Source organism: Acomys russatus, chromosome X (genome assembly GCF_903995435.1).
Source record: "Acomys russatus chromosome X, mAcoRus1.1, whole genome shotgun sequence".
In the NCBI taxonomy this organism is placed as follows: domain Eukaryota; kingdom Metazoa; phylum Chordata; class Mammalia; order Rodentia; family Muridae; genus Acomys; species Acomys russatus.
Window position 1 is genome coordinate 21,158,533 of NC_067169.1, and position 250,186 is coordinate 21,408,718.

At 41.1% G+C, this 250,186-nt stretch overlaps 2 protein-coding genes across 2 annotated transcripts; one reads left to right on the forward strand and one right to left on the reverse strand.

Moving 5' to 3' along the window:
• Positions 1-60,463: 60,463 nt before the first annotated feature.
• Klf8 (KLF transcription factor 8) lies at positions 60,464-207,457 on the reverse strand. Its single transcript, XM_051142495.1, has 7 exons — positions 207,193-207,457; positions 206,687-206,793; positions 80,903-80,976; positions 70,784-71,342; positions 68,605-68,716; positions 67,819-67,958; positions 60,464-61,010 (listed from the first exon to the last, which is right to left on the reverse strand). Exons 3-7 carry the CDS (start codon positions 80,972-80,974, stop codon positions 60,829-60,831), a joined length of 1,065 nt encoding a protein of 354 aa, XP_050998452.1. The 5' UTR covers positions 80,975-80,976; positions 206,687-206,793; positions 207,193-207,457; the 3' UTR covers positions 60,464-60,828.
• Positions 206,599-224,741, forward strand: LOC127184775 (non-histone chromosomal protein HMG-17-like). The gene is made up of 2 exons (XM_051141161.1): positions 206,599-206,808; positions 224,499-224,741. The coding sequence occupies exons 1-2, from the start codon at positions 206,599-206,601 to the stop codon at positions 224,739-224,741; spliced, it is 453 nt and encodes a 150-aa protein (XP_050997118.1).
• The last annotated feature ends 25,445 nt before the right edge of the window (positions 224,742-250,186 follow it).

A 250,186-nucleotide genomic window follows, 5' to 3' on the forward strand; every position in this document is an offset into this window, starting at 1 on the left:
TGACCCTAGATGCACAACCCACAATGGAGAAACAAAAGCAATATAAAATTCAGCTGGGCAGTGGTGGCACTCACCTTTAATCCCAGCACTCGAGAGGCAGAGGCAGGTGGATCACTGTGAGTTCAAGGACAGCCTGGTCTATAAAGCGATTCCAAGACAGCCCAGGCTGTTACACAGAGAAACCCTGTCTCAAAAAAAAAAAAAAAATCTAAGACATGTCTCCTCAAAAAATGATAAATCCCACAGTAATGTCCTGCAAAGAGAATTATATAGATAAAATTCTAAACAAAGAATTCAAAAGACTGATTTAAAATACTTTCATAGAACTCATGAATGTGTTCCAATAAAAAAAAAAAAAACAAATGAATGAACTAAGGAAGCCAATTCAGGACTTTAAAATAGAAGTCAATAAAGAGATAAAAATACTGAAGAAAAGCCAAACTGAAATAAAGCTGGAAATGAGCAATTAGTCAAATAAATATATCAGTGGAAAGCTTCAGCCACATAATGATCATGATGAAGATAGAATATCAGGACTTAAAGGCAAGGAAAAGGTATTGCATCATTCAGTCAATGTCAACAATATTTTAAAAATGAAGAAAACATTCTCCAGTGTTCTTTGTGAAATGAAAGCCCAAATCTAGAAATTATGGCCTTAAAGAAGTCCATGGCAAAGGCATAGAGAAGATTTTCAATAAAACTAATAGAATAAAATTTCCCAAATCTAAAGAAAAAGACACCCATCCATTTATACGAGGCTTACACAATACTAAACAGACAGGACCAGAAAAGAAACACCCCCTACAAGAAGACCATCAAGACTGGCACATCTAGACCCAGGGGGGTCAGCTCAAACTACTGTACCAACAAAGGACAATGCATGCAGAAAATCTAGACCCCCCTATTCAGATCTAGCCAATGGTTGTGTGGAGAGCCGAGTCTGCCTCTGACATGAACTCTGGTGCCTCATATTTTACCACTTCCCTATGGTGTGGAGACCTGGTGGAATTCAGAGGAAAGGTAAGCAGGCTACCAACATGAGACCTGATAGGTTGTAATCATATGGTGGGGGAAGAGGTCTCCTTCTGTCACAGACCTAGGGGAGAGGAATAGGGTGAAAGAGGGAGGGAGGGGGAATGGGAAGATACAAATGAAGGGATAACAATTGAGATGCAATCTGAGTAAACTATTTAAATAATAAAAAAGAAACTCCCCAAATCATATTATAGCTATATGGTATATATGTACATATAATTTTATTATATATAATTATGTTATTTGTTAAACTATTGTTACATATTTTAAAATATACTGAAAGCTTCAAGAGAGAAGGGCCAAGTCACATGTAAAGGCAAGTCAATCATCGTGAGAGCTGATTATTCAATTGAACCTTTTAAAGACAGAAAGGCCTGAAAACATTTATGGCAAGTTTTGAAATACTGTAACTGCTAACCCAGATTATTATATCCAGTGAAACTCTCATAATTCAAGGAATAATAAAGACAGTCCATGATGACATCAGACTAAAAGAATTTATAGTCTCCAAGCCATATATCTACAGAAGAAATTGGAAAGAATGTTTCAGCCTTAGACTAAAGAAAAGGATAAAAGCATAGAAGAGGCTACAAGGGGAAAATAAACACCAGGACAGCTACTCAAAAAAGGGGGGGGGAGATCAGAAAATACACACACAAAGAAATCAATGAAATGATGGTCATTAATGTACATCCTTTCAATAATAACTATGAATATTCATAGTGTCTAGTCCTGTAATAAAAAGACAGAGATTATCAGAGTGGCTTACAAATCATGACTCATCTTTTGCACCTCTTAAAAGTACACCTTCCCATCACTAATGCCCACGACCTTAGGGAAAATGGATGGAAAAGGTATTCCAAGCACCATGCAACGATGAAACAATCAGGTGGAAATATTTTCATACCTGACAAGACTGCAAATCAAAACTAGTTAAAAGAATTTAAAGAAGGCCACTTCACACAATAAGGGAACAGTCCACCAAGAGTATTGACACAGACACACCCACTTTCAAACCGCAAGTAACACTGGATATAAAGTCACAGATGAACTCCACCACAGTAATAGTGGGTGACTTCAATACTCTAACCTCAACAATACAAAATAAATGGAAAAACCGGAGTGTAGAGATATCATAAATCAAATAGACCTCACATAAATCTACAGAACATTCCATCCATGCACTTAAAAACATGTATTCTTCTCAGCAGCCCATGGAACATTCTCCAAAATAGATCATATATTAGGTCAGAAAGCAAGGCTCAACAAATAAGGGAAAATTGAAAAACAGCTTGTACTCTACCTGACTACAATGATTTAGATTTAGATTTTTTTTTAAACCTAAAGAAGGACAAAAACTCAAGGAGATTCAACAACATAGTATTGAATGATGGATGACTCACTAAGGACATCGAGAAGGAAATAAACAATTCCTAGAACTGAATGGAAATGAAAACACAGCACACCAAACTCTCTGGGACACAATGAAGGCCGTCCTGAGAGGAAAGTTTGTTCTTCTCTCTATCTACATCACAAAACCCAGAGCAGACCTTGTGCCACTAGAAATCATGGGTACATGAAGGAGGCCAAAGCAGGGCAGAAATGCACAGGCCATGAGTCCTCAAACTCAGACCACCAGAATCCAGAGCTGACCTGGGGCGGGCATAAACTACCCAAGATTTCCAAAACTTGGGGTAAAAGCCTTGGTCTCAGAGGAAGAGTAGTGCTCCCAGGTTGCGGAGTTCCACAGTGGTGTATGGGACAGACACAGTGAAGATCAGACCCGAGCTGACTCAAGGTAGGGCATCCAGGCATGGAGAAGCACATTAGAAGCAGCAGAGGAGGGAACCAGCTAGGAGGGGGTTAACTCTTGGCTTCTATTCCCAGTACCCACATGGTGGCTCACAAACATCTGTACTTCCAGTTGCAGAGGGTACAATACCCTCTTCTGGCCTCCACAGGCAATTATAAAGGATCATAGTTTTATCTCGCTACCTAAAATTGCATATAATACATATAACTCTGTGTATATGTACGTAGTTTAAATGAAAATTTTCTATCTGGGATGGCAATATTCTCTCTAAGAGCCATAGACTAAAAAGAAAAGAAAAGAAACAAATAGCCAACACAAGCCACAAGAAGGCCCTTTTAATTATTGATCAGAGTTGTCCAAGAGTCTCTCAGAACATTATACTGAGTTTCTGTTATATTTTGTTGCATCACAAAGATTGAAAGCTGAAGACACCATACACTTTGGACACATGATACCATGAATCCAAGGTAGATCTGACCTAAAAGTCTCTTCTTGGAGCACTAGCTTTCTTGGTATCAGAAGTCACCATACAAGCTTTTGCAGGGTCAGGGAAGGGGCACTTATACCAGCAGATAAGTGTATCTCTACCTCCTCGGCAAAGAAACTTTCTTTGCAACAGAGCTCGTTACAGAAAACCACACCCAGTCAAATGCAGTGAGCAAGCGATCATATTAGGTCCAGTCCCACTGATTCATCTACCACACATTTACAGCACCTAAGGCTCAGGGAATACGGAGCAAATGGGTCACAATGATTGTAAGGGGCAGAGGAGCAGGAAATATGCTATGAGACTGTGTCTCCTAGAAATGTCAGAGAGGCTTCAGTGAAGCCTCACCAACATGGCTGCCTAAAGAATAACAATACTAATAGAGATGCTAACATGGAAACAAAAAAACTGTGGGTTACTAGGGAATTCTGAAAGCAAGAGATATGGACTTCCTCACGGAAAAGCACCCTCCAATTGGTTATCAATGGGATCACATATATATATATATATATATATATATATATATATATATATATATATATATATATAGGCAATGGACTGAGCAGGTTGTATTTATGTATTTAGGAATATATTATATTGTATTTATATGGATATAAATGATTAAATTTCTATGGATTTACACAGAGGAACGATTAAAAGGCCCTGAATTTGAATTTGGGAGAGAACAAGGGGGTAAGTACATGGGAAGAGTCACTGGGAGAAAGGGAAGGGGGAAATATAAATATATTAAAATCACAATAGATAGATAGATAGATAGATAGATAGATAGATAGATAGATAGAGAGTGAGAGACCTGACTTTTGGTAGAAGTGTAAAAAAATAAGTTGTAGAAAAGACAGCATCTTTGACAAATGGTGCAGGCAAACCTGGTTTTCTATTCACAAAAATATTGAAATGGGGCTCTTATCTCTCACCCTGCACAAAACTCACCTTCAAATGGATCAAAGACTTCAACATAAGACTTAGTACCCTGAAGCTGCTGGAGGATTAAGTAGAGGCTATGCTTCAGCTTACAGGGATAGCTAAGACTGCTCTGAATAGGATTCCTGTATTCCAGTAAGTAAGACCAACAATCGGTAAGTGGGATCTTATGACACTGAAAGCCTTCTGTGCAACACTGGAAACTGTCAATACAGTGAAGAGGAAGCCCATAGAATAGGAGAAAATCTTTGCAAGCTACACATCTGATATCTACACACATAGAGATGACAGATGATAGACAGATAGATAATTTAAGTTAATTTGTGTCATACAGAGTGACACTATTCCCCTAAGAAACAAAGACTATCTAATAAAAATCCCTAGTGCCAGGCATGGGAACCCTTCAAGTTGCTGGCGAGGGGAGTACAAGACAACCAGTGCACTATAGATTCTTGCCATTGTCCTGATTACCTACCGTATTGCCCCTCAGAGACTATTGCTGGGGACACAATACCCTCCAGATAGTGGACTTGGAGGAATCAAGCTGGTGTTGACCCAAAAGCCTTCTTTAGCTCACATAGTACCAGAAGGAGCTCTCTAAGCTGCCAAGGGAGAAAAGCAATCAGAACTGACAACAACAACAATGACCAGAATGACAAGATATTCCAAAAGATGTGATAGTTACATACTGGGGAGGGGGAGCCAGCAGCTATCTAATTGGACTTAAAGCCTAGTCACTCAATAAGACGGAATTCGTGTCAGGTACTGTAAACTTAGCTCACTGGCCATGGACTGGTGAGAGCCTGGAAGAAAGCCTACCATTGTCACTTCAATAAACTGTACTCTAAATACTCATTCACATACAACAGAAACTGTAGCTCTTGTCCATCACCAAGGAAGTTTGTTTTTTTGTTTTTTTTTTTGTTTTTTTGTTTTTTTTGTATGAGAGAACATTAAAGAAGGCCACACCTGGTTAAAATGCTCACATACGGCTCAGGCACATTGCAAGAGGAAGAAAGATTGTAAAAGCCAGAGGAATCAGGATGTGACATCTGTTGCAGATGGCGTCTTCTAGAGATGACAGGGAGATTGTACCCAGGAAATCTCAAAAATAAGGTTACGTAAACAAGCCTTAAAAAATAGCAACAGCAACTGATGTGCTGGCATGGATGTGGGGATTCTCACAAGGGTTCGTTCACTCTAGGAGAAGTTATAGAAAATCAATGGGTGCTGAGAGAGAGGGAGAATTAGTCTTCTCTAGGGACAAGCCCTTGGCTAGGTTAGCCAGTCCCAACAGGTCAGCCCTAAATACATCTGAGCAACACTGAATGAATCATAATATGTGGTATTGATAAACTTAAACCCATACATACATTTACAGACATGAAACAATTTAATTAAAGAATAAAGAGGCCATGAATTTCATAAGGAGTGAGAGACACATGGAAGTAAGAGGAAGGAAGATACAGAGGAAGAAAATGGTGTAAATGCAGTACTCATATATGAAATTATCAATCAATTAAAATTTGTAAATTTTTAAAAAAAAATATAACAATTCTAAATATATATGCACTGAATGATAGGACTTCCAATTTCTAAGACAGAAAAAGCAGATTCTGATACAATAAAAGTGAGTTATTTCAAGACTTTAATCCCTTCTTTGAATAAATCACTCAAACTGAAAATCAAAAAAGGATTCCACCATAGGTGAAATGGACCTAAATGATATCTACAGACAGAAGTCATTGAATAAACTTTATTCGCATTTGCTGACAGAAACTTTTCAAAACTAAGACCACATGCTAGGCCACTGTATTAGTCAGGGTTGGCCAGAAACAAAAGCAATACTATACATAGACGTATGTATACACACATATATGCATACACATATTGAATGTGTATGTATACATATGTGTACATATATGGTGTACAAACATTTTTAAACTTTGTATATTGCTTAGTAAATATATGTGTGTGGGGGGATTTATTAGATTGGCTTACATGACAGCATCTGGGTAATCCAACAGTGCTTATCTCGCACTGGAGAGGCCAAGAATTCTATAGTTTCTCAGTACATAGGGCTGGATGCCTTGGCATTCCCAGTCTGGCACTGAAGGCCTCAGGGGATTCCTGGAGAACTTCTGGTTTAGCCCATGTAAAATAAAATTGTGGTTTGTAAGAAAATAAATGGGGAGATCATTATGTCAACTGACATAAGCCAGACTCAAAAAGACAAATACTGTATTTTCTTTTGTGTGTGGAACCTACGTTCTCTCTCTCTCTTTCTCTCTCTCTCTCTCTCTCTCTCTCTCTCTCTCTCTCTCTCTCTCTCATGTGTGTATGTGTGTGTGTGTGTGTGTGTGTATGCGCAATGAAATAAGAAAGGTGGCCATGCCAGGCAGTGGTTACACAGAGAAACCCTATCTCAAACCGCCCCCCCCCCCTAAAAAAGAAACGTGGCCATAACATGGGAAGAAACGATCTTAAGGGGGTGGGGTGGGGGAGACTAGACAAGGTACAGAATGTATGAAAACAGAAAGAGAAAAATATAGGAAGAGAGAAGGAGTAACAAAAAGACAGACAGGTAGGTCAGCAGTGAGCAATGAGGGAAGAAGACAGATATGACACGACATGTCTGTATGAAGATGCTACCAGATATCTTAGGGTCAGAGCCTGGGCCCTGCCTACCCTAAGAAGTCAGGCTCACCCAACCATCCTCCATAGGTCATAAAGAGACAAAGTAATCCTGAAAAGCAGAAACTGGAGATTTATTCAATATAACTATACTGTGAAGAGGAACTAAGAGATCCTTTGATCCTTGACTCGATCTTCGGAGTCCTGTTAAGACGTTTAAGTTTAGATTGAGAGAGAGAAGCATTTGTACCTAAGCAGTCCCTGGGAAGACATGGTACCAGCCTGCATTGAAGCAGCATTTTCTCAGCTGCAGTCTTTCTTTCCAGAAGACTAGCAACCTCTCCAGCTTGCACCAGGCTTCAACCTTTTCTTGTACCCAGTACAATAATAGTCAAAGAGAAGGGCACAGTGTTCTGCCATTGGTTATATTCCCCTATGCTTTATTTTTACACCTCAATACTGAGGAGAAATATGCTTGTAGCTGCAACAAATACCATAAGCAGGACATAAGTAGGAATCAAGGTTAGATCACATCCAGTTAGTGTTAGATAACCATGCATGAGATTTCATTATAACCTCTATAAAGCTCTAGTTACTTTTGCAAAGCCTGGAAGAAATGACAGTTTGTTGTTGGTTTGAGACAAAGACTTCCTATGAAGCCCATGCTAGCCTCCAACTTAGAATCTTCCTGCTACAGCCACCCAGGAGATGGAATCATAGGTAATTGCTGCCACACCCAGCTTGACTTTATTTCAATTCTAATAACTTCTCCTCTTGTCTATCAATAATAGTCTCTAAACAAATTACCGAGTAGCCATCTGATGCTTTGATCTTGAGTGTCCTTTTTCCCCAGGACGAGATCTGTCCCAGTTGGTCTGATCAGACAGCACATTTTAGAAAGCAGGTAAAGATAGGTGTCAGGAGTGCCTGTAAAATACTTTATGACTTGGCGTGGAGAGATAGCTCAAGAAGTTAAGAGTGCTTGCTGTTCATCCTGACGAGCTAAGTTTAGTTCCCAGCCCCAACATCATCTGTGGGCACCTGCACACATGTGGCACACACACACACATATGCACATGCACACACGCAGACATAAAAGGAAATGAAACATAAATGTAAATTCTTAAAAAACAAAAACCCTTCATGACAACATTTAAGGAGTGCCTCTTGGTGTCGTGCCTGCCTGGCAGGCAACTCTGGTACTTTACTTCTGTTTGTGGATGATGTCCTGTCATCTCAAAAATGCTGCTCAGTTTCTTTTGTCAGAAGTCGTATTTCTTCAGAATATGAACAGACCACAGTTTTAAAGCTCTATACCCCGCCCCCCAAAAAGTGACAACAGTTTAAACACTTAAACAGAAAACATTTCAAAAGCTAGTTCGAAAATCAAATATTCCTTATATGCTTTAGGAGACAATGGCTAACACCTTTCATTGTTAGGATGCTCTTCGAGACAAGCACAATATTGTGGCTCAGCTAATTGGAGCAGGGCTAACGCTGGGTCTTTGAGTGGGACAGAGGCTCTCCAGTCTTAGGTGGGCTTAACACAAGGTTTAGAATGCCTGAAGCTCGCACAAAAATTGCGCCGAGTCAGTAGCCCTAGGCTTTTGTCTCGGGGATTTGAAAACAGAATTTTCTGGGCTACAGAAAGGATGAGTTTTCAGAAAGGAATTTATTATAGGTTCATAGGTGACAGCTTAAGACACAGGAAGCAGACAGAGCTGTTAAGCAAGAGTGAGTCACAAGATATGTGTTGCCATGGAGATGCTCATCTAGGGGCTTTTCATAGGAGTGACGCAGAAACGGAGGTGAGGTAGGAGGTCAGTCTACTTGTCGCCCACACACACACCTCTACAAGAGGTCTGTTTCTTTCCACCCAAGTGCTGGCTTGGGGGTTCTGACACACACCAATACCTCTAGATAGAACATTTCTGGCATGCCTGCTCCCTGGCCAGGACAGAACCAAAACCTGAGCGTGAATCAGTGTCTCTGTCTTGAGCATTTCTGCCATTTTTGGCCAAAGACAAGAATCGGAACTGCTCATTTTCAAGGTCCCTGTTCCTGTCCCTGTCCCTGTCCATTGAATAATTTATATCTTGTTATCATTGCAATTGCCTTTGTTTAAAGAGAACAGTTAGGATACAATCAAACACACATGAACACAAACCTGGGAAACGTTAACATCCCTAAACCTGTTATGTTTTTTTTTATCTTAGAAAACATACACAATGCAAGAAAAAAAATCACATAAAAGAGCCAGTACCAATTAGCATCAGCACAGAGAACTATAAACCAGTCATTTCCATATAATCCAGCTTCTACTTTGGATGCCAAATTCAGGTTTTTTTTTTGCCTTAATAAGATAATAGGTCCAAAGCACTAACCAAAATTAAAATTTTAGACATCCTGAACAATGGAACAATGGTAGTTACTGCAAAGATGCAGTATCTGATTTGCAGTTGTCTCTTGTGTATAATAGTCAAATAGCTCATCAAGGCAATAGGTGTAGGCCAAGGGTTTAACTAGCATGGCATCCCAATGGCAGATTGCTCATAATGGGACTGATTAAACATAGCAAAATGAGCTGGGCGTGGTGGTGCACACCTTTAATCCCAGACTTGGGAGGCAGAGGCAGGCGGAAAGCTGTGAGTTCAAGGCCAGCCTGGTCTACAAAGTGAGTCCAGGACAGCCAAGACTACACAGAGAAACTCTCTCACAAAAAAACAAAACAAACAAACAAACAAATAAAAAGCAAATGTCACAAATAGCTCATTGGCCATTTTATAGACCACAGCCGAGATATAAATGTTTATTACAAGAAACAGAACACCCACTGGTTATTTTGCCTGTGTTAAAATTGTATGTCCTTATTCTTCAAACTTCTGCATCATATAGAAAGCACAGACACACTGTTCCAAATATTTCTAGTCACAGATGCATAGGGTATTAGATATACCAGCATCACTTGAAAATAGTTGCCTCTAAAGTGGCCACATACAGGCAGATTGCTGTGAGTTTGAGGCCAGCCTGGTCTACAAAGCAAGTCCAGGACAGCCAAGGCTAACACAGAGAGACCTTGTCTTGAAATAAATAAATAAATAAATAAATAAATAAATAAATAAATAAAGTGACCATATAAAAGGCAACACAAATAGGCATTAAATGAACCTTGGCTTTTTTTCTTTTATTAATTTATGCATATTACATCTCAATGGTTATCCCATCCCTTGAATCCTCCCATTCCTCCCTCCCTCCTGCTTTCCCCTTACTCCCCTCCCCTATATCTGTGACTGAGGGGGACCTCCTCCCCCTGTGTATGCTCTTAGGGTATCAAGTCTCTTCTTGATAGCCTGCTGTCCTCTGAGTGCCACCAGGCCTCCCCATTCAGGGCACGTGGTCAGAAATGAGGCTCCAGAGTTTGTATGAAAGTCAGACCTCACTCTCCATTCAACGGTGGAGAATGTCCTGTCCATCGGCTAGGTCTGGGTAGGGGTTCAAAGTTTACTGCCTATATTTTCCTTGACTGGTGCCATAGTTTGAGCAGGACCCCAGAACCCAGATCTGCCCGTCATAATGTTCTTCTTGTAAATTTCCAGGACCCTCTGGATCCTTCTATTTCCCCATTCTCCCATGCTTCTCTCACCTAAAGTCCCAATAGGATGTCCTCCCCTCTGACCCACTTTCCTGGTAAGTAAAGTTTTTCATGGGACATACCCCTTGGGCTAGTGTTTCGATATAAGTGAGTATATACCATTTGTCTTTTTTTGCTTCTGGGTGAACTCCCTCATTATGATAATTTCTAGTTCAATCCATTTGTCCACAAATTTTGGGAATTCCTTGTTTTTAATAGCTGAGTAGTATTCCATAGTGTAAATGTACCACAGTTTCTTAGTCCATTCTTCTACTGAGGGACACTTAGGCTGTTTCCATGTTCTGGCTATTATGAATAAAGGCAGCTATGAACATGGTTGAGCATATGTCCCTGTTGCATGGTAGGGCATTTTCTGGGTATATTCCAAGGAGTGGAATAGCTGGGTCTTGAGGAAGCCCTATTCCCAGTTTTCTGAGAAAGCGCCAGATAGATTTCCAAAGTGGTTGTACAAGTTTGCATTCCCACCAGCAATGAAGGAGTGTTCCTCTCTCCCCACATCCTCACCAGCATGTGGTGTCACTTGAGTTTTTGATCTTAGCCATTCTGATGGGTGTAAGATGGAATCTCAGAGTTGTTATGATTTGCATTTCTCTGATGACTAAAGAGGACGAGCAATTCTTTAAGTGTTTTTCAGCCATTTGATATTCCTCTGTTGAGAATTCTCTGTTTAGTTCTGAGACCCATTTCTCAGTTGGGTTATTTGGTTTGGTGGTGTTTAATTTCTTGAGTTCTTTATATATTTTGGATATTAGATCTTTGTCAGATGAAGGGTTGGTGAAGATCTTTTCCCAGTCTGTAGGCTGTCACTTTGTTCTGTTGACAGTGTCTCCTGCCTTACAGAAGCTTCTCAGCCTCATGAGGTCCCATTTATTAATCGTTGACCTTAAGGCCTGGGCTGTTGGTGTTCAGGAAGTAGTCTCCTGTGCCAATGTGTCCCAGGCTCTTCCCCAGTTCTTCCTCTAACCGATTTAATGTCTCTGGTTTTATGTTGGAACTGTGGCTTTTTAAAAGACAGTTTCCTAAGTAGTCAAAAGTCTGACAGGATTAGCAAAACCCAAACATTTCTCAAAACAAAATATGAAATCTTGTCCTTTAAGCCAATTCCTTTTTTTTTTTTTTTTTTTTTTTGTCTTTTGTTTTTTTTTTTTGTAGGTGTTCCTGCGAGCAGACTAAGCTACTAAACACAGACTTACTGCTTCAGACACAAGAACTGGTGCTAGTCTCGTACTGGTACATTATAATAGGACCTCATAAAATCCCTCAGATCAGTTTAAATTTTGAATATGCTTTTTCAAAAGTTTTGAAAATAGTGGCAAGGTCTATAAAACAGACTTAGCACCTGGTGCGTTGTGTAACTCATTTGCATGGTGCCTGTATAAAATCAGTAACAGTTGTAGCCTGAACAGAACGTAGAATGAGCCCAAGCCTGTTAAAAGTCTGACAAAATTAATAGCAAAAGCAAAACATTACATTTTTGTCTCTTAACATTATCCTTTTTGATTTCACTGAATCAACAGTATAAGGAAGTCCAATTGATTTGACTATAAAAGAACAAAAAGTCTCATAAATAGCGATTTACTTATGGTCAACACATAAAACTTTTAAGATTTTCTTTTATAAATCTTAGAAATTTATAGTTCAAATTATGGACAGTATTTACAGCCTTAACCATAATACTCTTTAAAAATAAATTTGAAAACTATAGAAGTAAATAAAATTTCCAACAACATTTGTATTATGCTATATTCATCAGAATTACATAGCATTATATGGTGAATACAATAAGAACATTTTCCATATATAACCATTGGATTTAATGCCCAACAAACAGAGACCCTAAATTTAGCATTACCTTTGTGTGAATGATACTGGCTCTCTCCTGATAATTTTATGATGCACACACACCAAATAAGATATTAAACATTCAACTTTATATTATTATTTACAACAAAATATATTACCCATTAGCAATTATCCAAATAACAAAATTAATCCTCTCAAAATTGACAAAATATAGGTATATTTCATGTGGATCAAAGTCCAGAAACCATATGAAAGTATCGGTACATATAGGACAGTCCTAAAATTAATTTTTTAGATTTACACTTGAAGTTTTCTTGGCAAAAACCATTTATAAATGTAGAGGTGTAATGAGTATAGAATTTCACAGTTTAATTACCTTTTAAGTCATCTCTTTTGTAAATCCTACAGCAAGTGTTCCTCCCAGCCTCTGTTTTCAGAGTCAATATTAGAAAGCAATAGATTTAAATCATTCCATCAGGAAGCAGATTTAAAACTAATTCTTTAATTAGCTGAAAGTTTAAAAAGACTTGTGTGAGGTAAAGCCTTGGGTAAACACTAATCAAGCAGTGATTAACTAACTTCTACAGTTAACTGTCAAATCCCTAAATTTTAGCTGACCTTTTTTTCTTTTTTTAAATTTATTTAATTTGTAATACAATATACTTTATCATATTCTTTCCCCTCCCCAATTCCTCCCTACCTCCCTAGACATCCAACTTCATTCTCTCTCTCTCTCTCTCCCTCTCCTGAATAAAACAAAAATTAAAACCAAAACAAATACACTAAAAAGGTCAAAAGTACCCAAATAACGCAAACAGTGCCAAGAAAACATGGAGTCTGCTCTGCTTTAGCTAACTACCCATAGGCCCAGGGCCTGTCTAGAGTCGGGGTGATATATCTAATGACATTCCATTGAAGAAAACCTCTTCTCCCTTTCTCAACAGGTATCAATTACAAACAGCTTGGAGCCAAGTGTGGTGGTGCATGCCTTTAATCCTAGCACTTAGGAGGCAGAGGCAGGTGGATCTCTGTGAGTTTCAGGCCAGCCTGGTCTACAAAGTGAGTCCAGGACAGCCAAGGCTACACAGAGAAACTTTGTTTTGAAAAAACAAAACAAACAGCTTCTTGGTTAAGGGGCAAGACTTTCTGTCCTCTTCGCTGTCTCAGTGCTAAGATTTTTGTCTGTTTTGAGTCTATCTGGGCCCTGAGCATGCTGCCAGTCTCTGAGTTCAGATGAGCACCAGTCCTCTTGTGCCTGGAAGACATTGATTCCTTGGAGTCATCCATCAGCTCTGGCTCTTAAAGTCTTTCTGCCTCCCCTTCTGGGTACATCCCTTAGCCTCGAGGGGAAGTGTTTGACAAAGACATCCCATTGAGAACTGAGTGCTCCAAAGTCTCTCAGTCGGTTTGCGCTTGCTCCAGTTGTGAATCTTTGTGTTAATTATCATCTGTTGCAAGAAGAAACTTCTCTGCTAAGGGTGGAAGAATGCTCTGATTTATGAGTACAGCAATATGTCATTGTAAATCATTTACTGTTGTTTCCTTAGGAAAAAATAGTAGTAGGTTTTCCTGTAAGATTTATGAACTAAGCCAGGCATGGTGGTACAGGCCTTTAGTCCCAGCACTCCAGAGGCAAAGGCAGGTGTCTTGATGTGAGTTCGAGGCCAGCCTGGTCTACAAAGCGAGTCCAGGACAGCTGAGGCTACCCACAGAAACCCTGTCTCAAAAACCCAAAACAAACAAACAGATTCATGAGCTATCTAGTCTCTAGTTGTTTCTTTGTTTTTGTTGTTATTTGTTTTTTTTTAATGCAGCTATTTAGTGCTATAAACTTGCCTCTTAGAACTACCTTCATTGGAGCTGGACACGGCAGAGGCAGACAGCTATGAGTTTGAGGCCAGTCTGGTCTACAGAGAGAGTTCAGAACAGCCAAGGCTACACAGAGAAACCCTGTCTCATTGTGTCCCATAAGTTTGAATATGTTACCTTTTCATTTTTTTTTTTTTTTTTTTTTTTGGTTTTTCGAGACAGGGTTTCTCTGTGTAGCCTTGGCCATCCCTGACTCACTTTGTAGACCAGGCTGGCCTCGAACTCACAGCGATCCGCCTGCCTCTGCCTCCCGAGTGCTGGGATTAAAGGCGTGCGCCACCACGTCCGGCTATGTTACCTTTTCATTCAATTCTGAAACCTTTTTGTTTTCTTCCTGATTTCTGCCTTGATCTATTTATTGTTCACTGGGTAGTGAGTTGCTCAGCTTCAGTGATTTTGCGTACTTACTGCTGTTTTTACTGTTGCTAATACTCAGCTTTAATTCATGGTGATCAGATAGGACACAGGGTGTTATTATTTTAATTTTTTTTATATCTTCTAGGACCTGCTTTGTGTCTCAATATGTGCTCAATTTTGAAGAAAGCTCCATGGGTTTCTGAGGAGAAAGTGTAGTCTTTCCTGTTTGGGTGGAATGTTCTGTAAACGTCTGTTTGATTTATGACGTCATTTAATTCAGTCGTCCTCAGTTTAGTTTTTTCTGATGATCGGTCTACTGGCAAGAGTGGGATAATCAAGTTATTCCCCAGCACTGTGTGAGCATCAGTATGTAATTTTAGCTGTAGTGTTTCTTTGATTGTAATATCTTCTTAGTGGATTTTTTTTTCTTTAATGAGTATATTGCATCCCTCCTTATCTCTTCTGATTGATTTCAATTTGAAGTCTATTTTGACATACATTAAAGTAGCTACACATCTTTTGTTTCAGGGTCCACTTGCTTAGAACACCCTTTCCCATCCTTTTACCCTTGATGAGGTGGCTTTCTTAAAGGCAGAGGAAAGATAGAACTGTTTTCTATTCCAATCTGATACTCTATGTCTTTTTATTGGGGAATTGAGACCATTGATACTGAGAGTTATTAATGAGGAGTACCTATTAATTCCTGGTTTTCTTGTTGTGGCAGAATGGTTTTCAGCCCCTTTTTAAAATGAACTCTTCTGGGTTTACATATTCCTTATGTCCTCTTGGATATAGTTAAAGTTCTCTTCATATTAAAGTTTCCCTTTTAATGCCTGCTAGTGGACATTTGATCTTATTGTGAAGTATTTTTCTTTCTCTAGCAATTGTGATCAATAGTTGTATTGGGTACAGTGGTCTGGCTTTGCACCCATGGTCTATTAGAGTTTGTAGAACATCCTTCCAGTCTCTTCTGCCTTTCAGAGTCTCCACTGAAAAGTCAGGTGTTATTCTAACGGGTCCAGCTTTATATGTGACTTGCATTTTACCCTTTCAGCTCTTAACATCTTTTCTTATTGTGTACATTTAGTATTTTGATTATTATGTGTTGTGGGGAGTTTCTGGTTCTGTTTATTTGGTGTTCTGTATTCTCCTGGCACCTTGAAAGAAATATACTTCTTTAGTTTGGAGAAATTTTATTCTATGATTTTATTTAAAATGTTTTCTGTGCCTTTGACCTCTTTTTTTTCCTCCCTCTATACCTCTTATGCATAGGTTTGGTCTTTCATGGGATCCCATATTTCTCTTTCTTTCTTTCTTTCTCCCCACTGACTTTGTATTTTTTTTCAAGACAGGGTTTCTCTGTGTAGCCTTGGCTATCCTGGACTCACTTTGTACACCAGGCTAGTCTTGAACTCACAGACATCCACCTGCCTCTTGAGTGCTGGGATTACAGGCATGCGCCACTACTGCCTGGCTAAATGATGAATTCTTTAGTGGTACAATTTTGCAATAAGGACATAAGTCTAACTTTGATATATTTTGTGAGTGCAAAGCCTTGACCAAGTAATTTTTCAGTCTCTTCCTACTTTAATGTCTTGAGGTTTGGGTAAGATTGGGAGAAAACCAGGAATTAATAGGTACTCCTCATTAATAACTCTCAGTGTCAATGGTCTCAATTCCCCAATAAAAAGACATAGAGTATCAGATTGGAATAGAAAACAGTTCTATCTTTCCTCTGCCTTTATACATAGCCTATGAACATACGCATAATTGCTATCTTGAAGTCTTGTGCTTCTGTTACATTGCTTTTCTCAAAGTCTATTACTGTTGCTGGCTTCTCGAGGAGGCATACTGTCTTGGTTGTTCATGTTGTCGGTTTTAAACTGGGATCTCGGCATCATGATGTTTGAAGTGGTTCTTGGTGTAGATATCTGGTCTCATCTTTGTTGAGTCGACATTCTGTTCTTTGGCGGCTGTTGTCCGTTCTCCCAGTTTTCCCAATTCTCCCAATCTTACCCAAATTTTGCAGCTGTGTGGTCCCTGACTCTAAGCCAACTGTGGTGACTTGTTTTGTCCATGGTAGAGAGTTGTTCTGTAGGTCAGTGAAGAACCATGAAGGAATGAATATGGGTTATAAGGAAAGGCTTAGAGGGCAATGGGAAATAACTAAAAGACCCCTGGATGCACACCAAGGCGCCTAGTCCTGAGTTAATAGAGGTAGGCTAGAAGCAAAGGCCAAAGGGGGTATTGGGAAAGAACTAAGGGTCTACACCAAAAAAGTCAAATAGTAGTGGACAGGGAGGCAGGGCTCAGACAGAGAGGAGGGACTCAGGCAGGGAGGAGGGGCTCAGGCAGGGAGGAGGGGCTCAGGCAGGGAGGAAGGGCTCAGACAGAGAGGAGGGGCTCAGACAGGGAGGAGGGGCTTAGGCAGAGAGGAGGGGCTCAGGCTGGGAGGCTGCAGCAGGACTAAGATTCTGGAGAGTCTTGAATGGAGGACAGGAAGGAGGGTGTCTTACTTGCCTTTCTATTGCTTTGAAGAAATGCCATGACTAAAGCAATTTATGAAAGAAAGCATTTAATTTGGGGTCATGGTTCCAGAGGATTAGAATCCATGACCCATCATAGCAGGGATCATGGCAGCCATCAGGTAGGCGTGGAGCTGGAGTAATAGCTGATAGCTTATATCTGACTCACAAGACAGAGAAAGAGAAAGGCACAAGCTTTTTAACCCTTAAAGCCCACCCCCAGTAACACCCCTCTTCCAACAAGGCCACATCCCATAATCCTTCCCAAACAGTTCCACCAAAAACAGACCAAACATTCATATATGCAAGCCTATGGGAGGCTAATCAGCTGGAATTCTCCTTAGAGGTCAGCAAAATACTAAAAGAGATTTCTATGACTTTATGAATTATAATAGATATCTCAACACTCCTGCTTCTGTTACACACTGCTCAACAGAACTTCAAATGGCTCGGCAGAGCCCCAGAAGCTTGTCACAGGGAAGCACTGTTGTTCAAAGCCTGTCACACATTGTGCAATAGGCCAAATAGTTTAGCAGAACTGATATGCCTCTGAAGAATTCCCTCAAGTTGTCTCTCCCAGGCATGGTGGCATGCCCGTTCAGCAGTGGGGGAGGCAGAGGCAGGAGGATCTCTGTGAGTTCAAGGCCAGTCCGGTCTACTGAATGAGTTCCAGGATAGCCAGGGCTACAAAGAGAAAGCCTGTCTTGAAAAACCAAACCAGCCATGTCCCTAGCAGCCTTATTTCTAATAGCCAGAACCTGGAAACAACCTAGATGTCCCTCAGTTGAAGAATGGATAAAGAAACTGTGGTACATTTACACAATGGAGTACTACTCAGCTATTAAAAACAAGGAAATCCCAAAATTTGCAGGCAAATGGATGGAACTAGAAATGATCATCCTAGGCGAGTTAACCCAGACCCAGAAAGATACACATGGCATATACTCACTTATTTTTTTAATATATTTTATTAATTTATTCATATTACATCTCAATTGTTAGTCCATCCCTTGTATCCTCCCATTCCTCCCTCCCTCCCATTTTTCCCTTACTCCCTTCCCCTATGACTGTTCCTGAGGGGGACCTCTTCCCCCTGTATATGCTCATAGGGTATCAAGTCTCTTCTTGGTAGCCTGCTATCCTTCCTCTGAGTGCCACCAGGCCTCCCCATCCAGGGGATGTGGTCAAATATGGGGCACCAGAGTTCGTGTGAAAGTCAGACCCCACTCTCCACTCAACTGTGAAGAGTTATATCTGGACACTAGCCCAAGGGGCATGTCCCATGAATGTCTTCACTTAGCCGGAGATTGGAACAGATACTGGGACTTCTTATTGGGACTCTAGGTGAGAGAGATAAGGAAGAATGGGGAAATAGAAGGATCCAGAGGGTCCTAAAAATCTACAAGAAGACCATTAAGGTTAGTGGATCTGGACCCAGGCGGGTCAGCTCAAACTACTGTACCAAGGACAATGCATGCAGTAAACCTAGAACCCCTATCTAAATCTAGCCAATGTACACCACATTCTCCAAAATTGTGTGGAGAACAGGGACTGACTCTGTCGAACATGAACTCTGGTGCTCCCCCCCATTTTACTACTTCCCCTTGGTGGGGAGACTTGGTGTCACTCAGAGGAAGGGTAAGCAGGCTACCAGGAAGAGACCTGATAGGCTGTGACCATATAGTGGGGGAGGAGGTCCCCTTCTGTCCCAGACTTAGGGGAGGGGAAGAGGGTGAAAATGGGAGGGAAGGGAAATGGGAAGATACAAGTGAGGGGATAACAATTGAGATGTAATCTGAGTAAATCACTTAAATTTAAAAAAGAAAAGAAAAACCAAACCAAACCAAAACAAACAAACAAGCAAAAAACCCAGCCAGGCAGCAGTGGCACATGCCTTTAATCCCAGCACTCAGGAGGCATAGGCAGGCGGATCTCTGTAAGTTTGAGGCCAGCCTGGTCTACAAAGAGAGTCCAGGACAGCCACGTCTACACAGAGAAACCCTGTCTTGAAAAAAAACCAAACAACAACTACAACAAAACCCAAAACAAAAACAAACAAATAAAAAAAACCAAACCAAAAACCAAAAACCAAACAAAACCCACCAGAAAATTTACTGAAAAAGAAAAGAAAAACAATTTGTACACTAGAAGAAAAATGCTTTATTTCAGTGTTTTGAGGTTTTTTAGTGTCTAATGGTTTTTGTGTAAGTTACTATCTTTTACTATCCTCCTCCCCGCCCCTATTTTTAGGGATGAAAAAAAGGCGAGTCATTTTGACTGTCATCACACCTTCATGTAATTCCATTCTGGATTCCCCTAACACCTGGTCAGAGGGAGGGTTTTTTCCCTAGCCTGTGTGTGTCATGAAAGGAAAAGACAGAAACAGGGCTCTACTGAGGACATGGTGAGCAAGAGGGAGAAAAACAGCTGGGAAAAGTGTCAAAGAAACTGAAAATGATTTTGGCTTCTAGAACAAATGTTTTACTCTAGGTTGTGCACCGTGCTGTTATTAGACCACAAAACAAATGTTTCTCTATGGTGTTTTAATAATTTAACTAAATTAAAAGCAAACAGAAAGACAAATCTAACATCCAACATGCAGGCGTTTTATACAAAAATAGTGCCATATAAATGACTCTCTAAATGCCTTATTGGAATTCATAAAATCAAGCCCATTTCCTTGAGTCTTCAGGCACTACTTAAATTATACTTTTTGTCCAAATAAGGAAGGTAATTCCAGAGTTAAGTTATACTTACCTTCTAGCCTAGAAACATGTTTGCAGCTGCTACCTAGCAGCTAGGGCTTGTGTCCCTGTGAAGCAAACCTTTGACACGCCTCTCCAAGCCTACCTTCAAGGTATAAACTCCTGGCTGCTGACGTGCTGGATTTTATCAGAGTAATTTGAGTAATTGCCTCACCTGTGCGAGAGTATTCATTTCCTTGTCAGTGTGGGTGAAAGGCTCTGGTGGTCGTGCAGAATGGAGTTACTTTCATGGGCAATAGGGAAAGCTCTGGAGAAGCTTTGGCCATATCTGCTTTTACAAACAAAACCAGACTTCTTGATTAGTTGAAATGGTTCAACCTCTCTCATTTTTTTTTTCAAATAGACAACTTCATTGTTTTATTTCAGATTGATAACATAGATTTTAAGTATATGGATATATTTAGGACAAGAAAATAGAGGAAGAAAAGGAGACCAGCAGGAAAGGAAAGGAACATGTGAAGGGTGTATGGCTATCTTATGAGTCCCATTATTTTGTATGCTAATTAAAATATGGCTATTCATACTAGACTTTGTATATAAAAAGCACAGAATATAGGCAATATCTCAACTATGGATAAAGAATCTGTCACAAGACAGTTGTTCTTATATGTATGATGATATACTTAAAAATAAAGGCAAGAACTATAAAATGATTTTAAAGACTATGGTTAACATAGTCTTTTTTGCCTTCACAACAACCTCTCTCATTTTAACAGAGGGTTTTTGTTTGTTTGTTTGGTTGGTTTTTGTTTGTTTGTTTGTTTGGCTTTTTTCTGTTTTTTTTTTTTTTCAAGACAGGGTCTCTCTGTGTTAGCCTTGGCTGTCCTGGACTCACTTTGTAGACCAGGCTGGCCTCAAACTCACAGCGATCCGCCTGCCTCTGCCTCCCGAGTGCTGGGATTAAAGGCGTGCGCCACCACGCCCAGCCTTGGTTGGTTGTTTTTTAAAGGTAGTTTGAACTAGGGACACATCTGGTATCTTAAAGAGATTGAAAAAAAAAGTGACTTGGCTTATAGAGACACATTGGTATCTGACAGGCAAGCATTTCTACTCTGTATATGGATGTTATTTCTCTAAAGGTGCTTCTAAAGGCTTGAAAACTGTGTTCTTTCCATACTTTGTTAACCACCTGTACTTGCAGCAAAGTAATGTTTGTGCTTGACAAAATTTTGCCACACACAGTATAGCAGTTAAATTCATTACAGGCCTATTCTAGGTCATCAGGTGTGTATGCATGCTTTTGCACATGTTGTATGCATTGGTACATGCATGTGGAGGCCTACAGTTGATGTTGGGAATACTCAACCCTCCTTGTCCTTTATTCACTGAAGCAGGGTGTCTCAGCCAAATGCAGAGCACGTTGAAATGGCTAGCCTTGCTAGGCAGCTCCCTCTGCCTTCATCATCTGAGGCTAGAATCACAGAGGAGCAGCCTTTACTGAGATTCTTGGGATTTCAATTCAGATCCCCCTTGCTCGCTCCTCAGGCACTTTCACCAGAGCCATCTCCTTGGACCAGATTATGCAAACTGTTAACAAGAGGGGCTAAATTCGTGAGATTTAATAATGACACTCTTCACTCTTTCTTCAGATAGCCTTCACAGGATGTTCCGAGAAACAGCCGTGACTTTAGGCTGGATGGGATCAGAGGCAGTGAGGACAAAAACGGTGGGAAGAAAGACAAAAGGAAGAACCCTGAGAGCCAGCCAGGCAGTGTTGGCGCAGGCTTTTAATCCCAGCCGAGTCTCCACAGACAACCCAATCTTAAAAAACAGCACTCGGGAGGCAGAGGCAGGCGGATCGCTATGAGTTCGAGGCCAGCCTGGTCTACAAAGTGAGTCCAGGATGGCCAAGGCTACACAGAGAAACCCTGTCTCGAAAAGCCAAAAAAAAAAAAAAAAAGACAAAACCAAAAGCAAAAAAAAAAAAAAAAAAAAAAAAAAAAAAAAAAAAAAAAGGGGAAAAAAAAAAAAAAAACCAAACAACCAAAAAAAAAAAAAAAAAAAAAAAGCAATTATGAGAGTCAGTTCCCTGAATCAGCCTGTTAGGCAGGTGTTAGATTTAGTGGTAGCCAAAACGGCACTAACACCAGCTGCAAACACAGAGTAGAAGACCAGGTGGTGTGTTTCAATTAAGATTTGTCAACCCCAGGCTAAAGGGCATCTCACTAGGAGAGACAACAACAGGAAACAGTTTGAAATGTAAAGAGTATCTTCTTCCTGACCTCTTTAAATTACCTTCTGATATCTTAAGGAGTGTTGCAGAGTCACAAAGACCTCATAAAAGTTCGTTTCCCCCAAGTTGGAAAATAGTTTTCTCCCCAACACTTGGATCTAGGGATACTTTCATCCACTTTTCTTCCATATCCTCCTACTTACTCACTATGATCTACAATGAATATATCTAGCAGTCAGATCTATGCAATATACTGAAAGAGTGCAAAAAGCAAAAGGGGCATTCTCTGTCTAGGAGCAGCAGAGACCAAATTGGTTCATTTGTAATTTATTAGAGGATTATAAAATTTTTCTTTTCTACATCCTCACTCTTTCAGACAAAAAAAAAAAGTACAAGTTAGCCATATTAGCAAAAGAAGAGTATTTAAACAGAGAAATCAGAGCCAGGTTGGGGAGCGCACTCGGGAGGCAGAGGCAGGTGGATCGCTGTGAGTTCAAGCCCAGCCTGGTCTACAAAGTGAGTCCAGGATAGCCAAGGTTACACAGAGAAACCCTGTCTCAAAAAAAAGAATAAATAAATAAATAGAGAGGGAGGCAGAGGCAGGCAGATCTCTGTGAGTTCGAGGCCAGCCTTGTCTACAAAGTGAGTCCAGAAGAGCCAAGGCTACACAAAGAAACCCTGTCTTAAAAAATGAATGAATGAATAAATAAATAGAGAAACCTACAAATAAACCCTATACCATTTGCAGTTTACCCATGGTTATAATTACTTTGGGAACAAATAAGATTATTCCACTATCTCTGGCCCTGTATTGAAAGCCTACACATTACTTCACGGATCATGATCTAAGTATATGGGATACAAGATAGAAATAACCTTGGTTTGAAAATAGACCATTTCCCCCTTTACACCCAGGGTGCTGTATACAGGAACCATTTCAGGATATCAGATATGAGCCTGGCAGTGGTGGCGCACGCCCTTAACCCCAGCACTCGGGAGGCAGAGGCAGGAGGATCGCTGTGAGTTCGAGGCCAGCATGGTCTACAAAGCGAGTTCAGGACAGCCAAGGCTACACAGAGAAACCCTGTCTTGGGGAAAACAAAAGCAAAAACAAAAACAAAAAAAGAAAGAAAGAAAAGGAAAAAGATATCAGATATGGTCTTAGTTTGGAGTATTTTATGGGTCCCATTTTTGAGGCTATACAGAGATTCCAGTGCAATGGTTTCAGGAGTAAGCTGTCTCACAAACAAAACTTGATTCAACAGAGCGACTGTGACCTAAGCATGCATAGTGGAATGCAATGTAGGAGTGGACATTGTGGTATGGAAGACAATGGAGTTAACTATTCTCAAGAACCAGATCAAGCTGGTATCACCCAAGGTGTGGTCAGCCACACGTGGAATTGATTTAATATAGGAGAATGAAGCAGATGGTTCACTATCCATATAAAATAATACCGTTAAATTTGAACTTCAGTATAGATTTAAGGTTATTATATAATCCAAATGCTGATTTCTGTATCCCCCCCTCCCATATCTGGTTGCAATCCCTGTTCTGAGAATCTTCTGTCTCAATGTCTCAATGCTCCCCAGTTGTCCCCTGATATTCTAAGAAGCAGCTTACAGGCAATTGCTGAGCAGGGGAAAGACTGTGGCTGGACTTCTTGCCAGCCCAGGGAGGAGAACTTAGAGGAGGGAGTAGGGATTGAGCCATGGGCAGAGGCCTAGGAGACATCAGGAAAGAGAGATCTGAGCAGGGAAAACTTCAAACTGCAAATATTTCTGGGATGTATGCTGGGAAGAAGCCAAATTAGCTTAGAGGGTTAAGAATATAGGAAAAAACTGCTCAGTTCTTGTGCTATAAAGGTTATTATCGTAATCGAGTCTCAATTATTTGCTTAATAGCCAAGGTGAAAGAGAAACTGAGAAACAAACACATTTTTTTTTCTTTTTCTTTTTTTTTTTCCTTTCTTTCTTTTTTTATTTTGATTTTGATTTTGATTTTGATTTTTCGAGACAGTGTTTCTCTGTGTAACAGCCCTGGCTGTCACTGGCTGGTGGTGGCACATGCCTTTAATCCCAGCACTTGGGAGGCAGAGGCAGGTGGATCGCTGTGAGCTCAAGACCAGCCTGGTCTACAATGTGAGTCCAGGACAGCTAAGGCTACACAAAGAAACCCTGTCTCAAACAACAACAACAACAACAAAACAAAAACAAAAACGAAAGCAAGAACCAGTCCTGGCTCTTCTGGACTCACTTTGTAGACCAGGCTGTCCTCGAACTCACAGCAATCTGCTTGCCTCTGCCTCCCAAGTGCTGGGATTAAAGGCATGCACCACCACACCCAGCTCCAAACACAATTTTGTAAAAATAACTGTAACACTTCAGGGAAACAACAAATATATTTTAGTGCAAGTATTCCGAACATATAGTACAGAACATATCTATACTAAAATCTTTTTCTTTGAAATTTAAGTTTTTTATTAATCTGGGTTCTCAAGGGGATGAGAACTGACAAAATGAAGAAATTTATTTCCTTCCAAGGGAGGAAAGCAACCTATAGGCCTGCATAGTTACGATGCCTATAAATCACAACAAAACCAGCATAGCAGGATAATCCTAAGAGTGCAATAGTGGTACATATACCTTGTTAGTAACCAAAAGCTCTCTAATTGGACTTACAATCCACTCAACAAGATGGAAATCATGCTTGGTACCAGAAACATACCTAACTATCCAGGGGCTAATGAAGTCATGGACCTTGGATGAGAACCTACTACTGTCACTTTATTAGAGATACTTTTTGTATGGTTTATGAGATTTTCAATATATGAAATACACTTACATTTATTCAATGGTTAGATGGACTACTTTTACTATTACAATGAAAAGACATTATTCAAAATTAATTTATTGCTAGTAAATATTTCATCATAGTGTTATGAGAGTATTTAATTTAATATCTAATTTGACATGTTGACACATTATAAAATTCTCAAGAAAAAATCAGCAGTGCTCAAAAACAGAAAATGTCAGGTTTAGAGTACTGAGCAACTTGAATCATGAGTCAATATTTATATTTATAACAGAAAGTAACTTTATGAAATGTATAATATAATGCCATATAAATAAGTCACTGGCAGATGCAAGATGATGAAAACGGCATTAAAAAGTCTGTTCAGTCATTTTTTAATGATTTTCAGATAAAGTGCATTTTCAATGACTATACACTGCTTACATCTATGGCACTCATAATTTGCCTGGAGTAAGGATATAGATGTATATGAGGCTTATAAAAAAGCAAATGATGTAAAAAATATTATGTACAATTAGATTGACCAAGATATTGTCTATAAGGGTTGTTTCTAATGCTTAATATTCCAAGCAATTAAATCTTTGGAGAATATTGATCCACTTTCAGTAACATTTACAAAAGGGCTATCTTTTAAAAGACAATAATTTAATTCTTTATGCTTCCTGTTCATCTTGTAAGGCTTTTCAAAATCAGAACCAAGACTCAATTTAATTTCTGTTTAGGTTGAAATATTTATTACTTTTTTACTATGTGGAGGTCATCGCATGCATGGGCATGTTCACATGAGTGCAGGTTGAAATTGGTTAACAATTTTAAATAAGTCTATCAAATATATGAGATATATTTATGCATCAAGTAATTAGTATGTTTATGATAGTTGATACCACTTTTTTCATAGAAGAAAACTGCCATAAATTAAGGAAACACACACCCATACAAGAAGCACATAAAACATCGAATGGGCAGAACCAGAAAAGAAACTTGCCTCAACATACCATAGTTAAGAAATTAAGTGTACAGAACAAAGAAAAGGCACTGAAAGGTGCAAAAGGAAAACTCAAGTCACATATAAAGAAGAACCCAACAGAATAACAGCTGATTTCTCAGTAGAAACTTTGAAAGCCAGAAGAACCTGGAGCAATGCATTCCAAGTTCAAAAAGACCAAAATTGCCTTTATACCCAGGAAAACTCTCTACTATAGATTAAAGATGAAGAAAAACATTCCATGATCTAAACAGCCTTTTAAAAACAATTCGTGTCCAGCAAACCAACACTAAACAGAATATGGGAAGCAAGAGTTTGGACTGAAGATAATAAGCATAGCCATGAGAATGTAGAGGGAAGGGATCCATAATTACCAGAATACAAAGTATAACTAAGAGCACAACAGGGAAATGAAAAAGAAAGAAAGAAAAGAAAACAACAAAAACAAAATAGCTGCAATCAACACACATTGTTCAACAATAACTTTTAATATCAATAGCCTCATTCCTCCATTTAAAAGATAGCTGGGTGGTAGTGGCACACGCCTTTAATCCCAGCACTCTGGAGGCAGAGGCAGGTGGATCTCTGTGAGTTTGAGGCCAGCCTGGTCTACAAAGTGAGTCCAAGACAGCCAAGGCTACACAGAGAGACCCTGTCTCAAAATACAAAAAAAAAAAAAAAAAAAAGATACAGGCTAGCTGAATGAATTAAGAAATAGAATACATATTTCTGTTTTCTACAACAAATTCAGCCTTAAAGTTAGGCATCACGTTAAGGTAAAAGGTTGGGAGAAAGTGCTCCAGTCAAATGGGACCAGGAAGCAAGTAGGCATTGCTATCTGAATAAATGGACTTCAAATTAATACTCAACAACAGAAATGAAGAACGGTTTTTCATTCTAATGAAGGGAACAATTAATGAAGAAAATATTATACTCCTGAACATATGTGCATCAAAGGCTCATGACCTCAACTCCATAAAAATCTACTGCTGGATTTAAAGATAAACATTACATGAACCCATTAATATTAGTTGATTTAAATACCCCATGTTCTCCAATAGCAAAGCCATTTGGGGGAAGAAACAGAGAAACATCAGACTCTGAGGACACCATCCATCAAAGGGACTTAACAGTTATCTATAGGATATTCTACCCAAATGCCAAGGAGTACACATTCAGCAGCACAAGGAAACTATTCTAAAATGGGCCACATCCTGGGGCTCAAAACACATCTTTACAAATTCAAAAAGATTGAAGTTACTCTTTGTATCCTATTTGACTACAATACAATAAAAATCAAAACTGACAGCCACAATGCCTCTAGTAAATACATAAACTCATAAAAATTAAACAACTCATTACTAGATGGTGAATGAATAAAAAAAAAAAAAAAGCAAGCAAGAGAGAAAAAACTTCCTGGAACAAAATTAAATGGAAAACTCAACACAACAAAACCTCTGGGACACATTAAAAGCAATTCTATGAGGGAAATTTAGACCTCTAAGTGCCTACATTTTAAAAATTAAGCATAAATAAATGGCTTAATGATGCAATTTAAAAAATTGGAAAATTAGAGCAAAACAAATCGGAACCCAGTCAACAGCAAGAAATAATTTAAAAATAGAGCAGAAATCAATGCAATAAAATAGAAACAAAGAAAACAATGGAAAGTATCAACACGCCTGAAAGTTGGTTCTTTGAGAAGATAAACAAAATTGACAGACTCTAGGCCCAACTAACCAAAAGAAAGGACCTAAATTAACAGAATCAAAAATTAACAGGGAAACCTTACAATAGACCCCACCAAAATTCAGAATAGTGTAAGGAAATACTTACATAAACTTGTACTCTAGTGTAAGGAAATACTTACATAAACTTGTACTCCATTAAGTGTGAAAACCTCAAAGAAATGTATGAAATCTAGATTCAGCCAGATAACCAAAGTTAAACCAAGAAGAGATCAACAATTTCAACAGACCTCTAATAAATGAAAAGATTTTTTAAAAATCTTCTAAACCAGACATGGTGGCTCATGCCTTTAACCCTAGCCCAGGTGGGTCTCTATGAGTTTGAAGCCACCCTGGTCTACAAATCGAGTCCAGGTCAGCCAGGGCTGTTACACAGAGAAACCCTGTCTCGAAAAACAAAACAAAAGAATATGCAAATGTAAAACTAGAAGCTAATTCCCTGTTATTAAAGCTTTCTTTAAAATATTGTTCTGGGGCTAAAGAGATGGCCCGGTGGTTAAGAGCACTGACTGATCTTCCAGAGGACCCTGGTTCAATTCCCATCACCTACATGGCTGCTCACAATTGCCTGTAACTCCTGCTCCAGGGGATCCAACACTCTCACACAGACATACATGCAGCCAAAACACCAATGTACATCAAATAAAAATATATTTTTAAAAAGAGAACATAATATTGTTCTGCTCTTAGCAACATTTACAAAAAAAGAGTTGGGTTCGAGAACAATATTTTATGTCTGATTAGGATAATTGCTTTTGGCTTGTGCTGCTTTTCTCAGGATTCTGACTATTTAGGAATCCAAGTCTTGTTTTTTGTTGTTGTAGTTGTTTGTTTTGCTTTGTTTGCTTTGAGACAGGGTTTCTCTGTGTAGCCCTGGCTGTCCTGGACTCACTTTGTAAACCAGGCTGGCCTTGAACTCACAGGGATCCACCTGCCTCTGTCTCCCAGAGTGCTGGGACTAAAGGTGTGTGCTACTTCCACTTGGCAGGAATTTGAGTCTTAAAGAAGTCAAGATTCCTGTGTGCTTAAATTAAAGTGGATTTTAAAAATATATTTCTTTTTTTTTTTTATTTATGTGTACAGTATTTTTTTTTATTTTTTTTTATTAATTTATTCTTGTTACATCTCAATGTTTATCCCATCCCTTGTATCCTCCCATTCCTCCCCCCCCCCCATTTTCCCATTATTCCCCTCCCCTATGACTGTTCCTGGGGGGGATTACCTCCTCCTGTATATTCTCATAGGGTTCTTTTGTTTGTTTGTTTGTTTGTTTGTTTGTTTTTTGAGACAGGGTTTCTCTGTGTAGCCTTGGCTGTCCTGGACTCACTTTATAGACCAGGCTGCCCTCAAACTCATAGTGATCCACCTGCCTCTGCCTCCCGAGTGCTGGAATTAAAGGTCTGTGCCACCACCACCAGACAAAATGGGCTTTTAAAAGAGTTATTTTTATTTTATGTGTATGTGTGTGGGGACTTGTGTGAATTCATGCCATGTGTGGAGGGGTTCCCAGAGTCCAGAGGAAGATGGTAGCATCCTGGAGTTGAAATTACAGACCACATGAGTTCTGGAAACTGAACTCAGGCTTTCTGGAAGGGCAGCAAGAGTTCTGTACTAGGGTTTTTAACTGACCACTTTAGAAGCAATTGATATTTTGAAGTAAATCAAATACTGTCAAGTATCTGACTATTTGTGAAAAGAAATGCAGTAGTTGTGCGTCTAAATCTTACTTCAATATTGTGTAAACAGTTTTAGAATTGCAGACAGAAGTTGAATACACACAAAGTGAACAGCTGACATCACTTACATAATGGGTATTGTATCTGGAGCACTATCATAAAGTAGTCAGTGAACATCTTTTTACATTCCTGGTCCTTATAAACAGTACCATTTAGGTTGGCTTGCCATTTGGAAATCTGTGTGTTATAGTCAGTCAGTGTTCTATTGCTGTGAAGAGACATCATGACCAAGACAACTGCTATAAGGGAAAACATTTGATTGGGGCTGGTGTACAGTTTCAGAGGTTTTGTCCATTATTGTCATGGTGAGGAGCATGGTGGCGTGTAGCAGACATGGTGTTGGAAAGGTAGCTGAGAGTTCTACATCCAGATCCGTAAGCAGAGAGATTCTGCGCTTGGCATAAGCTTTTGAAACTTTACAGCCCACCCCAAGTGACACACTCCCTCCAACAAGGTCACACCTACTCCAACAAGGCCACACCTACTCCAACAAGGCCACACCTACTCCAACAAGGCCACACCTACTCCAACAAGGCCACACCTACTCCAACAAGACCACACCTCCTAATCTTTCTCTGAACTCACACCGATCTGCCTCCTTAGTGCTGGGATAAAAGGCGTGCGCCACCACCAAGGGGCTACAATCTTTCTCAAATAGTGCCACTTCCTGGTGACTAAACATTCAAATACATAACCTATGGGAGAACATTCTTACTCAAACCACCACATTGACTATTAAAACCCCAGTATAACTTTATATGCTTTGACTAAAGAAGTATTTTGTTATTGTATATATGAGATACGCTTACATATCAGAAAATGAGTCTATTTGCAGGAATTTTCAATGACTCTCATATTTATGAGAGAGCTGAAGATTTTATTTTTTGCACATGTTATAGACATATTATTTTACCAAGCCTAGGATTTTGTTTGTTTGTTTATTTGTTTTGTTTTTTGAGACAGGGTTTCTTTTGTAGTCCTGGATGTCCTGGATTCGATTTGCAGACCAGGCTGGCCTTGAATTTACAGAAATCCCACCTGCCTATACCTCTCAAGTGCTGGGATTAAAGGTGTGCACCACCACGCCAGGCCCAAACCTAGGATTCTAAACTTTGTTTCAAAGTAGAAGCTAAACACACACACACACACACACACACACACACACACACACACACACACACACACACGTGCACCTTCTATGTGTTACGTGGCAGTTGTTCTAGGATTCTTTGTATGTTGAATGTGTGTATGCTCCCTGAGTAATTAAGCTGCTAGAATAGAAAACTTAGGAGAATGTTTTGCCCAACTGGCATCTTCCTAACTAGAATTGTTAGTGGTGATAACCTTTTCCAAACTTGTGTTCACATATCCTTAATTGTATCGTTGGTATCCTCTTTAACAAAAGACAATTAGGCATGCTATACTGCAATGCATTTGAAGCAGTGCCCACTAATGATTTAAAAGAGATAATTGGTAGCCCGAGGAGTGTGCCTACCAACAATACATTCTACTTTGTTTTTTAAAATAGTTTTTGTTTATTCTTTTGAAACATTTTTACATTTCTTTAATGATGGGGCATGTATGTAGAAGTCAGGAGAAAACTTGGAGATTCCATCTTTCAACTACTGAGCTTTCTGGAATTGAACCCAGTAGTTAGGTTTGGCAGCAAGTGCCCTTAACCAAGTGCTCTAGCCCCAGTTTTCTAAGATTATATGAGGTTTATTAAATGAGCATGGGGAGAGCAGGAAAGGGGGGAGGGGTAGCCCAGAGAGACAGAGACAGGGACAGAGGAAGAGAGAAAGGAGGTAAGTAAGAGACTAAGAGAGCCTTAGCCCCATTTTGTTTATTCTTAGAACACAATATTAAGTGAGGTTTTATGTATAAACATAACATACTATAGAAAAATTATGCCATTCTTTAACCAAAACATTAATTTGAATGTATTTCTTTAAGTAAGAACAGAGTTAGGATAGGCTGTCCATCACCACACAATGCTATCAGCCATTACTACTACCCCTAAGTACCAATATACAATGCAAACATGGATCACGTTGCTTTACCCATTGTTAAGCTTTCTGCAAAATTCTAACCCTGGTGATTCTAAGTCTTTTGTCAGCCACAGTCCTGATTCATTTCTATAGCAGCCACAATCAAACTGATGAAAAGTGACTGTAACAAGTAATTATTTTTCAAAATAGTATTTTTTAAAAGTGTGTGCTCTTGTTGGTATATATTTTCTGTTTTCCTTGTAAACCTCTGTAACTATTATTTGTTGACATTTTTCAGAAGTTCAAGCTCTAACAAAATTACCTAACAATTTATTTTTGAGATGCTACTATTTCAGGCCTGAGTTAGAGTTTAGAGGGCATGTGACTGAAGTCTCCATGTTCTTCTTTCCCAGGACAAATAATTGTACCAGGAGGGCCTGTGAGATGGCTCAGAGAGTAAAGGCACTTTGCACACAAGGCTGGCCACCTGAGTTCAATCCCCAGAAGCTTCATATAGGACAGTGGTTCTCAACCCACCTAATGCTGGGACACTTTAATAAAGATCCCCATGTTCTGGTGACCCTCAGCCATAAAATTATTTTTGTTGCTACTTCATAACAGTAATTTTTTTTTTTTTTTGCTTTTTTTCGAGACAGGGTCTCTTTGTGTAGCCTTGGCTGTCCTGGACTCACTTTGTAGACCAGGCTGGCCTCGAACTCACAGAGATCCGCCTGCCTCTGCCTCCTGAGTGCTGGGATTAATGGCGTGTGTCACCACGCCCGGCCATAACTGTAATTTTGCTACTGTTAAGAATAATAAATGTAGCCGGGCATGGTGGCGCAAGCCTTTAATCCCAGCACTCGGGAGGCAGGGGCAAGCGGATCTCTGTGAGTTCGAGGCCAGCCTGGTCTACAAAGTGAGCCCAGGACAGTCAAGGATACACAGAGAAACCCTGTCTCGAAAAACAAACAAACAAAAAAACAAGACTCCATACATAGTATTGAATGGGAATGGAGACAGTGGATGTTAATAATCAGGCAGCGATGCAGTCACCCCTAAAGGTCCTGATGACGGTGGGAAAACAGGCAGCACCAAAGCCACTCCAGAAGCATGTTGGCAGAAACATGTCACCACCCCCCACCACCCCATACCCCCCCTTCTCCTTCTCCTTCTCCCCCGCAGGACTCAGGCCCCGTAAGCCACGTGTGCACCTTCTGCACATGCACATGCGTATGTACTTCCCACGCATGTCCTCCCATTTCCCCCTTCCTTCCCTCCTCCCTTCCCTCTTCCCTTTCTCCTTCCCCTGCCTCTCTTTCCCCCTTGCATTCTCTCAGTGCGTCCCTATGTCTATCCCTGTGATTCTCTGTCTGTCTCCCACTTTATACGCTTGCCTCTCTCATGGTTCACGCAGACTATATCTTCTCTCCCTCTCTCCCTTGCCCGTCTCACAATAATAAACGTCCTCTTATTTCGCCTGTTGCACACACCCCACAATACTAATAGATAAAAGAAAAAGAACAAGAAAAACAGAATTGTACCAGGGATGCATGATAAGTTGTGAGATAGTGTACTAAGACAGAGAGAGAGAGAGAGAGAGAGAGAGAGAGAGAGAGAGAGAGAGAGAGAGAGAGAGAGAGAGAGACTGGAGAATGGAAGGGAGCTAGTAAGCTGGGGAAAGGAATAGGCTAAAAAATCCTAGTAGCCAAGCCTCATGGCCCTTTCTTTATCAGTCACTTCTGGAGCACTCACCTGTGTCCCCTTTCTATATGTAGGTCTTTTCTTTTTTCTTTCTTTCTTTTTTTTTCTTATTTTTCAAGACAGGGTTTCTCTGTGTAGCCTTGGCTGTCCTGGACTCACTTTGTAGACCAGGCTGGCCTCGAACTCACAGTGATCCACCTGCCTCTGCCTCCCAAGTGCTGGGATTAAAGGCGTGCGCCACCACGCCCGGCAGTGTAGGTCTTTTCTTACACATGGACTACTTGTTGCATATAGCCCGGGTGAATAAATGTTTCCAGTTTTGTTTTGCTTGCCAAGTGGCCTCTTTCATATTTTAGGATAGGAACTTTATCCAGGCCCTATTCTCTTGTCATATTAGGACATCACATACAGAACAGACAAAAATTAAATTCAAAGGGGGATTCTAAATAAGCTTGTCATCAGAGTTACTCCTTCTAGAATCTAGAACTTTTAGTTGTTTGAATTTGCCTATCAAGAGTTTTATTGCAGCCAGATGTGGTGGCGCACGCCTTTAATTCCAGCACTCGGGAGTCAGAGCCAGGTGGATCTCTGTGAGTTCGAGGCCAGCCTGGTCTACAAAGAGAGCCCAGGACAGCCAAGGTTACACAGGAGAAAGCTTGTCTCAAAAAACCAAAAAAAAAAAAAAAAAAAAAAAAAAAAAAAAAAAAAGAGGGGGGGGGGTTTATTGCCACTAAGTCCTTGACATCTGTCATTACTTCCAATCCTGATGTAATTTACCCTAATAAATGAAAGAGTCTAAAACATACTTTTATATAGTCAGCAATGCCTTAGAAGAAAATCCTTCCAAAATAAAGGGGGAGCTTGACAGGCTTAAATGAATTCACACTGGATGCGATACATACTCATAGTTACAACACTGAAAGGCTGAAGCAGGAAGACACGGAGTTTGGGGCCAGCTTTGGGTACATAGAAAGACCCTTTCTGAATGCCAATGACAAAAAATGGAGTCATTTGTGGCAGCCATTCAAGAGGAGCTAAAAACCAAGAGATTCTGTTTTTGTTTTTGTTTTTCGAGACAGGGTTTTTCTGTGTAGCTTTGGCTGTCCTGGACTCGCTTTGTAGATCAGGCTGGCCTCGAACTCACAGCGATCCGCCTGCCTCTGCCTCCCAAGGGCTGAGATTAAAGTGTGCGCCACCACACCCGGCTAAACCAAGAGATTCTGAAGACGTTGTTTTTATCCATGATATTTACAGAGACAAAAGACATGAACTAAAAAAAAAAATCCCCTACTCTTCAGTCAGGCAGTAACTGGAGCCTGACCTGGTGTCTTATAATGTCTTACACAATTAGATCCTAACCTTTAAAACCAAAAAACAAAACAAAACTTTTTATTGGTTCTTTGTGAATTTCACATCATGCAACCCAATCCCACTCATCTCCCCCTCCCCTTATACAGGCCCTTCACCCTTGCAACTCGTCCCCACCACGACCGAGAAAAAAAATCTTGTGGAAGCTATAGTGTGTCACAATGTGTCCCACAGTATACTCTTTTGTCCACACTTGTTTGCTTACAAATGTTCATTTCAGTGACTCGAGGACCCTAATTCTTGGTTGGTTTGTTTGTTGTTTTGGTTTGGTTTGGTTTTGGGAGGCTTTTTTGTTTGTTTGTTTGTTTGTTTTTTGTTTGGTTTCGTTTGGTTTGGTTTTAGTTTTTCCAGACAGGGTCTCTCTCTGTGTTAGCTTTGGCTGTCCTGGACTCACTTAGACCAGGCTGTCCTCAAACTCACAGTGATCTGCCTGCCTCTGCCTTCCCAAGTGCTGAGATTAAAGGCGTGCCCCACCATGCCGGCCCTAATTCTTAATGAAATGTGGCACCTCACCTCAAATAGGCAGTTTCAGGAAGAAAAAAAATATACATTTTACTGAGCAGAGAGTAAGCTCCCCTGAGGGCAAGGCCAAATAACTTCTAACTCATACAAAAGGCCCCCGTTTGCCTGGGGGAGAGATGGTGATTACAGTTCTCTGATAGTTCACACATTGTGGTTCCATTCCCCTGGTTTCATTCTTTATTAAAACTTCCCAGTTTGCCAGTAGTCCTGGTTCTTCTTCTTCTTCTTCTTCTTCTTCTTCTTCTTCTTCTTCTTCTTCTTCTTCTTCTTCTTCTTCTTCTTCTTCTTTTTCTTCTTCTTCTTTTTAAACAAGGATGCAGTCACCCTTGGCTCCTGTTGAGCTTCACAGGGAAGTAGGACGCAGGTCATTATGGTCACCAAAGCTACCCTGAGCAAATTGTTTCTGGGCTTCCTGTCCATGCTCAACATGAAGGAGAAAACATGGACAAGGAATGAGCAGAGAAAATGTACATTTATAAAGGAACGTGAGAAAGACTCCTCCTTAAAGTTCCAAGACAGCTACCACTGTGCTGCCTAGCTCACGGGGACACAAAGGCACTCCTCGTGACGATTTCTCATTCCTTGAGGTGACCACAAGCTAAGCCAATGAGGCACCACACACCCTGTGCAGGATTCCTCAGATCAACCAGAAAGATAACCATGTGTTACTCATCCAATCGGAGGAGCTGAATAAATAAAATGGGATTACAATTGATGCCAAGTCCCCCAGAGACTAGATTCTGGAACCCAAATTGTAAAAAACAATCTGGAAAGGAAGAGTATGAAATCTGAGTGGTACTCACCTTTATCCACAGGGTCTGCCAAGTCATTTGCCTTACTCTGTAGACTATTGAGTCATTTTTATTTTTTGCTATTGGGCTAACTGATTAATAGTTCATGGTCCACCTTGGACCCTCCCCTTTCTTCCTGTAGGGAGATAACTTCTATCTCACTTGGTCAGAGATAGCAATAATAAGTGTGTCCCCCTGTAGAAGTTATTTAATTGGATGTCTTCCAAATTTGGCTTCATTTTTTTTAAGACAGGGTTTCTCTGTGTAGCCTTGGCTGTCCTGGACTCAAGTTGTAGACTAGGCTGGCCTCGAACTCACAGAGATACGCCCTCTGTCTCCCAAGTCCTGGGATTATGGGCCAAATTTGGCTTTTTATTCTTTCTAAAATGTATTTATTTATTGACTTTACATCACAATCACAGCCCTTTCCTTCTCTCCTCTTGGTCCCTCCCTCTCACCCTCTTCCCCCTTTGCCCCTTCCTCTTCTCTTCAGAAACGGGGCAACCCCCGCCCCCCCATACCAACTAACCATGCCACATCGTGTCACAACAAGACTAAGCTCATCCTCTTCCACTGAAGACTGACAAGGCCACCCAGCTAGGGATAAGGGATCCAAAAGCAGGCAACAGAGTCCATGTCAGCCATAGCCCCCGCTCCACTTGCTAGGGGACTTGCATGAAGACTGTATGTGTAGGGGGCTTCGGTCCAGCCCATGCATACTCTTTGGTTGGACCTTCAGTCTCTGTAAGCCCCCAACCCCCACCCCAATCCCCCGTGGGCCTAGGTTAGTTGTGCCTGTTGGTTTTCTTGTGGAGTTCTTATCCTTTCCGGGGCCCCTCTATCCTTCTCCTCACTCTTCCATAAGACACTCCGAGCTCCACCTAATGTTTGGCTGGGGGTCTCTGCATCTGTTTCAATCTGCTGCTGAAAGTACAACCACTGTGGAAATCAACCTGGTACTTTCTCAGAAAATTGGGACTAGTTTTCTGCTTTACAGTTTTTATTTTCAGGATAAAATACTTAGTTATTGCTCCACTTGTATGTTTCACCCATTACAGCCTCTGCTCTTCCAAGGTAAGGAACCTACAAAACCAGACTGGGTGATACCCTAAGTCTCTGACACACCAACATGAAGATTATTAATTTGGGGAGAGATAATGAGCTGACTTGCCTTCTAATTTTTAACAGCATTTTTCCTTTAATGCTCTTTAGTGGAAGTTTATTTTATTCCACACAATAGCCTTTCCAATATATATATATATACATATATATATATATATATATATATATTTTTTTTTTTTTTTTTTTTTTTTTGGTTTTTCGAGACAAGGTTTCTCTATGTAGCCTTGGCTGTCCTGGACTCACTTTGTAGACCAGGCTGGCCTCAAACTCACAGTGATCCGCCTGCCTCTGCCTCCCGAGTGCTGGGATTAAAGGCGTGCGCCACCACGCCTGGCTCCTTTCCAATATTTAAAAGTGATTATTGTAAAAACAAAAAAAGTTTTCTTCTTCCAAAAAGAAATGCTCACTCTCCCATCTTGAAGCATCTCCTTGAGATATTTACCTAGTATTTGTAAATCTGTCCCTTTGATGTGTATGTAAAAAATTTTTATTGGCTTCCTTTTGCCCAAGAAAGTTTTAATTAAGTGTTCCAGAGCCATCTCTTTGAAATGTAAATATCAAAGGAGATAAGACCCCTATCTCCTCACCCAGAGTGTTCTGCCCAGGCCTTTACTTTAAGCATTAACTATGTGCTTCTCAAAGACAAATGAAAAGTTGTATTATTCATTCATCCAAAAGCAATCAGGCTTCCCAGAGTTACTAGGTGATTTTTTTGATGAACATTGGTTGGAAAAGCACAGACAAACAGTGTTGCAGAATCCTCTTACATGACAAGTTAGTGTTTACTTTGAGAGCACGTATGTCAAGGATTTCGTTTTCCAGGATTATACATAATTTACATGGTACTCTACATACCTTTATTCAATCATATTGGTGTGAGTTATGTATATTTCTGGGTGACTGTCTCATCAAACAAAAAAGTAATGTTTAAAGGTTGCCATGTAATATTACATGTATTTGTAAAATATCTTTCTAATATTGCACTCTTTGTCAAAAGGCAAACTCATCTTAGTCCGTTATAGTTTCTAAAAATGCCATTCCTCCACCCCTTTGGTAGTAAGAAATGTCCAGATCTAGCTTTAGAGTTTATTTAGTACATTACATTAACAGCACTTATTGGCATACCTTTTTGAGATTTTATTGTAGCTCTCATTAGCAAGTTTTTCAGTACAATGAAATGAAGTCTATTTGTGTTGTAGGAACCTCAATAGGCCTGGCCACTATTATACACAACATGGAGAGGAGTTTCAGAGAGAGATGCTTTTCTGCCTCACAGCCAAAATTACTATAGAACTATCTAGAGTCCGGCATTAGGGCGATTCTTGAGCTCCTTGAGCAAAGTGCCAGTTCTGTTGACGTGGACACTAAATTAGTTAATCTATCCTAGCAGAAGTGCCTTGTTTTGTATTGGGAAGCAAGGCATCCCTAATAAGCCTTAGGATAGTATGTAACACTGTTTGGGAGCTAGTTAGGTATTATCAGGATTAGTGGACATTGGAACTGGCCCTTCCTTCATAATCAACAGCACACTAAGCCAAGGACTGAAACTGTCTGGTTCTGAGTCTTACTCAGGAGAATGGGGTCTGCATCTTATCTCCGGACTCCGGAGGAGTCACGCTATCTTGGGTTGCCCTATGGTCAGTAACTGATAACTCTGACTTTGCTTGCAAACGTCCAAAATCTTGTTAAATTATTACCTAGCAGGAGGCTTACTGGTTAAAAAAAAAAAAAGGATGAACCATTGTCCTTTCTGTAAGAGTCTATCTAGATGGCTCCATCAATCACTTGCACAGGAAAATGACCCTCAAGAAAGCTGCTTGTACCCAAGAACTTAGAAATAGCATGAAGCCTGGGTAAAATGTAGGTGCGCACAATGGTCTCTTTGACCACCGCGCATTCACTCTCACCATCTGAGGGTATGCTATCTTGCACACTGAAGTAAACTCTGTCAATCTTCTCTACTCCTTCTCATGTAAATTCTGTTTTGTTTTTTGTTTTTTTGTTTTTTTTTGTTTTCTGAGACAAGGTTTCTCTATGTAGCCTTGACTGTTTTGGACTCCCTTTGCAGACCAGGCTGGCCTCGAACTCACAGAGATCTGACTCCCCAAGTGCTGGGATCAAAGTTGTGCACCACCACGCCTAGTTTGAATTCTTTCTTTTAAAAAGTCTTTACACCCCTTTATTGGAGCAAGTTTCCTCACATATGCAGTGATGTATTCACAACACAGTCAAAAATTGTATGCTATCCATCCAGACACATGTTTGTTCCACTTTGCTTGTTGATAGAGTAGCTGTAACTATAACATTTTATACATCAAAAAGCTTTGAACTTGACCAGGCTATCCAGTAATCATCTATGAAAAAGTCCCCCCCTTTTTTTTGTTATTTGAGAAGGGGTTTCTGTGTAGCCTAGGCTGTCCTGGACTGCCTACCTCAGCCTCTTTGAGTGCTGGGATTAAAGGTGTGGCCCACCGCACCTTGCCTTGCTGATAAAGTCCCATTTTAAGAAAAGAAAGAAAAATCCCATCTGATCTTAGCTCTATCTTACAGCATTAAAAGGCTTCTGTGACTATTATTCTCTGGACAATGGCACTGAGTAAACAGAACCGCTTTATCATCACGCAGATGGTCCGTACCTGGGATTTGGGAGACAGGCTTCCCAGCCACCTCACAGACTTCTTCCTCTGACAGGCTCCCTTCATGACCAGATCCCCCAGCCAATGAAGACCTGTTGTGCTGGTGAGACTCTATGCATGTACACTTTTATTGTTTAAAATTGAACATCTTTTCTTCCTTTTCCAGTAACAATCCCCCCAAAATTAATTATAATAGAGAATGTCAATTCCAAATAAAAGCCTTTAGGTTCTGCTGATTCTCCTAGAGTGTCAGAATTCAGGTCATCAATAGAAGAGAAATTTTATCTTAAAAGCACCATGATAACCTGCAAGGATGTCCATTAAACACCACAATTAAACATGCCAAAGGGAAGCCGTGTTGCTCAAATGCCCATTTAACCCACCCAAACATTTCAAACCCACTCTTTTATTTCTTTGAGACAGGGTTTCTCTGTGTAGCCTTGGCTGTCCTGGACTCACTTTGTAGACCAGGGTGGCCTCAAACTCATATCAAATCTGCTGCCTTTGCCTCCTGAGTTCTGGGATTACTGGCGTCTGCCACCGTGCCTGGCTCATATGCCTGTGTTTATCAATCCCCCTACCACCAAATATTGGAGAACATCTTGGACGAAGAAAGAATAGAGGAGTCAGAAAATGCAGAGGTGTGCTGTGAAATGCTGCCTTCTGGACCTCTGTTGAACTCATGGACTCACAGTAGCTGTGGTTACTGACACAAGTCAGCCAAAACTCCTGTATTGATTGATAAGCAAGCCCCTGACTGAGGAGATATTGACAGCTGATAGCTTGTGGGAAACAGATGATCACTCTTCTTTGGGGATTTAGACACTGTAAGTAAGATTGCTCCTACTTCAGTGGATGGCCACATACCTGTGAATATATAAGAAACACTAAGTTTCTGAGTTATTAAAAAAAAAGAAGAAGAGGAAGAGGAGGAATAATATGAAGAAATGAAGTTGGGAAGTAGAGTGCATGAGATATCTGAGGGTGAGTCTGAGAGGGGAAATTGGGAGATAAACGAATATTTCATGATATACAGGCATGAAATCCTCAAGGAAGGAAATTAAAGCAGTGTTTTTATCATCTTTAAACCAAAGAAGTCATAATTTTGTTTTGTTTTGTTGTTTTGGTTTTTCGGGACAGTTTCTCTGGCTGACCTGGAACTCCCTTTGTAGACCAAGCTGGCCTCCATCTCACAGAGATCAGCCTTCCTCTGCCTCCCGAGTGCTGGGATTACAGGCATGTGCCACCACGCCTGGGTCCCACAGAAGTCATAATTGTAAGCCTTAAACATTAATATATTCATAATACCCAGAGAGAATATAGATTTCTATAGGAAAAATTTGCAGTAACTTTTTAAATTTATTCCAAAATAATAAATATTTTAGTCTTCATATGATATATACATATGTGCACACATATGTAAAACATGCTGCATAGGTGGGGATCTCCATAGACAAAACTGTGATAGAAATGTAATTTGTCTTGTACACTGTGTGTCTTCTGATACTAATTTTTCTCTACCACCTCTTTTGTTACAGCTCCCTTTCAGTTTCAGAACTCTACTTTTCCCTCTGTTTTGTCACTGTGGCTTTGGAACTGGATTCAGACTTCAAATGTGTTTCTGTCTGACCAAAAGAACATTTAACATTTCTAAATTAAGAGTTAAAAATCCTTCCTCTTTTTTTTTTTACATTCTAATTTATAGTTGAGGAACTAAAAGCTCAGAGGTAGACTGACTTTACCCAGGTCAATGTTTTGATATGTATGGGATCTTAAAACAGCTTTCCCAACATTGGCCTCTGCTCACTATAACACAATGAAACTTCATTTGGATCCTTTGGAAGAAGTGCATTATTAGCATGTCATTGTATTGTATATTGCACAATATACTATGTATATTCTTCTTGTGAAAAAAAAAAAAGAGTTAAAAATCACCCAAGTTCCCACAAAAATGAATTCATGCACATGTCCACATATATTCACATGTTTACTTCATTATATCTTACCAGATATCTTATAGTATATTCATATGTGCGAATATTATTATTTCATTATATCTTCTATGATATAATTTAGCCAAAAGACCAAAAAGCTGATGATTTTTTTTCTTTTTTTTTTTTTTTTGGTTTTTCAAGACAGGGTTTCTCTGTGTATCCTTGGCTGTCCTGGACTCACTTTGTAGACCAGGCTGGCCTCGAACTCACAGCGATCCGCCTGCCTCTGCCTCCCGAGTGCTGGGATTAAAGGCGTGCACCACCACGCCCGGCTCTTTTTTTTTAATTCTTAACAACTGAAAGATTTATCCTAGTTGTATCTGAATGTCAAAAACGCACTGACTCTCTGTAATGGCTGTCTCTTTAAAGGAAATTAACACTAACTCAAATGCCATACGCCTTACCATTCAGTGTCTTCCCAGAGTTAGGATCAAAGCCTGGCTCTGGCAGCCTCTCTAATAAACAGGCTCACAATACTATTAAAGAAACATGGGCCATTTTAAAGCAGAAAAGGGAGATATATTTATGGAGCCACTTTGGGAGGAACAAAAAGCTCCAGTGATTTCTACCATCCCTAATTTATCTTGAGGGTGCTAACATGAGGTTTTACATTTAAATAGAGGGCCAGAGCATACCTGAGCAGTTCCAGTATGGCCCACCCACCCATCACCACTGTCTCAGTTCTAATCTCTTAAGTAAACTGACCTGAGGAGTCAGCACTGTGTGAAATCTTTTCTGTGCAGATAAGCTCCTCTTCTGGCTAGCACCAGGCTCCCAGGCCTTTTCTTCTCCCAGCAGACAAGGGAAAATTCCAGTTTCTTGGAGTTAGGTTGCTGTTGCAATAGTCCACTACCAAAGGGAAGGGCACAAATGGCTCTTCTGATTTTCTTTTTATTCCTACAAGGACAGTTATAGTTGCTTTGAATCATTCCTTCATTTCTCCCAACTGTTTCTTAGGTCAGAGAGACCAGGAAACACACTACTTAGTGTAAATTGGGCGCATAGTGAGGATCTGGGTGGAGTTTATGAGGGGAAAGAGTGTATGAAGTTGTTTGAACAAAAGTTAATTAATTTTTTAAAAGACGGCAGGCTTTTATTTGGGGGGCAAACACCTGCAGAGGGGGTTCTCTCTGAGAATCGGAGCCTGCCATCCACATTCAAGCTGAGAGATAAGGGAGAAAAAGGTGAAGGGGCAGGAAAGGAGGTTGAAGAGTTACTTTTAGGCCCTAAAATGGGCTTTTGTTTGTCAGGACTGATAAGGAACGGTGAGTCCTGAGCGAAAGAATGTCAGGTGATTGATAACATCTCTATGGCCAGCCATTAGGAGGAAGCCTGCAGCAGGGCTAGTGGCAGGAATCTAGGGGGAAAAGTCACTGTAACCTTGGAATCCTGAGTACGTATCTGGAAACTGCCAGAACTTTTCAAAATGGTGGCCACAGCTAACACTGACTACACTGCCTGCTTTGTCCCTCTAAACCTTAGATTTTTTTCATCTCAGTTGTGCCCACATACTATGTAGAACTTATACTAAGTTGTGCATGCCATGGCTTTATACCTTACTTGCTCGAGTTTATCTCAGGATGTGTTTTGTTCTTCAAGACAGGGTTTCTCTGTGTCACTCTGGTTGTCCTGGACTCACTCTGTAGACCAGGCTGTCCTGGAACTCACAGTCATCCTCTGCCTCCCGAGTGCTGGGATTACAGGCATGCGCCACCGCGCCCTGGCGTCCTGATTTTTCTCACAGTGTGCTTATTTGCATGTAAGAAAGCTGCTGATGGTTGGGTGTAGATGGGCAAGGCAAGCGGATTGCTGTAAGTTTGAGGGCAGCCTGGTCAGCCAGGGCTACACAGAGAAACCCTGTCTCGAGAAAAAAAAAAAAAAAAAAAAAAAAGAAAGGAAGGAAGAAAGAAAGAAAAGAAAAGAAAAAGCCGGACGTGGTGGCACACGCCTTTAATCCCAGCATTAGGGAGGCAGAAGCAGGCGGATCCCTGTGAGTTCGACCCAGCCTGGTTTACAAAGCGAGTCCAGGACAGCCAGGGAATGGAATCCCTCCGTGCAGCAGATCCACTTAAGAGATTTATTAGGGAATGCAGAGACAGTATCTGGAGATACACGAGGGAAGAGGGTGGGGGGAGAGAGAGGGGCCAGAGAGCGAGGGAGGGAGGGAGGGAGGAAATGGGAGGGGTTATCTTTGTAAACGATCTAGCGCGCGTGCAGGAAGTACAAACGCATGCGCAGAAGGTGCACACGTGGCTTAGGGGGCCTGAGTCTTGCGCGGGAGGCTGAGAAGAGGGGATAGGGTGTGGGGTTGGTGACGTGTTTCCGCCAACATGCTTCTGGAGTGGCTTTGGTGCTGCCTGTTTTCCTACCGTCATCAGGACCTTTAGTGGTGACTGCATCGCTGCCTGATTACTAACATCCACCGTCTCCATTCCCGTTCAATACTACGTATGGAGTCTTGTTTTTTTGGTTGTTTGTTTTTCGAGGCAGGGTTTCTCTGTGTAGCCTTGGCTGTCCTGGACTCACTTTGTAGACCAGACTGGTGTGGAATTTACAGCGATCCGCCTGTCTCTGCCTCCTGAGTGCTAGGATTAAAGGCGAGCGCCACCTCCCGGCCCCCGCAGTTCACTTCTAACAGTGGGCAACCTTGTCATGGTCTGCTTTGTAGTGAATACGCTCATTCAGTTTACTATAGGTAACTCACACACAACCTTTATAGAGATAGTTCTTTCTATCCCTGGTTTCTCCAAGGCTTTTTAATCATTAAAAACCAAACCAAACAAAACAAAAATTATTGAATTTTGCCACAAATCTTTTCTGCATCTCTGACCATGTGATTTGGTAGTTTTGATTATTCAGTAATCAAGTATTTGAGAATTTTTGCATTAGTGTTCATCAGAGAGACTGGCTTACACTTTCCTTTTTCCGTCTTTCTTTGTTTTTGTTTTGTTTTGTTTTTTTCGTGACAGGGTTCCTCTGTGTAGCTTTGGCTGTCCTGGACTCACGTTGTAGACCAGTCTGGTCTCGAACTCACAGCGATCCACCTGCCTCTGCCTCCTGAGTGCTGGGATTAAAGGCGTGCATCACCACGCCCGGCTCACTTTTCTTTTTCTTTTTCTTTTTTTTTTTTTTTTTTTTTTTTTTTTTTTTTTTTTTTTTTTTTTTACTTTTCTTTTTCTAGTACGAGTTTCTATTGGGCTGATTCTCCCCATCTCCCGGCCCCTTTCTCTGCTTTAGGCTTTCACTTTGTCCTATTGTCTTCTCCTTATCCCTCCTTTCAGAGCTTCTTTTTCTTTTCAGTCACATGGGCTCGTCTTCTAGTTTCCTGGCCTTTCCCCATATTTATTCCCACCTGTATTCACATATTTGACAGTTACACGCTAGGGCGTACCTGTAAGAAAATATGTATCATCCTTGTCTAAGCCTGGCTTACCTCAATATAATGTATTCCAAATTTCATTTTTCTTTATGACGGAATAAAATCCCATTGTATATATGAACCACATTTGGATGATGTATCTATCTATTGATAGAGGTCTATGACCTACTTTTTTATTTTTGCATTTTTATCTAATTTTGGTATTAGCACAATAATGGTTTAGTTTAAAAGAATCTGGCTCAGGTAGACAGTTTTTAATTGAGTTTTTTTTTTTTTTTTTAATTCCACGCCATTGCTTATTATGGATCAGTTTCAATTGTTTACCTTGTCATGGCTTAGAATTGCAACTAAAAGTTCATTAACTTTTTCGGTTTTAAATTTCTTGGGATATAGGATTTTAAGGCAAGTCCTAATGGTTTTCTTGATTTCAGATGCTTCCATTTTAATGCCACTTTCATTTCTAACTTTATTAATTTGTTAGTTTGGCTAGGGGCTTGTCTATCTTCTTAAAGAATGAATTCTTTGGTTCACTGATTCTTTGTATTGTTTTTGTTTCATTAATTTTTGCTCCAATCTCCCCTCCATCTCATTTTTTAAATGCAGGCACTTGTAGGGATAAACTTTTTTTTTTTTTTGAGTGCTTCCGCCACACCCCACAGGCTTTGTTTCTTGTATTTTCAATTTCATGTGAAGCTAAGAAGTTTTCGATTTCCCTTCTGATTTGTCAATTGTGTTTTCATTCACCCTTCGCAAGCCTGTGCATGATCTGCAGTTTCTCTTACAGTGGCTCGCTAGTTTTATTTCGTTGTACTCAGAAGACAAGACATTATTTCAATTTTCCTCTATTGGTTAAAACTTGCGTTGCCAGGCTGAGTGTGGTGGCGCCTGCCTTTAATCCCAGCACTCGGGAGGCAGAGGCAGGTGGATCTCTATGAGTTCAAGGTCAGCCTGGCCTACAAAAGGAGTTCCACGACAGCCAGGGATACACAGAGAGACCCTGTCTCAAAAATCAAAAACAAACAACAACAACAACAGAAAAATTGCATTATGTTCCACAATGTGATCTACTTTTAGAGAAAGTTTCAGGGCTGCTAAGAAGACTATTCTGTCAGGTTTGGTCTGTTTCATCTTTGGTTATTTAACTCAAACGATTCTCTAGTTTTCTTTTTTCTTTTTTTGGCTTTTTGAGACAGGGTTTCTCCATACACGGAGTCCTGGAGTCAGGTTGTAGATCAGGCTGGCCTAGAGAATTCATAGTTCTCACAGAACTCACAGCCTGCCTCTGCCTCCCTGAGGGCTGGGATTACAGGAGTGGGCCACACACACCCCAGCCTTTTTTATTTTTTTATTTTTCAAGTTGTAAACGTGTTGCCAGTCTTGACTTACTTAACTTTGTGCAGCCGGCCCACCCCTTTGTTCCCTTATCTTAAAATTCTGGTCAGAGTCCAGGACTGCAAAGAGCTGACTCAAAGGGTCCTGAAAGCAGGTGACTTTGATAGGGCCAGTCACCAGGCTCCCGCTTGCTTTGTGTTCCATCCTTTAAGAATGTTGTGCAATCTCTCTTCCCGGACTGGTTCAGACCCGCAACTTGCCGCCTCCCTGCCCGCATAGAAAAAGCTTGCATTTTAAGCATGTCTCTGAAGTGAGTTTTCTTTGCTTCCAGTCCGAACCCAACAGATCACGCCTCCTACCCATTTGCAAAAGCCTGCTCAACCTTTCAACACTGATCTCGAGCTGGAGCTGGATAGTTTTGTGTAACCTTGACACCAGTTACAACACTGGTTCTCAACTGGTGGGTCGCGACCCCTTGGGGGCTACAGACCCTTTTACAGAGGTAGCATATTAGATATTTACATCACGACTCCTTACAGCAACAAAATTACAGTTACAAAGCAGCAACAAAAATGATTTTATGATTAAGGATCACCACAACATGAAGAACTGGTTTTGGGGGATTTGTTTGTTTTTCGAGACACGGTTTCTCTTGTAGTCCTGGCTGACTGTCCTGGACTCGCTTTGTAGACCAGGCTGGCCTTGAACTCACAGATCTCTGCCTGTGTGGGGATTAAAGGCGGGCGCCACCATGCTCTGCCTGTGTGGGGATTAAAGGCGGGCGCCACCATGCTATGAAGAACTGTTTTAAAGCTCTCTCTCTCTCTCTCTCTCTCTCTCTCTCTCTCTCTCTCTCTCTCTCTCTACCTCCCTCCTACCTCCCTCCCTCCCTCCCTCCCTCCCTCCCTCCCTCCCTCTCTCTCTCTCTCTCTCTCTCTCTCTCTCTCTCTCTCTCTCTCTCTGACCAGCCTCAAACTCAGAGATCCGACTGCCTCTGCCTCCTGAGTGCTGGGATCCGGGAAAGGGTCATCTTAATTCCCTACTTACTGTGGGTGGTGCCATCCCTGGGCTGGTGGTCCCGGGTTCTACACGAAAGCAGGATAAACAAGTCATGAAGACCACTGGAGTAAACGGCACCCCTCCACGACGCTTGCTTCAGTTTTAACCTCTAGGAGTTCCTGCTTTGACATTCCAAGGGGAAGGACCATAGTGCGGAAGTGTAGGCTGAAATAAACCCTTCCCTTCCCAAGTTGTTTTCGCCTTGGTCTTTCATGACAGTATTAGAAACCCTAAGACAACCTGTTCATTAGTGAGAGGGGGTACTGCAGCACTCTTACTGTCTTGAGTTTAGGGTGCCTCTTTCCACTCAGCATTGTTTGCTTTCTGAAGTTGTGAGCACTGGTATTCAATGTGTATATATTTACACTTTTTGATTTTCCTTTCCTGGATTGTTTCCTCTGTGTCTTGTTTGAACTAAGTTTTTAAAAGGGATGAATAGTCTTTAATTATGTGTAAATGCAGGTTTCTGCATGTACATATGTGCATGTGACTTGGGGACACTTGAATGGAGGCCAGAAGAAGGCCTTGGATCTGCTGAAGTGGAAGTTCCAGGCAGTTGTGAGCTGAGCCACCTGACATGCGTCTGAGAAACTGCATTCCAGTCTTCTGGAAGGGTGGTAAACACTTTCTACTTCTATGCCATCTCTCCTGATCTGTTTTTGCACAGATTTCATTTTGAAATCTACTTTTCTCATACATGATAATAGAACAGTGACTCCCAGCCACCTCTGCTTCTGTTTCTTTGGAATGCTCTTTTCCATCCCTTGACTCTGAGGTTTCTACCACATTGTGTAAATTCAATTCATTGCAGCACCTCCACTGTCATAATTCTGAAGCCTCAAAAAGGATTCTGGCCACACAGCTCCAGTGGATCCAACACCCACTTTGCCAGTGGTCCAGAAACACAGAATTAGAATATATTGAATGACATCTATTGTAGAAAAAGTTACATGAATCTCTGTTCTCAAAAAAACAAAAAACAAAAGAAAAGAAAAATTCAGTGCATTTACCAAGCACACAGGTGAAAACGCCAGGCATGTGGATTACAACAGAGCAGAAATGTCTCTGCTGTGGGTTGCAGATGCAATCTTGTAACGGCCTGAGCTTCAGGGTTGGTGGAAACTAGTGGTCTGTTAAGTTTAACAATGCATTCCAAAAGTTTCACCTAAGTCACAAAGTTAAATCAGATATAAAGGCCGGGAATAAATGGCCATTCTGGGGACCAAAGATAGGCCGAGATGATTTGGCTCCTGATCTGTAACATTCCATCTCTCCACAAATCATGAAGGTCTAACAAGTTAATCAATTGTCAGGATCTTCCACACAGATGTGGCTTCTTGAAAAAAGTTGAGTTCACGATGGAGCTATAAAGTTAACTCTGTTGTGCCATTCTTCTTCTGAAATTTGTTTTCTTCTCAGGGATCCTACTTTAAGACCCCTCACCCTTTATATCTTGTCAAATTAATTCCCCAGATCCATAGTGTCTGGCTACGCGTGATCAATTGACTAGTCAGTCTCATATATGTTTGATGCTTACCAAATGATTTCCTAAAGGTTCTTGGAACTCATAAACAAAAACATAGTCCTCAACCTAGACTAAAGCAAAGATTGGAAAACCGAATGGAAGGATGGAAGTTAAATATGCAATTTTATGCTTTGTTTTCTCTGTGACCATTTCTTTCAATGTGAATCTTTCAATGTCCTCCCTATTTTGTTTTTGTTTTGTTTTGGCTATCCTGGACTTGCTTTGTAGACCAGGCTGGCCTCGAACTCACAGGGATCTGCCTGCCTCTGCCTCCCAAGTGCTGGGATTAAAGGCTTGCGCCACCACACCCGGCTATATCCTCCTATTGTGATAAGATTCATTGTATCTACCTGTGCAGAAGAGAAAGTGAACTATCCTTAGCTTTCGTTGTTCTCACATTTTACCTTTATGTAAATACTTTCACCTTTGAATCCAAGGTTTTTCAGGCAGGCATAGACATTTTATTAAACTTATGTATGTTTTTTTTTGAATATTTACCATTTAGAAGTTTTACTAGATGGCAAAGAAATTAGCTAATTTTGTGTGTCTTTCAAGATTTTGAGTTCATGGTGCAATAAAACCAGAAACAAACAACAACAAATACAGAAGCCAAAAAAAAAAAAAAAAACAAAAAAAAAAAAAAAAAAAACCCAAACCTATAGAAACTAGACAAATAGATAAAGACTGACCAATACACCCCCAAATGACCAGTTAGTCACTGAAAAAAGCAGGAAGAGCTAGGCATGGTGGCACATGCCTGTAATCCCAGCACTCGGGAGGCAGAGGCAGGCGGATCACTCTGAGTTCGAGGCCAGCCTGGCCTACAAAGCGAGTCCAGGACATCCAGGGCTACAAAGAGAAACTCTGTCTTGGGGGGGGGGGAGAAAGAAAGAAAGAAAGAAAGAAAGAAAAAAGAAAAAAGAAACAGGAAACAACAGGAAGAAATTTTTTAAATGCTTGGAATGAAATGAAAATGATAGCACGCCTTACTAGAATCTTTGTGATAAAACCAGATTATAGGTATGAGTGCTTACACTGAAAAATCATACTCATCTCAGGAAAAATAATGATGTACCTCAAAGTCTAACAAATAAGAGCAATCCAAAGTCTAAAAAAGTACTAAAGAACATGGCAGAAATTTATGATATGGAGTCTAAACAAATAGGGCATAGAATTAAAGAATTGGTTGTTTGAAAGAACTAAGAAGACTGACAAACCCTTAGTCAATTAACACAAAGAAAAAAGAGGGAAAAAAGTAATAAAATTGGAGGTGAGGGCCAGGTGTGGTGGCCTGTCTTTAATCCCAGAGCACAGAGGCAGAGGCAGGCAGATATCTGAGTTTGAGGCCAGCCTGGTATACAGAGTTCTAGGACAGCCAGGGCTATTACAGAGAAAAACAAACAAACAAAAAATGGAAAAAAAATTTGAGATGATAGAGGAAAAGTTATAATAAGTTACTATGATATCCAGAACTCATTAAGGAATACTTTGAAAACTTATATTCTAAAATAACTTAATAATCTATATAAAATGGGTAATTTCATGGATAACTATTAACTGCCAGTTTTAAACAAAGATTACATAATCAATGTAAACACATCAAAGATTTTTGAATCACTAATAAAATACCTCCTAGTATACTCCCCCCACATGTAACAACAATAAAAGAAAAAGAAAAGGCTATGAATGTGAAAGAAAGTTTGGATGGTAACATGGGAGATAGAAAAGAGAAGGGGAAAGTGTGTGTGTGTGTGTGTGTGTGTGTGTGTGTGTGTGTGTGTGTGTGTGTGTTTGTCTGTGTTTTTTGAGACAGGGTTTCTCTGTGTAGCCTTAGCTATTCTGGACAGAGATCCATCTGCCTCTGCCTTCTGAGTGCTGGGATTAAAGGTGTGCCCCACCACATCCAGCTTATATATCTGGTTTTAAGAAAATCCCAGGACCAGATGGATTCACTGCCAAATTCCACCAAGTCTTAAAACAGAGATAACATCAATGCTTCTCAAACTGTTTCATAAAATAGAAGACAGAGGAATACCACAAAACCACCAAACAAGGCAAGTGTTACCCAATACTAAAGCCAGAGAAAGACCTAACAACAAATAGAACTATGTACTGCTTCCCTTGTGAACTCAGAAGCAAAAGTTCTCAGTCAAGTTCTTGTAAACTGGATTCAAGAATTCAATGAAAACACATAATATATCGAAACTCACAAGGGACAATTAAGGTTAGTTTATACACCTAAATTATTACATTAAAAAAGTGTAAGATCTCTCAAAGAGCATAATTATGAACCTTAGAAAAACAAGAACAAACCATACCCTCAAAACAGTAGACAGGAGGAAATAATTAAGATCAGAGCAGAAAGTAATGAAATAAAAATGAAAAAAGTCAGTGTAACAAACAGTCCATTCTTTGAAAAGATAAACAAGATTGATAAACCCATAAGCAAATTATCCAAAAGAAATAAAGACAGAGAAACCAAATTAATACATTTAACCCACATTAATAAAATTGGAGATAAAAAGGGAGGCAAGGCAACATATGAAGTTCAGGAAATGATAAGGACATTCCAGAAACACCTCTGTTCCACTAAATTGGGAAATCTAAAAGAAATGGAGGAGTCTATAAATGCATATGACCTACCATAATTCAAACAAGGTAAAATAATTTAAACAGATCTATCTCGAGCAAGAGATTGGAGCAGTAATAAGTGTTCAACTAAAACTTGTTCAGGGCAAGATGGAGTTACTGCAGAATTCTATAAATTCAATGGTACTTCTGTTCTACAAAAGAGAAGAGGAAGGAATACTTCCAATTTCTTTTTTATTAGGGCAGTATTGCCCTGGTATCAAAACTAAATGAATAATGATACATCAAACAAGAAAGCCACAGGTCAATCTCCCTAATGAACACAGATGCAAACATTCTCAATAAAATACTTTATCTAAAAGTGTTTTCGGCTGTGCATGGTGGCACAGGCCTGTAATCCCAGCACTCGGGAGGCAGAGGCAGGTGGATCCCTGTGAGTTCAAGGCCAGCCTGGTCTACAAAGTGAGTCCAGAACAGCCAAGGCTACACAGAGAGACCCTGTCTCGAAAAAAAAATTGAGTCCAGGACAGACACAGAGATACCCTGTCTCAAAAAAAGTATTTGTATATATTAAAGAGATCATTCAATATGATCTTTGTAGACCAGGCTGGCCTTGAACTCACAGAGAAGCACCTGCCTCTGCCTCCCCGAGTGCTGGGATTACAGGCATGCACCACTGAGCCTGGCTGTATTCCCATTTTTGTTTTTGTTTTGTTTTGTTTTTGTTTTTTGAGACAGGGCTTCTCTGCGAAACTGCCCTGGCTGTCCTGGACTCGCTTTGTAGACTAGGCTGACCTCAAACTCATGGAGATCCATCTGCCTCTGCCGCCCAAATGCTGGGATTAAAGGCGTGTGCCACCATGCCCAGCTTGCATTCCAATTTTTAGTGAAGCACCATTTTCAATATCTTAAATACGGAATTTCCCCACATATCCTTTGGCAAATTCAGATTATAAAGAAAGAAATTCTGTTCTTTTGAGTCATGTGTGAAACTTGAGATCTTTACGGTAAGGGAAAAAAGCCAGACACAGAACAAATACTACGTGTTCTTAATCGTTTTTGAAATCTAATAATAGAAGACAAATAGTGGTTAGTTGAGACTAGGAAGGCGGGTGAATGTGTGGAGAGAAGTGCAATATAGGGCACTAAAGCATAGTGTTAGTGCAGGAACTACTTTTGATACTTCTCTTAACACCATAGGGCAACAACAGGTTCAAATATATAATGTATCATAAAATGACTAGACAGAGAAGTGTTCAGAATCCACAACATAAGAAGTTATTGTTTGAGATAAAATGCTTATTGTCTTGATCTGATTACTTAACTTTTTATGAGTGTGTGTGTGTGTGTGTGTGTGTGTGTGTGTGTGTGTTGTATGAGCAAATGTGTGTGTAGGTGTATGCAGACCTACCAAACTCTCCTTTACCTTTGACCTGATTTGTACATCATGTGCATGCATTGGATTACCATAACATACTCCATAAAGATAAATGAACGTGTCTCAATTAAAAAGAGCTGGGTGTGGTGGTACATGACGATAATTACAACACACATGAGGACAGAATTGGGGGTCAGCCAGGGTTACATAGTGAAACAATGATTTTACACACAGAAAAGAGAGAGGGAAAGAAGCAGAAGAAAGGGAGAGAGGGAGGGAGAGGGGGCAGGTATGTTGATGCACCCATGCAATCCCAGTAGTATAGATGCTGAGGCCCCAAGTTTGAAAGAGAGCAAGGAAGAATATATGAAAGCGTTTAGAGGAAGAAAAGAAAAGGGGGAAATGTGATTATAATTTCAAATGATGCAATTATAACTTAAAAAAAATAATTTTTAAATGAGAGGAGTGACGTGATTACCATTGAAATAGGATGCAGGTCACTTGTTAGGAAGGGGAACAACATGTGTTCAGAGTATGTGGTGGCTTCCGGAGGGCTGAGTGATAAATGTGTTCTCCATCTGAAGAGTGGATACCTGTGGGTGGAATCCATCCCTTCAACTAAAGATAGACATTGTATTCACTCTTTGCCAAAGTTTTGATTACTTATCTAGATGGAAAATGTTTCTCTTAAGACACCTCAACTGGCCATTTCCCTTCTAGGCATCCAGCAATAAAAGGCACTTACAAAGACTTTAAACTGAGAGAGAGAGAGAGAGAGAGAGAGAGAGAGAGAGAGAGAGAGAGAGAGAGAGAGAGAGAGAGAGAGAGAAGAGGGCTCCTGTATGTACTGGTGTCAGTGGCAGCGATGAGTCACCTCTGATCCACCCCTGACAATGTAATAACAATCAATCTCAATGCAGAAACTGGGAAAGGTAAAAATCTTCACTTGAGGCCTTAGAGATTTCCATTTGGGGAGCACAGGTTCAGTTAACTCTGAATCAGTGTTCTGAAGGTAGGAAAAGTGGGTGCTTATATTGGTGGGAGCTACTGGATCTTAAGAAATGGCCTGACAGTTCTGACTAGTTGGCAGAAAAAGACTATATACACAGAATGGAAATGCACATAAGCAAACTTGTCTGGTAATCATTTGCCATGTGTGTTAAGCCAGCAGGCACAGAATAATTGTCATTCATTTTGGTCATTATGGGTGGGTGACATGAGTAGGTGGAGGTACTCAGCATCCCCAAGGGCCTGCTTCCTTAATGACCGCCCAACTTCATTTTATAAAACTCTTTTTAAATGGAACTTTCATAATATTGTTTTCATCTCATAAAATAAATGCTGCTGAGCAATCTGTAAGCTCGGCTGGTTGTTACTTTGAAGCTTTGTGGTGAAACCCTCATTCCGACAGCCCTGGGAACAGCCACTTTTAATTTGGCTTTCCAACCTCTGACCTTGATCTCCCTCCCAGAATCTCCCTCCTTTTACTTTTCTCCTAATGTTTCTCTGGACTACCAGAGTTTTGGATGAGATGTCTTCCAATGGGTCTGCTCAGAACTACTACTGTACTGAGATGTCTTTGGAGTTTAAAGTTGTCCCAATAACTTCCTTTACCTATTAACTGCCCCCTAAAAACCTAAAATGGCAAAGGGAACAGGCCTGGATATGAAAACCTAGGTAATTGAGTGTGATTAGCGCCACCCCCTCCCCAATCTTGTGGGATCCTATATAGGAAATAAAAAAAAATACAGCATACATTCAATCTCCATCAAGTTCTACTCATGGTTATGCCTGATTATATGAGCAAGAGCTGCATGTGCTTAAACAGAAAACAATCATTGCTTGAGACAGTCTGCTACACAAGGTTATTTGTTTTGTTTTGTTTTTCAAATCAGGTTTCTCCTGTGTAGCCCTAGCTGTCCTGAAACTCACTCTGTAGACCAGGCTGTCTCTGTCTCCAGAGGGCAGGGAGGTGTGTGCCACCACCAGGCAACAACTTTTTTTAGTCAGTTTCGAAAAGAAAATAAGTGACTTGCTCCATGGTGAGGAAACAGAATGAGAAGACAAAATGAACACACGACCCCATGGTTTCTGGTTTAAAATATTTTTATTATTAAAAAAGTACAGAATTAAGACAGAACAAGATTGCTTAGTACTCAAGCACACACCCTGCCCGGAAGCTGCAATGAGAGTGCCCCACTGAGCTACAGCATAGTAACCTCTGGGTGGCGAGGCTGACTGAGGCAATTCTCCAGAATCTTCAGATACATGACAGACTTGTATATGCGAGATTGCTCAACAGCATACCTCTGAACGGGAACAAGTACAAAATGGAGTGAAAAAAGGTGCTGCTCTAAAGCACTAAAAGAAGGAGGCACAAACAGAAAAGTTATAGAGACTAATACATCATATACTATTTTATAATTTCTTCAAATAATAACAAAAAGCCAATAAATCCCTTCACTGCAGGCTCCTTTCCCCACCACCAAAAAAAAAAAAAAAAAAAAAAAAAAAAAAGAGTCAGTTTCTAGTACTGCTCTTCTGCTGCGACCCCCTGTCAAATACAGGGTTGAACATCAGTCGGGACTTTCTTCCCTTTTGCTTCAGGAATACAATGAAAACAGCACTGTATACAACATAGGTATAAAAGTAATATCCAACACAGCTATTTGTACTGACCCTAGGAAACATCTACTGGAAGGGAAGGAGACTCTCTTAACAAAATAGTATCTCTTCCCTTGCCCCCGACCCACCACCAGGAAAAAAAGAAATGGAAAGTGACTAACAGTGTTTGAAAAAACACCTACATAATTTCCACTGTCTTCCAGTCCACTCCCAACCCAACCATCCCACCCACTCCCCTCCTACCTTTTACTGTTCAATGTACAGGACACGCAGAGAGAGAGAAATTGTAAGTGATGAAACGGAACTGACCAAAGACTGAAAAGCTTTGAGAAATTTTCTTTGTGCTTCTGACAAAGTCATATGTAATGCAGTCCAACCAGAATAAGAAAGGGAGAAAAAAATATATATATATAATTTCAAAACTAACATGTCCTTTGCCTCCTATTATTTTAGGTCCTAATATGTTTCAAGTCTGGAAACAGAGGACATATGGGAAATGAAGGGAACAGAACAAATAATATTGCTTCCAGTGGCACTCTCCATTGTCTTTCTTATTGACTTGAATTTAGCTGTTTACTAACGATGGGGCTAATCTCCTTTCCCATAGGATAAATATAGGGTACTCTAATTATCATCATAGCAATGATTATAATACTTTCTTGCTCATGTAGAGATCACGCATCATTTTTTAAACATCTATTAATAAGAAGCCTCACAACACTTCCTGTGAGGTAGATATGTGGATCCCCATTTTTAGATGGGTTAATAGAGGCACAGAGAGGTGATGTGACTTGCCTTCACAAACTGGGGAAAACACAGAAGAGAGGCAAATCAGGGTACCACCCAGTTGTCAGAGATCCATATTTAGTAGAGAAAAAGACAGTGCTAAGTGTTTCTTTACATTAGGCCCATGCAGCTGCTTCCTCAACGACCCCTTAGATAGGAATTAACATACTATGGAAGATCAGCAAGTTCCCTTGGCTTATTCAAGGTTAGGTCAATCACTAATGGTTTGGTTCATGGATGAGAAAGCATTTGGGGACTAGGACAGAAGTGAGAAAACAGATTATCTCAAATTCAAGAATCTTATAGATTATTCTGTCCTGAAGAGTTGTTGAAGTTCTAAAAATGTTATTATCATGTACATAAGCACCGAGTTCTAGTTGACCGATTTTTCTCATGGGCATACAGGATAACACTTAAGACACTGTTAATATGTATATAAACTGGATTTCAACAATTAATAAATGGCAGAAGGTGGAGCTATGGTTCTTGCTGTTCCAATGGAAAGCTATGCAGATAACTAAGAGTTGAGGAAAACATAAACTTACAAACAGATGATTACATATGGAAATGTTTATAGGCAGGTGCACATATATCTATATAAAACTTAATATATGCATATATTTCTTTGTTCTACTGGCTGAGAAGGCCTTGAAGAAGTAATATCCCCAAGAAAGCAAACATATATAGTGCCCAGATCTGGGTTTCTGATATAGTTCTTCAGTAAAAACCATTAGGACTCATTGAAGAAATGACTGATTACAGAATTACCCTCCACAAAATCAAAGAAAGATGAGCCTGGACCATCTTGGGACACCAAAAAGTAACCACATGCTGAAAAACATGATGGAGTATGTAAAAAAGACTTAAGGATCAATTCAAAAGGGCTCCTAACAGTCAAAGCTACAATTGGGGCCACAAAATAAAAGTTGATTTGGATTATAAAATAAACTATAAAATAAATATCAATGAGTCCATGCTGATATAAATAATTATGTAAATAAATAAATGGGAGGAGACAGAGCTCCCATGCAGAAGAATTCCAAAGAATTTATGTAGACCCTCGCTCTGAAGGACATAGTACATAACTCACCATTTTCATATGTGTGGGTTGAACATAGTAACTTTCTTCCAAAGAGTGCAGTATTATAATAGGAAAAAGAGCACGTGGGAGGCATCAATATACACTGTCTCAGCCATGTGACTAAGGATAGCATGAAGAAATACGATGTTATGAAAATACTAAGCACTTGTATGGTTGTTCAGGCCCAAATCCATTAACCTAGTTTTTTTTTCCATGAGAAAATATCAAATAAATTCCAACTGAAAAACATACTCCCAAGGTCCTTGAGAACAAGGAAGTCCGATAAGCTGTCCCAAGGAGGAGGACAATAGGAGCTGAGATTAATACAATGTTGTATTTTGAAGGGGATGGTAAAACAGAAGAAAGAACAGCAGAGAAAAAACAAAGGTCATCTGAATAAAGCATTGACTGCAGTTAATAGTAATGTATCAATATTGTTCACTAGAACAAGTGTACCATACTAATGTAAGCTATGGAGTGAACAGGAAGTCTGTTCTACTGTCACAGTTTCATCCTGAAAAAAAAAATCTAAAAACAAGAGTTCCAACATGGAAAGATCATGTAAAAAGAAAATCTTTCTACCAACATTGTGTTCTGTACATAAGGAAAGCCACTACTCCATCAAACCAGTTGACATTTCCTGCATTCTACAATGGCAATAATCAATAGTCATGTTCAGCTGCCAAATGTCTACAGAAGGAGAAATTCCACTCCAATACATTCCTGCGTATTATCCATCCCTATGCACTTTCCATATCCTAGGCAAATGTGACACTAACAGTCTTCTGCTGTTGTAAGCCCATTAAGCATAGTTAAACCTCAGATGCTACCCAAGGAAGATGCATTTCTATTTCCTTGCTATTCCTAGCAAATTTGTAGATGTGCTTTGAGTGCACTAACTCTGCACTGTACTGCATGTGAATCCATTTACTCTACCAACTTCTCTGAAGCATCACACATTTTTAAAGAAGATGTTTGGAATTGGAAAGATTTTACCATTTGAGGAAAAAAGAATACTGGGTGTGGTGGTGGACACCTTTAATCCCAGGGCTCGGGAGGCAGAGGCAGGCAGATCTCTGTGAGTTCGAGGCCAGTCTGGTCTACAAAGCGAGTCCAGGACAGCCAAGGCCACACAGAGAAACCCTGTCTTGAAAAAAACAAACAAACAAAAAAAAAAAAAAGAAAGAAAGAAGAAAAAGGAGAATGGGGTTAGAATTGCTTCTTGACTAAAGACAATGAACAAAGCATCTGCAAAGTCCACTATGACTCTGTAGAAACATATTTGAAGAAAGGCTCAGAGATGCTAGGAACATCAGTATCTGTCATCCTCATTTCGTCACTCTTATGAGTACTATAATTTGATAGTGCTCATTTAGAAATATATGTCTCAAGGTAAATATTGTAAATATATGTCTCAATATCCTGAAGTCTAAAGGGCACATGCCAATTCTGAACTCTGGAAAACAAATATTAGGATCCAAAGTGGAAAAACAGTGGGTAACCCTTTGGACTCTGTTCTACAACATTGGACCAACTACTCAATTATAAGCTTAAGCTCATGCATGGTAGGAATATACATTTATCAATCTGTCTTACACTGTGGTCCCCATTAATAGACTGGCCCTAGGTGTCTTTATTAATGCTTTTTTAATTAGTATACAGCTTGGAACTTGTACACTCCAGGTCAGAAAAATTTTCTTATCAAAATGACAAAAGTAAAACATATGTCATCTTGAAAAGTACAAGTAGGCCTTCATTTATGGACAATTTATGGTCTGGAAAGACACGGAAACTTGAAACAAGGCAAATAAAAAAAACTGGAATGATCAAAGAATGAGAATAGAAACACTGTGTGCCTGATGTTAAGGCAATGCCCATGAGCACATCCTACTCACTTTGTCACCAACTACATATGAATTTTGAATGTCTAAAGTTCTCTGAAGGATAACAGATAAAATTGGACAAATATTGCAACCAATCACTTAACTTCTTTCTTTAATTTGGTTTACTAGTGTGATCCCTGGGAGAAGGAGTATACAGGTCTATAAGGCCTCAAGGAAATATCTGGAGAAAGAATCTGACCCGTATTTGCCTCATCTGTAAAATGTGAGGGATGGGTAGAAGTAGACAGGACCCCTTCTGGATGGTAGAATTCTAGGATTTACTTAGAAAGTACAGCCACAGGAGGTAGTAACCTAAAGTGTTCAAGACAGAACCTTTTGAATATCTGCCAAGAAAAAAAGTTTAGTTAGAAGTCAACCTTTAGGCAAGAGGCTGTATTCAATCCTACTGATACAAAGCCCCTCTCCTTTTCCCCAGGAGAGGAAATATGCAACGAGGAGGTAGATCTGAGGTCCAGGGCCAGGAACAGAGGGTTTTATGCCCCAGAAAATATTATGAACAGTCTGACTGGGCAGCCAAATGTGTATTATGCATCCTGCTGTTATGTCTAAAATAAATGGCTTGGGTACTGGTAGCAGTTGTAAAACATTAAAAATGCTTTTTGCATGTCAGTGTCAGAAAGAAAAACCTTTTCCATCCCATTTAAAACAGAAGAATGAGCGCCAGCAATGGCATGAAGTAAACAAAATTCCTTTAGTGCAACCCCTCACCTCTCTATAACGTGCTCAGTGTGCAATTTCTCCTCAGGTAATACGCTGAACGGTTGCTTTATGTAAACAAAAGAATAAACAGTACAGTGTAGCCCATCGAAAGCGCTGTTTCAAAAGGCTGCCCTCTGGATGAGGTTTGGGATTAACAGCAGTTCCGATACCTTAGCCAAGTTAACTGCTCACAGGGTCCTCCCTGGCCTGCTTTTCCTGTCACTGCTCAACATATTTTCCTAGAATACTTCTCCCTACAGATCTCTCTTTCTGTGCTTTGAATTATTTGTCCAAACTTAAGCTAAAAAAGAAAAAATGAAATTGTGCCATAAGTCCTTTAATTATAAAGGAGCTTGAGGAGGTCAAGAAAAATCCCTTCATTTCTTTTGATGGACTTCAAAAAGGGGGCTGGCACTGTCTGTTAACCAAAGTGCGGAGAACAAGAAAAACTGGGTCTACAAAACCCTCAGTTCTCTGGAAATCTGACCAATCAACTCCACTGCTATGCCCCTTGTAGTTACAACTTTGAAAAAAAATCCCTCATCTTAGGACATTGTTAAGTGACTTTAAGTATTGGGTAATATATATGTATATTATATATATACATATATGAACAAAATTTTAGAAAACAAGAAAAAAAGTGTGTGGGGGTGGAGCAGCGGATGTCTGTTCACAGCCTTGAGTTTGATTCCTGTTTTTTGTTTGTTATCGTAGGAAAAAATGTCTATAATATAGCATGAGGGATCAGCAAGGGCAGCCATGGGCGCCGCACTAGAATTCAACCCAGGAAGAGGTTGAGAAAACTGAAGTCTGGACAGTGGAGAGGTGAAAGTGGAATATGAAGAGCCGCATGGGAGACAAGCTAACTTTTTCTCCAGTCTCATCAACCTGGCTCAGTAGGCTGTTCTATCCCCAACCACAGGGCAAATTGTATCAAAGAGGCAAACATAGTCTTGACTTCAGCATACACTCAGGAGACCAGTGCAGCATATCTGCTGTGGCCTGGGATATTCACATAGTGTCATGACGCCGGCGGTGTAGGGACAAGTGGTCAGATCGAGAAAAACTGCGGTTGCAGTCTGTGCACCGGAAGGGCTTGATGCCTGTGTGCTTACGGAAATGGCGAGTGAGCTCATCCGAGCGAGCAAATTTCCAGGAGCAGCCATCCCAGGTACATTTGTAAGGCTTCTCTCCTGCAGGGGGAACAGGACAAAATGAAGGTAATCAGGAAAATGCCTGGCCACCAGACAAATAGCAGAATACCTCATTTATATTTATATCAAAGTTTTAGTCAAAAAGTAAGAAGGCATGTTCGCATTTATCTTTTTAATTAATTAGTTTGATAAGTAAAAACATTGTATTGCTTATCTTTAAGTTTCAGGAAATGCACACACTATAAGATTGGTTAAATATAGCTAATTAGCATATGCATTACTTCACATACTTACTGGGTGTTTTTTGTATGTGTGATGAGAAACTTAAAAAATCTACCTTTCTACACACTGCTCCTTGCAGAAGTTCTAGAGACAGTAGTGCGAACAGAACATGGGCTCCCAAAGATTCTTTGAGTTCTGCCTTTACCACACTAAGAATACATCAGATAATCTCTCCCCTGGCTGCGTCTAGTTTCTCAATTCTAAACAGAGGCAAAAATATCTCACAAGGTAGACAGCAGAGGCCAGACTTTTTTTGGGGGGGGGTTTAGTTTTTTGAGACAGGGTTTCTCTGTGTAGCCTGGGCTGTCCTGGACTCACTTTGTAGACCAGGCTGGCCTCGAACGCCTGCAGGGAAAGTCTATTTGTAACCCTAGCACTCAAGAAGGAGAGGCAGGAGAAACAGTGTAGGTTTGGGGCCAGGCTAGTCTACATAGTGAGTCCCAGGCTATGCAAGGCTATATATATGGTGAGGCACACTCTCAGAAAAAAAAAAAAGCCGGTTATGGTAGCACACACCTTTAATCTCAGCACTCAGGGAGGCAGAGGCAGGCAGATCTCTGTGAAGTCAAGGACTGGTCTACAAAACCAGTCGAGGACAGCTAAGGCTACACAGAGAAACCCTGTCTCCAAAAACAAACAAATAAACAAACAAGTACCAAAAAAAAAAAAAGAAAAGAAAAGAAAAAACAAAAGACAACCCAGATTGCTAGTAAGCAGTACAGATTGAAATCTGAACTGTATTAGTTCCATTTCCTATTTCTGTGACCAAATGCCTGGCAAGAAGTAAGCTGGGGAAGAAAGGACTTATTTTGGCTCATGGTTTGAGGGAATAAAATCTATTCTGGCAAAATAGACATGGTGGCAAAAGGCTCCATTTTGTCAGGAGCGTGGTTCCCAGATCAGGAAGCAGAAAGAGGATAGGAAGTGGCGCTGGGCTATAAGCCTACCTCCCAGAGATTCGCTTCCTACAGCCAAGCTCCAACAGCCAAAAATTCCACAACTTTCCCCCAAACAACACAACCAGCTGGGGACCAAGTTTTCAAACACACAAGCCTGTAGGCGGAATTTTACACGCAACTTGTAACACAAATCGAGGTTGTTTCCACTTTCCACTCTGCCATACTATTCCAATTATGTTCTCTCAGCTGATACATCCTAATGAACAAGCTGAAATAAAGCCGTGGACAATGGGAACACACGATTCAATGGAAAGAGCCCCCAGCAAAAGCTTGCTTCTGTGTAAGGAAAGAAATGGGGAGAGTTGTCAAGCCCAAGTATTTTAAACAGCTCCATGCTCAGAATCGTAAGGTCCTAGCTGGATTGTGTATGAGACATGCATGCTCAGGAAAGAAAAATGGGGGAAAAGTAGTACAAGAAGAGTTACCACAGTGCAACCCCATTAAATGCATGACTCACATACCATACGTCTGTATACTCAGGATGAAGTCAATCAACACACTGAGATGGACATTATAGAAAAAATATTAACAATGAGAAAAGTGAAGGATGGTAGGAGGCCTTTAAAAAAAACAACCTTTGTACTGCTTGACTACTTTAAAATCCTTATGTATATGTGTATATATACATGTTCACAATATATATGGTATATAGCATATATATTAGAACAAAAAATAAGCCAGAAGTGGCAATGAACATGTGTAATCCTACTACTAAAGAAACTGAGGTGGGATGGTCAAGAATTTGAAGCTAAACTGGGTTTCTAAGTGAGATTTTGTTGTAAAAGGTAATTAATTGGACCTGAAGAGATGGCTCAGTGATTTAGAGCATTGCCTGCTCTGGCAAGAACCCATGCTCAATTCCCAGCACCCACATGGTGACTCAACATTGTCAGTAACCGCAGTTCCAGGGGACCTGAAGCCTTCTTCTGGCCTCTGTGGCACCAGACATGTACATTGTATACAGAAACACATACAGGTGAAATATTATATACATAAAATAAAAACAAATAAATCTATATTTTTTTAATAGACAAAGCTTCTCTGTGTAACAGCCCTGGCTATCCTGGAACTCACTCTGTAGACTAGGCTGGACTTGAAGTCAGACCCATCTGCCTCTGCCTCCCGAGTGCTGGGACCAAAGGTGTACACCAGCACTGCCTGCCTAATTTTTTTAATCAAAGGAAATATACAATATGAACAAATAAATATTAACTTGATTAAGTGTAGGTCATAAATCACAGTAATATTTATTTTTCCCTTAATGTGCATCTCTGTTTCTCATCTACTATAACGAGTGTGTATTTTATAATCAGAGACAAGCAATAACATAGACACAAAGTGAATTAGGAGTCTAACAGTCTTTGTTCTTCTATACCCCCTTTCCCTATTAGAACATTTCCAAGGCATTCATTGATGTTTTTGCATTTAGATTGCATCTTTTCTTTTACCTTATTGCTGGACATGTACTAACCCTCTCAAGTATTCGCTAATTAATTGTATAGCTGTTAGATCATGGAAAACAGACTGGAGTCCAGCCAGACTCACAGGTTGGGATCTGTACCAGAAAACTGTTTTGTCGATTAAAAACATTAGTCACTGATCATTTTCACTATTCAGAAATTCCTACATTAGCCCCTAAGAAGAAGGACATACAACTGAGTCTATGAAGACTAAAGATAATCTGGGGTGGTGGCACACACCGTTAGTCCCAGATGCGTAAGGCAGAGACAGGGAGATCTCTGAGTTCAAAGCCATCTTGGTCTACATAGTGAACTCTAGGTTAGGCAGGACTGCCTTGTCGATCTCTCTCACCAAACAAAAGGGAAAAGGTTGGAAGGTTCTAGATTATTAAAATCTAGAAAGGAAAATGGGATTGTAGAAAATGTAGGGAATGCAAATGAGTTTTCTTTTTACTTTTATTCCATATAGTAGTAACCCATCTCCACACTTCCCAACAGTTTGCAATGTAGACTCTATTGTAATTGCTCAACGATTTCTCCTAGGAGTTCCTATTTTTACTACACCTAAATGAAGAACTGACTTGTTGAAGTAGTGCCACCATGTGGCAGTCTGGGCTCACTGCTAGAGCACTCAGGGAAAAGTCTTTCTAGTTTTGAGCTCTTTGCTTTTTATTATGGTGAGAGAGGCTTGTGTTCAAGCTAAGGTCAGTGTTATCTAGCTAGACACCAAAATATAATGAGGACACATCAAAAAGAAAAAAAAAGCAAGCAAACTATAGGTCAACAGCCTTGTGAACACAGACACAAAAATCCCCAGTAAATTATTTTCAAACTGAATTAAACAGCATATAAAAATAATAAGCCAGGATGGGTGAGTGTACAAAAATGAACAATGTAATGTAGCACAGTACACAAATAGGACCAAAGGTAAATGTCTCAGGATAATCTCAATACATGTGGGACAGGACTCTGACACAGTTCAACATATAAGCCTTGAGGAAACCAGGAACAGGGGGATCACATCTCAACATGATAAAGGCTATACATAGCGAACCTATAACCAGCATAATACTGAATGAGTGGAAACAGAAAGCACTTCTTGTACTATGAAAACAGGACAAAGATGTCTACAAGGCACACTCCTCTTAAATACAGTGCTTGAAATGTTATGCATGGCAATAAGGCAAGACAAGAAAGAAGGAAGAAAGAAACAAAGAAGCAAAGAAAACAAAGAAACAAAGGAAGGGAGGGAGGGAGAAAGAGACAGACAGATAGACAGACAGACAGACAGACATTGAGACTACTGAGATGGCTCAGTGGGTAAAGGTACTTGCCACTGAGCATGACAACTTGAGTTCAGTCCCCAGAACCCATGTCGTGGAAAGCGAGAACCAGCTCCTGCAATCTGTCCTCTGAAGTTCATCCACATGCAAGTGGTATGTGTGCCTACCCCTACACAAAATAAATCAATAAATGTAATTCTTGAAGTAAGAACTAGAAAAACAACGCCCATCCCAAGTGTCTAAGATTATCCTGTGATAAATCTAGGCAAGGAGATAGAAGCCCAAAAGATGAAAACTACAAAACACTAAAAACAAAAAACTGTAGACACTCTGACATGTATAGACCTCCCAGTTTCTTGCAGTGGTCAGGTAACTATTATAAAATGATCAGAAATCTGAAAGCAATCTACATATTAAATGTAACCCCTAGCACCCAATGACATTCTTCAAAAAAAAAATAAGAAAATCTTGACATTTATATGGAAGCACAAAAGATTGAAATAGCCAAAGCAATCCTAAGCAAAATGTGTAATGCTGAAGGTATTATAATATTTGACTTCAAAATATACTACAGAGCAATAGTAACAAAAAAACCCAACACAGTACTGGTATAAAATCAGACACAAAGACCAATAGAATAGAATAAAGAGCACAGAAATAAAGTACACATTTATAGTCACCTGATCCTTGACAAAAGCAAAGAAACATACCATTATTGCCGGGCGTGGTGGTGCACACCTTTAATCCCAGCACTCGGGAGGCAGAGGCAGGAGGATCTCTGTGGCTTCGAGGCCAGCCTGGTCTACAAAGCGAATCCAGGACAGCCAAGGTTACACAGAGAAACCCTGTCTCGAAACCTCCCACCATGATGCTCTGTTTCTCCAGAAGTCACGGAGGCAGGTGGCAACAGACCAAAACCTCTGAACCCAAGAACCAAAAGCAATCTTTCCTCTTTAAAGTCAGTTTGCTCAAACATTTAGTTACAATGATAAGGAAGTGTCTAATGGGGGCTGGAGAGATGGCCCAGTGGTTAAGAACACTGACTGCTCTTCCAGAGGACCAGGGTTCAATTCCCAGCAACCAGATGGCGGCTCACAATTGTAACTGTATCTGCAAGATCTGACACCCTCACACAGACATACAGGCAAGCAAAACACAAATGCACATAAAATAAAAATAAATAAAGTGTTTCAAAAAGAAGTGTCTAATGCATATATTGAGGAAAAATCATCCTTGTTGATCATTGTGCATGGGAAACTGGATATCCACAAGTAAAACATTGAAAATATATCCCTATCTCTCACTAATCAAAACTCAAAATGGTATAGAAACTTAGGCTGTAACTGTAATTTTCAAACTATTATAAGAAAATATTTGAAGAACTTCAAGAAGTAGGCATAAGCAACAAATTCCTCAAAATGACCGTAATAACTCAGAAAATAAAACCAGAACCAAAGATCTGGGGTAATAAATTGAAATGCATCTGCAGAATAAAGAAAACAATTAACAAGACAAGAATGAAAGGGAAAAAAACCTTCACTAGTTATTCATGTGATGGGGGATTAACATCCAAAAGATAGAAAGAACTCAAAAAAGTTAACAGCACATGAGTAATTCACTCACTAAATGAGAAAAGGATGTGAACACACACACACTATTGGAAAGAAGAAATAGGCTGGAGAGATGGCTCAGCGGTTAAGAGCACTGGCTGTTCTTCCAGAGGTCCTGAGTTCAATTCCCAGCAACCACATGGTGGCTCATAACCATCTATAGGAGGCAGAGGTAGGCAGATGGCTATGAGTTCGAGGTCAACCTGGTTTACAAAGTGAGTCTAGGACAGCCAAGGCTACACAGAGAAACCCTATATCAACAAAACAAAACAAAACAAAAACTACAAAAAAAAAAGAAGAAAAAAGAAAAAATACAAATGTTCTAGTAAATACACGAAAAATGCTTAGGTTTTAGTCATTACAGATGCACAAAAGAAATCTATAGGGCTGGAGAGATGGCTCAGAGGTTAAGAGCACTGGCTGCTATTCCAAAGGTTCTGAGTTCAATTCCCAGCAACCACATGGTGGTTCACAGCCATCTATAATAAAATCTGGTGCCCTCTTCTGGCTTGCAGATGTACATTCAGGCAAAACATTGTATATATAATAAATAAATAAATCTTAAAAAAAAAACTATATTGAGATTCAACCTCAGCCTGGCCAAAGTGGTTATTATAATAAACAAACAAACAAACAAACAAAACACAGGTGTTGAGAAGACTATGGAGAAGAAAAAGATTCCTTATGTACTCCTGGTAGAAAAATAAATTAGTACATAGAAGACAGTGTGGAAATTCCTTTTAAAAAAAAAGCAAAAAAAAACAAAAAAAAAAACAAAAAAAACAAAAAAAACAAAAACAACCCAAGGGAGGTGGAGATAAAAAGTACCAGAAGTTCAAGGACAGCCTCGCTACATAGCAAGATTGAAGTTAGACATGGCTATACAAGACCCTGTGTTAAAAAGAAAACAAAAATCTAAGGGGCTGGGGATGTACCTCAGTTGGTAGAATACTTGCTTATCATGCATGATGCCGTGGGTTTAATACCTAGCACTGCCAAACTAGGCGCAGTAGCATACTTACTTGGAAGTTACCAGGCTTTCTGTTTTGCTAGACTTTTTTTTAAATGAAAAACGGTTTTAGGATTAAAAACACCACATGGGGCAAAACTCATAACTGATCTTTTCTGCCTTATAGTTTTTCTCTCTCACCCTAGCCTCCTCTCTCACAGTATCTGTGTATGTGAGGGTGTGTTAGAGCTGGAACAGTGGCAGGGGCAAGGAGGGTGTTGATAAGGGGTGGTGGGGAGCAGACCTGTATGGATTCTGCGGTGAGCTTTCAGGTGAGAGCTTTTGGTGTACACTTTGCTGCAGCCTGCAAAGTCACACTGGTGAATCCGTCTTCTCTTTAAGTCAAGAGACTCTTCTCCATGCATTTGGGCCATTGTTGCTGGTCTAAACAAAGAAAGAAAGATAAGACCAACTACAGTGGTGCTATTTCATCATTTATGCAAATGTAATGCTAGCTCCCCAAGAGAAGAAAGAGTTGGACCAATGTAAGCAACTCTTTCAACAAGGCTGTTCTGCTTAGGAAATGCAGCTCCCAGAGAAAGCACTGAAGGTGGTTCATTTTTCCTTGAGGAGCTCCATTGTCAAACAGTAAGAACATTTCACTTCAACAAGTGCCATTCTTGTGCTTAACAAAATGCATTTTTTTTTCATATAAAATGTTTGCTCAATGCAAGCTAATTACTTCCAATTTGTTTCAGGATCAGAAGACCAGGCTATTTTAAACTTATAGAGAAAACAGTACAAAAATATAATTTATAAGAAATTAAAATATATTTTTTCAAGGATAGAATTCATGATATATAATTAGAATGCAACTTAACATGCATGAACATACACATGTATGTACACACACTCATATAGTTCTTGAAGAAAGTAGTTCACTTGTATCTTCCTTTCCTCAAACTTTTACTGTTGTGTTCTGTTAATTCTACCTGTATACATGCAGAGATGCATGCATATATATGCTTGGCATGTGTGCACGCACGCACGCACGCACGCATGCACGCACGCACACACTTTAAGTACTTACTCATGTTGAAATCCCTGCAGACTCTGTAAGGCTGAAGATCCACTCTCAATTGCACTCTCCTCACTGTCACTTGGAAACTCCAGTGGAGACATGGAGGTGGGGTCAACTTTGACTAAAAACAAAGAAAGGGAGTACTGTAGAACCAGGATGTATGCAGCTTGACAATTACGTTTGGCTCATATTGAGAAGTATACGTAAGATAGAAAATCATTTAAAAAGAAAGAATATGAAGACAGTAACTTCTAAACATTTTTTTCAGCGTAGGAAGGGGACAGATGACTTTGAAAGATGGGTAGAAAGGACTCTTCTTGCATCACCAAAATGTCAATTTCCCTAGGACCCAATCCATCTCTCTGCCTCTAGTTCCTGGCAAAAGGTCTGCAGAAAAGACAGGTTCAACGTATTCTAGGGGCACTGAAGTCTCTCAACAGTTCCCCGAGTGCCTTGAGAGAATTCCTAGGATCACCCCAATGATTATGACACTAAAATTTGAATGTAATATCACATATACAGTGGTGATAAATACTTCACGCCACGTCAGAAGCAACATACTTTCTATTATAATATCGGACTGTGAACTACAATAAATGTAGTTCTGGAAAGGGAACTGTCGAGGACAATGAGACACAGGGCTGAATTGACACCTTCTGAATTCTGAAATCACTCCAAACGTTAAATGAGCCCGGCGGCGCAAGCCCGGAACCCAGTTGCTCGAGAGGCTAACACAGGAGAAGGACAAGGGCAATGTCTACTTGAGCATTATGCTTAAGCCAGTTTGAGCAACTTTCTGAAACCTTATCTCACTTTTTTTTTTTTTTTTTTTGGTTTTTCGAGACAGGGTCTCTCTGTGTAGCCTTGGCTGTCCTGGACTCGCTTTGTAGACCAGGCTGGCCTCGAACTCACAGCGATCCGCCTGCCTCTGCCTCCCGAGTGCTGGGATTAAAGGCGTGCACCACCACGCCCGGCTTTCTCATTTTTTTTAAAGGTGTGTTTTGCTTTGTTTTGTTTTAAATTTTAAAAATGCTCGAATTCTGTAGTTCAGTAGTAGAGTGCTTGTTTAATATGTGTGAGATGACTAAGTTCAACTACCAGCAGTACAAAACATAAAGAGCACACGAAATTCTTCCAGGCAAATTTTCAACCTAGTCTGATCCATGGTGAACCAACTCAGTTTGGAAAAATGTCCTCACCCTCTTGAAATCAAATCAAATTTTAAAAGCAACAAAACCTTAAAAAGGAAGGTTACAGATGTCAAATAATGGGCTGCACAGGAAACGTGACTATATTGCATAGACTTTGATATAAAGAACAAGAAAGGTTTGGCGAGAGACCAGAGCTAAGCTTGGCTAAGTATGGTAGTGATACAAAGGTTGAGTTTTCTACCGAAGCATTTCTACCTATTGGCACAGAAAAAAGTAGCACAATAATCTAGGAAGTCCCAGGGACAGACCTCGTCTTAGGGTGTGTGACATTTTGTTTGTCTGTAAATTTAATTCAGTGTTCACATTTTGCATTCTCCTTTCAAACAGCAATAATTTAAATATAATGCTTTAACTTAGTTACTATTAGATAATAATATATAAGGATTCTAGGAAGATACGTAACAGTTCACTCATGATTATGAATCCCTGTTCTAGGAACACGGTCTAAAGGAGATGAACTATATGTTCTTTTATGACAGGGTCTCCTTATGTATCCCCTTGCTCCATAGTGCAAGGCTAGCCTAGGATTAGTCTTCCGGCCCAAGCCTCTCCAGTGCTGATATGTGCCAAGACACATGGCTCATTATATATACTTAAGCCTTATATAGAAATCATTTTAAAACCACTCTAACAATGATGGTTAAGGGGCTGGAAAGATGGCTCAGCAGTTAAGAACACTGTATACTCTTCCAAAGCTCCTGAGTTCAATTCCGAGCAATCACATAGTGGCTCACAACCATCTATAATGTGATCTGATGCCCTCTTCTGGCCTGCAAGTGTACATGCAGGCAGAGCACTTTATATATATTAATAAATAAGTAAATATTTTTAAAAACCAACGATGATTAAAACAATACTCCTTTGAAACAGTGTCCCTCAGAACTGGACAAGGTGAAAGGAGACAAGATAGAGTGACTCAAAAGGGGGAGGTTCTCTGAAGGCAAGTGACTCTAGAAAGCAGTGAGGCCCGTGCTCACCTGATCCAGCAGTTTTGCCGTCTCCTCCAATGAGTGGCACAGTAATAGCTGCAGGGCTCCCATCTGCAGGCAAACTGGTATAGACCATAGGCAAAGACTGAACCACCAGTGGGATTGTCTTTAGTCCACCCATCTTATTTGGCAAACCGACTGAGGGAATAGTGTGGATCACATGTAAAATCGGCTGGCCACCTGAACCCTGAGAGGAGGCCAGGATAGAGCCTGGAGTGAGAACAGCAGGGATGGCTGCTGAAGCGCCTGTGTCAGGTGAAGTAGACACCACAATGGCTTGGGCTGCAGTCGGTGGCTTGGGAGGGCGTATTGGAGCTTGCAGCATGCTAGCAGGCTGGAGAGGAGCCTTTGGCTTGTGAAGGGAGAGATCGACTGGCTCCACCTGCGGCATGTTGAAATCACTAGCCAGGAGTTCTTCTGGCGGCTCAATCTTGATATCATTGAACAGGACTGGGTTCTCCATTGAGTTGGCATCCAGGAGTGGTGAGGTCATTGTTCTTCTGTCTGCTAGCACAGGGGGATTTCTGATCTGAGCAGGGCCAGTGACCTAAAATAAATAATTACGACGGAGACAGCCACCATTAGTACTCTAAAAAGACATGGAAACAATGAAAGAAAGATATCTCTACTCTCTTGGAAAGGGTACATGATGTTGAAAGAAGTGAGACAGTAACACATTAAAGAATAAAAAGGAAAGCACCCGTGTTAAATAGAGATACTGCAGTATCATACAGTTAATAAGAATCCTTTACCTAATTTTTCACAGTTATAGATCTAAAATGAAATTCAATTTTCACTTGAAAAATCCAATAAAAGGATATCCACTTAGAAAATAGCTCTTGGAGGAGGAGGCGGAGAAGGAGGAGGAAGAAGAAGAGAAGGAGGAGGAGAAGGAGGAGGAGGAGGAAAAAGAAAGGAAAAAGAGAAAAGAACTTTTACACAATCTTCCTACAAAAGTACTGTGTTGAGTCCAATGACAGCATTTATGAATAAGACACAGCTAAGAAGTACATACTAACAACTGTACTGCTGGGATATTATGAGTAGCTTATAAGTCACGCCAAAATAAGTGATTTGACACAGGAACAAAAAGCCTCAGAGAAACAAACAAGGACGTGGATGTAGCACAGCGGTACATCACTTGCCTAGCAAAAGCCAAGTCACGGGTGGGGGAGGGGCGTAGGTGATTTGCTCTATCTAGAGGAAGGCTTTACGGAGAAGGTGACATTTTAGATGAGTCAGAGAATTAATAGGCGAGAAAGAAGGAAGACTAGCACTTTTATTCACAATGGGATGCTAGCAGATGATGTGTGCAGGGAATGTGATGCAGGGGAGTCGGTTGACTTTATATGCAAAGTTAGATTTTGTTCATTTCTAAATTGTGGAACACTGAAAAAAAAAATAAATGCATATATCACAATCTCATCAACTGGGAGGCTGAGGAGGGAGAAGCCGAAGTGGGCGAGGCTGAGGTGAGAGGGTCATGAGTCTGAGGCCAGCCTGGGATACACAGTAACACTTGGTCTCAAAATGGCAGGCAGGCATCTGTGCACACACACATACATTTCCACATGCATGTATACATGCACAGAGACAGAGAGACAGAGACACAGACACAGAGATATATCTGTATTCCCATGTTCACTTCAATTCTGGTCACAATAGCCAAGACATGGATGAAATCTGTCTAGCAATTGATAAAAGGAAAAAGAAAATGTGCTACATATAATAAATGGAACATTATTCATTCTCAAAAGGAATACAGTCCTGACATTAATTCAACATAGATAGAATTGGTGATTTTTATTAATTTTTCCCAAGATAGGGTTTTTCTGTGTAGCCCTGGTTGTCCTGTAACTCAATTTGTAGACCAAGCTGGCCTCAAACTCACAGAGATCCGCCTACTTCTGCCTCCCAAGTGCTGGGATTAAAGGCGTGCGCCACCACCCCCAGCCAAGATCTTTATTTTAAATAAAATAATGGAGGCACAGAAAGATAAGTATCACATGATCCCATTCATGTGGCGAATGTTATAAAAGCTCAATTTATACAGGTTGGGAACAGAAAAAAAAAATGACTACCAGAGCTTAGGGACAATGGCAGGAAGAAGAGTGGGCAAAGAATGATCAATAGGGACTGGCTGTGGTCGAGAAAGCAAAGAACTCTGGATATATATATATCACATAGCATATGGTGTGACTCCATACTACACTGGGCTGGAGAGATGGGTCAACCATTAAGAATGCTTACTGCTACAGCAGAAGACCTGGTTTCAGTTCCTAGCACTCACGTGGCAGCTCAGAGGCACCTGTAATTTCACTTTCAGGGGCACCAACATCCTCTTGTGCTTCCAAACCCACTGTATGCATGTGTACTCATGCAGGCTCACATACATACAAATCAATAACAGTTTAAGCAACAGAAGAAAGGATTTCGGAAACTGTCTTGATAAAATGATGTTTGAGGAAATGACTATGTGTAACGTAAGATGCACATTATTCAATGTACACAGATATCCAAACATTATATGGCACCATATTAATATGTATGAACTGTGTTTTAAATTCATCAGTTATAAGACATTAAAACATTCTTATAGATGGTCATTGAATAAGGGATATAAACATATAAACTCCCAACCTAATGAAAATATTTCCAAAAATTCAATCAACAACAAGCAAGCAACATAAACAATGAAAATGGTCTTGGAGCTGGGCGTGGTCACATTCCTTTAATCCCAGCACTCGGGAGGCAGAGGCATATGAATCATTATGAGTTCAAGGCCAGCCTGATCTACAAAGTGAATCCAGGACAGCTAAGGCTACACAGAGAAACCCTGTCTCGAAAAACCAAAAAACCAAACCAAAACAACAACAACAACAAAAAACCAATGCCCACTCCCCCAAAAACAAAACAAAAGAAAGAAAGAAAAATGGTCTTGGAGATGGCAATGTCACTTCAGCCAATAATCAGAGCAAGCCTTTAGTCTCTGACAACATGAGTGATGGAAGTTTTAAACTACAAGAGATGTTCAAAATGCATACTTGATATAAAACTGAGGCAGTCTTCAGTTCTATATTTGGAAAGAAAGAAAAAGTGGGTTCAAAAAAAGGCTGGGTAACAGAAGAGTAGAGTGATATAGGCAAAACTGTTTCAATAAGATTTGCCTTTCCGGGCGGTGGTGCCACACGCCTTTAATCCCAGCACTCAGGAGGCAGAGGCAAGCGGATCTCTGTGAGTTCGAGGCCAGCCTGGTCTACAAAGTGAGTCCAGGACAGCCAGGGCTACACAGAGAAACCCTGTCTCGAAAAACTAATATAAATAAATAAATATAAGGCATGATGATGGTACTTTAGTAGTAACTATTTTAAAAAGTGATGAGAGAAAATAAGGACCTGGATTCTGAAAGGGATTAGAAATATGGAGAGGTAGTGTCTTCTTGCTGTGACCTATTTAAAGACTCCCCCCACCCTCAAGTACATTCTGGGATTGAGTAAGGGCACAGGGGAAAAAAGACCTATACTCAACCTCCAGAACTTAGGCAGACTGCCATCTGCTTATCGTCTGCTTGCTAAGACATTTCTTGACTTGCAAGCCTCCCTTCTCAGCTTGGGTTAAATTTTTTTCTTTGTGCTTCTCCACATGCATTCTTCTATCATTTCATAAGTGTCTAATGCTATCCATAACTCGGGTGTGGATTAAGGCCTGTGTAAAAGGGGGTCAGTAAAATCCTGTTAGCAGGAGCAGGTGTGGAGTCAGGTGAAGACCAGAGTGATGGATTATGAAGAACTGCTTTAGTGGAGCTAAAGAGGTGGGTCAGTGGCTAAGAGGCACTTGGTGCTCATGCAGAGAATTTAGGTTGAGTGCCCAGCACCCAGAGCAGGTGGCTCACAACTACTTGTAATAATTCCAGTTCCAGGAGATCCAACATCATCTTCTAGCCTGGGTGGGCACATGCACACTCATAGTGTTCATACAAAGGAGCATGCATGAGCACACGCGTACACACACGTACACACATACACACACTTTAAAAAATAACTGTTCTACTAAATATGGCTTTACTAAACTTGGAATCTCTCAAATTGATTTAAGCTACCATTTCCCCCCCTACATTCCCACTTGTCTCTGCCTGACTTGCTTCATTCACTGGTACAAGAAGTAGAACCAAAACAATCTATAAGCAGAATAGGACGAGTATCCATTTCCAGAGGGGTTTTTTTTCCTTACCATGACTTTTGATGATGCTGAGAAAGGAGCTACAATAGAAGCTTAAGTTGTTAAATGTAACCTTTTCTTATTTTTGCTATTGTTTTTCTTACAAAGATGTACTTTTATCTTTAATTATGTATGCATGTGTGGGTATGTGCATGTGAGTCAAGATGTCTGTGGAAGCCAGGTCCTGGGACCTGAACCTAAGTCCTCTGTATGAGCACCAAATGGTCCTAACTGCCCATTAAAGCACTTCTTGATAATTTCATCCCTCTTATCTTCAGCGGATTCCACACCTGCTCCTGCTAACAGGCTTTTACTGACCCCCTTTCTCAAAGGGTTAATCCACACCTGAGCTGACGGATAGCATTAGATGCTTATGAAACCATGGAAGAAAGCATACGAAGAGGAGCACTGTGAAATTGAATTCCCTGGACCCAGAGTTACAGGTGATTATGAGTTGGCTGATACGGGGGGTGCTGGAAACTGAACTCAGGACCCTCTGCAGGACCAGTGTACACTATTAACAACCTCAGCCTAACATCTAATATTTTCTATCCTAAGATCACTTGTGCTGATGTATAAACAGATGCAGCACGGGAGTACCTAGTTAAAACTTGTAACGGGTTTTTTTTTTTAGGCCTAGAATTCTAAGGAACCCAAAACTCGGAGTCTTCAATAGAAAACAAAGATTATTTTGTAAATGTCCTCACTTGCCAAGGCCATTTCTAGGACAAAGAGTGCTGCCGACAAAAACCCTGCCGGCATGAGGTCTTGCACTGAGCTGCTACTCTGTTGACAGTAACTCCGGTTTACTAAGAACAGTCAAGAATAGCCAAGATGGAAACTGAAGAAAGAAGTGGAGAAACGAGCATAGACTTATTGCTTTGATGAGAGATGATGTGATAGGTCCTGTTCAAACTATCCATCCTGGGTTGTGCTTCTATAGACCAAAGCTGCTTTGTGGTTTGTCAGTTTTTCACCAAAACTGTCTGGTGATGGTACTTAAATCATTGCTCTCTCTTGCTACTGCCATGAGGCTTTGAAACAAATGTTGGAAGGTGGTTATTTAGATCTTAGTGTTTTTAAAGCTTCCTCAAAGACTATCATCACATTTTCCCATCAGGACATACTGATTTCATGTGTATTTGTTATATGAAAATGAACCGGCCTATAGCAAGTATTTCCTGGGTGTCAATGCTAATGTGTGCAAGCGCCTTGATAAAATGTCCTACACAGGGCTGGAGAGATGGCTCAGAGGTTAAGAGCACTGGCTGTCCTTCCGAACGTCCTGAGTTCAATTCCCTGCAACCACATGGTGGCTCATAGCCATCTAGAATGAGATCTGGTGCCCTCTTCTGGCATGTTAGCTCAATTGCGGGCTGAATACTGTATAAATAAATCTTTTTTAAACAGAGAGATTTAAAATGTTAAAAAAGAAAGAAAATGTACTTCACTTGAGAGCAGCTGTCAAGGCCCTTCCTACTTTTCTTTTTGGCTTAAAGATAATCAGTCCATATTTATTCACAAGCATAAGCAATGCTTTTGCTTGACTGTGTCATTGATTACTTTAAAAATATGATCAAAGTAACTTTAGTAAAAATCTTGATAGGCAGTATGATTTATCCTATATTTTATATAAAACAATTACCATTGTTAAACAAAACAAAAATAAACAACAACAAAACCCCATGCACTACCTCCTTTATTTTCTTGTTCTACAGAGCATGCTATAGTTGGAGATTCTAAAGAGGAATGATGTAAGGAATGCGTTTACAGCCCTAGAGTCTGGATGACTCACAGGGATGAGTAAGGATTGGATCCACATTCTATTCTTCATTGAATACAATAACTACAGGTTTGAGAGCTCCTGGGGAAATTAACATAAAGCTCTGCTATGAGAGTTTTCTCCTTAACTCGCCTTTTTTCCTTCTTCAATACTCTGGGCCAGTTTCAGGTTTTGTATTTTCTAGTCAATAATTAACCAGTCCTCAGAGAAAGGGAATGGCTAAGCTCCGTACTTGTTATTTTGAGCTTGAGGCTACAGCTTTCCAGGATTTCGGATTCTGTGAAGAAGTATGTATGTGGAAAGTCCAGAAACTTGGGAACGGTGTGAAAGATGTTTTTACTTCCCACAGTCCTCTTTAAATGCCCAGCATCCTAATCAGGTGTTTTTTTTTTTCTTAAGAGTATTTGAGTCTGCATTTTTCTCAAGTTCCTTATTGACAAATTACCAGAGACCATGGAGAAAGGCAATTCTACAAAGAAATCAAGGAAAAAGTGGTCACTTTCATAAATATCTAAGCTCTTGAACATCTAATGAAGACAGCTTTGGCTTAAGGAGAGTAAAGGAAATCAAGTGAGGAACACTAAACTGTTACTTTTCCTATATTTGAAATAGCTCTGATGGGGAGCTTTAAAGCAGGAAGGCAAGACAAGAAAGAAAATGAAAGAACAAAATACTGCAGGCAGCGCAGTAAGTAGAAAGGCGAGGAAGGAGTGTTGTCATGGTAACAAGATAAAAACCCAGGCTCCTCCCCAAGAGAAAGATAAAAGCTGTTTTTGTACACAGGTCTCTTCTAGCTTTGCTCTGGGTTTAGACTAATCATTTTCATGCCTCGGTGCACTTGTGTGTGCGTACACATATATTATGCACATTCATTATTTTGATCAAAAAGCCAGTTTAACCCTCTGAAATTCCAACCCTTCTCCAGTAATTCCATGATGTGTTTCAGTATTAGAGAAAAATGGATGGAGATGAGTATTATTAAAAAGCTAAATTTAATCTAAACCTAGGGAATTTTGAATCTTATATCCCCTACCATCTCAATAGCATTAGAAAATAAAGCACTATCAGACAATTCTTTATACAAACTAATGAACGAGACAAATTTAAGATACTAGAACACTAACAAAAAACACCCTCCCTGCAAAAAGAATATCAGAAATGCATACATATGTAATCCCAGAACTCAGAGGGCTGAGGCTGGAAGATGTTCAGTTCCAGGCTAACCCAGACTACATGCCAAGAGCCTTTCCCAAGAAACAAAAAGAGATGAAAGCATAGACTATATATATACATATATATATGCATAGATAAATTCTAGGCATTTGTTTACTATGTAGCATGGAAATATTAGTACCTAGCTTGAAACTGAAAAAAGAAAAGGAGAAAATAATTTCTTTTTAATGTATGATTGCTTTTAATGATACATCATCAAAAATGATTTTAAGAACTGTATGCTTATTATATTATTAGAAAAGTAACATATGAAACTGAAGAATGGCCACCCAAAAAGGATTTGCCCATATCCTAGTACCCAGGATCAATAAACACCACCAATTTGGAAAAAGGATTATTTCAGATAGAATTACAGGGTTTCTCTCTGTAGCCCTGGCTATTCTGGAACTCACTTTGTAGACTAGGCTGGCCTTGAACTCACAGAGATCCACCTGCCTCTGCCTCCTGAGTGCTGGGATTAAAAGTGTCCGCCAGCACTACCAATCAGAATTATGGATCTAAAACCAACCATTCTAGATTACCTATGGGGTGGAATTTAGTGGTCAGCATCTTTATAGGAGCCACAAAATAAGGTGATGTGAACACAGTCAGATACCAGAGTAACAGGGCCACAAGCCAAGGAATGCCTGTATCTATCCCATGTGTGAAAGGCAAGGAACCTATTCTCTGGCATGCAGTCCAGGACAGCGAAACAACTTGCTTTGAGATTTCTGCCTCTAGGATTCTTTTTTTTAAAGACTTACTTATTGTATTACGTATACAATGTTCTGCCTGCATGTCCCCCTCCCGCCAGAAGAGGGCACCAGATCTCATTATAGAAGGCTGTGAGCCACCATGTAGTTGCTGGGAAGTGAAATCAGGACCTTTGGAAGAACAGCCAGTGTTGTTGACCGCTGAGATCTCTCTCCAGCCCCCAGCTCTCGGATTCTTGTTTTGTTTTGTTTTGTTTTTTGAGACAGGGTCTCTCTATGTAGCCTTGACTATCCTGGACTCGCTTTGTAGACTAGGCTGGCCTGGAACTCACGAGTCGGCCTGCCTCTGCCTCCCCAGTGCTGGGATTAAAGGTGTGTGCCACCATGCCTAGCTAAAAAAAGCACATCTTAAAAGAGGGGAAAAAACAAGAAAGAAATGTTAGTTATAAGTGACATAATAATAACTGAAGATAGTCACTGTCAATTTAGGAGATGAAAATCGTCAATAGTAAGATGTGAGGTATTTCCATGCTGCTGCTGACAACACAGAACAAGAAATGACAATACAGAACACGAAATGAGTGGAACTGTGTGAATGACTGATAGAAATAAATTACTATTCCAGGAGTATGAGTGTATTAGGGATTTATGGGCATTAAACTGTCAGGGAACATTTTATAGAAGAGACAAAATTGAAATCTGGACTCCTAAATGCGGTAGAGATTAGACAATTTACTTAGCCATAGTCCCGATAGATAAAAAGAAGTTTAAGAAAAATATGCCATTGAAAATCTCTCTGAAATGTGTGTGCGTGTGTCACCCATTAGTTATCATTACGGAAATACTGTTCATTTGCGGATGTGGTAGTTCTGATTGAGTTTTATAGGAGAATGTGATTATTTGTAAGTGATAACCAGCTATTGAGGCGAAAGACTGTTGATGCAGCTTACTTTCAAAAGTAAAATGGTGTGTGTGTGTGTGTGTGTGAGGGGGGGGGGGAGGGAGAGAGAGAGAGAAACAAAATGTGTAAAATGTTAACAGTCAAAGAATGTACATGGGAAGAGATATATATGACACGATAAGACACAAGTTTCAACCAACAGATTCCACTTCAAGAAAATAAGCAGAAACTAGAAACCAGAGTACGCCAGCCAAATGCTCCTTTGTATTAGGTTATGACTACATAAATCCAGAAAATGGAGAGCAGCATGTATGTCCTGAGTTAGAAAGCTTCCTTTTAGTATTATTTTATATTACTATGACAAGCTCCAGGAATATCTTTGCAACAACTAGCAAGTTTTTGATGTACTAATAGTTTCTAAATGGCATCAGCTACAAAGGTAAACAAGATATTGAATTAAATGTAACATCATTAAAACATCACAGAGGAGTCTCATCCAAATACATACGTAACTGAAATCCAATTATATGCCACAGACCAATCACTCACTGATTAAGAATAGCACTCATTAGCTGGGCATTGTGATATAGACCTGCAATTACAAAACTTGATAGGAAGAAGCAGGAACATTATCCCAATTTCCAGGCCATGCTGGTCTGCATTCTGAGTGCCAGGCCAACAAGAGCTATATAATGAGGAGTGACGTCACGAAAACAAAGTACACAGACGCACAGACGCACACAGCATATATGTGACACATGTGACTCATAAATTAAGGAACTCTGTACTCGGCTTATCTAGTCCATCAGGTTTTGGACTTACCATACCTCTATAATGAGAGAAGGCAATGTCTTTAAAACTATTTATATACGTCTTCCTACACACACACACACACACACACACACACACACACACACACACACACACACCAAAAATTGTGTATTAGCCAGGTCCTCCTTAGACTAGTTAACAGGGAAATAGAGTCAACAGGATGTTTTCTTAGAGAGCTCTAATACATGGTTTGACAAGGCTCCTGAAGAAATGTAATAAACAAACCTGAAATATGAGGCAGTGCTAAATAAATGGTCGTAGTTCCTCACCGAACACGTTGGGAACAATAGGAAGCTGCTTCTGCAAGGCCAGGTTGACTCCTTCCTTGAAACTCACATCCGGTCACTCAAATACTTTTGGAAAATCTACCTTCCCTTACCCCTTCTCACTTCCCATACATGGCATTTGAAAATGAGGCTTCATTTCAACAATGTTCACACAACGCTCACCTGTTTGAATACCTGCATTGAATCACTTTCTGACTTAATTTGAACTCCCAGGGGGTTTATGAATCGATCCATGCCTAGAAAAGACACAAGGGAAAAACAGCTATTAGAATAATACTGACCCCATTATAGGCACAGAGTGTGACACGTAAACTTAAGTTTCACCTGTGCGTCCTCTATAAACACTTTTTCAGACTAACTTTAATATTAATAGCTTCATTCAAATACCCTGATCCATCAGTCATCCCATAAAAAGGACCCATGTTTTCCTCTGCAACAGGTTTCATTTCATTTACCCACAGTTCAGTTCCACTAGAGAGGAAAATAGAGGCTAAGGAAAGAAAGCCAAATCTACAGCTCGCCTACAAATTAGCTAGTCGGACTTCAGACTACACTTGTGCTTCCTTAACCCTGCATTGGCTTAACCCATAGGAACTGAAGAGCAGGCAGTAGATGACTTGTAATTTGTCCTTACTAGAAATAAAGGCAACTTAAGGACGCTATGAATGCAAAGGAAGAAAAGCAAATTCTTCAACACTCCTGCAAGTTTTCCTGGCAGTGACCAATCAAGCTCTTCTAGCTATTGAGTGCCCCCCTCTGGAGTATAAGAGAATTACCTGACCTAACTTTTTTTTTTTTTTTTCTGGCATCACACTTCTTTTCCCAACTTGGGAATTGGAAAACTCTTAGCTATCCCTCCTAACGCCTCTTACTGCATGTTAACTGCACCACTTGTGTGTTTCACACATGACCTCTTCAATTTTATTTTATGCTTTCCTACATTTTCTCAATTCTTCTTCTTAATAAAAAGCCCTCCACCATCCCTTCTTTGCTCCCCTTTTCTCCTGTAAGAGTAAGACGGTGGTTTGCACTGTGGTCTAGCATGGTCTAGGAAAACCACCGTAGCTCAACCTGGTCTCAAACACAAGCAATCCTCCTACCTTACCCTCCCAAGCATAGGGCTTATAAGCATAAAATACCATACTTGATTCCTTGCTCCTTTTCTGTTGGCATCATGCTAAACATTCAGAAATTTGTTGAACATCTTTTCTTTTTTTTTCTTCTTTCTTTTCTTTTCTTTTCTTTTTTTTTTTTTTTTGAGACAGGGTTTCTCTGTGTGTGTATCCCCGGCTATCCTGGACTCACTTTGTAGACCAGGATGGCAGGATGGTCTCGAACTCCCAGTGACCCACCTGCCTCTGCCTCCCTAGGGCTGGGATTAAAGGTGTGCGCCACCACGCCCGGCTTTGTTGAACATCTACCATGATTTCAGACAATGTTCTTAAGCATCTAGGTGAGTGTGTTAAGAGCTTAAATCCTGAAATTTTCTGACATTTGGCCCTAATTGTTCTTATTCCTTAGTATATATTTTCTTCCACGACTCTAAGCCTTGGAGGCTGTGTAGAAGTACTAGGGCTCTGCAAAGGATAATGTAAAATCCTGTAAGTCTAGATGGACAAGTAGAGTTGGATAAAGCAAAACACCTTTTCAAGTTATACAATGTGACTCATGGACATCTAACTCTAAGATTAATACTCTGCTGCATTTTCTTTGTGCCCATATGCTTGACTTACCTGGAGTCCAAGGTAGTAGTGCTATGCCTAGTAAAACCTCTGAAATTTCAAATGAAATTGAAGACAACAGTTTCACCTGTCAAAATTCTCTAAATTCTGATAATGTCTCAGAAGTCTTCCTTTTATTCTCCAAGTAAGTGGCTTTGTATATTGCTGCTTTTCAACTAGGAAAACTTTCCTCATTTCCTGACATCCAATAGACAAAATAATTGATTTTAAATTTGTTGTTTATTTTTCTATGTTGCTGTATCTTGGCTCCAAATATGTTAGCCACCCTCTTCCTACTGCACCTTTTTTTTTTTTTTTTTTTTTGATGGGCTCTCACTATGTTGTTGCCCAAGTTAGCCTGGAACTCATAACAATGCCCCATGCCGTGGCTTATGAAGTGCTAGGATTATATACAAGTGCCACCGCCACCAGGTCAAAACTTTGTAACCGTAACAAACGGTTGGGCAAGGATTTTTGAGCTTCTTGTGACAACAGTAATAGCATCAGCCCATGGAGTATTGTAAGACTTAAGTAAATAAGCATACAGTGTTTACCAACACTTAGCACAGAAAATATTCTCTTCCTTTCCCTTTTTCCACATCATTTCATTATACGTCTTGTAAGGCTAGAGAGAGTCATGTTAGTGCTGGAAAAGGGGTTTAGCAAATCACTCAGGCTCACTGTTTAACAATAGCATGGTGCTAATTAAGTGATGGTAGAGGGGCGCAGAGCAGTCTTAACAGTATAAACTGAGTGCTGAGTACTTCTTCTTGGTTTGGTTTTCTTTTGCTTATTTGCTTTCTGAGAGTGCTGCAGTGCTGAGGACAGAAGTTAGGGCCTTACACATGCGAGGCAAGTACTGTAGCACTGAGCTAGAGCCCCAGCTACCACACTGCTCTTCTGTTATTGGCTCATTTAATCCTGGCAACTATAATGTAAGTAGTACTGTTTCCTTTATTTACTTAGTGCTGAGGCCTCACATAGCCATCTTAAAAATAAGAAAAGTGTCAGAGAGAGAGAGAGGCTGGGGGAGATGCAGTAGCTTACCCTCTGAGATCATCAATGTAGAAAATGACCCAAAAGGGCCTGGCGTGGTGGTGCACGCCTTTAATCGCAGCACTTGGGAGGCAGAGGCAGGTAGATTGCTGTGAGTTTGGAGGCCAGCCTGGTCTACAAAGTGAGTCCAGGACAGCCACGGCTACACAGAGAGACCTTGTCTCAAAAAAACAAACAAAAAGATATTGGAAATGTAACCCTTTCTTGGGCTGGAGAGATGGCTCAGAGGTTAAGAGCACTGGCTGTTCTTCCAAAGGTCCTGATTTCAATTCCCAGCAACCACATGGTGGCTCACAACCATCTGTAATAGAATCTAATTCCCTCTTCTGGTGTGCATGAAAACAGAGCAGTTATACATAAAATAAACAAACAAATCTTTAAAAAAAAAAAAAAAAGAACATGGCTCAAAGAGAATGTGAACACCTGTAACCTGGAGATAAAACTACAGTGCAGTTTTAATGTATTTAAACAGAGATGCCAGAGGCCTCCTCCAATTTCTCCTTGAAGCAAATGCTACCACACTATATGGAAACAAACCACTCAGCAAACAGAGGTTGCAAGACCTTCCAGATTCTCCCATTTCCCTTATACAGGTTCACAGAAGAAAATCTAGCTTATTAAAAAAAACAAAAAACAAAAAAACCAGTTGCGGCATGGCAGCAGGCAGCTTCTTTATCATTTTCCTATTCAGATGGCATCAATATACAAAACAAACAAACAAACAAAAAAACCAGAAGGCCTCTGAGGTACCTAGTCCAGCCACCACAGTGGATATTCAGAAATGGCCTGAGCATGGGAATCCCTGGAGTTTGCCTTCCCAGACTATGTGGAATGACAGAAAAGAAAGCGCCAGCAGGGTAGTGGTGGTGGCAGTGGGCAGCAGTGGTACACACCTTTAATCCCAGCACTCAGGAGGCAGAGGCAGGTGGATCGCTGTGAGTTCGAGGCCAGCCTGGTCTACAAAGTGAGTCCAGGACAGCCAAGGCTACACAGAGAAACCCAGTCTCAAAACAAACAAACAGAAAGTCACCCTCTCTCCCAAAAAAGCAAGAAAGAAAGTGCCATGGAGGAAGGTAAAAACAGGGACTCAAGAGGAGCGCGATGTCAATACAAAATTAGTGAAGGCTGACAATCTATACCATGGGTAAATGTTAGTGTGAGAAAACGAGATTGAGTATTATGCTATTAACGTAAGGCAGGTGCCCAAGTTTCAAGTAGTAAAGCACTGTGAAGAAATGAAGAGACAAGTGATAAAATATGCCAGAAAAGAGCTGGGTGACTCCAGGAGAATCACTGATCCTTTCTACACCTGGATTTTCTTGTGTGCAAAACACAGATATGTGAGCTTAACCCTGTCCCTCAACAAGATAAAGCAAAACAACACATAATTTGCATGATGCAATTATAACATCTCCATGTAAATTTTAAGGATTACTTCTTTAATCTGGGTGCTTCCGTTGGGAAAAAAAAAATCACAAATGGTACAAAAATATACAGTCACACTGTAAAGATCTAAGCCACTTATCAATTTAGCTTAACAATCCTGGGGGTTCACATCCTGCAATATCACCTGTACAGTCCCCAGCCATGCAGGGAGCACGGCAGCACTGCCTCCAGTGTTCTCATCCATGTTGTCCTCCCCCCACCCACCACCCCCATGGTGATTTCAAGCCTCCTTTTCTTTTATACACAAATAAAACAGGTGCTACTGTTGATGCCATATACACAGAAGGATATAGAGGAGTAGAGAGATTGAGACATGCTAAAACCACGACAAATGGAAACGACTGAGCCAGGATCTGAATCCAGGTACGATGCTCAATACAGAAGCTCTTTTTCTACCTAAAAATACTTGAATGCTTTCTTCTAAACATGGCATGGTTCACTCTTCAGGAGCTCCCAGAAACCGTGCTTACAGGCACAGGACCTGCAAAAGTACAGCACGAATGGAGAAGCCCACAAGGCTCCACCTCTAGCTAAGAACCTATTTGCCTTTGGGGGTGTGGCCATCAGTTAGGTTGCATATGCTCCCTCCAGTAGGTGGCTCCACATCCATGCACATGTGTACAGTAGCATTAAATAGGCTCAGAAGGTTACTTATAAAAAGCAAAAAGGAGAAGAAAATGAATTTGGGAGGGGGAAACAAATGAAGGAAAGTTGGAATGGGGGAAATGAGAGGCAGATATGATAATATTTCATTATATACATCTATAAAATTCTCAAAAAAATTTAATGAAAAAAATACTACAACCCTGCACTTTGGAATAGTTTGGTAAAGTTGAAAATAATAATGGAGGTACTTCCATACCTTCACAACAAGCTCTGTTATTGACAAAGAGAGTAAGAGTACAACTGACTGTGGTATTAATCATAAGACAAAATGTGCAGCAATCACAATTAGCACACAGCACTTAAGAATCTGTTAAGAAAAAGAACGAGCCAGGTGTGGTGTCGCACGCCTTTAATCCCAGCACTCAGGGAGACAGAGGCAGGTGGATCGCTGTGAGTTCGAGGCCAGCCTGGTCTACAAAGTGAGTCTAGGACAATCAAGGCTACACAGAGAGACCCTCTCTCAAAAAAAAAAAAAAAAGAAAGAAAGAAAAGAAAGAAAGAAAAGAAAGGCCACAGCTGCAGACTCACTGCTCTGCAGTATCATATAAAATCTAGTCCTATCCTATCATCTAATTATTGAAAAGAAAATGGAACTTAGATTTTAAATGAAATCCAACTTTAAAATGTTTGCAATCAGCCAATTTTTAAGAGTCTGAGATTAGGCAAAGTGGCTTGATTCCCCCCCCCCCCCGCCCTCCATCTGTATATAAAAGCCCTCACTCTTGAGGTGACTATTTAGAGATATGGTCTTCACGGAAATAATTAAAAGTAAATGAGGTCATACAGGTAGGTACACTAATCACAGAAGATTAATCCCTTAAGAAGAAACAAGAGACTTCTCTGTCTCTTCACTTACACAGCAAAGAAGGGAGGTAAGCAGCCTGTGCAGCACATCTGACCATGCTGAGACCCCATCCCTGAAGTCTAGCCTCTGGAACTAAAAAAATCAGAACTTCTGTTGTTTAAAGCACCTAGTTAGTGGGATTTTGTTTTAACAGCCCTACATATACTACTTAAGAGTTTTCATTCCTATTAAAAATACTATAGACATTTGCAAATATCTTAAGTGTTGATCAATAGATGACTGGCTAAATAAATCAGTCCTTAACCATACAGCAAAAATTATACAAACAGAACAATGAAGCATTTTTATGAACCTATAGGGAAATATCTCCAAAGTATATTTTTAAGTAGGTAAAGCAAACAGTAGAACAATATGCAGAATGTGTTACTATTTATGTGTAAAAGGGAAGGGAAACTATAATTAAATTACAATCTCAATGCTGGGTTCAGTGTTGCACGCCTATAACCCCAGCACTCGGGAGGTAGAGGCAGGTGGATCTCTATGAGTGTGAGGCCAGCCTGGTCTTCAGAGCAAGTTTAGGACAGCCAGGGCTACACAGAGAAACCCTGTTTTGAAAAAAATTACAACCTCAAAAATAAATTTAAAATATTAAAGGATAAAAAGGCAAATATACATGTAGAGATAGGGGAAATAATATAATTATATTTTAATTAAAATGAATAAAAACAAAATGAAACCAGATTAAAATAATAAAACAAAGGGGAAAAGTTAAACAGTGTATATGTGTGTATATTCATTATTTGATATACTTCGAAATCTCCACAAAGAATCATAGTAAACTATTAACTTCAGCTGCCTCCAGTGAAGAAGGATAAGTGGTTAATGGACAAGAGAGAATTTTCACTATATAGCTTTTTGTTTATGTTAGGTCTTGAGCCATATGGAATGTTACCAATTTAAAATATAACCATTAAGGAAAAGCAAAATAAACAATCTGTTAAATGAGAGTTTAAATTTTTTAGGGAAAACAAAGCATTTATGAGAGCTATAATTGGTATATAGGCTAATTATTTAAACTTCTGGCCTAAATTAAGGTTGTAGTACTTTTTAGGATAAAAGGAAAGATGTTAGGAAACAGACAGGCAAGAAAATATTTTGCCAACTAGGTGGATGAGGAAACTGAGAAAGAAGGAAAAGCTTGTATTTTGTGCATAAGACATTAGAGATACAACTACAACTACATTTTCTCACTGCTTGCTATACTTTCATAAGTTTTTAAAGTGTTTTTACAAAATTAAAGCAGTATGTTTCTCAATGCCATTCAATCAAGTAGTTTCTACTGCAATCTCTAATTCGTTGAGGAGAACATTAAAATGGTAAGGTGTGCCTTATGGTCCAATTTCTGCTTTTACTGTTTTTCTTGTTTTATTGCTCTAAAAACTGAGTGCATCTTTATGGTCAGGTGCGTCTTACAGTCCAAAAAATATGGTATCTCTTTTTGTTTTTCAAGTCAGGGTTTCTCTGTGTAACTTTAGCTGTCCTGGAACTTTCTCTGTAGATCATGCTGTCTCCCAGGTACTGGAATCAAAGGCATGTGTAGCCTCCGCCTTCACTGCAGGCACCGCCAGGCAGATCAGAAAACCTTAACAAGATACTAGAGTTACATGATTGTACCTTCAAACTCTCATGGGCTAAGTTTCAGTGGTAGAACCTTACTTAGCATATGCAAGACCCTGAATTCAATTCCTAACAACATAAAAATTATACTTTTTAAAAGCCTAAATACACAGATAACATCTTTTTGTATATTTTATAGAGCATCTAGAATGATCTGAAGATTTACCACTAACTTGCTGCCCAATAATTTGTATTTCTCCCCTGCAGATACACAACATTAAAAAGTAAAATGAAGCACTCAAAACAACACAATTGGTGAGACCCTTCACTTAAATACATCATTTATAGTCAAGAAGAAGCATATCACTTTAGAAATAAGGAAAGAGGCTAGGTGATAAAGTTAAGTTGGAGTTAACAGATCAGGAATCTAACTTCTACTTATAAAACCGAAATAAATAATATCCGTACATAAGCCAGAAAGAAAACCAAATGTGGTCTCACATTGTCTTTCGGATAGAGAGATGCCACTCGTTCTCCACCTAGTACTTCAATTGTAACCATAATGGATGATCGCTTAGGCCAATCACACCAATCAGGTTTCTCTTCACTTACCAAAAATATGGCAGTTTGGAATAAGATCTTAGAAAGGGTGGTGGCGCATGCCTTTAATCCCAGCACTCAGGAGGCAGAGGCAGGTGATCTTTGAGTTCCTAAGGCTAGCCTGGTCTACAGAGCAAGTTTCAGGACAGGCAAGGCTACACAGAGAAACCCTGTCTGGGGGGTGCGGGGGGAGAGTAAGACCCAAGATAATAAGGCCTCACAAAATATATACCAAGTGTTTATAAGGGAAAGGTGATTTAGGTAAGGACTATGAGACAATAATATTGAGTGTCATCAAGTAGCCCTCAGTCTCAAAAAGGACATAGTTATGAACACAACAAAAAATGCAGCAGAGGGTAATAGTTTCCAGAAAATTCAGGAACAGTGATGTGGAGCTTCAAACCAGTATTTATGGAGACAAAAGGAAAGGAAGTTTCATAGTATTGACTTTTTTTGGGTCTTTTTTGAGACAAAGACTTTCTCTGTGTAGCCCTGGCTGTCCTGGACTCATTTTGTAGACCAGGCTGGCCTCGAAGTCACAGAGATCCACCTGCTTCTGCCTCTCGAGTGCTGAGATTACAGCCACCATGCCCGGCTCAAAGTAATGACTTTTAAGGAGGGCCGAATGATGGATGGAATACTATAAATACTGCCCAGGAACCACATAAAAATCAAGCATATTATAAGAGTTTATTTGTCTTATAGAAGAACATATAGAGCTGAGAGTCTGAACAATAGCTGAAGAGATAAGGAAGATCTGTTGTGGAGGGCAGGAACATCAGTAGGACTTAAATAAGAATAAGAATACAGTAGGAGAATAAAGAAAAGAATTCAAACAGAAAATGAGCTTTAAAAACTTCTCACTTGTTGCAATGGTTCATGCCTATAATTCTAGCATTCAGGAGACTGAGGCAGGAGGATTGAGAGTTCAAGGGCAGCCTGACTACATAATAAGACCTTGTCACCATTTTTTTAAAGTTCCAATAATATACCAGATCCTGCAATGTGCAAATATGTGTGTGTGTGTGTATTTTAAGTTGCACCTTTTTTTTTTCCTCCGTGCCTAACATCCACTATGTCAATTTGCTAAATGAATTCTGTATCCCCAGGCTGCTTTTCCTTCATTCAACAATTTAAGTGGGCCCATAAAGAGCAAGTGACTCAAAAGGAAGGTAAACATTTAAATGTATTGGGGTGGAGAGATGGCTCAAAGTTAAGAGTGCTTCCTGCTCTTCCAGAGGACCCAGGTTCAGTTCTTAGCATCCATTTCCAGCAGCTCACAATTACCCGTAATTCTGGCTTCTTTACACAAGCAGCATTCACCTATCCAGACACATACAAACACATAAATAAAAAGAAAAATAAATAAAACATCTAAATGTATCAAACATTAATAAACCTGTGCCAGCCAGGCAGTGGAGGCACACACCTTTAACCCCAGCACTCGGGAGGCAGAGGCAGGAGGATTGCTGTGAGTTCGAGGCCAGCCTGGTCTATAAAGGACAGTCAAGGCTACAGAGAGAAACCTTGTCTCGGAAAAACCGAAAAAAGAAAAAGAAAAAAGGAAAAAAAAAAAAAGCCTGTGCCAGAGTTTAAAAAAAAGGATGAGTAGCTGATCTCCACCTCCTCACATAAGAAACAGACATTCTAGAAACACTAATAACTAGTCTTGGTACCTTGGCAATAAAAAACAAAAAATACCAACAGCAGAACCATCAAGAATCTCATCTCTGAAATGCATATACTAGAAAAATGAGTGTGGCCACCCTGATCATTTTCTCCCACCAATTGTCGTTCCCATGTGCTCTGAAAGCAAGACAGTTCTATAGCATTCTAATGCTGTGAAAGTGGCCTTGAGAACGGACTGCGTAGTTACACTGGTAACTTACACATGTGAAGCTGGATTTGCACCCTTCCTGCATTTTCTTATCGATCTGTCCTCTAAGCTAACCTGAGGACACTGCCTAGCCTGTCTCATCAACAGTTTCCAAGGATTAATGCCTCTCTCATAAGGGTTACCCACCCCCCTAAACTTTGAAGAGGATGGAGTCATTTATGAATCATTGATTTGCTGTCCAAAGGTCCTGTGGGCTTCATCAGCTTAGTTAAACTAACCAAAGAATCAGAAGTTTAGCAGATTAGTGGCCCTTTCTTTTGCAGCTGATAAAATCCAGTAGGAACAATGTTAAATCGCAAACAAATAGGGCATGTATTCCAGCCTGTCTTTGCGCAAGCTGTTTAGCCCGCACAGGCCCTCTTTCCCTCCGGCAGGAATGTGCTTTAAGGAGAGCAAAACACTGAGTCTACCCGCAGCACTCCAGAGAAAAAACTAAAGAAAATGAAAAACAGACAAGTAGCAGCAGCCTATGCCACATATATCTTCTGAGTAAGAATTTTTAACATGAATCCTGCAGAAGAGCAGAACATCAGCACCGGCACCCAACTACCGGTGGCAGCAAAGTAGATCTTTTTATTACCGCAAATCAACTATCTCTAGTTTAAAATCCAAATTTACAGACGATTCTTTTTTTCTCTCTCTTCTCCGTCACTATTAGATTAAGAGCGTACAAGTAGTTTATAAATTGTTTTTGCAATACCAACAATATTAGAGAAAATGAAGTATTGTCCCCCTGGCCACCTGTTAGGACGCAATTGAGTTTCTACAAGATTCTTAGGGTCAACAAAGTACAAAAAGCTTCACCTTGAGGCTAAGGAAGTCCTTTTGTGCTGGTAATCACAACAATTCCGGCTGATCTCCCATCTACACGAATTAACCTCTTGGCCACATCTTAAGGAGCCTAGCCAGGGCTATGCCTTGGCTTCCTCCAGCAACCAAGCTCAGCCCTAAGCTGGCACGCCCTATGCAGCTCCTCGGCAGAAGGGGTCTTACCTTCAGTACTAATAGGCCAGGCACCCGACTAACTCTTCACCACCGGTTCTCCCCCCTTTTAGAAGCATCTCTAGGTACCTGCTACTGCTTGTGTGTGGCGGGGGAGAAGGGTGGGGGTGACGTAAGTGGGATCACTGTTCTTCCAAACCCTCTCCCCTCTCGCCAAGACTTCGGACGCACGGGGTTAAAACAAACCTTAGCACTTAAGGAAGACTCATAGCACTGGAAACAGGACAAACTGACCTAAACAAATCTATCCATTCCTGTCCCCTTCCAATTCTTCCCCCAAAGCCCCCTGAATTACCCCTCTCCTCTTAGTCTCTTTTCAGAATCCTTAAGAGAACTCGTTTTCCACTGAGTTTAATTTAATTCCACATAATGTTCTTACCCCTTCCGTTCACACGCCCCCCCATCTCACTTCACCGCTAAAACCCAAAGCCAAGTGGGTGTGTGCGGTTGGCGGTGGCGACGGCAGCGGCGGCGGCGACGGCGGTGGCAGCAGCGGCGGCGGCGGCAGCCGGTGGGGGGGGGGGGGTGTCGGAACCTAGATTGAGGACAGGAGAGCGGGCTCTTTCCCGAGTCACTTACCGCCCGCGTCTCTAGCTGAGGACTCCTGAAGTGTCCGGAGCTCATGCAGTCCTCCCGGAGACTCGTACTCCAGAGCTGATCTCAAGACAGCTGTTCCCCTTGCACCCGCCCATGTCTGACAGCGCGCCTGGTAACGCGCTTTAGCCTTCGCTTTCTTAATCCCCCACCTCCCCGTTTTCTCCAGGTTGGAAAAGGATGGGGAACACGAAAAAGGAACGAAATCAATTCAGACCCAGCTGGGCCGCCCTGGAAACAAGGGAAACAAAGCTTTTAAGCATCCAAGCCCCGACTTCCTAAAAAGAATCCTCCCACTGCAGCCTTCGCGGTGCTAAAAATACAGCTGCTTCTCCAGAGCGAAGTGGCGAGCGCTGAAGCTCCTGCGTTCCCCTTTTACCTCAAGCGATTCAGTTCCGGCCAAGCCTATTCTCCACCCACCTCAGAACTCCTCACACCCTCGCCTAGTGAGGAGGGGCGGGGTTTCGGCAAAGCACCCGAAGCTCAGCTCACGACTTGGACGCAAAGTTGAGACCAGAAGGAGTCAGTCAAGACCCACAAGGAGAGAGCGCCAGAGGAGCCCCTCCACACAGCGGCTAGCGCTGCACACCAGGCGCCTTCCTAAAAAGAAAGGAGGAAAAAACGCCAGGGATTGGTCGAAATATATAGGAAAACACCGGCCCAGGGCAGGGGCTTCTACCCGAGTGGGAGGCACTCCCGCGGGACCGCGCCTGAGAGACTTCTCGGTGTTACCTGGCTTCCCCCACTGGTACACCCAGCCTGTGAGCTCAGAGCCTGCGCGCCCGCCAGGCAACCTGAGGAGGTGGAGTGCTTTAGCGCTTTCTCTGACAGACTAGGCCCACACGAGAGGTGTGACTACCACGAGGACTCCACCTAGGGTGGAGTTCCTTAAAAGGGACGAGTGGCCGCTAGGGGGGAGTGGAGTAGGAGGGGGTGGAGATGGGTGAGGCAGAAAAGGCGGGGGGCAGGGGAGGGGGTGGGGCGAGACCTAGGCGCAGGGAGCTGGCCTCGCCCGCCCGCCAGCCCGCCCGCCTGCCCGCCCGCCAGCCCGCCCGCCCGCAGCGGTCGGCTCTGTGGGCTTCCTGCAGCAGCAGGTACGACTGAAATCCATCTCAGTGCATCTTTAGTCCCTGACACAGGTTTTCAGGCACACTAGTTGGTCACCTATCCTCCGGGATTTAAGCTCTCCAGGGGAAGATGAAAAGGGTGTGGTGAGGAGTAAGGGATGTCTAGGAAGAAAGGGATGGAGAGTGCCAGAAAAAATGCTAACTGTAAGCGGATTTTTACCCTCCCAGTTCTCCATGGCAACGTGTGGCAGTAGCAAGGACAGAGGGGTCACAGTGTCTTTTTAGGGATGATGCTTAAGAGGAAAGGAGATTGGAGCTGGGTGAATTTTCTAGCAATAGATAAGAGAAGGTGAGGATAGAGAAGAAGGTGGCCAAAAGCAGAGTTGAACCTGAATTGCTAACACCTTGTGGCCCTGGTAGGGAGAGTTGAGAAAGGCTTTCTGAGTCTCCCAGCTACCAGCTCTCTAAGAATAGAGTTCTCAACCTCCTGAGACCGCCTCTCAGCCAAGCATTGGCTAACATCCCTGAAGAACTGAACCCATAGAATAGAAGCCACGTTTCCAGCATTTCCTTGCCCTTGCCTTAAAGTCCTTCTGTAGCTCATTTTAATGGAAACCCAGGAAGTCACAGACAACCACAGCCACCTTCCAGTGCCTCTTCCCTACCACGATTCTGTTAAAGGGGAGGCAAAAGAGAGAGAAGAAACAAAAGAGAGGATGGGAGAGAGCAGCCAAGCTAGAGAAATAATAGGTTCCGTGTATTCAGCATCTCATATGGGCAGTTCACTCGGCCAGGTACCATTATAGTCATCAGTTTTCCTTTTATTCCTGGTAACAACCCTGAACAGTAGGTAGCACTATATTTTATGCCCCATCTGGGAGTCCTGAGGATTGAATTCAGGGCCTAGTGTATTCTAAGTAAGCACTCTACCAGTCAGCTGAGTACGTAGCTCATTTTTTGATGTTGTTTGTTTGAGATGGGAAGCAGTCTTTAGAGCTCAAACCAATGTAGTCTAGGCTGTCTCTCAAACTCACCAGTCTCCTGCCTCAGCCTCCTTGGTTCTGTGCTTAGAGACATGCAGTGTCACTTACAGCTTCTTAAAAAAAAAAAAAAGAATAAGAAAACTGAGGGTCACAGCTCAGTATGTGCCCAGCATGTATGTCCATTTGCTTAACTGCTGTTTCTGCTCAGATGTGTTTGAAACATCCATTTTTTTCCTTCTGTCCCCAAATGATCTCTTGTTCACCTGTTAGTTTACCAACAACCCAACCATCCAAGGTTCCTTCACTTCCTTCTTCAGAATGCCAGCCAGCAAACTACCAGGGTGGAGCCCAGAAGGAGAGGGCTAGAGGGAGAAGAGGAGGAAAAGCCTCAGGAGGAGGCCTCCACCCTCCCTGTTCCCACTAGAACAACAACAACAGTTTTCAAATACTTGAAAAGCTCAGGCTAAGGAGAAGGCAAGGCAGAAAAAGGGCCTAAGGTGATCAGGAAGGGTGGAAACAAACCAAGGGACCGGATTCTGGGACCCAGCAGGGAAAAACAGCCTGGAGATAAGGAGGGGTGTCAAGTAGAACATAAACTAGAAAACCTCCCCTCTTCTGTTACTGTTGCTCCTGAGACAACAAAAATATTGCCCAAAGCAGTACATAGCTCAGACCAAGTGGGGACGATTTTTTTTTTTTTTTTTTTTTTTGGCTCCGCAGTTCCCTAGTGGGTAGTTTCCCTGGAAGCTCAGCTAGAAGGAGACCTTTTGCCTCCCTGCTAGTGTTGAACCAGTGTTGAGTTCCTCCCACGTCTTAGAGGACAACACTAAGGTTACTGGCAGCAAAGAATTCCAAAGACAAGTGGATGAAGGCTATCTGCGTAGCTAAGGAGAGAAGACCTGGAAAACTGGGAGGGAGTTTTGGTTTATAAGCTGTGCAAGGTTGAGCAAAGCTTTCCATGTCCCTAGACAGCAGTTTCTATACGGATTTCTTTTTTTTTTTATTACAGAGATTCTGTTAGTATTTGTTTCACAGAACTGTCAAAGAGATTAAATAAGACACAGAGGAGGCTTTGCAGTGACTAGTGAATTTAAGCTTTAGGTCTTCTTTCCCAGAATGGGAGGAATCAGCCCGCTTTTTCCCGCTTCAAGTTTCCAGATTTCGATCAGCAATCAGTCCCTGAAAAAACCTGCCTCAGCTCAGGTGAGATTACAGCCTTCAAAGCACTGTCTTGGCACAAAGGAAACTCAAAGGTTAACTAGCAACACTCTTAACAGTGGAACCTCTGAACTTTGAGTCTCCTCTCTGGCCATAGAAGCTGAAGCAACGGCCAGTATTCTTTGTATTTCCTATCCTTTTGCACATAAACATACCAATTTATAAAAACCGTAACCAAACTGTTTGCTTTAAGATGCCCAGAGGCACAATTAAGCTCACCTTAGACAAGTCCAGTGGGCCAGGAGCATGTGGCCAGAATTGGAACTCTTCTGGGCATTATACCATGGCAGGCAAGCTCTAGCAGGCATACAAACTCCTATAAATTTAGTTGTGCTTTAGGCTACTAACTTCATGAGTAAAAAGCCTGATTGGCTGTAGTGGTGGGTGGTGGTGGTGATGGTAGATATGTTAGGATAAGAAGTTCGGGCTCCCATGGATTTTTCACAGCACCTAGACTACAGAAGTTACCACACCCATAAATTGGAAGAAGGAAGAGTCTTTATAGTCAGCAACCAAGTCAAACCAGAAAGACTGGGAGCCTCAGCCTCACCTATAGGAAAGGGGTAATAGCCTTGGCCCCGTCCCTAGAATGTTCCCATATTCCCGAGTCAGTGTAAGATGGATTCCTGCTTTCATGTAAACAAATAAACATATTAAATTATCTAAGGAAATTGATAAATAGGACAGGGATTTCTTTATCACTGACCTAAATCCAGGAGTGCTAGGTCCCCAAAGGCACAATAAGCAGTTATCACATCCCTATAGAACTGTATGGTCTATTATTGCTCATTGTCCCCAAACAACTAAGAAATTGACCCTTACTCTGGAGACCAGAGAAGTCTATCACTTCTCTCAGAAATTAAGATGGAAACTCAGAAGGGGGTTATGCCAATGGTGCGTTCTCAAAATCTTCCTTAACACATACTATGAAAAGTACTGACTTTTGATCCCTTGTTTCCTTCATTTTTCAGGTCACCAAATAGCCTTGTATTGTAGTAATTCTGATCCCTTCAGTCGATACCACAAATATAGTTAAGGCAGTCTGACAGGGAGTGACAATGACAGGGCATTACTCCCTCAAGTCAGTACAGCAATGAATTTAAATGAGTGTGGCAGGCTGATTAGCAGCAGCAATTCACTTCCTAAGATGAGATAAATGGTTTGATCAGGGACAAGGCTCTAATTAGTATGCCATGGGGATACACCTGTTTACATGGTAGAACCACCCAACTGAAATGGTCAGGGCTGTGTGGCCAAGTGGAGTAAACATGCACAAAGATGCTGAAAATAACACGTGGGAGGCACAAATCCTCGAAAGAATTACTCACCCTAGTTACAGAGTGTTGGAATGAAAAAGGCCCCATGCTATTATTTCAGTGTGTTTTCAACATGTGCCACGTATACCAATACTGGCATGAAGGACCATTTTGGGTGGCACACAGATAAATATTTTCCCATACTGTGTTTTTATTTTTCTGGTTACCTTCTATTTGCGGAAAATAAAATGGCTTTCCATTTTCAGTCCTGCTATTTTTGTAGAACTTTATTTTTATTAAAGTACGCCAGTTCATTTAAAGATAATAAGTAAATAATGCTACAGATAATGTTCTAAGTTAGGAAAGTAACTCAAACATAATTGTTCATTAGCAAGACAGTGTGACTTTAACTAACCCAATTCAACAATTCGTTTATTGGATGGACATCTTGGTTTAGAGGGTGTTAACACCCTGATCTACAAATAAAAATCAAACTTGTCTGTTTCTCCTGTAGCCATGGCAGAATTGCTAATAGAGCATGCTGTTTAACACTGAACCCAGGGTTTTGTTTTGTTTGGGTTGGTTTGGTTTTTGGAGACAGGGTTTCTCTATGTAGCAGCCCTCCTGGCTGTCCTGGACTCCCTTTGTAGACCAGGCTGGCCTTGAATTCACAGAGATCTGCCTGCCTCTGCCTCCTGAGTGCTAGGACCACTGCCTGGCCCCTAAAAGGCTTTCTTTTAGCTTTTATATCATGGTGCATACTTCTCTTGTAGGGGACACTGCATTTTATTAAATTTATCTTTTATGTTCAATCTTACTCATTTGAATATTAGGTCCTTGATATCAGGAGTTTAATCACCATAGTTCAATTATCTTCATGTCTTCATTTCTGAATACAGTGCCTGTACTGTGGCAAATGCCCAGTGAAAGTTGGTACAATGTAATAATTACAAATTAGAGCTACATGTCTGCATATTAGCACTGCCTTCATCACTCAGGAGCTGTGTGGCACTGGACAACTTAGATAAAACTACTGGGTCTTAGTTTCCTTATTCATAAGATGAGGATGATGAAAAAAAGCTGCCTGAGAAGATAAGGTAACAATACGTGTAGTTGGTACAGGGTGAGTATTAGTACATTTTGCTATTACAGGCAAAAAATCTCTAACCTGGAAATCTAAAATGATCCAAATTCTGATGCATTTTGAGTGCTTAGATAGCACAAGTGAAAACTTTTCCTCAGCTGCCCTCACAGTATTACAGCTGAACCATAGTTACACTAGAGCTGGTGAGATGTGCTGATGACACACCTGATGAACTGAATTTGATGCCCAGAACTCACATGCATGAACTCTCACGATGGCTTCCCTGGCTTCCAGGTGTGGAAATTTCACACATGCACACACATTCCCACACCTTAAATAAATATAAATGCAAAAATATCTTCACTAAATAATATGTAAAATGATGAGACAAGAATAAGTTTCATGTTTAAGCATGAAACCCACACACCAAGATATATCATTGTATAAATGTATAAATATTTCAAAATCAGGGGGGAAAAACTTGAAATCTAAAACAGTTTTTTTCCCAAGCACTTAGGTAAAGGACTCACAACCTGTATTTGTGTTGAACTCAATTACACTTTATTGGTCCTGAGACTCCACTCTAGAGAAACACAGACAGGACTACGTTTTTCCATTTACGATCATTCAACTGCCTTGCCTTCTTTCCTTTGTCATTCCTAATGGCTCAATCCACTTCTGTTAACATCATTTCCACACTCTTTGCTATCTGCTATCTCAGCTAGTTACGACAAATTATAGACTCCTGAATCAGCGATGCCATCTCACAGAAACCAAGATGCTTTAGCATATTAGTTTACCAGGTAATTAAGTGCAAGACGAAAGTCTATTAACAGAAAAACAGAAATAAAGACAAAGGAAGATTACTCCACACTTAGTTATAATAGGACAGATTCCGTGCTCCACAATAAGACATTAGGTAAGTAAATTGCAGGATGCCCACATAATTTGCTGCCAGTCCGATTTTGTGTGCCCTCTCTCCAAAGCTCATACACCGGAACCTTAATTCCCAAGGTGGTGGTATGACGAGGGAGGGCTATTAGTACTCTTATCAAAAGGCTTTGCCCCTCTCCATTTCCATCTCTCTGGCAGTGGGAAGACAACGCTCACTCCTTCTAGAAGGCCAGCAACAAGATCGTATAAGATCCTTGATCTTACACACACCAGCTTTCAGCACAATGAGACATAAACTCTCACTGTGAATTAGCCACTATGTGATATTTTTACACCAGCATAAAGGATATAATATAAAGACATCAGAATTTGTGCTTTTACCTATGCAAAGTGGGGCATACCTATAATCACAGATACTCAACAGGCAGAAAAAATCACAAACTGCAGTCCAGTCTTAGCTGCAGGGCAAGTGCTTGTCTCAAAACAAAAACACAAATACAAATAATAGTTCAGCGGGAATAGGCTTGCTTCACTTGAGAAACCAAGTCCCAGGTTTAATCTCCCATAACTGCAAAAAAAAAAAAAAAAAAAAAAAAAAAAAAAAAAAAAAAAAAAAAAAAAAAAAAAAAGGAAAGAAGGGAGGGAGAAAAGGAAAGGAAATTTAGTTTCTCAATACAGTTATGGCTACATAAAATATTATATAGTGTTGAGTTAAAACTAAGATACAAAAGTACATGAATGGTGTCATTGAAATTTGTTCACACACACATTTTTGTTACAGAAACACATTTAGCATTTAAAAAGAATGGCCTATAGCATTATCTGGAACCTTATCTACCTTATTTAAACTATTTTCTACAATGATCACGAATTACTTTTATAATTGGAAAATATGGGCTGGATATAAACTATCTTTTTTTTTCTTGATTTTTCAAGACATGGTTTCTCTGTGTAGCCCTGACTGTCCTGGACTCCCTTTGTAGACCAGGCTGGCCTCGAACTTACACTGTTCCTCCTACCTCTGCCTCCCGAGTGCTGGGATTAAAGGCATGCACCACTACGCCTGGCTATAAGCTATCTTTGTAGGTAGCACAGATTGTGGTAAATTTTATGTTTTCACATGTACACACATATACACAATAAATAGATGTAAAGCAATCTTTACTCTCTCCTAATTGCCTTTCCTGACATTTGCCCTCTTGAACTGCAGCCATCGAAGTCACAAATTTCTCAAGTGTCTGTCTCAAGACAAAAACTAATGTCATTAAGTAGGAGCTATAAGAAAGGACTTCAGGAGCCGGGCTTGGTGGTGCATACCTTTAATCCCAGCACTTGAGGAGGCAGAGGCAGATGGATTGCTGTGACTTTGAGGCCAGCCTGGTTTACAAAGGGAGTCCAGGATAGCCAGGGCTACACAGAGAAACCCTGTCTCAAAAAAAAAAAAAAAAAAAGAAAGAAAGAAAGAAAGAAAGGCCTTCCTTTCAGAAATGACCAGTGCTTTTCTCCCTGATTTCTTCAACCATCATTTGCGCCCTGATAAGACACTGCTTTGTGAGCCAAAGTACACAAATCTTGGCAAAATGCTCTTCTACACTTACAAGGTCCAAATCAATTTTCCTTAGCAGCAATAATCACAATTTCTAATTGGGCACACCGTGCATCTGTGATGATCTAGTCTACGACTGCTTCTCCCAGGAAACCTCATTGTAAGAAGGCAGTATCTAGCTTAGATTTACTCATGGATGTAATAAATATTTGTTAATTTCACTGACTAATAACCGAATCATCAATTTTTTAAAAATGTCATGGTCATCTGTTTTGTTTTTAGAAAGGGGCTCCTTGTGAAACCCAGTGTGATCTCAAACTTATTATGCCTCACCTTTATCTTTTTTTGTTTGTTTGTTTTTTTGTTTTTTGAGACAGGGTCTCTCTGTGTAGCTCGGGCTGTCCTGGACTTGCTTTGTAGACCAAGCTGGCCTTGAACTCACAGAGATCCGCTTGCTTCTGCCTCCTGAGTGCTGGGATTACAGGTGTGCGCCACCATGCCCAGCTCCCCACCTTTATTTTTAACTTCTCAGATCAACAAAGTTTCCTGATGATATTTGGATGCTGTTTTGATGGGAATAGGGTCACTTGTAGATGCTTCTTTTCTCAAAAATGAGAACTAGGGAAAGAACTTGAGGAAGAAATCAGTTGGTGCTGGAGAGATGGCTCAGCAGTTAAGAACACTGTCTGCTCTTCCAGAGGACCCAGGTTCAATTCCCAGCAACCACATGGTGGTTCACAACTGTCTGTAACTCCAAGAGCTGAAGCTCTCACACAGACATACATGCAAGCTAAACACCAACGTACATAAAATAAAGGTAAATAAATTATTTTTCAAAAAGAAACCAGTCAAAAGTTCTATAGTAATAATAGTTCTAATTTTAACTGGGTTCCTGTTATGTGCCTATCACTTAAATCAGTTTATAAATAGTACAACAATCCCTACCAGAACCCTGTAAACACCATTGTCACTACAGAGGAAAAACTGAGACACAGGGAAGTAAAATTTTCCCAGATTCCTTATTATAATCACTACTCCATTAGTTCTGACTGCTTGTATTGTTTTTATAAGCAGATATCACTATGCATCCCAGGCTAGCCTCCAACCCTCTATTTCAGCCTCCCCAAGATGAATATAGCATAGGAATAAATGTTTCACTTGAAACTTCCTGTTTAAAAAAAAAAAAAAGAAATCAGGATATGCTATAGGATCCTCAGAAATAGGTACGTCCTATCAAATAAGAAACTTTTAAATTTATATACATTTTTCCAAATTACAATTCATTTTGCAAGCCCATTATCTGTCCTTGATTGTGCTGTGCTGAAATGACAGAATGGGAGTGATTCCTGTACTGAAGGACAAAATAAAAACAAAGCAAGAGGCACTTTTTCATAGTGACCCAAGAGGCATTTAGTACAGAACGTTTTCAATGTAGAGATTTCTTAAAAAAGAATCCCTGTAATTCCACAGTGTTACCGCTCCCATTTTTGCATGCCAGAGAAGCACATGCTTTTCTGCATAAAATGATCACTATGGCTTATTATGTACAATAAGAAGATATAATTTAACTGACATTATTTTTACCGAAGACATAAATCAGTACATTGTTTTTTTAAAGCCAAAAAAATCAGATTCCTTTTTCAGATAACTGTCTGAATTGTAACCTCGTACAGAGATGACTGTGCATAAGAGTGAGTACTGCTCTTTTTTTCTTTTGTTTTTTGTTTTTTGTTTTTTTCTTTTTTTGTCTTTTTTTTTTTTTAAAGACAGGGTTTCTCTGTGTAGTCCTGGCTGTCCTGGACTCACTTTGTAGGTCAGGCTGGCCTCGAACTCACAGTGATCCATCTGCTTCTGCCTCCCGAGTGCTGGGATTAAAGGCGTGCGCCACCAGGGCTGGCTGTACTGCTCTTATATAGGACCTGAGTTTGGTTTCCAGATTCCACATCAGGTAACCATTTATAACTCCAGCTCAGGGGGATCTGACACATCTGGCCTCTATGGTCACCTGCATTCACCCACACACTTAAAATAATAAAAATGATTCCTAAAAATTAAAATATAAGGGTTACAAGTGAACTAAAAGCACTTGGGCCAGGCGGTGATGGCACACACCTTTAATCCCAGCACTCAGGAGGCAGAGGCAGGTGGATCTCTGTGAGTTCCAGGTCAGCCTGGTCTACAAAGCCAGTCCAGGACAACCAGGACTACACAGAGAAACTCTGTCTCGAAAAACCAACAAAACAAAACAAACACAACAAAGCATTTGACTTCATTGCCAAGATTGTTGCTCTCCACAAACTGACAGGAATGCCTCCCTGCTGAAGATAACACCTGCACAACTCATTGCCCCTCACTGAACATAGAGAATCCAGCTGGTGCCTGCATACAACTTTCACCTTCACCCACATGTTCCAGTGTCCTGTCCTGTGAGAAGGTATTCTGCAAGCTACCAAAAAAGAAATGCGAATACCAACCGAGCCACAAAACCTTTGACCTACAATCTGTCCTGCCTGAAAAAATATGCGAGGGCAATGGTGGCCCAAAGCTTGTGAGAGTAACCAATGAATGTCTGGTTTGACTTAAGGGCCACTCCACGAGATGGAACCCATACCCAACACTGCTTGGGTGACCAAGAAGAACCAGAGGTTACATAGCCCTAGAGATTAGAGACCTAGGGTAAAACCAAATACTACTGGTCTAATAAAAAGAAGTTAGCCAGGCGTGGTGGCGCATGCCTTTAATCCCAGCACTCGGGAGGCAGAGGCAGGCGGATCGCTGTGAGTTCGAGGCCAGCCTGGTCTACAAAGTGAGTCCAGGATGGCCAAGGCTACACAGAGAAACCCTGTCTTGAAAAACCAAAAAAAAAAAAAAAGAAGTTAACAATAAAATGACTCCTAATGTTATTCTTCTATAGTCATAGATCAATACCTTATTGAGCCATCATCAGAGAAACTTCCTCCTCAGCAAATGGGAACAAACGTAGACCCACAACCATACATTAGACAGACAGACAGACAGACAGACACACACACACACACACACACACACACACACACATGCACAGAGAGAGAGACAGAGACAGAGACAGACAGACAGACACACACACACACACAGATCTTGGAACACACAAATCCATCAAATCCCTCCCCTAAGAGCTCAGGGCAACTCAGGGAAGAGGAGGCAGAAAGACTGTAAAAGCCAGAGGGGATGGAGGACACCAGGAGAACAAGGCCCTCTAAACCAACATGAGCAAAGCTCATATGAACTCACAGAGACTGAGGCAGCGCGCACAGGGCCAATGCGGGTCTGCACCAGGCCCTCTGTGTATATATTATGGCTTTCAGTTTAGTGTTTTTATGGGATTCCTGAATGTATAAACAAGTGAGTCTCTGATTCTTGTGTCTTCTCTTGAAACTCTTTTCCTTTTGCTAGTTTACCTTGTCCAACATTGAAGTGATGGTTTTATATTATATTTTGTTTAAAAATAATAAAATTGATTATTATATTTTAAAAAGAACATGGCACATGCCTTTAATCTCAGCACTCGGGAGGTAGAGGCAGGCAGATCTCTGTGAGTTCAAGTCAAGCCTGGTTTACAAAAGCACGTCCAGGATAGCCAGGATTGTTTTTTTGTTTTGTTTGTTTGTTTTGTTTTTGGTTTTTCGAGACAGGGTTTCTCTATGTAGCCTTGGCTGTCCTGGACTCGCTTTGTAGACCAGGCTGGCCTCGAACTCACAGCGATCCGCCTGCCTCTGCCTCCCGAGTGCTGGGATGAAAGGCATGCGCCACCACGCCAGGCTGATAGCCAGGATTGTTACACAGAGAAACCTTGTCTCAAAAAAACTAAAAAGAAAAGAAGAGGAGGAGGAGGAGGAGAGCACCATAGTATACAAATTTCTACATGAAACATGAACAAATTACATAAGCTAAAAATCTTTGTAAATAACATCTCTTTGTGAAAAATAAGTATTTCATGCAGAATTAAGATTTAGTGACAGGGCTGGAAAGATGGCTCAGTAGTTAAAAGCACTGACCACTCTTCCATAGAATGCAGGTTCAAGTCCCAGCACCCACATGGCAGCTTACAATTGTCTGTATCTCCAGAAACACCAGGGGACCAGACACCCTCACACAGACATACAGGCAGGTAAAACACCAATGCACATTAAAAATAAATAAATTACATTAAAAAACTATTTAGTGACAGTTCTTAAACCGCCGGATCATGGACCTCACACTTCAGCACAGAGACTTATCTGAATGTCTTCCTAAAATCCAGATTGTGGGGTGTTAGCATCATTCTGATAGTAGATTACTGCAAGGACCCCAAATGTTTTCATATCTAGCATGTTTCCAGGAAATGCTGCTGTTTCTAGTCCAGAGACCACACTTGCAGTACTGTGGGACCATGGGAACATGCATTCTGTTACTGTGCTCTATGGCTGTTAAAAACTGTTGTCGTATACACAACTACTTTTTGTTGGTATCTATAGCAAGGAATTATTTCCATCATCAATTGTAAAACATTCTTTTTCACAGAAGCAGCTATACAACACTGAAATTCACAGTTTACCTTAAGACCTAGTGATAAATGACTAAAGACAAAAATAGCTCTGAAGGACACAACAGGATAATAATAATAGAATTAATAATAAAAAGAATAAGAAGCAGCTAAAATGAATTGAATGTTATGCTAAGCATACTATTCATTTATTTAATCCACAAAGTCATCCTTAAAGTTGCTCCCATTTTTATAACAAAGTACTTTGTAGATTATATATGCACGTCATCCTTAGTGTCCCTCACTATTCAGTCAGTCTCAACTTTTCACCAATTTTGAGTTAGGAGGTAGAGAAGAAAGGCAAGAATGGGGTGAAATGGGAGGAAAGGGCTTCTGGCAGAGGAGGGACATCAGTGGCCACCTCTACTGCTGGTCTTCATCTCATCAGAATATCCCTGGATTGCAGCCTCCTCCCACTCGTGGCTTTTGCCCATTTTGGCATGCAATTCTGTGTGTGTCCCTGGGAATCAAACCTATGAAGTTGTGCGTGCTCAGCAAACACGCTATTACTGAGCTATAGTTCCAGCCTTGCCCGATTTTTGTTTGCATGTCTGTACTTTTCATGCTCTAGTTTTTGTTTTGTTATTGTTTTTGTTTTCGTTTTTGAGACACAGTCTCTCTAACTTGCCTACACTGGCACTGAATTTACTATGTATCTCAGGCAGCCAGTAAAACTGCAAGTCTCCTGTCTACTAAGTACCTAGAATAAAAGGCCTGCACCACCAGGCCCAGGTTTTGTTTTTTGTTTTTTGTTTTCGTTTTGTTTTGTTTTTTTAATGACTGCTATAAACTAAATCTGGTACCTTTAGTTAAAGCCCATTTTTAGTTGCTGACACCTAGAGTTTTGAAACTTATATGGTTACTGTGTTTGTCTACATAGAACATCTGATAAATTGACCCTTCTTGCTAGCATAGCTATGATAACTGGCCACCAATCATATGTTTAATGACACTGGATTCTGTCCTAGCCTATCAAAGGGAGAGACTGAAAAATAACATGGTCAAGGCCTCATACTCACAAAATACATCAAAGTTAGACTTATGCCCTTATTGCAAAATTGTACCACTAAAGAGTTCATCACTTAAATTCAAACGTGGAATCTATAATTAGGTTACATCTTCTACAGTTCACTATGAAAATGTAAAAGTAAATATGTATTTTTCTTGAATTTCATAATTTTAAAAATTATGTATTTTACCATTTGATATTATAATTACATCATTTCTCTTTTCCCTTTCCCCTCTCCAAATCCTCCAGTGTACCCCTCCTTGCTTCTATATCAATTTCATAGCATCTTCTATTTCATTAATTGCTGTTATATACATGCATGTGTGTGTGCGTATGTGTGTGCATGTGTGTGTGTGTGTGTGTGTGTGTTCCTAAAAACATAAGAATAATCTGCTCAACTATATAATGGTACTTACATTTATGTTCTCAGGGCTGACCACTTGATATTAGCTAACCAATTGGTGCTCTTTTTTGGAGAAGACTATTTCTCCCACTCTCAGCATCCCTTAATTGCTTGTAATTCTTTGTATAGGGTTGATACCTCATGGGATTGTGTCCATCCACTTTAACATGTCTACTATTGTTGTCCTTGTTCAATTCATGTTTAAATAGTCATGTTGGTGAGCAAACACCTCTCACAGCAAACACCCTGTTCCTCTATCTCTTAAAATCTTTCTTCTCCATCTTCTACAATAATCCCTGAGGTACAGGAGTTGTGCTGCAGATGTATCAATTAGGACTGGGCTCCGCAACTTGGTATTTTAATTGGTTGTGGTTCTCTGTAACGGTCTTCATCTAGTGTAAAGAGAAGTTTCTTCGATTGAGGAGTGAAGATTACACTTATCAGAGAGTATGTCTTAGTTTATTTTTCCTATTGCTGTGCAGACACCATGACCAAGGCAGCTTCCAGAAGGAAGAGTTTTGGGGGGACTTACAGTTTCAGAGGGCTACTTAGAGGCCGTAATTATCATGAGGTTGGCAGCAAGCTGTAGACATGGTGCTGGAGCAGTAGCTGAGGACTTAAATCTGATTCATAAGCATGAGTCAGCAAGCTAACTATGACTGAGGTTCAAAAACCCACCCATGTGACACACCACCAACAAGCCTCATCCTCTGATCCTTCCTAAACACTTTTACCAACTGAGGACTAAGCATTCAATATATAAGCCTATGGGACAGGCGGGGCACTGGAGAGGTAGCTGAGGCCTTACATCCTTATGCAAGTTTCCCAAAAGGAATACAGGATGTATAATTTAAAGAGAAAAAGATAGTGGAAAATTTAATGCTGAAGCCATGGTCTCTGCTGAAATAGATAAAGAGAAATGGAATTAAGGGAGTGGTGCTCTCTGGGGGAGACCCCACCCAGCTAATCCTCCAATCTGTAAAAAACAAAAGGCCTGAGGAGTTATCTGTTCTTACAGAGCCAACAGATGAAAAGCTTGTGCAAATGCAGTTCAAGGAGGGGGCCAGAGTCCACCTCAGGCAGGCAGCAGAATTTGGCAACATCAGCCACCTGGTTCTGGTGAAGGATATGGGGGTGCAAAGGTTTTGGGATCTTCCTCTGAGATTAAGGAGAGCCTCTGAGGCCAGGGAGGCCCTTGTGCGAGGTGAAGCACGGGTTGCATTAGACAATGCAAGATGTTGGAGATGCCAGCCCAAGAGAGAGAAGTGTGCTGCAATCAGCAAAAATAGAAGGAGACAGCCATCTAAGACCTTTGACATCTGACCTAAGAATTACAGGATTTGGAGTTTGCCCTGCTTTGTTTTAATTACACTTTTGTCCACTATTTCCTCACTATACTCCCTTTCCTCTCTTTTAGAATGGTAATGTATATTCTTTGCCATTACATGTTGGAAGTATGCAATTTGCTTGGTTTATTTTATAGGGAGTTGCAATTAGGAGATTGCCTTAAGACTTTTGATTTTGGACTTTTCAACTATGTTGAAACTGTGAAAGACTACAGGGACTTTTCAGGTTGTTTTAAATGCATTTTGTACTAGGACATGGCCACAAGCTTATGGGGGCCAGAGAGTAGAATGTCATAGTTTGAATGTGAATACCCCCGTTAGCCTTGTATACTTGAATGCCTAGTCCTGAGTATTTGAGAAGGAATAAAAGATGTGGCCTGGTTTCAGAAGCCCATGCCAATCACTGTTAGCTCTCTTTGCCTTGTGACTGTGTGTCAAATGTAAGATCTCAGGTACTAGCCTAGCTGGGCGGTGGCAGCACACACCTTTATTCCCAGCACTTGGGAGGCAGAGGCAGGCAGATCGCTGTGAGGTCGAGGCCAGCCTGGTCTACAAAGCAAGTCCAGGATAGTCAAGGCTATACAGAGAGACCCTGTCTCAAAAAAAAAAAAAAAGATTTCAGGTATTGCTCCAACACCATGCCTGTCTACCTGATGTTATGCTCCCTGCCAAAAGTCTCATAAACTCACCCTCTGAAGCTGTGTGGCTCTACTTAAATGCTTTCTTCTATAAGTTGCCTTGGTCATGGGATCTTAGCATAGCAATAGCAAAGTAGCTAAGGCAGGAAAAAAGGGCAAATGCTTAGACGGTAATATAGCTAGGCATTGTACTGGCTTAGTAAAGTGGTGTTGTGGGTTCTTCTCCAAGATCCGTGACTTCACCTGCCCTGGGTAGCTGGCCAAGTTTCCAGTGCCAGACACGATTTCCCTTTGGCTGGTTCCTGCCACTGGTATGAATGCCACTACTGCACCCTTAACTATTACATTCTGATGGTCCTTAATATATTTCATAGGCGTTATAACAAGGTAGGAGTGTTGGTTGCTTCCTTCCTTTAGAATTCTGATGACACTTTCTGGTACCTCAAAAGCTAGTAATCAGAGAACAGGCTTTTGGGTCTGTTCCAGTTTAGGGGTTTCTGGAGTCTGTGTCTTAAGTGGATGGTGTTTTCAGCAATAGAAACTGACATTCCACATCTGGGGGACAACTAAGGGAAACAGCAATAGCATGCAATATTTTGGAAGTCTCTTGGGCAACCCTGCACAACAACTCAAAAGGTCTGGTGTTGAGGTTTTTGTTAAATGGTCTTTTGCTCTTGGCGGGGAGCACTGTCAACCCAGATGGGAAAATTCTATTTAAACTATATATTTACATTTACGTACATGTGTGTGTGCGCGCATGTGCGTTGTGTGTGTTTTCTAGGTCTTCTGTTTTTTTTTAAAGCTGTGCTCCTTCCTTCCTCTTTACTTACTTCCCTCGCTCCTCCCTAATTAGGTCCTCCCTCCTCGGTATTCTCATTTTCACCATTAAATCACTTGTACCCTCCTATTCTACTCTCCATTGCTTCCCCAAGTCCCTACCCCAACAATGGTCTCTTTTTTGCTCCCCTGATTTTTGTAGTGACTCTAGCATATGTCCTCACATCTGAATATTTAGAACCCAGAGCCTCAGATAATAGAGAACATTTCTGGGTCTGGGCTAATTCCTTCAATACGACCTTTTCTAGACCTATCCATTTACTTTCCGTGTCCATGATTTAATTGTTCCTGACAGCTGAATAGTAGTCCTTATGTACCATATTTTCATTGTCCATTTGTCAGTTAAAGGACATTGATGTTGTTTCGATTCCCTAGCTACAGGAATGAACAAGTATCCGTGAAGCATGATGTCAAACCCTTTTGGCATTGCCAAAGGGTGGGAGAGCTCAGTCATATGGTAGAGTTAGGTTTAGGTCTTTGACAATTCTCCACACTGATTTTTTCAGAGTGGACAGACCAAACTGCAATCCTACCAAGAGTGAAGGAAGGTTCCCCTTTCTCCACATTCCCTCCAGCATTTACCGGCTGCCTTGTTTTGTTGATCTTTGCCATTGTGACTGGAATAAGATGAAATCTCCGAGTTATTTTGAGTTATTTTAATTTTCATTTCCTTAATACCTCACGTCTTAGTCAGTGTTCTACTGCTGTGAGCAGACACCCTGAGTACAGCAGTCCTTATAAAGGAAAGCATGTAACTGGGGCAGGCTTAGAGTGCAGAGGTTTAGTCCATTGTCATCATGGCGGGGAGCATGGCAGCACTGAGCAGACATCATGGTGCATGAGGGAGAGTTCTACATCTGGAACTGCAGGCGGCAGGCCCAGCATGGGCTTCGGAAACCCCAAGAGTCCACCCCTCCCCCCAACACACAAACACACTTCTTCCAACAAGGCCACACCCTCTCCAACAATACCACAAATCTTAATCTCTCTCAAGTAGTGCCACTCCCTAAATAACAAGGTTCAAATATTTGAGCCTATGGGGGCCATTTCTATTCAAACCACCATATCAAGGGACCATGAATACTTTGGGAGATATTTCTTAGGCATTGTTCTTCTCAAGTCCCAGCCCCCCCTTTTTTTTGAGTAAGTATTTGGGGTTTGGGGTTTTGGGTTTGTTTTTTTTTTTTTTTTTTTTTTTTTTACAATTTGTTTTTTGAAATTTTTTATGTATTCTGGATATTAATCCTCTGTCAGATATATAGCTAGCAAAGATTCTTCCCCAGTCTGTAGGCTTCCTATCTACTTGACTGACTCTTTAGTTGTGCCAAAGCTTTTTAGTTTTATGAAATACCATTTGTCAATTTTTACTTTTACTTTTTGGGCAAATGCAGTCCTACACACACACACACACACACACACACACACACACACACACACACCATGTAGGACACTGACTATTTTTTCTTTTAGCAGTCTTTCAGGTTTCAAATTTAGGTCTTTGACCCATTTTGTGTTAGTTTTGTGCAAGATGATAGATACAGGTCTCATTTTATTCTCCTGCGTGCAGGCATGAGTTCTCCCAGAACTGTTTGTTAAACATGCCTTCTCTTCCCTGGGTTCTTTATTGGATCAAATACTCAATGGCTGAAGTTTTGTGTACTCGTATTTGGGTCTTCAATTTTGTTTCATTGGCGTACATGTCTATTTGTGTGCCAGTACCACAGTAATTATTATTATTATATATCTATCTGTAATATATTTTAAGATCTAGAATAGTAATCCCTCCAGCATTGGCGGCCACAGCGGCAGGGGGCGGGGGGGGGATGGTGGGTAGGAGCGACAGATTGGGGGGAGTGTATTGCAGTTTAAGACTTTCAAGTTACACGCATCATGAAAGGAAGGCAGGGCAGGAACCTGGAGGCAGGAACTAAAGCAGAAGCTAAAGGAAGAACACTACTTACTGACTTGTTCCTCACGGCTTACTTACTATTTTAATTAATTTATTAATTAATTTATTTATTGGTTTTTCAAGCCAGGGTTTCTCTGTGTAGCCCTGGCTGTCCTGGACTCACTTTGTAGACCAGGCTGACCTCGTACTCACAGCGGTCTACCTGCCTCTGCCTCCCGAGTGCTGGGATTAAAGGCGTGCGTCACCACGCCCGGCCCTATTTTTTTAACCTTTTTTTTTTTTTTTTTTTTTTTTTTTGGTTTTTTGAGACAGGGTTTCTCTGTGTAGCCTTGGCCATCCTGGACTCACTTTGTAGACCAGGCTGGCCTCGAACTCACAGCGATCCGCCTGCCTCTGCCTCCCGAGTGCTGGGATTAAAGGCGTGTGCCACCACGCCCGGCTCTTTTTTAACCTTTTAATGAAAATGGATGTTTTTTTTTCTCACATACCCTGGTTGCAGATTCCTCTTCCCTCCACTCCTCCAAGTTCTTCACCATCTGCCCTCCCATCAGGATCTACTCCCTTCCTGTCTCTCATTAGAAGACAAACAGGCTTCTAAGGGATAATAATAAAATAAAATCTTAACACACTGGAATTGGACAGAACAAAATGAAGGAAAAGAGTCCAAGAAAAGGCACAAGAAATGGAGAATCCCCTCATTCACAGGCTTAGGAATCCCATAAGAACACTAAACTGGAAGCCATTACAGGTTCACAAAGGACCTGGTGCAGCTCCGTGCAGACCTTGTTACACTATCTCCCACTACCAGTGTGTGAGGGTCAATATATGATTTAAGCTGTGGCAGTATTCTTTTACACATTTAGGTGCCTTTCTTTTTGCACTGTCCTCTTGGTATATTTCTCCTTTAACGGGTATGCAGTGTCCTTCCCTATCTCTTCTGATTAGTTTTGGTTTCAGTTCTATTTTATTAGATATTAAAATGACTACACCAGCTTGTTTCTTGGGTCCATTTGCTTGGAATATCTTTTCCAACCCTTTACCCTGAGGTTATACCTATCCTTGATGTTAGAGTGCACTTCTTGGATGCAGTAGAAGAATGGATTCTGGTTTTTCCCATTTTACTAGTATGAAAACGCTCATATCACCAGCTCCAGTGTATCCAACATTCTCTTCTGGCCTCTGAGCAAGCTCAGATGTATTTGCCCATACACAGATGTGTGAATATACTCACATATACAACTATTTTACTGTTTAGTATAAACATTTAAAACATACTGTTTATGGACATTATTTTTGATAGTTCATTTAAAAATATTCTTTGAATGTCAGTAAATACTCCAGGTTCCTTTAACCACTGTGAAGACCTGGTCTTATATACTTCAGGTTAATCTCACAGTTCTACTATCTCAGGGTTATAAACTAACCAAACCTTCAAAAACCCCTTGAATAGCACTAGCAAATGGAACAGGATGGCCAGTCTCAGAAAAGTTAGCCTTGTTAACATCTACAGTACAATTAAAGAAACCTCTTACTGTCATCCCAACTTTCCTAAGACTTGTCTCTATGAAGCAAAATAGCAATTATGTACAGTGGTAAACATGTTAGGTCAACTTTCTAACAAGTTACTTCCCTTCACTCTCGCTCTGCTTGTTCGCCGCATATGTTCTTGGTCCACTTGGTTTGTCTGTAGGATCATGTTCACGTGCCACCTGGCTCCATCTTCTCAAATTCATAGGATGTACCGTGTGTTAAACTTCCCTGTCAAACAGATTCCTTGAGAGGAAGTCTTGATTGATATTTTATAATTAGCTCTGCTAGACTACATGGTCTCTGCTTCCCAAGTGCTGGGATTACAGGTGTGCACCTCAAACCTAAGAAAAAAGTTTTAATATAGGCTTAAGCATAAGCAGAGAAAGAGGCAGAGGAAGGACTGGCTTAGGGAAACAACAGAATTTCATAAGAGAAAAGTATGGGCTTCTCAAAACAAAGTTTCATTTAACTGTCTTGATACTAGCTATATATACACAATTTCCGTAGGTTTTGAAGTTACATCTCTCAGATTACATAAAAGATTACAAGAAAGCATTTTGGTACGCCTATGCATACCTGAAGTTCTTTTCTTTAGTAAATAACATGGTTTATGAGCTGTACTATACAAGCTTACAGACAGATAAGCTAAAAAATATAAAGCAAAATGGACTTGGTTTGACTGTAAGTAAGAGTCATTCTTGTATTTTTGAGATTTTCTTGATTCCCGGCATGTGCCACCACACCCGGCTCTAGCCAAGGCTTTAAAATCTTGCTCTGTCTGATATGAGGAGTTGGAGTCTGGGACTCCAAGGATTATTGTTCTGCAGAACAAGTGAATTACTTTTGAGTAGTTTTTAACTTGTTCCACTTACAATGTCCTTGATTTAAAGCACTGAATTTATTTCCATTCAAGGTAGTCATTGCCTTCACTCAACAGCCATGTCAGCTGTCTTCCAGTTTCATTGGACTGCCTTTCTCTCTCCCTTACACCTTTACTTGGTGATTGAGTGACTTATTTATCTTATCCTGCAATGTGTTTTGAATCTTTTTTTTTCTTTCTCTTTTTTTGGTTTGGTTTTTTGAGACAAGGCTTCTCTGTGTAGCCGTGGCTATCCTGGACTCGCTTTGTAGACCAGGCTGGCCTTGAACTTACAGAGATCCACCTGCCTCTGCCTCCCGAGTAGTGGGGCTAAAGGCATGCTCTACCACTACCTGGTGAATGTTTTTTAACTTTACTTTTGTTTTTGTTGTTTTTTGGTTATTTTGTTTTGTTTTGTTTTGTTTTTGAGACAAGGCTTCTCTGTGTAACAACCCTGGCTGCCCTGGACTCACTTTGTAGACCAGGCTGGGCTCCAACTCACAGAGATCCCCCTGCTTCTGCCTCCCCAAGTGCTAAGATTACAAGCATGCCCCACCACGCCCAGCTACCAACAAGTTTTTTGGTTTGGTTTGGTTTTTGGTTTTTCGAGACAAGGTTTCTCTGTGTAGCCTTGGCTGTCCTGGACTCACTTTGTAGACCAGGCTGGCCTTGAACTCACAGTGATCCACCTGCCTCTGCCTCCCAAGTGCTAGGATTAAAGGTGTGCGCCACTGCTGCCTGGCCCTACCAACAGTATTTTTTAAAAATGAAATCATACCACTATTTTTCAGATTGCAAAAGAGAAAACCTAGAAATGAATAATGTGAAAACAATTTTTAATACTGTACAAGTATATGAAAAATAATTTTCTTTGGAAAAAACAATGGATGGAAACAGAAAGAATTTTAAAAGTAACAGTTTTTTGAATTAAATAATAGCTGAAATAATTAAAACCATGTTTTTGTTGTGGTTATTTTTTAAGATCAAAGAAGCAAAGATCTGCTTAAAAAAAATAATTCAACCAACCTTGAAATAGAGAAAAGGGGAGAAGGCTCAAATACAGGAAGAGATTACAACTGACAGGAGGAGTGCAAAATAATCTCCTTAGAGACTATCACAGAAATATCCAAATTTTGATAACTTAAAAATGGAAAGAGTCACAGAAACAGAAATACTACCAAAGCTATAAGAGGGAAAACCAGAAAACTGAACAGGCTGGCAGCAAGAAATAAAAGTTAATCAGCAATAAAAAGTCTCCCACTCAAGAAACGTAGGACCAGAGAGTACCATTAATAAGTTCTATCAAATGTTTATTAGAAGAAATAATATAAATTTTCCTAAAGATACTTCCCTTAAGAGAAATTCTTCCAAACATATTCTGCAAAGCTAATACTAGCTTCCTACCAAAATCAGATAAGGATACAATGAGTGTTATAACCTAATAGTACTTTTACATTTTGATTCCTTCTTATATATATATATATATTTTTTTTGTTTGTTTGTTTGTTTTTGTTTTTGTTTTTCGAGACAGGGTTTCTCTGTGTAGCCTTGGCTGTCCTGGACTCGCTTTGTAGACCAGGCTGGCCTCGAACTCACAGTGATCCGCCTGCCTCTGCCTCCCGAGTGCTGGGATTAAAGGCGTGCGCCACCATGCCCGGTTCCTTCTTATATATTTGATCATATCCTTTTCCTTCCTGCAAATCCTCCCAGATCTACCCAGCAAACTTCACATTCTTTCTCTCTCCCAAAATACACCAAAGACCAAGAAGACAAAACAAAACAAAACAAAAAAAACCCACAAAAACAAAACAAAACAAAAAACACCAAACCATAACACAAACAAACAAAAAGCCATGGATTCTGTTCTGTGTTGGTCAGCTACGACTGAGCATGAGGCCTGACCTGGAGTGCCGTTATCTGTCCAGTATCACTCCAGTGGAGAGACTGAATTTTTCCTCTCTCAACAGGCAGTGATTGGAAATGGCATCTTGGTTAGGAGTGGGACTTTGTGCCTACTTCCCCTTTCTCTGTGCTGAGATTTTTGTCTGGCTTGAATTTGTGAATGTCTTCTCCACTCTCTGACAGGCTCTGTGAGTTCTTAGTGCATCAGTTGCCTGCTGTGTTTGGAAGACACTGTTTCCTCAGAGTTCACTACCACCTGTGGCTCTTACAATATTTCCGCCTCGTCTCCCATATAGACCTCTAACCCTTGAGATAACAAATGTGATCCCCACATCCATTCAGAGTTCAGTGCTCCAAGGTCTCACACTGTCTTCATGTTGTCTAGTTATGGGTGTTAATGGCCATCTACTATACGAAAAAGCTTCTCTGCTGAGGGCTGAGCAATGGAATGATCTGCACACTTCATAGTTTATTCTAAGTAAACATGAACATTAAAATCTTCAACAAAACACTTGTAAACGAGCCTGGTATGGTGGCGCATGCCTTTAATCCCAGCACTCGGGAGGCAGAGGCAGGCAGATCTCTGTGAGTTCGAGGCCAGCCTGGTCTACAAAGTGAGTCCAGGACAGCCAAGGCTACACAGAGAAACTTCGTCCTGAACCCTCCCCCCTAAAAAAACTTGTAAATGAAATCAGTCCACAAAATGATAATTCCCTAAGGTCACAGGAATGCAATGGTTAATATAATATGTATGAATTAAATGTATGTGATGCAACAAAAGGAAGAATAAAAAATCATATGGTCACATTAACTCATAATAAAAAGCATTTGATGAAATTCAGCATCCCTTTTTGATCAAACTATGAACATAGTTTAGCATAATAAAGGCCACTTATAGACAGGCAAGAGTGAACATTATGCTAAGTGAGGAACAGAGGAAAACTCTCTGAGACATCTGAACCAAAACAAGCACATATGCTTCCAACACTTACTCATCATGGTGTTTGAAGCTCTAGGCAGAACAAGTAGGAAAGAGAAATAAATAAAGTACTTCAGGTTAGAAAAGAAGGAAAACTGTCAATGTTCACACACGACACGATTGTATAGAAATCAAGAAAATACTACTAAACCATTAGAATTAGTACAGGAGTGTCAATACAATGGCTTGCTAGGTAAAGACCATTGTCACACAACCCCAACAATGAGAGTATGATCTTTTAGAACTCACATGAAGACCAAAGGGGAGAACTAACTCCACAAAGTTGTCCTCCAGTATCCATACACGTGCCACAGCACATGAGGTACCCCCCAAAACATAGTAATGGTTAAATGTCTTCTAACCATAGTAATGAATAAAATGTCTTTAAATGGCCCACTAACTTGCCTGAAAGCACACCCAACAAAACTCCCCACAAAATCCTGTGCTCCATTTCTGGCCCCACAACTCTGCCTGCTTTCTGGAGGCCAACCAGCACCAATGATGCCAGGTAAGGGTCTCCCTCTCCACTAGGACCTTTCCTACCAACTCCCCTGAAAGGAAACCCAACAGTGTTAAACTGCACCCACAACTCTACCTGGTTTCTTGGAGGCCTGCTGGCACCAAAGACCTTGCCCCCAAGCCTGTGGCCACCATCATCTCCTCTTACAACACACTCAACAGCCTTAAAATGTCAACCCACCTCCTGGACTCCATTTTCAACCCCACAACTCTGCCTGTTTTCCTGGAGGTCCACTATCATTAGGGATTCCAGGCCACACTAGTACTAAGGATCCCAGGGCAAGATTAGCACTCAAAACCCCAGAGGCCATGCAGGCTAAAAAAAAACAAAACCCACCAACCCACAGTTACCCTACTAGACCAGAAGACTACATAATGTCCAGAACCCCAGGCCACTCAGGTCAGAAGACAGAAAGAAAACAGAAACCAAGGGAAAAAACATAAAAAACAAAACAAAACAACACACACACACACATCAATCAAAGATAAACTCAGCAATCAGCAAAAAAATCCATAATAACTACAAAACCCAGATGGTTAAAGGCCAGTGTAGAAACACAATCATCAAGGGGCAAAGCAATATGAGTCTGTTGCCTGCCTTTGGATGGGTTCCCCCTAACTGGGCTGCCTTGTCTAGCCTCAGGCTAATATCCCTGGGAGGCCTCCCCTTTAATAAGGATAAAAGGAAGACTAGAAGATGGTGGGGGAGGGGGGAGGGGAGGGCAAAGGGAGGGACTGGCAGGGGAGGAAGAAGGAGGAGCTGTAATTGGGATGTTAATTAATTAATTAATTATAAAAGAGAGGAGACTGTCATGGCTCCCTGAGGTCGAAAGCATTGTCAGTTAGAAAATAAAATTCCTAAAACAATAAGACAGAAGTGGAGAATGAGAATTTAATATATAAATAGCAGTAGTGTTTTAGACTATAAAGGAAATTCTATAAAACACACCAATAAATAAATAATATACTAACTAGGAGTAGGAATAAATTTAACTGAAGAGATTAAAAAAAAAGTCTCTACAAGGAAATTATAAAATATGTGCGAAAAATTAAATAGCTCTCCAAAACAATGCAAGATACTGTTGTTATTTACTGGAAGAAACAATATTGCTAAACATCATATTGCAAAGCAATGTACAACTCAATGCAGTTCCCATCAAAATTCTAATTAGCATATTTCATAAAGCTAAAAGTCATTCTAAAATTCATATTGAATCTTTAAAACTTCCAAACAGGCTTGGCGTGGTGGCGCACACCTTTAATCCCAGCACTCGAGAGGCAGAGACAGGTGAATCGCTGTGAGTTCGAGGCCAGCCTGGTCTACAAATGGAGTCCAGGACAGCCAAGGCTACACAGAGAAACCCTGTCTCAAAAACAAACAAACAAACAAAATATCACTAGTATTTTCATGGGTAGTACATTGTATCTGTACATGACTTTTGATAGTATAGTCCGTTAATCCTATGGATTAGTCAATGTTAATTTTATGGATTCACAAACATGTAGTCTTTCCGTTTTCTAGTATATATTTCTTTCCTGAGTAGTTTATAATTGTCACTATAGAGATCCTCTTACCTCCCTAGTTAAGTTTATTTCTTCATTTTTATACTAATCTATAAGACTGATTTCCTGATTTTTCATGTAGTTCAAATTTTTGATTATTAATTATGCATACAGAAATTTCTCATACATTTAGTTCTAAGATGTTTTGAAAGTTTAAAACTTTTTTATTATTTTGTGTGTATGAATTGTTAAAATTATTTTCAGAATATTATAAAGGACTATTTTTAAAAAGCTGTTACCCTGGAAAAGCCCCCTCTAAATGTGGAGAAACTGAAAACAATCTCATCAAATGAGACAGGCCTGTCTACTATGGCCACTTGGTTCAGCATAGTGCTTGAAGCTGAAGGAACAAGGCAAGAACGGGAAAGCAAAAGGTCACAAAGAAGAAAAGACACAATCAAATCATCCCTATTTAGAGATGAAATGCCATTACAGACATGATACCAAAAAACTTCACCAGAAAACTTCTTAAAACAGCAAACGACTAGAATGAAGAACGAGCCTTAAAAGGGAATTTACTTTTGAGCACACATTTGGAGGAAAGAATCCAGTAATGCACAGGAAGATTTTGGGGGAAAGTTCTACAGATAAGGACCAGCTAATACTTGAGGGGAAATATGTCTAAAACCATCCAGGATAAAGAGGAGGAAGAAAATATGACTCAAGTACAAGAACACGGAAATGCAAGAATAGCAGCAGTAACGGAGGTTAGAAGGCCAGAGTGCATAATACCTTATATATCGTGAAAACATAACTTTAATTGAGATATATGAGACCTATTGAAAGGGGTTTCACAGAGAAAAGCAACAATATTTGATCAATGTTATAAAGGGAATAATTTAGGCAGAGGCAAGTAAGGAGACCATTAAGTCGGTTACTGTAAATAGCAATGTAAGTGATGAGGGTCGGATTCAGAAGTGAGATGTGCATGATCTGTTTTCTGATAGCATGCAGGGTATTACAGAAACTTTCTAGAAAGACTTCAGGATTTTCCCCCTTCCTAAGTCCCTCTTATGCTCTGCAGAAAGTGGCTTTCTCTATCTGCCATGGCATGTATGCACTTCCTCCCCTCAATGAATGCCTTTCTTCAACTGCTGACTCTGTCTGCTACCTCTTCTTTTTGCCTCTTAATTCTTTAAAAAGCAGAGGAAGCAAACCCAATCAAAGCCCCCCTGGATAGTATGAGGGCCATCAATCCATTAAGGTAAGAAATCAGGTCATCCTTGAAAAGAAAACAGAGTGTGTCCTTAAAACTGCCTGCACCCTTCTCCCAATTCTGAAAAGAGATTGGTAATTTTCTTTTTTTCTAACAAGGATCGTCTCCTTCGATCTTTTAACTCTGATGTCTGGGAACCTCCAGGAAGCTAGCTAAACTGGTGACTAGAGACCAGTGATCAGATACTAAAGCTATACTCCTTACTAAGCTTGTCTCCAGAGCAATGTAGCCTCACTCTGGTCAGAGCGAAACCTGATCTGGGTGCCAGAAGGAGATCTGGAGACTCTCCTCTCTACCTGGACTCAAACAGACCTTTGGATTTTTCTAAGTGCCCTTATCTCCTATCAGTCCCATCTCTTCTGCAGCACTGAGAGGGAGAGAAGCCCACTTACTGTTTTGAACTAACATTGGATCGTAGTTAAATTTCTTTCCTCTTCTTCTAGAAGCTAAATGAGGGACCTCACACTGAGGATAGCTACTCTAAGACAAAACTATGGAATCATTTCTTCTTGTTTATTTTGCTTTTGGGGCCTACTTGCTGAGGCCATATACCTCTATATCCACACATACCTAACTAAAGTGTCTTTTGAAAGAAAGGGATGTATTAATCCCAGCACTTGGGAGGCTGAGGCAGGTGAATCTCTGTGGGTTCGAGGCCAGCCTGGTCTACACAGTGAGTCCAGGACAGTAGGGCTATACAGAGAAACCCTGTCTCAAAAAAAGGAAGGAAGGAAGAAAGAAAAGGGTGTAAAGTGTAAAAGTCCACATCAAACTGTGAGATATGGGAATCCCACAGGGATGCGAGCCTGACAGGAGATGGTAGGCTCACCTTATCAGGAACCTGGGCTCACTTTGAAAGAAAGCAATCATGTGGCTCAGCTAAGGCTGCTTATCAAGATGTCAAGTGACTTCCATCTTTGCTAATGTTTTATGTTTTTTTAAAAAAAAGAAAAATGCCTCTCTCTGAGTTCAAAGCCAGACTGGTTTACAGAGCAAGTTCCACGACAGCCAGGGCTACACAGAGAAACCCTATCTCGAAAAACAAAACAAAAGACAAATGCCCCCCCCCCAGGGATGCAGAAGGATAGCTGTGAGTTCCAGAGCAGCCTGGTCTACAAAGCGAGTCCAGGACAGCCGTAGTTATTACACAGAGAAACCCTGGTCTTGAAAAAACGAAAACCAAAAATAAAAAAATAAACAAAAGGCAAATACCATATAACTTTACCCTTATGTCTCCAAGAGCAACTAAGTCTCCAAGGAACTATGGGGCATCTTTCAAAATGTCCTGTAACTGCAGGAAGTCACCTGTTCGCTAGTTCAGAGGAAACATTACTGAGCAGACACTAACCAGTGAACAGTGCACAAAGAAGAGGATCAACGTTGAGGGGGGAAAAAAATTCCTCCACAAAGACTAATCCTCACACAGGTGGATTACCTGACAAGAAAGAAGCCTGGCAAACTGGCACACGTCTGTAATCCCAGCACTTGGGAGGCAGAGGCAGGCAGATCGCTGTCTTGAAAAGCCAAAACACAAAAAAAACAAACTGACAAGAAAGAGATTAGAGGAGCCAGAGAGGTTCCTCCCAAGCACAAGTGACAAGAGACCCTTTAGGTCCAGATCTTCAACTGGCACTGACAGTTAAAAAAAAAAGTTAATCTTAGTTACCTACATGCTCTTTTGTTGCTATTGTTTGTTTGTTTATTTTTTGGAAAAGGGGTTTCTCTGTGTAGCCTTGGCCATCCTGAACTCGCTTTGTAGACCAGGCTGGCTTCAAACTCACAGAGATCCGCCTGCCTCTGCTTCCGGGGTGCTGGGGATTACAGGCATGTGTGTGATACCACGCCCAGCCTACCTACAGGCTCTTAACTACCTGTCAGGAAAGGATAAGCAGGATTGAAATGATCGGTATGTTTCCTTAACAGTCCTTAGAAAGTGCACGTAACCGGATGAGATGTTATCTGGACAATTATTTCCCACTAATTAATCTCTTCCTGACATTACGTCTTTCTAAAAGAGTAGTCTTCACAGCTATAATACCACTTCCTACATCCTAACCAATCATGTTCCCTGATTAAAGGAGGCTGCCAGATACCTTATTAAACTCATAGGTTTGGAAAAATATCCACGATAGCAAAATGATGTCCTTGGGACACTGCTGGACAATTCTTTAAAAAAAGAAGAAGCAGCTATTTCCCCTTTACATTGTCAATTAGATGCTTTGACTGGTTTGTAACTTCAAAAAAAGAAAATCTGGATTCCATTCAGGTTTGGTCTCTACTGTATCCCTCCTCTGGACGTTACAGCGGGCACATGGGCAAAGGCATCTCTTGCTAGGAAGGTGCTGCCTATAGGCCTTCTACAGGATTCTGATACAAAGGTTCTGTTACACAGTCCAAGCAGCTACACAATTATGCCTCACCTTATTAAACCAAACTTATGTTAACCATGATATTGAGTAACTTTCCACATTAACTTTGCCTCTTAGTGTTCCCCATGAGGTTACAGTAGAATAAACTTGATGGCTGACTTCAGAACTTAAATTGGCTAATAAAAAGCTCCTTGAACTCTTGAACCAGACAAATGGCTTCCTCCACGGTGTACATCTTAAACCTTACGGTTTTAGCACAGAAAGTATCAATCTCCTTGATACCTATGACAGAGCCTGCCAAGGATTCTCTGCGTGCTTTTCCTGCCTATTCTCTCTTTCTCAATTAAGGGCAGACCTGTCCCAGCTATTTTTCTAACTGTGCTCTTAATGACCATCTTACTTTCTCTATGTCACAGATGATATTTCCCTTATACAGCAAGCCTCAAAGAGTAGACATTGCCACCATATGGCTAGCTTATGTTCTGGATCATCACCGTTGGGTATGTTTTGTCATAGCCCCTTAGACCAAGCCCTGTTTGCCCATCTCTGACTGTTGCCCTCCAGCCCTTTCCCCCTAGTCAATGTGAAGCACTTAAGAGCAATCAGCACCACCCAACTCCCTGATAGCAATCAGGATGACATCTGAGAAGGGAGAATAGGAGACTAGGGAGTTAAGACAGACTCCCTGGTAGGCAGAAAAACAGGAAGAGGGGCAATAACTAAGTAATAAAGGCAGCACATTTCCAAGGTGACTGGCTTCTTCCTGGCCTTCCTGGGGCAGCTTAAAAGAAAGGCTTTGTAGGTTTCTGTCTCCTGCCAGCAGACCCCTGCTGATGGACTGGCTCAACAAGGTGAGTCTGGCTCAGGACATATTACACAACATCAACCATCCTATCTCTTCTTCAAGCTGACCAGCCCTAAATTAGGGGAGGAAAGCTTTTCAGAGACTTACAAAACACAGCCCTCAAGAAGAGACTGGATCTGTCAGCTTCCCAAGTGCCCTTCTGCTTTACAAAAGGTCATTCTCTCTGTGTGTCTGCAGCAGGATGCTTGTGCTTCCTCACTCCCGGTGAACACTTTCTTTGACTGTTAAAACAAACACACAAACAAGAGAAAGAAAGAAAGAAAGAAAGAAAGAAAGAAAGAAAGAAAGAAAGAAAGAAAGAAAGACTTGAGGTGTTTGTCTTCAAGAAATAAAAGAATGGAATTGTCATGTCAAATGTTTAAGACTACAGGTTTACAGGTCTGGTGATAAGGCAAGGAAAACAAGAATCAAGCAGGCAGTAGATACAAAAATTATGATTTTTAGGCATATGGTTTTTTCGTTTGTTTGTTTGTTTTTTGAGACAGGGTCTCTCTGTGTAGCCTTGGCTGTCCTGGACTCACTTTGTAGACAAGGCTGGCCTCGAACTCACAGAGATCCCCTTGCCTCTGCCTCCCGAGTGCTGGGATTAAAGACGTGCACCACCACGCCCAGCAGGCATATGGTTTTTAGCTGAGTGTATAAAAGAGAAGAATGTACAGTCCTGGAAAGTCATAGTATTAGATTACATTAAAAGTGGATGTACATAGAACAGATAAAAGATTGACTCCAAAGTTTAGAGGTAAATAAAATATGTGTGATTTAGCAAAGCAAACTGTTGGACGAGATCAGAGGTTAAAGGGAGAAAACAAAGACAATGATAAGAATTTGGGTGCCACATAAGGAAAATGACTTCACAGAAACGGAATGACTAAGTATTATCTTTTGCTATACTAACTTGGAAGTCATCAGGGACTGACGGGCACACAAACCCTTTCAATGGAATGATGCAGACAAAGGCTTATAGTTAAAAAGAGCAAATTAACAAACCATAACAAGGGTCTGAGCTGGCCCACCCCAACATACACCCCATATATGAACTGCTGTAGCAAGCATAAGAAGGGGCTGGTCCTGCAGATCAAAGTGGTGAGATCTCCATGACACAGGGAGCCCCTGGGATGATCCAGTGTTGATAATGTGGCAGAAGCCAGAAGCCTTGGAAACAGACCAATGACTCATCCTAAGGAACATTTCCAAGTAAAGCTGTTTGGGCGAAAGGGTATACTGTGTGACACACCTTAACACACAACAGCTTTCATGGAGAGATTTTTGTTTTGTTTTGTTTTGTTTTGGGGGGAGTGCTTTCTTTTCTTTTTGGAAGGTTGCAGGGACAGAGGGTGGATAAGGGGCAATGGGAAGATGGATGGGATTGGGGTACATAATGTGAAATTCACGAAGAATCAATAAAAACTTTAATTTAAAAAAAGAAAAGAGCTGTGTGTGGTGGTGGCACATGCCTTTAATCCCAGCACTTGGGAGGCAGAGGCAGGTGGATCTCTGTGAGTTTGTGGCCAGCCTGGTCTACAAAACAAGTCTAGGACACCCAGGAGTACAAGAGAAACCCTGTCTCAAACAACAACAACAACAACAACAACAACAACAACAACAACAAAAAACAAAAAAGAAAGAAAATAGAAAACATATGTAATGTATTACTAATAAATGCAAGTGTTACTCTAATGAGATGTTTTTACCCATGAAATTAGCATGAGGGGGGGGAGGTTAAGACATACCAGGCAGTCAGTTTTAATTCACCTTTTTCAGAAGCAGAGGCACACCTGCAAGTAACAAAATTCCCTATGGCTCTCATTTTAGTCAGAGAAAATGGACAATAACCAACATATAATATTCCGGAGAAGGTAAGAATGAGTCTGATGAGGAGTGCATGAGACATGGCGTATATATTAAACAGAGCACTCTGGGATGGCAAGCACAGGAGACATGAAGTTATGTGCCTATTAGAACAGGATTCAAGAATAAAAAAAAAAATGCCAGGTCTGAAGTTGGAGTGGGTTGAGTACAGGCAGTGAATGGGTTAAAGGTAGAAGGTAGTGTCAGAAGGGAGAAAAATCTGAGAATTGTTGTGTACCATGGTAAGCATGTTGACTTTCAGTTGAGGTCAGAGAGGAAAATATTAGAGAGGTTTGTGAAGAAAAGCAATATGTTATCAAAAATTCAGGTATAACAGGATCACTCTAGCTAATGTGTTAGGAACAAAGATAGAAGAGCTGAGGCTCGTTAAGGTACCGCTATAATTCTGTGGGGGAGAGAAAATGACACACTAGACAGCTCTTGTAGGTTCATGGCAGTGAGAAGGGATTCAGTCTAATATTTGTTTTATTGTTTTTTGTTTTGTTTTGTTGTTTTTCGAGACAGGGTCTCTGTGTAGCCTTGGCTGTCCTGGACTCACTCTGTAGACCAGGCTGGCCTCGAACTCACAGAGATCCCCTTGCCTCTGCCTCCCGAGTGCTGGGATTAAAGGTGCGCGCCATCACCAGCTGGCCAATATTTGTTTTATCGTGTAGGTAAGAGGAGTAGGTTGGTGCTAACCCTGGCATCTTGAGTTGTGTGCTTAGCCAAGCTAAAAACAAGACAAGTGACATGAATGAGTAAACACAAACGGGTCTCGTTTCTTTCCTACAACCACAAGTTTCCATGGTTATTTATATCTCCTAGAGTACCATTCATTACAAACTCCATGACCCAAATCCATCCGTTGTTAAAAGCCCTACAGACTAGAGCTGTAGCTCTATGGCAGATTACCTTCTTAACATGTGCAAGACCCTTAGGGTTGATTCCCAGCAACATACGTGGACAGGCATGTTACATGCTGCCTGCAATGCCAGGAACCATGTTCCTTAGCTGCCATTCTTGGTTGAGATATTTTATTCCAGGACTCTGACAACTGTGACATGAAAATAGTGTTCATACCCAACCACACACAATGGTGACCATTAGTCTATGAAAGACCTTGGTGAGGTTTTATTTTTTCCTTCTGTAAGTGAGAAAGATTTGTATGAGATCTCTATTTACTATGGTGATACATAAATGAACAAGATGTTGTATAGAATTTCTAATTTAAAATGCATCACTTCTTGTACTTTACACTTCTTACAATTGTAGGTTAAAAAAAAAAGTTATTATCAATTGGGTCGTGGTGGTGCACACCTTTAATCCCAGGACCTGGGAGGCAGAGTTCGAGGCCAGCCTGGTCTCCAGAGTGAGTTCCAGGACAGCCAGAGCTGCACAGAGAAGCCCTGTCTCAGAAAACAAACAAACAAAAGTTACCATCATATCCTTCCTTACTACTGTAATGAAGGCATAAAGAAAGAGCTGGCCAGATCCTTAGCCTACTGTGCCACCAGGGATCTTTCAGCAGCCTTCTTCTCACTGCAGTCTGCTCACTTGACTGCTAGCCTAAAACCCACTTTGTTTAAAAAGAGGCTTCTGAGCCAGGCGTAATGGTGCATGCCTTTAATCCCAGCACTTGAGGAGGCAGAAGCAGGCAAATCACTGTGAGTTCGGGGCCAGCCTGGTCTACAAAGCGAGTCTAGGACAGCCAAGGCTACACAGAGAGACCTTGTCTCAAAAAACTAAAGAGAGAGAGAGAGAGAGAGAGAGAGAGAAAGAGAGAGAGAGAGAGAGAGAGAGAGAGAGAGAGAGACTTTTGAAGAGATGCTCCAGTGTATTTCCACTTATGAATGAACTATACAGCTGAACTTCCTCTGACTTCTGATGTTCATTAACAGAGTTCTCTGACTTGGAAAGGGGCAGCAAGAACAAGAGCATCATTTTCTCTGAGCTCAATAACAGTGAAGACTCAAAACAAAATGCAGAAAACCTTATCATGTCACCTTTCTTCACCCAGAATGACTCTACTGTCCATGAATTTGAGCCCATAGGGGCTAATGTACACCGTGACTGCTCCAGGGGAATACCTGGACAGTGATGAAGAACACGCTGACCTCTCCCTGGAGACACTACAATGTTCTATGGTTTAATGGAGGCAGGTGTGGAAAACACTATGTTTCAGGTATTACATGATATAAAACTGATGAATAATTTTCAGTCTTCAGGTAGAAAGCTAATATAGTCTAGTGGTTTAGAGAGGGCACTGAAGTTGCCCAGGCTTAAATTGAATGGCCTCAGCCAAGTTATTCAGCTCATATTTACTCTCCTAATATGTACAAAGATATTTCAAAGAGTCTTACTTTTGGAAAATATGAGTGAGACCTCATCACTCCTCTATTACTAACAAGGCTCTTCACCATTCCCTTCACTTAGCCTTTTTATTGTACTGGAAGGGGGGATGTATATGGAAGTCAGGGAACAATCTGTAGAAGTCTGTACTCTCCTACCATGTTGACTCCCAGGGCTTGAATCTGGGGCATCAGCCTAGGTGGCAAGTGCCTTCATCTGCTAAGCCATCTTGCTGGCCAATTTGTTTTTGAGGCAGGTCTCACACTGTAGCCCAGGCTATCCTCAGTATCATTATATAGCTCAGGCTGGCTTCAAACTCAAGGGATTACAGGCCTGCCCCACCATCCCAAACTTAACTCAATTTCTTCTTATAGGCTTACTACTGGCCTCTCCCCAAATTCCTTGCTTTCATGTGATAGAGGAATTATACCATTAAAGAAGTCAGAGGTTGTTTCTAGTTATCATCAATTTTAGGTCATGACTAACCATGATTTGTGATTCTTTTTGTAAATTAAGAGGATTGTACTGGCTCTCTGCCAAATACACTTGGCAAGAACATTTAAGAAATATAAAAAGAGTATGTTTTTTTTAAAAGCAAAGTGAAGAGCTCTTTTTATTAATTTATTTAATTTATTCACTTTGCATCCTGGTTGTAGCCCCTCCCTCCTCTCCTCCCAGTCCCACCCTCCCTCCCTCTTCCTCCCCCGCCCATTCCTCAGAAAAGGGGAGCCCCACCCACCCTTCCTGGATCATCCTGCTGCATCAGGACTGAGTTCATCTTCTTCCCCTGTGGCCTGGCAAGGTAGCTCTGCCAGGGGAAAGTGATCAAAAAGCAGGCAACGCCAGGTAGTGGTGGCGCACACCCCTAATCCCAGCACTCGAGGAGGCAGAGGCAGGCGGATCGCTGTGAGTTCGAGGCCAGCCTGGTCTACAAAGTTAATCCAGGACAGCCAAGGCTACACAGAGAAACCCTGTCTCGAAAAACAAAACAAAACAAAACAAAACAAAAAAGCAGGCAATAGAGTCCATGTCAGAGACAGCCCCTGTTCCCCTTACTAAAGGCCCCACATGAAGCCTGAGCTGCCCATCTCCTACATCTGTCTAGGAGCTCTAGGTCAAGTCCATGCATGGTCCTTGGTTGCTGCTTCAGTCTCTTCAGGCCACTCTGGGCCCAGGTAAGCTGGTTTTGTTGGTCTTCTCATTACAGAAGCCATGTGCTCTTCTGACTCTGAGATGTCAGGAGAGCAGTATACTCATACATAGCCTCTTGCTTCTCTTAGACTTATTCACTTATCAAATATATGTGGCTGCTGGGTTGGGAGATGAGAATGCAGGAAGATGGGTAGATTAGGGCGTTATAAATGCCAGTGGAAGAAAAGTAAAGAAGGGAAGGAAGTACGGAAAAGCAGATGAGATGAGGAACTGAAAATTACTTTCATATTTTATTTGTAAGCATATTTTATTCTTATTAGTATATATTAATCATGCATGCTAATAGGGTTCAGTGGGATGGTACAAAACATGTATGCATTGACCAAATCCAGCCTCTCTTTACCCACACTTAGTCTCTCCAATCTCTGCTAATTACTACTCTACATTCAGACTGGCTTTTTTTTTTTCTTTTAACTTTAACATATGAGTGAAAATATGTAGAACTTGTCATTCTATGTCTGTCTTACTTGACATAATGTCCTGCAATTTCATCCATTTTGGTGCAAATGACATGATTTCATTTTCCTTAAAGAAAATAAAACCCATTAGACAGAGAGACAGACAGACACACAGATGCACACCATATTTTCTTTATTATTCTGTTGACAGACCCAGGGCTGATTCCCCATCCTAACTTTTCTAAATAGTACCTACAACAGACATGGGTCTTGAATTATCTCTTTGGTAAGTTGATTACAATTCCTTAGTGTGTATACCTAGAAGTGGGCTTACTTTGTTCATTTGGTATAATTCTTCTTCTTCTTCTTCTTCTTCTTCTTCTTCTTCTTCTTCTTCTTCTTCTTCTTCTTCTTCTTCTTCTTCTTCTTTTAATTTGAGGAACTTCTATACTGATCCTCCTAATGGTTATACTCATTTACATTCCCATTAGCACTGCATAAAAGCTCTTTCTTCCACATTCTCACCAGAATCTGTTTCTTTACAACCTCATTGTTGTTTGATTTTTGACTTTCCTGATGACTAAAGATGCCATCATGGCCTGTTTCCCTATGCCTCATGGCCATTGTATCTCTTGAGAAGGACCTATTCAAATACTTTGTCCATTTACAATACAATCACTTTGCTAAACCATCCTCATTTCGTCCTACATTCTCAGTCTAGCCTGCTACACACAGATAAGTGTTGCTACCATCCATTATCAAAGAAGCTTCGATTTACAGCAAAAAATTACTTTATGTATATGGGTGTTTTGCCTAAATGAATGTCTGTGTCCCATGTGTATGCTTGGTGTCCACAGCAGCCAGAAGAGGACATTAGATCCCATGGAACTGGAATTACAGATGTTGTGAACCACCATATGGGTGCTGGGAACCAAGCCTGGATCCACTGAAATAGCAAAGAGTGTACTTAATAACTGAGCCATCCCCCTCAGCCCAATTTGCCCTTTTAAAGTTGTATTATTGAGTGCTTTATTCTTACTACCTTTCTGAGACCTTTATATATTCTGGATAACATTAATATTTGTCATGTAGATAAATGTCAAATATTTTTTATTCTATAAGCTCTTCTCATTCAAGTATTTCATTTTCTGAGCACGTTTTTCTTCCCCTTAGATTGGTATATATTTGTCTAGTCTATTTTTTGTGTCCTATTCTTTAGGGATTATATTATTATTTTTTTTTTTTTGGTTTTTCGAGACAGGGTTTCTCTGTGTAGCCTTGGCCATCCTGGACTCACTTTGTAGACCAGGCTGGCCTCGAACTCACAGTGATCCGCCTGCCTCTGCCTCCCGAGTGCTGGGATTAAAGGCGTGCGCCACCACGCCCGGCTTGGGATTATATTTTTTAAAATGTCATTGGCTATACAAATATCCTAAGATATTTTCAAAGGTTTCCTTCATATCTTCAGGTCATATGTTTAGATTTCAGGTTAACTTGAGACTAGCATTGCATTGATATCAAAACCAGGTAAGGACACAAGAACAACAAAAGAAAAGCTATACAACAATATTCACATTGAACACAGATGCTCCAATTTTCAACACAAGTCTAGCAAATTGTATCCAATAGCACATCATAAATCTCATTCTCTATGACTAATTCACTTGTCCCAAAGCATTCAGCTGATAAAAGTAGAGGCAGATTTGGAACTCTGATTTCAATTTTTTAGTCTCCAACTTTTTCAATTTAGTATGTTTACTTCCAAGAATAACCTTTTCACATTTTGTTGTCTTTTTTGTATGTTAGTCCTACCTTTTCAGAAGATCAATGAACCCTAACTGAGGGCTTTTTTCTCATTTGTCCCATAGCCCTATCACAGAGTACAGTATACAACCAATATTATTAATTTCCTGCCAGGGAGCTATAAACCTTTGTGGCATTATCAACACTTTAGCTGACAAGATACAGAAAATAGTCAATCAATGACAATCTTAGGAGTTATAAAAATGATCAACTTTTACTCAAGCTATAACTGTCCACTGAGTATTACCTAAGTACAAAGACTGCATAATAAAAGCACACATCAAGATATTTCTACTCGCCGGGTGGTGGTGGCGCACGCCTTTAATCCCAGCACTCGGGAAGCAGAGGCAGGTGGATCACTGTGAGTTCGAGGCCAGCCTGGTCTACAAAGTGAGTCCAGGATGGCCAAGGCTACACAGAGAAACCCTGTCTCGAAAAACCAAACCAAAACAAACCAAAACAAAAAGATATTTCTCCTCTCTTGGGGAGAGGGGAGGTATATGGCCAATCTCAGCACTTCAGAGGTAAAAACAGGAGGACCTGGAGTTTATGGCCAGCCTCGGCTACATAATGTATGAAGCCAGCCTGGGCTGGAATAAACACTGTCAAACAAAACAAAACCACACCTCTAAAAATATTTCCGCTAGTTCCCACTCAGTTAAAAAAAATTTTTTTTTTGCCCTGGTATGGTGGCGCATGCCTTTAATCCCAGCACTCAGGAGGCAGAGGCAGGGGGATCGCTGTGAGTTAGAGGCCAGTCTGGTGTACAGAGTGAGTCCAGGACAGCCAGGGCTACACAGAGAGACCCTGTCTCAGAATTTAAAAAAAAGGTTTTTCAAGGTTATTTTCTTCAGATGGTGATCCTCCCACTTGAGGCCAGGTACTACCTGCTTTTTGATGAACTACTAAATGGACCTCAAAACTACGTAGGTGCTATTGCACTATTCAAAAACTATCAGGCCCTGACTAGAACAGCAAGTCTCTAGCTAACTCTAGAACACAGCCAACATAGGGCATGTGGCTCTTCTCTACAAATCCTCTGCCTAGACTGCCTCTGAAAGCTAACTATGGCAGAACCACCACAAGGGCTGTCACAATTTTACTGCTTGGTCTTTGGGGAAAGAAGGTCTAGGTTAGGAGAACCAAATGTTGAGGACAAACAGAATTACAGCCACATGAAAACTGAAAGCCTCCACGACCCACAAACAACAGACAGACAGACAAGGCAGCCCTGCCCTCACTCAGAGCCATTTGCTTTTCCTTTTGGTTCCATTTCTTTTTTAAACCTTCACTTCCTTTTGTCTGACTCCCTTTTCTTCCTTTCCCCTTTATGGCTCTGTGCCTTTTCTGCTTTACAGACTTGAGCAAGTAACCTTACACGTGAGAGGTCTAAATGGACTGCTTTCCTTCAGTGTGGTTCATGCTAGGCTCACACTACTCTGGAACCCAGAGGAGGTCCTTGAGAAAATGTAAGAAAGGTCAAGCCCTAACCCTCACTTGGAAACTTGCCTTCCAAAGCCCATCACACCCTGGCCTCCATGGGGACAGTGGTGGAGTAGATTCTTTTTGTCTGACTTTAACCCAAGGGGAGAAGCAGCTCGCTGTAGATAGTGGAGAAACATAGGAAGAGATGACCAAAGGTATTTTTCTGGAGCTGGTATCTCATATCATATAATAACCCAAGGGACTACAGAAATATGTTCAGCGACACTGCATATGGAGAGACTGGGGAAAGGTCACATAAAATGGGGGGGGGCTATTTTCTTCTCGGGCCTTCATACAAATATCAGGACACACAGATGCCTTGCACAGTGCCTGAAATAACTCTGAAAGGTACTCTTTTAAGAGGGAGGGAGGCTGAAAATAGGTAGAGAGATATGAGGGCTACAAAACATGAAGTTGTATTTGCATCGAAAGTATATTGTTTCCCTTAGATTGCAAGCTACCAATTCATTAAACCTCATTTTTTTCAAAGATGATCTTATTTGCATTACTTGACAATACAATCCGACCATTTAAAAAGATGTCATCATCAATAGTACTGATAACATTGGTATGGTTGAAAACACTGATGAAAATTATTCAGACACTAAGTTACACAGAACCAAGGTAAGATATTGGAATGAGGAACCCAGGCCTTCTAAGGTGGCCCCCACTCCTCCCCACTTCACCTTTCAACAACAGAAACCCAAAGCTGTCAGTGGAGGTGGACTCTGGCAGGAGGCTCTGTGGGAAGTGAACTAGTCTCTGACTTCCTCTTGCTTCATACACAAGACTCTTAAAGTAGCACAAATGTTCTGTGATCCTAGTGCTCTGCTGGGAGTAGCCCTCAAAGACTAACTCCTGTGTCCTGCAAAACACAGTTATGCTCAACCTGCTTTGCAGCCACCATTTAGAATTTCTTCTCATTTGACAATTTCTACATCTTTCTCTTACTCCATCTGTCCATGAGGCTCTGAGCACTGTGCTTAATACACAAGAGATGAAAGCTGAGATATAAATACACAAACAAATAAATACATATTCAAGGTACATCAAAAACTACTTTGTAATAGGATAAACTAAGTTCAGTTACTATAAGTCTCATGTACATTTATACCCTTTCTAATTGATTGCCCACAAAAACTTGACAGTAACACCCTATTGCTGAAGCCACCAAGTCACAGAGCGTGGAGATATCAAGCTGGCACTCACCTGCAAGCTCCAGCCCTACGGGGTAGCTTTCATAGTGTTGAAAATTGCCATGCACACTACCGGGAGAGAAAGAGAATCATCCCTCTTTACCCAGCTATGAACCATATGAACTACAGTAACATCTGGCCTGGCCAGACATACAAGTGCAATAGAGACATGAATACTATGGAAATAAAGAACTTTCCAATTAAATTTAAAGGCTGTGCCACGGGATGATCTCAAAACCTGCCACTGTTAAAAGGGCTAAGAATCTGTGCCTAGGCAGGTCATAGGCCCTAATGGGGAAGAACTTACTACTACTATCCTGCTAACTTAACATAGATTAAGCCAACTCTTAATGACTTATCAATATGCATTGCTTACCTTTCAATCAGAGAAGCTTCTATTAGCAGTACATAGTGATAAACAGAGAGATCCACAGATGCAGAATATGTGACTAAGGAGTGCTCAGGCATGAATGCAATCCCTTCTTCCCAAGCCTCAGGGATCATAGAGGAAGATGGGGCAGAAAGACAGCAAGAGCCAGAGGTGGTGGATGACTACAAAGAAACTGTTTTCCAGAGGTAGCAGCACAGCTGTACATATGAACTCTCTGTGACTGTGACATAAGCCCCATGTAAGCACAAGCCAGACCAGATGTCAGCACGGAGAGGGAAGGCAGACATGAAGTCCTACCTCTAGTGGAGGATCTGTTAGCAACTGACAGCCATTAGGAGAAGCAGAGTCAATTTTCTTCAAGAATGTTGCCCCCGGTACACTGACTACAGTTCAGTTAGAGACCACACAACCAGGAATATATGGACATCAGAAATTAGATGTGACAAAAACAAAAAAACAAACAAAAAACCAGTAGACAAAAAATTGGGTGGGCAGCAACGGGAGGTATGGATCTGGGAGGAATTGGGGGGAGGTCAATATGATTGAAACACGTACAAAATTTCAAAGAATTAATAAAAACAAGTAAAATAAATGTATTTTAAGAATAAAATAAAAAGAAGTGTTTCTCATATATTAGTAGCTTGTTCTCAGTACTCTGTCTGGTTATAGTCCTTTGGTAATATGCTCTGTCCGTTGCAAAGAGAAGATTCTTTAATGAGGGTGAGAGTTACACTTGTCTAAGAACTTTACGACATGAGGAGCTATAAATGATCAAGAAGGGCTGGACAGTGGTGGCACATGCCTTTAATCCTAGCACTCAGGAGGCAGAGGCAGGCAGCTCTCTGTGATTTCGAAGCCAGCCTGGTCTACATAGTGAGTCCAGGACAGCCAGGGCTACACAGAGAAACCCTGTCTCAAAAAACAAACAAACAAACAAGAACCAACTCTAGGAATTTACTAAATTTACTAAAGCATGTTATTCCATCCCACAAAAAGTGGAAAATACAAATTCCGACATATTATGCTTCTGAACTGTAAAGTATATTAAAACCAGAATATTTCAAATTCTTGCCCACTGTACACCAACATTCTACTCCAGAGCAACCTCAGCCCCAGTACAGTCCTTCAACCCAAATGCATTTGAGAGAAATAATAAGCAATGTGGAAGGGCTTCTGGGAGTTGGGTGCCAAATGCTCATTCCCTCTGAACTGGACTATAGCCCTCTCTAGTCAGCGTTATCATCACAAAATCACGCAGCTCACCGAGAAATCAAAATTCTAGCCAAGTAGCTTTTCCTATAAAAGGACTCCCCGCAAACAAAACAAAACTCTCATAAAATATCCACAGGCTATGGCACACACCAGATACTTAGCCAAAATTTGCCTCTCTACTTCTGGCAAGCTAATAGTAGCATTAGGAATATTTGTTAATACTACTGTACTGTTTACATGCAATTTCCTAAGAGAGTAGATCACAAATGTTTTTTAGCATACACATACATATTAAATACTAACTATGTTATGTGTCTTATGGTAATTAGCTTGGCTTGGGGAATTACATTTATATATAGAAATATGCATATCAGAACATCACACTGTACACCAAAATATATACAGATTTTTATAACACTATGCTACTTCAAAGTTGAGGGATAAAAATCCACATTACACTGATGGAATATCTCTCCCTCTCTACCCCCACTCTATGCATCTAGGCTGTCTCTCCCTTGTAGGGGTTGGGTAACTGGTAGCTGCTCAGTCCACAAGGCTGGGTGCTTTAGCAATCCTAATCTAGCACAGAAGCCTAAAAGCTTCCTGTGTAACTGCTGGACCCTGGTCAACGAACTCTTAGAAACGCTAGTTCTGCCAGGCGTGGTGGCTCACGCCTTTAATCCTAGCACTCGGGAGGCAGAGGCAGGCAGATTGCTGTGAGTTCTAGGCCAGCCTGGTCTACACAGTGAGTACAGGACAGCCAAGGCTACACAGAGAGACCCTATCTCGAAAAACCAAAAATACAATAAAGTACAATAAAATTCACAAAGAATGGCAAATGCCTTTAATCCCAGCACTCGGGATGCAGAGGCAGGTGGATCGCTGTGAGTTCCAGGCCACCCTGGTCTACAAAGTGAGTCAGGACAGCCAAGGATACACAGAGAAACCCTGTCTTGAAAAACCTGAGAGAGAGAGAGAGAGAGAGAGAGAGAGAGAGAGAGAGAGAGAGAGAGAGGCAAAAGAAAAGAAACGCTGGTTCTACAATCTTTCAAGGAATCAGCAACAGCAGCAACAGGGGGAATTAACTTCCTACCAAGGGGGAAAGTCCAAGCAAACAACAGGCGGAAACGCTCTGCCTTCTGCAGTACCCTGTTTATCTGAAGGTGCTGCCTAATGTCCAGCTGGGTCATCCCACATCAATCAAGGCAATGAGGGCACTCCTACTTCATCAGGTAAGGCTCGTTACTCAGTTGGTTGCCATTTGTCACAAACTGACATTTAAATAGACCATAAGCCTTAAATGTGTTACATAAAAATTTTCACATTTTATTTTTATTTTTTTATGCATTTAAGTGTCTGCACCACATACATGCAGGGCCCGTGGAGGCTAAATAGGGCATCCAGTTCCCTGGAACTACAGTTATAGATGGCTGTTAGCCACCATGTGGGTACTGGGGATCAGACCTAGGTCCTCTAGAAGAGTAGTCATCCAGCAGTGCTTTTAACTATTGATCCTTAACAGAGGTCCATGTCCCCAGTTCTTAACTTCTACACTGACACACAGAGATATTCAGTAACTTCCCCACTCCACAATACTTAAGACTGAACCTAGTTAAGTTCCGTGTGTGTGTTTGTGTGTGTGTGTGTGTGTGTGTGTGTGTGTGTCTCCCTCAAGATAGGGTTTCTCTGTAACAGTCTTGGCTGTTCTGGACTCACTCTGTAGACCAGGCTGGCTTCGAACGCACAGAGATGCACCTGGCTCTGCCTCCCGAGTGCTGGGACAGTTAAGTACTCTTACCACTGAGCTATATCCCAAACCACTTCTATTATTTTGAGCCAGGGTCTCACTGTGTTGCTCAGGATAGCCTGAAACTCACTCGGTAAATCTCAGGTAGCCTTCAAGTTGCAGTCCTCCTCCTACTTTCCCCTCCCAATTAGCCAGGATTACAGTCATTAGCCACTTGACCAGGATCTAACTTGCAATTTCTGAACCTCTGGGTATAATATTGATTCGGGGCAGAACAGGAAGTTCATTAATGAGGAGGAATCAGCCCCTAACTGAGGCGATATAAGGGTAGTTACTTTTCATTCACCAGTTCTCAGACTTTTTTTCTCTCTCACACAGGTACGGTACTACAATGGAACTGGCCCTCCTGTCAGAATTCCTCATTTGCTCTATATTCTCACACCTGCCTCTGCCAGACATTACAACATGTGTGTGTGCTTAGGTGCACAGCCAGGATCACACTGACAAAATACTTTGGCTCAGACTGCCAAAGTGTCTTCACGCTGTGCACTACCCCCATGTTACTGCTGAGCTAGCTAGTTGTCTTAGGAAAAAGGATGAGAAAAGGTGTTTCAGGAAAAAGGAACTAGGAAACAAGCTGCACTAATATTTGATAAAACATACATCCAAATAAAACTAGTGAGACAGTAAAGACTCCACCAGAAAACACTTAGATCTAATAAACACTTCCAGCAAAGTGGCAGCATGCAAAACTGCCATAAAAATCGGTATTCTTCCTACACACCAATAACAAACACACTGAAAAGAGGAATCAGGGGAACTAGTCCCCTGATACAAAAACAAAACACCTCAGAGTAAAACTAATGATGGAAGAGAAAGATCTCGACAATGAAAACTTTAAAAGACTAAAGAAACTGAGGAATGCACAGAAAGACAGAAAGACCTCCCGTGTTCATGGATTACAAAACTCAAAATTGTAAAAAGGGACATTCTACCAAAAGTAATCTATAGATTGGATACAACTCTAATAAAAATTCAATGACAATTCTTCACAGAAATAGAGGAAAAAACATGAAATTAATGTGGAAGCACAAAAGATTTCAGACAGCCAAGACAATCCTGAACAAGAAAACACCATTGGAAATATCACCATCTACGATTACAACTTATACTACAGGTCCATTTAAATAAAAACAGCATGGTTCTGGCCCCAAAACAGGTGCAGGGCAATAAAACAGCATAAGGGACTCAAATAAAAGGCCAGGAAACTACTGCTATTAGTTTTTTTTTTTTTTTTTTGAACAAAGATGCCAAAAATACCTATTGGAGGAAATCCATCATCTTAGATAAGCAGTGCTGGGAAAAAGTGAGGATTCCCATGTAGAAGAATGACATTAGATCCTCATCTCTCACCTTCCACAAATTATCAATTCCAAGTAGATTAAGGAACTTTATACAAGACCTTAAACTCTGAAGCTGCCAGAGTAAAAAGCACACTATCCGTCCAGAGATAGGTATAGGCAAGGGCTTTCTGAATAGGATTGTGACCACTCAGGTAATAATGCCAATAACCAACAAATGGACCTCATGAGATTAAAAGGCTTCTATACAGTAATGGGAACTACCACTCAAAAGGCAGGAGGAATTTTTTTTTTTTGCCAGCTTTACATGAAACAAAGGATTCATATCTAGACTATGCAAAGAACTCAAGCAACTTTTTTTTAAAAGACTAGATTCTTTATTCTCTCCCTTTTTATGTGAGATATGTGCTAACTTAGGAAAAAAGTTGACAACACTTTTGGAAAATTCACGTGGTAGTAGAGCTGGACAACAGATGGCCACCCAGAAACCAGACTCCAAAAGGTGATTTACTGTACACAAATATGCTGATGATGGAGTCCTACCCTTGGGACACCCTGAAAACCTTTGACCTAAGAGAAAACCCAAGGTGAAGTTCAGAGTAGAATAATTATCATAACCTGATGTCCTGTGCGAAATAACTTTAATCCCAGCACTTGGAAGGCAGAAGCAAATGAATGTGTATGAGTTCGAGGCCAGTCTGGCCTATATACAGAGTTCCATGACAGCTACAGTTACATAGAGACCATGTCTCAAAAAAGAAAGAGAGGGAGGGAGAGAGGGAGGGAGGGAGGGAGGGAGAGAGAGAGAGAGAGAGAGAGAGAGAGAGAGAGAGAGAGAGAGAGAGCGAGCACTCAAGAAACTAAACATTAAGAAGACAACCCAGGGCTGGACCTTTAATCCCAGCACTCAGAGGCAGAGGCAGGCGGATCTCTGTGAGTTCGAGGCCAGCCTAGTTTATTAAGTTAATCCAAGACAGCCAGGGCTAAAACTGAGAAACCCTGTCTTGAAAACCCGAGGAAGAGGAGGAGGAGGAAGAGGAGGAAGAGAAGGAGGAAGAGGAAGAGGAAGAGGAAACAATCCAATCAAATCCACTATTTTGCTGAATGTGCTTATCAGATCTAAAAGATTTCTTGGGCACTCCTTGGGGCTTTAAAATGATAATCATAGAATTTACAAATGGGACTAATTTGGATTCTTCCTTTTCTACTTGTATTCCTTTTTTTTTTTTTTTTTTTTTTTCCTTTCATTTTCCCTGCCTTGGCATTCTGGTTAAGATTTCAAGCCCTATACTGAGCAAGAGTGGTGAAGAGGGGACATATTTTGTTCATGAATCTGGCAGAAATGGTTTTTTCCCCATTCATTACATTCATTATAACCTTTGCCAGAGTTTTGCAGTATATGGACTTTAGTATATTGGGCATGACTATTCTTGATTTTTTTCAGGCCTTTTATCATGAAGGAATATTGAATTTTCTCAAATTCAGTTTCTGCATCTATCAAAATTATATGGGCTTTATATAGCCCGTAGTTATGCGCTAGACTATGTTTATTGATTTCTACATTTTGGACTCTCCTTGCAACCCTGGAGCAAAACTATGCTAATTATGGTATATGATATTTTTAATACGTTGTTGAATTCAGTGAGCATTGTTACTTTGGTAGTTGTGAATGTCTTTGTCTGGATGACTTTTTCCCAGTAAGCTTATGAAATGCTGCTTTAGTGCTCATCATAACTTGCTCTAGTTGGTGCTTATCTTGGAGAGTCTTTGCTTCTCAGTTTATTGTAAAGGATAATATCTGTTGGACAGAGTAACCATGATTAGCAATGATATGCACTCAGGCTTGCAATATACCCCATGCTTTCTCGGCCCTTAGGCTTTCTGCTGAGTAGTCTGATGGGATTCTGATAAGTTCACCTTTATAAGTAACTTGGCAGTGCTCACTTGCAGCTTTTAATAATTAACATCATCATCTTGTTATGTACAAAGTTGGAATTTATCATGTCATCTTTATACACATGTGTTACAGTATCTTGTTCTCATTCATACTCCTTCCCTTCTGTCATCGCCTGTGCTCCTCCCGCACATCCCCAGCTGGCTTATTTTCTTCAGTTAGATCCTCCTTCTTTCCTATTTCATATACTGTATTTCATTACCCCGTATTCCATTACCCAGGTTTTCACCTTTTCCTCCCTCTCATGATCCTTTCTTGTTTTATGACCTACAAATATACACAGAAAAACATGCATATATAAAAGTACACATTCATAGAAATTTTGATTTAAACAAATTCGTTTACTTTTATTCTCCCCTCATACAATACATCCTGACCACTCCCTCCCTCTACTCCTCTCAATCCCCTTTCCCTCAGATCCACTGCTCCTCCATTTCCCCACAGAAAGATTCATTTCTTTTATGTGTACAAGTGCTTTGTGCCTGCATGTACTCATGCACACAAGTGCCTGGTGCCCACAGAGTTCTGAAGAAGGCATCAGCTCTCTTGGAACTGGAATTACAGACCGTTGTGAGATGCCACGCAGGTGCTGGGAATCAAAACTGGTCCTTAACAAGACCAACAGTTGCTCTTAAGCACTGATCCATCTCTGCAGCCACTATATAAAACTTTAAATCTACGTTTGTGGAGCCATTCAATTCTTCTTTTCCTTTCCCTCTGATCCTATCCATATCCGACCAGTCATGAAATAGTGACAACTCTGTCTCCCCTACCTGGTGAATCTCCACGGTGATTAGCTTACTCTAGGCTACGTTCGTTTTTTACCTACACTAGATCCTCAATTTATCTTTCAGTTCCACTACATTTCATTCCCTGTGGAACACCCAGACAGACCTTTAAAACTACCAGGGGCTGAGGAGGTGGCTCAGTTTTTTAAAAATATTTTTTATTGATTTATTCATATTATATCTCAATTATTATCCCATCCCTTGTATCCTCCCATTCCTCCCTCCCTCCTGCTTTCCCCCTACTCCCCTCCCCTATGACTGTGACTGAGGGGGACCTCCTCCCCCTGTATATGCTCATAGGGTATCAAGTCTCTTCTTGGTAGCCTGCTATCCTTCCTCTGAATGCCATCAGGCCTCTCCATCCAGGGGACGTGGTCATATATAGCCAGAACATGGAAACAGCCTAAGTGTCCCTCAGTAGAAGAATGGATGAAGAAGTAGTGGTACATTTACACGGTGGCTCAGTTTTTAAATGAGCAAGGGGATTGGAGTTTGGAACTCCAGAACACATGTAAATGCCAGACTTACATTTGACTTTGGACCACTCTACATGTACCTGTGCGCATACGCACATTAGATATACATATGGAAAGAAGAAAAGATAAAGAGAATTAGATCAGCTTATGTTATCCTTTGGTCATTACTATCCAGTACTTCTAACTGAAGCAAGACTAGGTGGTGAGTTTTGCTTTAAAAGCCTAATACTGTCTAACATACTACTTCATCAAAATTGACTCCTCCTAGCCATGATATGTTCCTTCATTCACTATGCTCCAGTGACTTGGGTCTTTGTCACATATTCTCTTTCATTTCTACTCCAGGGCCTTCTTCTCTGCTCTTCTTTCTTAGACTATCTTCATCTCAGTTTTGCATAACTATCATAGCTAAGAGATTGTTCTTTATCAACATTACTTTTAAACCTACCACCCTGATTGTGTATGACTCTGTGTGTGTGTGTGTGTGTGTGTGTGTGTGTATAATAGTATCTAATCACATATGAAAATTATGTTGTAAATGTGTTTTCTTCCTTCACTCACATTACACAATCTCTACAGGGGCCATAATTTCTGGGTACTGTACAACTAGCACAAACACTACTTAAGACAAAGTAAACACAATAAATTATTTTATATTAATTAATTAAGGAATAAAAATTGCTGTGTCTTAAGTATTGCCAAATCTGACATGTATGTCAGTGGTGATACATGAGCTAACTTTAGTTGGCATACAGATAAATTATTTTTTTTTTTTTTTTTTTTTTTTTTTTTTAGAGAGGAAATGTTTATTTGGCTTATAGATTATGGTTCATTATAAGGAGAATCCAAGGTGGGAGCTGTAGCAGGAGTAATGGAAGACCTCTGTTTACTGACTTGCTTATTGATGGCCTAAGCAACCTGGTTTACTATACAATTTGTAACCAATTGCCCATCATTGATACTACCTGCTGTTAGATGGACCCTGTCACATTAATACTAATCAATGAAATGTCCCACAGATTTCCCTACAAGTCCATTATCATAGAGGAATTTTCTCAAATGATGTTTCCTCTCTCTATAAAAGTAACTTTAAAGCCAGATTTAATTGTCATCTTGGAGGCCTACCACCTCCATCTGCTAACCTAGGCCTACTTACGGAAGCTTTTAGCCTTTTTACAATCTAATCTAGGCCTAGAATATTTTCAGCCGCTGAGACTTACTGCTGAACAAGATCAACTTTTCTAGCTTTTTCTGAACTCTGGCTGGCTGGTCCAACTCAGCTGTTGTGGCTCAAAAAATCCTCTCCAAGCTGACTGGCTTCTCTTGATTTCTGCCTGAGTTACTCTACATAGTCTCATACTAACTCAGTCAATCTGTTCTAATCTTCTGGCTCCTTCTCATTCTCTGCCTCATTCTGTCTTTATCTGTGTCTAGCTTGTTATCTCTTCAACCTATCTCTGTAAAAATGTCCTGGTAAAATTGCCACATACACACATCACCACCACTCCTCTCTCCCTCTCTCTCTCCCTCTCTCTCTTTCTCTCTCTCATTTTAAAAAATAATTTATTAATATTTTATTTTATGTGCATGTGTGTCTATGGGTATCAGATTTTGGAGTTACAGACAGTTGTGAGCTGCCATGTGGGTGCTGGAAATTAACCTGGGTCCTCTGGAAGAACAGTCAGTGCTCCCTACCCCTGAGTCATCTCTCCAGCTCCCTATTGCTTTCTTTCTTTTTTTTTTTTTTTCTGGCTCTTTTTTTTTTTTTTTTTTATTAATTTATTCTTGTTACATCTCAATGTTTATCCCATCCCTTGTATCCTCCCATTCCTCCCCCCCCCCATTTTCCCATTATTCCCCTCCCCTATGACTGTTCCTGAGGGGGATTACGTCCCCCTATATATTCTCATAGGGTATCAAGTCTCTTCTTGGCTACTTGCTGTCCTTCCTCTGAGTGCCACCAGGTCTCCCCCTCCAGGGGACATGGTCAAATGTGAGGCACCAGAGTATGTGAGAAAGTCGTATCACACTCTCCACTCAACTGTGGAGAATATTCTGACCATTGGCTAGATCTGGGAAGGGGTTTAAAGTTTACCTCCTGTATTGTCCTTGGCTGGTGCCTTAGTTTGAGCGGGACCCCTGGGCCCAAATCTGCCTATCATATTGTTCTACTTGTAGATTTCTAGGACCCTCTGGATCCTTTTATTTTGCTGTTCTCCCATGCGTCTCTCATTTAGAGTCCCAATAGGATGCCTTCCCCTCTGTCCCAGTTTCCTGGTAAGTGAAGGCTTTCGTGGGACATGCCCCTTGGGCTAGTATGCAGATATAAGTGAGTATATACCATTTGATTCTTTCTGCTTCTGGGTTAACTCACTCATTATGATCATTTCTAGCTCAATCCATTTATCCACAAATTTCGGGAATTCCTTGTTTTTAATAGCTGAGTAGTATTCCATAGTGTATATGTACCACAGTTTCTTTATCCACTCTTCTACTGAGGGACACTTAGGCTGTTTCCATGTTCTGGCTATTATGAATAAGGCTGCTATGAACATGGTTGAGCAAATTTCTTGTTGTGTGCTGGAGCATCTTCTGGGTATATTCCAAGGAGTGGAATAGCTGGGTCTTGAGGAAGCCCTATTCCCATTTTTCTGAGATAGCACCAGATAGATTTCCAAAGTGGCTGTACTAGTTTGCATTCCCACCAGCAATGAAGGAGTGTTCCTCTCTCCCCACATCCTCGCCAGCATGTGGTGTCGCTTGAATTTTTGATCTTAGCCATTCTGATGGGTGTAAGATGGAATCTCAGAGTTGTTTTGATTTGCATTTCCCTGATGACTAAGGAGGTTGAGCATTTCTTTAAGTGTTTCTCAGCCATTTGATACTCCTCTGTTGAGAATTCTCTGTTTAGTTCCAAGCCCCATTTCTCAATTGGGTTATTCGGTTTGGTGGTGTTTAATTTCTTGAGTTCTTTATATATTTTGGATATTAGACCTTTGTCAGATGTAGGGTTGGTGAAGATTTTTTCCCAGTCTGTAGGCTGTCGCTTTGTTCTCTTGACAGTGTCTCCTGCCTTACAGAAGCTTCTCAGCCTCATGAGGTCCCATTTATTAATGGTTGACATTAAGGCCTGGGCCGTTGGTGTTCTGTTCAGGAAGTTGTCTCCTGTGCCAATATGTTCCAGGCTCTTTCCCACTTTTTCTTCTAAGTGGCTTAGTGTCTCTGGTTTTATGTTGAGGTCTTTAATCCACTTGGATTTGAGTTTTGTGCAAGGTGACAAATATGGGTCCAGTTTCATTTTTTTACACATAGACCTCCAGTTAGACCAGCACCATTTGTTGAAGATGCTATCCTTTTTCCATTGAATGGATTTGGCTTCTTTGTCAAAAATCAAGTGACCATATGTGTGTGGATTCATATCTGGGTCTTCGATTCGATTCCACTGATCAACCAGCCTGTTGCTGTGCCAGTACCATGCTGTTTTAAGTACTATTGCTTTATAGTACAGTTTGAGATCAGGTATGGAGATTCCTCCGGAGCATCTTTTATTGTACAAGATTGTTTTAGCTATTCTGGGTTTTTTGTTTTTCCATATGAAGTTCAGAATTGAACTTTCAATGTCTTTAAAAAATTGTGTAGTTATTTTTATAGGGATTGCATTGAATCTGTAGATTGCTTTTGGTAGGATGGCCATTTTTACTATGTTAATTCTCCCGATCCATGAGCAAGGAAGATCACGCCATCTTCTCAGGTCATCTTCAATCTCTTTCTTCAGAGTTTTGAAATTTTTTTCATACAAGTCCTTCACTTGCTTAGTTAGGGTAACTCCTAGATATTTTATATTGCTTGTGGCTAATGTGAAGGGTGTGGTTTTCCTAATTTCTTCCTCTGTAAGCTTGTCATTTGTGTATAGGAAGGCTACAGACTTTTTTGAGTTAATTTTGTATCCAGCCAATTTGTTGAAGGTGTTTATCAGCTTTAGGAGTTCTCTGGTGGAGTTTTGAGGGTCACTTATGTACACTATCATATCATCTGCAAAGAGGGATAATTTGACTTCCTCCTTTCCCATTTGGATACCCTTGATCTCCTTTTGTTGTCTTATTGCTCTGGCTAGAACTTCGAGTACTATATTGAAGAGATATGGAGAGAGTGGGCAGCCTTGCCTTGTTCCCGATTTGAGAGGAATTTCCTTGAGTATCTCACCATTTACTTTGATTTTGGCTATTGGCTTGCTGTATATAGCCTTTATTATGTTGAGGAAAGTGCCTTGTATCCCCGATCTCTCTAAACTTTAAACATGAATGGGTGTTGAATTTTATCAAATGCTTTCTCTGCATCCAAGGAGATAATCATGTGGTTTTTTATTTTCAGTTTGTTTATATGATGGATTACATTGATGGATTTCCGTATATTAAACCATCCCTGCATGCCTGGAATGAAGCCTACTTGGTCATGATGAATGATATCTTTGATGTGCTCCTGTATTCGCTTTGCAAGTATTTTATTTAGTATTTTTGCATCTATGTTCATAAGAGAAATTGGTCTGAAATTCTCTTTCTTTGTTGAGTCTTTGTGAGGTTTAGGTATCAATGAGACTATGGCCTCATAGAATGAATTTGGTAATTTTCCATCCATTTCTATCTTTTGGAGTAGCTTGAAGAGTATCGGTATTAGCTCGCCCTTAAAGGTCTGGTAGAATTCTGCACTGAAACCATCTGGCCCTGGGCTTTTTTTGGTTGGGAGACCATCGATGATTGCTTCTATTTCTGTAGGGGAAATGGGACTATTTAACTTGTTTATCTGTTCTTCACTCAACTTTGGCAAGTGAACTTGATCAAGAAAATCGTCCATTTCCCTTAGATTTTCAAATTTTGTGGCGTATATGCCTTCAAAGTAGGATCTTATGATTCTTTGAATTTCTTCAGTGTCTGTTGTTATGTCTCCCTTTTCATTTCTGATTTTGTTCATTTCAATACTGTCTCTCTGCCTTTTAGTTAGTTTGGCTAATGGTCTGTCTATCTTGTTGATTTTCTCAAAGAACCAGCTTTTGGTTTGTTGATTCTTTGGACTGTTTTCTTAGTTTCTAATTTGTTAATTTCAGCCCTGAGTTTGATAATTTCCAGGCGTCTACTCCTCTTGGTGTTTCTGCTTCTTTTTTTCTAGGGCTTCCAGTTGTGTTGTTAAGATGCTTATGTGCGATGTTTCCAATTTCTTTTTAAAGGCACTTAGTGCTATGAATTTTCCTCTTAGCACTGCTTTCAATGTATCCCACAAATTTGGGTATGTTGTTTCTTCATTTTCATCAGATAAATTATTTTTAATGATCATTTTGATGTATGCCACAAAATATTGCTGGCATATTCAATCATTTAATACATATGTACACACACATACATTCAATGGTTTAATACATACGTACACACAAAAACACACAAAATCACTGCCGAGCACAAATTAAGTAAACAAACAACAAGATATGATAATATTACCATTAAAAACATGAAGGTGCAAGGGTATATGAACCTTTTCATACCCATTAAACTTTCATATGCTCCTTCAAACCCAGTAATATATGTAGTCCCTGATTACCATGACTGTGAGGACTGACTACATAAGACAACTAAGGAATGTAGTCATTGATTATTGACAGTGACTATTTGGTGACTTGGCCTTCCAGAAAACTGTAAGAAAGTGAATAATAGACAGAAATAGGGAAGATGCTGCCAATGCTGGGTAATCAGCTTGAGGACTGAAAAGGAGCCAGATGGCCGAAATCACTAAAAGTTCACCTTTACTACCACTCAGGAATTACTTTTTTAATTTTTATTTTATTAATTTATTCAGATTATAATTAAATTGTTATCCCATCATGTGCATCCTCCCATTCCTCCCTCCCTCCTGCTTTCACCCTATTCCCCTTCCCTAGGTCTAAGACCGAGGGGGACCTCCTCCCCTACTATATGGTCATAGGCTATCAAGTCTCATCTTGGTAGCCTGCTTATTCTTTCTTTGAGTGCCACCAGGCCTCCCCACCAAGGGAAGATGGTCACATACGGAGCACCAGAGTTCATGTCAGAGTCAGTCCCTGCTCTCCACATAACTGTGGAGAATGTCCCGTCCATTGGGTAGATCAGAGTAGGGGTTCGATGTTTACTACTTGTATTGTCCTTGGTTAGTGCAATAGTTTGAGCAGATCTCCCTGAGCCCCGATCCACCCGTCACAATGTTCTTCTTGTAGGTTTCTAGGACCCTCTGGATCCTTCTATTTCCCCATTCTCCTATATTTCTCTTACCTAGAGTCTCAGTAGGATGTCCTCCCCTTTGTCCCACTTTCCTGGTAAGTGAAGACTTTCGTGGGACATGCCTTTTGGGCTAGTGCCCAATTATAAGTGAGTATATACAATTTGACTCTTCCTGCTTCTAGTTAACTCACTCAGTACGATCATTTCTACTTCCATCCATTGTCCACAAATTTCGGGATTTCCTTGTTTTAATAGCTTCAGGAAGTACTTTATAGTGTTCAAACACAAGTAATTTGCTAGATAGTTGAAGTGCAGAGAAATTCTCATCAGGACTGTCTAGTATTGTTGTAGTGATTATTGAAGTATGGTACTTAATTTCCCTATATCAATATAAAAAACAACAAAGATACACAGTTATGGCTAACTTAATAAATTCAAATTGATTAGGATGATGTGAGTTCGAAGTCGGCCTGAGCTACACAGCGAAACTCTATCAAAAATGAAAATAAAAGTCACTAACATTGTTATATGTTAATAAAGGATTATCAGAAAAGCTTCAAAAGCAGCGACATTCGCAATAGCTACACAAGAAAACAGGAAAGAATTTTACCAGAAATTAAAATTAGCCTACAAAAAAATAACAATCTACCAGAAAACTCCTAGAAATAATCAAAGGGCTTGATACAAAATGTCAATTTTAAAAAATTCAGCAGACTTCCTATACACCAACTAGAAGGACTCTAAGCGATCACAGACACACTGCCATTCACAATAGCCTCAAAGAAAACAAATTAGTTAGGGATAAACCTAATCAAGGAAGTGAAAATTTTCTACAATAAAAATTTTAGCTCTCTGAAGACAAAGATTGATGAAAACACTAGGAAATGGAAAGATCTCTCATTGTTATGGGTTAATAGAATTTATTTATATTGTGAAAATGATTGTTCTACCAAAACAGATTGAATGCAGTCCCAATCAAAATCCCCCAACATTCTTCACAGAAATAGGAAAAAAATACTTCTAAAATTCATATGAATCTACACAAAAATATGGATACCCAAAGGAATCCTAAATAAAAAGAAAAATTCTGGAAAGATACCATTCCAGATTTCAAGATATATTACAGAGTCACAGTTTTTTTTTTAAAGCAGTATGGAATTGGCACAGAAACAGATATGGAAGCCAGTGAAACAAATTGAAAGACCACAGCCATATGATAGTTGACAAGTGTGATGGCTACTGTTGGTTGTCAACGTGATTATATCTGGAAATATAAATCAAAAATTGAGGGCACACCTGTGAGGGGTTTTTGCTTAATGTGAAGTAGAAAAATCCACTTCTAATCTGGATCTTGGATCTTTAATTCAGATCTTTTGAGGTGGGAAGACCAACCTTAATCTAGACTTCGTCTTCTGCTGGAAGTCTATATAAGATATACAAAAAGAAGCCTTTGCTCTTTGCCAGTTTGCCCTCTGCCCATTAACAAGTCCATTCCTTCACTAGCATTACAGCCTACTACTTCAGTATACTGAAGACCAGCGGAGATGTCCAGTGTTGCGGACTGAGCAACTACTGAATACTTGGACTATTGATTCACAGACAGCCATTGTTGGATTATCTAGACTGAAGCCTGTAAGTCATTCTACAAATAAAGGTTCATTCTGTAAGTTCTTTCACTGTAGAGAACCCTGACTTAAAAAAAAAAACCCATATATTAGAGAAAAGGCAGTATCAACTCCAAAAGCCTCAATATTAGACTTAAAATATTGAAACTAGTAGAAGAAATTTCTTCCCCTTTGCAGGGGCTAGGGAAGGGTGAATATACGGCTGATTCCTTTACCACTGCTTTCTAACAGGGGAAGACTTTCTAGGTAGGATTCTATCTGCCCAAGAATGAAGGCCAACAATTGACAAGTGGGACTCATGAAACTAAAGGAAACAATTACTGGAGTTAAGAAGAATCCTACAGAGTAAGAGAGAATCTTTGGCAGCTATACATCAGACAGAGATTACAAGAAAATATAAGGAAACACACACACACACACACACACACACACACACACACACACACCCCGAAAGTAAAAATAAAGGAAACACACAACCAAATTAAGAATTGGGATTCAGGTCAAAATGGAGAGTTCAATAATGTGGCAAAAAGAAAAAGAAAAAAAAAAGAAATTTTCATCATCCTTAGTAATTAGCAAAGTGCAAATTGAAATATCTTTGAGATTTTATCTTACCCAGGCCAGAATAGCTCAAAATAACAAAATAACTGAAAATAAATGCAGGCAAGGGTGTGGAGAAAAGGAAACCCTCATTCATTGTTGTTGGAAATGCAAACTGATGCAGCCACTCTGGAAATCAGTATGGAGAATCTTCAGAAAGCTAAAAATAAATGTACCACGTGGCCAAGTTATATCACTCTATGGCATATGCCCGAAAACCTCAACGCCTTACTCCACAGATACTTGCTCAGCAATGGTCACTGCTGCTCTATTTACAGCAACCTAATGTCCTTCAACAGATGAACAGATAAGGAAAATGTGGTACATAGACATAACAGAGTGCTATTCAGCTGTAAAGGAAAAAGGACATAAAAATTTTAGGTAAATGTACAGAACTAGAAAATACTATATTGAATGAGATAAGTGACACTGAGAAAGACAGACACCATGTTTCTTCTCATCTGCAGTTCTTACTTCTAAATCCTCATCTGAGGGTATATATAAGCCAGAATAACCACATAAAGCCGCAAAATAAAAAGATACTGTGTGGCAGGCTAGGGAGGGGAACGGCAGGATACAAGTGATATGCTGGAGGATATGGGAAAGCAAGGAGGGAAATTTTATTTGGGGAGAATGGAAGATTAATACAGGTGGAGAGGTAGGAAGAATAAATTATGCCAAAGATGTTGAAACTACCTTAAAAAGTCATAATATGGGGGCTGGAAAGATAGCTCAGGGGTTAAAAGCACTGGCTGTTCTTTCAGAGGATCTGGGTTCAATTCCTAGCACCCAAATGGCAGCTCACAACTGTTTAACTCTAGTTCCAGGGGATCTGACACCCTAACACAGGCACATGCAGGCAAACACCAAGGCACATAAAATAAAAATAAATAATTAAAAAAAGAAGTCATAAGATATTCACTTATGATTACACATAATAAATCTAGGACTACAGAGAGAGAGAGAGAGAGAGAGAGAGAGAGAGAGAGAGAGAGAGAGAGAGAGAGAGAGAGAGAGAGAGAGAGAGAGAGAGAGAGAGAGAGAGAGAGAGAGAGAGAGAGAGAGAGAGAGAGAGAGTTTTAAATACAGTTATACCATTTCAGGTGGCAATACTCTCCTCAAGAGCTATAGAGTAACAAATCTCAGTCCCAGGCATAGAAAATCACCTTTCAAGTTTTTGGACAGGGGAGTCCAAGAGACTCCCAGAACAATATATACTATTGCTATTGCATTGGTTGTCTCCCAGAAGTTGAAGGCAAGTCCCTATTGCTGAAGAAACCACACACTTTGGACACACGACGTGGAGCAATCTAGGTGGATCTGACCCAATAATATCCTCCCTGAGGACTAGCGACGCAGGCTATCAAGGGAGGAAAAGTGATGGATAGTCCTACCCAGCTGTAATAGCTATGAACCACAACAATGATGAGCATGGAAAGATATCCCTGAGAGGGGGGTGCAATAGTGGCACTCATCTCTTGACTGTTACCAACAGCTGACTGCTTAGGCTTAAGGCCCACTCAACAGGAGGGAAATCCTATCTGGTACTGGAAAACTAACCAACAACTCATGGCTATTAGGGAATAGATCTCAGAGGAGAGCCTACTATTGTCATTTTTTATTGTTTTTTCGAGACAGGGTTTCTCCGTATAATAGCCCTGGCTGTCCTGGACTCACTTTGTAGACCAGGCTGGCCTTCAACTCACAGAGATGCCCCTGCCCCTGCCTTCTGAGTGCTGGGATTATAGGCATGCACCACCACTGCCCAGCTAAATACTTATCCTTAGAAGCACAGATAAGTATATCTCTTACCCCTCATAAAAGAAGCTTATTTTTGTAGCAGTTGGAGACCACAGAAAACCATAACTAGTCCAAATGCTGAGAGCAAGTGACTGTGGAGTGCCCAGATTGACTTATTACATCTACAACAACACAACCTATGGCTCAGGTAACATTCCGGAGGAGAGGGCAAAAAGAGGATTAAGAGTCAGATGACCAGGATGCCTTCCACAAGACTGTGTTTTCTAGATATGGCATGAAATCTCAACAACATGCCTGCTTAAGTAAGACCTGACCAATGACCACATCAATTGACATGCCAATGTGGACGAGAGGAATTGCACAGTTCCTCCATCCCTAGATGAAGAGGTACAGGTAATTAAAGACTACTCAGAGAGGGAGAATTAGTCTTCCGCAGAATAAAGCACCCGAAATGATTATCCAATCCCAAGTGGTCAGCACTAAAATGATATATATATAAACGCAACACTAAACATAGTCAGCAGGTTGTATTTATATACTTATTTACTTATATACATCTAACAATAAGGAAAATTATATAGTTGTATTTAATTAAATAAGAATTATTAAAATTGCCGGGCGTGGTGGCGCACGCCTTTAATCCCAGCACTCGGGAGGCAGAGGCAGGTGGATCGCTGTGAGTTCAAGGCCAGCCTGGTCTACAAAGTGAGTCCAGGATGGCCAAGGCTACACAGAGAAACCCTGTCTCGAAAAAAAAAAAAAAAAAAAAAAAAAAAAAAAAAAGGAAAGAAAAATTATTAAAATTTTAGTAATATATTACACTGCATAATAATACCTGGAGAGATATATGTGAGTGTATGTGCACACACACACACACACACACTTCAACATTGTGTCAAAGAGATATAAAGAATCATGAATGAGAGGCTCATTAGGCCTGACCTCTTCCTGAGGAGCTATGGGTAGCTCATGGTTGCTGAGGCAAGGGAAGCCACATTTCTCAGTGGTATAGCAGCTAAAAGTTGCTGTTGTTCAAGTAACTCCCACCATGTTCATACAAACAACCCTAATTAAATCAATGGGTGACAAAAAAACATATGACAAGTGGCAGGAGAACTTCTTAGCAAGGAGGAATTCTCTGGGAGGGAGTGGAGAAAAGAGGATAAAGGATTGAAATACAATGAAAGTAATTATATAGCCATAAAACTATAAAAGAATAGGGGCTGGAGAACTGGTTCAGTACTTGGGATCACTGGCTGCTCTTCCAGAGGACCCAGGTTCAACACCCAGCACCCACATGGCAGCTCACAGCTGTCTGTAACTCCAGTTCCAGGGAATCCAGCACCCTCACACAGACATACATGCCACACAATGCACACAAAATAACAACGCACACAAAATAAAAATAAATAAATCATTTTTTAATTAAAAAAAAACAAATAAATGAAAGTTTCAGAACATGTGGCTACAGTGGTATGAGTTTCTATCTGAGTTCTCTATTCCATTCCACTGACTATGTCTGTTTTTGTGCTAGCATCATGTTCTTTTTGTTATTTCATTTTTATAGTGCAACTTGAAAGAAGTTATGATATCCCAAACATTATACTTAACTTATTGGTAAGGATCCCTTTAGCTTCCATGTGATTTTTAAGATTGTTTTGTTCATTTCTACGCAGACTACCATTGGAATTTTGACAGGATTGTTTTCAATCTGTAGATGAGCATTGGTAGCAGAGCTATTTTCTTTTTGTTTTTTTTGTTTTTTTCGAGACAGGGTTTCTCTGTGTAGCCTTGGCCATCCTGGACTCACTTTGTAGACCAGGCTGGCCTTGAATTCACAGCAATCCGCCTGCCTCTGCCTCCCGAGTGCTGGGATTAAAGGCGTGCGCCACCACGCCCGGCCAGAGCTATTTTCACAGTATTAATATTTCTAATATATTTTTTTCATCTTCTACTGCAGCAGTTCTCTTCCTGTGGGTCACAACCCTTCTGGGGTCACATATCAGATATTTACATTACAATTGATAACAGTAGCAAAATTATAGTTATGAAGGAACAACAAATACAATTTTATGGGTGGGGGTCACCACAACATGAGGGACTGTATTAAAGGCTCAAAGCATGAGGAAGACTGAGAACCCCTGTTCTAGTGTCTTCTTCAATTTCTTTCCTTAAGGTTTTAAATCTTCCATTGTAGAGGTCTTTCATTTGTGATCAAGAGCTGTTATTTTTTGCTTTGCATAGTTGCTTTAGGCAATTATAAATAGGATGATTTTTCTACTATCTTTCTCAGCATGTCTCTTAATAGTCTTTAGGAAGGTCTGTCACTCACACACACACACACACACACACACACACAACTTCAACATTGTGTCAAAGAGATATAAAGAATCATGAATGAGAGGCTCATTAGGCCTGACCTCTTCCTGAGGAGCTATGGGTAGCTCATGGTTGCTGAGGCAAGGGAAGCCACATTTCTCAGTGGTATAGCAGCTAAAAGTTGCTGTTGTTCAAGTAACTCCCACCATGTTCATACAAACAACCCTAATTAAATACAATGGGTGACAAAAAAACATATGACAAGTGGCAGGAGAACTTCTTAGCAAGGAGGAATTCTCTGGGAGGGAGTGGAGAAAAGAGGATAAAGGATTGAAATACAATGAAAGTAATTATATAGCCATAAAACTATAAAAGAATAGGGGCTGGAGAACTGGTTCAGTACTTGGGATCACTGGCTGCTCTTCCAGAGGACCCAGGTTCAACACCCAGCACCCACATGGCAGCTCACAGCTGTCTGTAACTCCAGTTCCAGGGAATCCAGCACCCTCACACAGACATACATGCCACACAATGCACACAAAATAACAACGCACACAAAATAAAAATAAATAAATCATTTTTTAATTAAAAAAAAACAAATAAATGAAAGTTTCAGAACATGTGGCTACAGTGGTATGAGTTTCTATCTGAGTTCTCTATTCCATTCCACTGACTATGTCTGTTTTTGTGCTAGCATCATGTTCTTTTTGTTATTTCATTTTTATAGTGCAACTTGAAAGAAGTTATGATATCCCAAGCATTATACTTAACTTATTGGTAAGGATCCCTTTAGCTTCCATGTGATTTTTAAGATTGTTTTGTTCATTTCTACGCAGACTACCATTGGAATTTTGACAGGATTGTTTTCAATCTGTAGATGAGCATTGGTAGCAGAGCTATTTTCTTTTTGTTTTTTTTTTTTTGTTTTGTTTTTTTCGAGACAGGGTTTCTCTGTGTAGCCTTGGCCATCCTGGACTCATTTTGTAGACCAGGCTGGCCTTGAATTCACGGCAATCCGCCTGCCTCTGCCTCCCGAGTGCTGGGATTAAAGGCGTGCGCCACCACGCCCGGCCAGAGCTATTTTCACAGTATTAATATTTCTAATATATTTTTTTCATCTTCTACTGCAGCAGTTCTCTTCCTGTGGGTCACAACCCTTCTGGGGTCACATATCAGATATTTACATTACAATTGATAACAGTAGCAAAATTATAGTTATGAAGGAACAACAAATACAATTTTATGGGTGGGGGTCACCACAACATGAGGGACTGTATTAAAGGCTCAAAGCATGAGGAAGACTGAGAACCCCTGTTCTAGTGTCTTCTTCAATTTCTTTCCTTAAGGTTTTAAATCTTCCATTGTAGAGGTCTTTCATTTGTGATCAAGAGCTGTTATTTTTTGCTTTGCATAGTTGCTTTAGGCAATTATAAATAGGATGATTTTTCTACTATCTTTCTCAGCATGTCTCTTAATAGTCTTTAGGAAGGTCTGTCACTCACTCACACACACACACACACACACACACACACACACACACACACACACACACACACCCTCTGCTGTGCTGAGCTATGCTCCTTCTAGTCTTAGTCTCTTCATGACTTATCATAAAGGGATGTTGATTTTTGTCAAAACCCTTTTCAGAGGGGATCACGTCATTTTTTTACATTGTATGTCTTTTTGTTCTTCTATTATTGACTTCATTTATCTTAAATAACTTGCAACATACCACCTTAATTCCTTTCTTTTATTTTTTTAAATTAATTCACTAATTTATGACAACTTCACTGCTATAAATCCCAATTCCCTCCCTCATCTTTTGTTATGTAAATGTATTGTATGAGTATTGCATACTCATTAATATTCCTGTAGGCATCACTTTCCCCAAATTGTCCTGTTAAGTATTTTTTGTTAACCTATTCTTTAATTGAATACTGAATATATCACCTTGGGTGTCCGTGATAAATCTTTCTCTGGTTCTTTTGACAAATTTCCCTGGGTATAGCGTATTAAACATGAAGAAGATCTCAGTCAGACCAATAAAAGACACATTTGCACATGAGGCTTTCCAAAGGGCTGCCACAAAAGTTACATAATGACAATTTTCTGGAAATGGGACTGTAGAGAACTGACAGCCCTATTCTTCCCTTGCTAGTGGCTGCCAGATTTCTGCTTTCACTGAAAGCAGCTGGAGGAGAGAAATGGGAATGAGACGAATTATAATTACAAACTCACTGCTCTTACCAAAAGATGCTTTCCTTAATAGATGTTCCATGGATTTTTGCAAGCCTCAGGCTAACTCCTAGTATACTAAAAACATCTATTATGACTTTTTAGTCTAGTATTCTAATATATATGAATATAATATATATAATGGGAGTATATATATATGAGGGTGTATATATAATGGGAGGCATTCTATACAGGTCCTTGCTCCAACATTTTCATTGATGATAAGCAAGTTGCAACATTCTTAAATTCACATATTTTATGTGAGGTTTTATTCTTTAGGTTTATTCTAATAACAACTCCTGCTTTAAAGTTTTACTAGTCTCCATTATTTGGCTCCATATTCCTCTTCATAGATCTTTGGGATCTAAAAACCCCTTGAGACAGGGTTTGTCTGTGTAGCCCTGGCTATCCTCAAACTCACTCTGTAGTCCAGGCTGGTCTCAAATTCACAGAGATCCACCTGCCTCTGCCTCCCAAGTACTGGGATTACAGGTGTGTGCCCGGCTTAAAGCCCAATTCTTAATGTCCCGAGTAAGGTGACAAAAGTGTGTGCTGAGGACTATCCTGAAGATGTACAAGGCATTCACTTGGTCAAAGGCAGTACCAAGGTGGGGTGACCATAAACTCAGGTACATATAAGATGTTGCATTCCACACTTTCACTGTCTTAGGGTTTCTATTGCTGTGAGGAAACACCATGACCAAAAAGCAAGTTGAGGAAGAATGGGTTTATTTGGCTTACACTTCCACATTATTATTCATCACTGAAGGTAGAACAGAAACTCCAATAAGTCAAAGTCCTGGAGGGGTGTTGCTTACTGGCTTGCTCAGCATGCTTTCTAATAGAAACTAGGACTAGCAGCCCAGGGATGGCACCACCCATGCATGCAATAGGCTGGGACATCCCTCTTCGATCACCATTGAGAAAATGCCTTACAGCTGGATCTCATGGAGGCATTTCCTCAACTGAGGCTCCTTTCTTTCTGATGACTCTACTTTGTGTCAAGTTGACACGAAATCAGCCAGTACACTCATTCACCTATTAAATAACATTTCAAAACTTTGTGTTTCTGAACATGAAACAGTATTCTGAAATCTCTGTCTTTTACCAGAAATGTAAATGAGAGAAATAGTTTTTCACCTAGGGAAAAAAAGAGAATGAATAAAGCCACACGAGAGATGTATGAGGCAGCACTAACTAATAAACACATGAGTAACCTGTAACACAATTCAATTCTTCTATATATACCCAAGAGAAATACATGTGCTTGCAACAAAAACTATCTATTAAAATAGAAAATCATACAGCGTCATTAATAACCAAAACTTCACATAGCTCACATAGCCATGAAATTGGCAATAATAACTAAATTATGGTATAGATGTACAATGGAAATTTGTGATAATATGAAAATAAATACAATGCAATCCTATAAACCAATGTAAAAGAAACAAACCACTGCTGCATACAACAGCATTGATAAATCATATGAAGTTGAGAGAAATAAGCTAAATACAAATGAGTACATACCAGATGGTTCCATTTAGATATATGTAAACAGACAGTACTAATATATGATGCTAGAAATCTGCATAGTGGTTTCCTTTGGGGTACAGCAGTTAATAGAGGGCAGTGGGGACTTTTGACAGGCCAGTCATTTTCTGTTTCCTCTGATGTGGTTTATAGATGCATGTTCAGTTTAGGAAATTCAATACAGCTGTGCATGTATAATTTCTTGTACTCTCACTTTCTCTTCGCAACAATAAAAAAAAAAATGGCACCCCAGCTGAACCTACATATTCTGACTCCAGCAAGGGTCTATTTGGGAGAAAGGAAACAGTATTTACAAGGGTGCTGTGATATAGGAAAGTACCCTGTGTTCCTGGAATGGTGACAGCAGGGGCAGGAGCCCAGTTATATTTCCAGGTAAGAGACATGAGGCAGAAGTCTTTTATTTCTGGAACACAGTAAACGTGTTTAATAAAGTGAAATACTATTTTATATTTTTATTAACATAGGCCATCTAGCTGAACACTGCAGAACACTGCATCATATATACTCTGCAGCAAAATGTCTTAGTCATACACTAAGAGCGGCTGTTCATTTGGTACTTTGCACCATTCTCCCACTGTCCAGGGTAAAAACTTAGCCCCTTCACTTCCTTCTTGCCAACAATTAGCTATTCAACCTTGCCTCGTTTATATCTTCCACTGCTGTCTACTACCATAGTTTAGGCCCTACTTTTTCAGTTCAACAATCCAAGACACTCCCACTAACATAAAGGGGCTAGCCATTTTAGAACAGTAATCAGGTCTCTTAACTCCCTGCCAGCCCTCCTTCCCAGTTTCTAGCCCAGCTCCTCCAAACATTGTTCTCAACTATTACGGCATCATTGTGTTTCTCAACATTATGTTTAAACAATCCCTTCTCCCAGCTTTCCCAAAAGGAGCAGCTCCAAGCAATAAAAACTGTTCTAGCCTATCTACTCAGCTCAGCTTCTCCTAGCTCAACCATCCCCTACCAATATCTTCTCTACCAACTGCCTTCTCTTCTCGTTCTGTTAGCCCCCACCCTTCCTCTCAGCCTCAGCTGGGTTTTTTATTTATTTATTAATTAATTTATTTATTTAGGTTTTTCGAGACAGAGTTTCTCTGTTCCACAGAGCCCTGGTAGTCCTGGATGCTCTTTGTAGACCAGGCTGGCCTTGAACTCACAGAGATCCACCTGCCTCTGCCTCCCAAGTGCTGGGATTTCAGATGAGTACCACCATGCCAGCTCAGCTGGCTTTTTGTCTGTTGTTTGTTTTTCAAGACAGGGTTTCTCTGTATGCCCTGGCTGTCCTGTAACTCACAGTGATCCGCCTGCCTTTGCCTCCCAAGTAGTGGGATTAAAGGCGTGTACCACCATGCCCGGCACAGCTGGTTTTTTTTTTTTATCCTCTCCCATTCCTACAAATTCAAGAAGCCACCAACACTGAAGATCACAGGGTCAAGTAGTTGTAAGAGCTAAGAATTCTTAAAGGGCCAGTTGACTAGTAACTGGGGATCCTTTAAAGGGCTAGTATTCTATGTCTCTCTGTCTGTCTCTGTGTCTCCCTCTGTCTCTTTCAGTCCTTCCTCTCCCCCCTCCTATTCTACACATGTCCCAAAGTGATGTAACATACTGCTTCAAAACACAAAATTCCTTAGCATGCTCTATATATAATCAACCATTCCAAATATTTCTTTTCTGTTTCTTTCTTTCTTCTTTTTTGGGTTTTTGAGACAGGGTTTCTCTGCATAGCTCTGGCTGTCCTGGAACTCACTCTGTAGACCAGGAGGCTGGTCTGGAATGCCTGCCTCTGTCGCTTGAGTGCTGGGAAAAAAGATGTGTTGCCATGGCTGCCACTACCACCTCATTCAGAATATTTCAGCTATTACTATCTTCTCTAAATAAAAGTGATATTCTTTTAAATAGCATCTTCAGCTGAAAATGTGCTGGTTCCAATTACCTTTAAAATTCTTTTTGTTTTTGGTTTTTTCCAAGAGAGGGTTCCTCTGTGTCCCTGGCTATCCTAGACTCACAGAGATCTGCCTGCCTCTGCTTCCTGAGTGCTGGGATTATACCTCTAAAAATCTGTTTACAGTGCTAAGAATAAGAGACTGAATGTTCTGCCCTAAGCCAGACATCTAATTGCCCTAACACAAGAAGCCTCGGGGAACATCACAGAAGAGGAAGCAGAAAGAATGCAAAGAGGATAGGGAGGAATGACATGAAATGCCTTCTTTGGACGTGACATGGCTATTGCAATCATAAGCCCACAGCAGCTATTGTTACCATACAAGGCCCATACGAGATCAAACCAGGCAACACTCTTGAATATATGGGGCAGAGGATCTCCAGGCCCCATTCTTTATCTGAGGGGCTCTTGGCAGTGGATAGTTGCTGAGCGAAGGAGACTCATTCTTTTGTAAGGATGTGGCTGCTAGTATGTTTCCCATGATCCTCTGTGTAGTCCCACATGGTTTCCCATGCTCTATGGTGTTGACTCAAATCTATGCACATATGGGAAGCACTGACTGGAGTCAGGGGATTATTAAAAAAAAAAAGACACAAAGTTCAGAGAGAACGGGGGTGGGGGTGGGGGGTAGGGAGGAGGAGTTGGAGAAAAGCAATGAGGGTGAATATAATCACATTTGATCATAAATATGCATGAAATTCTCAAAATCAACGAAAAATTAATTCTACCTTAGAAATCTCTTTTATTTAGTGCATGTAGAATTCCAGAATGATACTGATTGTGAAAAAAAAAAGAACAATACAACAGATGAATGTCAATCAAGATAACCTTAAAAACTGACGGTGATCAATTTGCTAGGAAAGAAGTATATTTCACGCCCAGATGTTGCTGTTAGTGCTCTGTCTGAACAAAAATAAAAAAAAAAAAAAGAAAGAAAGAAAAAGAAAAATATCAACCATGGGTTTAATAAAGATACAATCTCCAAGAGAGGTAGTAGGGGACCATCTCCAGGGATGGAGTTGTATATAAAATGGTCTGTATGCCAAGATTTGGTCACATTTACATAATCTGGTACAAATTTTTCCATTGCAGTTACAAGATTAACTGCCATATACAGCTGTATATTATTAATGTTAATGATACTTTTTTCATTCTGTAAGAATACAGAATCAAAGCAGGAACAGTTTCCAAAAATGACAAAAACACACAGCAAAGAAAAGCTGTTAGAGGCTCCCACCAAAACCACTGAAGTTCAGTTAGAAGCTGTTTAGCTACCTTCCTTTACAACACGAAGAAGGCTGGAGAGATGGCTCAGTAGTTAAGAGCACTGGCTGCTCTTCCAGAGGACCCGGGTTCAATTCCCAGCACCTACATAGCAGCTCAGAACCATCTGTAACTCCCGTTCCAGGGAATCCAATGCTCTCTCTGTCCTCTGCAGGCACCAGATATGCATGTGGTGCATAGACATACATGTAGGCAAAATACCCACACAAGTAATAAAAAATAAAGATTAAAAAAAATACGGAGTAAGATCTAACCTGTGACAAATCAGTTCTGGAGAATCACCAGCTCATTATGAGCTTCAAATTGCTGCAGGGAGAGAACTGTGATAGCATCCATAACCTCAGCAAGTACCAGCTGCAGAGGCTACGCAAGCAGCTGAGCCTACACAAGATGGACGTCCACTGATATGGTACTGCCCATGGACATGTTAGAGCACTTGACTTTCCTGAGTGACATAAAGACCATGGTGGAGACTAAGAAAATGACCAGCTCGTGGTTCCTCTTGCTGGACAGGTATGTAGACCAGATCCAGATCCTCCAAACTGTGGCACACTCTATAGACCTCAGTGACCTCATCAGACCCTGGACCCACAGGAGCTATAATCCCAGTGGATTGGCCACATTATGGCAAAATTCATCCAGCAGAGAGATTAGGAACAGACCAGGCCCATTGCAACAAACATGTTAGCTGGCTTTCCTAAGTACATCATACACATGCAGTGGGAGATTGGGGAAGACCTTGCCCACCCAGATGCCCAGATATCTCAGACATATTGGACCTAACTAGGACTAGTACTGCAGTACCATTCAGCAGACCCCTTAGCAAGCACTCCTGGAGGAGCAAGGGATTAGCTGGCCCTACACAATAAGTTCCATTTTGAGATGACATTTAAAAGGGGAGGAAGAAAATGCACTGGAAGTTCAGGATTGCCTGGGGCTGGTAAAAACATCCTTGGCTCCAGATGAGATCACTGTCTGGCTGAGAGAAGATCCAAGGTCAAAGGCTGCAAGTGCAACGGTTAAGGTAGAAAAGAATGGGGTAGAAGGAGACTGCAGGCTGCGGCAGCCCCTCCAGTCTTGGAAGGCCTCCTTCTGCCTCTCTTGAAGATTCTGGACATCCCAGCAGAGGGTTCTAGGCCTCCATTCCAAAAAGGCCTCTAAGTTTAACTGCAAAGAGGGCTTGGTTTGCCTGCTTGAGGATACTAAGTGATCACACGGATTACCTAAAACCTACATCCGTCATCCTCAAGCTGTCTCTACTTCCTACTCCCTCAGTCTGCCACTGACCTCTTTCCCTGATACCAAGACTCGAGGCCATCCTAAAAATAAAGAAAACAGGAAAGTGGAAAAAAAATATATGAAGAGCAAATGTTATGCTGTTTGTTAAAGGTAACTAGTGAGAACACAGTCACGTCTACAATTATCACATGCATGGGTAGAAGAGAAGCCTTCCTAAATACAGGTTTACAAATTCCTATAACTTGTAAGTTGTATCTGTACATAAACTACATACACCCTTTTCTCTCTCCATTTTTCTCATATCTCTACACTTATACTATATAATATATGGGCTTTCTGATGGGCAATACCAGTTGTCATACAAAATGTCAAGTTCACAGTGCACAGTAAAATGATTAATGTTACCATGGGTTGAAGAAGAATGAGAGAAAATAAAGAAGGAAAACCAGAATTTTTTTCAGGTATGGATCTATTCTGGAAGATGCTAGAATGGTGAAAACTCAATAGTATGTGTTTACCAATACTTACAAATCTATATAAGTAGTTATTAACACTGGCTCAATATTGGTATCATTGTATTGGTTCAGTACTTGAAATAAATATTAAACAGTAATGCAAGATGTAAATGACAGTGGCAACTGGAGTGGAACAAACATGATTGATTTTTCTGTAAATCCATTTTTTTTTTCTTAAAATTGTGCGCTAAGAGATCTCCATGGGGAAGCAGGCATGAATGGCTACAAATCAGCACCAAGTGACTCCACTGAGGTCAAAGGGAACCTAGGGAAGTGCCTCCCCTCAAACACACAGGAAAGAGCAAAGAATAAACACATAACTATCAGCAAGGCCTGGAAACTGAAGAATTTGAAGCACAGAAAAGAGATTGCCTGAGATCAATAGGTACCATATGGCTAAGGTCGTAAGCCCCATCACACACAAAGGCACCATAGAACACCCAGGGAAGCGTTCCTCCAGATCCAAGATGTGAGTGAAACCAAGGGCCCTACACACTTCCATAGGAAAAAAAGGACAGAAATCTATCCTGGCTGTGGAAGATGTGGCCAAAGTGAGATACTGCAAGATCTATGAAGACTTCCTGCTAAGATTACTACTGAGAGGAAGCTGTGGTGGCACGTACCTATGATTCCCAGCACTCAGGGAGGCAGAGGCAGGCAGATCACTGTGAGTTCGAGGCCAGCCTGGTCTACAAAGTTGTCCAGGACAGCCAGGGCTACACGGAGAAACCAAGTCTCGAAAAACCAAATAAAAAGACTGCTATTGAGGTCAGCTAGGGTTTTCATGCTCCCTTCTCTAACACGGCACTGATCCAGACAGCACTAACATGGGACCTGAGAACGACACTGCTCAACCTAGCACAGCTGTGCCAAAAGGGAAGTCCAGAAGCTAACCATCACAACTCCTCTGGGGCAATAAAGAACCCAAATCTGATCTTACAGGCTTGAATTACAATTACAAATTATACCTTCATCATCAGTGCCATCTGGAACCATCATGAGGGGAGATTCAAAATGCATTCCATCAAATAATATCAAGTAATGTAGTCACTGTACTTTAATGTACTTTATTGTACTTTCTCTTATTTTTCCTGTTAGTGTTTTATCATTTAAATTGTTTTTTTACTCTCATTCTTGCATGAGGATGTCATAATGGTCTTGTTTGAGTCTGTATATTACTAGGTTACATTTTACTATTGTACTCCGTATTTCTCAACCCAGTCTATTGTGCAGTATCTACTATTCTACTCTACTCACATTCTTTTTTTCTTCCTTTCTCTCTTTCTTTCTTATTTATTTGGTCAAGACAGAGTTTCTCTGTGTAGCTTTGGCTGTCCTGGACTCACTTTGTAGACCAGGCTGGCCTCGAACTCACAGAGATCTGCCTGCCTTTGCCTCCCGAGTGTTGGGATTATACCTTTAAAATTCTGTTTACCGTGTGCCACCACTGCCCTCCTTCTACTCACATTCTTTTCCTCTCATTCCTACCTCTTTTCCTCTCTCTCGTCTCTACTGCCTTAGAATTTCTATTGCTGTGAAGAGATACCATGACCATGGCAACTCTTATAAAGAAAAGCATTTAGTCAGGGCTGGCTTACAGGTTCAGAGGTTTAGTCCATTATCACCATGACAGCACACAGGCAGACATGGTGCTGAAGAAAGAGCCTGAGAATTCTACATCTGGATCTGTAAGCAGGAGAGAGAGAGAGAGAGAGAGAGAGAGAGAGAGAGAGACAGAGAGAGACAGAGAGAGACAGAGAGAGACAGAGAGAGAGTCAGAGACAGAGAGACAGACAGACAGAGAGACAGACAGACACAGACAGACAGAGAGACAGAGACACGGAGAGAAACACAGACAGATGCAAAGAGACACACAGATAGACACAGAGACACACTTCCTCCAACAAGGCCATATCTACACCAAATAGTACCACTCCTATAAGCCTATAGGGCTATTTTCTTTCAAACCACCCCACCTACCCTCCTTCCTCCTCTCTTTACTTCTTAACTATAACATGTCATAGCTTCAATAATCTCTAAAACCTATGGGTTTTAACAGTACCCCAAATTTCCCCTCCCATTAGATAAATTTCCTACCTTAGTTTTTTTTTTTTTTTTTCATGGCTATTACAATATCAATTCTTATCCTTGGCTCCTAATGTTTTTTGGTTTTTTGTTTGGTTGGTTTTTTGGTTTTGGAGACAGGGTTTCTCTGTGTAGTAGTTCTGGTTGTCCTGGAACTCTCTTCATAGCCCAGGCTGGCCTCAAACTCACAGAGATCCACCTGCCTCTGCCTCCCAGGTACTGGGATTATAGGCATGAGCCACCATGCTGCGTCGTCACACTACCACCACCACCACCACCACCACCACCACCACCACCACCACCATTACCACCACCACCACCACCACCACCATTACCACCACCACCACCACCACCACCTCCACCACCACCACCTCCACCACCACCACCACCACCACCACCACCACCACCTCCACCACCACCACCTCCACCACCACCACCACCACCACCATCACCACCACCACCATTACTACTACTACTACTACTATTACTTGTGTATATATTTACCTTACTGCTGTTTTGCTTGTATATTATAGTAATTTTGTGCTTTTATAGTTTGTATGTGTATGTGTACGCACACGTGTGTCTGTGTGCTTCTTGTGTTTTTAAATTTTTTCATTATGGCTTGTTTGTTTGACTGTTTTCTAAAGAGAGAGAGAAAAGGGGTATTGGGTTCAGTGGGTGGGAAAGTAGAAAGGATCTGGAAAGAATTGGGGGAGAAGAAAAACTGTGATTAGAATATATTACATAACAAATAATATTTTCAATAAAAATATATATTAAAATGATCATTTCCTATGGTCTAGGTGTCTCTCTCTACATATAGATAACACACATATAATAAAGTAACATATACTGCATATGTATTTAAATAGATAGCTCCATTTGTTTTCCTTCCTAGAGACTTAGACAATGTAAGTTCCTATGAATGTCAAACCACTAAATTTGGTGCAAATATCATCATAATTCAGATTAATTACTTGTTGTACTTTCCTTTTGTGACTGTTTGTCTTAATTGTCAACTTAAGAGGATTTCGAATCAACCTCCAAGACTGTGAGGACATTTCAGGGAAGGCTACCTATGAGAGTAAGGGCCACCCTGAAAGTTGACATCACTTCTAAATGAAAAGTCTGAGCGAAAAATTGCTGCCTTTCTGACAGTTCCTCTTCATGAGTGCATGAAATTATAACCACTACTGCCATCTTCTGCTGCTATCAGAGTACAGCTTCCTTGGCCTTCCAATGTGAACTGATCTCTACCAGCTTTCCAAAGAACTTCCAAGACTTAGAGCTAAAGCTATTTTACTCCCCATTGTGTAAACAGCCATGGGGACTACCCAGCCTATCATGCAAGGCAATCTAACAAACTTGAACACATATTATATATAATACATATTGTATAAATAAATATTCTACTGCTGATGCTACTCTATAGAACTCTTTCTAATATGGCTTTTGATATAAGAAAAACACTCAAATAACAAGCAGAGGTAACACAAAGCCTTTAGCATCACAGCAACCAAGAGCTATGTTAAAGACTGGTTTCTTTCTCTCCTCTAAGCAGCACAGTTTTACTTGTAGTTAGTAACATAGAAATTAAAATGAATAAAATCAAATAAACAGTTCAAAATCTATTTAAGACAGAATAATAATAGTGGGGATAGGAATAAAGCAAAAACACTAGTAGGATTCTATTCTTTCACTCAGAATAAACACTGTTTTCACTTGCCTTTGTTAGTTGTTAAAAAAAAATCTTTCTGTCCCAGCACTCAGGAAGCAGAGGCAGGTGGATCGCTGTGAGTTTGAGGTCAGCCTGGTCTACAAAGTGAGTCCAGGACAGCCAAGGCTACACAGAGAGACCCTGTTTCGAAAAAACAAAAACAAAAAATTATTTCTGTGACTGTAGATATGGTTTAGAAATTAAGAGTACCGGTTGTTCTTCCAATGGATCCGGGTTTGACACCTAGCACCCATAGTCATCCACATAAAGTACATAAATAAATCCTCTTTCATTTACCTTGAACTCAAGAGAGAACTAAATAAAGGACCAATATCTAACTCTAGGACAAATACCCATTCCACTTAAAGGTTATTGCAGCAATTCTGATTACAGTGGCATATACCTGTCATCCCAGCACATGGTAAACTGAGGCAAGCAGCTGACAAATCTGAGGCCAGCTTGCCCTATATAGGGAGTTCTAGTTTGACCCAGGCAATAAAGATCCAGGATCTATAAAAACCTAAACAGTTATGACACTAATATTCACTAACACCTCTAAAAACTCAACCATCCACTAGCAAATATACAACACAAGCATTATCATTACCAACATTACTAATCCATAGTCCACTGTGGGGCTCTGCTGGAGAGGTCAAAGTCTGGTGCTTACAGATAGCCTCTGAGCTCCAGCATACAGTGATAGCACTCCCTTTCTCAGTAGGATCCCCTTTTTCTCAGCAGGGTCCCACTAGAAACTCTAAGGAGTATCACATAGCCAGCAGGCAATATTACAGGTCCAACCCTATACTGATAAAAACCTGTTCACCAACCACCTGGGGATTCCTAGAAATACCCCATCCTATGCTAAGGAGATCTTAGTCTTCAGCAAATGACCTTTAATCGTACCTAGAAGTTCTTCCCCCACCCATAGGATAATTAAGTACTGTGTTCTCCTTCTTGTGATAGGATTATGTAAATGAGGTACTACTGTACCACTACATATAATCAAGTATCCTGGCACCTCTAGCCCTAGTGAATAAGACACATTCACCCACAAATGCCTCCCCACTACCTAAGGTTTATAAATCCGTGATTTGTGAAAACAAAGGTTGGTTGGCTTACTCTCTCATGCTCACACCATTCCTCCACCATGATCATCTGAGACTCCATTTATTCTGGGGAAGAACTGCTGCTGGATGCCTGGTGGTCAAGGCAGCAATGGCAGAGCTACCTTGGCAGCCTCTGAAGCCCTATCTTTTGCCACTAGCTCAGTGCAGACCTCAGGCAAAGCACTGCCAGGCCTGTGTCTCACTGGACTTATCTGCTAGCCTGCTTCGCACATCCACCTGCTTCCTCTGTTCTTAGCACAGCAGCTTGACAAAGGGATATAACACTTTTGCTATTGTTATGGGCTTGTGGAGCTTCTGAGTCTCCACCATAGTCTGATACCAGCAATCTCATTCTCAAAGAACTTAATTAATGCAAAACACTTGTGACAGTATGTAGATATAGTATTAAATGTGAGACTTTATCATTTCCCGTTATTTATTTTTTTCAACTCAATAGCAAATAGATGGCATGTTCTATCAGCCCTATGGGCTAGTTAACTAAGAATCACTACTTTTTTCTTTTTTGGTTTTTTGAGACAGGGTTTCTCTGTGTAACCTTGGCTGTCCTCAACTCGCTTTGTAGACCAGGCTGGCCTCGAACTCACAGAGATCCGCCTGCCTCTGCCTCCCGAGTGCTGGGAATCACTATTTTTAAAATCAAATTATAATACAAGAAGATAAATTGGTAGTTTTAAAAACAACTCAAAATTACTATGGTAGCTTCTAGAACTTCTGTACCATAATATGTGGCTCTATATTAAATTCTTTAAGGATTTAATCCCAGCACTTGGGAGGCAGACGCAGGTGGATCTCTATGAGTTCGAGGACAGCCTGGTCTATAGAATGAGTCCAGGACAGCCAAGGCAACACAGAGAAACCTTGTCTCAGAAAAAAAATTCTTTAAGGATATAGTTTCCATGATGGCTATTGTAATTTACTCTCCTACCACTAGTTTATCAACGTACCCTTTCCTCTGTGTCATCATCAACATTTGGTTATCTATGTTATATTCCTAAAGGCTATTTTTTGAGTCAACAATAATAAATTTTTTTACATTTACTTGTTTACAATATTCCTATGAGGCTATTTTAATGGGTGTGAAATGATATTTCACTTTGTTTTCATTTTCATTTTTTAATTGATTAGCGTACATTTTTGAAATCTTAAATGCTCTATCTGCAACAGAAAATTTACAAACTATTATCTATAATAAGAAACTAAAATATAGCACATACAGAGGAATGACTTAGCTTTTTATATATTAATGTGGCTACATTCCAGAAGCCACAATATGTGTAGGAAAAAGATTACGATTAGCATGTGCATACTCACTGGGCATCATGGCACACGCCTGTAATCCCAGCACTCGGGAGGCAGAAGCAGGTGGATCGGTGTGAGTTCGAGGCCAGCCTGGTCTACAAAGCGAGCCCAGGATAGCCAGGGCTGTTTCACAGAGAAACCATGTCTCGAAAAACCAAAAAAAGGAGGAGGAAGAGGAAAGGAAGGAAGGAAGGAAGGAAGGAAGGAAGGAAGGAAGGAAGGAAGAAAGGAAGTGAGAAAATATAAAAAAGAAAAACAAAGCTTGATTTCCACCATGGTTATGTTAAGAGGTGGTGGTCGGAGCTTTATGATGCAGAGCCTAGTGAAACCTGATTAGGTCAGTGGAGACACAGCTCTTGAAAGGAAGTAGCTCTTATGAACCTGAAACAGTTCTCAACAGTGATTTTAAAAAAGAAAAGAAAAAGCCTGGTTCTTCCTTTTTGCTTTGGCTTCCTGTCTTTCTGTGTGATGCTTTCCACTCCACGTGCATACAATTACTGTCATGGTGATTCTATTTTCTATGAAGTGTTCACCACTGCCACATAGATACCAGTGATGCCCTTGACCCTTCGCAACAGTGAGTTAAAGTACTTTTTAATAATATATCTAAATACGAGTACCTCATAATGCCAGAAAGAAAGACAAGTATATGCAGAATAAAAATGGAGGGAAGCCTTCATCGGAGCAGCTTCTGTTGAGATCACTAATGTAATCCTGAAACAATGTAGGTGCTACATCTTGGATCTGAAATGTCCCCTGAAGGATTATGCCTGAATACTTGCTCCCTGTCTGCAGGTGATATGGGAAGGGTCTGTGGAACCTTCAGGTAGGGCCATGCTGGTAAAAGTAGGTCACTAGCAGTATGCTGTAAGAATTAGAGCCCAGTAATAGTTCTAATCCTGGCCTCTCTGCCATCATATGACACTATCTACCACACACACACACACACACACACACACACACACACACACACACACACACACACTCCAGGGACTATGCACTTCTTGCCACCACACCTCATTTCCTATGACCCTAAATCAACCTTTCCTCCCTTATGTTGTTTCTGTCAGGTATGTCCCTGTGATGTAAAAGCCATCAATATAGTGAATAAATTTATTTGTAGACCAACATGTACACCTTCCCAGTGAAATCTTCAGGGGCACACACAGGTGATTTGTTCATACCACAACTACTTCATAAATTGTTTCCTATACATAAGAGTCATGACTATCAGTATCTTCTATTCTGCCCTCCAGATCATCTCAACTCTCTCCACTCTGGGCTGTGGCCACTAATAGATGTCGGTATTCATTCTGAGCTTTCTAGGCACCATTCTCTATATATGCCCTATCAGGTCTAAGAATACCCCTATCATTTGGTATTATGTTTCAGAAATGATAATGTCCTATGTGATAACTTCCCTATCCCTTACTTGGAACTTTGTATGTAGTTACAATATGAAACTCTCTACAAATGACTCAGGAAGAGTTGGCCCTATGTTATTTGATAGGACTAGCAATAGGTATAATCAGAGTGATCACTATCCAAGTAATACTATACAGCACTTCTTGAACATTTAAAACGTGTGAATCAGTTGGATGTACATTAGTAAACATGTTTTTTTTCTATAAATTATCTCAGTCTTCCTTTCTTTTTAATGCGGATGTTTTCCTTTTCTTTTCACTAATAAAAGAAACTGGAGCTACATCTCCACACCTGGTTCAAAGGAGGAGAAAGGATAAGCCCCCTAATCTACCAAGAAATACAAAACTAATAATAATAAGGTAACAGAAAGGACATGTTTTGGTGCTATTCAGAACAAGATAAGCAAAACACGAGTAGAAAAGCTGCACAAACTCAATTGTATAAACCAATTAACATTAAAGGTTCTTCCCACCTGCTATTCTGAGAATTTTTTTGTCCTTCTGTCACAGAGAATTATTTTAAGACTAGAAGGAATAAAGAGAAGTAAAAGGAAAGACAAATTATAAGGGTGGTGGTGAAGCGTTTGATAAGTGAATGACAGAAAGAAATTGTATCAATGGATTTAACAACTTTTAAAAATTAGTCACTAGGAAAAGGAATAAAGAGTGCACCTTAAAACTATCTAGAAATGCAAATCATCAATATCTAATCAGAAATGTGGTCCTTTTTCATTCTGCGTAGTGTTTTGTAATGATAACACATCACCATACACCATGTCTGTTTGTGTATTTCCTATAGTCATAGAATATTGCTTAGTTATCTCATATATGTTGTTGTTTGTTTGTTGTTGTTGTTGCTGCTGTTGCTCCTCCTCCTCTTCTTCTTCTTCTTCTTCTTCTTCTTCTTCTTCTTCTTCTTCTTCTTCTTCTTCTTCTTCTTCTTCTTCTTCTTCTTCTTCTTCTTCTTTGGTTTTTTGAGACAATGTTTCTGTGTAGCCTTGGCTGTCCTACACTCACTTTGTAGACCAGGCTAGCCTCCAACTCACACAGCTATTATGTACAAATAACAATTAGATATCAGAAAAGAAAATTAATTTCATTAATTAGACTAATCATCTTATGTATTCTTCAAAACTATAGTGGAAAATATAATTAAGGTTACTGGTGGTGGGGGGGCTAAAATGAATGAATAACAGAGTACTTTAGAACATAAACTTATCCTTTATGTATTGACTTGTCCATTCATTAAGCAAATATCTGTTTGTGTGTGCATATGTGCACATGTGGGGTGTAAGTGTGTGTGTGTGTGCATGCCTGTACCTGCGTGTACATGTGTGTGTGTATAAGCTACAGGTCAAACTGGGTGTCTCTCAATTATTATTTCTCAGTCTTATTTTTTTTGACAAGGTCTCCCTGAACCTGGGCTCAATGATTTGAGCAGACAGGCTGGCTAGGAAGCCCCAGATATCTTTCTGTCTAGGATTACAGGCTATTTATGCTTGTTCAGGGGATCCAACCCCAGGTACTTATGTTGGTATACAAGTATTTCAACAAGAGAGCCTTCCCCTCGGCCCCACTATACAAATATTTAAGTTCTTATTTCTTATCAAAACTCAGGAGCCGAGCAGTGGAAATGGCCAAGTAGTCCAGAGTTTGCTCACAAAAGCTTGAAGCCTAGAGTTTGGATTCCCAGAACCAATAAAGAAGCCAGGAGAGCATGGTAGTCTGCCAAAACTCCAGCCTTAGAAGGTGAGACAGGGGATTCCCTAAACAAGCTAAGAAGTCTACATGTCAACAAGAACTTGGTTTGATTAAGAGACCTTGCCTCAATGAATAAGGTGGGAGAACAATTAAAGTTGATTCTAAATAATAACCATGGGTACGCGTGCACGCGCACGCACACACACATGCACGCACACACACACACACACACACACACACACACACACACACACACACGGATTAAACCCCCAGATGCTTCAGGATTTCAATTTAATTAACCAGTCAATATTATTGGAGTAAAAGCTGTATACAAAATTTATTTTTTAATAATGACTTTTTGAAATTATAATATAAGAAATCCTTGTTCTTATGGAATATATTTTAGTGAAGAAGTTAATGATTAAAACAGCGTAACTTCAATATTATCTCTACTAGAAGTATGAAGTACAAACACCAATGAGTCTTGATGACAGAAAAAGTTGATCTATTCTGAGTATATGAAACAGTTTCATTAAGAAATAACATTTGAGAGGCGGGTGTGGGGGCACATACCTTTAATCCCAGCACTCAGGAGGCAGAGGCAGGCAGATAACTGTGGGTTTGAGGCAAGCTTGGTCTACAAAGCGAGTCCAGGACAGCCAGGGCTACACAGAGAAACCCTGTCTATAAGTTACATGGTATACAAATATGAAATTATCATAATGACACCAATTTATTAAAATTTTAAAAAGGTTGAGTCCCTGGGAACCCACAGGCCACTCTGGTCAGGGAAAGAGGTCGGCTAACCCCAAATCTTCAACTTTACATCTGATCCTCTAAATCCAATCCCCCCAGTCGTAACCCCTGCATTGCAGCAGACCTTCTGCTAGGGCCTCCCCCCCCTCAATCTTCGATCTCCAGTATATCCCACCTAACTTCCCCTACTAACCTCCCTCCCACAACTCATTTCTTTATCCCAGGACCCAGCTCTAGAAAATACAACTCCAAACCCACAGGCCGCTCTGGCCAGCGAAACAGGTAGGCTGATTATAGATCATCACCTCTGCTCCTCTAAATCTCACACCACAGCATCCTCCACAGCTCTGCTGCAGCCTCTTTTGCCCCTACAGTCATCTCCAGTGGATCATACAGATCTTCCCTCCAAACTGAGGCCAAAGAATTCCCACATGAATCCCCAAACAACCCAGGCTGTTGCCCAGACTACAGGTTGTTCTCCACAGACAGACAGCAAGGCCCCATTGCTGAAGACAACACCTACACATAGAGATGCTGCACTGGTACCTAAGTAGAGCCTTCACCCCTACTTCAAGCATCTTTGTTGCAAGAAGTTTCTCTGCACACAGACAAAGGAGAAGCATAAACACCAAACCAGCCACAAACCCTTTGATGTACAATGGTTGCCCTGTCTACAAGATATGCTAGGGCAATGGTGGCCCAAAGCTTGTGGGAAGAAGCAATATCTGATCTGACCCAAGGCCCTGTCCATGAGACAGAACCCATACCCCATACCAAACACTGCTTGAGTGACCAAGAACCAGATACTAGACAGCACAAAGACATAGGGTAAAACCAAATACTACTGGTCTTGGGGGGGGGGGAAGGTAGCGATGAAATGATTCCTAATGATATTCTGCTATGCTCATAGATCAGTACTGTATTCAGCCATCATCAGAGACGTTTCCTCCTGCAGCAGGTGGGAACAAACACAAAGACCTACAGCCAGATTATGGAGAGATAGACAGTGAGAGAAAGAGAGACAGAGAGAGAGACAGAGACACACCTTGGAACACATAGCTCTAAATGGGATGTCTCAATCAAATTCCTCCCCTCAGAACTCAGAACTCCACAGAAAAGAAGGTAGAAAGGGTGTAAGAGCCACAGAGGATGGAGGACATCAGGAGAACAAGGCCCTCTAAATCACCATAAGCAAAGCTCACATGAACAGACAGAGACTGAAGCAGCACGCACAGGGCCTACAGGGGTCTACACTAGGTCCTCTGTGCATGTATCATGGCTTCCAGTTTAGTAATTTTATGGAACTCCTCAGTGTGCAAATAAGTAGGTCTATGATTCTTTTGCCTTTCTTTCCTTCTGTTACAGTTTTTGTTTTACTTATTATATTTTATTTGGCGAATATTTTAATATTTCTTAGAAGCCTGTTTGTTGCCAGGCATGGTGGCACACGCCTGTAATCCCAGCACTCAGGAGGCAGAGGCAGGTGGATCTCTGTGACTTTGAGGCCAGCCTGGTCTACAAAGTGAGTCCAGGACAGCCAAGGCTAACACAGAGAGACCCTGTCTCAGAAACCGCCCCCCCAAAAAGAAGCCTGTTTGTTTTCTTTTTTCTTTTCCTCTTTCTTTCTTTCTTTCTTTCTTTTTTCTAGACAGGGTTTCTCTGTGTAGCCTTGGCTGTCCTGGAATCACTTTGTAAACCAGGCTGGCCTCGAACTCACAGCGATCTATCTGCCTCTGTCTCCCAAGTGCTAGGATTAAAGCCGTGCGCCACCACTGCCCGACTGTTTTTTTTTTTTTTTTCTAAAGAGAAACAAAACGGATGCAGATCTTGATGACAGGGAGGTGGGGAGGAACTGGGGTGAGTAGAGGGATGGGAAACCATAATCAGGATATATTATGTGAGAAAAGAATGTCTTGTCAACAAAAGTCGGGGTAAAAGCTGAAGGCCAGCAAATGAGAAGGGAGAGGAAGTGCGGAAGGGGATAGAGAGGGGGACTATTTGTGTGCATATCAAAGTTGCATTGTTAACACAAGACAGTATACAGAAGCATGTGTGTATCAGATTACCACTTGTATAAAACGTATGATCTAGATGCCTCTGAAAGTATGTAGAAAAAAAAAAAGTGATGACCTATGTGGAAGAGGATAACTGAGTGGTCAGATGGATAAAATAAGAGTTTGGCTACTTCATGCTCTCTCTTAACTGAACAATGTGACTATACTTACCCAAGGAGATAAATAAAATGTGAATTTTCACAATTACAACATTAAAAAAAAAGAAGAAGGTTGATAAGTGGACATGCATCATGGTATATAGAGGGAATAAAAAATGCAAAGGCCTTGATGCCAAGAGCTAGGATTCGAACACCATAGGGCCCACTATTATCAGAGTCCCAATCACTGTGTGGGACTAAGTTACTACCTGGTCTGAGGGCAGATGCTTTAGTCTTTTTTTTTTTTAAGACAGGGTTTCTCTGTGTAGCCTTGGCCATCCTGGACTCACTTTGTAGACCAGGCTGGCCTCGAACTCACAGCGATCCGCCTGCCTCTGCCTCCTGAGTGCTGGGATTAAAGGCGTGCACCACCACGCCCGGTGATGCTTTAGTCTTATATCAACTACAGAGATTGTAAAGGCCAGAGGAACTGGAAAACATCAGCGGTCACTCTAGGAGTGTGACCTAGGAAATGACCCTTGCTTCAATTCCTACTGTACGAGTGGTCACATACAGAAGGCATATTATGATAACTTCTGTCTTCTATCCTACAAATTCCCAAGTCACAAGAATGTCCCCACATCTGCAAGTCCCAGGAAGGTAGCAGTTCCATGGCTCGGCAACACAATACACTCTCCCTGTAGTGACTAATGACAGGCAAAGAAGCTATAGGACCACTGCACTACAGTGCTGAGCTGGAATCAAATGTAACATTGCATTCTATAATACTTTGAACCTAGGTGCCCCAAAAGGTTTATGTGTTAAAAGTTTTGTTCCAGCCGGGCGTGGTGGCTCATGCCTTTGATCCCAGCACTTGGGAGGCAGAGGCAGGTGGATCACTGCAAGTTCGAGGCCAGTCTGGTCTACAAAGTGAGTCTAGGACAGAAATGGCTACATAGAAAAACCCTGTCCCAAAAAACCAAAAAAAAAAAAAAAAAAAAAAAAAAAGAAGTTTTGTTCCCAATTCAAGACTACTGAGAGGTGTCAAAAGATCATGAAATAATAAATAGAGGGGAATGGTCTTTAGGGCATTGGAAATTATGCCCTCAAAGCAAAATGTGAAGCCATGTCTTAGTTTGGGGTTACTTTCTTTCTTTTATTTTTTTATTAGTTTTTCAAGACAGGGTTTCTCTGTGTAGCCTTGGTTGTCCTGGACTCGCTTTGTAGACCAGGCTGGCCTTGAAGACTGCTGGGAATAAAGGCATGGGCCACCACTGCCCAGCTTTAGTTTAGGGTTTCTATTGATATGATAAAACAGCACTTGACCAAGCTGGGCGTGGTGGCACATGCCTTTAACCCTAGCACTTGAGAATCAGGGGTAGGTGGATCTCTGTGAATTTAAGGCCAGCCTGGTCTACACAGAGTCCAAGACAGCTAAGGCTACAGAGAGAAACCCAGTCTGGAAAAGCCAAAATCAAACAAACAAACAAACACCACCACAAACAAAAGAAATTTGAGAAGGCAAGGCTTTATTTCATCTTACACGCCCGACTTCCATATCACATGGTCCATTATTAAACGAAGTCCAGGCAGGAAGTCAACACAGAAACCTGGCGTAGGAAAGGAAGCCAAAACCATGGAGGAGTGTGGCTTACAGGCTTGCTCCATAAAGTTTGTTCAGCCTGCTTTCTTATACACCCCAAGACTACCTGCCCAGAGTGCTACCACCCCCAGTGAGCTGGGACCTCTCACATCAATCACTAATTATGAGAATGCACCACAGGCTTGCCTACAGGCCAATATGATGGGAGAATTTTCTCTTCTTTTTTTTTTTTTTTTTTTTTTTTTTTTTTTGTTTGGTTTTTTGAGACAGGGTTTCTCTGTGTAATAGCCCTAGCTGTCCTAGACTCATTTTGTAGACTAGGCTGGCCTGGAACTCACAACGATCTGTCTGCCTCTGCCTCCCAAGTGCTGGGATTAAAGGCAATTGCCACTTCTGCCTGGCTCGGGAGAATTTTCTTAATTGAGGTCTCCTCTTCCCAAATGACTCTACCTTCTTCCAAGTAGACATGAAAGTGGCCAGGATACCCCACTTCTTTTCCTCAATTTTGAACACTGGGCATGACATAAGCACTGTCACTGACTCTATCACAGAGTAATGGCTCCCATACCCTGTCACAATTCCAAAGCAGGAGTCAAACAATAATGGATTCAAATCTCCAAAAGTGTGAGCCAAAACAGTCCTTTTGGTTTTGAGTTGAAATATGTCTGGTAACACTCATACCAAACTGACACTTCAATATACACCTTCAGAGAAAAGCAATTCTACAAAGCCTCCTCTACAACTGATTCACCAGATATGCAAATTTCAACACAGTATCACAAGAAATGGGAAACAGTGAAATAACACATTTCCAAAAGAAAACAAACTCTCAAGAAACAGGAGCCCAGGCAGAGTGTGGTGGCACATGCCTTTAATCTCAGCATTGGGGAGGCAAAGACAGGTGGATCTCTGTGAGTTCAAGACCAGCCTGTGTAGCAGAGAAACCTTGTCTTGAAAAACCAAAATAAGAAGAGGAGGAGGGGGGAGGGAGGGGAGGGGGAGGAAGAAGAACAGAGCCCAACAAAAAACATGGTAAGGAATTTAAAGGAGGCAAAGGAACTCAACAATAAAATGGCTCCTAATGACCTATTGCTAGACCCATAGATCAGTGCCTCACACAGCCCTCACCAGAGAAGCTGCTTCTTACAGTAAATGGGAATTAATACCAGAAAGAAAAAATAAAAAGGGAATTTAAAGCAAGCCAGTAGTGGTGGCTTATACTTGTAATCCCAGAATTTAGAAGGATGATATAAAGAGGATCAACAGTTGGAAGCCAGCCTGGATTACAGATAACCTGAGGCCACTATGTAGGAAATATGAAGATGGTCATAAAGATAAATAAAATACAAAAAAGGAAACTTCATAAAATTGAATTTAAAAGAATTATATAAAAAGGTTAACGGGATTCAAGAATACAAATATATACTGGAGAAAAGTAAGAGAATAATGAATAGAAGGAACAAGATACTCAACAACAAAAAAAGACCACACAAATCTCATTAAAAAAGAGCTCAATTAGTCAAAAAAATTTTTGGCATTTTTTGGGACAGGGTTTCTCTGTGTAGCCTTGGCTGTCCTGGACTCTGTAGACCAGGCTAGCCTTGCACTCACAGCGATCTACTTGCCTTTGCCTCCTGAGTGCTGGGATTAAAGGTGTGAACCACAATGCTCTACCAATAAAGCAAATTTAAAAATTACAGTTCAGCTGATTGTGGTGGTGCATACAGTAGGATTTGCTGAAGGAGGCAAAGGCAGGAGGATCCCAGTTTAAAGCCGCCACAAGAGACTCTATCAAGTAGAGGAAGACAGACCTGCCCCTAAAACTGATAGACATATTGAAATATCAATCTGACAAATAAAAAGAAAGCAGAAAAAGGACTAGTAGGAAAGACAGGGTAAGAATGGAATGGGCATGAGAGACAGGGTGGCAGTAATCAGAATGTACTTTGTCAAAGAACAAATTCAATAAAATTATTATAAAACACAAAGAAAGCCGGGCGTGGTGGCACATACCTTTAATCCCAGCACTCAGGAGACAGAGGCAGCCGGATCACTTTGAGTTCCAGGCCAGCCTGGTCTACAAAGTAAGTCTAGGACAGCCAAGGCTACACAGAGAAACCCTGTCTTGAAAAGCCAAAACAAAACAAAAATGAATGAATAAAATAGCCTTAAGATTTAGGATACTACACAGAGAAACCCTGTCTCGAGAAAAAAAAATATTTAGGATACAAGGAAAAAAACAATATCTATATTCTGGGGTATTTGCAGGAGAAGATAAAGTAAAAAGTGGAGAAAAGGTAAATAAAGAAATAACAGCAGACAATTTTCCTTTTTTTTTTTTTTTTTTTGTTTTTCGAGACAGGATTTCTCTGCGTAGCCTTGGTTGTCCTGGACTCACTTTGTAGACCAGGCTGGCCTCGAACTCACAGAGATCCACTTGCGTCTGCTTCCCGAGTGCTGGGATTCCAGGCGTGTGCCACCAAGCCTGGCTCAACTTTCCTAATTTTGAGAAAGATGTGAACATACAAGGACAGGAGGACCAGAGCATGCCTTTAATCCCAGTGCACAGGAGAGCACTCTTTCTGATGTCACTAAGGGCACATGTAACACAAGCAAACATAAAAATATTCAACACAACAAAAATGCTTTTGCAAAAACAAGGAAACAATTATTACTGTGAATAAATACCTACAAAATGGAAGAGATGTAAGCCAGACTTCTACTGAGGGGTTACTACCAAAAGTATTTAAGGAACACAAACAAAATATACATAACCAAATTAAAAATGGCCAAACGATTTGACTAAACAGCTTTCAAAAGAAGACATACCAGGCAAATATAACTCAGAAGTACAATGAAACATAACCTCACACTATTTCTTTTAATTCATTTTGGTTTTTTGAGATAAGGTCTTGCTCTGTAGACCTGGCTGGCTTTCTATGAGGACCACTTTGCTGGCTTTGAACTTGCAGCATTTCTCTAAGCCATGAACCAACATACCCAGAGCCTCACTCTTTTTAGAATGGCTAATAGCCAAAAGATGGAAGGGTTATTTCTGCAAGGATGGAGGTCAGGTAGGAACAAGTATTTACGACTGATACAAATTTACATGAAACAGTTTGGAGCATTTTCAAAAAAATAAAAATAAAAATGGAATTACCATGTCAGTCATCCACTCTACTTCTGGTTAGACACTCTCAGAAATTGAGCTGAGGGCCCTAAAGAAATAGGTACACTCCTGTCTCTGTTATAATACTATTCATTTGATTCATATGGAATCAATCCAAGTATCAATCAACAAATAAATAGATATGGAAGGTGCATAAATACTGATACAAACACCGTTGGGCATGGTGGCACACTCCCAGAAGTAGGGAGGCAGATACAGGAGGATTGTTATGAGTTTGAGTCCAGCCTGGTCTGTAAGAGAGTTCCAGGATAGCCAAGGCTATTACACAGAGAAACCTTGTCTCAAAAAAAAGCAAAAAAAAGAAGAAGAGGAAGGGAGAGGAGCAGGAGGAGGAGGAGGAGGAGGAAAACCTGTAAGTTGCTACATGGATGAACCTAGCAGACACTATACTAAATAAAAAAGACCTGCTACAAATACTGCATGATCTCATGTGTAGAATCTATAAAGTTGAACACACAAAAGCAATATGAACTGAAGTTCCTAGAGGGGAAAAGCCAGTCCTATGTGAAAATTTTTACAAGACTAGCTGATTAGAAGAACTTCTGTAACTCTGGCGAGGTTAATGCTTCAGGGCTGGAGCCAAATTATCTTGGGCTATCTTTAGCCCCTTAATAGCCATTTATCGCCTACTTCTGTGTTTGACCCAATAGCCTTGTGACCATCAGTCAAATCCTTTCTGAAATGTAAAAACACTTAACTTTCATCAACCCCAAGGTTAATAAGGCAACCAGATAGAATCTGAGGCCTAGAGCAGACACTCACTTTGATGTAACCTGCCTATTGGATGTGCTGACCTAGCTTTAATTTTTAAAGAAATCTTGATTTGTGATTTACTTTATTGTTTTTGTTATTATGATTATTATTGTTGTTACTTCACTAACGTGTTAATAGGCTGATCAACAGTACTCAGGGCAACCTGAAAACTATCTTTTATTCCAATTGAGGTGTTTTTGTGTGGACAATGACTAGTAGAATGGTGGATGCAAGGAGGTGGAGGTTTGGAAAACCATTTTTAATTATACGTATGTGTGCCTGAGTGTGGGTGTGTGCATGTGCATGGGTGCCTGAAAGAGCAAGAGGGTGTGAAATCCCTTGGAGATGGAATGAGAGACAGTTGTGGGCTATCCAACAAGAGTACTATGGGCTGAATTTGGGTCTTCTCCAAGAGCCACATGTGCTTTTAACCAATGAGCCATCTCTCCAAATCACAGATGACACAGATTTTAACTAACTTAATTTTGATAATCATTTCATAAAATACATGTATAGCTCAATAAAAAAGAAAAGAACTCATTTCTTTAAATAACAGAGACAAATAACATGTTAAAATACCAGTGACTCTTTTTTGAAACAATGCATTACAATATCACATATTATCTCCAGTGGTATGCACAGCTTTATGTAGCATCAAACTTTTAAAAGATGGAGATAGGAAAAAGTAATAGGGAATGCACAGAACAATTTTATAACGAGACCTCCATGTACAAAATGCCTGTCACATGGTAGATGTAGAAAGTGATATATTCATACAAAGCAATAACATTCAGCAATAAACAAGATGAATCTTAAAATATGTTAAGTGATAGAAGCAATGGTGCCCTGACCGTATGGTTGTGAATTTACAGACATCCATCATGCATGTACTTATACACAAACTGCACACTTGATAAAACAGCATTGATGACTGAACAGCAACAGTGCTGTGTATCATCTTAATCTACCACGCACTCGATTATCATCAAGCCAGTCACTTTCCTGGCTTCTTCGGGCAGAAGAAAGGTTTCCAGAGACTTGTCAGCTCCAGTGAATACCAATGCACCCACATAATCCATCCTTTATTACTGTAGTGCATAGCTAATACCCCAGAATTCTGTTTGGTGCCATCCTGTAGCTTTTTATTCTTCATGTGAATGATCACTTTGGGGATTCCTGATTTTAGCATTTTAACATTCAGCATTTTAATCTTTCAAGACTGTGATTTTCAAGATCTTAGACATGAAAAATATCAGGAGTTCAGCCTTCAGGACTATGGCACTCGAGACTGATCTTTCAGCAAATTATGAACACCATTCTCTGGCCACTTTGTTTATAATAAATAGCTCAGTGGGAACCCCACACCTCCTGCCATTTTGTATACTCTCAATTGTGTTAATTTGCTGTGCAGCACTTATCACTAACTTTGTTTTGTACGTTTATTCAAGTATCCTCCTCAAGAATCTGAATCTATTGACGTCAGCAACATTGTCTACTTACTGATGTGTCAAGGTATTTTGGTGTGCACTCAAACAACTATCATATTTATTGAATGAACAGCAAAACTCTAGAAGTCAGGGTTTCTAGGGAAAGGAGTCACACACTGTCATTAGAACATATATCGGGGCCTGAAATCTAACTTTACCACTCAGTTGTTACGTGATTTTGAACCAGTCCCTTTTGTAGATAACTGCACCTGTCTCCTAAGCTTAAACTGTGTTAACACATTCATAACATGCCTTGTCTTAAAATTACTTTGTAAACATTATTGTGTTTGTGTCATAGTTTAGAGAACATGGAAAATATTAACTATAGTAATAGTACTACCACCATTAACCCTGGTCAAATGAGAATCCTTAAATAATCACACACCCAGCCAGGCTTGGTGGCGCACGCCTTTAATCCCAGCACTCGGGAGGCAGAGGCAGGCGGATCACTGTGAGTTTGAGGCCAGCCTGGTCTACAAAGTGAGTCCAGGATAGCCAAGGCTACACAGAGAAACCCTGTCTTGAAAAACCAATCATCATCATCATCATCATCATCATCATCATCATCATCATCATCCCACACTCTAGTCCCTGGAAAATGTTTGTTATTGTACATAGCCAAAGGAACTTTGTAGAAGCGCTTAAGAAGTATGAGATTAGGCTAGTATATAAGATTATTCGAGTGGGCCCAATGTAATCACAGGCTACTTCTAAGCAGAAGGCAGGGGTCAGAGAAGAAAGTGTAAGAAGAGTAAGGCAGCCTTTGATTTGAAGAACATAAAGCCTTTAGAAGCTGGAAATGGCAAACAGGATTTGCACTCAAGTTTTCACAAAGGGCAATCCTGTTGACGCCTTTATCTTAAGCCTTCTTCTAACTTTAAAAACTATAATAAAATAAAGTTGTGCTGGTTTAAAGTATTAGGTTTGTAGTAATTCGTGACAGCAACAATATAAGATTAACATAACCGCTGTCAATATTGCCTACATAATGAATGCCTTTCAGTTGTGACAGTAATTTTGTTATTTACGGGAGTGTTTCACACTAGTAAAGAGATTGCATGTCCTGGACAGAAATGAACTGACTTTTATTATTTTACAATACCAGAAGGACTGACTATAACCTAATAAGTCACTTGGGGTCCTCACAGAAACATGACTCTACAGCCATGACTTTCAACTTCAGCTGCAGGGCTAAATCACTGGAGTGGCTTAACACAAGCACAGTTCCCACACTACCTGACACCAGTCACATCGGAATGGCTGGGACTCAGGGCCTCACTTTCATCACATTAAACCACTCTCAAGGTGTTTCTAAAGAATATCACACACCACTTTCATTAGCTATCCAGATTCAGGACTTCTTGAAGCTTCCTCTATGAGCCAGGAAATAAAAACAAGCATTTTATAGTTATAATTTCCTTTCTTTCTTTCAAAGCTTTACATATCCCCATAAATCTGCCACAATCTCTTTTTTAACACAAACTAAGCCAAAAGATTGCTTTAATTGACTTGGCAATGGTAATTGCAATTTTGTTCCACTTCCTAGGAACTTCGGAAATTCCTAATCCATATCTATGGCAGATAATCTTGAACTGTCTCTATAGAATACAGGATGAGGCCAGGCGGTGGTAATTGCATGCCTTTAATCCCAGTATTTCAGAGGCAGAGGCAGTTGGATCTCTGTGAGTTAGATGACAGCCTGGTCTACAGAGTGAGTTCCAGGACAGCCAGGGTTACACAGAAAATCCTGTCTCAAAAAACAAACAAGAAAAAAAAAAGGAGGAGGAAGAGGAGGAAAGATGAACCTCTGAAAATAAGGAAGAGAAGGCTCAGTGGGTAAAGGCACTTGCTGCCAAGCCTGACAACATGCATTTAACATCTAGAATCCATAGGATGGGAAGAGGGAACCAACTCCCATAAGGTGTACTCTGACAAACACACACCTAATTATTCAATTAAAAAAAAAAAAACGTATAAAGCAGTGAGATGAAAGGTCAATGGCAATGTTACCACATGATACCAATTGTTGCTACACTTTCTTAACTATACTGTAAACATAATCATTTTGATGTGATTCAGCTCAGCAAGTATTGAGCACCTAAGATACAGAAATAAGGCACGGTTGCTCACTGTGGCAGACATACAAACCCACTGCTGCTTTCAACAGTTATAATTTTAATTGTAAGCCAAAAATAGAGAGACAGATAGAGATGGATTCATGTAAGTCTCCTACCACTAGAACAAAAGTTCTCTGAAAGGAAGGGCACTTTTTGTCTGGTTACTCCTGTATACACTAGTTTGCATTCAATCATATGTAAGTCACCTGAAAATGTATAAAAACTAAGTAATGAAAACCCACATAACTGCCTTAAATTTGTGTCAAATTATAACCCATTACTATGTTTATTTCAGCTCCTTTTCAGAAAAATAATGCATTGTACATGTGCTTTGGATCAGCCCACTGAGTAGTATCTTTTCATGTGTGAGTGCATGCATGCATGAGTGTATGCATCTGTGTGTGTGTGTGTGTGTGTGTACCAGTTTATCCACATGGCTCTAGTTCATTTTTTAGTATGCCTATATACACTATCAAAATATCAGAATTATGTTTTCTCCTGAGATTTAGATGGTTTATATTGTCTTGCCCTGTTACACTGAAGCTGGAAAGACTTTTTATCATGTCTTCTTGTGCACGTGTGTATTCTCTAGATAAGGCTCAAATCTTTTGTTGTTGTTGTTGTTGTTTGAGACAGGGTCTCAATGTGTAGCCTTGGCTGTCCTGGACTCACTCCGTAGATCAGGCTGGCCTCGAACTCACAGCGATCCACCTGCCTCTGCCTCCTGAGTGTTGGGATTAGAGGCGTGCGCCACCACACCCGGCTAAGGCTCAAATCTTAATGTACAGAAAGAGGATTTTGTCAACTTTTCAGTCCTGATTTTGTAGGTCTTTGGTGGGTCTAATGTTATGTATTTCAAGCAAACTCCCAGATGATGTTGAAGCTACCCTGTGGACCAGATTTAGAGCAGTGAGCTAAATTTATATTGATGGAAAAGAGAAAACTGTGTGGAAACTGACACATAACCTTAATCAAGTGATCCAGGGTAACATCTCCAGTAATATCACGTGCTCTCTGAAATGACATGAAAATAAGGGCCTATCTATCAGATCTGTGTTATTCTGCCCCACAATCCACAATCTCAATATGATTGAGAGATAACATCAGACAATCCCAAATTAAGTGACAAAATGAAAACTAAATGTAGCATGTATTTCTGAACTTGACAGAAAACAGGACATTAGCTGACACCTCGGGGAAATTCAAATGAAAGTTTTAATTTAGATAATAATATCACATATCACTTCTCTGTATTCGCAGAGTATTGGCTGAAGCCCTTAGCCTATAATCTGCATGTTCATCCAGTCTGTTAGAGTGTCTGCTCAGTACATCAGTGTGTGAGCCTAACTCCTCTCTGAACGTCAGCTTTCATTCTCCCTGGAATTCATATTCATTTTAACACTTGCTCATCTATATAGCTGAGGCTCTGACCCAGTCTGGGGAGGTTTAAGTAAGCCACAATTCCAATTCGGGTAAGATCTGGCCTTGTGACAATACAGGAGGTAAACTGTAAACCCCTTCCCAGATCTAGCCAATGGTCAGAATATTCTCCACAGTTGAGTGGAGAGTGTGGTATGACTTTCTCACGTACTATGGTGCCTCACATTTGACCATGTCCCCTGGAGGGGGAGACCTGGTGGCACTCAGAGGAAGGACAGCAGGTAGCCAAGAAGAGACTTGATGCCCTATGAGAATATATAGGGGGAGGTAATCCCCCTCAGGAACAGTCATAGGGGAGAGGAATAATGGGAAAATGGGGGGGGGGGAAATGGGAGGATACAAGGGATGGGATAAACTTTGAGATGTAACAAGAATAAATTAATAATAATTAAAAAAAAAAGATCTGGCCTTGTTAGCCATCAAGTCTAAAAAGGAGAACAAAGGGCCTCTTAATCCTAAAGCACAGCATGGTACGAAAGTTGAAGTTATTAAAATGTTCTTTCTTCAGACAATATTTTACTTTATGTTATAGAAATACAATTTATATGTTAAAGAACACTAGAATATTCGCCAGGCATGGTGGCACATGCCTTTAATCCCAGCACTCAGGAGGCAGAGGCAGGTGGATCAATCGGATTGACGTGAATTTGAGGCCAACCTGAACTACAAAACAGAGTCCAAGACAGCCAAGGCTACAGAGGAACCCTGTCTCGAAAAACAAAAACACAAAACAACACTATAATAGAATGATGTGATATAGTTTTAAAAAGAAGTAAAAAGACAAACCTGTAACCTGGAAAAAAATGTTCTTTTTATTTAAGTCCAATTTGGGACAGATACCTTGGCTATACTAATAGTAGAAGGGAGCATTTTTGTTGTTTTTATTTTTGTTTTTTGAGACAGGGTTTCTCTGTGTAGCCTTGGCTGTCCTGGACTCTCTTTGTAGACCAGGTTGACCTTGAACTCACAGAGATCTGCCTGCCTCTGCCTCCCGAGTACTGGGATTAAAGGCATGTGCCACCACTGCTCAGAAGAAGGAGGTGCTTTTAAGAGGTTGGATCAGGCTACAGGCTACTTTGGCTATAAAGCCCAGACTCTGACCCCAACTTTTAATCCCTATATACAAAGGAAGCAATTGGTCTCTCTCTGAAAAACATGAAACTGAGCATCTGTGTAAACAGAAGGCTAGGAAGCACAGACAGATCACAGATGCTATGCATTTACAAAGACAGTCTTCACTGAGTTCCTGGGTGCTCCCTCCGCTCCTCTAATGTTTCCTCAGACTCACAGGCTTTGTAAAAGGAGTGCCCTTAAGGGAGTCGCCCATAAGAGCATTCTATACAAAACATTTCCTACACCCAACCCTTATTTCTAAGTGCTCACTTATGCAGACTGTGTTCTTCAACCGGAGTTCTCAATTCAGAGATGTCACACTGTGACCAAAAATACTAGCAACAACTCCCTCCCAGTGCTCCCCTCTTTTTTTTTTTTTTTTTTGGTTTTTCGAGGCAGGGTTTCTCTGTGTAGCCTTGACTGTCCTAGACTCACTTTGTAGACTACACTGGCCTCGAACTCACAGCGATCCGCCTGCCTCTGCCTCCCAAGCGCTGGGAGTAAAGATGTGTGCCACCACGCCCGGCTTAGCAACTCTCTCTTATGTGGCCAATCATGCATTAGGCACCAAGAGTGTGGTATTAAAACAGGCAGGCATGCTTTTAGGCCCCATGGACATGTTGACTTCTGAACACTCCTGGTCCCCCACAAAAACTATCCTCCTCCTACTTGCTTCCTTGACAAAAATTTCATCTTCGAAGTTTAACTCAAGCCTTTAAATGTCCTTGAAGTATATTTCCAACCATCGTCACTCTGATCCCTCATCTTGAACCTGGAGTTCCTGGAGCATCATATGTCGGCTCCCTTCACGTTGGGCATTTAGCACTTTGCCTGCTGTAACTATTTCCTTATGGGCCTCACCCACCCAAGTGGACCATAAATATCTTCACAGGACACATTAAGCCATCTCCATTCTTACCCTGCTGCCTGGCACAGTGCCTGGCATGTAGTAAATGCAACAGATGGTGCAATCGCTGCTACTCTTGTTGATTAAGATAGTATACTACACTGTGAGGGTATTTATAGTGATGCTATAGCATACCACTGCTTTTCTTGGTTTCTACCCACACCCTTACATTTATCATCCCTTAACTGTTTTATGCTGGCCAATATCCACACCTCTTTCAAAAACAAGTGAAATGCATCCTTCTCTCTGCACCAAATTCTTAGCTCCTTGAGGAAGAGGGCCATGGTTTCTTTCTTTCTTTTTTTGGGGGGGGGTGGGTGGTTTCAAGACAAGGTTTCTTTATGTAACAGCCTTGCTTGTCCTGGACTCGCTTTGTAGACCAGGCTGGCCTCAAACTCAGAGATCCGCCTGCCTCTGCTTCCTGAGTGCTGGGATTAAAGGCATGCACCACCACACGTGGTGGGTGGTTTCTTATTTAGAAACTCTATAATACAACCATCAATTGAATGACCTTACCAGTCACTGACATAACGGCAGAGGCTAAAGCCACTCTGTCCCACTTGAGAAACAAAAGAACTGATTTCTACACATGCTTTCTTTCACTTGAGCCTCCCTTGCTTATTTGGTGCTATAAGATATCTCAAGCACAGTTCAGTGGTCCAGAGGACCAGGAGTCAGCTCCTAGCATCCATATGGCAGCTTACAACCACCTGTAACTCCAACTCCAGGGGAATTTAACATATCTTCTTCTGGCTTCCAGGCATGCACTAGGTATGTCGACATACATGCAAACAAACACTCACACAGAAAATAAAAAGAAATCAATAAATATAAGTATGTGTGATTTAAAAAAAAAAACTATCATTAGGCCAGGCGTGGCAGCACATGTCTTTAATTCCAGCAGACTCAGGTGGATCGCTGTGAGTTCGAGGCCAGCCTGGTCTACAGAGCAACAGCAGGACAGCCAAGGCTGTTACACCGAGAAACCCTGTCTGGGAAAAAAAACTATCATCAAATTAATGCTCCAGAAGAACCCTCTTCCACTGTGTGCATTCACTGCATAAACAAACAGTGAATGCTCACAATGGGCTATGTATCATTTCAAGCTCTGGGGAAAACAACATTGAATACTAACAAACAGACAGTACAGCCCTCATGAAGGGGTAGTCACCAGTGGGAAACAATCAATAAGCTAAATAAATATGTAATAGTCATGTATCCTTCAGTGTAAACAGAAGAATATTCAGAATATATATAGATGGTCAACAGGTTTATGAGAATTCCATGTCAACAGAACCATTATTAGCCTTGATTTAAAGGAACAGAGAGGAACAGGAATGAAAGAGGTAGGGGGGGGGGGTGAAGAGCCAAGGTGTGGCTACAGAGGCCTGGGCCAAACACATCATTTCCATTAAGTCGGGAAAGCACAGTCACCGTCCTATTGGCTGGGAGGGCAAAGCTACCAAACTAAGGGGACAGAAAACACACCACAGGTTATTCTCAGGCTTTGACCTCTAATACAATATTCCTTGACCTGCTCTGACCCTATGATCCCTTTTACTTTGAAGAATTTTGGAATGACAAGGCCTGTTTTGTCCTTGCCCTAGCTTTCCTAATGTTTCTTCTAGGTTTTACAAGTCTGCAAATGAGAAAGAATTCCACCCCTGGACGAACCTCTCAACCAACCATATCTTACTGAAATGAATGACAGATGAAACTTGGACTTTTATATTGATTTTATCTAATTGACTCTTTAGACTTAGAACTAGTGCTTGTACTGGGTTAAGATTTTTGAGAATACTAGGACAGGTTGAAAGTATTCTCCCATATGGGGGACATAAATTTCAGAGAACAGAGGACATGCCTTTGCAGGTTGAACTGTATCCCTCAAAATAAATTATTGATATGTTGAAGTCAGTACTTTCCAATGGGACCTTACTTGAAAACAATGTCTTTGTGGATAAAATCAAGAGGAAAGTGATTAAGGTAGAGTCATATGGGCTCAATATGATCACGCCCTTACAAAAAAAAATGACACATGGAGAAAGAGAGAAATATAACATACAAATGAAAAGGTAGAGACGTCAGTTATAGTCTTACAAGCTAAGAAATACATAGGGGTAGAAGAAGCTGGAAAAAAAGCCCAGGAAGGATCTGAGCATAGAGGACTGTGTGGGCCTCAGGCTTTATCAGCATGTTGATGCCAACTTTTTATATTACAGAGTTACGAACACGAACTTTTTTTTCAAGCCACCCACTCTATGGCCACTGATAGTCTCCTCAGGTTCTACCCCACACCTTCTACTTGCACTGTAATCAGAGAAACGGGTCATTTAGGCGCACAGCTGAAGTACAAAAGGCATGAAAGAATGTGTTCCATTAGAAAGTTAGGAGGTCAAGTTTGCTAGTATGGATGGAGCTTATGATAGCATTTGTGAGCCTGGCAGTAGTGGCGCACGCTTTTGATCCCAGCACTTGGGAGGCAGAGGCAGGCAGATGTCTGTGAGTTTGAAGCCAGCCTGGTCTACAAAGAGAGTCTAGGACAGCCAAGGCTACACGGAGAAACCCTGTCTTAAAAAAAAAAAAGATAGCATTTGTGGTATGATTTGTACAGCATGAGGAAACCAGGTATATTTATTTGTGTGTGATATATCTTTAAAAGTCTGGATAACAATATCTGAATTCATATGACATGTAGATGATTAAATAATTTATATAGAGTGGACAAGAGACGCGTAAAACACTATACAACCTACCAAAAAGTTACAAGCTGGGTAGGTAATTCCCCAAAACTGGATTGATTCAATCACCTGTGCATTCAGGACTTCACTCAGCAAGTATTTTCTGGTATTCTCTTCCACTGTAGGCATTGAAGGCAGACATGACTAAGATATTCCTAGAGAACTGAGCCTAATGTTATGGGAGTGCAGAGGCTCCTGTAGCTGTGTGATTGAATTTCCACTCACTGTAAAGCAGTGAGAAGGCAATGAGCAAATTACTGGCAAATACACATATAAAAGAGGCCTATCACGGCTGAATCTGCCACTTTGCTAACTTCGGTGCGTAAAAGTGGCATGGCCTATCATTTAATGTACTGCTCATGTGAGAGAGAGAGAGAGAGAAAGAGAGAGAGGAGAGAGGGAGAGGAGAGAGAGGAGAGGAGAGGAAAGAGCGAAAGAGGAGAGGAGGGGAGAGAGAAGAGGAGAGAGAGAGAGAGAAGAGAGAGAGAGAGCGATTTAGTTAACTTTGGTGATTCTATATTTACTTATTCCTAACATAGGAAATGATATTTTGTAGGTTTGTATTAAGTAGATTCAACAAAATAACATTTACACAGAGGAGGAATAAAACAATACTGGTCATTCAGACGCTTGTGCTGCTCTGACCCTTGACTACTCAACAAGAGGCTGTTTTGCTGGAATATTTTTTTCCCACTACATGAATGTACGGTTTCTGACTAGCAGAGGTTGAAATATAAAATTAGATCCCCGAGGTTAAGCCTGCCCAATCCTGAATATTATATTTTACATTCACTGGCAGAGTCAAAAGGGGCAAATTTAACACAACTGTCCCAAATGCACTTTTAAAAAGAAGAGAAAGTTTGAAGGATAGTAAAGCTCCCACTGGGCATTATAAGCACAGTCACATGCTCCACGGTGCAGCTGAAAGGGTAGAACTCAAGTGGTAGATTCCCAAGATGCAGAGGAGGAGTTTGCAGGCTCTCAACTGTCAGATCCCCGGGCTATCATAGAATCGCAAATAAGTTCATCAACTTGTAGGTATTCTGAGTGCAAAAGCCTGACAAGAAATAGTTGGAAAGATGGATCTGTAGATCTCCAAGGGGTTTCCACTTCATCTAAATTGTCCATTGCTACCTCTATGCACTGGGACGTGACGACCTCAACCTCATTCAGATAGAGTAGGCGTGAGTTAAGTGAGAGCGTATTGTAAACATTTTTACCTCTCCTCATAAGCAACTATGAATCTTATGTCCAAATACTTGAATCAGCCTCATTTCTCCTTTTGGACCAATAAAGACCGTATAAATAATGTAATAAATTTCCTTCTAGCTGGGTGTGGTGGCACACGCTTTTAATCCCAGCACTCAGGAGGCAGAGGCAGGTGGATCACTGTGAGCTCGAGGCCAGCCTGGTCTACAAAGTGAGTCCAGGACAGCCAAGGCTACACAGAGAAACCCTGTCTCAAAAAGCCAAATAAATAAATAATTTGCCATCTAAGTTATTTAAAGCTTTCATAAAGCAGTCGCCACACATGTTCAATGAAATTGACTTAAATCTATTTATAAGGAAATTTGAAAGTAAATAAAGTAATAATTTAACAAAACAAAATTGTGTTCAACCAAGACATACTAAAGCTCCTCTAACTGTACTTTCAGAGGCTAAGGTAAGACATAAAAAGCAATTCAAAATCAAGGACCTGCCTCAAGAAATCATTATAAGCAAAGAATATAAAATACACCAAGAGAAATAGTTATTTGATTGAAGTTGGATTCTGTCTCTAATTCTATGACCCTGAGAAAGAAAGTCATTTAACATATTTAAATAGCAATCCCTTGACCTGTAGAGAAAACATTTGATGAAATGATCTTTGCTCTGTCCTTAGGACACAGTCTGTGGTCTAATCAGTGGCATCTGTACCACTCAGACATTAAAAAGGAGAGCTTCAAGCCGGGCTTGGTGGCACACACCTTTAATCCCAGCACTCGGGAGGCAGAGGCAGGCAGATCGCTGTGAGTTCGAGGCCAGCCTGGTCTACAAAGTGAGTCCAGGACAGCCAAGGCTACACAGAGAAACCCTGTCTCGAAAAACCAAAAAAAAAAAAGAGAGCTTCTCCCGTTTCCAGCCCAGATCTCCAGACTCAACTGTAGAGGTTAGATGCACTAAGGTTAGAGCACATGCAGGTGAAGTAGAGGCTAGATGAAGGAGTACACAGGGTTCATCAGCAAATTAGAGTGTCCGGTTAAAAGTATGCTGAACGAGTTTGACAGAAACAACAAATACCTCTGAATTTTTACTGTGCCACTGAGTGAAAGAATGCAGTGGTCAGGATGTCTACTTTGAGATTGGAAGGCATACAGTAGGCGAATTCCAAGTAGGTTTTAATAGGAAAGAACAGGAGAAAGGGTCGAAAATACAAGAGTCTATAATTCACTGATGGAATGGTCTATGCTACAGACTTAGTTTTTCATCTGCTTTCTGTTGCTATAACAGAAGAACAGAGACTGGGGAAATTATCCCCTGAAAACTCCTCGCTGGTTAGCAAAGGTGTGGGCCCTGGGGACCACACAGCAGTCCAGAGCTGCTCGAAGCCAGGCATATCAGAATGATGACATCCAGTGTCTACTATTTAACTGAACCGTAACAACTGTAACGTGAACTCAGCAGACAAAGAAGCTACTATCTCTTGCTATGACTTTTTTTTTTTTATAAAACTTTATTTCTTTTAAATTTATTTACCTTTATTTTACGTGCATTGGTGTTTTGCCTGCATGCTATGTGAGAGTGTCAGATCTTGGAGTTACAGACAGTTGTGAGCTGTCATGTGGGTGCTGGGATTTGAACCAAGGGTCCTCTGGAAGAGCAGTCAGTGCCCTTAACCACTGAGCCATCTCTCCACCCCTGGTACTATGACTTTCTAAGACAGAGGATATCAAGAGCTATATAAAGGGAGAAATATCTAAGATTCATAAGAAATCTTAGATTCCCATCAGTTTCCCATTTCTTTTCATGTAACCTGGCTTTTCCTTGGTTTAAGTAAATATTTCAGTTTACTTGAGTGAGTTAAAATGTTAGTACCTACCCCATTCTCAGTATTAAAGGGAAAGCTTTATCTTGGCTCATGGTCTCAGAGCTGTGAGTCCATCATGGTGTGATAGAAGACAGCACTTATTCATGATGGGCCAAGAGACAGAGACAGGGGAATGCCACCACTCCAGAACTCCACAACTTCCCATTTCTTTTTTGTTTTGTTTTTCAAGGCAGGGTTTCTCTGTGTAGCCTTGGCTGTCCTGGACTCACTTTGTAGACAAGGCTGGCCTCGAATTCACAGCGATCCACCTGCCTCTGCCTCCTGAGTGCTGGGATTAAAAGCATGCGCCACATGACCAGCCCTCCTTTTCAGTCTTAATGACTATCTTAAATATGTAACAACAAAAAATAATCATCAATGATTGACCATGACTAAAATTGTTGATTATGGAAGCAAACTACTTGAGTTCAAATTCAAATTCTGTCACTTATTAGGAGAGTCTTCCCAGTTTCTTTATGATTGTTGTCCAAGTTCTGGGGTGGTGGGACTTCCTTATTTCTCAAGTAATAATAACAAACTCAGTTCTAAAAACAGCAATGGGTATATTCACTGTATTAGTGGTGGTACTAGCAGTCAGTGCAACTGTGCCGATCATAATGAATACCATTGCTAGTAATACAGCCTCTCACAAAGCACTGACATCATCCCTTTGGAGGCTCCTGTCAATCCTCAGATTTCTGAGTACTACCTAACTTCAGTAATTTTTCAGGTCTCTGGTATAACTCCTCAATATCAAGGATACCTTTAATCTCTGTACTACAAGTAACTGCTTTATGCAAAAGTTTTCAATGATAAAGAATATCTTAGGAATAAAGTACCCTTAGTATTGTACCTGTAAAAATAGGAGGATTAGCCAGGCGTGGCGGTGCACACCTTTAATCCCAGCACTCAGGGAGGCAGAAGCAGGTAGATCTCTGTGAGCTCGAGGCCAGCCTGGTCTACAAAGTGAGTCCAGGACAGCCAGGGCTACACACAGGAAACTCTGTCTTGGGGGGAAAAGGGGGGCTTATTTTATTTATGGCTTTTAGGATACCTATTGTTTGTGTCTTCTTGCCATAGCTTACATGCCATACTTAAATACTATTGTGGGGGAGGGGACAAAAAAAAAAAAAAAGAAATACCACTGCCTGAGCACATTAGGGTCTCTATTCCAGTACATGTATCTTTTCTATCTGTTGTACAATGCCGTTCCTTAATTCACAGATCTTGAAAAGTCCTCCTTTTAAGACTCAAGCATTATTTTCTGTAGCAGGTCTTCTCTTACCCTGCATTCCCTGAGTAATACATACCTACATCTTACCTGCTCATATTAATGATCTGCTCACGAGGCACATTGGCCAGGATTCCACTCTTGAAATTAACGCAATTTGTAACCTTCATGTGACATCCTTATCTAGAAGATGAGTATAACTTTATTGCAAATTTAATTGAAAAGGATGCAAAGAGCTTAGTATGGTCTCCAGCATAAAATAAATAATTAAGAAATGCTAGAGGATTGTCTGTCTCCCATCTGAGGAGATCTGATGAAAACTAGAGTCTTACTGTAAGCTGTAGCAAAGAGCTGACTAAACAGGGTTCTGGTATACGCTGAATGAATAAATGAATGAATGAATGAATGAATGAATGAATGAAATGAGCTAAAACAATAAATGTCATAGAGGTTCAACTTCTTTAAATGGAACTACCATATAACCGCGCAATAGCATTACTGACCAGAAACTAAAAGGAGATTAAATCCAACATTCCAAAAAGACTTCCATATTCCTACGTTCATTGTAGTACAAAGTCATCATCTATGAAATGAAAACAAACTGAGTCTACAGTAACCAATGAATGGATAAAGAAAATGTGGCATGTATACCTAAAAAGAAATTATTTAGTCATTACAAAGAATGAAATGCTGCATACATGGCAACATGCAAGAGTCTATAGGATGTTGCATTAAATGAACTAAGCCAAGCAATATTAAGCATGCACTTGAAAGTAGAATCTAAAAGAGTTAACGCTATATAAGCTGAGCATTCAGTGTTAGTTCCCAGAGGCTAGGGTAGGTAAGGAAGAGGAAAGGATGGAACATGGCTTATTAATGACTACGCAGTGGTAATTAGGTAAGAGTAAGTACTCTGAGTATATCACTGCACATTAGAGTGAGTATAAACAAAAGTAATCTACTAGTTATTTCTAAAGTCTAGTAGAAAGGATTTTGAATAGAGTCGCCACAAAGTGATCATGATTTGAGAAGCCAGATATATTCATCTTTTTTTTTTTAACGGTAAGTGCTAGATGTATTTAATATAACACTTGATACTGGATAAATATGTATAATTTTATGTCTTCATATATAATTCAAATTAAAAATCAATTGAAATTTTACCAAGAGACAGTCCAGATTTCTATATGATAAAATATAGACGATTTATGAGTCAGGATTAGGCTCAATTGAGCATCAGCAATGCTCTTTGAAGCTCAGCCATTTCCCTGAAATACTATAGAGAAAAAAAAAACCCGTGCTCTTTTTCTCCAGCAGCTGTTTTGCTTCACATGTATTATCAGCAGTAGAAGGAAGTTCCTAAACTCACTCCTTGTCTAATCCTACTCCAACACCCTTTCACAGTATAGTTATGCTTATTGCCGCCTTCATTTATAAGCTCTGTTCTTACTCCTTCATTGCTGGTGGGAATGCAGACTAGTACAGCCACTTTGGAAATCTGTCTGGCGCTATATCTCAGAAAACTGGGAATAGGGCTTCCTCAAGACCCAGCTATTCCACTCCTTGGAATATACCCAGAAGATGCTCCAGCATACAACAGGGACATATGCTCAACCATGTTCATAGCAGCCTTATTCATAATAGCCAGAACATGGAAACAGCCTAAGTGTCCCTCAGTAGAAGAGTGGATAAAGAAACTGTGGTACATATACACTATGGAATACTACTCAGCTATTAAAAACAAGGAATTCCTGAAATTTGTGGACAAATGGATTGAACTAGAAATGATCATAATGAGTGAGCTAATCCAGAAGCAGAGAGACTCAAATGGTATATACTCACTTATAAGTGGACACTAGCCCAAGGGGCATGTCCCATGAAAGTCTTCACTTACCAGGAAAGTGGGTCAGAGGGGAGGACATCCTATTGGAACTCTAGGTGAGAGAAATATAGGAGATAGGGAAAGAGATGGATCCAGAGGGTCCTAGAAACCTACAAGAAGATCACTATGATGGGAGGATCTGGGCCCAGGGGTTCTGCTCAATCTATGGCACCAACCAAGGACAATATGTGCAGTCATCATCAAATCCCTACCCAGATCTAGCCAATGGACAGGACATTCTCCACAATTAAGTGGAGACTGGGGACTGACTTTCACACGAACTCTGGTTCCCCATATTTGACCACGTCCCCTTGATGGGGAGGCCCAATGGCACTCAGAGGAACGATAGCAGGCTACCAAGAAGAGACTTGATAAGTTAGCATCATATTCACCGGGAGGAGGTCCCCCTCAGTCACAGTCATAGGGAAGGGGAATGGGGTGAAAGTGGGAGGGAGGGAGGAATGGGAGGATGCATGGGATGAGATAGCAAATGAGATGTAATATGAATGATTTCATTTTTCAATAAACAAATTAAAAAATAAAAAGAATAACTGAGGACCATAAAAAAATAAGTTCCGTTCTTTCCAATTGGTATATACCTTTCCCTTGACCTGGCTATCCAAGTCCTTCGTATACTTCATCATCCAGCTAGACTTCAGAGAATTTAAATTGAGTATTGTGATATACCGAGGAGTTTGCCAAAAAGAGAAAACTGAGATCAAAGAGTGGGGTGAAGTAGAAAATGTTATGGAGGAGAGGACTTTTTAAATTTTTGCAGTGCTGGAGTGGGAACACAGGACTATGCTCATACTCAAAAAGCACTCCCTCCATCATAGAGGTACACTCCTAGCCCATGAGAAACATTTGAGAGAAAAGGACTACCATAAACTAAGGAATGGAATTTGTGGGGAAAAAAAGGCCTAACCAAGCAATATCAATAAGTTTAATAGGACTCCTGTAAGAAAGGAAAATCACAGGCTATATACATAACAGCTGGTAGAAAGAACTGAAGTGTTTTATTAAGAGGCATGAATTTAATCCTTTTATGACAGGGCAACTCTAAGAGATTCTGAATATTGGACAGGAAAGGTTTAAAAATCTCAGAAGTTGTCTAATTTCTAGAGCAGACTGGCCTCCATACTAATTTATCAGGACTACCATAAGAAAGCACCACACACTATTTTAACAGTAGAAATGCATTGTCTTACAGTTCTACAGACAAGCAATCTGAAATCAAAATGGCAGAAAGGAGGGTTCTTCTGAGGACTATGTGGGAGGGATTAGGTAGAACTGTCTTCACTGTTTGTCTTTTCACTTAGCTCCACCATGTGAGTTTTGTGTCCAAATTTCTCATCCTATAATGCTTGCAGTCATTAAATTAGGTTCTGTCCTGATGACCTAATTTTAACTTTATTGCCTCGGTTAAAAAAAAAAAAAGTTAGGGTTCCAACATGTCTTGGAGTCTACAACTCAACCCATAAGAGAATGTGTAGACTCCAAAATGTTTTAGAGCACTTGGGAGGCAGAGACAGGTGGAACTCTATGAGTTCGAGGCCAGCCTGGTCTACAAAGTGAGTCCAAGACAGCCAAGGCTACACAGAGAAACCCTGTCTCGAACCCCCCACACAAAAGTATTGGAATGTTTCTCCTGAGCCTAGACCATCATATCTAACCTGGAGACAGAGAGAATGACAACAAAGGAACTGTTTTTAATAAGCCAGGTTAGATAAGATTTTCAAAATTAAACATAATTTGTAAAAGAAAGTGGTGAGTGACTCTGTTAGGTCACTGTTGATCAAAGGATTAAAAAAAAAAGAAATAGAAGGTTTGGTGATATATAAAGGGTGTTAGACATACCACATGTTAGGTGCTGAAATGCCCATCCAGTTAACAGATGGATGGTCTAGGCTCAGAAGAAACATTCCATTTGAAAATAGAGACTTGTCATGCAGACAGATATCATCATACAAGTGGCAGTAGAAACATTTAAGGATTCTACAGTAGCAAGAGAAGAGAGTGCAAAGAGCAATCAGGCAAGTGGTAATCCAAGAAATAATACTAACATGAAAGACAATGAAGTGGAGGCTCTAAAGAGCTGAATGTAACCATTAAGTAGGCAGGATAGAGCCTTTAGTAATTGGTAAGAACAGTTTCAGTAAGGATTTAAATTGAAAGCCAAGAAAAAGTGAGTGTTAATCCATATGTGATCAAAGAAAGATTGCTTAAAACCGGGAAAGTATGCACTGAAAAGGTGTGTTAGTTACTATCCTGTTGTCTGCCGAAACATCATGAGCAAGGCAATTTATAGGAGAGAGGGTTTATTTGGGATTATGGTTCCAGAAGGATCAGAGTCCATCACAGTGAGGAAACATGGCAGCAAGTGGCAGGGATGGTGGTTGGAGGAGCAAGCTCCAAGTTCACATCTTGAACCACAGCACTAAGCAGAGAGTGAACAGAGAGTATGGTGAGGCTATAAACACCCAGAGCCTGCTCCCCATGATGAACTTCCTCTAACAAGGGTCCATCTCCTAAAGGGTCCACAACCTCTGAACAGTGCTACTAACTGGGGGCCAGGTGTCCAAAAACCCAAGCCCCTGGGGCATACCTATTTCTCATTGAAACTACCACAGAAGATAAGGCACTATAAGAAGACAGTGTACAGACTTGGCACACTGTGCACCAGATGTCTCTGCCATTTACAAGCTCTGAAAATTTGGGCAAGTTGCTTGGTTTTCCTGTGCTCCAGTTATAAAACAGGAAAAATTATAGCTCCGATTTTGAGAAATTGCTGTGACCAATGTGTGCACTGATGCCTCTAAAGTGCTTAAGAGAGAGTCTGGTACATGGCAGTATACCATATAGGCCTGGATGGATGGATGGGAGAACAAAAGAAAAGATGAAGAAGACAGAACAGGAGGACAACAAAATTCCCATAAGATCCAGAAGAGAAAATAAATATTCCACTAACTGTGTGGTCTTTAGTAGTTTACTTTCCTGTGTCTCATCTGTGAACTGGATATGATAACAGTGTCTTTCTTATAGAGTTAATGTGAAGATTAAATAAAATAACACACAGCAAACAGAATGTTTAAGCTAAAAGAAAGGTGGCCAAACCCGGTGCGGTGGTGCATGCCTTTAATCCCAGCATTCAGGAGGCAGAGGCAGGCAAATCTCTGTGAGTTCAAGGCCAGCCTGGTTTACAAAGAGAGTCTATGACAGCAAAGGGTTCACAGAGAAACACTGTCTCAAAAAACTGACACAATAACAACAACAAAGACAATAAAAATGGTGGCCATATGATGCATGCAATACAAACACTAGGGGGGGGGGGATGTTGTAGAAATGAGATTCTGACATGGGATGGGAACCAGCACATCTTTCCTTCCTTTCACATACAAGCATAGAGAGTATTGTTTCCTCAAGTATGTTGGAACAAAGGTTTGAGAGCCTCCAAATTCTAAAGCAATGAGCCACCAGGATGGCTTGTTCAAATTCATATTACTAGGCCCCACCCCTAAGAGTTCCTGAAACAGTTCCTCTAAGGCATGGCCCGAAATTTGACTTCTTTTTCCTGGTTGTTCAAGACACAGTGAAGCCCTGGAGGTCCTGGAACATGCGTTGTAGGCCAGGCTGGCCTCAAACTCAGAGAGATCCACCTGCTTCTTCCTCCCTGAGTGCTGGGATTAAAGGCGTGTGCTGAAATTTGATGTTCTTAAAGGCTTTCAGGTAATGAGATTGCTTCTATCTGGCCTGGCTATCACACTAGAGTAACCTCAGGTCTAAGACAGTGCTGAGCAGCCTTGCTTACACATTAGAATCACGTGAAGACTGTAAGTTCGAGGCCAGCTTGGTCTACAAAGCGAGTCCAGGACAGCCAAGGCTAACACAGAGAAACCCTGTCCTAGAAAAGCCAAAAAAAAATCCCTTCTTTTGGGTCACTCTCCAATAACCTAACCTGAATCTTTGCAGAGAGGCAAAAGTATCCGAATTTTCTGAAAATATTCCTCAACTGAGTCCACTATTAGGCCAATTCAGAATTATTTAGGAAAGAAACAAAGTCCTCTATGCATATTGAACACACAGCCATCCAACATACACACCTACCTTACTCCTAAAGTGTACCTACAATGAGAAGGAATTTTCAAGGCCTAAAAGCTATGGAACTTTCAAATTATAAAATGGAGATGATAAAAATGTCTTGTTACATTTTCCTCTCTGAACTCTGGTCCTTTCTGCCCCCCTCCCCCCTCTCTCTTTAAATTTTTCTTTTTTTTTTTTAAGTGTAGTTTTAAAAAATTATTATAATTTATTCAGATTATATCCCAAATATTACCTTCTCACTTGTACTTTCCTGTTCCCACCCCCACTCCCTCCCTCTTTCGCTCTATTCCCCTCCCCTAGACCTCTGACAGAAGGGGACCTCCTTTCCCACCATAGACCACAGCCTATCAGGTCTCATCTGGATAGCCTGCTTCCCTTTCCTCTGTGTGGCCCCCCTCCTCACCAAGAGGAAGTGAGCAAAATGGCAGGGCCAGCACCAGAGTTTATGTCAGAGGCAGTCCCTGCTCTCCCCACAACTGTGGAGAATGAACTATCCATTGGTTAGATCTGAACAGGGGTATAGTTTACTGCACGCATTGTCCTTGATTGGTCCAACAGTTTGTGCAGGCTCCCTGTCTCTTTTAACCCCCTTTCTTCTCATACTCTCTGAGTTTCCCTGAGGCTGGAGATATATCTAAATTTAAAGCTTCTACTTAGAAGACTTAAGGAAGCTAGGCAGTTGTGGCACACACCTTTAATCCCAGCACTCTGGAGGCAGAGGCAGGCAGATCGCTGTGAGTTCGAGGCCAGCCTGGTCTACAAAGGGAATCCAGGACAGCCAGGGCTATACAGAGAAACCCTGTCTCAAAAAACCAAAAGAAAAAAAAAAGAGAAGACTTGAGGAAAAGTACATTAAACATTGAACAACTAACTTAAAAGAAATAATTTGCTGGCAGCACTGAACGCTTAAAAAGATTTCCAAGCAAATACTTTATGTTTTCATGATAAATAGCACTATAAAATCTGTGACACTTTTGTAATTAAACTTAAGAATTTTCTTAGTGCTAATAAGTTTATGGTGATTTTTTTGTTGTTGTTAAAATGCACTGGAGCCATTTGTAGTTAAGTATTTTCACATGTGTTTGAAGCTATCTTCAGATAATTATGTTAATAACAGCCACTAGGAAATTAAGTACTAGCTGGCAAGAACGACTCAGCAAAGGCATTCCTAAGATGTTCCACAAGGAGCATTGCAGCCAAAAACCCATGACAATCTACCTTAACTCTGTCAAGATGAACAGTTGAACACTTTTTTTTTTTTGAGGTTTTTCGAGACACGGTTTCTTGGTCCTGGACTCACACTGTAGACCAGGCTGGCCTCGAACTCACAGCGATCTGCCTGCCTCTGCCTCCAGAGTGCTGGGATTAAAGGCGTGCGCCACCATGCCCGGCTATATTTTTGTTTATTTTTATTTATTTATTTATTTAGGTTTTTCGAGACAGAGTTTCTCTGTGTAGCTTTGGCTGTCCTGGACTCGCTTTTTAGACCAGGCTGGCCTCGAACGCACAGTGATCTGCCTGCCTCTGCCTCTCAAGGGCTGGAATTAAAGGCACGTGCCACTATGCCGGGCTCAGTTCAACACTCTTTAGTGGAGTAGAATTTTAAATGGTTGGTGATGGTTTTCTTCACAAAATGCATGCTTTACATATGAGCAACAAAGAATGTACTCAGCTGGCTGTATTTATGTATTTGTGCATACACATACATATTGTATGTAACAGGAATAATCAGAGAAAAAGATGCTATCAATTTGCGGGAGGGGTTAGAGATGGTATGTGGGAGGGACTGGAAAGAAGGAAAGAACAGGACAGGTGAAGTGATGTAACTCTACTTCAATTAAAAACCAAAAAGAGCTGGGAAGTGGTGGCACAAGCCTTTATTTAATCCCAGCACTTGGGAGGAAGAGGCAGGCAGACTGCTGTGAGGTCAGGCTGGTCTACAAAGTGAGTCCAGGGCAGCCAAGGCTAGACAGAGAGACCCTGACTTGAAAAACCAAAAAAAAGAAAAAGAAAAAGAAAAGAATCCGGGCATGGTGGTGCACACCTTTAATCCCAGCACTCTGGGAGGAAGAGGCAGTTGGATTGATGTAAATTTGAGGCCAGGACAGCCAGGGCTACACAGAAAAACCCTGTCTTGAGAAACAAAACAAACAAAAAAAAAAAAAAAGAAAGAAAGAAAGAAAGAAAAGAAAATTAGTGGGTTGGAGAAATAGCTCAGAGGCTAAGAGCACTGGCTGCTCTTCTAGAGGACACAGGTTCAATTCCTAGCACCCACATGGCAGCTTACAACTGTCTTTAACTCCAGTTCCAGGGGATCTAACACTCTCACATCTATGCACATAAAATAAAATAAAATAAAAATTGAAAAAGAAAATTACAATATCAAAGAACAGGAAAAATGCATTCTAACCCCTTCAGAATAAAAGCCAAACTATTTACACATAATCCTAACTTCCTCTATCTCCTTTACCTCACGTCTGGTGATGCTTGCCCTTTCTCCCTCTCTCCCCCTCCCTCCCTTTCTTTCTTAGACAGCCTTATTATATACCTAGCCTCGAAACTGCTGTCCTTCAGTTTCAAAAGTTCTGGGTTAGCAGGTATTTGCTCTCACGGTTGCTATTCCTGGAACACAGCAAGCAGAACACCCTTCTCAAATAATCCTTATGGCCATCTCCCTATTTTCATGAGGTACGTTTTTCAGTACCATGTCAAGGAGGCCTTTCTTGAATAGTCTGTATTTAGTCCTCTCTAACATGTCATACTGTCTTCCTACTAATTTAGCTCTTCACTCAACACTTAGCTTTGTTGCTGATCCCCTTCAAGAGCACCCCTCACCCTCCAATATAGTACAGTGGCACAGAGAAGATTCTTAGCATGTATTTGTTAAATGACTATCATGATACAATATAATTTTCCATTGAAAGTGACTCTTTGGCAGCTTTCTCCTCCTGAGGGCTGAATAAGAACCAGAACAGGAGCCGGGCGTGGTGGCACATACCTTTAACCCCAGCACTCGGGAGGCAGAGGCAGGCGGATCGCTGTGAGTTCGAGGCCAGCCTAGTCTACAACATGAGTCCAGGACAGTCAAGGCTAACACAGAGAAACCCCGTCTCAAAAAAACAAACAAACAAACAAACAAATAAATAAATAAAAAGAACCAGAACAGGGTTTAACCAAAGCTGTCCAAAGTTTTCTAGTATAGGAAAGTCTGGGCATTCCAACAGGCAATTTGAGGGTTAGAACTAGTTCTACAGAATTACAGAAACAAAAGGAGGCAGAAACAGGGTCAAAGGGAGAGAGGGCCAGAGAGGGAAGGAGGGGAAGGGAGAAGGAGGAAGGAAGGAAGGGGGAGGAAGAGACAGCCAGACAGAGATCCCCCAAAGTTTTTTGTTTGGTTTTTGCAATTCTCTCTTCATGAAACCACATTTCCTTGTCATAAATGAAAATTCTAAGAAGCAAAATGACACCAAATAAATCAAATTTCTGTGCAGAAGCCACTTAAAACCCTTGGATATTGGGGGATGGTCTGATGTATTTTGATGCTAATTAATAAAAAGCCACAGCACCTGGGCAGGGCAAATGAGATAGGTGTGGCTAAGGTTCCCGAGCTGAGACACAGAGAGAAGCTTGGGAAGAAGAGAGACCCGAGGAGGAGAGACGAGAAGCAGGCCGACTTGGGTTAGATAAAAGAGAAGCACATGGCCAGCATGGATGGAGATTTGGCCCAGATGAAGAACATTAGCAAGTATATGGGATTATGGACGGGAGGTAGCTTGATGGAAGTTATTAGAAGCAGATGACATGGGATTGGGGCAGGGATCCCATACCTGCCCCACTATGGGAAGTAGATTATAGAGGCTTAATATCTGCTTTGCCCCAGGTTAACTAAGGCTATTTTAAAATATAACAGGTGTCTGTGCCTTGATTGATTGCTAATGAGCTATACTGCTGTAATAATAATAATTATAAGCCTAATAATAGACGAGTATTAGGCAATATTGGTATTTTTTAATTAATTAATTTTTTGTTTTGTTTTTTGAGACAGGGTTTCTCTGTGTAGACTTGGCTGTCCTGGACTTGCTTTGTAGACCAGGCTGGCCTCGAACTTACAATGATCCACCTGCCTCTGCCTCCCAGAATGCTGGGATTAGAGGCATGCCCCACCACCACCCAGCTCAATATTGGTATTTAAAAAACAACACTTGGAGAAAAAGCCTACCCTTTCCTTGAGTACTCAGTAGGTTCATAACGTTTTCCTCGTCTTCTAAAGGCAATAAACATATTTCAACAACAATATGATAGCTCAGAGTTCCCTAATTCTCATATATAGAACCAGAAATTCCACACAAAGATAATCTAACCAACATGGACACCAAGAAGCAAGCAAATGTTAAAAAAGAAATATAGTGGCCCCTAACAAAAGACGGGAATACCAAAGGCGGAATACTGGATGTGGAATCAACAAAATTCCTTCCCCACCCTCCATTCAAGGGTAGGTATGGCATGCACAAGTGGCTTTTTGACTCGACAACCAGGAGTGTTTCTGTTGAATATGTGTTTCCCTTTGTTTTCAGGAGGCCACGGGGGGGGGGAGGGGGGGGGAAATGTTGAGCTTCTTTAAAAAAATCAGAATTCCCGCCCCCCAGTCAATAATATGGGCTGACTGGAATAAGACTGTTTTGAAGTTTAGAAGAGCTACAGAGGAGACACAGAATAGAGGGCTGTGTTTTGCTTTAAAGTGTTGCCACTGAATCTAGAACAGTCCCCTTGCCCGGATGAGAACTGGTCCAGGAGATGCAGTGGAACTCCAGATATTAAAGAAGAAAGCCACTCTGTACTTTATATTTAATCCTTGAGGCAGGTGGACTGCAGACCCATGGGAACCCGGTCATCCCATCACCCACCCGGAGTGTTTCATGGTAAAACCATAGCACTAAAACCTCAAACAATTCATCTCTGTGCTCTGTGGAGCCATCATTAAGTTTCATCCACAATCTCACCACCCTCCCTAAGAAGAAACAAAGAGAGACACATGTAAAATATGCCACTGGTCCATAGAAGCCTTTTCTCATGAATTTTTGCTCTATCAACTCTTCTTTATCTAATGGGAGGGAGCTCAATGGACCGGACAAGACACCCGAGCATTCAAGATAGCCTTAGCTACCGAAGCATTCTGTCCTGATCTCTTTTTTGGTTGGTTGGTTGGTTGGTTGGTTTTGTTGTTTTGTTTTGTTTTTTTTGTGACAGGGTTTCTCTGTGTAGCCTTGGCTGTCCTAGACTCACTTTGTAGACCAGGCTGGCCTCGAACTCACAGCGATCCACCTGCCTCTGCCTCCTTAGTGCCGGGATTAAAGGCATGAGCCACCACGCCCAACCCAAAGCTTTTTTTGCCCTCCATTTTGAGACAGGGTCTTATTAAGTAGCCCTGGCTGTCCTGGATTTCACTATGTAGACTAGGCTGGCCTTGAACTAGCCACCTGCCTCTGCTTCCTGAGCACCGAGACAACAGGCATGCACCACCACAGCCACTTTACAAGCCATTTTGACTGGCTATGTGTTTTCCAGCCCGAAAAGCTTCCAGTTCCTTTGATGTCAGTCTATGGATTCCGAGCCCCGATGGAAAGAAAATAATATGTGAACTAGAAATGTGTATGTTCGAAGTGCTTGGCAAATGTTGGAATCAAATTCAACATTCCTTTCCATATCCCGGGAGGAGATCTTGGCCACCAATCAGCTAAGAAAGGGGTCAGAAGCAACATTTTGCAGGGCCTTGAGCTTTTACACACATTGTCCCGCAGCAAAATCAGCCACAGGCAATGAAGTTGGCATTAAATATCTGTAGAACGAATTAATTTGCTCAAGTCATCTACACTGTCATGTTGCCTCTGGATGCAAATGTTACCCTTCAGCTAAAACAGCAGTGCCAACTGACTCTGTGGCTAGCTAATGTGCATAGTGGCATCAAAGCCCACACATTGCACCTCCTAAAAATCCACTGGATGTTAGAACCAAGTTTGAAGGGTAAGCCGCGGGGAGGAAAGGGCTGTCATCTGCGTGTAAATTCCTTCCAATAAACAGGTAGCGTTATAACAAGGTAAGACGCTGATATTCTTCTTGAAACTGAATTTCCAGTCCACGAAGAGAGGTCCCCTGGGTTTTTAAAAAATGTGCACTGTCTCTTTAAGGAGCCTGGCAAGATGGAGCCCTCCCAGCTCGAAGCTAGAGGTTTCTAGCAACCTGATAGGGATGCTGGAGTGTGACAAAAAGAAAGAATGCCAGAAGGGTGGTGGCGAAGCTGTAACTCCAGGAGTGGAAATAGAGGCTGTAAACACACAACACGCTTCAGTGCGCAGGGGCTGGCCGCGTGGGTGCTCTGGGCGCGAGAGCACCACCCTCCACCCCTCTCCTCCACCCTACTCCACCCTGCCCCACCCTTCTTTCCTCCTGGAGTGAGGCTCTTGCAGAAATGCGGCCACGTCCCCGCCCCCCCTGCCGAGACCCAGGGAGAGCGGCCAAAGGCGAGGTGCTGGCCGGGCAAAATGGTAGGGACTTACTTTGGGGTTCCGCGCCTCCGAAGTCATCCTCTCCTTGCAGCCCCTGCCAGGGCCAGCGCGCGCACGGGGTCCTCGCTGCCTCGCGCCACCAACGGAGCCCGGGGAGACTTAGGGAGATGCCGGTACACTCGATATTACTAATCTTAAGGGTGCGAGGGAGTTAGCCAGTGGCGGGAGTGGTGGTAAAAATCTAAAACCCTCCTTTCCCCTCATTCGCACGAGCGTCCCTCGCCCAGCCTTAGCGATATCAGGGGCAATGGTTTTCTTGTTTCTCCCTTTTGGTTTCTCCCAGCTGCTTGTCCCAGACCCCACCCAGCGGCTCCACCCCATCCACTGCTACACATTCTGTCAATCACCAGCCCCTTTAAAGCTGCATCACACAACTTGGCTTTTCTCCCTCTTTGATGGGCGGACAGAATCCTGGAGCCTTTTTAACAATGCCTCGGACCTTTTTGTTGGGTTTACGAAGCTGGGGTTAGCCCCTAATGAATGCCTCTCCTACCTACCTCAGTCCTGAAGCTTGCCCACTCTACCCGACCCAAACTCCTTCCGGCCAAGCCAGGCCCAGACCCACCACACCCTACCCGGGCTCTTAACTTTGTTTCTGGTGAAAGCTCTTCCTCATCCAGTCAGAACTCCAAGAAAGTTCCTGTAACGCCCTCCTTGGCACCGCCCACTCTCGTGCACTGAGGGGGCTTAAATGCTCTCCTGGCATTGGGGCTTCTCCAGTTCTGCCTGTCTTCACCTTTCATCCTTGTGAGTCTCCAGATTTCTGACTAGAATGGAAAAAGAGACAGTAGTGAGTCCCAGACATCTGTGTGATAACCTTTAACAAGCTATAAAAAGCTTTCTAGTGCCATCACCCCACTCAACAAACAGGCAACTCCAAAGTCAGAGGACCACGAAGGCCCCAATGCCGCTGGCGTAAGGTGGAAGTCCACAGTGACCCACCAGAAATTACGCTTGCTGCTAGTCTCCGTTTCAGTTCGTGATACCACCTGGTTTCAGGACAAAAGACCATGGAGCCAACTTTGACCCTTTTACCCTCCCAGGTCACTTTCAGTTCTTCAAAATCCTTTTGTCTCCATCTTCAAATTATGACCGGGAGCCAACCACTTCTCACCGATGCCACTACTTCTGAGGCTCTGGCCCACTGCCGTCTCTCAACTAAACGCGGCAGATTTAAATGGCAAATCTGAACAAGAGGTAATAATTTTTTTTTAAATCTTCAATTCCCGTTGCATTTAGAATCCAAATTCTACCGGAAGGAAGATCTATCCCTCCCCACCTCCTTAATTTATAAGTAACGGTGTTCGAAGTGGTGGTATAGGCACGCCGGCGTTTTTTAGTTCAGTATGCTAAGATCGGTCTCATGCTTTGGCCTGCGTTACCTTTCTGTTTGTTTCTATCCATAGTGAACTCTCATATCCTACGAAACTCAAAAGAACCTTTTTCTGACCTGACAGCCAAGAGTAACTCACAGAACACAGGACAATAAAATGGGACCTAATCCCATCTTATTTGTACCACAATACCTATCACAATTCCAGTGAATGGGATTTGCAAGTTTGTACCAGCAGCAGCTTGGTGACAGCAGGGACTTACCTATCCTTAGCATACCGAATAGTGGTTGCCATATAGTGTGAAGCCAATTTGTTTAAAAATATTATGGGCAGCATCTTAGAAGATGTATTGGATATTTATCTATGTTTATTTATTATAGTTATTATTATTAGAAACAGGGTTACCCTCTGCTGTCCTGGAACTTGCTCTGTAGACCAACCTGGCCTTCAACATGGCCACTGCCTCCCAAGTGCTGGATTAAAGATGTGACCGTTGCTCTGCTCATTCATTCTTCTAAGCGAGTTGACCAAACACCCTTAATTTGGCCAGGTACATTGAAAGTTTATAATAGCAAACTAGATGAAGACTGGCTAACATTCAAGGCATTCATGGCCTGGAGACTTGGGCCTGGTAACATTTGGGGGTTTTTTGTTTTGTTTTGTTTTGTTTTGTTTGGGGAGTTTGGGGTTTTGGTTTTGATTTTTTTGGGGGGGTTGGTTTTTTGAGACAGGGTTTCTCCATGTAGCCTTGGCTGTCCGAGACTTCCTTTGTAGACCAGGCTGTCCTTGAACTCACAGCGATCCGCCTGCCTCTGCCTCCTGAGTGCTGGGATTAAAGGCATGTGCCACCATGCCCAGCTCGGACCTAGTAACATCTGTAAGCAAAATAATACTGTTCACAACATATGATGGCTGAGCAACTGTGAACCTGTTGATAATGGCTTAATAAATGATAAACTGATATTTGAACCTGAAAATCCTAAAAGACAACCCCAAAGCGCACTGATAGCATGCCACAGCTATTACCAATTAACTTTAAAGTTAGCCCAAGGTAAGGGTTTTTTTGTTTTTTGTTTTTTGTTTTTTTTTTTTCTTTTTTTGATTTTTCGAGACATGGTTTCTCTGTGTGTAGCTTTGCCTGCCTGCCTCTGCCACATGCGCCACCACTGCCCAGCCAGGGAAAAGTCTTTTTTTTTTTTTTGAGACAGGGTTTCTCTGTGTAGTCTTGATTGTCCTGGACTAACTTTGTAGACCAGGTTGGCCTCGAACTCACAGCTATCCGCCTGCCTCTGTCTCCCAAGTGCTGGGATTAAAGGCAGAGGCTACCAAGCCTGGCTGCCAAGGTAAAGTCTTAAATACAGGGTGCTTGCTCTTAGAAGACTATTTTTATTGAGACTAACAAGCCTTATGCCCTTGTACTGGTGAAAGAATGTGGGTGCCCTTGCTAACCTTGCATCAAGGTCAGAGTTTATAAAATCTCTTGAAAAGTCCATCTTGTACATACCTAATGACCTTTATTTGCCATTCTTTTTTCCCCCAAGACAGGTTTCTCTGTGTAATCTTAGCTGTCCTGAACTTGTTTTGTAGGGCAGGCTGGCCTCGAACTCACATCAATCTGCCTGCCTCTGCCTCCTGAGTGCTGGGATTAAAGGCGTATGCCACCATGTCCAACTATTTGCTTTCCTATCATCTCTAACAAATTAACATTCAGCAAATTGGCTTGTTTGTTCTTCCTAACATCATACTTAACTACAAGTTTAGTTAAGAAATACAATGGGAGCGGGGTGGTGGTAACGCACGCCTTTAATCCCAGCACTTGGGAGACAGAGCCAGGCAGATCGCAGTGAGTCTGAGGCCAACCTGGTCTACAAAGTGAGTCCAGGACAGCCAGGGCTACAAAGGGAAACCCTGTATAGGGGGAAAAAAAGAAATACAATGGAAAAGTATTTGTTTTCATAGCCCTACTACCAAAGTTCATATCCCAGCTTTAACATTTCTTCTGTGTTGTGGTTTGGACAAGTAATCCAACCTCCCAGAGCTTCTATATTCTCATCTGAAAATAACAATAATAATAAAATAATAATAATAATAATAATAATAGCAGGTAAGTCATTGTGAGGTTTTACAATTAAATGAATACATACTAGGGGTGTGAAAAAATATAATCTGATTACAAAGTAATAGTTAGATGGGTCTAAGTTTCAAAACAAACAAACTGCTAGGCGGTGGTGGCACACACTTTTAATCCCAGCACTTGGGAGGCAGAGGCAGGTGGATGGCTGTGAGTTCAAGACCAGCCTGGTCTACAATGCGAGTCCAGGACAGCCAAGGCTACACAGAGAGTCCCTGGCTCGGAAAAAAACAACAACAACAAAAATAAAACAAAACAAAATTGTGTTCCCTGGGATTATTAGGAATCTTAAGTGAGTAATCAGCCACCAGGTGCAAATCCTAAAAGACAACCCAAAAGCACGCCTCTAGCAGGCCACAGCTTCTACTAATTAACCCTAAATTAGCCCGAGGGTAAAGTATCTAGACAGATAGTCTAAGGGATAAGAAAGGCAAGTTGAGGGCCAGATGTGGTGGCGCACGCCCTTAATTCCAGTACTCGGGAGGCAGAGGCAGGCAGATCTCTGTGAGTTCAAGACCAGCCTGGTCTACAAAGTGAGTTCAGGCCAGCCAGGGGTACACAGAGAAACCCTGTCTCGAAAAAAGCAAAACAAACAAAAAGAATGGATGAAAAATGAAGTTCTGTCTTGCCAGTTTAGTAGCCCCAGACTAATTCAAATCCTGATTTTTCTGATCTTCCTTTACTTTCCAACGTTTTCGACTATAGATATTTAGATGCTGCCTTATTAATAAGCTCCTTAGGAGTTTGGCCTGTATCTTGTTTATCTTCAAACACTTTGCAGTGACTAATACAGAGATTTGGCATGTTGAACTAACTATATATGGTACTTCATTTAGTCATGTAGCAAACACAAAAATAGATTCCGGATCAATGTGAAAGGCAGCTGTGCTATAGTGGAAAGTGTTAGGTCTCAGATACCTGAGGCAAATGGCTAACTGAGGTGCCTAGTAACATATCAAAGTTTAGCTAGACAGTTCTCTTAGCATCACTCAGTACCTGTGGCTCCTCCCAGAACTTCTCACCCCGCCCCCTACATTAAACCTCTCCCTTCCAGAGGCTGGTCTTTCATTTTCCTTCCCCAAGCCTGACTCCTATATAATTCAGCCATTTTGGCTACACTATGTTGGCCTCTTGGCCCAGGCTGTTAGTCTGCTCTCAGTCTGCCAGCCATTTTCAGCTGGGACTCTTCCCTTTCCTTACTTCAAACACTTTGGTGACTAATACAGAGATACATTAAAAATCTTGTACTTTAGGAATCATGTAGTCTTATTTCATTGTTTTCATTCAGAAAGAAGACTGGGTTTGTATTTGTAAGAAAATCTCTAGGTGCCCGGAATCTCATTTACTAGCCATGTAACACAGAAATATGGAGTGAAGCCGGGCGTGGTGACGCATGCCTTTAATCCCAGCACTCGGGAGGCAGAGGCAGGCAGATCGCTATGAGTTCGAGGCCAGCCTGGTCTACAAAGTGAGTCCAGAACAGCCAGGGCTACACAGAGAAACCCTGTCTCGAAAAAAGAAAGAAAGAAAGAAAGAAAAAAATATGGAGGAAAATAATGTTATTATCAGGCTTCTCTATGTATACCCTAAGTTAGCTAAAAAGGTAGAGACTTAACTGGGCATATGGTGGTGCACGCCTTTATTCCCAACACTTGGGAGGCAGAAGCAGGCAGATTGCTGTGAGTTCGAGGCCAGCCTGGTCTACAAAGCGAGTCAAGGACAGCCAAGGCTACACAGAGAAACCTGTCTCGAAAAAAAAGGGGGGGTAGAGACTTTGGTTACAAAGCATTTCTTGTAGAAAAAAATAGAGACCTCTGATAGCTCTTGACATTAAAAAAAAAAACACCAATTTTTTTGTTGTTGTTGCTTTTGTTTTGTTTTCGTTTTTGGTTTTTCGAGACAGGGTCTCTCTGTGTAGCCTTGGCTGTCTTGGACTTGCTTTGTAGACCAGGCTGGCCTCAAACTCACAGCAATCCGCCTGCCTCTGCCTCCCAAGTGCTGGGATTACAGGTGTGCGCTACCACCACCTGGCTTGCAGTTTTCTTAATCAGATTATTTGAACTAGGGAGGCTTGCCCTAAATTTGGTCTACACTTTCTAGTGGCAGCCCAGATAAAAAAGGACATTGAAGAAGGAAAATGGTTTTTGCCTGCTTGTCCTTGTCCTTGCTGGCAAGTACATCTGTCTTGTTGCTGTGACATTCCTTCAACAATTTTAGAACCAACTTCTTCAAGATTTCAACATAGACTGAAGACCATCAGCTCTCTAGAAATCCTCTGGGCCTTCACTACCAGATTAGAACTGCTGAGACACCCAGCCTCACAGACTGAACAACTACTGAGGCCTTTTCCAGTGTGAGGCAGCTGCTATTGGACTACCTTGACCACATTCTGTAAGCCAATCTAATAAATGAATTTCTAGCCATACTGTTCCTTTAGAGAATTCTGACTAGTACATGAAGTATACAATTTTAACACAGTCCCTTTCTATTCTGTAGCAACTGTGCAGTCCTAGGCACACTACTTAACATCACTGAGTCTCTACTTTCCTCATCTTTAAAATGGAGATAATAATGCCAAGACTGGTTGATATCTATGGGAGGCCTTGCCTTTTCTGAGGAAGGGAGGAGGGGGGATGTGGGGAGAGAGATGAAATGAATGGACTGGGAGGAGACAAGGGAGGGGGAGCTAGGATAAGGGTGTAAATAAATAACTTAATTTTTTTGAGACAGGGTTTCTCTGTGTAGCCTTGGCTGTCCTAGACTCACTCTGTAGACCAGGCTGGCCTCAAGCTCACTGTGATCCACCTGCCTCTGCCTCTCGAGTGCTGGGATTAAAGGCATGCGCCACCACTGCCTGGCTATAACTTAATTTCAAAAAGGAAAAAAAACTATAAAAAATTTTTTTAAAAGAACATTATAACTGTCAAGCAGGGGCATGATAATAGAAACTACTTCAGGATTGAATTCTAATCATCTTTTCTGCTCAACTTATTTATTTTTGGTTTTTCCAGACAGGGTTTCTCTGTATAGCCTTGGATGTCCTGGACTTGCTTTGTAGACTGGGGTGGCCTCGAACTCCCAGCCACAGTGCTGGGATTAAAGGTGCATATTACCATGCCTGGCTGGGTGATGGTCTTAAATTGTGTTCTATTGTGGTCTCTCAGACCTTACAGTCACTGACCTCCCTTGGTGTAGGTCACAAATGTTCTACTTCTCGGTAAAGTACTCAATTTTTCCTTGTCTTAATTGATTCATAATTATTTGCAGAAATTCATGGGCCACAGTGTGATAACTCTGTGTATCAAATCAAGACAACCTGAATTTCTTTTTTTTTTTTTCTTTTTCCTTTTTTAAAGAAATTTTATAGGGGCTAGAGAAATGGTTCAGTAGTTAAGAGCATTGTCTGTTCTTCCAAAGCACCCAGGTTCAATTCCCAGCACCTACATGGCAGCTCACAACTGTCTGTAACTCCAGTTGCAGAGGATCTGGCACCCTCAGAGGCAAAACACCAAAGATAAATGATTTTTTAAATTAAAAATAAAAAAATATTTATCAATAATTTCATGTTATCAGTCTGCCACTCACAGATCTAACTCCCCAAACAGGTCTCTAAGAAACAATTTGAGAAGCACTAGTAACCCCCCCAAAAAAAATCAAATAAAAGAAAAATATTCTTAGGTACAAAGTGACTCATAAAAAGAAAGGTCACAAGCGTGGCAGTGTAAAGCAGTTAATTTGAGAACCAGGAAGGCTGAGACAGGAGGGACTCTCCAAGTTTCTAGCTAGCCTGGATGAGAAATGAAATCCTAGATCAAGAAAACAAAACCAAAAGGAAAATAATCCAGAAAAAAAATGTTTGTAGCCAGGCGTGGTGGTGCACCCTTTACTCCCAGCACTCAGGAGGCAGAAGCAGGCGGATCTCTGTGAGTTCAAGACCAGCCTGGTCTACAAAGGGAGTCCAGGACAGCCAAGACTACACAGAGAAACCCTGTCTCAAAAAAACAAAAAAAAAAAAAAGGTTGTTCTGGTGCTTTATACTGGCCTGTAATCAGCCTTTGGGAAGTGGAGACAAGCAGATGGAAGTCACCTTCTGCTACGTATTGACTTGATAACTAGCCTGGGGGGTACAGGTGACCTCTGTTGGGTGGAAGGGAGTGGGGTGTGTTAAAAGACTTGGAACCAGGCCTGGAGAGATGGCTCAGAGGTTAAGAGCACTGACTGCTCCTCCAGAGGTCCTGAGATCAATTCCCAGCAACCACGTGGTGGCTCACAACCATCTATAATGTGATCTGGTGCTTGCTTCTCGCCTGCAGGTGCACATGCAGCCAGAGCACTGCGTACATAATAAGTAAATAAATCTTAAAAAAAAAAAAAAAGAATTGGAACCACAACCTCCAGCCTGTGGGGTGTGGCCCTGCAGGGTTTATAGGAAGCCCTGGGACAACCTGAATTTCTACTTCTTCAGACACTTACCATGTCTATGTGTTGGGACACTTTGGGAGCCTCTTTTCTTTTTAAAACATTTTTGCATTTATTTATTTTATAGGTATGAGCATTCTGTCTGAGTGTATGTATGTACATCAAAGGCACCCACGATAATGTGATAACGCATGTGATGTCAGAAGAGGACTTTGGAACTACAGTTATGGATGGTTGCATGCTACTGAGTGGGTGCTGGGACTTGAACCCCAGTCCTCTGCAAGAACAGTAAGAGCTCTAAACTTCTGGGCCATCTCTCCAACTGCTCAGATTGTTCCAGGGATCCGGTGGGTCCATTGTACCTCAGAAAAGCATGCAGACTGCAGTACCCACCCAGCGCTTAAAGGAATTCCAGGGAATCTGGACTTTGTACATGTGAACTGGATATGGTGGTACTCCTCCTAGGAAGGCTAAGGAGCAGAGTCATGAATTTAAGGACAGGGTAGTTAACACAGACTTTCTCAAAAAAATAAAAATAAAAACTCTGAATAAATACACTTAAAAGAATATCATATTGCCTGGCGCTGGTGGCGTATGCCTTTAACCCCAGCACTCGGGAGGCAGAAGCAGGTGGATCGCTGTGAGTTCGAGGCCACCCTGGTCTAGAGAGTGAGTCCAGGACAGCCAAGGCTACACAGAGAAACCCTGTCTTGAAAAACTAAAAAAAAAAAAAAAAAAAAAGTATCGTATCATATCAAAATTTTAACTGCAAATATGGATCTCTTTCTCTCATCTTTTCTAGACAGGGTTTCTCTGTGTAGCCTTGGCTGTCCTGGAATTACTTTGTAGACCAGGCTGGCCTCACACTCACAGAGATCAGTCTGCCTCTGCCTCCCGAGTGCTGGGATTAAAGGCACGTGCGTGTGCTAACACACCCAACTGTCCTTACTTCTTTTTAAGCAAACACATTTTGATGGTTAGTTCTGTTGTAGAATTTGAATGTAAGAAATAGGAAAAATATGGACAAAGAGACACAAAGAAAAGCAACACAGTGTTTGTGTTGAAGTTTTAAGAACAATCAATCTAACAAAGTCTGCAATATTATGTTTGCAAAGTGGTTAATGACATGAAGAAGGACTTCAAATATAATACTAAAGCAAAACTCCATTAAAATAGCTTATAACTGCTGAGTTCAGTTCTCCTGTGTAAAAAGTCCATAGAAACTGTGTAGAAGCATGCCTCTGTTAGCCTCAGTGAGATTATCTGTGGGTTGTTGTTTTTGGCTTTTTGGGTTTTTGTTTTTGCTTTTGCTTTTTGTTTTGTTTTTTTTTTGGGGGGGAGTTTTTGTTTTGTTTTGCTTTGTTTTTGTCTCAGTCATGATCTTTCTCATTTTTTCCAGACTTTAGAAAATATAATCAAGAGAAAATTCAATTGCAGGCAGTTGCCTATGTGGCCACTAGATGGGAATATAGAATGAAGAATGTAGAAATATTGTTCTTAATTAAAAAGTGGGGTAGAAATTCAGGTAATTTCAAATGAAGAATTCATAAATGTCAGCTATTTTCACAGGCCGTAAGCTTCTCAAACTGCCTCTTCTTCCAAACACCTACCATTTCCGCAGTGCTTGAGAGAAGGAGCTGAAATGACCTTTGTGAACATTTACCACCTGGTGAACGTTAACTCAGGCAACAATTGTCAATGATTTCTTGTGATAAAAGTTACCACGGGGCTGGAGAGATGGCTCAGAGGTTAAGAGCACTGTCTGCTCTTCCAGAGGTCTTGAGTTCAATTTCCAGCAACCACATGGTGGTTCACAGCCATCTATAATGAAACCTGGTAGCCCCTTCTGGCATGCAGGCATACAGGCAGGTAGAACATTGCATACATAATAAATAAATCTTTTTAAAAAAATTTTAAAAGCCGGCTGTGGTGGCACATGCCTTTAACCTAGGAGGCAGAGGCAGCCAGATCTCTGTAAATTTGAGGCCATCCTGGTCTACAAAGCAAGGCCAGGACAGCAAAGGAAACACAGAGAAACCCTGTTTTGAAAAAAATTATGAAAATAAAGTTACCACAGCCCAACAGCAAAGTTGCACTGCATGCAAATTTGACTTGTGAAAATTAACAGAGCAGCATATAAATTGTTAGGCATGAAATTTGCAATAATAGAGTCTTCTCCCATTGAAAACTGTAAAAAAGCAGAGTGTGGTATCACTCTCAGGAGGCACATGCAGGAGAATCTCTGAGTTGGAGGCCAGCCTGGTCTACAGAGCGAGGTCCAGGACACCCAAGGCTACAACAGAGAAACCCTGTCACAAAAAAAAAAAAAAAAAAAAAAACAAATCAAAAGAACAACAACAACAACAACAACAAAATGAAAGAAAGAAAGACAAAACAAAAAAGAATCCAAGAACCTAAATCTCAAAATCAGGGCCTAAAGGAAAAACAAACTATTGCACACAGTCACTCCACTAAGCTGGTAAATGCAGATACCATACCTTTGTTCTTTGTCTGTATCCTGTGATTTGTGTACCTTGTGACTTCTAGGAATGATCTTGGTGGTATTTTTTTTTTTTTTTTTGGTATTATAGTTACTATAGATAAGATTTGAGCCAGGCATGGTGGCACAGGCCTTTAATCCCAGCACTCAGGGAGGCAGAGGCAGGCGGATCGCTGTGAGTTCGAGGCCAGCCTGGTCTACAAAGTGAGTCCAGGACAGCCAAGGCTAACACAGAGAAACCTTGTCTTGAAAGAAAAAAAAAAAGAAAGAAAAGAAAAGATTTGAAACAATGTGATTCTACATTAAAAGCAAGTGTTAGTGCTGAAGCAAAAATCAAATGTATGAAATACTACAGCTCTGGAAGAGAGCTTACCTTGCACACATGATGTTCCAAGTCCAATTCCCAAAGAGTTCTAAACATTGGTGCCATTTTTTCTTCATCCTGAGCGATACAGAATTAAAGGTTAGGTTTTTCAAATGCCAGGATTGCAAACTCCAGAAGTTAATTTTCTTTGTTTGTGTGTTTGTTTTTTGAGACGTGGTTTCTCTGTGTAACAGCTCTGGCTGTCCTGGAACTTGCTCTGTAGTCCCAGCTGGCCTCAAACTCACAAGGATCCACCTGCCTCTGCCTCCCAAGTGCTGAGATTAAAGGCCTGCACCGCTGCCACCACCACCCCATCCAAAAGTTAAATTTTAAGCACAGATCTTCAATGGTTAAAAAGCTTTGGAAAAACATACACTTAAATGAATAAACTGCTGAGAACATAGTAGGTAGCTTTCAGAGAAAACTAATTCTAGAAAAATACATTATTTTCAAAATTCTACCCAGAAAAAAAAAAAAAAGGTAACAAAAAACCAGCAATAAGCAATAGGCCAGGTATGATGGCACACACCTGTAATCCCAACACTAGGAAGGCAGAGTCAGGCAGATCACTGTGAGTTCGAGGCCAGCCTGGTCTACAAAGTGAGTCCAGGCAGCCAAGGGTACACAGAGAAACTCTGTCTCGAAAAACCAAAAACAACAACAACAAAAACCCCAACCCGGCAATAGTAATCAGTATTAGCATACCATGGACACTTCTGGCTATGGACCACATCTAAGGAATGAGTCAATTCCACATACATCTGTGATGGAGTGCTACGCCAGAGAAAGATCAAACAAGCCCTTCTGCTGGGGAGGCTCCTTGTCTAGAGGCAGCCTTACAGAATTGATTAGGACACCCATTGTCAGCTACCTAGGGAAAATGGATCTGAGGAGAGCTGCGAACAATTATTGACTTGCGTTAGGCATTTGAAAGGGCAAATCTGATAAACTTTTTGTTTGCTAAGAATATCATTCAAGATTGTAGTGCTGATCCTTGCAGCTATTCAAGTGTGCAAAGTAGCAGGATGTTTCTTCTCTTCAGTACTCTAGATAAAGGCATTTTCACAGCCTGTCACTGATTAATGGATACTGAATTGTTGCCATTAAGTAAACTTTACTTAGCCGGGCGAGGAGGCACACACCTTCAATCCCAGCACTGGGAGGCAAAGGCAGGCCGATCTCTATGAGTTGGAGGCCAGGCTGGTCTACAAAGTGAGTCCAGGACAGCCAGGACTACAAGAGAAACCCTGTCTCGAAAAACCAAACCAAAAGAAACAAACAAAAAAATTAAACTTGACTTTTCATTTTTCATGTGTGCTTCATACAAGTAATTTTTTTTATTTTTGGTTTTTTGGTTTCTCGAGACAGGGTCTCTCTGTGTAGCCTTGGCTGTCCTGACTCACTTTGTAGACCAGGTGGGCCTCAAACTCACAGTGACCCACCTGCCTCTGCCTCCTGAGTGCTGGGATTAAAGGTGTGCGCCACCACGACTGACCCACGAGTAATTTTTTTAAATTGGAGTTTTCCATTTAATTAATAATGGTGAATAAATTTCTGTTACTGTTTATGTATTTTGAGTTAAACTGCCTAAAATATGATTTGAAAAATGATACATGTTTATACTTTGAACTGGAAGCAATCTAAGATATAGGTTTTATTTGCATGTTGCCTTTTTTTTTTTTTTTTTTTTTTTTTTGGTTTTTTGAGACAAGGATTCTTTGTGAAGCCTTGGCTGTCCTGGACTCACTTTGTAGACCAGTCTGGCCTCGAACTCACAGCAATCCACCTGCCTCTGCTTCCCAAGTGCTAGGATTAAAAGCGAGCGCCATCACCACCTGGCAGCCTGCTGCTATATTTTTAAGGACAGATGTTGCTTTAAGAAGTAATTATGTCACAAATTTTGGGAATTCCTTGTTTTTAATAGCTGAGTAGTATTCCGTAGTGTAAATATACCACAGTTTCTTGATCCATTCTTCTACTGATGGACACTTAGGCTGTTTCTAGGTTCTGGCTATTATGAATAAGGCTGCTATGAACATGATTGAGCAAATTTTCTTGTTGTGTGCTGGAGCATCTTCTGGGTATGTTCCAAGGAGTGGAATAGCTGGGTCTTGAGGAAGCCCTATTCCCAGTTTTCTGATATAGCACCAAATAGATTTCCAAAGTGGCTGTACTAGTTTGCATTCCCACCAGCAGTGAAGTAGAAATGATCATAATGAGTGAGTTAACCCAGAAGCAGAAAGAGTCAAATGGTATATACTCACTTATATCAGGACACTAGCCCAAGGGATATGTCCCATGAACATCTTCACTTACCAGGAAAGTGGGACAGAGGGGAGGACATCCTATTGGGACTCTAGGTGAGAGAAGCATGGGAGAATTGGGAAATAGAAGGATCCAGAGGGTCCTAGAAACCTACAAGAAGAACATTATGATGGGCAGATCTGGGCCCAGGGGTCTGGCTCAAACTATGGCACCAGCCAAGGACAATACGTGCAGTAAACTTTGAACCCCTACCTAGATCTAGCCAATGGTCAGGACCTTCTCCACAGTTGAGTGGAGAGTGGGGTATGACTTTCACATGGACTCTGGTGCCTCATATTTGACCACATCCCCTGGATGGGGAGACCTGGTGGCACTCAGAGGAAGGATAGCAGGCTACCAAGAAGAGACTTGATACCCTATGAGCATATACAGGGGGAGGTAATCCCCCTCAGGAACAGTCATAGGGGAGGGGAATAAGGGGAAAATGGGAGGGAGGGAAGAATGGGAGGATACAAGGGATGGGATAACAATTGAGATGTAATATGAATAAATCAATAAAATATGTATTTTTTAAAAAGAAGTAATTATGATGTTCTTCTTGTAGGTGTGTATGACCCTCTGGGTCCTTCTATTTCCCCATCTCCTATATTTCTCTTACCAAGAGCCTCTATAGGATGTCCTCACATCTATCCCAATCCCCTGGTATATGAAGACTTTCATGGGACATGGCTTTTAACATCATGATGGATGGATCGGGGCCCAGGGCGGTCTGCTCAAACTATTGTACTAACCAAGGACAATACAAATAGTAAACATCGAACCCCTCTCTGATATGCCCAATGGACAGGACATTCTCCACAGTTATGTGGAGAGTGGGGACTGACTTTGACATGAACTCTGGTGCTCCATATTTGACCACCTCCCTTTGGTGGGGAGGCCTGGTGGCACTCAAAAAAGAATAAGCAGGCTACCAAGATGAGACTTGATAGCCTATGACCATATAGTGGGGGAGGAGGTCCCCTTTGGTCATAGACCTAGGGGAGGGGAATGGAGTGAAATCGGGAGGGAGGGAGGAATGGGAGGATACAAGTGATGGGATAACAATTGAGTTGTAATCTGAATAAATTAATGAATTTTTTTAAAAAAGAGTAATTATGGGCTGGGCAGTGGTGGTGCACGTGTTTAATCCCAGCACTTGGGAGGCAGAGGCAGGCAGATTGCTATGAGTTTGAGGCCAGACTGGTCTACAAAGCAAGTCCAGAACAGCCAGGACTATAAGAGAAACCCTGTATCAAAAAACCAAACCAAAAGAAACAAACAAAAAAAGTAAACTTCACTTTTCACTTTTTAATGTGTGCTTCATACGAGTAATTTTTTGTTTTGTTTTTTGAGACAGGGTTTTTCTGTGTAGCCCTAGCTGTCCTGGACTCTCTTTGTAGACTCAGGCTGGCCTCGAACCCAGGAAAATCTGCCTGCCTCTGCCTCCTGAGCGCTGTGATTAAAGGCTTATGCCACCATGCCAGATTTAAGAAATATTTTTGTTTGTTCGTTTTTTTCAAGACAGGGTTTCTCTGTGTAACAGAGCCCTGGCTATCCTGGACTCTTTTTGTAGACCAGGCTGGCTTCAAACTCAGAGATCCACCTGCCTCTGCCTCCCAAGTGCTGGGGTTAAAGGCATGTGCCACCACCGCCGGGCAAGAAATATTTTGGGGGAGAGGGGTATATCAAGACAGGGTTTCTCTATGTAGCCTTGGCTGTTCTGGACTCGCCATGTAGACCAGGCTGGCCTCGAACTCATAAAGATCCACCTGCTTCTGCCTCCTGAGTGCTGGGATTAAAGGTGCGCTCCACCACGCCCAGCTTTAAGAAATAGTTTTATGGCAAAAAAAAAAAAAAAATCATTAACATAGCAGGGCATGGTGGTGCACAGCTTTAATCCTAACACTCAGAGGCAGAGACAGGCAGATCTCTGTGAGTTCGAGGCCAGCCTGGCTACAAAGTGAGTCCAGGACAGCCAAAGCTACACAGAGAAACCTGTCTCAGGGTTGGGGAGGGGGAGTGGGGGTGGGAGAAGAAATCATTAACGTTACAGTAGACAGCAGAGTAATTAGCGAATAAACCCTGTGAAGAACCACATACCATCAGCAGCACAATCTATGCTTTTTTGTGGTGGGAGTTGGTTTGTTGCGATGGGTTTTTCTGTGTAATAACCTTGGCTGCCTTGACTCACTTTGTAGACCAGGCTGGCCTTGAACTCACAGAAAACTACTTACCACCTGCGTCTGCCCCATGAGTGCTGATGTTAAAGCTGTGTGCCACCATGCCTGGCTCCTATGCTGTTTGTTTGTTTGTTTGTTTGTTTGTTTGTTTCGAGGCAGGGTTTCTCTGTTTAGCCTTGGCTGTCCTAGACCCACTTTGTAGACCAGGCTGGCCTCGAGCTCACAGCAATCCTGCCTCTGCCTCTGGAGTGCTGGTATTAAAGGTGTGCATCACCACGCCTGGCTACAACCCATGTTCTTAACAAACTCTTAGAGCCAATACTGCCGAAGAGTGGCTGGCAGTAGCACTGCAGCTAAACAACTCTGTAATTAATTAACGTGAATTCCAACAAGGAATCCTGCATTATCTTTAGTGTGGTCTCTTGAATAAAGGGGATGGGTAGTCTTATTGTGTCTACTTCAAGCATATGGAAACAGATTCAGAACGGTTAAAAACTTGCTCCAAATGCACAAGTTAAAATGTCCCATGTGGCACACTTGGCTGACCTCTCCATCTGTCCTTTTAGCATGATGTTTTCTTTACACCGTTGCCTCTGGAGAGCTAACTCAATCCATGGTTTCAGGTAGTCATTGCTTCATGTGTTTATTGTCGCATCTTAATTTCCTTGACTTTTTTCCTGGCCTTCATATCTCTACCCAGGCCTTGTATTACTCAGTTGCCTAAACCTGTATGCACCATCCAGGGTACTCTCTCAGTCTAACTACTCACGTCCAATCAGTGAGTTACTAAGTCATTTTGACTTCACCTCCAATACTTTAACATAAAATTGATGATGATGATGATGATGATGATGATGATGATGATGTGTTTGTGTGTGTTTCATGGTGTGCCTATGAGGCCAGAGGATATATTTGTATAATTGGTTCTCTCCTACTTTCATGTGAGTTTTGGGTATCACATTCAGGTTGCTAGGCTTTCAAGCCAATGCTTTTATCTGCTGAGTCATTTCCCTGAACTCGCTTCCGATAGTTCTGAAATCCGGCTCTTCTTTTTGACTCCCAGTTACTTGATCCTTTCATAAAGGATGAAAGGCAGTAAGTCCTCCACTCTATCTTCCTAGGGCTCCCCTTTGCCCTATATTTCAGGCACAAGAAATCATTGTTTTTCTAAATGTAATGGAAGAGGCATTTGTCTCATGCCTGTGTCTTATCTCTCGCTCTCTCTATATATCCAATATATATAAATATTCAGTAACAATGTCTATTCATATAGTGGCTGCAGGAAGTAAATATATGAATATATGCCAGGTCCTGCACAGCTAGGACCTCGAAATATGTCTGGGACAGCGAGGGAGAGAAGAAAGGACACAATGAAGAAACAACAGATACATATACAGAGAGCTGGGATCAAATGAATTATGCTGGCTCTGATAGATATCCACTGCACCTATTATGCACAGCAGAATGAGGAGGGGGTTAATGTCTCTCAGTGCTGAAGTCTCAGGCTGTAAACACCTGGCAGGATGAGGACCAAGCTGCTGTTGATGCTTTCTGTACCTGTCAGCATTGGTAACTGAACACCATTTCACTGATGTCATTTCCATGGGTCCGAGGCACTGGGGTCCTTGACATGACTGTGTTCATATTAACAACACATGTAAACTCAGGGCTTCCTGCACTCCCCACATGCACTCCCCACATCTCCCATCCTTAGTTGTTCAGGATCAAGCTTCATATTAGTCCAGTGCAGCTGAATGCAATGCTTGACACCTCACTGTAAGAATAATAAGAAAGAAGAGCATACCAGCCACTGTGCCCAAGAAAAACAAAAAGAATATTTTAACAAGTTAAAGGGAGGGAGCCTTGAAACGCCTCAAAGATCGTTTTTACAATATTAGCAAGAGAAACAACTTGATCATAGGCCTTTTGGGTTGCTAGGATATGCTGACATAATTGGGCCACATCTGTGCTATCTATCATTATTGTGGATGCAAACACTCAGCTAATTCCAAAATATAGTCTGCTCTCATTATCAGGAGCTGCTGTCATATGTATGTATTAGTAATCCTTGTGATATATCAAATTCTATCCAAATTTCAAGGTTGCACCCCACCCTGAATAATTAAATAGAGCCCAGGTGATTAGAGGACTTCCCTCAAAATGGAAAGAGTCATTCGGTATGGAACAATGTGATCAAACCACTTAATGAAAAGCAGTGGCAAGCAGCTGTGGTGGCTCACGCCTTTAATCTCAGCACTCAGGAGGCAGTCAAACAGATCTCTGTGAGTTCGAGGCCAGCCTGTTCTACAAAGTGAGCCTAAGACAGCTAAGACTACACAGAGAAACCCTGTAGAAAGAAAGAAAGAAAGAAAGAAAGAAAGAAAGAAAGAAAGAAAGAGGGAGAGGAAGGAAGAAGAAGAAAGCAAAACAGTGGCCCGGAGATGTAGGTCCAGTAGGCTTCCTTCTTGACCTGCATGAATATAATTACCAGACACATCAGAAGTATAGCTCCTGGGTTACTTCCCAACCCCAGGCCTTTAGAACTTTCCTCTGCTCTCCCACTGTCACCAGGCCGAAGGGGATGCTAAAGGAGATAAAGCCAAGGTGAAGGAGGAGCCACACAGAAGATCTGCAAGGATGTCTGCTAAACATGCTCCTCCAGAGCAAGAGCCCAAGCCTAAGAAGGGAGAGACGGTACCCAAGGGGAAGAAGGGGAAAGCTGATGCTGGTAAGGATGCGAATAATCCTGCAGAAAATGGAGACGCCAAAACAGACCAGGCACAGGAAGCCGAAGGTGCTGGAGATGCCAAGTGATATGTGTGCATTTTTGATAACTGTGTACTTCTGGTGACTGTACAGTTTGAAATACTTTTGTTTTGGTTTTGTGAGACAGGGTTTCTCTGTGTAGCCTTGGCTGTCCTGGACTCATTTTGTAGACCAGGCTGGCCTCAAACTCACACAGATCCTCCTGCCTTTGCCTCCCGAGTGCTGGGATTAAAGGCATGTACCACCACATCTGGCTTCCCTGAGGGTTTTAAGGAATGTCCATGTTTGGAGCCATTTTATGTTGGACACAAAAGTTTTTAAATGCAGTTATAAGTAGGAGCATTGCCTTCCTCCACCTCCTCCTTCTCTTCTTCTTTTTAATTTATTCTAATCTCATATATTACATCCTGACCACACTGTCTCCTCCTTTCTCTTCTCCCAGTCCCTCCTCACCCTCTCTCCTCTCCCCCAGATCCACTCCTCCTTTCCCTTCACAAAGGGCCAGGCCTCCCTGGGACATCTCCCAAATAGAGCACCAGCCATCAGAAGGCACTGGGGAAGGTTCGTGAAGGCAAATTAGGTAAGGTAATGAGCAAGGATATGTGCTGTAGCCTCCTCCCCTGTGTGAGCAGAGCCATAAACAAAATGGGCATAAGTCTTAGCAGAAATATGCACACATTTCACTTTTCCCAAAGGAGGAGGCAGTGCCAAAGAGCACTGCAGCATAACCTTCTGGAGTTCACAGCACCATGCATGAAAAGACCATAGTGGGTGCCATGCTTAAGTATTGCCTAGCTCAGTCTCTGGAGATGGAAAGTTCCTTGTTGCAAAAAGAGGAGTTTAGATGGTACAGAACAGGATGACTTTTGTGGGCTTTGATGAAGACAGGCTTTGGAGCAGCAGGGGAGCAGTGCAGACTGTGATACTGAAGCACCAGCTAGCGCATGACCTTCAGCCAATGCCCAGGGAAACCCGAGTGTGAATGGATATGGCCAACATAGCAAGGACTCTGGTGATGACATGAGTTCCTGGGTCCTAAGGAAAAGCTGGTATCACTATTGATCAGTGTACTTGTCTCCAAGGCTTGCATTACTCCTACTGCACAGGAGCTGTCACTGTAAATGCTGATGGAGGCAAAAGGTCAGACCTTCTAAAACTATGAACACTACAAGGAGTTCTTGTCACTGAAGTGAGGTATAGGATGGTGATTGCACTTTAGAACCTGAGTAAGAGTGGTAGGTAAGTTGGGCACAGTAGTGCACGCCTTTAATCCCAGCACTTGGGAGGCAGAGGCAAGCAGATCTCTGTGAGTTCGAGGCCAGCCTGGTCTACAAAGGGAGTCCAGGACAGCCAAGGCTAATACAGAGAAACCCTGTCTTGAAAAAAAAAAAGGAGTGGTAAATAGGCAACTATGTCATTGCCAGAAGCATCTATAAAGATAGTTTTAGCCAGCTGGGCATGGTGGTGCATGCCTTTAATCTCAGTACTTGGGAGGCAGAGACAGGCAGATCACTGTGAGTTCAAAGCTAGCCTGGTCTACAAAGCAAGTCCAGGACAGCCAAGGATACACAGAGAAACCCTGTCTCGAAAAACAAACAAATGAAAAGACAGTTTTAGCCAAAGCAAGGGATTGAGACTATGTGACCTTGGGGGGAAAAAACAAACAATGTCTGGATGCTCAGTGCAGTATCTTGGATGGCAGGAGGTGAGAAGTAAGTCCTGACCAGGGTAATGAGCCAAAAGAACATCAGCAGGTGGTGGACTGTTGCCAGAGCCAATGCTGCTGAGCTCCTAAGCATGGGACAATTATGTCTGCTCCTTAGCATTCTGTAGTGCTTTTGTGTCCCTTTGAGATTAATTTTGCCACCAAATCATAATAAGTGTTCAAACTCCTGGTGGGAGGAAAATCTCAAATGTAACCATTCCCAAGCACCATAAAGTTTCCAGAGTACCCGTGAGGGTAGGTTCAGGATTACTGATGAAAGAGGTGCTGCCAGATCCCATCTCTGTATTATTGGACATGGTCACTGTCACTCTAGTAGAGCCATCCTATCCTCAGAAGGGATATTTCTTCTTAGCGTCTCTTTTTTTTTTTCAAGACAGGGTTTCTCTGTGTAGCCTTGGCTGTCCTGAACTCACTTTGTAGACCAGGCTGGCCTCGAACTCACAGAGATCCACTTGCCTCTGCCTCTGGAGTGCTGGGATTAAAGGCGTACGCCACCACCACCCAATCTAGCATCTCCTCTTAAAGGCTGAAGAAGTGGAGAAGATTACTGGGTTGTAAGGTTAAGTGAGGCTTTGAGCCAATTAAGAGCACTCAACAGTATGTGAAAATCATTAAGTTTTGAGACAATACTTATACATTTTTAGCTTTCTGAGGGTGTGCAGTTCACTCCTCTATAATTTTACCTAATATTGGTAAAACGTCTCTTGAGCTTCCTCTAAAGAAATTTTAAAACCGTAGGCCCAAAGACTGTTTTCTGAGGTAGACAAAAGTGGCTGACTTCAATTAAGAAGAGTCCAGATGGCTGATTAGAATATTATCCATATAAGGGATAATGCAAGCCTTGGGGATTTTACCTCATATGGATGGACCTGATAGCCTTGGTAACAAATTCCTGACAAGTAGCCGGGCTGTTTTTCATACCCTCCGGAAAGAGCATTCCATTGGAAGAGCTAGGCAAGAGAAAGGTAAAGACAACATTGCCAAGATGCCAGCATGTAGCAGAATGGTGAAAAGTCCACCCTTTAAATCAACTATAAATGTGATGGTCTAGCAATAGATGACAACAGTCCTGGCTGTAGGGATCCCATTGCCTGTGTAACTTTGTTTAGACCTCTTAAACCAAGTATCAGCCTACATTTCCTTAATCTTCTTTTCTCTGATGAAGGTTGGGGTATTCTAAGAACTACTGGAGCTTTCTATGTGTCCAACCTGTAATTGTGTCTCCACCAAAGCAGTGGTGGCAGTCAATTTTTCTTCTAATCTACCCAGACAAGTTTCTCTGATAGCTAAATGATCTGGGAGGAAATTTTCCATTTGGTGGGGAGGGAGGGGAATTTGGAGCATCAGCCAGGCCTGTTATCAAAAAGAATCAGCCTTGGCATACCTCAATCCCAGCCTTTTTTTCAGACTATATTTTATTTTCATTCTTGTAGATGGATGTTTTGCCTGCATGAATATCACTGTACCATCTGCATGTGGCACTGGGAATGTAATCTGGGTCCTTGGGAAGAGCAGCTACACAATTGCTTAAGAGTGCCTCTGATTCTCACAAATATATATAAGGCTATCTCAGATCACCAAATATTACATCGTCATCCTGGTCATCATCATCATCATCATCATGCAGTTTAGTACACATTTAGAAACACACATAGGCCAGGTGTAGTGGTGCACACTTTTAATCCCAGCACTCGGGAGGCAGAGGCAGGCAAATTGATGTGAGTTCAAGGCCAGCCTGGTCTATAAAGCCAGTCCAGGACAGCGAAGGATATACCCTGTCTCAAACAAAACAAAACAAAACAAAACAAAAAAGAAAAAGAAACGATACATTTTGAGATCTTTTCAAATAAATGTGCATATATCCCAAATTTTATGATTTGTACATCTATAAATGTATATGATTCCTATTTTGTGAGGAACTTGATGAGAGGATAAAAGATGATTGTGAACAAAACATAAAATAATGGAGTCAAGTGGTGGTGCACACCTGTAATTCCAGCACTTGAGCAGCAAGCAGTGGCAGGGTGATTATTGTGAATTCCAGGCCAGCCTGGTCTATACATAATGTAAATGTTCAGCCACTCAGGGTCTTTCATGTTTAATACTTGTTATGGTATAGTGGTCATAAATGCCATTTTGCTGCAAGACAATTTGGAATTATATATGATAAGGTTTTTTTTTTTTTTTGGTTGGTTGGTTTTGTTCTTGTTTTTTGGAGACAGGGTTGCTCTGTGTAGCCCTGGCTGTCCTCAACTTGCTTTGTAGACCAGGCTGGCCTCGAACTCACAGCGATCCACCTGCCTCTGCCTCCCGAGTGCTGGGATTAAAGGCGTGCGCCACCATGTCCGGCTCCATTTCAGCTTCTTTACCTTTAGAATCTACTAGAGAACGAACTAGACTTTAAGATGTGTTTACAACATGTGTGGAGTATGTTTTTGTTTGTTTTTTGTTTTTTGTGAGACAGGGTTTTTGTGTGTAGCATTGGCTTTCCTGGAACTCATTCTGTAAACTAGGCTGGCCTGGAACTCACAGAAATTTGCCTGGCTCTGCCTCCAGAGATTAAAGAAATGCTGGAATTAAAGACATGCTCCACCAAGACCACCCGGTGTGACGTTTTTTTCTTCGCATTCAACATCAATGACCAAAATAATCAGACATCTTCCAGTTTCAAGGAATAGGCATTTAGTTGATTGTGCCTAGTCTGTCTGTACTTCTGCTCATCTCGCTCAGTTAAGCATCCTGATATGACTTCCAAATTCCTGTGCTGACCTGTTTATTAAAGTTTTGTTTTGTTTATTGAAAGAACTAAGACATGGGAGATTTTGCTTGTTTACAGACAGTAGTAACAGCAAGGCCCATTTGACAATGTGAAATGAGCCTTGAATACAGATAACCCTTGTCTTTTCAGCTCTGCCACGTCTATGCATCTGCTCTGAGGGAAGTAAAGCGAGAAATATTGTGCACAAGAACTGAACATTCATAACTTTGAATATGATACAATAATTTTGTGCTTCAAATATAATTTTTGGATAATATCAAATACATTATTTTTCTATTTTGAAGACAATCATATTATCAGCAATCTCTCTTAGCTGATCTTTATTGAATACAACACAGAACATTACCGACAATAGAATCCTGAATAGTTAAAGCTGTAAATAACTCAGAAGATTTGTCTTCCTAGGGTTAGAGAGATGGCTCAGAAGTTTAAGGCCCTTTCAGCTTTTCTGAAGACCTGAGTTCAGTTCCCAGCACCCACATCAGGCAAATCACAACCAAATGCAAGTCCAGCTCCAGCAGATTAGATGCCTCTGGCCTTTGCAGTCACCTATAGTCACATCAATACACACACACACACACACACACACACACACACACACACACACACACACAAATAAATATATAATAAAACATTCTCCCCAAATAAGTTGTCTTTCTAGAATACAAACTTATGTCAGAGTTCCTATTCATACACTTAAACATTTTTGTTTTTTGAGACAGGGTTTCTCTGTGTAGCCCTGGCTGTCCTGGACTCGCTTTGTAGACCAGGCTGGCCTCGAACTCACAGAGATCCACCTGCCTCTGCCTCCCGAGTGCTGGGATTAAAGGTGTGTGCCACTACTGCCCTGCTTCATCTGGGTTCTTGTATGGACAGGGGTCCTCTCAGATTGCAGATCACAGACACTGGAGTCAATATTCAAGGTGACTGCTAGGACTGAGATTTATGTGCCTGTCACTTAAGGCATAAATAAGCATAGCTTCTACCAAGTGCCTTGGCAGATACTTCTCATAGAAGAACTAAGGCCCAATGGGAAAAACTAAATGCACAGTATAGCTATTTCTGGGTCTGGAGAGTGGACAGCAGTTAAGGAGCCTGCCATCTGGGCTAGATTTCTCTTCTCAAAAGACATCTGCTAGGTCATGGGTGCTACAAAGATATCAGAAATGCCTACTTCAATTCGAAAACTCTCAAAAGGCACTTTGTCCATGGAAGTCTGTGATATTGCTGCTGCTCTGGGGGGAAGATAAGCAGGAGACCTCCTATTCTGCCATCATGCTGGCATTACCCCTCCATGTAGCTTGAACTACATGTATTTCTGAGTATAGTAAAGCTGAAAACTTCTTCATAACATAGCCAAACGGGTCTACCAGTTGGCAAACTGTTATAAATATTCTCTAATGGATACGCAAGGTTGATTTATTGCTTTCCAAGCTTTTATTATTATTATTATTATTATTATTATTATTATTATTATTATTATTATTATTAATTTGGGTTTTCTTTTTGTTTTTGTTTTTGTTGTTGTTCGAGATAGGGTTTCTCTGTGTAATAGCTCTGGCTGTCCCAGACTCACTTTGTAGACCAGGCTGGCTTGAACTCACAGAGACCTACCTGCCTCTACCTCCCGAATGCTGGGATTAAAGGCCTGTGCCATCACACCCAGCTTAACTTTCCATTATTTATAAGAACGTTTTATTGAAATTTCATTAAATGTACAAATAATTTGAGAGATAATATTGTTGTTATATTACATTGTCTCAGTCATGAATATGATATATAGTTCCACATTTCAGATTTTCCTTATTAAAAATAGTTCACTAAAATTGCTTTAAAATTTATTTTATTTATTTAATTTTTCTTTCTTTCTTTCTTTTTGTTTTTTGTTTTTTGTTTCTTTTGAGACAGGGTTTCTTTGTTCAGCCCTGACTGCCCTGGACTCACTTTGTAGACCAGGCTGGCCTTGAACTCACAGTGATCTGCCTGCTTCTGCCTCCCAAGTGCTAGGATTAAAGGCGTGTGCCACCATGCAGCAAAATTCACCCATTTTAAATATCAAGTTTATTCCAACTGTTGACTTGTCACAATTATTTAACATTGCTTATTTTTTCTTTCTCTCTCTCTCTTTCTTTTTTTCTGAAACAGGGTTTCTCTGTGTAGCCTTGACTGTCCTGGATTCACTTTGTAGGCCAGGCTGGCCTGGAACTCACCTGCCTCTGCCTCCCAAGTGCTGGGATTAAAGGCATGTGCCACCATGCCCAGCTTGCTTAATTTTTCATAAGCTCATTACGTCAAAATAATATTTTGTCTTTTCACTTTTTTATTAATTTATTTACTTTACATTGCAATCACAGTTTCCTCTCCATCCTTTACTCCCAGTCCCTCCATCTCACCTCCCAGGCCCCCTTCTCCTCAGAGAAGGGGAAGGCTCCCATGGATATCAACCTGCCTTGGCATATCAAGTTGCAGTAAGATTAGATTCATTTTTTTCCTATTGAGGCTACACAAGGCAGCCCAGTTAGGGGGGAGGGATCCAAAGGTCAGCAGCAGAGACAGAAACAACCCCTGCTCTAGTTGTTCGGGGACCCACATGCAGGCTGAGCTGCACATCTGTTACACATGTGCAGAGGAACTAGTTCCGCTCCATGCATGCTCTCTAGATATTGTTCAATCTCTTGTGAGCTCCTACGGACCCAGGCTAGTTGATGTTGTAGGTTTTCTTGTGGAGTCTTTGTTCTCTCTGGCTCCTTCAATTCTTCCTCTCCTTCTTCCACAAGATTTCCCAGCTTTCTGCCTAATGTTTGGCTGTGAGTCTCTGCATCTGTTTCCATCAGCTGCTGGATGAAGCCTCTCAGAGGACAGCTATGCTAGGCTCCTGTCTGCAAGCATAGCAGAGGATCATTAATAGTGTCAGGGGTTGGCTCTCTCCCATAGGGTGGGTCTCAGATTGCGCCAATCGTTGGTTGGCCATTCCCTCAATTTCTGCCCTACTTTTATTCCTGAACTTCTTCTTTGGTTTTGTTTTGTTTTGCTTTGTTTTGTTTTGTTTTTAGACAGGGTTTCTTTGTATGTATCCCTGGTTGCTGTCCTGGACTCACTCTGTAGACCAGGCTGGCCTAAAACTCACAGCAATCTGCCTGCCTCTGCCTCCCAAGTGCTGGGATTAAAGGCATGTGCCACCACACCCAGTTTTATTCCTGAACTTAGTTTTTCTTTTTTTTTTTTTCTTTTTTTTTTTTTTTGTTTTTTGAGACAGGGTTTCTCTGTGTAGCCTTGACTGTCATGGACTCACTCTGTAGACCAGGCTGGCCTCGAACTCACAGCGATCTGCCTGCCTCTGCTTCCGGAATGCTGGGATTAAAGGCATGTGCCAACATGCCTTGCTTTTTCCTGAACTTCTTATAGGTAGGTCAAATTGTAGGTCAAAGGTTTTATGTCTGGGTTGGTGTCCCCATCCCTCCATTGGAAGTCTTGCCTTCTTACAGGAGATGGCTGATTCAGATTTCCCATGCCTTATTGCTAAGAGTCTTAGCTAGGGTCACCCTCATAGATTCCTGGGAGTTTCCCTTGTCCTAGGTTTCTAGTTTGTCCCAGAGATGCCCACTAAATCCCAGTTCTGTCTCCCAGTTCTTTTCAATTTTTATATTAATAATTTGTTTGAATAAGAATGCATATTTAGCCAGGCCAGCCTGGTTTACAAAGCCGAGTCTAGGATAGCCAAGGCTACACAGAGAAACCCTGTCTCAAAATACCTAAAAAAAAAAAATGCATATTTAATATTTTGTTTCATGATTAATACAACCAATTTAGTTGTAAATATACTGAATGTTGGTTTCACCCACCACCTTATGTGTTTTACAAATACTTAAAACGAAAGGCTGTTGTTTTAGTATTATGCAAAATAAATACCGATATGCCTTTTTTGATATTTGTATTGCCTTCTAAACATTTATCTGGAAGTCTGAGGATAAAAGAGCTCAGACTGAACAAGGAAGTGAAGTCTGAAACACATGAAAAACATGGGAGGTAGCACTAGCTGCAGTAAATTGCCCACATTGGAGACTGGCTATGGAGAGTGAGAAGGACTTTGAGACAATTGTAATGATGATGATAGAGGATCTTCATAGGAGTAGCCAGATAAAGAAATTACTCCCTACCTTGTACCCTAACTGGCAGACTCATGTCTGCACTCATACGAAAGCATCAGATGTTGCCAAAGAGGCAAGGCAATGACACTAGTACCTAATGAGGGACCGGTATATCCAGAAGATGATCTATTGCCACACTTTCTATTTTGATCTGTTCCCTCCCAAATCTCTGCTGGTAATAATAAGAGGAGACTGTCATTTGGAGATAGTGTAACAGAATTTTTTTTTTGAGACAGGGTCTCTGTGTATAGCCCTGGCTGTCCTAGACTCGCTTTGTAGACCAGGCTGGCCTTGAGCTCCAGATAATTTTTTTTAACTTAAATTTTTTTTTTTTTTTTTTTTTTTTTTTTTTTTTTTTTTTTTTTTTTTTGCTGGGCATGGTGGCGCATGCCTTTAATCCCAGCTCTTGGGAAGCAGAGGCAGGCAGATCGCTGTGAGTTCCAGCCTGAACTATAAAGCGAGCCCAGTTTGGCCAAACCTAACACAGAGAGACCCTGTCTTGAAAAACAAAACAAAACAAAATTCATATACTGTATTTTTTTTCAAGGACAGGGTTTCTCTGTGTAGCCCTGACTGTCCTGGACTCTCTTTGTAGACCAGGCTGGCCTTGAACTCACAGCAATCCACCTGCCTCTGCCTCCTGAGTGCTGGGATTGCAGGCGTGTGCCACTGAGTCTGGCTCTCAGTGCTGGCGTTTTCTATCAGGAAATCTTAACAATTTAAGCATACAATCAATATCACCAAATACTTATACTTTTCTTTGTGAACATATTTTGTTTTTTCAATTTTTTTCTTGCAAAAGTCAATCTTCCTTATCAGACATATGCAAATATATTTACATATATATGAATATGCTAGCTCAAATCTTAGTACTGGACTAGAAAAGTCCAGCAGTAAACATAAATGTGCAGTTGTCTGTGTAGTATCTTTGGGTATATTCCCAGGAATAGTATACATATGGCATATTGTAGTTGAATTTTTAGCTTTGTGAGACACTCTTACATGGATTTTCAGAGTGGCTGGACTGATTTACATTCACACAGAAACTGACATTTCGTCTGTTGCTTGTTTTCTTGATGATAGCCATTCTGGGCAGATGAAAATAATTTGTTTACACTTAGTATGATACTTAATAGAGTCCAACATGTTGTTTTTCCCCCATGTAAAACTAATTCATTTTATAATTTATGGAGACTTGGGGGTATCCTTGGGGACCTTCTGGAAGGACCGACCACCTACCTATTCTTGTGCTTTGTAACTGGGTATTCTCTTCCAAGGTTGGTTTGGGTTTGTTGTCTGGGCTGACTTCAACACACTTCTTCCATTACCATATTGCTGTTGTCGGAACAGTGGCAAGCCTGGTGCCTTTTTAAGCTATTCACTTTGGGTGTCCTTGCAGGATCTTAGCTTCAGGTTCTTCTGCCACAGTTCTACACTAATCTCCGTAGTGAGGGCAGTCCAGGCTGTCTTCACCCTCATCTAGCCCATAATGGATCCCTACAGTGGCCGGTCATCAGCTCACCGCTCTTCTCATCAAAGAACTTCGGAGAAACTTTAAAATAAAAACCCACTTACCAGTACTTGTGGGATAAATGCAATTCTAGAAGCAATGTTTTAAGGATATATTTGGTTATTTTGTTTTTTTTTTATTTTATGTGTATGCTTGTGTGTCTGGTAGCCACAGAGGTCAAATGAGGAAGTCAGATTGGAACTGGAGTAACAGATAGCTGTAAACTACTGTGTATGCTGGGAAATGAACCTGGGTCCTCTGCAAAAGCAATGCTGGCTTTTAACTGCTGAGCCATTTCACCAGGCCCTCAGTCCAGTCCTCCAGGGTAGTTTAGACCTTTAAATGCCTGCAGTAAAAATCAGAGTCCAACCCAGACCCAGGAAGTCACACATGGTATGTACCCACTTAAAAGTGGGTATTAGCTGTAAAGTAAAGGATAAATCTTGCTACAATCCAGAGAGGCTAAGTAACAAGGAGGGATCAGAGCCAATGGGGTGGTAGTGGATGGTTCTCCCTGGGAAGGAGAAATAGAATAGATTTTTTTTTTTGCTGCACTGTGGCTAGGAGGGGTGAGGGAGGGACAGAGTGAGACAACTGGGATGGGAGGCATTTAGAGGGTGATATGGAAACCTAGTGCAGTGGAAACCTCCTGGAACCTACGAAGGTAACCTTAGGGAAGACTTCTACTAACAGAAGATATGCAGCCTGAACTGGCCATCTCCAGTTGGCCAGGGTTCCAGGCAAGGGTTCCAGCGCTGGGACTGGGACACCAAGCCAGCCACAAAACCTTCAACCCATATATGTCCTGCTTGCAGGATGTTCTGGGACAATGGGAATGGCCAAGCAATGACTGGTTCAACTTGAGACCCAACCCACAAAAGGAAGCCCACACCCCATACTGCTTGGATTGCCAAGAATCAGAAGCTGGATGGCTCAGAGATCTAGGGTAGAATCAAACATCACACACACACACACACACACACACACACACACACAGAGAGAGAGAGAGAGAGAGAGAGAGAGAGAGAGAGAGAGAGAGAGAGAGAGAGCCAATGAAATGATTTGTAATGGTATTCTTTTATACTAGGTACATCAGTGCCTAAGCCAGTTGTCATCGGAGAAGCTTCCTCTGTCAGGTGACAGGAGCAGATGCAGAGACCCACAGTCAAACATTAGGCAGAGCTAGGGGAAACCCGTGGAAAAAAGGAGAGAGAGGATTGTAGGAGCCAGAACAGAAATTAAGTTTAAGAAAGAGAGGAAGAAATGGGAATAATCCTAGAACTAGTAAGAAGGTTCCATTAGTGGGAATGGAGAGATAGCTCAGGAGTTAAGAGTGTCTAGTACTAGTGCAGAGACAGTTTAGTTTCTAGGACTCAAGTCACTGGTTGGCTCACAAATGCGTATAACTCCAGCTCCAGGGAACTATCAGCCTCTTTTGGTCTCCACACACAACTTCACTCAGGTGCCCATACACCCAAACAGACACATGCATAGACATAATTAAAAATAAAAATGAAAAAAATTATTGAAATAAAAAAACATTAAAAAGGGAGCTGGAGAGATGGCTCAGAGGTTAAGAGCACTGACTGCTCCTCCAAAGGTCCTGAGTTCAATTCCCAGCAACCACATGGTGGCTCACAACCATCTGTAATGAGATCTGATGCCCTCTTTTGGCCTGCAGCAGAATACTATATAAATAATAAATAAATCTTTAAAAAAAATTAAAAGGTTTCATCAGTATTAATACATCTGCACCAAGGAAAACCCAGAATTAGACAGCCTCACTGTTGAATTCTGCCAAGTGTTTAAGATTGAATGCTGAGGCTAGAGGAATGACTGGCTCATAGGGTTAGAGCACTTATTTTTGAAGAGTATCTGAGTTTGGTTCCCAGCACCCACACCATCGTACACCAGCTCACAAACATCTGTAGTACAGTTCCATGAGCTTGGACACCCTCTTCCGGCCTCCTCAGGCACCATACACTCATGGTATGTATACATACATACAGGGAAAAAATAGTCTGCACCAACTGAGATCTATTCCCAGTATACATAAACTGTTCACTATGCAGAAAGCTATGATACACATCATATGAATAGAATAAGGGGGGAGGGAATGTAATGTTGTGTGTCTTTTCCAAATGCTAGAGGGAAAAGCAATGGGAAAAAATTACCATACATTTATGAGGAAAACTGGGAAAGGGAGGAAAGTACTGAAACTCAGCAAAGGCTGTGTAAGACTTCAGTGGTAAAGACTAAAACCTCGTGACACGGGAACCCTTTCTCACCACTTCTGTTCAATAGGGCACTAGGAGCCAGCTGGAGCAATTAGGCAAGACAGGGAACATGGAACTGGGAAAGGAAAATTTTTGCAGAGGAAGTGATTTATATGTAAAAAACCCTAAAGATGCAATAAAAGTTTAGCAAATTGCAATACACAAATTAATACGAAGTTAGTTGTATTTCAATACAGCAATGAAAAAACGATCATTTAAGATAATAATTTCCCTGGGTGGTGGTGGCACATGCCTTTAATCCCAGCACATGGGAGGCAGAGGCAGGCAGATCCCTATGAGTTCGAGGCCAGCCTGGTCTACAAAGCAAGTTGAGGACAGCCAAGGGTACACAGAGAAACCCTGTCTCAGAAAAAAAATGCTTGGCAGCTGGCAGAAGAAGGAAAACAAGAAAAATAAAAACAAAAACAAAAAAAATAATAATTTCACCTGCACTTCTTGCATACTCCGGTAATCAATTTTATTCCTTCTCAAGTCTCTGATGGGGTTAAAGACCAGATAGTTTAGTTTTACAATTAAGCTTAGTTGTTTAGGGGTTAAGATGTTTTTAGGTCTAAATAGATGCTTTAAGATGATAATAATGAGATATGATAGATACTGATTTACATTCAGAATTTTAGATGCACCAAGATAGGAAAGATGTTTTCTTCAAGGCTGCCAAATACAAATAGCCAAAACACTAAGAATGTAGCATTTATATAATTTCTGATTGTGTCATGGTTCTTCTTGCTGTAGGTAGTTTATTGTATATATGTGTAATAATATAAATGTATATGTGAAAAATAAAAAAGTTTTAATAAAAAAGATGTTTTAAGTCTAAAAAAGATAATTTCATTTACAATAGTATTGAAACCAAAATACTTAGAAATAAACACATGGATCACTGTGAGTTCAAGGCCAGCCTGGTCTCCAAAGGGAGTCCAGGACAGGCAAGGCTACACAGAGAAACCCTGTCTGGGCGGGAGGTGGGGGGGGGGGAAGATATCCTTAAAATTCTCCAAGGGTCAGCAAATGAAGAATTTTAAATATATGGGCAATTTAAAAAAAAACAAAATTATAAAAAAAAAAAAGCTAGCCTTCCTTTTGTGCCTGTCAGAGGCAAACCAAATTAAGAGAACAAGGTGTTAAGTTTCAAACCTGGGACAAAAAGCTGAGGCACCTATTTAATATATCAAAGAGGACCAGGCCTCCAGGTTCTCCCAGCATCCCTCAATCTCAACCTAATACAGTGCATGGCTGGCATATACCCCCAGCCCCCAACCCCTACCCCCAACCTTCTACCTGGAACTCTCCTGCCTAAAGGTTGGGCTACCCTTCCCTGAGAGGTTCTTCTCTATATAACCCAAACATTTCGGTTACCCATCCATTTTGTACCTTTGACCTCTAGGCTGCTGCACCTGGGTTCTCCCTTCCCCGTCTCCCTTCCTCTCTCTCCATTCCTCACATGGTTCAGGGTCATGATCACTTTGGGTTCTTCCCAGATGTCTCTGCCTATGGGCCCCTTTTATCTACAATAAACTTTTTCCTCCACCATATCTAAGAGCAGTCCTTTCCATTTCTTTTTTTTTTTTTCATTTATAATAAAATGTTGGGTTTCATAGCAGGGTGTGGTGGTGCTCGCCTATAATCCCAGCAGAGGTTGAGGCAGGCGGATCGCTGTCAGTTTGAGGCCAGCCTAGTCTACAGAATGAGTCCAGGACAGCCAAGGCTACCCAGAGAAACCCTGTCTTGAAAAACAAAACAAAAAAAGGTCACATTTCTATCATAGGACTGACAAATATTAAACACTGGAATAAAATTTGCTACATTTATAAAAATAGTTACTGCCACAAACAATCAGTGTCTGTTTCAGTTGGTATAGACTTCATGGAGGTTAATTTGTTTGAAAAATGAATTAAATAAGATTATTTCATTCAATAGCCCATTTTTAAATATTTACCAAAATTTAACATGAAATAAAAATCTAGCCTTTACTTTATGTTAAGAAAAGAAACAGGGAATGGAGAGGAAGGATGTTCACAGTGAGTGCACACAGGAAGATCAGCCTGTGATACAGAATGTCAAAATCGAGGCAAGAGCATCTCATTAAAGGCAACGGGCATGAGGCGGGACCTAACATTAGAGCCCTGTATGCTATACACAAGGATTGTAGTCAATGAGGCTTCTGGAATTAAGAGGACACAGATGACATAAGCACAGAGACCGCATGAAGTGAAGTGGGGAGCCTCAGATGTTCCGCAGCCCCTGATGATAGTCACCTCAGTGATGATGCCGTTCATTCCTGGGGTAAATAAGTCAAATTACTGACGGCATGTTAAAGGAATCAAGGAAAATTCAAGGACTCAAAGAGAAAGTCCATTTTTCATGGGGTCTGGCAATCTGCTGATAAGGGATTTATGCTTTAACGTCAAAGCTCCTTCTGTCTACATGGGAGTATTTCAAAGATGACAGCCATTTCTAAAGAGACATTAAGGTTTCTTGTGGTCTTAGACTCTTTGCTGATCCCAGTGTCATCAAATTCAAGACCTGTGCTACTTAGTTTTTGTCAACTAGAGTCACTTGGGAAGAGGAAGTTTCATTCTTTTCTTTCTTTTTTGTTTTGTTTTTGGAGACAAGGTTTCTCTCTGTAGCCTTGGCTGTCTTGAAACTCTCTTTGTAGACCAGGCTAGCCTCAAACTCACAGAGATCTGCCTACCTACCGAGTGCTGGGATTAAAGGCACGGGCCACCACATCCGGCTGGGAAGAGGAAATTTCAATTGAGAAATCACATCCATTATATTGGCCTATTGGCATGTCTGTGGAGGCATTTTCTTAGTTAAAGATTTGCATGGAAAGGCCCAGCCCACTATGGGTGGTGACACCTTTGGGAAGGTGGCCCAGAGTCCCAAGAGAAAGGAATCTTATCTGATCAAACCAGGAGGAACAAGCCAGTAATTAAGCACCATGCCTCTTGGGTATTTGCTTGAGTGTCTGCTCCAGCTTCCGGCCTTGACTTCCCTTTGTGATGAGCTGTAAGGCCTTTCCTCCCCAGTTGGCTTTTTAGTCAACAACAAAAAACAAACTAGGCCAACACTCCCTCCCAGTGCCCCGGGGTAAATCTTTTCAAGAGACTGTGAGAAAAGCATCAGTAAGAAAAAAACTGAAAAACCTGACAGCGGTGGCCACACGCCTTTGATCCCAGGAAACAACAACCAACAAAACAAACCCAAACAAAAAACCAAAAACTGAGAGAGCAGCTTGGGGGAGGAGCAGAGGCCTGCAAGTGCCAAGTGCATGTGCTAGAGCAAAAAATCTTTGAGAAAAAAAAAATGAAACGAGAAATTCATTAGATCCTGGTATGTGATAAGATTTCATTTGATGGGGCTGGAGAGATGGCTCAGTGGTTAAGAGCACCATCTGCTCTTTCAAAGGACCCTGGTTCAATTCCCAGTACCCACATGGCAGCTCACAACTGTCTGTAATTCCAGTACCAAGGGATCTGACACCCCCACACTAAAGCATAAAAAAAAAAAATGATTCCATTTGAAGAACATCATGCTGTAACACGCTGACAGCTCCAGTTAGCATTTCCTTGAGACATGTAACCCTATCTCAAAAAAACAAAAACAAAAACAAAAAAAAAGAAAAAAGAAAGAAAGAAAGAAAAACCAAAAATAAAATAATAAAAATAATTTTCTGGTTGGGAATGTCTACAACATGAGTAACTGTATTAAGGGGTTGCAGCAGGAGGAAGGTTGAGAGCTCCCACTCTAGCTGTTCTCTCTCACGGAAGTCTCTAGCTGTTCTTCCCTCCCAGAAATCAGGCATTGGCCCCTGCTGTCGGCTATGACCTTGACGCTCTCACAGAGCCTAGTTCCCTCCCTCCATTTCACAGCTGCAGGCAAGGCCTGTCTCCCTTCCAACTGTCCAGACCCAACAACCTCAAATTGTAGCTTTCTCTTATCAGCACTTCCTGGCCTTCAGCACACAGACTAGGCCAGGTGTCATGGAACTGCCGCCCGCCCCCCAGAACCTGTGAAAGCAAGATACACCCTTTGCTCTTTGCAAAAGAAAGGTCATTCTATTTCCCCCTAAAATGCCATTGTACTGTGCACTGATGTTAACTCTCCTAATTGGTTGGAAGCAAGGATCTTTTCTTTCAGGACCTTATTGCACACTATCCTTGGTGGTTATCACTCCCACAACATCTGTCCTTCTGACCTGAAGGCTCACTCTCTCTCCCTTCAGATGAGAACGCTTATGGCCTTGATGCTACCTTTTTCTTTCCTTAACAAAAGTCATCTGAAGGGTAAATTCTTCTCAGCTTCTGTTGGGTAACAAGACTTCTCCTGGAGAGATGCAACACTCATCTACTCATTGCCCCAGAGCGGGAACACATGACAGACCAGAGTATGGGTACTACAAAAGTCCAAACTTAGTGAACCAACACGTTTTATCGGGCTTGCTTATAGGAGTATTGGTGAGGGGTTACTTACAGGAGCAGAAATGACTCAAAGACAGCTGCATTCACAAAGCCCATCCCAGAAGGGGAGGACCATTCAAGAAAGCTGGAAGAATGGAGCACATTGCATAGCCTGCAGGCAGATGAACAGATTGGGATGTGTCCCTTCCAGGAGCCTCAGTTAGTCTAAACATCTTTCAGGCAGCTCGGCGCTTCTTTCTTCTTTCAGGCAGCTGGTCTGGTCTCACAGTCTCTTTGCAGCTTTGTTGTCTGAGACTCTTTGCAGCTGGGCTCTGCTGCATCTGAGGAAGGGCTCTTGGCTTTTATTGCTTACTCTGAAATGGAGGTTCCTAGTAAATCTGGCCAGTTTCCTGGGCTTCCTGAAGCTATTTTGAGTTGCTTACCTTCTGTCTTAAAGGAGCTTCCTGCAGGATGGAATGTTTCAGTCTCAGAGAAAACTGTGACACGATCGCTCCCTTTTAAGGAATCTGCCTTCTCTAAATTACAGCAAGTATAATCCTCTCTTTCATTATTCCTACATTGTGGGGAGGGGTATATGGAAGGAAGAGTGTTCTGGCTGAATTTCCCTGGGAAAACATAAGCAAAAAGCTATTCATCCCAGATAGAGAATTGAGACCAAAGAAACATGCCCCCACCTAGTCTAAATAGGTGAACAGTAAACACATTGAGGTTACTTACAGAAGAATAAGGAAAGGTTACTCACAGAACTATAGGTGACCCAAAGGCAGCTGAATCACCAAAATCCCCACCCTAGCATGGCTGATAATTCACAAATCGGTGTCCTTTGAACTTTCAGTATAACTTGGAATGTTCTCCGCCAAAGAGGCTCTTCCTTCAAAGTAGTAATTTACACTTTCTGAATCTGGTAACTTTTCTGAGCTAGGTGAGCCTGCTTACTCTCTTTAGGTTCCTGTTATGTTAAGAAATAAATCATTTATTTATTGTTATGTCCATGCATGTATGTCTGTGCACCATGTGCATGCAGTATCTACAGAGACTATAAGAGAGCATCAGATCCCCTGGGACTGGGATTATAGATGGTTGCGAGCCACCATGTGGGAGCTAGGAGTCAAACCTGGATCTTCTACAAGAAGACAAGTACTTTTGACCATTGAATCATCACTGCAGCCCCAGGTTCTTGATTTTTACATACCTCCTTCTTCCTTCCAGGATGCAAGGTTGGAGTGAGAAGAAAATAGCCGTACAACAGATGGAAAATACTGGTTTAACAAGGTTGTTATAAGGTTTAGAGGATATTTTCTGCATCAAGTAAATGATTACTGGTAGTAAAAGAAAATGTTTACTACACATCTACATGAGCAATTCATCTAGCAAAAAATAAAAAGTAACTATAAACGTGTGTGTGTGTGTGTGTGTGTGTGTGTGTGTGTGTGTGTGTGTGTATTGTGTGCAGGTGCCAGGGAAGGCCAGAAGTTATGGATCTCTTGAAATTGGAGTTTCAAGCAGTTGTGAATTGTGCAGTATTGGTGCTGAGAACCAAAATAGGGTTCTCTGGAAAGGCAGCAAGCACTCTTAACCACTTAATTCTAGACTCATTAAAGCTAATACAATGTAAATGTTATATAAATAATTTTTTATAGCTTAGTGCTAAGAGAATAATAACAAAAATCGGTATTTATTCAGTAAACACAATTTGAAAAAAATTCTTTTTTTGTCTTTCTTTCTCTTTCTTTCTTTCTTTCTTTCTTTCTTTCTTTCTTTCTTTCTTTCTTTCTTTCTTTCTTTGAGAAAGGGTTTCTCTGTGTAGCCTTAGCTGTCTTGGACTCGCTTTGTAGACCAGGCTGGCCTTGAACTCACAGCGATCCACCTGCCTCTGCCCCCCTAGTGCTGGGATTAAAGGCGTGCGCCACCACTGGCCAGCGAGACTGAACTTTTCAAGTGTTCAAACTGCAAAAGACTGTGATTCTTTTCAAGGTTGGAATGTTTCATGTTGTGATATTAAAATTAACAAACACGTGATCTTGGGAACAAATAAGAAAGGAAAGTTTGAGGCCTAGGTGCTGTAAGAAAACAGGCTGTGTAAGCCATGAGGTTAGCAAGCCAGTAAACAGCACCCCTCCATGACCTCTGCATTAGCTCTTACCGCCAGATTCTTCCCTGGTTTGGCTTTCTGCCATACTTCCTTTGATGAGGACTGTGATGTGGAGGCATAAGCAAAATAAGCCCTTTTCTCCCCAAGTTACTTTTGGTCATAATGTTCTGTAGCAGCAATAGAAACCTAAGGAAGACACATGCTTTAAGAATTAGCTTGTGGCCAGGTGTGGTGGCGCACGCCTTTAATCCCAGCACTCAGGAGGCAGAGGCAGGCGGATCACTGTGAGTTCGAGGCCAGCCTGGTCTACAGAGTGAGTCCAGGACAGCCAGGGCTACACAGAGAAACCCTGTCTTGAAAAGAAAAAAGAATAAGGAAAGAAAGAAAGAAAGAAAAAGAAAAAAGAATTAGCTTGCTAGCCAGGCATGGTGACACACACCTTCAATCCCAGCACCCAGGAGGCAGATGCAGGTGAATCTCTGTGAGATCGAGGCCAGCCTGGTCTACAAAGCGAGTCCAGGACAGCCCTGGCTACACAGAGAAACCCTGTCTCGAAAAACCAAAACCAAACAAACAAAGAATTAGCTTGCTTAACATTCTGCCTCAGGCTTTACTCCATGGTTCAACTGATTCTAAAGATCAGTGGACATGAGAAGTAGGGTCTTCCAGATCGTCACTGAACATGGGCACCATCTGAGATTTTCAAAGTCACTAACATTCCAGATTTGCCCTCTATAGTTACACAATCATTTCTCAATATTATCCTACTGGCTCAGTTAGCTCCATGTTCAACAACAGCCTATGTTGTTTTTCTTGAATACCTGATGGGAAATGGATGAATGAAGACAAATAAAGATCAGCTCTGCGAGGGAGATTTTATAGGAAACTCCAGACAGGTCCACACTGGAGCTGAGGAGAGAGCATAGTGACAAGACAAGTCTCGTAGCTTGTTTCCCCTTGTTGGATAAATAGTTTTAAGATTACTGTTGACCTTTAGTCAATTTTCAGGATCCTGAAAAAATTGACTCAGTGTTACTGTTTCCTCTTTTATGGAGAAAAGAATTTCTGAAGGCCCGTACAACAGTATTTTTGTTGACCTCTGTCAGCAAAAATCCCAACTATGACTCCAAAATGAATACTATGTAGTTTATCCTGAACCAACTGTGAGTGACCATGGTCCAGAAACCATTCTGATTGTTGTAAATGACATATCCTATCACAGAAGTGCTTCTATGAACTTTTTCTAGTTATAGGACAAAAGAAATCCATAAGCCATTTACAAAATCCACTGGCCCATGGTACACAGAGCAGAGAACTCTGCTCCAGGCTTCAGATGTTGTCTTAGGGCAGTCTTAGCTTTTGGGTCAGTGAAGCAAATGGCCTGCCAAGTGAGTGCATGTTCAAAATGGTTACCTGGTAGTCAGTGGAGTGTTGGATCTGAGACAGAGGTGAGTGATGAAGAGGATAATGAGCAGCCAACATGAGTTGGCTCATTATCTGTGGCATTCCAACTCTTCCAATCAGGAACTTGTGGTGAGTGGGTCAGCAACATTTTTCAATATACTTGTTGTAGCTTTTCAAGAACTTTCAACTCATACCTCACCCAATACTATAAGTTTAACCAGGACCCAACAATTGGGCTTTAGAAAACCAAAATTTCTTCATATACTGCTATGCTGGGGATCAATTCTAAAGGTTTCACATCAGAAGGAGACCTCCCGTTGTTTCAGGAAGAGATTTTTCACACTTCTAATAACTTAGCTAACAGCCAAACATATAAATAGTTCCTACTTTTTGTTTCATTTTAGAAATTGTTGTCACACTGATATAGGAGAAAGAGGAATTAAGATTTTTTTTCACTCTAGTTGTGGCCCAAACTATACACAACCCTATTTTTCTTGGTTAGTTTGTATCTCTTGGTTTTTGAATAAGATTGGGAGTAAGCAATGGACCTTTGCACTCCTGGATCAATATTGCTCCTGGTCTATAAAGACAGCACTAATAAAAAAAACACCTACCCTAACTTGAAATCAAGCTGTTCTTGCTCTAAATAACTGAATATCATGTAAAAAAACAAACAAACAAACAAACAAACCAAGGGCTGGGCGTGATGGCGCCCACCTTTAATCCCAGCACTCAGGAGGCAGAAGCAGGCAGATCTCTGTGGGTTCCAGGCCAGCCTGGTCTACAAAGGGAGTCCAGGACAGCCAGGGCTACACAGAGAGACCCTTTTTCAAAAAACCAAAACCAAAACCAAACAAACAATTGGCAACTCTGTTACAAGCAGAATTTGAATGCTCCATGCATTGGTGCAGAGGCAGGGTGTGCCCGTTCTGTTACACACATAAACACCAGCATTGCTCAGCAGTACCCGACTGACAAATGACTTATCCCTAAAAGTCAAATGGTACTACTCTATGAATTTACTAAAGTAGATTGGGACTAAATCACCACACAAGGGTATTCAAACCATGTAAGACATCATGTGAAGGGGCCTGGAGAGATGGCTCACAGGTTAAGAGCACTGTCTGTTCTTCCACAGGTCCTGAGTTCAATTCCTGACAACCACATGGTGGCTCACAACTACCTGTAATATGATTTGATATCCTCTTCTGGTGGGCAGGTGTACATGCAGATATAGTACTCATACAATAAATAAATAAAATCTTTTGTTGTTGTTGTTTTGTTTTGTTTGAGACAGGATATCTCTGTGTAGCCTTGGCTGTCCTGGATTCACTTTGTAGACCAGGCTGACCTTGAACTCGAATCCCAAGTGCTGGGATTACAGGCATGCTCCACCACGCCGGGCCAATAAATAAGATCATAAAGAAAAAAGAAACCAACAGGCGGTGGTGGCACACGCCTTTAATCGCAGCACTTGGGTGGCAGAGGCAGGTGATCGCTGTGAGTTTGAGGCCAGTCTGGTCTACAAAGTGAGTCCAGGATAGTCAAGGCTACACAGAGAAACCTTGTCTCGAAAAACAAACAAAAAAAGAAAAGAAAAAAAAAAAAACAAATAAGGACTTAACAACACACCAGACCAAAGAAGGATGCAACATCCAGGCAACACGGACTCCATGAAGAGAAGGAACCCTACACCAAAGTTTCACTACTTGTAAATGATAGGACTCAATACATAAAAGACCCTAAAGCTTCCAAACAAACATACCAACAAACACAACCTGATAGAGCTGCTGAAAACTTTCAGCAAAGTGGCAGGAGACAAAGTTAATATAAAAGAATCAGTACCAGGCTGGGTGTGGTGGCACAAGCCTTTAATTCCAGCACTTGGGAGGCAGAGGCAGGCAGATGTCTGTGAGTTCGAGGCCAGCCTGGTCTAGAGTCCAGGCCATCTGTGTTTCTCGTATAGGGCACTCATGACATCAAGTTTGATTCTAGGTAACTTTCCACAGCTATTCTGGTAAGATACTTCTTATAACCAAGGGGCTAGTGGCCCAAGAAGCCTAAGGCTGGCAAAGGAACCAGGCAGGAATGTTGATAGCTACTAAGATCATCTGGCCGCTGGGATCCTGGAAGCGCCTGATAAGGAAGGAAGCCCTTGATAAGGAAGGAAGCCTGATAAGGAAGCCTGAAGCTGTGAGGCCTCCTAAACTGAGGACTGGCTGATACCATCTGCAGGCCTCTGGGATCTGGAAGGCTCCTGACAAAGGAGCCCAAAGGATGGTCTGGTCTCATAATCTAAGAAATCTGCCTTCCTCCAGGGAAGAACATTTACTCCTCCTGAGATAATTCTGCTCAAACCTCCGGTGGTAATTACAGCTTTGAGACTTCAGGAGAACAGACCTGCAGATAGGCTCCTCCACCCCAAGAACCGTCTCTGCCCATAAGCCCCCTAGGGCCCCAGGTGTCACGTACACATAGTGCTATTCCCACAGAGACACTGTCACCTCCCCTTGTTCTGATTAAAGGACAATCTGCTCCTGTTGAAGGTTGACTTATTCTTTTATTTCCACGCAACCTGGAACAATCCTGGTTACGGTTGCAACGTATGGGATAGCAAAACACAAGAAATACCCTAAAATAAGTTATCAATGGGAAGCCAATGAAATAGGTTGTCTAGCCAGGTGTGGTGGCACACGCCTTTAATCCCAGCACTCGGGAGGCAGTGGCAGGCGGATAGCTGTGAGTTCGAGGCCAGCCTGGTCTACAAAGCAAGTCCAGGACAGCCAAGGCTATTACACAGAGACCCTGTCTTGAAAATCAAAAAGGAAAAGGAAAGAAAAGAAATATGTTGTCTAGCTCAGATTATGATACTATAACTGTAAAAATGAAGCATTACATTTATTAATAGAACCACTGATAAGTTGCCTAGTTGAGTGAAAAAAGTAGGAGGCAGACATATTAATGGAATGCTAATTTTTATATAAAAACGTGAACTACAGATGATTTGTAAGTTTGTAAAATATTACTAAAGTAATTTATAAAGCAATGTTAGTTATGAATATCACTCATGGGTAGGAGGCTTGGGACAACGAAGACTGAAGTGTGTGTGTGTGCACATGCATGCATGTGTGTAATTATATTTTGCTTTTGTGCATTATTTGAATTTAAAACTTGATGCATTTGTATTCCTTAAAAACTAACTGTTTTATATTCAGAGCATCTGTGTACCATATTGCTCCTTAAATGTCAATGGCCCAGCTACACTGAAAAGCATTTCTCTAAGAAGACCTACCGAGTCAACTAACCTGAGTCCATGGGGCTCACAGAGACAGAACCAACAACCAAAGAGCACGCTTGGATGGGACCTAGGCCCCCTACACATAGGTAGCAGATGTGCAGCTAGGTCATCACGTGGGTTCCCTAACAATGGGGGCAGGGCCTGTCTCTGACTCTGTTGCTGCCTCTGGATCCCTTTCCCGTAGCACGGCTGCCTTGTCCTGCCTCAGTGGGAGAAGAGGCACTTAGTTCTGTTGCACCCTGAGGTGCCAGGGTGGGTTTGGTAACCATGGAGGGCTTCTTCTTCTCTGAGGAGAAGGGGAGGGTGAAGGGTGGAGGAGGGCCTAAGGACAGGACTGGGAGGAAAGGAAGGAAGGGGCCGCAATCAGGCTGTAACATGATTAAACAAACATACAAACAAATAATGAAGCTGAATGTTGAAATATTAAGAGCAGTTGTCAGGCTGGAGGGATGGCTCAGTGGTTAATTAAGAGCACTGGCAGCTTTTTCTTTTCTTTTTAAAAAATATTTATTTAATTTTAATACGCTGGTGTGGGGGTGTCAGATCTTGGAGTTACAGACAGTTGTGAGCTGCCGTGTGGGTGCTGGGAATTGAACCTGAGTCCTTTGGAAGAGCAGGCAGTGCTCTTAACCACTAAGCCATCTGTCCAGCCCCAAATGGCTGCTTTTTCGAAGGTCCTGAGTTCAGTTCCGAGTAACTACATGGTGGCTTAGAGCCATCTATACTGAGATATACTGAGATATGGTGCCATCTTCTGGCCTGAATGTGGACATGCAGGCAGAACAATGCATACATAGTAAATAAATATATCTTTTAAAAAAAAGAAGCTGTGTTCGAGGTCAGCCTGGTCTACAACGCAAGTCTAGGACAGCCAAGGCTACACAGAGAAACCCTGTTTTGAAAAATTAAAAAAAAAAAAGACCAATTGTCTTAAGACCAAAAAATCCATAATAGAGTTAGAACTAGGAAAAAACGTTAGCTTTAGGGCTCAGAGGATACATGCACTGTATACATAATAAATAAATAAATCTTTTTTTAAAGTTAGTTTTATGTCTTCCTTCATAACTTGCATCCACTGATTACAGGTGGGACTTGTGCATACAGTATCAGTCACTGTGAATTAATGTAGGCAACAGCACTGGCACGTTTGGAAAACAGTTTCAAATCAACTATCTCTAGTTCTTACAGTCTTTCTGATCCTTCTTCTGAGCTTATCCCAGTACCTTGGGGGAAATGGGTATGATATTATACTCCAGTTTAAGGCTAAGTCTCTTAGTCTCTACACTTTGACCATTTCTGAGTCTCTGCATTCATTTCCATTCTATTGGCAATTGGTGGTTCCTCTGGGAAGGAGTCGGTTTTCTTTGGATATGGGCCCTGAAAAGCTGCCCATGTTCCAGTAGCACTGAGTGAATTCAGTGGGGTTAAAAAGAATACATAGATTTTGCACTTTCACTATTGAGTATTTTATGCAGTTATCTACCACCAAACCCAAAAAATCTGTAACAGAGTCAGAACTAGAAGAACAGCTTTGCACCCTTTCAAACCTTACATGCATTACCTGTGTTCATGTCTTCCTCATCTAATATGCACCCTTTCTTGCTCTTTTCTCTACATGTTATAGTGTTCTCATATTACATTTTTTCTCTTCTTCTTCTTCTTCTTCTTCTTCTTCTTCTTCTTCTTCTTCTTCTTCTTCTTGTTTTGTTTTTTGAGACAGGGTCTCTCTGTGTTAGCCTTGGCTATCATGGACCAGGCTGGCCTCAAACTCACTGTGATCCTCCTGCCTCTGCCTCTCAAGTGCTGGGATTAAAGGTG

Excerpts from the sequence above, each read along its gene's own strand:
- Klf8 (XM_051142495.1), bottom strand. The coding sequence starts at position 80,974 with ATGGATCGATTCATAAACCCCCTGGGAGTTCAAATTAAGTCAGAAAGT. Across the intron at positions 67,959-68,604 it reads CTGCAGGGATTTCAACATGA|ACCAGCAACAATGGCCCAAA; the intron begins GTAAGTACTTAA and ends TTCTTTGTTTAG. Across the intron at positions 61,011-67,818 it reads TCACCGCAGAATCCATACAG|GAGAGAAGCCTTACAAATGT; the intron begins GTCTGCTCCCCA and ends TTCCCCCTGCAG.
- LOC127184775 (XM_051141161.1), top strand. The coding sequence starts at position 206,599 with ATGCGGCCACGTCCCCGCCCCCCCTGCCGAGACCCAGGGAGAGCGGCC. Across the intron at positions 206,809-224,498 it reads GGAGACTTAGGGAGATGCCG|GCCGAAGGGGATGCTAAAGG; the intron begins GTACACTCGATA and ends CACTGTCACCAG.